Here is a 288358-nt window from a genome sequence, read left to right as displayed (position 1 = left end):
TATAGGCCTTATAACATCAATTGGGAAGTTTTTCTCTTTCTCTATTTTCTGAGTATGGGTATCATTTCTTCATTGACTATGTGAAACAATTTACCAGTGAAGTCATGTGGTCCTGTATATTCTCTTATGGAAGACTTTTAATTGTTAATTCAACATATTCATTCAGATTTTCTATTCATGTTTGTTTCAGCTGTGGTAATTTACACATTTTTAAGACTTTCTACCATAAATATAAGTTGTATAATTTGTGGTTATAAAGTAATTTATAGTATTTCCCTTATAATTCATATATTTGGACAGGATGGGGGAGAATTGGTGGTAGTAACCATTGTTCCTGATTTTGGTAATCAACACATTATCTCTTTTTTCTTTTCTTTTTTGAGACAGAGTTTTGCCGTTGTCACCCAGGCTGGAGTGCAATGGAAGGATCTGGGTTCACTGTAACATCTGCCTCCTGGGTTCAAGTGGATTCTCCTGCCTCAGCCTCCTGAGTAGCTGGGATTACAGGTGCCCACCACCACGCCCGGCTAATTTTTGTTATTTTTTAGAGATGGGGTTTCACCATGTTGGCCAGGCTAGTCACGAACTGCTGGCCTCAAGTGAATCATCTGCCACGGTCTCCCAAAGTGTTGGGATTATAGGTGTGAGCCACCATGCTCGGCCTTTTTTATTATTCATCATCTAAATATTTCTCAATTTCATTTAACTTTTCAAAGATTTAGATTTTGGATCATTAAATTTATTTGTTTTTTGTTTTATTTTCTATTTCATTGATTTTTGCTGTAATCTGTATTATTTCTTCATTTTTCTTGCTTTGTGCTCACTTTAGTCTTCCTTTTCTAATTTCTAAAGTTGGGAGAATGGATTATTAATTTATGAACTCTCCTTTTAAAGTAACCTTTAAATTTTGATATAATTGTAGATTTACTTACAGTTGTAAGAAATAAGATAGAGAGATCACTTGTAACCTTATCTCATTCTCCCAAATGGTAACATCTTGCAAAACTATAGCACAATATCATAACCAATATATGGAGATTGATATAGTCAACATACAGAATATTTCCGTTACCATGGAATCCCTCATGTTGTTCTTTCCTAGCTATATCCATTTTTCTCTTTTTCACCTCATCTTGAACCCTTGACAACCATTAATCTTTCCTCCATTCTCATAATTTTGTCACTTTGGTAATGTTATATAAGGGAAATTCCACATCACATAATCTTTTGTGATTAGATTTATTTACTCAGCATAATTCTATGAAGACTTATGGAGGTTGTTGCCTATATCAATAACTTGTTTATTTTTGATGCTATGTAGTGCTTCATTGCATGAATGTAATACATTTTGTTTAAACTTATTCACTCCTTCAAAAATGTCTGGGTGGTTTCCAGTTTGGGGTTATTAAAAAATAAAGCTGCTCTGAATATTTGTGTAAGTTTTTGAATTAACATGGTTTTTTAAAAGTTACTCTGCTGTAAATGCTCAGGAGTGAAATTACTGAGTCATAGTGTCATTGCATGTTAAATTGCTTGTTTGCTTTTTAAAGAAAGTATCAAGTTGTTACAGAGATTGGCTTTGTTACTTTACATTCTCATCAACCATGCGGGAGTTATGTAGTTTCTTTGCAGCCTTGCCAGCACTCAGTGTTGTCATTATTTTTTATTTTAATGAGTCCATTGGGTGTATATTGAAATCCCATTGGGGTTTTAATTTTTCATTTCCCTAATGGCTAATGATGTTGACATCTTTTCATGCTCTGATTTTCTAAACATATATTCTCTTCAGTGAAATGTATATTCATGTATTTTGCCCACTTTCTAATTTGACTTTGTTCACTCTTAAGTTTTGAAAGCTTTTTATTTATTCTTTATACTAGTCTTTTTCAGACACATGGCAAGCAAAAGGGAAAGGAAGGAGCACATTTTTACCGTCAAGTTGAGATGAAGGACAAGGTTCCCCTTTAGGCCTCCTTTGCCACACAAAAAGTAAATACTCTCTGTTTTCAAGATAAAGTAATGAATGCCAAGAAATACTCAAATTTTATTTATGTACTAATCATAAAAATGAACTATATTATTTAGATAATCAGAAAAAAATTGACAACTTAAGGCAGAGTGAAGGAAACTGAAACTGCAGTTCTACTTTACTATCTTCAACTCTCATTGCTAATTGTATTCATGAGATAAAAATCATGACTAAGTAAACTAGGACAATAATGTTTTACCTAATTTTAAACAATGTACCCAATTACTGAATGGGAGTTGTATTTGTGACAATCTTTGTTTTGGTTAAGTTGCTTTGTTATCTAATGGGGTTTCATAAGATATTTCTTTCATAAAATATAAATGTTTAACAGACCACACTTTAGGGCACAAGAATAACCAAAATAATCCCCTTCCAAAATGCTTTTTCTTTTGAAACTCTTGATCTTCTTGTATACATCTAGGGTTGTGGAATGAAATGGATGTTACTTAAAGAAAATGTCTAGCTGGCAAATAGTTGTCATACTTTTTCTTATTCTTGATCCATAGCCAGCTCTGTGTATGAATGGATTAATGCTAGCCATTATTTATCATGCCAATAAGCAGTGGCAATTTTGTGGTGGTGATACTATCACAGTGGGCTAAAGAAGGACATCAGGTTTGGGGTTTGTTTTTTTGTTTCTTTCTTTCTTTTTTCTTTTATCTTATAGGGTTTTTTTTTTCTTTTTTTCTCTTACCTAAAGCTGGTCCTCCATTGAAAATGACTTCTTTTACCTTTCATTTATATTCAGTGAAATGATACTTGACCTATTTTTTTTCAAAATTATACTAACATTTATAACAATTATCTAGAGAAGCAATATGGTATGACCATTATAAGCACAGCTCTGATTTCAGAGTGCCTATATTTGAATACATAAAATCACACAATGGATCCATATAGTAACTATTAAAATGTTCTGCCTGAGTTTCATCTTTCATATAATAAAAATAATAATAGTGTCTTGTATGTTTCTCATGATAATTAAATTGCTAATAGATATATGTCACCAAAATACTATGTGTTCAATAAATTCTAACAATTATTATTATATTAGAAAAGTTCCTTCTTCATATCACTCACCTGCTATTAACCTATAGTGCCATTTCTGTAACTCACACACAGTTCTCTGTACAGCCATGGTGAGCAGCTGTATTATATTAATTTCATTAACTGTATTTGTTCAAATCGTTTTAGGACTCCGACTAACCTTTGTAACCCTCAGAGCTCCAAACAATATTCTCTTATCATTATCTTTCTACCTTTTTGAATTCCCTTGACTTTATCCTTAATTTTATTTTTGTCTGCTCTAACCTGTACTGTTATTGTTATTAGATTATTTGAAACATTTTTTCTTCAAGAAAGCCTTCCCAATTTATCAGTATCTTACTCAGAACTATTTTAACTCAGGCCCTATTACCATTATTTGATATACATTTACTTATAATGAGTGGTATATTTTAATTCATATTCTCTAGTTTTTTTTTTTAAGTAAGAATGTCCTTGAAAAAGATATTTATTCCTTCTATGTTTTCCTATAAATTCAAAAGCCTATTAAAACGTTAACTATATGGAAAATACATAATACATGCTGGTGACAAATTTATTTATAATAAAAATGTCTTAGTATCTTTATATGTGGATGATATTGACAAAATTTTTCTCTTTAGTTACATTACAATTGACTTTTAAAAGGTCTTGTTATTCATTAACGTTTCTAAGTGCTTTCCAATAATAACAGAAAAATAGGTGATTGAAACTTGAGAGTTTCACAGGCTTATTCTACTTCTGAGGTGAGATGAGAAGCCACAGACAGACTATCTCTCAACTATGATAGTAATCATAATTGATCTCAGAATTAAAAGAGGAATTTTGCTTTACTAGGTCTTAAGCTTATTGTTCTTTATTACCCATTATTTCACACTTTGCAACTGACTGGGCATTTTGCCAGTGATCACAATGAATAAAATGTGGCTTCAGCAGCCTATTATTGTGCTCAATGTCTTTGCAAGTTGCTGGCAAACATGATTTTATTTTAGATACTGTTATATGAAGTACTTTTTTAAAATTTATAGTTTGCCAATTTATTCATAATTTTCTTAATATCTCATTATCATTATTAACACATTTACATACTGTGCTTGACGCTTACCTGTAAAATAGTGAATTCTACATCAAAACTATTTAACAAGAGCACTGGTGGATGAAGCGACTATACTTCCAAAGCAAAATCATCTGTTTTTCATTTATCAGTTTAGATGTTTAATGTTACTTGTAAATAATAGACTAACAAAAATCCACTAACCCTAGCTTTTGGATTATTATATGCAAAATAGAGTTGTGTTAGACTGTCTTGAAATTGACTGACCTGCTCTGTATAAAGGCTTGAGGTGATCAGGAATACTATATTCTAAGCATATGGGAGTTTTGAAAATTCCTCCATACAATATGAATGGGGAATGCAGGTATACTTGTTTATATATATATTCTATTCATGTATACACATTTATTAACTACTTTCTGTGTTAGCCTGCCACAGTGTCATGATGCTGGGAGAAGATACAGGACCCCTGGTTCATGGACAAAGACTTTATTTCTCAAGGCACAAGGGGCATGAGTTACTCATTCTTATTGTTCCTTTTACCCCAAAAGTCTAACAAGACAAAGTAGAGGGACCTGAGTAGATACTACACACAGTGGATTTACATCAGAGCTGAGTTACTCTAGGCTGAAGGAGCCCAATCATTTTATCATGAGATATAAGAAAACCTGCCCAGGATTTGCCTTGGAAGGAGACATCTTTATTACCAATAAGTAAGAAAATATATTCTTGCTTTAAATGGAGATACTTAGTCTTTCAAAATTGTTCTCTGCACAAAGATCCTTTAAAAGGGAGCCTAGTGCAGAACAACAGTTTTGCAGAAATGCAAAAGACACTTGGAGGACTGTCTCCTAACACCTATCAAGTGCAGAGTACTACACTAGGTATCAGGGAAAGAAAGATGAAATTATTTGGGCTCATGGAAATCAGCAGCTCACTTAAAAGAAGCATGAGTGGAAAGTTAGTTATGGTAATGCAGGAGAGGAAGTGTTACCATAATGTTTAAAACAGGGAGACATTTAGCCAAATCTTGGAGGTCAGGGAGTACTTTTCAAAGTTAATACCTGATAAGAGTTTTGATGTAAAATTTCTAAAAACACTTCTATGTACATGTGTCTTTCTTACTTTCTTAGGGGTTCTGGGTTATACAAAAGTCAAGAATTTCAGGGCTTTTTATTAAAAATTGCTCAACATATATTTCTAAGATTTGTTTGCTACCAGTAGCCTCCTGTAGCCAAAATTTCGTAAGGTTTCAAGACTATATAAAGATAATGAAAACTAATCTGAATTACAGTTTTTGCTTAATTAGTAGGATCTTGGAAATTATCTTAAAGAATATAAGAAGATTTTAATAATAATTTTATTTGTGAACTCTTGCCCATAACAATAATGTTTTATAATTTTATCTCCTTCTCCTCTCACTTGAATATGCAATGTTCAACTAAAATCACTTACAAAAGAAGCAGGAATATGGGAATATTTAGCCTTTGGGGAATCTTATTTCCTATCTTGTTGACTATGGCCTCCAAAGAGGAATTTTAGATCCCTGTTTCCCTGCAAGATGATCTATTATGGTGAATTATAACTTCTATATCTCATTTTATCTCATAATGGATAAAGAAAACTTGGCACATATACCGTGGAATATTATGAAGCCATAAAAAAGGATGGGTTCATGTCCTTTGCAGGGACATGGATGAAGCTGGAATCCATCATTCTCAGCAAACTAACATAGGAACAGAAAACCAAATGCCACATGTTCTCACTCATAAATGGGACTTGAACAATGAGAACACATGGACGCAGGGAGGGAAACATCATACACTGTGGCCTGTTGGGTTTGGGGGGCTAGGATATTAAGAGAAGTACCTAATGTAGATGATGAGTTGATGGGTGCAGCAAACTACCATGGCGCGTGTATACCTATGTAACAAACCTGCATGTTCTGCACATGTATCCCAGAAGTTAAAGTATAAAAAATTCCATATTTTTATATTTTGATATACATACTATAGCAGTATAGTTATATATGTAAAAATTTTAAGGGTAAATACATATAAAACATATATTAGTCTTTGATCAGAATTTTATTACCAATATAAATAAGAATATCATTTAGAATATAAAATTCCTAATTCTGCAAATGACTTAATATTTATCAATATTAATCATAATTATTTAAATGCTTTTTAGCTGCCCATCATCATATTAATAATAGGAATAATGACAGCTAATTTTAATTGAGTACTTCCTAACTGTGGCCCAATTACAGTAAAACAAACACTATTAGATACACCCCATCAATCATTACAGCAAGTCTATGAAACATACTGCGTTACTAAGCCAATATTAGAAATGAAAAACTCATGGGAAGGATATGTATAAAACTTGCTCAAAGTTACCCCGCTAATAAGAGGCTAGGACAAGATTAAACACCTATGTAGTTTTCTTTCCTGAGCGGAAGTTCCTAAGTCCTTGGCTGCATGGCCCCTCATTCAAAAGTCCTAAATTGGCTAAAATTTATATAACAGAAAATTCACAGAATCATTTCCTTCTACTTGTCCACTACCAGGGCTGTTAACAGTCCCAAGCAAAAGGACAAAAATTTTTTCTACTTGAGATAAGAAAAATATAGAGTGTGACAGAAGGTGTTCTACCAATATAAAAACACTTTACCAGGAAAATTGAGAAGAGGGCTGTTAACCTTTGAGAAAATGTAGACCTTCAGTGGATTCTTGTTAGAATCATAAAGACGTAGAGAGAAGATTTTCATTTAAAAGCCTCTTCCATTCAGCCAAGTATATTCTGAATCCATTATGGTATTAGGCTCCTATATAGTTACAAGTAACCCCATGTGGTTTTTAGAATTCTTAAATATTCACACACATAGTTATCTGAAGAATGAATAAATCCATGAATGACTAAGCAAAGTTTATTCCCATATCATTTTCAATATCCTTAAATTATCCTTACATCCTTAAATCTGTTACTTCATTCTCAAAGCACGTAGTCTGTAACTCATAAAAATAAACCTCTGTTGGCCAGGCACAGTGGCTCATGCCTGTAATCCCAGTACTTTCGGAGGCTGAGGTGGGCAGATCACCTGAGGTCAGGAGTTCCTGACCAGCCTGATCAACATGGAGAAACCCTGTCTCTACTAAAAATACAAAATTAGCCGGGATTGGTGGCGCATGCCTGTAATCCCAGCTACTGGGAAGGCTGAGGCAGCAGAATCGCTTGAACCCGGGAGGTGGAGGTTGCGGTAAGCCACTCCAGCCTGGGCAACAAGAGCGAAATTCTGTCTCAATAAATAAATAAATAAACACCTGTCTTCCTAGTGTTTTATGTATATAGTCCAGAGATGCTTTACCTACCTCATCATGTGTCATTTGTTCTGACCTGTTCCTATTCTTCATTGTGTCTAGCCTCATAAGTCATCTTCCTAGTTTTGGACTAACCTAATCCCGTAAGGTCATTGCTAATGTTTCAGCTTTGAATAATTTCCTCTTTTCTGCCCTATGTATTGAACACTTCTATTAATTATGCTGTCTTTAATATATCTTACTTGCTTTGAATAGACTTCTGTACCATTCTACTTGTAGGTTGTTCCAGCCAAACTCATTCTTAATAGGCCGGGCATGGCCTAAATGTTCTAAATAGGCCAGGCATGGTGGCTCATGCCTGTAATCCCAGCACTTTGGGAGGCTGAGGCCGGCGTATCACCTATGGTCGGGAGTTCAGCATCAGCCTAACCACCATGGAGAAACCCTGTCCCTACTAAAAATACAAAAAATTAGCCAAGTGTGGTGGTGCATGCCTGTATTCCCAGCTACTCCAGAGGCTGAGTTAGGAGAATCACTTGAACTCAGGAGGCAGAGGTTGTGGTGAGCCGAGATCGCACCAGACTGGGCAACAAGAGCAAAACTCCGTCTCAAAAAAAAAAAAAGGTTCGAAATAATTCATTTAATATGGGAGAGTGTGGGAAACAGAAAGTAAAAAAAAAAAAAAAAAAAAAAACTAACAAGATCAGCAATAATCTCACTTTTTCGTGAATTTGTTAGCATTTACTGAGCTCCACTTACAGTGACTTTCCCATTCTTCCCTGCACACTGTCGACACATAAGGACTCAAATTAAAATGATGTATATGTTTACACTCCAAAATGTTTAAAGAAAAAGGACAGAGAGAGAAGAAAGTAAAAGAAAAGAAAGCCAAAAGGGAAAATATAGCTAAGGTGAACCAGTGAGTTTCTACTCAGAATCTTTATTATTGAGCATGATGTATTTTGTTTTCTTAGTTTATGTATAATGAAAATGGAATGGAAGAATTATAAAAGATGCCTTTAGCTGATATCATTACATGAAAAAGCTGGTATCTGGAATGGTGCATAAATCCCCAATCACAAGCAGAGACCCTGTAACTTATATCACAGTTGTTGCAGTCATCCTTTGCAGCTTCCTCATAGTTGAACCTCGGAGGCGAGGATTGCAGTAAACTGAGATTGCACCACTGCACTCCAGCCTGGGTGACAGTTCATCCCAAGAAAAAAAAAAATAAATACATAAAACATTTTGCCAGGAGTGGTGGCTCACACCTGTAATCCCAGCACTTTCAGAGGCTGAGGCAGGAGGATTGCTTGAGCCCAAGGGTTCAAGAACAGCCTACAGTCTGGGCAACACAGTGAGACACTGTCTCTATAAAAAAAGAAAAAGAGGCTGGGTGCGGTGTCTCATGCTTGTAATCCCAGCACTTTGGGAGGCTGGGGTGGGCAAATCACAAGGTCAGGAGTTCGAGACCAGCCTGGCTAAATGTTGAAACCCCATCTCTACTAAAGATAAAAAATTAGCCGAGTGTGGAGACTTGTGCCTGAAATCCCAGCTACTCAGGGGGCTGAGGCAGTTGAATTGCTTGAACACGGGAGGCGGATGTTGCAGTGAGCCGAGATCTCACCATTGCACTCCAGCCTGGGTGACAGACTGATACTCCATCACCAAAAAAAAAACAAAGGTAAAGAAAAAAATTTATGAAAGTATGCACAACAAAATTAAAATGTCGACTCTAAAGTGAGCTACTGAATGACTGGGATGCATAAGAGAAAAGGGTACTTAACATTTTTATACCTATTGAATTGTATCCTATGTATGCATTATAAATTTAAATGTGCAATAATGCAGATAACTGAAATGTGGGTATGCTTTGATTAGGACTTTGCATTTCCCATTTGCTCAAATTCCTCGTGATTCTAGGTGCATATGAATAGAAATACAAAATGTAAGGGGACAGAGGACTTCTCATAGCCCTTTCTTCTTTCCAGATTTTGTGTCTCTGACTGTAGTTTGCCATATGAGTCCACATGGCTAATGAGCAAAATATTTTTCAGATGGATACCTGTGACCAAGCATTGCATTTTAAAGATATTTCTGAATCTTGGACCTCTTATTTACAGTGAAGACCCCTCACGCATAGTAAATCAGAGAGAAATGTAAAAGATTGCTGCATCGATAATCAATTTCTGGTGAGCAGTAAGTATAGGTAATGTAAACTGAGACAATTATTGCTTTTCATCATATCTTGAGAGAAATCCTACTGTCAATGATTTTGAAAAAAAAAAAATCTAAGTTCACTCTTTTCTGTAATGAAAAGACATTATCCAGTAGAAGTTCAAGAGTACAATCTGAAGGCAGCTTATCTGACCTGGACACATGATCTTGCCACTTGTTAAAGACAACTTCCTACACAGTAACCTCTCCAGACCTCAGATTTTCAACTCTCTAAAATGGAAACCTAGTAGTATTTACCTCTAGAACTGCAGCTGAACTGAGCATTTTAGGGAAGGAACAAACACACGCATGATATATATATAGTCAGATTATGAACCCAGTGTAGCCCAGAATGCAAAAATTTCTCAGTACTAGAGATTCTCAAGAGAAAAATGAGATGTAGCCTATCTCAGTGGCCTTTCATGTGGCAAATGAAAAGTGAAAGTCCATAATGAGAAAGATATGGGCAGCCAGTGACACCACCCATTCAATGTAGATTCTCAACATCTCTGACAGTCATTACCTGTTGTACTCCAACCTGCTTATATATTAGAGTAATATCACTTTTTGATCAAAACATACATAAACCTCAAGCCTCAGTAAGAAATATTTATGGAGAATCAGATTTTCTGTGTTTCCAGTCAAAACTCAGGTAGACCACATTTTATGTGACAGGAGAAGGCACAGCTGATGCCCAGTTAACCCTGAGATCATCTCTGCCTGCAGCTTCCTATCATCATAGGAAGCTCTTTCCCTGAAGTACATCATCTGTATCTGCCCTTTGCTATATAAGTAGCAAAAATAAGCATCTGAAAAGATGCTCAACACCATGTGTCACTGGGGAATTCAAATTAAAACAACAATGAGATACCACTACACATCTATTAGACTGGCTTAAATCCAAATGCTGACACCACCAAATGCTGATGAGGATATGGAGCAACAGGAACTCTCATTGATTGCTGCTGGGAATGCAAAATGGTAAAGCCACTGTGGAAGGCAGTTTTGCAAATTCCTGCAAAACTAAACATACGCTTACCATATGATCTGGCAATTGCGTTCTTTGGTGTATACTCAAATGAACAGAAAACTTTATCCACTGAAATTCTGCACGTGAATGTTTAAAGCAGCTTATACATAACTGACAAAGATTAGAAGTAACCAAGATTTCCTACAATAGGGAAATGGATAAACCATCTCTGAAACATTCATACAGTGGAATATTCTTCAGGAATAAAAAGAAATAAACTACCAAGGCATGAAAAGACTTGGAGGAATCTTAAACACGTATCTCTAAGTGAAAGAAGCCAATGCAAAAAGGCCACATAGTGTAGAGTTCCAATTATATGGAATACTAGAAAAGGCAAAACTAGGCAGATGCTATTATAAAAAGTTCAGTTGTTGTCAGGGGCTTGAGCAGAGGAAAGGATGAATAGGTGGAGCACAGAAGATTTTTAGGGCAGTGAAACTTTTCTGTGTGACCCTATAATGGTGGATATATGTCCTTAAGCATTTGTCAAAGCCCATAAATGGTAGAACACAAAGAGTGAATCTTAATATAAGCCATGAACTTAATAATATCAATATTGGCTCATCAAGCATAACAAATGTACCACACTAACAAGATGATAATAGAGGAAGTGTGTGTACTATGGTGTGAGGCAGATATTAGAGCACAATAGGCCTTCTGCTCTATTTTCTGTACACCTACAACTGTTCTAAAAATTAAGTCAATTATTTATTTATTTATTATTTATTAATTTATTTTTTGAGATGGAGTCTCACTCTGTCACCCATGCTGGAGTTCAATGGCACAATCTTGGCTTATTGCAATCTCTGCCTCCTGGGTTCAAGTGATTCTGCTGCCTCAGCCTGTCAAGTAGCTGGAATTACAGGCACCCACCACCATGCCCAGCTAACTTTTTGTATTTTTAGTAGAGACGGGGTTTCACTGTGTTAGCCAGGATGGTCTTAATCTACTGCCCTCGTGATCCACCCACTTTGCCCTCCCAAAGTACTTGGATTACAGGCATCAGCTACCTTGTCAGGCCTTATTTATCTTTTTGAGACAGGTTTTAAATCTGTCACTCAGGCTGGAGTGCAGTGGTGCAATCATGGCTCAATGCAGCCCCAACATCCAGGGCTCAAGTAACCCTCCCACATCAGCCTCCTAAGTAGTTGGGACCACATGGGTGTGCCACCATGCCTGGCACATTTGTTAAACCTCTGAAAAGATGCTCAACACCATATGTCACTAGGAATATTCAGTATTCAACTAGAGGCTTCAATGGGCTCTGAAATATCCCCTCGTAAACTCTATAAATGTGTTTCCAGCTGGCTGAATGAAAACAAAGGTTTACATCTGTGAGATGAATTCACACATCAGAAAGCATTTTTACTGAGAACTTTTCTAGTTTTATAGCAGGATGTTCGTTTTTTCAATATTGGTCTCAATGGGCTCCAAAATGTCCCTTTGTGCAGTCTACAAAATTTTTTGCCAACATACTGAATCAAAACAAATGTTTAACACTGTGAGATGAATTTTCACATCACCAAACATTTTTACAGATAGTTTGTGTCTAGTTTTTAATCACAAGATTTTGAATTTTTCACTATAAGCCTCAAAGGGCTCTAAATTGTCCCCTCTTAGCTTCTACTAAAAGAGAGTTTTGAAAGTTTAACTCTGTGAAATGAATTCCCAGATTGCAAAGTTATTTCACAGGTAGCTTGCTTCTAGTTTTTATCACGAATTATTTGGCTTTTCACCATAGGCCTCAAATGGGCTCCGAAATGTCCCTTCATACATTCTACAAAAAGAGTGTTTCCAACTTAGCTGAATCAGAAGAAAGCTTAAACTGTGTGAGATGAAACCGCAAATTGCAAAGCATTTTCACATATAGCTTCTATAGTTTCTATCATGTAATATTCTGTTTTCCACTATAGGCCTCCATGGGCTGTGAAATGTCCCCTCATAGGTTCTACAAAAAGGTGTTTCCAACATGCTGAATGAAAACAAAGATTTAACTTTGTGAGATGAACCCACACATCACAAAGCATTTTTATAGATAGATTTTCTCTAGTTTTTATTGCATAATATTCAATTTCATACTATAGGCCTCAATTTCCTCCAAAATTTCCCCTTGTAGATTCTACAAAAAGAATATTTCCAACCTGCTGAATCAAAACCGATGTTCAATTCTGTGAGATGATATGCAAAGCTTTTTCACAGATATCCTGTTTCTATTTTTTATCCTGGGGTATTTGGTTTTTCACTATAAGCATCAATGGGCTCTGAAATGTCCCTTTGTAGATTCTACAAAAAGAGTGTTTCCAACCTGTTGAATAAAACAGTTTTAACTTTGTGAGATGAACCCACATATTGCAAAGCATTTTCACCCATAGCTTGTTTCTAATTTTTACCATGGGTTATTTGTTTTTCACTAAATGCCTCAATGGACTATGAATTGTTGCCTGTAGATTGTACAACCAAAGAGTTTCCAACCTGCTGAAGCAAAACACAGGTTTAACTTTGTAAGATGAATCTACACCTTGCAAAGCATTTTTACAGATAGGTTGCTTTGAGTTTTTATCAAGAGATATTTGGTTCTTCACCGTATGCTTCAATGGGCTATGAAATCTCCCCTTCTAGATTCTACAAAAAAAGTTTCCAAACTGATGAATCAAAAGGAAAGTTCAACTTTTGAGGTGAAATCACACATCACAAAGTATTTTCAGAAATAGCTTCTTTGTAGTTTTTTTGCAGGATATTAGATTTTCCAATATTAGCCTCAACGAGCTCTGAAATGTCCCTTTGTAGATTGTACAAAATGAGTGTTTCCAACTTATGGAATAAAAAGGAAGGTTTAACTCTGTGAGATAAATCCACACATCACAAAGCATCTTCACAGATGGCTTGTTTCTAATTTTTCTTGTGGGATATTCAGTTTTTCACTAAAGGCCTCAAGTGCTCCGAAATGTCCCTTCGCAGATTCTATAACAAGAGTGTTTTAAAACTGCTGAATCAAAACAAACGTATAACTCTTTGAGAGGAATCCACACATCACAAAGCATATATTCAGATCACTTGTTTCTAGTTTTTAAAGCATGATATTCAGTTTTTCACTATATGCCTCACTGGGCTCAGAAATGTCTCATAGTAGATTTTACAAAAATAGTGTTTCCTACCTGCTGAATCAAAACAACAGTTTAAATCTGTGAGATGACTCCAAACCTGGCAAAGCATTTTCACAGATAGATTTTTCCTAGTTTTTATCGCAGGATACTCAGTTTTTCAGTATAGGCATCAATGAACTCTGAAATGTCCACTCATAGGTTCTGTAAAAGTGTGTTCCCAACTCCCTGTATAAAAGCAAAGATTTAACTCTGAAATGAATCTACACATTGGAAAGCATTTTCACAAATAGCTTGTTTCTAGCTTTTATGATGAGACATTTGATTTTTTACTATTGGCCTCAGTGGGCTCAGTAATGTCTCTTTGCAGATTCTACAGAAAAAAAGTTTCTCATTTTTCTGAATAAAAATACAAGTTTAACTCTTTGATATGAAATCGCACATTACAAAGAATTTTCACAAATAGCTTGTTTCTGGGGTTTATCACTGCATATTGAGTTTTTCACTATAGGCTTCAATGGAGTCTTAATTGTAACTTAATTCTACAAAAAAAGTGTCCCCCAACCTGCTGTATGTAAATAAAGTTTTACCTCTGTGAGATAAATCTTCACATTGCAAAGCATTTTCCCTGATAGGTTGTTTCTAGTTTTTATCTCGGGATATTGATTTTTCACTATTGGCTTAAATGGGCTTTGAAAGGTTCCTCTGTAGATTCTACAAAAGGAGTGTTTTAACCTGCTGAATCAAAACAACATTTAACTTTTTGAGCTAAATCCACACATCACAAAGCATTTTCACAGATAGCTTTTTTTTTTTTTTTTTTTTAGATGGAGTCTCACTCAGTCGCCCAGGCTAGAGTGCAGTGGTGTGATCTCGGGTCACTGCAAGCTCCGCTTCCTGGGTTCACACCATTCTCCTGCCTCAGCCTCCTGATTAGCTGGGACTACAGATGCCCGCCACCAGGCCAGGCTAATTTTTTGTGTTTTTAGTAGAGACAGGGTTTCACCATGTTAACCAGGATGGTCTCGATCTCCTGACCTCGTGATCCACCTGCCTCAGCATCCCAAAGTGCTGGGATTACAGGCATGAGCCACCGCACCTGGCCGATAGCTTTTTTTACTTTTTATTGTGGGATATTGGTTTTTCACTACAGGCTGATATTTTCTTCAAATTGTACCCTCATAGATTCTACAAACAGTGAGTTGCCAAGCATCTGAAATGCTAGATATTCAGTTTTTCACTGTAGGCATCAATTTCCTCTGAAATGTCCTATTGAAGATTTTACCAAAAGAGTGTTTCCATCCTGCTGAATCAAAAGAAGGTTTAATCCTGTGAGATGAAATTACCCATCGTAAATCATTTTCAGAGACAGTTTCATATAGTTTTTATCTCAGAATATTCGGTTTTTCACTATAAGCCTCAATGGGCTTTGAAATGCCTCCTCATAAATTGCACAAAAAAAGGAGTTTCCAACATGTCAAATCAAAACAAATATTTAATGTTGTGAGATAAATTCAAATATCGCAAAGCATTTTCACAGATTTTTTTTCTAGTTTTTTCACGGAATATTTGGTTTTTCACTATAGTCCTCAGTGGGCTCAGAAATTCCCCTTGTAGATTCTACAAAAAGAATATTTCTAACCTGCTGAACCAAAACAAAACTTTAACTCTTTGAGATGAAACCACATATTGCAAACATTTTCACAGATAGCTTGTTTCTAGTTTTGATCACAGAATATTGGATGTTTTACAATAGGCCTCAAAGGGCTCAGAATTCTCCTCTCTTAGATTCTACTAAAATAGTGTTTCCAAAAAGCTGTATAAAAATAAAGGCTTAACACTGTGAGATGAATCGACACATCACAAAGCATTTTCACAAGTAGCTTGTTTCTACTTTTTGTCATGTGATATTCAGTTTTTCAATATATTCCTCCATGGGCTCTGAAATGTCCCTTCATAGATTCTATGAAAAGACTGTATCCAACTGACTGAATCAAGACAAAGGTATAACTCTGTGAGAGAAATGCACACATCATAGAGTATTTTCACTGATAGCTTGTTTCTAGTTTTTATCACAGGATAATTTGTTTTTGACTATAGGCCTCAATGGGTTTCAAAATGTCCCTTCGTAGATTCTACAAAAAGAGTGCTTCAGTTCTGCTCAATCAAAGCAAAGGTTTAATTCTCTGAAATGAATCCACACATCACAGATCATTTTCCAATATAGCTTTTTTCTAGTTTTTATTGTGGGATATTTGATTTTTTACTTTAGACCTCAATGGGCTCTGAAATGTGCCTTCTTAGATTCTACAAAGAGTGTTTCTCACCTGCTAAATCAAAACGATGGTTTAACTTTGTGAGATAAGTCCACACATCACCAAGCATTTTTACAAATAGCTTGTTTCTAATTTTTATCATGGGATATTCAGTTTTTTTCAGTGTAGGCCTCAATGGTCTCTGAAATGTCCCTTGTAGATTCTACAGATAGTGTTGTTGCAACCTGATAAATCAAACATTTAATTCTGTGAGATAAATCTATAAATCTACACATCTCAAGGCATTTTCACAGATAGCTTGTTTCTGGTTTTTATCATGGGATACTTGATTTTTCACTATAGACCTCAATAGGCTCTGAAATGTCCCCTCATAGAGTCTACAAAAAGAGTGTTTTCAACATGCTGAATAAAAACAAAGGTTTAACTCTGAAAAATAACAAATCATAAAACATTTTCACAGTTGGCTTGTTTCTAGTTTTTATCATGCGATACTCAGTTTTTCATGACAGGGCATAATGGGTTCCAAAATGTCCCTTTGTACATTCTACAAAAAGAGTGATTTTGGCCTGCTGAATAAAAACAAAGGTTTTATACTGTGAGAGGAATCCACACATAGGAAGGAATTTTCATAGATAGTTTGTTTCTAGTTTTCATTGCAGGATGTTCAGTTTTTTCATATACTTCTTGATGGGCTCTGAAATGTCCCTTCATAGACTCTACAAAGAGAGCATTTACAACCTGCTGAATAAAAACAAAGGTTTAACCCTGTGAGTTGAATCCACATATCACAAAGCATTCTCATATATAGCTTGTTTCTAATTTTTATCTTGAGATATAACATTTTTAACTTTAGGCCTTAATGTTCTCGGAAATGTGCCATTTTGGTTTCTACAAATACAGTGTTTCAACCTTCCGAATTAAAACAAGGTTTAACTTTGTGATATGAATTGACATATCACAAAGTATTTTCACAGATAGCTTTTTACTAGCTTTTGTCATGGGATTTTCAGTTTTTCACTAATGGCTTTCATGTACCCTGAAATGTCCCTATGTAGATTTTACAAAAAGAGTGTTTCCAACCTACTGAATCAAAACAAGGGTTTGAGTCTGTGAGATATATCCATACATTGCAAAGGACTTTCACAGATTGCTAGTTTCTAGTTTTTATCATGAGATACTTGGTTTTTCACTATAGACCTCAATAGACTCCCAAATGACTCTCATAGATTGTACAAAAAGAGTGTTTTCAAAGTGCTGAATCAAAACAAAGGTTTAACTCTGTGATATGAATACACACATCCCAAAGGATTTTCACAGAGAGCTTGTTTCTAGTTTATATCTCCACATATTTTGTTTTTCACTGTAGGTTTCAGTGGGCTTTGAAATGTTTCTTTGTAGATTCTGCAAAAAGAGCTTTTCAAATCTGCTGAATTAAAATAGATATTTAACTCTTTGAGATGAATCCACACACTGCGAAGCATTTTCACAGAGAGCTTGTTTCTAGTTTTTATCATGGGATATTCGGTCTTTCACTGTAGTAGTCCTCAATGGACTCTGAAATGGCCCTTAGTAGATTCTACAAAAAAGAGTGTTTCCAACCTGCTGAATCAAAATAAATGTTTAACTCTGTGAAAGGAATCCACATAATGCAAAGCATTTTCACAGATAGCTTGTTTGTAGTTTTTATTGCAGGATATTTGGTGTTTTAATGTACTTGTCCATGGGCTCCGAAATGTCCCTTCATATATTCTACAAAAATAGTGTTTCCAACCTGCTGAAAAAATAACATGTGTTTAACTCTGAGAGATGATTCCCCAAATCACAAGGCATTTTCACAGATAGCTTGTTTCTAGTTTTCATTGTGGGATATTTAACTTTTCACTATAGGTCTTAATGAGCTTTGTAATGTCCCTTTATACAATCTGCAAAAAGAGGGTTTCCAGCCTGCTGAATCAAAACAAAGGTTTAACTCTGTGAGATAGATCCACACATTGCAAAACATTTTCACAGACATTTTGTTTCTATGTTTCATCGTAGGATACTCACTTTTTCCAAATACTTCTCCAGGGGCTCCATATTGTCCCTTTGTAGATTCCACAAAAAGAGTGTTTCCAACCAGCTAAACCAAAACAAAGGTTTAAGTCTGTGAGTTAAATCTATGCATTGCAATGTATTTTCACAGATAGCCTGTTTCTCATTTTTATCATGGGATATTTGGTTTTTCACCATAGGCCTCAATGGGCACTAAAATGTCTTCTCGTAGATTCTAAAAACAGACTGTTTTCAACCTGCTTAATCAAAAGAAAGCTTTAACTCCATGATATGAATTCACACATTGGAAAGCATTTTCACAGATAGCTTGTTTGTAGTTTTTTTCTCCACATATTTTGTTTTTCACTATAGGCTTCCATGGGCTTTGAAATATTTCTTTGTAGATTCTGCAAAAAGAGTTTTTCCAACCTGTGTATTTAAAACACCGTTTTAACTCTGTGGCATGAATCCACAATGGCAAAGCATTTTCACAGATAGCTTTTTTCTTGTTTTTGTTTTGTTTTGTTTTGTTTTTGCGGGTGGGGGATATTTGGTCTTTCACTGTAGGTCTCAATGGGCTCTGAAATGGCCCTTCATAGATTCTACATAAAGAGTGTTTCCAACCTGCTGAATCAAAACAAATGTTTAACTCTGGAAGATGAATCCACACATCACAAAGCATTTTCAGATATAGACTTTTATTGTTTTTATTGTGAAATATTCTGTTTTTTACTATAGGCATCAATGGTTGTGAAATATCCCTTCATATATTCTATAAAAAAGTGTTTTCAACCTGCTGAATAAATGCAAAGGTTTAAATCTGTGAGACGCACCCACATGTTGCAAAGCATTTTCAAAGACAGCTTGTTTCTACCTTTATTGTGAGATATTTTGTATTTCACTATGGACCTCAATGGGCTTCAAACTGTCCCTTTCTAGATTCTACACAAACAGTGTTTCCAATCTGCTTAATCAAAAAAAATGATTAACTCTGTGAGATGAATCCACATATCACAAAGTATTTTTACTGATAGCTTGTTTCTGGATGTTATTGTGGGATAATCGGTTTTTCATCAACCTGCTGAATCACAAGAAATATTTAAGTCTGTGAGATGAAACCACACATCACATATAACTTTCAGACACAGCTTTTTGTAGTTTTTATCACAGGACATTAAGTTTTTCACTACAGGCTTCAATGGGCTTTGAAATATCCTTGTGTAGATTGTACAAAGAGAGTGTATCCAACCTGCTGTATGAAAACAATATTTAATTCTTTGAGATAAATCCACACATCCCAAAGCATTTTTACAGATAGGTTGTTTCCATTTTTTATCATGAGATGTTAGGGTTTTCACTATAGGTTTCAATGGGCTCTGAAATATTTCTTCATAGATTCTAGAAAAGGAGGGTTTCAATTCGATTGAAATGAGTGTTCTGATTCTGCTGAATCAGAAGAAAGTTTTAACTCTATGAAATGGATCCACACATTGCAGAGATTTTTTGCAGATAGCTTACTTCTAGTTTTTTCATAGGATATTTGGTTTTTCACTATAGGCCTCAATGGGCTGCAAAATGTTTTTAGGTAGCATCTACAAAAAGAGTGTTTCCAAACTGCTGAATTAAAACAAAGGTTTAAATATGTGACATTATTTCACATATCACAAAGCATTTTCACAGATAACTTGTTTGTAGTTTTTATCATGGGATATTCTGTTTCTCACTATAGGCCTCAAGGATTCGAAATGTGTTTCCTTAGATTTACAAAAAATGTGTTTCTAGCCTGCTGAATGATAAAAAATGTTTAACTCTGTGAGATGAATCCAGACACTGCCAGTCGTTTTCACAGATAGCTGTTTTCTAGTTCTGTGTGTGGGGGATATTCGCTTTTTCACAATATGCCTCAAAGGTCTCAGAAATTCCCATTAGTAGATTCTACACAAAGAGTGTTTCCAACATGCTAAATAAAAGAAAAGTTTAACTCTGTGAGAAGAATCCACACATCATAAAACATTTTCACTGATAGCTTGTTTTTAGTTTTCATCATGTAATATTTGTTTTTTGTTTTTTTACTATAGGCCCCAATGAGCTCTGACATTTTTTCTTTTTAGATTCAACAAAAAGAGTGGTTCCAACCTATTGAATCAAAAGAAAGGTTAAAATTTGTGAGATGAATCCACACATCACAAAGCATATTCACAGATAGCAAGCTTCTAGTTTTTTTTTTTTTCACAGGATATTCTGTTTTTCACTGTAGGCCTCAATGGGCTCTGACATGTTTATTGGTAGATACTACTAAAAGACTGTTTTGAACCTGCTGAATCAAAAGAAAGGTACAACTCTTTGAGATGAGCCCACACATCCTAAAGCATTTTCACACATAGCTTACTTCTAGTTTTTATCGCAAGATATTCTGTTTTTCACTATAGACCTCCGTGGGCTCCGAAATGTCCCCTTGTAGATTCTACAAAAAGAATGTTTCCAAATTGCTGAATTAAAACAAAGGTTTAACTGTGTGATATTATTTCACAGATCACAAAGCATTTTCACGGATAGCTTGTTTCTAGTTTTTATCGCAGGATATTTGGTTTTAAACTCTAGGCCTCAATGTGCTTCAAAATGTCTCATCTTAGATTCTACAAAAAACATGTTTCCAGCCTGCAGAATCAAAACAAAAGGTTGGCTCTGTGAGATAAATCCGTGTCTCACAAAGGCTTTTGACAGATAACTTGCATCAAGTTTTCATCGTGAGATATTCCATTTTTCTCTATAGGCATCAGTGGGCTCCAAGATGTCCCTTTGTAGATTCTACAGTGAAAGTGTTTCTAAACTGCTGAATTAAAACAAAGATTTAGCTTTGTGAGATAAATCCAGACATTGCAAAGCATTTCACTGATAGTTTGTTTCTGGTTTTTATCACAGGATAGTCAGTTTCTTACTATAGGCCTCAATTTGCTCTGTAATATCCCCCCTTAGATTCTAGAAAAGGAGAGTTTCCAGCCTACTGAATCACAAGAAATGTTTAACTCTGTGAGATAAAATCACACATTGGAAAGCATTTTCAGACATAGCTTCTTTGTAGTTTTTATCGCGGGATATTTGGTGTTTCACTATGGGCCTCAGTGGATTTTGAAATTTTCCCTCATAGGGACACAAAAAAAGTCTTTATCTTTGTGAATCAAAACAAAGTTTTAACAGTAAAAAAAAAATCCACACATAGCAAAGCATTTTTACCATATCTGCCAACAAGGAAACTCTTGTTCTCCCAATTTTATCAGAGGGCTGCATGATTCCTATAGGATGAGAAGCAGGCAGCAGTGTCTGGATTTGCCTGGTCATCTAGGCTCTGTTACCTGTCATCTGCATGTTCTTTTTCATTGTGGAGGGGATCTTTTATGGATCTGTTGCTAGGGGGAACTGCCTCTCTTTACAGATCTTTTGGCTGCCAGGGATTTCAGGGAGCAAAAGTACTTCGGGTAGGCTGGCTGCACTCCAGGTTGTGAGTAGTGGTCTCGCTGTAGGGGACTGAGATATTTGCAGTTTGCAGGAGGTTTTGGGTCCTCTGGCAGGAATCCTTGAACATGGCTTGGACTCTAGCACAGGCCCTCTCATTCTCCAAGGCAAGCATTGATTTTCCATAGCTTTCATGAGGAGTCCATACCCTTCATCAGCACTCCTAAACACACTTTTTTTGGCTTGCAATTGACAGCCACTGAGACACTCTCTGAACTGCATCTGCACCCATGAGGTCAGTCCGAGGTGTGAGACTTCTGCTTCACTTTGAACTTGCCTTTGTCATGGTTTCTGCCTTTCCCAAAGAGCCATGTTGAGAAGCAGGAGCCCCTGTGAGGCCCAGGATGAAGGGAGACAGTGAACTCAAGGGCCCGGCCATTTTCTGCTGACATCTGCCTCTGGGGTCTCGGGTGTGATTTCATCACCTGGACACCCCTTAACATCTCAGCAGACTGTTTTCCCTTCCCCCATGGGACCCAATTCTTGCACACAGCCTCTTTTGGGAATGAAATCAGAGGAACAGTTTCCAGCACCCACCTCAGTCTCCAAGTGCCTCCTCCTCCAGCGGGACCTGACCATGGAGACAGCCCGAAGGGGCCTGCCTAGAGGGTGCGGGGGTGAGTCTTTTTGAAACTTGCCCCGCCTGTGATGTCTAGGTACAGCCCACCTGTGTTCCCCAGGCTGCTCTCTCCCAAGAGGAGCTTCCTGCAGAAACACACAGCCTCTGAAGCTGCTGGGATGTGTATTTCTGTGAGAGTGTTTCAAGTTGTGGGTATCTGCATGTGGGTGCGGTCACGGGAGTGTGTGACTGTGTGTGTCTGTGTGTAGGGGTAAGTGGAGTCTGCTGAAAGAAATGTGGCTAACGCCCTGCAGCACTTTGTTTTTTGTCACCCCACCTTCCGGTGGCCTGTCTCTGTGGCTCTGCTTGGGCTGAGGGGCTCCATGTTCTTCATTTTTCCACGGCTTCTGAATCCACAGTGAATTGGAAGAATGGCTGACAACAGCCAGGGTCAAAATCACCTCTGCTTGCCAAAAAGCCACATTTCTACAAAGAAGAGAAGCACACCACACCCCAAAACAGACAACTCCCTGTGCTTTATTGTTCTGTGGCCAACCCAGGGCCAAACCCCAGCAGTCCAGTCACAGGGCTTCTTGAATTTACCTTGATTTTGGTTTCTGGCTGAGTAGGTGCTTCAGGTCATCAGCGAGGCACTCCTCCATTGTCTCAGAATTTTATTCTGGGACACAGAGTGTCAGCAACAATAAGGTCAGATAGGGGTGAGAATACAGTCTGTTGAGGTATGGATGGGATCTTGCACCTTCACCTCAAAAAAGGTGCAAACAAATGACACAGAAGTTGCTTCTAACTGCATCCCTTCATTCCCTTCATTGCACAGTCAACAGTATGGCCTGGTGCCCAGGTGGGATGACTCAATCGTGCAGGGAAAAGATGGATTGCAAACTGGGGCCCTTCTGGCCAGCTCTAGAACTGAGCTTTCATTCCCGGAGCCACATTGGAGTGAGACGGATTGATGCTGGGTTGGATGTGGCTGCCACACTGGCCTCCTCTTTTCCTGACTTCCATGTCCCTTGTGGGCCTAGAGTTTCCTAGGTCTGGCTTAGAGTGACTTCCATGTTCCTCATGAACCTGGGGTTTTTCAGGGTCTGGCTCAAAGTCTTCCACACAAAAAGTTTCCCAGTTCATGGAGGACGACTCTAATGGCAATCCATTTCATAAGTGTTTTCTTATAATCACTGTCATGTTTTAATGACTGGGCAGTTGTGATAGTTTTGGAATCGTAAATTTTGATTATATCCATGATCAAGGTAACTCTTGTTCTCTCACTTCTAAAGGACAGCTGCATGACTCCTGTAGGATGAGAAACAGGCAGCTGTGTCTGGCTTTTTCCTGGCAATCTAGGCTCTGTTTGATGCCATCTGCACTTCCTTTCTCATTGTGGATGGGCTATTTCATTGGGCTGTTGGTGGGTGGGACTGCCTCTCATCGTGGATATTTTGGTTGCCAGGAATATCAGAGAGCAAAAGGTATTTTGGGTAGGCTGGCTGCACACCAGGTTGTGGGGAGTGGTCTCATAGTGGTGACTGGCATTGTTTGCACTTTGCAGGAGGTTTTTAAGTCCTCTGTCAGGAAACCTTGAACATGGTTTGGACTCCTGCACAAGTCTGCTCATTCTCCCAGGAAAGCCTTGATTTTTCTTTGCTTTCATGGGGGGTCCACAGTGCCCATCAACAGCACTCCTGGACATTATTTTCAGGTTTCAAATTGCCCCAGACAGCCTCTGAGACACTCTCTCAACCTCATGTGCACCCGTGAGAGGCCTGTTTTAGGTGTGAGAACACTGCTCCACCTTGGACTTGCCCTTGCTGTGGTTCCTGCCTTTACCAGAGAGCCGTGCTGAGAAGCAGGAGCCCCTGTGAGGCCTGGGATGAAGAAAGGCAGGGGGTTCAAGGGCCTGGCCATCTTCCACTGACACCTGCCTCTTGGATCTCAGATATTATTCCATCACCCAGAGACCTCTTAACAACTCACCAGACTTTATTCCCATCCCCAGGAGACCCAATTCATGCACATAGCCTTTTTGGGGAATGGAGTCAGAGGAGCAGTCTCCAGAGCCCACTTCACAGTCTTCAAACCCCTCCTTCTCCTGTGGGACCTTACCACGGAGATGGCTCATGAAAGCCTTATGTTTGAGACTATTAGAGTGCTGCAGTTGGTTGCTGCAGGCAGCCTTTTTCTGGAGACTAGGCCAGCTCTGGCTGTACCATTTTCCTGGGCTCTGTCAGGCTTACAGCCCTGACAGCCAGGTGTCCGAGCCTGCTTGGTGAATGTGCATGTGACAGTCAGGCGACCAGACACCAGTGGTGAGCAGCGGCTCACGTCACGGTGAATGCCACCATTGCCTGGTGACAAGTCCCTTCATCTTGGCAGAGAAGGAATCCTCTGTGGATATGTGTCAGCATTGAACTCTTGCCTGTCTACTCTGAGAGCTCTATGGGATATTCCCACAATCCTAGAAGCGGGCAGTGGTAAGCCAGCCTGAAGAAACTTCAAGTGGAGCCCCAGGAATAAACGAAGAAATCCCTAAGGATCCAAAAGGATACCCAAGATGAGTCAGGCCTGCCTAGACGGTGTCGGAGTGAGTCTTTTTGAAACTTCCCTCCCTGTGATTTCTAGGTACAGCCCGCCTCTGTTTTCTGGGGCTGCTCTCTCTCAGAAGGGGCTTTCTGCAGAACCATGCAGCCTCAGGAGCTGCCAGGCTGTGTCTTTCTGTGGGAGTGTTGTGAGTGTTTGAATGTCTGTGTGTGTGTGTGTGTGTGGCTGCATGTGAGTGTGTTTGTGTGTGTCTGTGTGTGTGTGTGAGGGGCATCTGCTAAAAGGAATGTGTTTAATGCACTGCAGCACCTTTTTTTTTTGAGTCCCTTCACCTTCTGGTGCACCTGTCTGTGTGGCTCTGCTTGGCCTATGGGGCTGCATGTTCTTTGTTTTTCCATGGTTCCTGAGTCCATGGTGAGTTGGGGGGATGGTTGAGACTCACAGTGTACAAATCACCTCCCCATACAAAGGAACCACTCTTCTAGAAAGAAGAGGAGCACACCACTCTCAGGAGCAGGCACCTGTCAGGGCCTCATCGTCCCGTGGCCAAACCACGGCAGGACCCTATCAGTCTTGTCCACAGGCTGCTTGAATCCAATTTGAATTCAGTTTGCAGCCCAGCAGGTGCTTCACATCATGAAGGGAGCACTCCTCCAACATCTTGGGATTTCATTCTGGAACTAGGAGTGTGAGCAGCAATAAGGTCAGATACAGGTGAACATATAGTCTGCTGAGGTGTGGATGGGGTCCTGCAACTTCATCTGCTAAAAAAGGTGCAGACAGATGACACAGGAAGTGCTTCCAACTCCATCCTTGCATTCCCTTCATTGCACAAGCTGTCCACAACATGGCCCTGTGCTCAGGTGGGAGGACTCCAACTTGCAGGGAATAAAAAAAAAAAGGTTTAACTGATACAAAAAGGTTTATCTCTGTAAGATGAATCCACACATCGCAAATCATTTGCAAAGATAGCTTCTTTCTAGTTTTTATGCCAGGATATTAGGTTTTTCACTATAGTCCACAATAGGCTCTGAAATGTCCCTTCATAGATTCTACAAAAAAGGTGTTTTCATCCTGTTGAGTTAAAACAAAGGTTTAACTCTGTGAGATAAATCCACACTTCACAAAGTATTTTCACAGATAGATAGTTTTTAGTTTTTATCGTGAAATATTTGGTGTTTTACTTTAGTCCTCAATGTTCACAAAAATGTCTTTTTTTTTGTATATGCTACATAAAGAGTTTTGTCAACCTACTGAATGATAATAAAGGTTTAATTTTGTGAGATGAATCCCCACATCACAAAGCATTTTCACTAATAGATCATTGCTAGTATGTATCGTGGGATATTCAGTTTTTCAATATACTTGTCAATGGGCTCCAAAATGTCCTTTTGTAGATTCTTTAAAAAGAGTGTTTCCAACATGCTGAATCAATATAAAGGTTTACCTCTGTGAGATGAATCCACACACCACCAAGCATTTTCAAATATTGCTTGTTTCTAGTTTTTATCTTGAAATATTCATTTTTTCACTATCAGCCTCAGTGAGCTCCAAAATGTCCCTTCATTGGTTGTACAAAAAGAGTGTTGCCAACCTGCTGAATCAAAACAAAGGTTTAAGTTTGAGTTTGTGAGACAAATCCACACATCAGGAAGCATTTTCACAGATAGCTTGCTGCTAGTTTTAATCACTGGTATTAGGTTTTTCAGTATATCTCTCAATGTACTTTGAAATGTCCCTTTGTAGATTCTATTGAAAGAATGTTTTCAACCTGCTGAATCAAAACAAAGGTTTAACTCTGTAAGATGAACCCAAATATGGCAAAGCATTTACACAGATAGCTTGTTTCTAGTTTTTATCAGAGAATATAAAATTTTCCACGGTAGGCCTCAATGGGCTCCGAAATATCCCTTTGTAGATTCTACAAAAAGAGTTTTTCCAACCTACTGAATCAAAAAAAAATTTATCTCTGATAGATGAATTTGCACATCACAAAACATTTTCACAAATTTTTTTTTCTAGTTTTTATCACAGGATATTAGGTTTTTCTCTATAGGCCTCAATGGGCCTATATGGGCTCTGAAATGTTCCTTCATAGATTCTACAAAAAGAGTGTTTCTAACCTGCTGAATCAAAACAAAAGTTTAACTCTATGAGACAAATCCACACATCGCAAAGCATTTTCACAGATAACTTGTTTCAAGTTTTTATGATGGGATATTTGGTTTTCCACTGCAGGCCTCAACTGACTTCAAAATATCCCTTTGAATGTTCTTCAAAAAGAGCATTTTCAACTTGCTGTAACAAAACAAAGGTTTAACTTTGTGAGATAAATCCACATATTGGAAAGTATTTTCACAGATAGCTTGTTTCCTGTTTTTACAGCAGAATATTCGATTTTACAACTATAGGCCTCTATGGGCTGCAAAATGTCACTTCATAGATTCTACAAAAGAGTTTTCCCAACCTGCTGAATCAAAACAATTTTAACTCTGTCAGTTGAATCCACACATCACAAAGGATTTTCACTGATAGATGTGATTTTCTAGATTTTATCAAGGAATATTTGTTTTTTTATTATAGTTCTCAATGGGCCCTGAAATGTCTTTTAACACATTCCAGAATTAGACTGTCTGCAACCTGCTGAATAAAAACAGAGGTTTAACTCTGGGAGATACATCCATACATCAAAGCATTTTCACAGATAGTTTATTTCTAGTTTTTATTGTGAGACATTCGATTTTTAAAGAGGTCTCAATGGTCTCCTAAATGTCCCTTAGTAGATTCTCGATAAATAGTGCTTCCAATCTGCTAAATCGAAACAAAGCTTTAACCTTGTGAGATGAATCCACTCATTGCAAAGCATTTTCACATAAAACTTTTTCTATTTTTCATCACGGGGCATTTGCATTTTTACTGCAGGCCTCAATGGGCTCCAAAGTGTCTCTTCATAGGTTCTACAAAAATAAGTGTCTCCAACCTGCCTTCCATAGATTTTCCAGAAACAGTGTTTTCAACCTGCTGAATCAAAACAAAGATTTAACTCCGTGTGATGAATCCAGACATCAGAAAGCATTTTCACAGATAGCTTGTTTCTAGTTTTAATCACAGGATATTCACTTTTTCACTATAAGCCTAAATAAACTTTGAAATATCCCTTTGAAGATCCTATAAGAAGAAGGTTTCCAACCTGGTGAAGTGAAACAATGGTTTACCTATGGGAAATGAATTCACACATCACAAAGAATTTTCACAGATATCTTGTTTCTACTTTTTATCATGGGATATTCAGGTTTCCACTGTAGGCCTCACTGGGCTTCATAGTATTCCTTCATAGATTCTACAAAATGGATGTTCCCAATTTGCTGAATCAAAATAGGTTTATCTCCATGAGATAAATCCACACATCACAAAGCATTTTCACAGATACCTTGTATCTTGTTTTTATCACAGGACATTTGGTTTTTCCCTACAGGCCTCAATGGGCCCTAAGTGGTCCCTTCGTAGATTCTACAAAAAGGAGTGTTTCCAACCTACTGAATCAAAACAAAGTTTAACCCTGTAAACTGAATCCACACACTGCAAAGCATTTTCACAGATACCTTGTTTCTAATTTTTATCAGAGGATATTCAGTTTTTTCTAACAGGCCTCAATGGGATCAAATTGTCCAATCATAGATTCTACAAAAAGAGTGTTTCCAAACTACTGAATCAAAGCAAAGTTTAACTGTGAAATGAATCCATACATCACCAAGCATTTTCACAGATAGCTTGTTTCCAGTTTCAATTGCAGGATATTTGGTTTATTGCTATAGGCCTCAAAGTTCTCTGAAATGTCCCTTCATAGATTTAACAAAAAAGTGTTTCAAACTTGCTGAATCAAAATAAAGTTTAACTCTGTGATATGAATCCACACATGGCAAAGCATTTTAACACATAGCTTGTTTCTAGTTTTTATTGCATGATATTCGGTTTTTCTGTATAGACCTCAATAGGCTTTAAAATGTCTCTTCATAGATTCTACAAAAGTGTTTCTAACCTGCCAAATGAAAACAAATTTTAACTCTGAAATGAATGAACACATCACAAAACATTTTCACAGATAGGTTGTTTCTAGTTTTAATCACAGGATGTTCGGGTTTTCACTATAGTCCTCAATATGTTTTTAAATGTCCCTTTCTAGATTCTACAATAAGAGTGTTTCCAAGCTACAGAATTAAAACAAAGGTTTTTCTCTGAGAGATGAATCCACACATCATATAGGCATTTTCACAGATAGCTTGTTTCTCATTTTTATCACAGGACATTCGCTTTCTCACTATAGGCCTCAATGGGCTTCAAAATGTTTCTTCCTAGATTCTACCAAAAGAGTGTTTCCAATCTGCTGAATCAAAAAAATGGTTTAACACTGAGATGAGTCCACAGATCGCAAATCATCACAGATAGCTTGTTTCTATTTTTTATTGCGGGATATTTGGTTTTTCATTATGTAACTCAATTGGCTTTGAAATGTTCCTTTGTAGATCCTAAGAAAGTAGTGTTTCTAACCTGATGAATCAAAACAAAGGTTTAACTCTGTGTGATGAATCAACACATTACAAAGGATTTTCCCAAGGAGCTTGTTTCTAGTTTTTATCACGGAATATTATGTTTTTCACTATAGGCCTCAATAAGCTCTGAAATGTCCTTTTGTAGATTCTACAAAAAGAGTGTTTCCAACCTGCTGAATTCAAACAAAGGGTTAACTCTGTAAAATGAATCCAAACATTGCAAAACATTTTTATGGATAGCTTGTTTCTAGTTTTAATCACAGGATATTCAATCTTTCACTATAGGCCTCGATGGTCTCCAAAATGTTTCTTCATAGATTTTTACAAAAACAGAGTTTCCAGCCTGCTGTACAATACAAAGGTTTAACTCTGTGAGATGAATCCTCACATTGCAAAGCATATTCACAGATAGCTTATTTCTGGTTTTTATCATGGGATCTTTGATTTTTCAGTATAGGCCTCAATAGGCTTAGAAATGTCACATTGTAGATTCCACAAAACAGTGTTTCCAACACGCTGAATCAAAACAAATGTTTAACTCTGTCAAACGAATGAACACATGACAAAGTATTTTCACAGGTAGCTTGTTTCTAGTTTTTAATTGCAGGATATTCGGTTTTCCTCTATATGCCTCAATGGGATCTGAAATGTCTCTTTGAAGATTGTACCAAAAGAGTGGTTCCAACCTGCTGAAACAAACAAAAAAAAAAGGTTGAACTCTGTTATATGAATCCACAATTGCAAAGCATTTTCACATACAACTTGTTTCTAGTTTTTACCATGGGATATTTGGTTTTCCACTGTAGGCCTCAATGGGCTCTGAAAAGTCCCTTCACAGATTCTACAAAAGGAGTGTTTCTAACCTGTTGATAAAAACAAAGATGTATCTCTTTCAGATAAAACTACACATCAAAAAGTATTTTCACAGGTAGGTTGTTTCCAGTTTTTGTCATGTGATATTTGGTTTTTCACTATAGACCTCAAAGGGATCAGAAATGTCTCTTTTACATTCCACTAAAAGAGTGTTTCAAACCTGCAGTACAAAAAGAAAGCTTTAACTCTGTGACATAAATCCACATAATGCAAAACATTTTCACATATAGCTTGTTTCTAGTTTTTATCCTGGGATATTCTGTTTTTGCCCCTAGGCCTCAATGGGCTTTGAAACATCCCTTTGTGGGTAATGCAGAAAGAGTGTTTCCACCTTGCTGAATCAAAAAAAAAAAAAAAAAAAAAAAGGTTTAAGTCTTTGAGATGAATCAACACATGGCAAATCTAATTCACAGATAGCTTGTTTCTAGTTTTTCTGAGGGTTATTCATTTTTCACAATAGACATCAATGGGCTCTGAAATGTCCCTTCGGCGATTCTACAAAAAGAATGTTTCCAAGCTGCTGAATTGAAACAAAGTTTTAACTTTTGAAGATAAAACCACATGTCTCAATGCACTTTCACAGATAGCTTCCTTCTAGTTTTTATCATGGGATATTGGTTTTCACTACATGACAAAATGGGCTCCAAATTGACCTCTTGTAGATTCTACAAGCAGAGAGTTTCCAACCTGCTGATGCAATACAAAGATTTAACTTTGTAAGATAAATCTACACATGACAAAGCATTTTTACAGATACCTTGTTTCTAGCTTTTATCACAGTATATTCTGTTTTTCACTACAGGCCTCAATTTGCTCTGAAATGTCCTGTTATATATTCTACAATAAGAATGCTTCCAACCTGATGAATAAAAAGAAAGATTTAACTCTATGAGATGAAATCACGCATCTCAAAGCATTTTTAGAGATAGCTTCTTTACAGTTTTTATTAGGATTTTAGGTTTTTCACTATAAGCCTCAATGGGCTTTGAAATATCTCCTCATCAATTGTACAAAAAGAGAGTTTCCAACCTGCTGAATCAAAACAAAGGTTTAACATTGTGAGACAAATCCACAAATTGCAAAGCATTTTCACAGATAACTTATTTCTAGTTTTTATCACGGGATGTTTGGTTTTTCACTATAGGCCTCAGGGGGCTTAAGAAATGGCCCCTCATTGATTCTACAAAATGAATGTTTCCAACCTGCTAAGTTTTCAACCTGCTGAATCAAAACTAACATTCAACTCTGTGAGATGAATCCACACATTGCAAAGCATTTTCACAGATAGCTAGTTTCTAGTTTTTATCACGGGATATTCAGTTTTTTACTATAGGCCTCATTGGGTTTGAAATGTCCCCTTGCAGATTCTAGAAAAATAGTGTTTCCAACCTGCTAAGTCAAAATAAAGGTTAAACTCTGTGAGATGAAACCACACATTGCAAAACATTTTTACAGATAGCTTGTTCTAGTTTTTATCATGGCATAGGCTGTTTTTCACTATAGGCCTCAATGAGCTCAAAATTGTCCCTTCCTTTATTCTACAAAAAGAATGTTTCCAACCTGCCCAATCAAAACAAGGTTTTACTCTGTGAGTTGATTCTACACATTGCAAAACATTTTCACACATAGCTTGTTTCTAGTTTTTATCCTGGGATATTTAGTTTTTAATATAGGCCTCTATGGGCTCTGAAATGTCCCTTCATAGGTATTACAAAAAGAGTATTTTCAACCTTCTGAACTAAAACAAGGGTTTAACTCTGTGAGATGAATCCACACATCTCAAAGCATTTTCACAGATAATCTGTTGTCAGTTTTTATCAGGGATATTCCTTTTTTTTATAATAGGCCTCAAGGACTCAGAAATTTCTTATTTAAATTCTACTAAAACAGTGTTCCCAACCTGCTTTATATGAACATAGGTATAAGTCTGTGAGATAAATCCACACATCACAAACATTTTCACAGATAGCTTGTTTCTAGCTTTTCTCACAAGATATTCAGTTTTTTCACTAAAGGCCTCAAAGGGCTCTGAAATGTTCCTTTGTAGATTCTACAAAAGAGGGTTTTAGACCTGCAGAAGCAAAATAAAAGTTTAACTCTGTGTGATGAATCCACACATTGCAGAGCATTTTTGCTAATAATTTTTTTCTAGTTTCTGTGGTGGGATATTTTGTTTATCAATATACTCACACATGGGCTTCAAAATGTCCCTTCATAGAGTCTTAAAAAAAGACTATTCCCAATCTCCTAAGTCAAAACATATGTTTAACTCTGAGAGATAACCCACACATCACAAAGCATTTTCACAGATAGATTGTTTCTAGTTTTTATCGTGGAATATTGGGTTTTTGACTATAGGTTTCAATGGACTCTAAACCATCCTCTCTTAAATTCTACAAAAAAAGTGTTTCCAACCTGCTGTATATAAATAAGAGTTTAACTCTGTGAGATGAATTCAGATTCAAAGCATTTTTACGGATAGCTTGTTTCTAGTTTCCATTGTGAAATATTTGATTTTTCACTCTAAGCCTTAATGGGCTCCGAAATATCCCTTCGTAAATTCTAAAAAAGAGTGTTTCAAACCTGCAGAATCAAAACAAAAGTTTAACTCTGTGAGATGAATCCACCCATTCCAAAGCATTTTTACTAATAATTTGTTGCTAGTTTCTATAATGGGAAATTAAGCTTATCAATGTACTCATCCATGGGCTTTGATTTTGCCATTCATAGAATCTTTAAAAAGAGTGTTTCCAATCTGCTGAATCAAAACAAATGTTTAACTCTGAGAGATGATTTGCATATTGCAAAGCATTTCAAAGATAGCTTGATTCTAGTTTTAATCAAGGAATATTCAACGGGCTTTGAAATGTCCCTTCTTAGATTCTACTAAAAGTGTGTTTCCAACCTGTTGAAACAAAAATTTAATTTATGTTTCTAGTTTTTATCATGGGATATTCAGTTTTTCACTATTGGCCCCAATGGGCTCTGAAATGTCCCTTTGTAGATTCAACAAATTGAGTGATTCCAAACTGCTGAAATTAAAAAAAAAAAAATGCTTGTTTTTTTTTTTTTTTTTTGGTTTTTTTGAGATGGAGTTTCTCTCTGTCACCCAGGCTGGAGTGCAGTGGCAGCGATCTCGGCTCACTGCAAGCTCTGCCTCCTGGGTTCATGCCATTCTCCTGCCTCAGCCTTAGGAGTAGCTGGGACTACAGGCTCAGGCCACCAGACCTGGCTAATTTTTTGTGTTTTTAGTAGAGACGGGTTTCACCGTGTTAGCTAGGATGGTCTCGATCACCTGACTTCGTGATCTGCCTGCCTCAGCCTCCCAAAGTGCTGGGATTACAGGCGTGAGGCCCAGCAAAAAAAAAGTTTTGCTATGTGAGATGAATCCACACATCACACAGCATTTTCAGAAGTAAATTTTTAATTGTTTTTATCATGAAATATTCGTTTTTTTACTATAGACTTTCATAGGTATGAAATGTCGTGTGTTCTAGAAAAAAAAGGATTCCCAACCTGCTGAATAAATACAAAGGTTTAACTTTGTGAGATCAATCCACACATTGCAAAGTATTTTCACTGATAGCTTTTCTCTAGTTTCTATCACAGGATAATCAGTTTTTGAGTATAGGTCTCTAATTTGCTTTGAAATGTCCTCTAGTACGTTGTAGAAAAAGAGTGTTTCCAACCTGCTGAATGACAAGATAGTTTAAACTCTGTGAGATAAAATCACATATTGCAAAGCATGTTCAGACATAGCTTCTTTGTAGTTTTTGGTTTTTATTCCCCCGTGGGACATTTGGTTTTTCGCTATAGGCCTCAATGGGCTCTGAAAGGCCCCCTCATAGATTGTACAGAAAGATTGTATTAAACATGCCAAATCAAAAGAAAGGCATAACTCTGTGAGATAAATCCACACATAGCAGAGCATTTTCACAGATAGGTTGTTTCTGGTTTTTATCATGGGATATGCTCTTTCTCACTACATGCCTTAATGGGCTTCAAAATGTTGCTTCATAGATTCTATAAAATAAGTGTTTACAGCCTGCTGAATCAGAATGAAGGTTTAACTCTGGAGGTGAATCCACACATCGTAAAGCATTTTCACGAGAGCTTTCTTCTTTCTTTTTTAGTGTGGAATATTTGGTTTTTCATTGTTGACCTCAATGAGCTCCAAAATGTCCTATCGTAGATTCCACAAAATTAATGTTTCCAACCTACTTAAGCAAAAAAAAGTTTTAAATCTCTGACATGAATCCACACATCACAAAGCATTTTCACAAGTAGCTTGTTTGTAGTTTTTATCACGGGATATTTCGTTTTACACTATAGGCTTCAATGGGCTTCAAAATGTCTTTTCTTAGATTCTACAAAAAAGCATTTCCTACCTGGAATAAAAGCAAAAGTTTATCTCTGTGAGGTGAATTGACACATTGCAACGTATTTTCACAAATAGCTTATTTCTAGTTTTTATCACGAAAAATTCGATTTTTCACTATTGGCTTCAATGGGCCCTGAAATGTCCCTTTGTAGATTCTACAAAGAGAGTTTTTCCAACCTGCTGAATCAAAACAAAAGTTTAACCCTATGAGATGAATCCACACATTGCAAAGCATTTTCAGAGATTGCTTTTTCATTGTTTTCATCGCAAAACATTCGTTTTTTACTGTAGGCATCAATTCTTGTGAAATGTCCCATTGCATATTCTACAAAAAAAGTGTACCAAACCTGCTGAATAAAAACAAAGGTTTAACTTTGTAAGATGAATCCACACATTGCAAAGCATTTTCACAGATAGCTTGTTACTAGTTTTTATCACGCAATATTCATTTTTTAAATATAGGCCTCCATGGGCTCCAAAATGTCCCTTTGTAGATCCTACGAACTGAGCGTTTACAACCTGCTGAATCAAAACAAGAGTTTAACTCTGTGAGATGAATCCATATATTGCAAAGCATTTTTACAGATAGTTTGTTTTCAGTTTTTATTGGGGGATATTTAGTTTTTCATTATAGGCCTCAAAGATCTCAGAAATATCTTCTTTTAGATTCTACTAAGACAGTGTTAGCAACATGCTGTATATAAACATAGGTTTAAGTCTGTGAGATAAATACATTGCAAACATTTTCAGATATAGCTAGTTTCTAGATTTTATCACAAGATATTTGGTTTTTCACTAGTGGCATCAATGGGTTCAGAAATGTTCCCTCATAGATTATACAAAAAGTGTGTCTCCAGTCTGCTGAATCAAAAAAAAAGGTTTAGCTCTGTGAGAAAAATCCACACATTGCAAGCTAATTGAGAGACAGTTTTTTTCTAGTTTTATCACAGGATATTGGTTTTTCACTATAGGCCTCAATGGGCTCAGAAATGTTCCTTTGTTCATTCTACAAAAAACGTGTTTCCAACCTGCTGAATCAAAACAAAAGTTTAACTCTGCAAGATCAACTCACACATCACAAAGCATTTTCACAGATAGCTTGTTTCTAGTTTTTATCAAGAGATACTCTATTTTTTTTATTGTAGACTTCAGTGTGCTCTGAAATGTCCTTTCATAGATTCTACAAAAACAGTGTTTCCAACCTGCTGAATTAAAATAAAAGTTAAACTCTGTAAGATGAAATCATACATTGCAAAGCATTTTCACAAATAGCTTGTTTCTGGTTTTTATCGTGGGATATTTGGTTTTTCAATATAAGCATCAATGGGCTTTGAAATGTTCCTTCTTAAATTTTACAAAGAGACTGTTTTCAACTTTCTGAATAAAAACAATGGATAAATCTCTGAGATGAATCCACACATTACAAAGCATTTTCACAGGTAATTTTTTTTAGTTTTTCTCACGGAATATTGTGTTTTTCAATATAGGCTTCAATGGACTCTAAATTGTCCTCTCTTAAATTTTACAGAAACAGTGTTTGCAATGTGCTGTATATAAACAAAAGTTCACCTCTGTGAGATAAATCTACACACACAAAGCATTTTCACAGTTACCTTGTTTCTAGTTTTCATCATAAAATATTTGGTTTTTCACTATAGGCCTCAATGTGCTCCAAAATGTCCCTTCATAGATTCTACAAAAAAAGTATTTCCATTCTTCTGAATCAAAACAAAGGTTTTACTCTCTGTGATGAATTTACACATTGCAAAGCATTTTCATAGATAGCTTGTTTCTAGTTTTTATTGTGGGATATTTGGTTTTTCACTATAGGCCTAAAAGGGCTCAGAAATTTCTTCTTTTAGACTCTACTAAAAGAGTGTTTCCAAACTGCACTATAAAAACAAAGTTTTACTTCTGTGTGATAAATCAACATATCACAAAGCATATTCACAGATAGCTTGTTTCTAGTTTTTATCACAGGATATTGGGTTTTTCACTAAAGCCTCAATGGGCTTTGAAATGTCCCTCTGTAGATTTTATTAAAAGAGTGTTTTTAACCTGCTGAATCAAAACAATGTTTAACTTTTTGAGATGAAGCCACACATTGCAAAGCATTTTCACAGAGAGATTGTTTCTAGTTTTTATTGCAGGATATTGTTTTTTCACTACAGGCCAATATGGGCTTTGAATTATCCCCTCATAGATTATACAAACAGCAAGTTTCCAAGCTGCTGAAGCAAAACAAAAGTTTAACTTTGTAAGATGAATCTACATATTGCAAAGCATATTTTACAGATAGTTTGTTTCTAGTTTTTATTGCTAGATATTCAGTTTTTCACTGTAGGCTTCAATTTACTCTGAAATATCCTATCAAAGATTCTACAAAAAGAGGGTTTCCAACCTACTGAACCAAAAAACAGGTTTAACTCTGTGCGACTAAATCACACATCGCAAAGCATTTTCAGAGACACCTTTATATAGATTTATTGCAGGATATTTGGTTTGTCACTATAAGCCTCGATGTTCCTTGAAATGTCTCTTCATAGATTGTGCAAAAACAGAGTTTCCAACTTTTTACTGTAGGCCTCAGTGGGCTCAGAAATGACCCTCAAAGATTCTACAAAAAGAATACTTCTAACCTGCTGAATCAAAACAGAAGTTTAACGCTTTGGGGTGAATCCACACATCATGAAGCATTTTCACAGATAGCTTCTTTCAAGATTTTATCGTGAAATATTTGTTTTTTTGCTATAGGCCTCACTGGGCTCAGAATTGACCCCTCTTAGATTCTACTAAAAGAGTGTTTCCAAAGTGCTGTAAAAAAAATGAAGTTTTAACTCTGTATGATGAATCTACACATCACAAAGCATTTTCAGATATAGCTCACTTCTAGTTTTTATCACGGGATATTCTGTTTTTCACTATAGGCCTCAAAGGGCTCCAAAATGTCCCTTTGCAGATTCTGCAAAATGAGGGTTTTTAACCTGCTGAATATAAACAAAACTTTACCTCTGTGAGATAAATCCACACATCACAAAACATGTTCAAAGGTAGTTTTTTATCTAGTTTTTATCACATGATATTCAGTTTTTCACTATAGGTCTAATGGGCTCTGAAATTTTCCTTTTTAGATTCTACAGAGTGTTTCCAATGTGCTGAATCAAAACAAGGTTTTAACTATGTGAGATGAATCCAGACGTCTAAAGCATTTTCACAAATTGTTTGTTTTTATAGGGGGATAGTCAGTTTTTTACTACAGGCCACAGAAAGCTCAGAAATGTCTTCTTTTAGATTCTACTAAAAGAGTGTTTCCAACCTGCTGTATATAAATATAGGTTTAGCTCTGTGAAATAAATCCACACATTGCAAACATTTTCACAGATAGCTTGTTTCTAGTTTTTATCGTGGGATATTTGGTTTTTCACCATAAGCCTCAATAGGCTCCTAAATGTCCCTTTGTAGATTCTACAAAATGTTTCCAACTTGCTGTATAAAAAAAAAAGGGTTAACTCTGTGAGATGTATCCACACATCAAAAATCATTTTCACAGATAGATTATTTCTAGTTTTTATTTTGCGATATTCTGTTTTTCATTAAAGGTCTCATTGAACTCCAAAAAATCCCTATGTAGATTCTACAAAAAGAGTGTTTCCAGCCTGCTGAATCAAAACAAAGGTTTAATTCTAAGAGATCATTCCAAACATTGCAAGACACATTTACAAATAGGTTGTTTCTAGGTTTTATCATGGGATATTTAGTTTTTTAATATAGGCCTCAATGGGCTCCAAAATTTACCTTTGTAGATTCTATGAAAAGAGTGTTTTCAACTGGCTGAATCAAAACAAAGGTATACCACTATGAGAGAAATGCACACATCGCAAAGCATTTCAATTGATAGCTTGTTTCTACCTTTATTTCAGGATAATCAGTTTTGACTATAGGCCTCAATGAGCTTCAAAATGTCCCTTCTTATATTCTACAAAAAGAGCGCTTTAAACCTGCTTAGGTTTAAACCTGCAAAGGTTTAATTCTGTGAGATGAATCCAAACATTGCACAGCATTTTCACATATATGTTATTTCTAGTATTTAATGCAGGATATTTTGTTTTTCACTATAGACCACAATAAGCTCTGAAATGTCCCCTCATAGATTCTACAAAAAGAGTTCTTTCAACCTGCTGAATAAAAACAAAGGTTTAACTCTGTAAAATGAAGTGATGCATTGTAAAGCATTTTCACAGATAGCTTGGTTCTAATTTTTATCATGGGATATTCAGTTTTTCACCACAGACCACAATGTGCTCCAAAATGTCCATTTGTAGACTCTACAAAAGGAATGATTTTGGCCTCCTAAATCAAAACAAAGGTTTAACTCTGACAGATGAATCCATATATTGCAAAGAATTTTCACAGACAGATTTTTCTAGTTTTCGTCACAGGACATTCTGTTTTTTCATACACTTCTTCATGTGCTCCGAAATGTCCCTTAGTAGACTCCACAGAAAGAGTGTTTTCAACATGCTGAAGCAAAAAGAATGCTTAACTCTGTGAGTTGAATCCACACATCACAAAGCATTCTCTTATATAGCTGGTTTCTGGTTTTTATCTTGAGATATAAGGATTTTAAATGTAGGCCTCAATGTTCTCTGAAATGTGTCCTCTTAGATCCTTCAAAAACAGTGTTTCCAACCTGCTGAATCAAAGTTTTAACTCCATGAGATGAATTGACACATCACAAAGCATTTTCACAGATAACTTTTCTAGTTTTTGTCACGGGATATTCGGTTTTTCACTAGTGGCCTTTGTGGACTCCAAAATGTCCCTTCATAGAGCCTACAAAAAGAATATTTCCAACTGGCTGAATCAAAACAGAAGTTCATATCTGTGAGATATATCCACACATTGCAAAGCATTTTCACAAATAACTTTTTTCTAGTTTTTATTGCAGGAAATTTGGTTTTTCACTATAGACCTCAATAGGCTCCAAAATGTCCCCTTGTAGATTGCACAAGTGTTTTCAACATGCTAAATCAAAACAAAAGTTTTAATCTGTGATATGAATCCATACATCACAAAGCATTTCCATACATCATAAAGCATTTCCACCATCAAAACAAAGGTTTAACTCTGTGAGATGAATCCACATGCTGCAAAGTATTTTTGCAGATAGCTTTTTTCTATTTTATGTCATGGGATATTCGGTTTTTCACTGTACTGGTCTGTGAGCTCCAAAATGTCCCTTTGTAGATTCTACAAAAAGAGTCTTTAATCTGCTCATTCAAAACAAATGTTGAACTCTGAGAGATGAATCCACTCATCACATAGCATTTTCACAGATAGCTTGTTTCTAGTTTTATCACAGGATATTCAGTTTTTCACTGTAGGCCTCAATGGGCTATGAAATTTCCCTTCGTAGATTCTACAAAAAGTGTGATTCTGGCCTGCTGAATCAAAACAAAGGTTTAACGCTGTGAGATGAATCCTCACATTGCAAAGCATTTTCACAGATAGCTTGTTTCTAGTTTTCGTCACAGGACATTTGGTTTTTCACTATATATCTCAATTTTCTCCAAAATGTCCCCTCATAGATTCTATAAAAAGAGTGTTTCCAATTTTCTGAATCATGATAAAGGATTAAGTCTGTGAGATGAATATACACATGTCAAAGAATTTTTACTGATAGATTGTTTCTTGTTTTTTTGGTGGGTTATTTGGATTTTCACTGTAGGCCTCAATGGCCTCTGAAATGTCCCCACCTAGATGGTACAAACGGACTGCATCCAATGTGCTGAATAAAAAAAAAAGGTTTATCTCTATCAGAAGAATCCAAACATTAAAAAGCATTTTCACAGATAGCTTGTTTCTAGTTTTTATAGTGGGATATTCAGTTTTTCACTAATGGCCATAATGGGTTCTGAAATGTCCCTTCTTAGATTCTCCAAAGACAGTGTTTCTAATGTGCTTAATCAAAACAAAGGTTTAACTCTTTGAGATGGATCCAGACATCACAAAGCATTTTCAGAGATAGATTTTTTATTGTTTTTATCACAAAATATTCATTTTTTTAGTGTAGGCATCAATGGGTGTGAAATGTCCTTTTGTATATTCTATAAAAAGGTGTCTTTAACCTGCTAAATAAATACAAGGTTTAATTCTGTGAGATAAATCCACACATTGTAAAACATTTAAAAAGATAGCTTGTTTTTACTTTTTATCACAGTATATTTGGTATTTCACTATGGGCCTCAATGGGCTTCAAAATGTCACTTTGTAGATTCTACAAAAAGAGTGTTTCCAACTGCCGAATCAAGACAAAGTATTAGCTCTGTTAGATGAGTCCACACATTGCAAATAATTTTTACTGATAACTTGTTTCTGGTGTTTATCGTGGGATAATCAGTTGTTCATCAACCTGCTGAATCACAAGAAAGTGTAACTCTGTGAGATGAAATCACACTTTGCAAATAATTTTCAGAAACAGCTACTTTGTAGTTTTTATCATAGGAAATTCAAATTTTCACTGTTAGTCACAATGGGCTTTGAAATGTCCTTTTGTAGATTGTACAAAAAGAGTGTATCCAATCTGCTGAATCAAAACAAAGGTTTAATTCTGTGAGATAAATCCACACATTGCAAAGCATATTCACAGCTAGCTTGCTTTTAGTTTTTATTGTGGGATATTGGGGTTTTCACTATAGGCCTCAATGGGCCCTGAAATATTTCTTCATAGATTCTACATAAAAAGTGTTTTAAACCTGCTGAATCAGAAGAAAGGTTTAACTCTGTGAGATGAATCAACACATTGCAAATCATTTTCACAGATAGCTTGCTTCTAGTTTTTGTCATGGGATATTTGGTTTTTCCATATAGGCCGCAATGGACTCCAAAATATTACTTTGTAGACTCTACAAACTGCTGAATTAAAACAAAGGTTTCACTCTGTGAAATTGAATCCACACATCACAAAGCATTTTCACAGATAGTTTACTTTGGCTTCTCACTGTAGGCCTCAGGGGTTTGAAATGTCTTTTCTTTGATTCTACAAAAAGTGTGTTTCCAACCTGTGGAATCATAGTAAATGTTAAACTCTGTGAAATGAATTCCATACATTGCCAAGCATTTTCACAGATAGCTGGATTCTAGTTTTTATTGAGGGATATTCATTTTTTTACTATAGACCTCAAAGGGCTCAGAAATGCCCATTTGTAGATTTTACAAAAAGAGTGTTTCAAATTTCCTGAATCAAAACAAAGGCTTAACTCTGTGAGATGAATCTACACATCTCAAAGCATTTTCACAGATAGCTTGTTTCTACTTTTTATTACATATATTATATATACTTATACTTGGTTTCTCACTGTAGGCCTCAATGGGCTCCAAAATGTTTCTTCGTTGACTCTACAAAAACATGGTTTCCACCCTGCTAAATCAGAAAAAATGTTTAACTCTGTGAGCTAAATCCACACATCACAAAGCATTTTCACTGATGGCTTGCTTCTAGTTTTTATTAGACGATATTTGATTTTTCACTGTAAGTCTAAATGGGCTCCAAAATGTCCCTTCTTAGATTCTACAAATACATTGTTTCCAACCTGCTGAATCAAAACAAAGGTTTAACTCTGTGAGGTGAATCCACACATGGCAATGCATTTTCAGAGTTAGATTTTGTATTGCTTCTGTCATGAAATATTTGGTTTATTACTATAGGTGTCAATGGCTGTTAAATGTCCCTTCATATAATCTATAAAACAAGTGTTCATAATTGGCTGAATAAATACAAAGTTTTAACTCTGTGAGATGAAATCACACATTGCAAAGCATTTTCAGACATAGTTTCTTTTTAGTTTTTATTGACGAACATTCCTTTTTTCACTATAGGCCTCAATGGGCTCAGAAATGTACCTTCGCAGATTGTACAAACAAAGTGTATGAACTTGTGGAATCAAAGCAAAGGTTTAATTCTGTCAGATAAATCCAAACATCACAAAGCCTTTTCACAGATAGTTTGCTTCTAATTTTTATTGTGGGTTATTCTGTATTTCACTGTAGGCCTCAATGAGCTCTGAAATGTTTTCTCCTAGATTCTATGAAAAAAAATGTTTCCAACTCTGTAAGATGCATCCCACATTACAAAGCATTTTCACAGAAAGCTTCCTTCTAGTTTTTGTTGCAAATATTCAGTTTTTCACTATAGGCCTCAAAGGGCTCTGAAGTGTCCCTTTGTTGATTCCACAAAAAGAGTGTTTATGAACTGCTGAATTAAAACAAAGGTTTAACCCTGTGAGGTGAATCCACACATCACAAAGCATTTTCACAGGAAGCTTGTTTGTACTTTTTATTGTGGGATATTTGGTTTTTCACTATAAGCCTCATTGGGCTTCAAAAAGTACTTTATTAGATTCTAAGAAAAACGTGTTTCCAACCTGCTAAATGGAAACAAAGGTTTCACTCAGTGAGATAAATACACACATTGCAAAGCATTTTCACATATAGCGTTTTTTCTAGTTTTTATCATGGGATAATCGATTTTTCACTATAGGCTTTAATGGGCTTTGAAAACGCCCTTCTTACATTCTACAATTACAGTGTTTTCAACCTGTTGAAACAAAGCAAAAGTTTAACTCTATGAGATAAATCCACACATTACAAAGCTTTTTCACTGATAGGTTTTTTCTAGGTTCTATCGTGGGATATATAGTTCTTTTTTTCTTTTCTTTTTTTTTTTTGAGACGGAGTTTTGCTCTTGTTGCCCAGGCTGGAGTGCAATGACAAGCTCTGCCTCCCCAGTTCAAGTCATTCTCCTGCCTCAGCCTCCCGAGTAGTTGGGATTACAGGCATGTGCCACCACACCTGGCTAATTTTGTATTTTTAGCAGAGATGGGGTTTTTCCATATTGGTCAGGGTGGTCTCGAACTCCCAACCTCAGGTGATCAGCCCTCCTTGGCCTCCCAAAGTGCTGGTATTACAGGCATGAGCCACCATGCATGGCGGGATATAGAGTTTTTCACTGAATGCCTCAACGGGCTTCAAAATGTCCCTTCATAGATTTTACAAAAAGAGTGTTTCCAACATGCTAAATCAAAACAAACAAACAAACAAACAAAAAACTTTAACTCTCTGAGATGAATCCACACATCACAAAGCATTTTCACTGATAGCTTGTTTCTAGTTTATATTGCAGAATATTTGGTTTTTCACTATAGGACCCAATGGGCTCCAAAATTTGCTTTTGTAGATTGTAAAAAAAGAGTGTTTCCAACTTATTGAAGCAAAAGAAAGTTTTCACTCTGTGAGATTAGTCCACATATGGTAAAGCATTTTCACAGATAGCTCGCTTCTAGTTTTTCCTGCCAGATATTCTGTTTTTCACTCTAGGCCTCCATGGGCTCCAAAATGTCTCCTTGTAGATTCTACAGAAAGTGTTTCCAAACTGCTGAATTGAAACAAATGTTTGACTGTGTGACATAATTTTACACATCACAAAGCATTTTCATGGATAGCTTGTTTGTAGTTTTTATTGCAGGATATTTGGTTTTTCACTATAGACCTCAATGTGTTTTGAAATGCCCCTTCTTAGATTCTACAAAAAAGTGCTTCCAAATAGCTGAATCAAAACGAGGTTTTAACTCCTTGAGATAAATCAACATGCAGTAAAGCCATTTGATAGATAGCTTTCATCAAGTTTTTATTGTGGGATATTCTGATTTTCTCTATAGGCACCAATGGGCTTTGAAACGTCCCTTTCAAAAAAAGTGTTTACAGGCTGCTGAATCAAATCAAAGATTTAGCTTTGTATGATTAATCCAGATATCACAAAGCATCTCACTGATAGTTTGTTTCTAGTTTTTAGCGCAGGATAATTTGTTTTTCACTATAGTCTCAATTGGCCTCTGAATCCCCCTGGTAGATTCTAGAAAAAGAGTGCTTCCAAACGGCTGAACCACAAGAAAGGTTTAACTCTGTGAGATGAAACCACACATCGGAAAGCATTTGAAGTCATGGTTTCTTTGTAGTTTTTATCACGGGATATTCGATGTTACACTACAGGCCTCAAAGAATTTTTAAATGTCCGTCCATTGATCGTACAAAAAGAGTGTATCCATCCTTCTGAATCAAAAAAAAACGTTTAACTCCATGTAACAAATCCACACACCCTAAAGAATTTTCACCTTATCCCCCAACAAGGAAACTCTTGTTCTCCCAGCTTCTATCGGAGGGCTGCATGATTCCTGTAGGATGAGAAACAGGCAGCCATGTCTGCCTTTTACCTAGTAATCCAGGCTGTTTTATTTCATCTGCCCATCCTCTCTCATTGTAGAGGGGTCTTTCACTGGGCTGTTGCTGGGTGGGACTGCCTCTCACTGGGGATCTTTTGTCTGTCAGGGATTTCAGAGAGCAAAAGGGATTTCAGGTAGGCTGGCAGCGCTCCAAGTTGTGGATAGCGGTCTCATTGAGGGGGTTGGGTTAGTTTGCACTTTGCAGGAGACTTTTGGGTCTTCTGACAGGAATCCTTGAACATGGCTTGGACTCCAGCACAAATCCGCTTGTTCTCCCAGGCAAGCCTTGATTTTTCTTTGCTTTCATGGTGGGTCCGCAGTGCCCCTCAACAGCACTCCTAGACACCCTTTTCAGGCTTGCAATTGCCCCAAACGGCCTCTGAGACACCCTCTCAACGTCATCTGCACCCGTGAGTTGCTAGTTCGAGGTTTGAGAACACTGCCTCACCTCGGACTTGCCTTTGTCATGGTTTCTGCCTTCTAGAGCGTCGTGCTGAGAAGCAGGAGCCCCTGCAAGGCCCAGAATGAAGGGACATAGTGAGCTGAAGGGCCCGGCCATCTTCCACTGACACCTGCCTCTGGGGTCTCAGGTATGATTCCGTCACCTGGACACCCGTCAACAACTCACCGGACTGTATTTCCATTCCCATGCGACCGGATTCTTGCACACAGCCTCTTTCTGGAACAGAGACAGAAGAGCAATTTCCAGCACCCACCTCACAGTTTCGAAACGCCTCCTCCTCCAGCGGGACCCGACTTCGGAGACGTCCCGAGGAGGCCTTATTGTCGAGACATTAGGGTCCTGCAGTGGGTTGTCGCAGGCAGCATTTTCCCGAGACCAGGTGCGCTCTGCCTGCACCATTTTCCTCTGCTTAGGTAGGCTGACAGCACTGACAACCGAGCGCCCAAGACTGCTTCAGGAATGCGAATGCATCAGTCTCTAGGCACCAGGAGCCAATGGTGAGCCATGGCTGGCATCACAGTGGCCACCGTTGCCTGGAGACAACTCCCTGCGGCTTGGTGGAGGAGACCTCTGTGGACATGCATTGGTGTTGGACTCTCGCCTGTGCTCTCTGGGGGATCCACGGGATAGTCCCCCGATTCTAGGAACTGGCAGGGGCGAGCCAGTCTAAAGAAACATCAAGTGAAGCCTCAGGAATAAGTCGCGTAATTCCTAAGGATCCAAAAGGAACTGCAGGATGCGTCAAGCATGCCTAGTGGTCTCCTTGTGGGGTCCGGGGTTGTTTGCAGTTTGCGGGAGGCATCTGGATTCTCTAGCTGGAATCCTTGAAAGTGGCTTGGATACAAGCACAAGTCCGCTCGTTCTCCCAGGCGGGCCTTGATTTTTCTTTGATTTTATGGGGGTTCCACAGTGCCAATGAAGAGAACTTGTGGACACCCTTTTCAGGCTTGCAATTGCCCCAGAGGGCCTCTGAGACACTCTCTCAACCTCATCTGAACACGTGAGAGGCCAGTTCGAAGTGTGAGAACACTGCTCCTCCTTGGAGTTGCCTTTGTCATGATTCCTGCCTTCTCAGAGAGCCGTGCTGAGAACAGGAGTCCCTGCAAGGCCCGGGATGAAGGTCCTCTCTCTGGATCCAGAGGAATCATAACATTTATCAACTCTGTAAACTCTCGGGAAAGCACTTGTGCTATCCAGGTAACCTGGCCTGTGTGAATTCATGCATTAGTCTCCATTTCTGGGAAGAGCTTCAGCACCAGCAGCACATACCGCTGTGAGGGCAAGTGAAAAAGTATCTCTTTGGGTAGATGGATATAATCCTCCCGTAAAGCTTCATTTGCAAGAAAACGGCTATCACCCTTTTCCACCTGTGGAATAAAGATCCTTCTTACGTGTCCAAGATCACCTGGGTTTAACATAATTATGTTGGACCCCCAGTCATCTCCGTCTTGTTCAGAGGCAGTATTTGGGATTGAGATTCGAGATGTAAAAATACTACTAGATTTTGTATCCCTGTGAACCAAAGACATTGAATGAATATACCTCAAGCCCTGGCTACCTTGCAAAAGGAGAGCCTTCAACTCTGCTTCTTTAGAGTAATTTATGATTCTACAGTTTTCATTCACTTCAGTATCAGCTAAATTTCCACCATGACAATATTCATCCTGTGTAAGCATAGCACCATCTTCTGCCCAGGCAGAGAAACACGGAACTGCATAAGGAAGCCGTCCAGGCACTGCAGTAGAGCCTGTGCTCCTCTCAGAGCGTTTTGCTCACTGCAATCAGCTTAAGGCTTTTCTGATCACCTAATACGGTGCATGCATCCATGCTGCCTCTTCACACAGTAAACACAGAACCAAAACCTCCAGAGCAATTTTCTGCAGCTCCTGAAACTGCTGTACGCCGTAACCTCGCTTTGCTCTCAGTCACTGCAGTTCTCTCAGCAGGCCACGTTTCATCTCCCAGCTCCTCAGCCCTGGCTTCCATGTCTTCACCACAAGAATCATCCCCATACCCCCAACAGAATCCGGAGTGAAAGGATCCGAATTCACTTGGAGTCTGTTGCACATCCAGTTCCCATTTCCTGATTTTTCTGTATCACGAAGATTGGTCCCAGAGTTTAACAGAGCTGGGATCAATTCTTCCAGCTCTGGAGAGGAAAACCGGGAGTGCAAGTGGCGGGTGGCAGAGCCTAAGCTTGCAGGAGGTCCACCGGGGCCCCCAGGATCCCTCAGCGCCCAGCAGGGACCTCCCCGCCCGGGCCCCCACAATCCCGCGAAGCTTCTCCCGGTGCCCCCAGCACTTGCCAGAACCAGTGGCCCAGGAAGCAGGTGCTGCTGGCCACCAGGAGCCCAAACACCCTCCCCGCACCAGTCACACAGAGACCCGCTGCCAGGCCGGTCAGCGCTGCGCAGGGCCCCAGCAGCTCCTCAGGCTCCAGGTCCAGGGGCTGCTGGGCCTGGCGGGCAAGGTTCCGCTCACCCCCAGAAAAGGAGATGGAGACCCACAAGGACCTCAGCTTGTCTGGTGCTAGAGCCTGGGCTGTCAGAATGCCTCTCCGCCTTGCGGCAGGCAGGAGCCTCGTGCGCCCCCTGGTGGCCGCGGCCAGAAGCTGTCACACCCCATGGGCGGAGGCGCCTCAGCCCGGCAACGGCGGGCTGGAGGTGCCACTCCCATTCATAGACTAGGAATCAGAACCCTGGGCTGTCATAGCCTGGTCAAAATTCTTCCAAACTGAGCAGGGACAGGGACCAACTCACCCCCAGCTGCAGTGTATGCAGTGTAGACATATCTGGACTTCAGCCATTCCTGAGAAACCCCTTGCCTCACCCGTACATGCCCGGCCCACCTTTCCCTTCCTCGCCAGGACCCCACACCCCTCCCTCTGAGTCGCTTCCTCTCTGAAACAAATAGGGGTGATAGAGAGTAACACATCAGTAACAAGAAACTAGCAGGTGTTCAGTAAAATTGTCTACGCTGGCCTCTTCCACAATCAAGTGAGCATTAACCGGAACATGCTCATTGGAAGTGGAGAGTCGCCGACAGCCCCTCCGCCTCTGTCTGGCTTTGCATTCCCGCAGAGCCAAACTGGGGCCCAGAAAAGGTGTGGGCGAAGACCCCCTCACCTCCCAGCAGGGAGCGTGCTGCCCGCGGTTTTCGGGATCCTGGGCGTGGAGCCATCCTCACAGGACCCTCAGAGGTGGGGAGGAGAAAGAGCACAGCCATTTGACAGATGCAGAGAGTGAGGTCCGTGGGGGAGGGGTGAGTGGCCCAAGGCAACAGGACCTGTGAATAGCAGAGCTAGGATTCCAGCAGGTCCCCAGCCAGTCACTGGGTGAGCCCCTGCTGTGTGGGGATCACTGAGGTGCAGGCATTCTGAGAAACACACGGTTGAGGAACTCATGGCCCTCCATCCTGAATTCTGGGGCGCTTTCTAGGACACAATATGGTAAAGGTTGTGTAATATGTGTGAGGTCCAGCATGTGCACGAAGCAAACAGGGATAGATTGGGGTGGTAGTACAGGGACAGAATCACAGTTGGGACCCTTGAGAAGGCAGTTGGAGTTTTTCTGCCAGAGCAGGAGAAACCTTCTGAGCACCCAGGCTGGCATGTGCAAAGGCATAGAGGCAAGCTCCCCCTGACACACGGCTGGAGGGGAAGCTCTAAGTGCTGCGCACAGGCTGTTCACACTGCATCCTTCTCCCTGGACTTGCTCCCCCCTCAGCACTCCATCCTTCCAGTTAGCTATCCAGGCCACCACCCTCACCCTCTCACACCCACATCCTGTGGGTCCCACATTCGAGAGACAAGAATTCAGTTTCTTCTCACACCCCCACCCCATGGCTGCTCATCACCTGGTCTGAGTCCCCATCCTCTCTCTCCCCCTACTTGGTCTCTGCTTCCATCCTTGACTCCTGACGTCTCCTTGCAACTCAATACTAGGTCAGATCATGTCACACTTCTGCTCTGGTGCAAGAACTATGTGGTTCCTTCAGTTCAGTGTCACCAGGATTTGATATTCCCAAGGCATGTCTCTCACTCCTTTGTTCTCATTTTACCTTCACACAGGAAAACACTCTTTCTTCTTGAAGTGTGCTGCTATGTAGCTACTCTTGGTGATGAAATCTATGTGTTATTACTTTTGAAATTATTTTAATAGTCCTTACCAAATAAAGATATTTAGCTATATATTCAACGCTAGCTTGAATAATTTTTCTAAGCATGCTTTTTGACTTTTTAAAATTTAAGATGACATTGGATGATTTTATTATGTACATCATGATGTTTTGAACATTCCACATATAGATTGTTGAATGGTTAAATCTAACTATTAACAAATGCATTATCTAACATCGTTATCATTTTTGTTGTGAGAACACTTATCATCCACTATCCTTGCAGTTTTCTAGAAGGCAATATATCATCAGTAACTGTAACCACCTTGCCATACAATAGATTTCTTGAAATTTGTTTTATCTATCCAGTTTTAATTATGTGCCCTCTGACCAACATCTCCCCATCCTGCTCCCCTCTCTAACCACTCCAGGCTCTGCTCACCGCCATTCTGCTCTCTACTTCTATGAGACCAACTTCTTTAGATCCCTCATATGAATGAGATAATGCAGTATTTTTCTTTCTGCACTTAGATTATTTCACTTAATATACTGTCCTCCAGGATCATCCATGTTGACAGTAATGACAGCATTTTATTCTGTTGTATGACTAAGTATCATTCCATTGTATGTGTTTATGTACATACATACATACATGTATGTATACAAGCATATGTAGACATACCATTCTTCAAATATATTATTTTACATTTATTTTTATTAAAATTATATTTCTCCCTTATCTAAATGCTGATAAAAATATGAGGTATTTTCAGTCCTTCCTCTTAATAAAAGCCAAAGTTAAAGGGCTGTTTCCCTGTTTTTTGGTAAGATTCTTTTTCTTGCTGATTTTTTTGAGTTCCCTGCAGATTCTGCATATTACTACTTAATCGTAAGTATGGTTTGGATTTTTTTTTCCTTTCTGTATAATGTCTGTTTCCTCTGTGGTCTATTTCTTTTCTTTGCCAAAACTTTTTATTAGTTTAATTCAGTCTCATTTATTTATTTTTGTTTTTGTTGCATTTGCTTTTGGGATATTTGTCATAAATTATTTATCTAGGCCAACATCTGGAAGAGTTTTTACTAGGCTTTTCTTCTAGAATTGTTGTGGTTTCAGGTCTTAGATTTAAGTCTGTAATCCATCTGGAGTTCATGTTTGGATATGGTGAGAGACACAAACACAGTTTCATTCTTCTACATGTGGCCACCCAATTTTCCCAGCACCATTTTTTATGTATGTGTATGTTTTTGTCTGATTTGTCAAAGGTTGTTATTGTTTGGCCGTATTTGTTAGATTCTCTATTCTGTTACATTGTTGTATGTGTTTATTTTTATACCAGCAAAATACTGTTTTGGTTACTGTATCCTTGTAGTATAAATTGAAGTCGAAGGAAAGACAAAGGAAAGTCGTTGTCTTTCCTTTATTTTGAAGGAGAGTTTTAGCAAATATAAGTGTTCCTAAATAGCAATATTTCCTTCAATACTTTGAATATATTATCCCACTTGGCCCTGGCCTGAAAGGAGTATCTGAGAATTGCGCTGATAGTTATGTGATGAGTAGATTTTCTCTTGCTGCTTTTAAAATTCACTTTTTCTCTTTGACTTTTGACAATTTTGTTAAAATATGTCTTGGTGTAAGCTTCTTCATGTTCAATCTACTTAAGGACTCTTGAACTTCATGAGTCTGGATGTCCACCTCCCACCTCAAATTCAGCAGGTTCTCAGTCAGTATTTCTCAAAATAAGCTTTCTATTCTTTCCTCTATTTCACCTTCTTGTATGCACATAATGCATATATTGCTTTATTTGATGATATTCCATAAGTCTCATAGTTTTTTTTACTCTTTATCTTTTGCTACTTTTTTGTTTTTTGCACCTCTGACAGGATAATTTCAAGATACCTGTTTCCCACTTTGCCATTTCCTCTTCATGACTGAATCTGCTGTTAAAACACTCTATTAAATTTTTCAGTTTAGTCATTATATTCTTCAGCATTAACATTTCTGTGTTTATTTTTATTGCTTCTATTTATTAGTGTAACTTCTGATTTTCTTTATGTATTGCTTTCCTAATTTTGTTTAGTTGTCTATACGTGTTCCCATATAGTTCACTGAGCTTAGTATCTAAAATAATTACTTCCAATTTTTAAAAGCACTTTGTCAATTCCTATTTCTTTAGGGTCTACTATTGAAGCTTTTTGGCTTTACTTAAATTGTGTCATATTTTCCTGATTCTTCATGATTCTTGTGGCCTTGTGCTGGTATACATATCTTTGAGAAGGTGGTCACTTTTTCTAGTCTTTACAGATTGGCTTCAGCAGGAAAAGTTCTTCACCATTAAGTGTGGCCTGGTGTTCTTGTTCGGTCAGGTGGTTGAGCCTGTTGATGGATTTGGCTGACTGGCGGTGCTTCATGGTCAGAAATGTCTGCTGGTTTTATTCCCCCTGATTTGGTAGCTTTGTTGGGTGAGGCCACTTGAAGCATTGTGGGGCACATTGAGATCTGCATGTACCAGTCACTGAGTGTTTCACCCCCTTTCTTTGGTGCTAGTTATCTTCAAGTGGTCTAAGTATTAAAATTCTTCCAGTGTTCGTTTTGAGGCAAAGTAGAAGTGTGCCCATCAGGTAGCACTCCCCAAATAGATATTGAATATCCACTTTGATCTACTTTTCTCCCACTGGAAAAATAATGGGCTGAGGGTATACTTCTCAGCACAGTATTGTTCGGGATACGGAAGTGGTAAAGCAAACAAAGTAAAATCATTCTTCTTATCCATTTTAATGAGTCTGTCTTTGCTTTTGAGCTCTTTTTGGGTTTTGCAATCTCACAGTGGTATTTGGAGTTCTCACAAAAGCATTCTTTCCTGTGGGTAGTTGCCAAATAGATGTCTCTTTGAGGGACTCAGGGCTGGGAACCTACTATTCCACCATCTTACCAGACTCCCTCTATATCCAACCACTTCCATCTCTCAATCTCTCAGTAATTTGTAAAATAGGAAAATCCAAACATGTCTAGAAATCATTACTAAAACTAATAGATGAGTTGAGTGAAGCCACAGTATATAAGCCAAATGTGTAAAAAAGTCAATGTGTATTTTTATAGACTGGCAGTGAAAATCAAAACTTACCCTGAAAAACCTGAAGGAAGTACTGAGGAAAATTAAAGAATACCTACATAAATAGAGCTATCATGTTCACATATCAGAATATTCAATATAATTAATATGTAAATTTTCCCTGAATTAATATGCAGCATCAACACAATTCAGTAAAATTTCAATAAAGGGCTTTGTAAAATTTGATAAGCCAATTCTTAAAGTACTTTGAAAATATAAATAATCTAAATTAGTGAAAACAATAATGAAAAACAGTCACATTTAGAGACATATCTGAAATAAATACTATAAAGCTACAGTATTCACAAAAGTGTGTTGTTACTTGAGAAAATAAATATAAGTAATTGTAATAATATAGAAAGCTCAGATTATATATATATAGACACACACACACATATAAACACACACATACATATGTGTGTATATAGATGTATATATTTGCACACATATATAATTTTTTATTAAGGAATGCATGAAGACAATTCAAAGAGAAGAATAGAAATTTATATAAATATTCTTGGAGAAGTTGAATACCCATATGTAAATATGTTAACATTGATTAATCAAAGTACATCTGAAAAATTAACTTCAAATGAATTTGAGACGTAAGTGTAATAGATAAAATTATATATTTTGTATGAATAAAACATAGGAGAAATTTATTGTGACCCTGGGATAGGAAATGGTTTCTTAGATAGGCTACACATGCAGAAAACATAAAATAAAATGTATAAATTGAGTCTTCATAAGACACTGTTAAAAAAAAATTTAAATTGACAACCGTAGCCTGAGAGAAATATTGAAATACATATATTTGATAAATGCTGGTGTTCAGATTTGTATATACATAATTCATACAACTCAGTTAAAAGAAGGCAAATGACCTGACAAACATTAATGGGCAAGGTCCATTAGCTGCTGGTGGGTAAACACATTGCGGCGTGCCCATATGATGGACTATTTCTCAGCAATAACAAGTAAGAAATTAATGATATGTACAACTTGGATGATTTCAAAGGAATTATTATGAATTAAGAGAAGACACTAAAGACTACATAAATGTTAAAATCACAATTATGTGAAATTTTTCAAAAGGCAAATATAGTAGCTGAAATATAATAGTTTTGTCATGGGCATCATGTATAAGGAGAGAATTTAATGAAAAGGACCAGATTGAGCTTTTCGTGGTCATGGGAATGTTCTACATCATGTTTGTGATAGTGATTATACAGTCACATGCAACATATTTGGAAATGACAATGTGTAAAATTTTACAAATTATTCATTTATAATTGATGAATTTTAAAGAATGTAAATTGAAACTCAATAAAATTATTTCAAATTATGCTATGGAAGAATGTGTGGGACAATTGGAGCATGCTCAAAACATAGTGAATGTCTGCAATCATTTAGAAGAACTGTATTTTAGTATTTATTTAAGCCAAACAGATGCTCTCCCTGTGACTAAGCAACGTTCCTGTAAATATATATACCATAGAAATGCATCCTTATAATCATGGCAGCTTTCTTTATAATGGCTAAAACAGGAAATGTGTCCAAATGTTTGTCAACAGTAGAATGAATAAATTCTAAAATATTTGGAAAGAAAGCTCTCAGGACAGGGCAGAGTGGGATAATATATTCAAAGTATTGAAAGAAAAACTTCTAACTAAGAACCCTTATATTTGCTAAAATTCTCCTTCAAAATAAAGGAAAGACAAAAACTTTCCTTTATCTTTCCTTTGACTTCAATTTATACTACAAGGATACAGTAACCAAAACAGCATTTTGCTGGTATAAAAATAAGCACATAGTTCAATGGTACAGAATGGAGACTCTAGAAATATAGCCAAACAATAACAACCTTTGACAAATCAGACAAAAACATACACATACATAATAAACGGTGCTGGGAAAATTGGGTGGCCACATGTAGAGGAATGAAACTCACCATATCCAAAGATTAACTCCCGGTGGATTAGAGATGAAATCTAAGATCTGAGACAGTAAAATTCTAGAGGAAAAATGTAACAAAAAAACTCACAATAAATCACAGAGGAAACAGACATTATACAGAATGTGAAAAAAAATCCAAAGTATACTTACGATTAAGCAGTAATATGCAGACTCTGCAGGGAACTCAAAAAAATCAGCAAGAAAAAAGAATCATTAAAAAATGGGGAAACTGCCCTTTAACTTGGCTTTTATTAAGAGGAAGGACTGAAAAGACCTCATATTTTTATCAGTATTTAGATAAGGGAGAAATATAATTTTAATAAAAATAAATGCAAAATAATATATTTGAAGAATGGTATGTCTACATATGCTTGTATACATACATGTATGTATGTACATACATACATAAACACATACAATGGAATGATATTCATACAACAGAATAAAATGCTGTCACTACTGACAACATGGATGATCCTGGAGGATATATTAAGTGAAATAAGCCAGGCACAGAAAGAAAAATACTGCGTTATCTCATGCATATGAGGGATCTAAACAAGTTGGTCTCATAGAAGTATAGACCAGAATGGTGGTTACCAGAGGCTGGAGTGGTTAGAGAGGGGAACAGGATGGGGAGATATTGGTCAGAGGACACATAATTACAATTAGATAGATAAAATAAATTTCAAGAAATCTATTGTATAGCAAGGTGGCCAAGGTTACTAATGTTATATTGCATTCTAGAAAATTGCAACGATAGTGGATAAGTGTTCTCACAACAAAAATGATAACTATGTTAAATAATGCATTTGTTATTAGCTAGATTTAGATTTAACCATTCAACAATCTATATGCGGAATGTTCAAAACATCATGCTGTACGTAATAAAATCATCCAATGTCATCTTAAATTTTAAAAAGTCAAAAAGCATGCTTAGAAAAATTATTATTCAAGCTAGCGTTGAATATATAGCTAAATATCTTTATTTGGTAAGGACTATTAAAATAATTTCAAAAGTAATAACACAGAGATTTCATTACCAAGAGTAGCTACATAAGAGTACACTTCAAGAAGAAAAAGCGTCTTCCTGTGTAAAGGCAAAATGAGAACAAAGGAGTGAGAGACATGCCTTGGGAATATCAAATCCTGGTGACACCGAACTGAAGGAACCACATAATTCTTGCACCAGAGCAGAAGTGTGACATGATCTGACCTAGTATTGAGTTGCAAGGAGACGTCAGGAGTCAAGGATGGAAGCAGAGACCAGGTAGGGGGAGAGAGAGGATGGGGACTCAGACCAGGTGATGAGCAGCCATGGGGTGGGGTGGTGAGAAGCAACTGAATTCTTGTCTCTCGAATGTGGGACCCACAGGATGTGGGTGTGAGAGGGTGAGCGTGGTGGCCTGGATAGTTAACTGGAAGGATGGAGGTGCTGTGGGGGAGCAAGTCCAGGGAGAAGGATGCAGTGTGAACAGCCTGTGCGCAGCATTTAGAGCTTCCCCTCCAGCCGTGTGTCAGGGGGAGCTTGCCTCTATGCCTTTGCACATGCCAGCCTGGGTGCCCAGAAGGCTTCTCCTGCCCTGGCAGAAAAACTCCAACTGCCTTCTCAAGGGTCCCAACTGTGATTCTGTCCCTGTACTCCACGCCTATCTATCCCTCTTTGCTTCGTGCACATGCTGGACCTCACACATGTTGCACAGCCTTTACTGTATTGTGTCCCAGAAAGCGCCCCAGAATTCAGGATGGAGCGCCATGAGTTCCTCAACCCGGCGTTTCTCAGAATGCCTGCACCTCAGTGATCCCCACAGAGCAGGGGCTCACCCTTTGACTGGCTGGGGACCTTTTGGACTCCTACCTCTACTATTCACAGGTCTGGCCGCCATGGGCCCCTCACCCCGCCCCCACGGACCTCAGTCTCTGCACCTGTCAAGTGGGTGTCCTCTTTCTCCTCCCCACGTCTGAGGGTCCTATGCGGAGGGCACCAGACCCAGGATCCTGAAAACCGCGGGCAGTGCGCCCTCTGCTGGGAGGTGACGGGGTCTTCGCCCACACCCTTTCCATGCCCCAGTTGGTGCTGGGGGAAGGCAAAGCCAGAGGGAGGCGGAGGGGCTGCCGGTGACTGTCCACTTCCTGGGAAGTGGATTCATTTTCCTGTTAATGCTCACCTTGACTGTGGAAGAGGCCAGCGTAGACCATTTTACTGAGCACCTGCTAGTTTCTTGTTACTGATGTGTTACCCACTATCACTCCTATTTGTTTAAGAGAAATAAGCGACTCAGAGCGTGGGGTGTGAGTACTGGAGAAGAAGGGAAAGGTGGGCCGGGCATGTACCGGTGAGGCAAGAGGGGGTCTCAGGAATGGCTGAAGTCCTGATCTGCCTACACTGCATACAGTGCGGCTGGGGTTGAGTTGGTCTCCGTCCCCGCTCAGTTTGGGAGAATCTTGACCAGACCCTGCCACTCGAGGGCTTTGATTCCTGGTCTATGAATGTGGGTGGCACCCCCAGCCCTCCCCTTGCTGGTCTGAAGCTCCCCATCCCATAGGGTGTGACAGATTATGGCCGCGGCCAGAAGGGGGCTCACGAGGATGCCGCTGGCTGCAACACGGAGCTGCATTCCGGCAGCCCAGGCTCCAGCACCAGACGGGCAGAGGTCTCTGCCGGTCTTGGTCTCCTTTTCGCGGGGCGGGATGAGCGGAACCTTGCACTTCAGGCTCAGCAGCCCCAGGAACTGGAGGCTGAGGAGCTGCTGGGGCCCTGCCCAGCGCTGACCGGCCTGGCAGCGGGTCCCAGTGTGACCGATGAGGGAAGGGTGCTTGGGCTTCTGGTGGTCAGCGTCACCTGCTTCCTGGGGCACTGGTTCTGGCGAGTTTTGGGGGCGCCTGGGGGAGGCGTCGCAAGACTGTAGGGGCCCCAGGTGGTGAGGGCTCTGCCGGGCGCTGAGGGATCCCGGGCGCCCTAGTGGACCTCCTGCAAGCTTCGGCTCTGCCACCCGCCACTTGCACCCCCGGTTTTCCTCTCCAGAGCTGGAGGAATTAATCCCAGCTCTGTTAAACTCTGGGACGGTTCTTCGTGACACAGAAAAGTCAGGAAAAGGGGAATAGGATGTGCAACAGACTCCAAGTGAATTCGGATCCTTTCACTCCGGATTCTGTTGAGGGTGTGGGGATGATTCATGTGATGAAGACATGGAAGCCAGTGCTCAGGAGCTGGGAGATGACACGTGGCCTGCTGAGATAACTGCAGTGACTGAGAGCAACGTGAGGTTACGGCGCACAGCAGTTTCAGGAGCTGCAGATAATTGCTCTGGAGGTTTTGGTTCTGTGTTTACTGTGTGAAGAGGCAGGATGGATGCATGCACCGCATTAGGTGATCAGAAAAGCCTTAGGCCAATTCTGCAGTGAGCGAAACACTCTGAGAGCAGCACAGGCTCTACTGCAGTGCCTGGATGGCTTCATCATGCAGTTCCATATTTCTCTGCCTGTGCAGAAGATGGTGCACAGGATGAATATTGTCATAGTGGAAGTTTAGCTATGCTGAAGTGAAAACTGCAGAATCATGATGAGTTACTTCAAAGAAGCGGAGTTGAAGGGTCTCCTTTTGCAAGGTAGCTGGGGTTTGACCTATATTCATTCAATGTCTTTGGTTCATAGGGATACAAAATCTAGTAGTATTTTTACATCTCGAGTTTCAATCCCAGATGCTGCCTCTGAAGAAGAGGAAGATGACTGGGGATCCAACAAAATTATGTTAAACACAGGTGATCTCGGACGTGTAACAAGGATCTCTAGTCCACAGTTTGAAGAGGGTGATAGTCGTTTTCCTGCAAATGAAGTTTTACAGGAGAATTATACCCATCTACCCAAAGAGATGTGCTCCTGCTGCTGAACCTCTTCCCAGAAATAGAGACCAGTGCATGAATTCACACAGGCCAGGTTACCTTGATAGCACAAGTGCTTTCCCGAGAGTTTACAGAGTTGATAAAAGTTATGATTCCTCCAGATCCAGAGAGAAGACCTTCAGCAATGGCCCTGGTAAGCATTCAGTACCGCTATCTGCTTCTAGAAAGAGAGCAGAACAGTAACAAATAGAATTGAAGCCTGGAAAGTTCAAAAATTTGCTTTTAGAAGAATAACTCAAGGGAGCACAGATGGCAGAGGCTGCAGCTGAAGCAGAGTGCTCTGCTGGCGGGACAGCCATCATGTCCAGCACCCAGAGTAATGGGCCATTCAGCCTAGTGGAAGGCATATGAGCCGCTCCATCAACCTTCCTGCATACTCAGCTACTCATGTCCCACCTCCTCCAGAAACTGTGACAAGAGGAAGCTAGGTTGAAATCACTGCTGGAATCCCGTTTGTAATGCCTTTCACTCTTGGTAGCAGTAGTTTTACTGCTTGGGACTTTTATTTGTGAATTACAGTTGAAAGCTGCAGTTTTACCTATGTCAGGCTTTCATCTGATCTTACCAGTCTTTCCTCTGTAGGACGGCAGTCACTGTTGGATATTACACCATCCTGTCCAGGGTTAGCCATTGTGGTGGTGTGCTGCTTATAGCTTGCTGTTGCATTGTAATAAAAGGTATCTTTCCTTGTTGTGATTTGTAAGAAGAACTCAAGGGCATTGTTACAAAAATATTCTCCCTTCAAAAAGAGAAAAGCTAAAAGACTCATTACTACTCAGCCTTCAACACACCTGTGTGTCAATCTTATATTTCTTTTTTTATAAAAAACTGTAAAATATACTTTTAGGTCCAACTGTTAGTGCTTTGTAAGCATTGCATGAAGCCTGAGATGTTAATTCCATGGAAGCTTTGCCCTGGGAATTTGCTGTCTTTGCTGTAAGCTTGTGGCATTAAACAAACATTGTAGTTAATAGGCTTTCTCTTTGAAACAATTATGTGAAATGTACAGCTGTTCTTGAGGAACTTTGAAGCTAGTTCATTGAAAAATGCTCCTTTCCCCTCCTTTGTAATGCTATATTAATGAAGTATAATAATTACTGGTTTTGTAATTTTTTTTCTGGTAATGTTCTTCTCTGACTCTTTAAAAATGTCCTTTCCCTCCTCCCAAGTGTTATACTAGACTGTGTGATTAGTCTGATTCTAAATGTTTTACCCAGTTTCTCCTCAATATTCATGTATATAAATTGATCCTGGTGATCCTGTACATGGCTGTTTGAAATGCCAGAATGATTTCTGACATTCCAGGTTTTTCACAAAATACATTTTATTTGTGATTAGTCATTTGACTAATAATATCAGCTAAAAGATGTTGCAAAAAATAAAATTTAAAAAAAATGGCCGGGCACGGTAGTTCACACCTGTAATCCCAGGACTTTGGGAGGCTGAGGCGGATGGATCACGAGGTCAGGAGATCGAGACCATCCTGCCTAACACGGGGAAACCCCATCTCTACTATAATACAAAAAATTAGCCGGGTGTGGTTGCAGGCGCATGTAGTCCCAGCTATTCATGAGGCTGACACAGGAGAATGGCATGAACCCAGGAGGTGGAACTTGCAGTGATTGGAGATCGGGCCACTGCACTCCAGCCTGGGCAACAGAGTGAGACTCCGTCTTAAAAATAAAATAAAATAAAATAAAATATAAAAATAAAAAGAATTTGTGTCTTGTTTGTTTCCTCATTAATGTTGGTTGAAAGCATGTTTGCACTTGTGTTTGACTTGCATTTTTTTTTTCTTTTTTTATTTTTTCTTTTTTTTTCTTTTTTTTCTTTTTTTTTTCTTTTATTGACTTGCATTTTATAAACATCTATTGGCATATTAAAAGTCCCTCTGAGTTTACCTTAATTGTCTAAAAAAATGTAAGAAAAAGGGCCTGTGAGAAGGACTACCATGCAGAGGGCCTAGTGTGAGCACATGCTGTGCAGGACGGAAGAGGCAATGACCAGGACCAGGGAAATCCCCAAACCCAGCAAGTCAGGGAGCCAAATGAAAGCCTTTCATCCTGTACCTAACCCCATCGACACTCCAAGTGAACATTCTCTTTTAGAGATACTCATTGTCCTGTTTTTTCTGTAATCTTGTAAAGGAATCTGATTTCTCCCATTAGCCTTTCACAGGACTAAAATTTCACATTAGAATGCTATTCTTTAGAAGGCACCTTCCTCGACTAGGCTGCAAAGAGACTGAGGAAGTTACTGTCAGTCACTTATACCCCACAGGGACATTAATTCACCAGAGCTTTGGTGAGGGAGTAGAGGAGCTCATTACAAGCAGGTCTGGATGCTGCACAGAGTGTAAAGGGGGCAGAAGGACCCAGGGCACCTAGGCCTGGAGATAGCCCCAATCCTGGGAGGTACTGTTATTATCCCCATTTTACAGAGGAGCAAACTGAGACACAGGCAGGTAATATGATCAAGAGCACGCTGCCCCGCAGTAGAGGAGCCAGGATCTAAACCGAGGCAGCTTGCCTTGCCATCAGAGCTCTCACCCATGACCTCAGGCTGCTGTTAAGCAGGATTGCCCTGTGGCCAGGGGCACAGCCTATGGGTTCACATTCCAGCTGCTCTACCATTTCAAGGTGTGTGTCCTTGGGCAAGTTACTTGTCTGTGCTCAGTGTCCTCTATAAAGTGGGTGTAGCAGTACCTGCCTCATGGAGTCCCTTAAGTGAGTTAATAGCTGTAACATGCTTAGAATGGTGCCATGCCCATCATCACCATCCACTACATATAGGCCATCATGCCTGAATCCCAGATGGACACATATCCTTGAAGGGTCTAAAATCCAGGATCCTGAAATGCCTGGCAGTGGGATCCTGAAATCCTCTGGCAGTATTCTAACGTCTTTTGACTTCAGAATTGTACCCTGCTTCCCAGGGCTAGAAGGTGTCAGACAACCTGCTCACCCAGTTCAGCCCCAAAGTAGGCAAAGAAAGTTTTGTCACAGGCTTGTCTGGGGCCCAGCCCCTGTAACCTCCCCCGTCCCTCCTTTGCATGCTTCCTCATCCAGATCCACACATGCACTCCAGGTCTTCTGGGCCCAAAGGGAAGGAGATAGGGTGGATAGTGGGTTCTCTGGTCCACCAAAACATGCTGCCTCCAGCCCTGCTGAACTGGTGGGTCCAGGGAATGGGCCTGGAGATGAAGGGGTCTTGCTCTCTCTCTAACTTTAAGCCTTCATTTGCAGTGACTCAAGAGCTTCACCTCTTCCTGTGAGCTTGTCTGGATGTTTATGCTAGATGGCACGGGCCCCTTCTGGCAGGGGTGCACAGGCCAGGACCTGGCTGGCAGCCATGACAGGTGAGGAGACCTTGGCAGATGAGAAGACCTGCTTCAGCTTCAATGTATGGGTCTTCTCCTGGCTCTCAGTACATTCCTCCTGAGCCATGATTGGCCCCAGTTCAATGATACCTTCTGCAGCAGCATCATGGTGTCCAGGGGTATAATCTGTAGCATGTGCCAGTGCTACCCCAAGGTATATGGTGGTGGGGCTGAGTGGAGCCAGAAGGGCTGGATCTTGTTCCTCTCTTCCGTGTATGAGCCCCATCCTTCAAACATCTTCTTTTCTTTTCATTTTGACTCCCTGTTTTATTCTGTCTTCTCTTCTGAGCATCCATCCAATCATTTATCCATTCATCCTTCTATTCATCCCTCCATTCATCCCAGCATTAATCTATCAATCCATGCATGCATCCATTTATTTATCCAACCACCCATCCATCTATCTGTCCATCATTTAACATAAGGATTGATCAGAAGCCTCCTGGTTCTGGAGCCACGGACCAGACACCATGGGGAGACATGACGAAAAACAACATATGATTTGTGTGCTTGAAACAAAAGCTAATGAGTGCTTACCACCTGCCTGGCAGTCCTGCATTCAGGGTGCAGTTCTCCCCTCATCCTGAGCTTTTTGGTACCTTCTGTAGTTTCATTTTGTAGTAGAGAATGCTGAGCCTCACAAAGTGTGGCCGCTCAGCTGCATAGTGGAGTTTGGATTGGAGCTCAGATGTATGTGACTTAGGCATCACCCTCTGCCTTGAGTCCTCCACTCCAGGGTCTCAGAGCTGCTGAGCATTCTGGGGTTGGTCAGCTCTAACCTTGGTGGCATGCATTGAGCAACTCTCCATATTTTGGAGTCTTGACGTATTCCTAGCCTTAGTGATGGCAAGGACCCTGCTTTGGGAGACCAGGGTTCTAGTTCCAGTCCTGTCCCAAACTTTCTGTGTGATCCTTGTCTTTCTGAGTCCAGTATTTGCATCTGCATAATAGGACACAAGCACCAGTTTTCACAGCCTCATGGGGGTATTACAGAAGTCAGAGAAGAGAATAGATATAGGAATATTTGTAGACTGTAGAGTGTTTCGTTTGGCGAAGGGCTGTCAGGTCCTGACAACCCTCTGGAATGAAGATGTCAGAAGTTGTAAACCTTCAATGCCCAGAGACTTGGAGTGACTCTTCCAAGGTCACATAGCTAGTCAGAGACAGACCTAGGGGAACAAAATGAGAGAAACATGGATTCTAACTTGGGCTTTATCTCTAACTGCCTGGGAGACTGCTCAAGCCCCTTCCCTCTCTGGGCCTCAGTTTCCTTGTTTTTACAATATGTGAGGCAGGATGAGGAGATGGATGTGGAGGATATCTGGGGGCCCTGCTAGAACTCACCTCTAGGGCCCAGGCTTGGGAATCCCCAGAACCCCCATATTGTTCTTTACACCTGGGTGGCTGTGCTCAAGGGCTCAGGGAGGGGGGACTCCTGTTGCTCTGGACTCCCTAGCCCTTCCCCTTCTGTGGGGCCACCCTGGGCTGTCAGCATGTTAGGTGCTGGAATGGTCTGAGCTGGTCTGTAGTCATTTCCGAGGCAGTTTATGGTTGCCTCACCTCTGTCCGTGCCATGTCCTGAGCAGAGGTCCCGCGGAGAAGTTCTGGGGACCAGAGACACCCATGTCACCACTAGCCATGGTAGTCTTCTTCCCCGTGAAGAGGGTGCACCCTGGGAGATGGAATTGTGTGGAAGGGAGCGTCTGTCCTGAACTCCCCGTTAAGCAGAGGTGGCTCTGGGACTGTGGGCAGAGATACTGGAGTGGCAGTGGGAAGCAAAGTGGAGGAGGAAATATTGCTGGGTGCTAATGAGTCACAGTTGATAGACTCATGTCTTCATGTGCTGTGGAGGCAGTGTGGTGGGGTGCAGATGGCATATGTTTTGGTGACCTACAGGCTTACATTCAAATAGCTGTTACCTCATGTTCCACATCTGTGACCTTGGTAGGGGGAGCTCCTCAACCCCGAGCCTTGCACAGCTGAGTGGGAGAAACCAGAGGGGTCTTGTGTTGTCGGGGACCTGGCATCATGCCTGGCACAGAGCACTTGCAAAATCTTCATTCTCAAGATTGGCATTTGTAGCTCTGGGGGATACACAGAGAGGTCTCTGTATGTATGAGCAGGTACATGTGGATAGGTGTGGGTCTGTTTGTGTGTGTGGGAGTGCATGTTTCAGGGACACAGGCTATCAAAACCAGCACAAGGTGACTCTAATAAGGGAAGGGAGGAAAGCGCATGGTAAACCAGGAAGACACGCTAGAGATGAGGCTTCCTGCACCCCTCATGGTCTCTTGGTGCCTGTGCCATTGTAGGCTTCAGTGCTCATGCTTGTCCTACCCTCAGGGTCCTCCCCTAGATCTCAGTGTCTGGCCTGTGGAAAGCTTCAGTAAATGGGGAAACATAAATATAAGGGAATATAATTAGCTAATTAGGGTAATTAAGTGAGGAGTAGCCATTTCAAACATGCATTAAGCTGTCCCTGATTTTTAGGGGCTGGATGTCTAGTGAGGGAGATAATTTGCGGCATGATGGGGAGGAAGTAGGATTCACAGAGAAGGTGAGCCGGGCTTTGTAGGTTAAGTAGAAATTCAGCAGGCAGAGAAGATGTAGGAAGATGCTCCAGGCAGAAGAGCAACAGGATCAAAGCCATGTGGTGAAAGAACAAGGCAAGTGGGTCAGCAATGCTACTAGAGGGGGAGGGGAACAAGTCAAGGTAGAAATGGAGGGGCCTCAGCTCCTCAGTGCCTGGGGTGTTATGCTAAGGAATTTGGATCTTACCCTTTAGTCAAAGGGACAAGGGAGGGACATGACCAGGTTTACAGTCTGAGAAAATTATCAGGCTGATATCTGGAAAGAGGAAGTTCTGGGGCAGCGAGACCAATGGGAGGCTTCTCTGCTCAGATGAGAGATGGCGGTCATCTGGATTAGGCAGAATTTGAACTCAAGGCTGTAGGAACTGAAAAGACAGTTCTAGTTTACCATATGAGGAGTACCTGCTGTGGCTGGCAGGGCACCAGCACTTCTACCCAGATTATCTCATTAAAATTCTAAAGTAGACATGGTCAGCTCTGGAAGCCGCCTGGGCCTCAGGCATGAGAGAGGAGGAGGAATTGAGGCAAATCTAGTTGGTGGGTGCAGATGGAGATGCTGAGCCTATTAGGAAAGATGGGACAGGAAAGTGGGGAGCAGGGAAAGGAGGGGCAGGGAGAGTGAGGCCTTTCCCTGCCTGGCTGCAGCCTTTACCGATGAGCCTCCCATTCCTCATTCCTGCCAGATCTGCTGGACCCAGGACCAGGACCCTGGTTGGTGCTGAAGGTTCTGTCTCCTCTGTGGGCCTCCCTCCCTCTGCTTCTTCCTTCTGAGGATTGCTCAATGTTCTGCCTAAACACAAATCTGACTGCATACTCCCCTGCTGATAAATCTTCAAGGATGCCTCTGATTCTGGGCAAAGCCTGAGCTTCTTAGTTTTATGTTCTGGGGGTCTCCATTGTTTGATATCCCCTCCCCAGCTTCAACTCCGCCTGTTCCTCCTCATCAAAGTGTTTGTATTTTAATATGCTACCTCCTCTCTTTTTCCTCCAAGATTTTCATAATTGTGGTTGTGATGATGTTGGTGATGGTGATGATGGTGATGGTGAAGGAGGTGCTAATGATGGTGATAGTTATGCTGAGGATGATGATGATAATGGTGAGAATGGTGAAGGTGAGCATGGTGATGGTGATGGTAAGGATGGTGATGATGTGATAATGATGGTGATGGTCAGGATGGTGATGGTGAAAATGGTGGTGGTGATAATGATGGTGATGGTGAGGATGGTGATGGTGAAGGTGGTGATGATACTGTGATAGTTATGGTGAGGATGCTGCTGCTGATGCTGGTGAGAATGGTGAGGGTGAGACTGATGATGATAATGAGGATGGTGATGGTGAGTATGGAGATGGTGATGGTGCACCCCTTGATTTGGCAATTCGACACCTAAGAATTGTTCATTTCTTTTAGGATTTTTTTTTTTTTGAGTCAAGACTTTCCTATGTTGCTCAGGCTGGCCACGAACTACTGATCACGAGTGATCCTCCCACTTTGGCTTCCTGAGTAGCTGTGATTACAGACATGAACCATGGTGACTGGCTTTACCCTAGAAATTTATCCTGAGGAAATAATCAGACAAGTGTGCCAAGCGGGACTTAGAGAAGGGTATTTATTTTTACATTGATGATAGTAGGTAAGATGTGGGAAGAATGTAAATGTCCAGCAATAAGAGATTGGCTAAATAATTGTGCTACAGCTAGGCAAGGGGCTGGCTTATGGACATTCAGAACACAGCCCCTCCTGATTGAGTCAAATCTCCTGTCACTCCTCTCACACACTGCACACCTCCCTCCTTTTCAGCATAAATTACAATTGTAATTTTCCATTTCTTTGTGAACCTCTTTGATGAATTTCTGTATCCCTCATTAGATGCTAAGCTCCACGGAGGCAAAGAGTATTCTATGTTCATTATTGTGTCCTCCATGCCAAGTTAAGTTCCTGGAACACAGTACACTCTCAATAATTTGTTGTTAAATGAATGACTGAATCTATATTTCTTAGTATGGAAAGATGTTTCAAATGTACAATTAAGAGAAAGAGCAGATTATAAAGCAGCATGCATGCTGTAGTACACACTGCAAATTCCCTCCTTTCTTGATCTTCTTTGGGGGACCACATGCCCACTCTCAGTCAATAAATTATGATTGATCCAAAGTCAACATGACAATGCTATTCTCTACTGCTAGGGATGGTCATGAGATCAGGTTCTGGCCAATCGAAACACAGATTTACAGACCTAAAGAGAAATCCTCTGGGGGTCACCTCTGAAGTTCTTGCTTTTCTAATAAGAATACAGAAGTGACTGCCTTTGCTGGCCCTGTAAACTCATGTAGTGGTTGGAGCTGCAGTAGCCATCTTTCAGCCATGAGCTAAATTCCAATAGACTCATAAAGATGCTGGGCCTAACATTGTTGAACCAGTGAACCATATCCAGGAACCATAGATACTCTAACTATGTAAGAAAAGTGAACCTGTCTTTGTTTAAGTGACTGAACTTTCAGATTAATGCACTTCCAACAGATACAGAGCATAATCCCATATATACCTGTATGTACAAATACGAATAGAAAAATAATTAAAATGATTATCTCTGTGTGGTAGGATTCTCCTTCATATTTTTAATTTCATAAAATTTTCCCAAAGGGCATGTAAATAATAATCATACAAATATTTCTGTACATTCAGAAAATAAACAATGGTACTAATTTTATTTTTAAAAAATAAACAAAATATTGGGGCCCTAGAAGGTAGTTCACTACCATATGTTAAGTTAATTAGCCACGACCGAGATGAACACTTGTGGGTATCCTGGAGGACAGGTTCTGCAGCAGTGAGAAGTCCCCTCCAGAACAGTATGTGGTTCCAAACTCCTGAGAGAGGCGGGGCAGACCCCAAGGAAGTAGATGAGAACCTGAGTGAGGCTCTGTGGGGAGAGAGGATGTTCCTCAGCCCTCACAAGGACATGTCAGTTTCACTTGAGATTAGGTCCTGGTCTTGGCTGGGAAGCCTGCCAGGCAGGTTCTCAGCAGCATGGGGTGATAACAGGAGGAGGGGAAGCCTGGCAAGCTGGGGCAGCTCTGGGGTCTTCAGGTGGGGCTGTCTCGGCAGCAACTGTGTTGGCTGTAAACACAGATTTCCAGGAAGCAGAGCGTTGCAATCTCTCCCTCCACAAACCTGGATCATCAGGGATGTTTCCATAGCAGCATCCATGCCAGTGAGAAATCTGGACATGATCTGTGACCCTGTCTCCCACTTTTCCTTTTCTCTTAGAATGGGACAGAGCAGCCTGGAGCAGCTAGTGTCCTGTAGCGACTCCAGTTTGCTGCTCTCTTCCTTATCTTCTTCCTCTTTCCCTCTGTCTCCTCTGCGTCCTTCACCTTCTACATCAGGAAGCTCAAGTCACCGGGCTGAGCCTGGGCTTCTCATCTAAATCACGGAGTGCCAGTCAATGCCTCCCTTCCTCTTCCCAGGGAGCAACTTCAATCTTCCCTGCCTGCAGTGGGGAGCTAGACCCTGCTCCTTATTCCCTGTGGGACAATCTGCAGCCTGTTTCCTCACCCCTGTAATGGGACTGCAAGCCCTCCCTGCCCACCTGACAGTGCTAATTCCAGGCCAGGGGCCCTCCTGGGAAAATCACCAGTGTGGGTGATACAGTGGGTGTTTGTGTGTGTGGAGGAGTGGGGCTGCCACCGGGCCAATTACAGACCCCATCTTTCTTCTCTTCCTGTGCTTGTTGCATGTCAGGAATCCCTCTCCTTTGTGCCATGAAACATAAGGCATTTTCAGATCCATCATCTCACTGAGCCTTGCATCTCCTTGGTGAAGTTGGAGTTATTGTCACCATTTTACTGATGAGTAAACTGAGGCTCAGAAAGGGGAAAGTCGTTGCCAGGGTTCCGCTGTGGACTTATAGCGGAGCTGGGATTACGATGCGTGTTCTGGATTCCTGGCGGGGTCCTGGCCCGTCTGCAGCTAAGGCCTGTCTTTCTTCTCCCATGAGGTCTCTTTTCCATTCCTTTCCTCCCCATGACAGCCACTGTCACCAACACTCACGGTGTCTGCTCACTGTCACACCACCCCTCGCTGACCCCTGCGTCTGGACTGGAATCCACCATGTCCATCAGACAGATTTTCCTCAATGGTGGTTGGGCTCCAAATCCACTCTCCCCAGACTGACACAAATTGCACTACAGGGGGCCACAACTGTAGGCGTTTCTGGTCTAGAGATAGAGAGATGGTCTCATAGAAATGTCAACATCACTTGGTGAAGAGGAGAGTGGAAACACAGGAGAAAGTTCAGGGAGTGACGTCAGGAGGAGGTGGCCCTTGAGTTGGGTCTTGAGGGGTGTGTAAGAGTTACCAGGCAAGGAACGCTGGGAAGGGCATTTCAGGAGGAAAGAGCAGTATTCTCCAAGGCTCAGACTGGTCTGGTGGCTACAAGATAGAGCTGAGTGACCTGGACCCCTGGAGACAGTGCTCCCTTTTCAGGAGGAAATCTGCAGTTCCCATGCTTTCTGAGACAGCTCTGGGCTGTCTCAGAGTCCCCCCGAGATCTTGGGAAGTTCCTGGGTCCAGTTCCCAGGGATTCTGGTCCAGGCAGAGGAATCCGCACTTCTCACAGGCAGGGGCTGTGACCTCACCCCACAGTTCTGATGCAGTTGGTCCCTGGATCACTCTTGGAGAAATACAAGCAGGACTGAGAGACTTTGACCCAAGCACTGTGCAGGGGGTGGGATGGGGATAGATGTGGAATGGGCCAGAGGAATAGTGGTTGGAGCTATACCCTCCTGGACCACCTTGTCTAAAATGTGGCTGTCCCATCCCCCTTTCCCACTGACACATTCTATCCTCCTTCACTTTTCCTTTATTTTATTTTATTTTTTGTAGATTCAGGGTCTCACTATGTTACCCAGACTGGTCTCAAATTCCTGACCTCAACCATCTTCACATCTTGGCCTCCCAAAGCACTAGGATTACAGGCATGAAGCACCATGCTCTCATCACCAACTCACATGCTGAACATTTGACTAGTTTATTTATTACCTGTTTCACTCTACCAGCATGAGGGCTACATGAGGAAAGGGACTTTGTCTATGTCATTCGCTGCTGTAGCCAGGTGTCTACAATGTGTAAGGTCATGGAAGCTTTTTCTGTTTTGGTTTGTAATTTTAATTTTGGGAAGCAGAAGATATGTGAGTGGACTCAGTGGCTGACAGGAAAAGGGAGAACAGTCTTGGTGTGCACAAGAGTGACAGGGAGACCTACACATAGAGATGTCAGAGGACAGTTCCTGGAAGAGGCTGATGGAAAGGTGGGGCAACTGGGGAGGGTCTCTCTGGACATGAATTCCTTTGAAGCTGGCAGGGAGGGAGGAAGTGCATGGGTGGAGAGGAATGCCTGAAGAACACCTCCTTGGCTTCCATATTCTTCATGAAGTGACAGGTGAGGGGCTTCCTGGGAAGAGAGGGCAGGAGGGGAGCAAATGTAGGCTGGTGATGGTGGGCCTGCAGCAGTGCCCCAGGATGAAGGGGTGAATGCATTACTGAGGCTGGACCCTGGTCATGACCCTTGCCTTGGCCACAAGACTCATTAAAAACCAGCCTCCTCCAGTGAGCTTAGATCATGCCACTGCACTCCAGCCTGGAGACAGAGTGAGACTCTGTCTCAAAAACAAAAACAAAAACAAAAAAACAGCCTCCAGTCCCAATGTGCCCAGCTGGACCATGAGCTGCTTCCTGGATGTGCCAACATCACAACTGGAACACAGATCCTGAGTCACTGACTCTAGAAAGCCTGCCTGGATTCAGTGCCCATCAGACTGGGCTCCTGCAGCACCTGGTCTGCCACTACTATGTGACTGGCCTCTGCCTGCCTCTTATCACAGGTGCCTGTGTTTTTACCTGCCTCAGCGCAGGCTGTTGAGGACCAGGCCAGGCTGATCCATCTTAGGGGCTACAGCAGGTGCCAGCAATGGCTGGGCTGTGTCAGGGCTGGGCAGTAGGCAGCCCAGGTTCTCATGCTGGGCACTGGGTGCCCTTTGCGGGCTCAGCTGGGCATGACCACTGCTTCTGAGTGGCCAGAAGATTCCTGGGACAGGCCTGGTTATCTTGGGCTGACCCTCGCTCCCCAGTTCCTTCCTCCCTCCCTCCCTTGCTGAAACCCTTTTGCATCTCCTCAAAATCCTGCTCCAGCACCAGCAGCCCCCTGGTTTTCAGCAGCCTCAGGGAACTCTTCCTTTTCTTCCTTGCTGTGAGTAAGAGGCCCGATCCCCTGAAGACACTGCTGCCTTGCTGTCCTCTGCTCCAGCCCTTCCCTGAGCCTGAGCAAGATAGGTCCTCCTTGCTTCTCATTGCCTCCCTCTTTCAGCTCATCATCCTTCTCTCCCATAAAAATACATTCATGTGCCACGAAATGATGTTTCCATCAACCCAGGCCGCATGTGCAGTGGTGGACCCATGAAACTATAATGGAGCCGAAAGACACCTACTGCCTAGCCCAGTGACATAACAATTGTAACATTATGGCACAGTTACTTTAAAAATATATTTATTAAAAAAGATTTATAATTCTGTAGAAAAAGAAATATATATCTGGTAGTGTAGCCTAAGTGTCCAGTGTTTATAAAATCTACAGTAGTACACAGTCATGCCCTACGACTTCACCTGCACTCACCACTCACTGACTCTCCCAGAGAAGCTTCCAGCCCTGCACGTTTCATTCATGGTAAGTGTCCTAGACCAGTGCACCATGTCTAGGTACCACACTATATTTTTATATAGTGCAATACTATGTTTTTACTGTACTTTTCATGATATGTTTGGATGCACAAGTACTGACCATTGTGCTACAACTGCCAACAGTATTCACTGCAGTAACCTGTGCCCAGGTGTGCAGCCTGAGAGCAGTAGGCTGTGCCATAGAGCCTAGGTGTACAATATTGAGGTGTGTGTAAGCACACTCTGTGACGTTCGCCCAAAGAAAAATTACCCAAGGACACGGTGACACAAGAAGGGAATCAGTATTGAAGCTCTTGCCCTCAGATTGCACCCAGGACGACATCCCTATGCAATGAAGACTTATCTCCCAGTTCATGGGCACTTTCTCCTGCTGAGGTGATGTCAACATGCGCATAGAGAGTCCTCTTCATGCTCTGGCTCTTGGTCCCTCCACCCCTAGAAACTTTGTCTCCACCCTCCCTGAGGCACACACTCCTACCTGTATATTCATGTCCTTGTCACTGCAGAAACTGTAGCTACTCCAGACCCTCAATTTCAAACACCCTTTTTTTGACCACCACTTTCCTTTTTCCCACTGCCTCCCAACTCCAACACACTTCAATGACTCCAAATTTTCACTTTTGTGTCTCACTCACTTTCTTGTAAATTTCCCCTCCTCCCAGCTGAGACTATATGGTCTAGCCTGTCATCCACCCTCTCTAACACTCTCCACTCTCTTGCCCTACAATTTATTGTACTCCCAGGGCAAAACTGCACTCTGCTGAAAACCAGCCACCCGCTCCCTCTGCTCCTGCACTCAGGTGGCTGAGTACAGCCAGAGAGAAACACACATGCATTTTGCTCTCATTTAATCATTAAGCCCAAACCTCCAGGGGGCCCTGGATGATGTCCTACAAACTCACTCATTTCCTGAGTCCATAAGTATGCCAGACTTCTTTATTTGTTGTCTTAATAAAAATATATATAATCTAAGCATGTTATGAATACCAACTGATTTAATTATCATAAAACTCTATGAATCTGTTCTATAATAATCACCATTTCACAGCTGAGGAGATCCTGGCACAGGAAGAGATGAAGTGACTTGCCCTGGAGCCCAGGCACCCAGCTCTGGAAGTGCTGCCCTGTCCCCAAGCAACAGTATCGTGCCTTCTCCTTCCTCCTTAAACCTCTAAAACCTTCCCCAGCCTTCCTTACACCTGCTTCCTTGCTTCCTATTTCAATTTGAAAATAGATGCAATAAAGAGACAACCTTCCCTGGATCCCACCCCCACATCTCCCCAGCTGCTTGCCTCTGTGCTTCCTTCTCCACCTCCGCTTGATTGTAGCTGGAGTGTCTGCACTCATGTTAGGGGAGACTTTTCTCCATCATATCCACAGCTCAACCCTCAGGTTCTTTCCTGAGTGTCCACTTTGCACACTGCCCGATTCCACAATGCAGCTCTCCCACCCATCCCACACCCTGCATGCTTACTTATTCATCATCTGTTCTGCTCTACTACATGAGGGCTACACAGGGGCAGGGATTCTGGGTAACTTATTCACTGCAGATTCCAGCATCTGGAGCAGTACCTGGCACCTAGAAGGTGTTAGTATTCAATGAAGTCAGTCATTTTATATGTCAGGCTCTGGCCTGCTGCTGGGGACACTAGGGTGATTCAGACAGGTCTCTGCTTATACCAAGTTTACAGTCCCATAGGGGAGACAAACACATTACCTGACAAATTTGCAGGCAGCCATTTATGTTTTTTATCTTACAAAGCAGCCCTTATTGTACTTGAGAGGAAATGCACTCAAGCCGTGAGCTGTAGCCCCACCTCCCCTACTTCAGGACAGAAAGCGCCAGCCTCCAGCCCTTACATTCCTGGGCCTCCAGGGCTCCCTGGACTTTAGGAAACAGCTAGTAAGGGAGTCCAAGTCCACTTTGACTCAGAGCTGTGGGATGTCAACAAGGTGCTTCCCCTCTCTGGTCCTCAATATCTTTGTCTATTCCAAGAGATGATGGTGCCAGCTCAGCAAGCTCCACGGGGCTGGGGCAAATGGGACAGGGATGGTGACAATGCTTTGTGGACAGAAAGGAGGAATTCTGAGTGGCTACCGGAAAGGCACCATGTTTATTTGACAATTTCAAACATGGCAGAACTGCAGAACACAGACATCAAGACTCCCGTGTAATTCCATTTGGAGTCTAAAGCTTAGATGTTGTTTTGTTTAAGCAGTGGCAAACATTATGTATAGATATAGATGTGGGATCATAAAATGTGTTTAAAAGTTATTGACGTGGGATGACTTTGCCTATCAATATACAAGCATTTATTTTGTTTTAATAGCTGTGAAATATCCCACTGTATGAAGAGACTAAAATCTGTCCTTCCATTGTGAATATTTGGATTGATGAACCATTGGACCAAAACAGAGAGGGCAATCAAAGCATTTGACAGCCTGGCAGATCAAAGTGAGAGGTTTATTAGAGAAGACAGTAATGCTAAAAGGGGAGGAGAGCTAAGAGAATCCACCTGCTGCAATCAGAGCCCAGAATCCCACCACCCTAAGAGGCAGGAGACAACGTGGCTAAAAGGGCAGAGACCCCCACGGCTCCCAGCAGTGCCAGATGCAAACTTGTCATCCCACCGTGTGTGGGCTTCCTATGCCCTGGACAGTCTTTCCTGAGGCAGAGGCTGTTTTAAGAGCTTAGAGCACCTTTTCTACAGCAGATTTTCTTATGAATGAGGTCCCTGTTCTGTGCTCCTAACCTATGCTGGGCCCTTTTCCCAACTTGACTTTGGGTAGTGGGTGGATATAGGCCCCAGGTAAACACAAGGTCCCAGGTGGACATCATGGCTCCAGTGGACACACAGCCTCCAGGTGTATATCAGGCCCCAGGTATATACCATTTTCCTGGTATGTATTAGTAACCAAGGGGACACTGGAGTCCAGGTGTACATCAAGTTCACAAGTGGACACCCAGGCCCCATATGGACACCAGCCTACAGGTGAGCATCAGGCTGCAGGAGGATACCCAGGCCTTAGGTAGATATCAGGCCCTATAAGGACACCAGGCCTCATGTGGACATCAGGGCCTAATTGGGGACTCAGGTTCTAGGAAGACACCTAGGCCTCAAGTAGCATCAGGGCCAAGGCGGATACTAGACTCCAGGTGGACATCAGGCCCTAGTTGGACACTAGGCCCTAGATGGACACCTGGGACCCTGGTGACCATCAGGCCCCAGATTAACTCTAGGCCTTAGGTGGACACCTGGGACCCTGGTGACCATCAGGCCCCAGATTAACTCTAGGCCTTAGGTGAACATCTGATCCCAGTTGGATATCAGGCCCCAGGAGAACATCAGTCCCCAGGTGGATATCAGCTTCCAAGTTGACATCAGGCCACAAGTGGACACTGGACTTGAAGTGTACATTAGGCCTCAGATAGACACCCAGGCCCCAGGTGTACACCAGGCTCAGGTGGAAATCAAGGCACAGGTAACACCACGCCCTAGGTGGTTACCTAGGCTTCAGATAGACATCAGACCCCAGGAGGACACCTGGGTCTCAGGTGGTCATCAGGCCCTAGGTGGAAACTCAGGTCCCAGGTGCACATCACGTTCCAAGTGGACACCCAGGTCCCATGGTGATACCCAGGTTCCAGGTGGGCACTGGGACCCAAGTGGACACCAGGCTCAGGGTGGATACCACAACCTGGGTGGACACCCAGCTCTGAGGTGGATATCGGGCTCCAGGTGGACATCAAGCCTCGGGTAGATATCTAGTCCCCAGGTAGACATAAGGCCCCAGTTCGACACCAGACCCTGGGTGGATACCTAGGTCTCGGGTGGATGCAACTCCAGCTGAACATCAGGCTCCAGGTGGACACCCAGGCCCTAGGTGAACACTAGGTCTTAGGTGGACATTAGGCCCCAAGTGGACAACCAGGCCCCAGGTGGACACCCAGCCTTAACATGGACATCAGGCCCTAGGTAGACGGGCAGTTTCAAGGTGCATATGAGGCTCCCGATAAACACCAGTCCCCAGGGAGACCCTTGTCCCCAGGTGAACACCAGCACCCAGGAAGACATCCACCTCCACCTGCACATCATTCCCCAGGTGTATACCTAGGCCCTATGGGAGCACCAGGCTCCAAGTGAGTACACAGATCCCTGGTGGCCATGAGGCACCAGGTTGACACCCAGGGCTTAAGTGGACATGAGGCTGCAGATGAATGCTAGTCCCCAGGTGGATAAATAGGCCCCAGGCATACATCAGGTCTGAGGTCTATACTCAGTCTTCAGGTAGACACTAGGCCCCATGCAGACACCAGACCCCAGATGGATACCAGGCCCTATGCAGACACCAGTCTGCAGGTGGACAGCAGGCCCCAAGAAGACATTATGCCCTGGGTTGACACCTAAGCTTCAGGGAAACACTAGGCCACAAGTGGTTCTCTATGCCCCCGGTGGACATCAAGCCTTAGTGGAATTCCTAGTCGCCAACTGAACATCAGGCCACAGGTGGATGCCCAGGCTCTAGGTGAATAGCAGGTCTCACATGGACATTAGGCCCCAGGTGAACATCAAGCCTCAAGTGAATACCTAGGTTCCTGGTGAACATCAGGACCTAGGTGGCACTCAGGCCCTACAATCAAGCCGTAGGAAATCAGAACATATGTGGACACTCAGGGCCCAGGTGGCTATCAGGCCCCAGGTTTATATCACTTTCCTGGTAGACATCAGTACCCAGGTAGATACTGGACTTCAGGTATACATCAGGTTCCTAGGTGGACAGCCAGGCCCCAGGTGGACACCAGCCTACAAGTGGACATCAGACCACAGGAGGACACCCAGGCCCCAGATAGATATCAGTCTCCAGAAGAACACCCAGGCCTCAGGTGGACATCAGGTCCCAGGTTAATTCCAGACCCCATATGGAACTCGGGCCCCACCTGGACACAAGTCCCTAGGTAGATACATAGGCCCTGTAGGCCCTGGGGAACATCAGGCCTTAGGTGAAGTTCTAGGTTACAGATGGACATCTTGCTCCAGTTGGACATCTGGTCCCAAGTGCATATCAGTCTCCAGGTGGACACAAAGTCCCAAGTTGGACATCAGGCACCAGGAGGACTTTAGTCCTCTGGTGAACACCAGCTCCCAGGTTGACATCAGGCTACAAGTTGACACCTAGGGCCCAGATGGACACGTGGCCCCATATGAACACTAGTCCCCAGTCAGCTAGGGCCTGGGTCCACCTGGAGCCTGATGCTTAGCTAGAGACTGGATATCCACCTGAGGCCTAGGTATCTACCCAGGGACTGGTGTCAAAGTGGGGCCTGATATCCACCTGGGGACTAGGTATCCACTTGGGGCTTGATATCCACCTCGAGCCAGATGACCTTCTGTATTCTGATGTCCACCACAGGCCTGGGTGTCCATCTGGGGCCTGGTGTTGATTTGGATTCCAGTGTCTACCTGGAACCTGGGGTCATGTTGTCCACTTGGAGCCTGGAGTTTTCACCTGGGGCCTGGTAGACATCTGGCCCCAGTAAACATCAGCCTGGGGCCTGGTTGTCCACTTAGAGCCTGGAGATTTCACCTAGGGCCTGAAGATCACCTGGGACCCAGGTGTCCAGCTGGGACACCAGACTCCAGGTGTACGCCCAGGCTCCAGGGTACAACAGGCCCCAAAAGAACTCTAGGCCATATTAAACATCAAGTCTCAGGTGGATGCCCAGGCCCCATGTGTACACCAAGCCCCAGGTAGACAGTGGATGCCAGCTGAACATCAGCCCCAAGGTTGACACCCACACTACAGGTGGATATCAGGCCCCAGGTGAAAACCTATGCTTCAGGTGTGCATCAGTCCCCAGGTGAACATAAGGCCACAGATATACATCAGGCCTCGGGTGCACATCTGGCTCCAGGTAAATGTCAGGCCTTAGGTGGATACCCAATCCCCAGGTGGACATCAGAGACCAGGTTGACACAAAACAATCCCAGTGGGTATCATGTCCCAGTGGACATTCAGGCTCCAGGTAAACACACCAGCCCCACCGTAACCGTAACCACCGTAACGAGAAATGGTAGGTCTAAGTACCATCATGCTCCTTGCTCACAAAAGGATTCTTAGCTATTTTATTCAAAATACAACTCCATTCATCACTCTAAGCAGCGATGTGTAGAAAGGAAAAGAAAAATAAACCAGGCCTCAAGGAATCCATCCAAAATGAGGTAGATATTATAAGGGACAGAAATCCCCAAATGAAATGTTATAGTTGACATAGAATAGTCTTTAAAACCCATTAGTTTCCTCGCACATTTGATACAGAGCATTATTTCCAGAGACTGAACCTAGAAAGAATTGCTTAAGACTAGAAGTCTTGTTCCAGCCTATATTCCACACTGTTGAACATCTATACTTAGTACACCACATTATACATAGCACTGACATGACCTGTGTGCATTTAATTTTCTAATACTTGTTCATCTCTGGCATACTTTATATATATATATATATATATTACATATATAATGTACATACATACAAGTACACACACACACAAAGTATATAAGGGTAGGATAGTATAATTTTGCAGTAAGGTTTCTTCTGAAAGTGGTGGAAAGTGGATTGCATTGGCGACATGCTGGAATGTGCTTCCATTGGCAGAAGTAAGGCTTTCAAAACTAGTCGTTTTCATTTTTCTTTAGCAACTGGGAATATTAATAATTGAAGATTTGTTGGTATAAAAATAATCATAATAATCACAATGAAGTGGTGTTAATAATTATATCACAAGATATAATAAACATTATAGATATTATAAGATGTCAAAAAAGAAGATGTCATAAAATCTTTGAGATGATTGACACGTTAAATGCGGCCTCCTGTGCCGCCCTGGGGCGCCACTCTCGTTGGGTTCTTGGCGGTGCTCACCCTACTCCACCTGCTCAGCCTAGGCTCCTGCGCCCCCGGAGTCGCGCCATGGGAGCGAGGACCTTGTCTCGGCCCTAGACAAGGACAATGAGGAGGTGTTGCACGTGGAGTCCCCGCGGAGAGGCTGGACGCCGGGCAGGAGCCTTTGCGGGGGTGCACAGCCTCCTCTGGAAGCCTTGGTTGCTGCCCGGTGCCTGCTGCGCCCTGCGAGCTCCGCGGCGGTGGAGCCAGGCCTGCGCTGCCGGCTCTTGGCCCCGCCTGCGGAGCCTCTGCCCTTTGTCTTGCCCCTGGGGCCCGGGCCTCAGCTGGCCCAGGGTTCCTGATGTTAGCTGACGATGGGCTGGCCTCTGGGACTGGGTCGTGGGCCTCGTGCAGTGGCCGCCGCGTCACCAGCGCCAGGCCTCCCCGCGGTGCTGCTGGCGATGCGGGATGCCCGGGCTCGGGGTCTGCTGGGCCCCCTGGCGCTGCGAACCCGGTCACCTTCCATCGCGTCCACCATGCTGCCCGCTGTTCAGCCCTGGTCTGCAGCCTTCCTGGGACCCCTCCGGCCCCAAAGAGGCATCACTCACAGCCGCTTGCGACACCGGGGCCGCCTGAACCTCCGCCAGGGCTGCGCCGCCCAAGTGGCTCCAGCCAGCCAGCCCTGGCCCACCAACGAGACTTTCCGCTCCCCGAGAAGATCGCCCTCGGCAGGCATACACTGCCATGGAGGATGCAGCGGATACCTTCCAAAGTTTGTGGACACTCTTCTGCCACACCAAAAGTTTCACCATCAGCTGCGATGCCGACTGAGGCACAGAGACCCCTCCGGGAGGTGGACCGGGCAGTGCCTTTGCTGGGCATCCGCAGTGTTGAGCATCCCAAGTGCAGATCCTCACTTCGTGTTCCTCCTCCACGTTCCACATCCAAAGTTCTTTCACCATTTCTAAGCAGGAGAGATCAAAAGAAACTGAAATCAGAAAGAAAGAGAGAGAGAGAGAAAAAGCCATGAGCAAAAAGAGCAAAATCTTTTGGAAAGCGTAAAAAGCCCCAAAGCCAAAAACTAATTCTTATCTCTTTTAAACCTTCTGGACTTCTCCAATGATGAATGATTTTTTTTTTTCAACCACTGGCAATTCGTAATTATTAACTTCTCTGGCATTAATGAATAGAAGTTGAATCACATGTGGTAGTATAATTTGTATTATATGAAGCTTTCCATATTTTAAAAAATAATTGTCCAGTTTTTCTCCATGGATTAACAATTAATGGAAAATTTTCAACATTGCTGTGTTAATGTCTCCTGAGATAATTAGATGTGAGTAATTTTTATAAACAGAATTTCCTGGGTGGAATTTCTCATCTTCAGGAGCTCCATAAAAAACCATATCCCAAGAGAACTGTGAATTTGGGAACTGAAAGAACTGAGTCCCAACTTGTCCAGCCTGGAAGCTTTTGGGTGATCACTCTTGCAGGTGACTTCACTGCCTTCTGTTGAAGGGCCAGTGAGAGCCTGGGGGTTTCAACTTGCAAGAGCCTTACCATTTTAGGGTTAGCATTAACAATGAGGAAAAGGCATACTTTTTTGATACTCTCTGTATGTAATAAAATAATTACCAAAACAAAGCAAAGTGTGAGTGGTGACTATTGAGAGGACCCTTTCTATCTTTGCTGGATTCCCAGAGATTTCTGGGTTTCTTTTGGAGTCAATAGTATTTCCATGTTAATTCTGAGCTCTTAAAACCCACAATATGAGTTGCAGCCAGTGACTAGAGTTGCAGCCAGTGACTAGAGTTGCAGCCATTGACCAGTGTTGCAGCTTGTTAAACTGATCACTGGTGGTAGAGTCTTTTCATTCTGCTCACTTCTTAAAAGGTCAGCTTGGTCAGGGATTAGTGCTACCCTGCCAGAAATAAGCAGTTAGGAATCAAGTAAAGGAGTCAGCTAAAAGCGTAATTACGATGTAGTGAGGTCACAGCTAGATGGTTGTTGATCTTTTTCTCTCTGCTGCTGATTTCAAGGCTTTATACTGTGTTTTGATGTAACATAGAATGTATACCATGAAGGACAAACAGTCTGTTAGCTTCTTGGAGCTATAGTCCGTTACTGGAGCAGGGGACAACAATTTGAAGGACATTATTACTTAGACAGTTTAATCTGCCTTTGGCTAGGATAAACTTCAAGTTCCAAGGGCTGGGTTCAGTTGTTATGCAAACTTAGATTGTTGCGGTAAAATTTCCAAAAAAAGGATAGGACTCTTTAGATGAAATAAGAATTTAACTGTATTTGAACCCTGTTGAAGGCCAGACAAGTTTAGGCAAAATGCCATGACTGATGAGTCCCTTTAAATTCCAACATATAATCTATGTTGGTAAATATGATACGTGCACTGGAAAAGGACGTGTATTCAGTAGTTGTTGAGTGTCCCGTTCTGTATATGTCAGTTTATGTCAAGTTTGTTCATTGCGTTCATCAAATCTCCCTTTCTCTTATGGATTTTTTTCTGTTGGTTCCATCGGTAATTGAAAGGTATGTTAAAATCTATATTGTAGATTAGTCCATGTTTCTTTTAGTTATATCAGTTTCTGTAGTAAATAATTTGAAGGGATATTTTATATTTAGACATATTTAAAATTGGCATACTTTTCTGGTGACTGACATCGTAAAATCTTTTTTATCTTAGCAATATTTCTTGGCTTAAGTCTAAACTGTCAATAATAACATAGCAACATGAGCTTTGTGCTGATTAGTGTTTGCAGGCATGTTTTCCATTGTTTTACTTCCAAATGTCTGGATTATTGTATTCAGATAAATTAATTAAAACATAAAAATTAAATATAATATAAAACATTAAAAAGTGAATATTCTAAAAATCCAGCCAGAGATGTTTCACTTTTAATTGAAGTGTTTAGGACCACTTCTCTCACACTGTGTGCTGAGGTGCTCTAAGATGCTGTGTTTAACTGACAGGGGCAGCAGCGGATAGCGTGTGAGTATGTGTATGTGTGTGTGTGTGTTTGAGATGGGGGTCTCACTCTGTCCCCCAGGCTGGAGTGGAGTGGTGAGGTCTAGGCTCACTGCAGCCTCTGCCTCCCTGAGTAGATGGGACAACAGGCAAGCACCACCATGCCTGGCTAAGTTTGGTAATTTTAGTAGAGACGGGGTTTTGCCATGTTGCCCAGGCTGTATATTTTTGAGGGAAACAAAGCAACATTTGCTGCAGACCTTAAGAACTACTAGCCTGAGGCAGTTCATAGTTTCAAAAGTAGTTAGAAGTGCATTTCTTTACCTTTAAGGTGGGTGTTGTTAATTACCGCGTTGAAAGGAAGTATTGTGCTAAAGTCAGTGTGCAATAGGAATAAGGTCCAGTGGTTGAGATCCAGTCCGATTTTAAGATTTGAAAAGTTGTGCTTTGTGCCCAACAGGCACACACATCGCATTAGTAAGTCAATTGTGCTTTTTTAAGAAAGAAACAAAAATACTGTTTCTACTTCCATTGCGTGTTATTTTTTATATGTACTTGCAAATCCATCACCAAAATAAAAATAATGAACATATCCAGCACTCATAAAAGTTTCCCCTTGCCCTTTTATAATCCCAAACTTTCTGTATCTTCCTACTTACCACTCTCCCTGACAATCACCAATCTGTCACTATAAAAGAGTTTGCCTTGTCTAGACATTTATATAAATGAAGTGTAGTATGGACCCCTTTTTGGAGGGGTCTGGCATCTTTCACACAACATAATTATTTTGAGATTCAGCTATATTGCAGGCATCAATGGGTCATTAATCTTATTACTGAGTAGTATTCTATTGTGCAGATCGGTCGCAACTTATATATCCATTTGCCTGTTGGTGGGTTTTTGCATTGCTTCCAGTTTGGAACTTACACAAATACATTTGCAATGAACATTCATATACACAAGTTCTTATAACTTTGAGTAAATATTAGGAGTGTAATAGCTAATAGGTTTAGGTTTAGTTTTAATAGACCATCAAAATGTTTGTCAAAATGGTTGAACCATTTTATATTTTTATCAGCAGTATATAAGAATTCCACACTCTTGCCAATACTTTGTATGGGCCTTCTTTTAAAATTTTAGACATTTTCATGTGTGTACAATAGTATTTTATTGTGGTTCCATAATGCCTAATAATATGTAGTATCTCTTTATGTACTTACATGCCATCTGTATATATTTGGTAAAGTGTATGTTCACATTTTTTTTTGCTTCTTCCTTTTTTGTTTTTTTCTTTGCTTATTTTCTCATTATTAAATTTTAATAGTTTCTTTATGTACTCTGGATTCAAATCCCTTATTAGATATGAGACTTGCCAGTATTTTCCCCTTGAGTTTTCTTTTTGTTCTCATAACACTATCTTTCAAACAGCAGATGCTCTTAATATTGATGGGGTCCAATTTATTAATTGTTCTTGTGCATTTGGTTTTTGGGGCTTCATCTAAGACATTTTTGATTAATTGAATATTACAAAGATTTTTTTTCTGTATTTTCATCTAAAAGTTCAAAGCTTTCAATACTTTATTTTATATTTAAGTCAATGGTCCTATAAGTGACAGAGCTTTAACCCAAGTCGCTGTCATGCATAGCTGGACCCAGAGGCTTATATAAAATCGTCAAGAAATGTTCTCCTTCTTTCTCTCGACACTTTTCCTTTTGTTTTAGCCTCATTTTTTCCTTCTGAAGATGACTCTCTTCTCTCTCTGTAGCAAGAGATAGTGTGACAAATAACCCACTTTACTTTGTCCTCATAGACCACAGTGGTAGAAAAAGCAAGAGTCCTTCCTGATGATTCCAAAAAAAAAAGTACTGAAACAGTTGCTATGATCCAAGGGTAGAGTCTTTTGCCAGAGCTGGGCATCATGATCACCTCTAGGGCTGGGGCTGGTAGGTTGGGTCAGGCCCAGTTGGTGCTCATTGAAATGGTCCTCAAAGAAAAGGGGGGCTCTCAAGAGGAGAGTTGCTGAACACCCCACCAAAAAATAGCCACTCTGTACATACCTACAATTCCTTGCCATTTTATAAGCAACTGGTTGGGTGGAAAATGACTAGAAATTCAGTTGTCATTAAATTTCCTTTATAATGTCAGTAGAATGAGCCATACATTTCACATGTTGTGGGTTATGTCCATGATAGTCATTTCTGTATATTAGGTATCAATTTGAAGTATCATCTGAAGAAATACACTATTTTGTGATGTTATCCTTAAATTAATATTTTTCGGATAAAGAATTATAGGATGAAAGAAAAGTCTAGGATAGAAATAGAAGAATAGAGAAAATGGGAGCATGGATATACTGCAGAAAATGGCCAAACAGGAAAAGTACTTGTGAGAGGTATTGAAGTACATAATTGATATCACATAGACCTCCAGGAAATTACAACTACTGGCATAAGAACAAACTATCTGAATAGTCTTTGCTAATACTGAGTCTTTTCTGCTTGCAAAAGAAGTAAGAATGGTAAGAAATTGGGACATTGTTCAGATAGGCTTGAATGCATTTATTCATTTACCTGTTGATGGGGTTTGGGGGTATTAATGAAGGATGTTAATAAGTAATAATGGGCATGTTAGGTAATCATAATCGATTTGTCCATTTGGTCTGAAGAAAATTTTGCCTACCTTCTTTTTTGTTGAGGGATTCATTTTTAATGTCATGTTGGATTCTATGGCTTACTGAATGTGTAATTGCCTATTTATGGATTCTGAAGAATTTTATAAAATGTATTTGCCAAACATTTTGAAAGCTTAGAACTTCTCCTAGGAAGAAGTTCTTTAGTGCTTAGTGCTGCCCTGACAAATATGGTAGCCACAGCCATGTGAATATCGAGCACTTGAAATGTGGCTAGGCTGGACTGAGATGTGCTGTCAGGGTAAAACACACACCAGATTTTGAAGACTTAGTAGGAAATAAAATTAAACATATCTAATTAATAACTTCTATATTGGTTAGACATTGAAATAATATTTTGTATATATTTTACATATAAGTATACATTAATGTGTATGTGTAATTAATATCTTCATATGAAATACTTCTCAATTACAGTTGGAAGAATGATGACTTTGTGGTGGAGAAATCTGGCACAAACTTGATCATGTGCCTCCTGCTGTGATGTCCTAGGAAGACCACAGCAGTATTTCTGTGGTTTTCTTGTGAAAGATACATGACCTAAGTCTGGATGTGGAAACACATCAGATGGAAAAAGGTGAACATATCCTTAATAAATGCTTATGCTCTTTAAAACTCTTAAGGTTATGAAAAATAGGGCAAAACAGAGGAACTGTTTGAAGTTGAAGGAGCTTAAGAGACATGACAATTAATGCAATGGGAACTCCTGGATTGGATCCTGGATTACAAAGTTCAAAAAAAATGTATTTAGGGCACAAATGAGAAAATTTGGATGAGATTATAGCTTCTGTTGATTGGACAGTAGTGTTGGGTGGATGCTGATATCCTGATATGGATGATTATGTTCTGGTTATGAGAACTTTTCCCAGATTCCATCGTTTGCCCAGTGGTTTCATGGACAATGTGGCGATGGTAGCAGGAGAAGATGCTACATGTTTCCAATAACATGAACTTCCCTGCAGCAGTGCTGCCTACTGCCCAGATGAGTGCCCTGACTGCTGACAATGAGCAATGCTGAGACCCTGGAAAGAGGAACTGCCTTGCCTAGACCAGACAGATTTCTGGTAATGTTGTAATAATATTTTCTCCTTTCCTTCATGGAAGTGGTAAAGAATTGCCATCATTGGAAAGATGCATATCGGAATATGGACTCCGCTTCATATGCTTCTCATAGCATCAAATTATTTACATTTGCTGAGTTCTTATTCTCTGCTATCATACAACTACTACTGATGATGGAGCTTATTTTACAAAAAAAAGAAGTGATGTGATGGGCTTCAGCCCATATTTATTGGTCTTGTGACATCCCACATCACCCAGAGGAACATGACCTCACAAGAATCAGTTACTTCACCAACTGTGAGACCCTAAGGGGCTGGGTTTCTATCCTATGAGATGTGTTAGATGCCCTGACCCAAGAGCCCTCCTACCCAGAATGCATGGTTCCATGTAGCAAGGATCATTGTGATGGTGGTGATGATGATGGTGAGGATGGTGATGGTGAAGGTGGAGGTGGTGATAATGAAGTGATAGTTACGTTGAGGATGATGAAGGTGATGATGATGGTGAGAATGGTAAAGGTGAACATGGTGATGGTGAGAATGGTGATGGTGGTGATTGTGATGGTGATGATAAGGATGGTGATGGCGAAGGTGGTGATGATAACAGCGATAGTTATGGTGAGGATAATGGTGATGATGATGAGGATGATGATGGTGAGAATGGTGATAGTGACGATGATAGTGATGGTAATGTTGATAATGATTATGATTATGAGGATGGGGAGGGTGACAATAATTATTATGGTGAGGATGGTGATGGTGAAGGTGGTGATAACGATAGTGATAGTTATGGTGAAGACGCTGGTGTTGATGATGGTGAGAATGGTGAGGGTAAGAATGGTGATGGCGATGATGATAGTGTTGGTGATTGTAAGGATGGTGATGGCGATCATGGTGATGATGATAATGGTGCTGACTGGGCTATTAGGTAACGGAGGCAGAAAAGTGGCAGTTTCTAGGAAGTATAGAGCCAGCTGGGAACTGCAAGGTAACCTTAGTGGGGGTGGAAGATGTCGGGCCTCTGCCTCATTTCTAGACATCTGGGGAAAGCTCACCCCTCACAGTAGTTCCAGGAACCCCTCCATCCAGCATTTCCTTCTCGCAATCAGCATGGAGCTTTTGGGGTGCAGAGAAGTGTCTTCTATTCACTGCACTCTGTGGGAAGGGAAAAGGGGGAGTGGTATTTATGAACCCAGTATAATACAGTAGGGTCTCATCTAATATATTTTGGGAGAATTTTCAGCTGAAGAGAGCAAGCCTCAGAGAAGTCAGGTAACTTTATCTTCAATAGCATCCAGTTGTGATTTATTGAGCAGTTACTATGTGCCAGGCAACATGCTGGGTGGTTCCTTATATGTTATCTCATGAAATCCTACAGCAACACAAGAAGACAGGCATAACTACCCCATTATTAAAACTGTGGTAAAATAAACTAAAATTTACTGTCTAACTATGTTTAAGTTTACATTTCAGTGGCACTACATTCACAATGTTGTGCAACCAATTTCAAGAATGCTTTTCATCTTGTAAAACTACAATTCTGTAACTCATTTAACAACAACTCCCCAATCACCACCCTCCCCAGGACCTGGTAGCCACCATTCTCCTGTCTGTCTCTATGGATTTGACTACTCTAGGTGCCTTGGAAAAGTGGAATAATACAGCATTTGCCTTTTTGGTCTGGCTTCTTTTGCTCAGCCTAATGTCCTCAAGGTTCATTCTTGATGCAGCAGGCATCAGAATCTCCTTCCTTTTCAAGGCTGAACACTATTCCACTGTATGCATAGACAGCATTTTGTTGATCCATCCATCCATCCATGGGCACTTGGGTTGCTTCCATCTTTTGGTTATTGTGGATGATGCTGCTCTGAACATGGTTGTGCAAGTATCTCTTCCAGGCTAGCCCCATTATACAGAAGAGCATAGAGAGATTCTGGGAGGAGGGATGACCTGCCCGGGGCCTTTGGTGAGGTCCTGGTGAAGGATCTCCCAGACCTCAAAGGCAGAGCTCCTCTCCTCACCTCACTGCCTTTCTCAGGACCTGCCTCCTGCCCCACCACACAGTGCCCACTCCCTGGTACTAGACTTGCTAAGGCCTCTTGATCCCTGAAAATTCAGGGACAGGAACTGGTGAGCACAACTACAGTCACTCACTTCTCTGTCCCCTACTGCAGATTCTGTGCCAAACAATACATGATAATGACCTGCTTTCCACTCTTTCACCAGATGTGGATGAGGCGCCTATTGCATGCCAGGCGTGTGTGGTCACTGGACGGAGACCCCTGTGAAATGAGAAGATGTGAGCTCCTCAAGGCCAGGGGCAGCCCTTTCACTTGCTGCTACCGTGTGAGGGATGGAGGGGAACCCTGAAGCATTGAAGAAGTGCATGAGTGACCTAGCTCAGATGATGATATCATAGTAACCCTGTTTATTATCACCTACCATGTGCCAGGCATTGTGCGAACTACTTTGCACACATTACCTGCTGTAAAGCTCAGAGACAACTGTAGGAGTGAATCTGTTATACCTCCCACTTTACAGGGAAACTGATGCCCAGAGAGGTGAACCAGTCCACCCCAGGCCTTTCAGCTAGTCTCTGGGATGCAAATCCAGGTGGTCTGACTCAGAGATCCCCTCATCCTCTTGGTTTTTGCCCCTGCAGCCCTCTGGCCTGTCCCCAGAGCCCTGTACCCTGGGCCACCCCGAAGATGACCTGGACATGGGCTTCAGCAAAGGCAGCAACCCCAGCACATCTCCATTTGATAGGGAGGAACCTCAGGCCCACCACAGGAGCCCTGGGCTGCAGGTAGTGTAGGTGCTGGCTGAACCACAATGCACCCATGTTGGAGGATGCACCCTAGGATGGGCAGCAGCAGGAGGTCTCCCTGCCCAATAGCTGGTAGTGGTACCTGAGAACAAAGGAGGAGAAGGAGGCTTTGAACACAGGTGTGGAGAAGCCCAAGGAGGAAGAATAAGACTTGGACTATGGACTGCTGGGTGGCCTCAAGGACCCCCTCCCAGAAAAGGAACTTTGAGACTCATACCCAGGGCTGAGATGAAAGTGCTCCCTATTTTCTATCCTGGAACTGCTGCAAACCTCAGTGTGACATCACAGGGCCTCATTTCCCTATTTGTAAAATGGGATTATATGGGGGTTCCAATGAGACACTGGACCGAGAGCATTTTGAGAATTGTAAAAAATGTACAGTGAGGGAATAATTATTATCAATGGACCATTGCTCTTCCAATAGTTAGTATTCTTTAGCAAATATTTGAAGGTAAAATATGATTTGTTGAGGAGGTTTGCAGCAGCTGAGACCCTCAAGAGTCTTTTCTGTCTCCGTTCCAAGCTGGCCTCTGACAGGGACCTTCTTGGTGCTACCCCTGGGACTCTCATCCTTTGTGCAGGCTTCTCAGGGTTCTTATTTCTATTGCATCTTGTGGTTCCCTAGTGGATGGCGTGCTCCATCTTCACTCAGAGCTAACTGCATCTCCTCCAGGCCCATGTCCCTTGTGCAGCACCCACTGCTCCCTCACCAGGATTCAAACCCTTCTGTGATTGACCTCTGCTGACCTCCTCATTCTTTCTGCTCCTCCAGTTCCATGCCTGTGCCCCTCAATCCCGTGGCTCACACTCTCACCCAAGCTGTTCTCCATCGGGATTTCCTTGGCTCCCTTTTCTGCTCGGCAAATTTGTGTTCATCCTTCCAAGCCCTGCACAGATGTCCTCCTCTCAAAGCTCTCCCTGAGGTCACACTGTCCAGGAACAAGGTAGTTCTTTCTCCTCTGCTGCCTCTGGGTTTTGTGCCTTTATCACTTTGGTGTGACTGCCTGCCTCTTGCTGAAGGGAGGCATTTTGGCTTTACTCACCTCAGTATCTCCTGGGTCCAGCTGGGTGTCTGGCCTGGCCCAGACTCGGTGCTCATCGAGGGTGTATAGAACTCACAAGGACCAAGGAATGTCTTGCAAATAATACCACCCTCCCACACTTCTCCAATGTTTACTTTCTAAGCTCCTTTATTCTTTGACATTCAAATTTCTAAGTGGCCTGTATGTATTTACAAAGCCTGGGAAAACGCCTTCAGAGGACAAACACACACCACCGGCAGAATGTATTTGCATTGACTAGGATTATGGATGAAATTCAGCTTTCTGGAAAATGAATCATTTGGCATTGGCTGAGTATCTACTCTGTGCCAGATACTAAGCTGTGATCTCTAGAAAGAGACATGAACTACTGACACAGTCCTTGACCCTGAAGATCTCAGAATCCAGTGAGCTTGACTTCTTGTAAGTTAGAGACAGAGTTCAGAACAGAAGCTCAGACAAGAGAAGAGAAGTAAAAGGGACACACCAGAGGCAGTGACAGCCACACAGCTGTCTGGGGACACTGAGTGCAGCAACAAATAGCTTAGGCTGACTTGGCAGCCCACGAAAGTATCACGGTTTGCAATTGCAGCATCTCACTGATGCTTTTGTTATGCTGATCTCTGCAAAGCCCCTCTGTGCCCCAGCCCAGGATGGTGGCAGCCATGCTGTGGAGAAAAGGGCAGTGACCAGGACCACAGACTCAGAGCTTGTACCCTGGACCACCTGGGAATGGGAGCCCTTCACATGTTCTCTGCCTCTGTGTTCAGGTTGGGGGTCCCGGCCAAGGAAGGGAGATGACCCCCATGCTGAGTCAAAAGGACACACTCTTGGGAACAGACTATCTCTTCTTTCTGGGTAATTTCTGCCTCTGCAGTGAATGGTGAAACCAGATACATCCCCTCTGTTGGTATGACACAAAGACAGGCGTTCCTGCTCATGGGCTGAATCTTAGTTGAGGGGAGGTGTAGCACACTCCTGTGCTCTGCTGACTAAGGCAGGGACACATGTCACCCCATCAGAATGACTGCCAGACCAATGGCTAAAATAAAATCATTTCCAATATTCAAAGGAGTCACCTTCATTCATCTACAAATATTTTTCCTTTTCTTTTTTTTTTTTTTTGAGATGGAGTCTTGCTCTGTCACCTAGGCTGGAGTGCAGTGGCATGATCTTGGCTCATCGCAACCTCCGACTCCTGGGTTCAAGCGATTCTTCTGCCTCAGCCTCCCGAGTAGCTGGGACTACAGGCGCCCACCACTACATCTGGCTAATTTTTGTATTTTGAGCTCCTGACCTTGTGATCCGCCCGCCTTGGCCTCCTAAAGTGCTGAGATTACAGGTGTGAACCACCGCGCCTGGCCCAAGTTTTTTTCTATAAAATGACCTATTGCACTCAGGGTCGGGTAAATGATGCATCATGCCTGCTGGCAACATGGGCCCTATCTGGAAAGTGAGTGCCCACCACCATGGCACAGTGCTGTGCAGTGCCTGTGTGGTGCTGAATCTCAGGAGCAGCCCCCATCCTGTGAACCACAACTACAGGGACCTTAGACATAAGCAAAGACCTCTGGTGGCCAGGCCTGCCAGCAAGCAGATGCTGACTCTGTCCCGGGGGTCTGCAGGGAGGTCGGGCCAGTGGAGAGGTGGCGAGACCCATGTGTGGTCTCCCCAACTCCCGCCCATGCTATGCAATGGGGGCGACCACACACCCGAACTTCCTGGGAGGGTCCTGGTGTGCCCACTGCCTCACTGAGTTATGAGGGGTACTGCCTCTCACATCTCACCGGTATCGCATTTGAAGGACAAATTATGTCTTCCCTTCTCCACCCTGCGGAACTCCGTTTCCTCATGTGCAAGTGGGGGATGATGTGCTTACATGGTTATGCAGTGGGGGTATCGATGGGATCCATCTGTCAATACCCTGCATCCAGTGACCACCTGGAGCACACCTGCAGCTCGCAAGCTGGGCTCCCTGCTGCAGGGAGGGGAGCAAGCACTGCCTGGAGCCAGGGAGCTTCTCTGAAGGAGGTGTTGGAAAGGATTTGTTCCAGAATTTGGGCTTGTATTGGAAGCTTGGGGGAGGGTTGAAAGAAGCCTTTGCTCCAGATTGGATGCTGTCAGAGGCAGGGTGGATTCTATCACCTGGCATCTTCCCCAATCTTACCTAGAAGGAAGGAAGACAAGACCAAAGCTAACGCTGCAATTGACAAGGAGGTAGTGGTCATGACATAGCCACAGGGGAGGGGGTGTGAGGTCATTTTTGTCCATGTTTTGCATGAGCTGAGCCATGATAGCTACCAAGTGACCTTGCTTTGTCTTGACCCATCATGGTCACAGAGCGACCTTGTCTGATGCTGACAACCTGTGCAGTTCAACAGGAGAACACCAACGCCTTGCCAGCAGTGGTTGCTGTCCTCCTGAGGCCTCACTGCTCCTCCTCTGGGACCGACTGCTGACCGTGGGAGGTGTGGAGTGGGAGGGGAATATGCTGTGGGTTTTTTTTTTGCAGAGCAAGGGCAGAGGACTCTGATGCCTTCAGCTCTGGCCATCCTGAGTGCTGTGATCTGCTTCCCCTGCTTCCTACACCTCCCGCAATCCCACCACACTGCTGGAGTCACTGCCAACTCATAGTGCCTTCTAAGGGCCCCAGTGTCTCCGGGACACCCCCTCTACCCTGGGAGGGAAGCAAAGTGCTCACGAATGTCCCAGGTGGAGGTGCTGAAAGAGTGTGGAGGTGGCTTCTTGAGTGTCAAAGTCTGGGATTCCAGCTTTCAGCCTCAGGCTCCACGTGTGTGTGCTGAAGTGGAATTTTCTGCTCTCATTCACTCTCCTGCCTGGTCAGAGGAACTTGGGGAGTTCCTCTCTAGGAGAGGGAAAGGCCCTGGTGAGGTGGCCTTGCCCTGAACTGGGAAGCAATGGGCACGGGAAAGCAGGGTCCTGGGCTCTGCCTACTGCTTGCTGACAGCTTGGGCACAGCACTGCCCTCCCTGGGCTCCTGTCTCTTTTCTCTGTATGATTAGGTGGAGGTGGATGGGATTCTGCTTCTACTCCCAGTCCTTGGGCACCATGTCAGGTACTCACACACTTATGACCCCATCTGGTCCTTGGAACAGCACTGGGGGTGGATCTGTCAATCTCACGTTGGAAATGTTTGTTCTAAATCCCACACTCTGAAGTCAGAAAGACCTGGGTTTCCCTCAGGCACTGACGGTTGCTTGCTATGTGACCTTGGACAAGTCACTGCCCTTCTCTGAGCCTCAACACCCACATTTACACAGGGGAAGAATAATACCTCCCTCTTGGGCTGCTGTGAAGCAGAGCTAATGGGTACATTGCCTCAGGCACATTGCAGGTGCTCAAAGTGTTGGTCTTTCCTTCCCTTTCTAGGTCTCCATTTCCTCATCTACACAGTGGGGAGCAACTCTGTCCTGATTATAAGGAATACAATAGGTGAATGCACTCAGCAAGCCTGCGGACAGGGATGCATAGAGAAGCTTCTTGCAAAGGTGAAGAATGCCTGCTCTGAGCCCCGCGCTGAGTGACAGGTGAGAGGACAGCAAGCCCAGCGACTGAGGCCTATAAAATGCCCCCTGCAGAGAGGGAGGAGGAGCAGTGTTCTAAGGTGGGTGGTTGGCAGCATCCCCAGTGCTTGCAGGAGGAGCAGGACTGCTTGTGCTTGCTCAGGTGGGTGGTAGGTTAGGTTCTTAGGCATCTGCTGGGTATCAGATGCTGCACAGGCATCATCTCCATGAATTTAATCTTTCCATCATACCTGAGAGGTGGGCATTACAGGGGCATAGTGGGATTGAAACACAGGTCCCCTGAGCCTGTGCCTTTTCTACAAGGCAACTTGGTTCACATGTAATAATAGGACCCAAAAATACACCTGCTATGCTGTGCTCACCAAATTTGAAAACATCCTTGTGACCTGCGAGGTTGCTATACTGTCTTCATTTTATGGATGAGAAAACTGAGGCTCAGAGAGGCTGAATAGTGTGTTCATCCCTCCAAAGAACTAAAGGGAAGAGGGGTGCTATAGCTGTGGGGCCTTCTATTCCTGGCAGGAAGTGTGCAGTACCCCAGGCCATTCTGACTCTACTGCAGGCAGGAGAAAAGGCACATCAACAAATCCAGCAGCAAGCTTCCACTGAGGGCCTCCCTGGCCTTTCCTTGCACTAGTGCTGAGGGAGAAACAGCCTTGTTCCTTCACATAACATGGCTTCCTGACGCCCCCAGGATAAAGGTCAGAGTCCTCAGGTCTGTGTTTGAGACTCTTCATGGTCTGGTCCCATCTGCATTTCCAGCCAAATTCTCCACTACGGCCCCCAGTGCAGCAGCCCTGGCCATCTGTCCCATCCCACCATCCTGCCTTGGCTCAAACTGTTCCCTCTGTCCCATGCTATTCACACATAGAACAAGGAGAAGCTTGATAGAGGCTAGCCTGAATATTCCATTTGAGAGCATTTTCAGCTTCTGGAAACAGACATTTCACCCAAAATTCCAGATTCCCTGCTTCTCTGAAAATACATACATACATGCATACATACATACATACATACATACATACATAAATCTGCTCTTACTCTGCACTATTCTGTTTCTTGAGACAGAGTTTCACTCTTGTTGCCAGGCTGGAGTGCAGTGGTGTGATCTCCATTCACCACAACCTCTGCCACCCGGGTTCAAGCGAGTCTCCTGCCTCAGCCTCCTGAGTAGCTGGGATTTACAGGCATGAACCACCATAGCCGGCTAATTTTCATGAACTTTTTTTTAGTAGAGATGGAGTTTCACGATGTTGGTCAGGCTGGTCTCCAACTCCTGACCTTGGGTAATCCACCAGCCTCGGCCTCCCAAAGTGCTGGGATTACAGGTGTCAGTCACCTCACTTGTCCAGTCTGCACTATTCCTTAGTGTCAGACTATTTGAGCCAAACAATGTCTTTCTCATTTGGACGTGACCTTCAGGGTCTAATTTTTGTATTTTTAGTATAGACCAGGTTTTTTTTTTTTTTTTTTGACAGAGTTTCACTCTTGTCACCCAGGCCCAATGGTGCAATGGCATGATCTCAGCTCAATGCAACCTCCGCCTCCTGGGTTCAAGGGATTCTTCTGCCTCAGCCTCCCGAGTAGCTGGGATTACAGGCACCTGCCACCACACCCGGCTAATTTTTTGTATTTTTATTAGAAACAGGGTTTTGCCATGTTGGACAGACTGGTCTCGAACTCCTGACCTTAGGTGATATACTCTCCTCAGCCTCCCAAAGTGTGGAATTACAGGCATAGGCCAGAGCCTGGCCTCACCTGGCTAATTCTTTGTATATTTGAAGAGACAGCGTTTCACCATGTTGGCCAGGATGGTCTTGATCTCCGGAATTTGTGATCCACTGGCCTCAGCCTCCCAAAGAACTGGGATTAGAGGTGTGAGCCACTGCACCCGGCCTCAATGTAGCTTATTATCAAAGTATTTACATAGAAAAATTAATCAAAGGGCACAAGCATTTCAATACTTAGGTTAAGATGAAATCTGTGCCCGGAAGAGTGCCAGACACACATGAAATGTTTTGTGCATGAAGCAACCACAACTTAAAATGATTTTCTGTTATTCGTTTTGGTATGTTATTTTGGGAATGTGATTAATCACCTATGTCAAGGACGTTGGGAAGAATTTCCAGATACTCTGATATGCATGACATCTTAATCATACAATATGAAGCAAGGCAATCTTAGGAAATTAGGTATCACTGCCAAGGACCTTTACAATTGAAGATAAATTAAAATTTCTATTAAATTTATAACAGTCAGATGGGTTGGCAGGCAAGATGTGTCATTATTTTCTCAGCGTTTTTTCTTTTCCTTGATTCAATAAAACAAACTTAAACGCCAGCTATCTGCAGAACCCTCACTAGACTATATTTAATGATATGTGAAACACAGCCTGCGCACTCACAGATCCTTGCCACGTCCCGTTCCCATCCTCTCAAAACCTGAGTTACCCTGTGGATAGATTTCTCAAGAAAATGAAAGAGAGACACGAATGAGAACCATCTTCTTTCAGGTCGCTCCGCACTGCTCCTGCGGGTAGACAATGACCTCTCCGGTGAGGCTTTTATCCTTGACTGTGGGGTGGAGGCCTTAATCCGAGAAAAGAGGCCTCTCAGGGTGAGGAGATGATTTAAATTCTTACTAGAGAGATGTAGCTCCCCATTTCATCCGGACCTTCACAAACCTAAACTGGAGCCGCCGGAAAAATGACTGACAACCGGCCACACAAGCCAGGCAGAGACGCGGGGAGAGCCTTGTGGAGGCACATTGGCTGGGCTGACTAAAGCTCTGGTGCTGGAAGTCAGGCTGCTGCTCCTTTAAACAATGGCAACTGTGCTGTAGCAGAGGGGCTCCTATTGAAGCCTCCGCAGCGACTGGATCCGGGGTCCAGTTTGGGGCAGCCTGGGAGAGGGTGCCGCGAGTGTCCTGTCCCAGGGCCAAACCCCCAGGAGTCCTGTCCTCCGGACCTCCTTAAGGCGACTTCCACCGAGGGAGGGGGAGCTTCAGGACGCCTGCTGTGTTCTGGGGACTCCCGTTCAGATCCGATTTTGGCCCCCTCCCAGTGAGATAGGATGGGCTCACCACATCTGGTGAGGCAGGCAGGGCCTCGCTGCAGCGCAGAATGATCCCATAGGTCTCAAGGCGTAGCGTCAGCTGAAACTTCACTGATCCATCAGCCCTCTGCCTCCCTCCTCCTTCGAAAGAGCAGTGGCCTGCTCCGCTTCTAAAAGCCCTGGGGCTCCGGAAAGCCGACCGCGCTTTACAGGACACGTGCAGGCAGGAACAGGGGCGAATCCGAGGTGGAGACCATGTGACCACGCGTGGCACTGGCGTATCCCACAGCAGATGGTGTGAACGTGTGTCACCGGAGGCATACCGGGAGACGGCGAAACAAACGGTGGTGTCCAGGCATGTGCCAGTGGAAGGGGGGAACAAGTGACCTTTCGGTCAATGCCAAGGGAAATCAAAGAACACCTGGGACTCGGTGGGTGGGGGGCCTGTGCCTGACCCAAGCCAGGTTTTCCAATGCCTATCAGAGGAGCAAAGAATCTTCTGCAGAATTCGCCCCGCCCCCAACCCTCCTCCTCCCTGGTAGCCCTGACGCAACTTCCCCTGCACCCAGCCCCAGCCCCAGCCCCAGCCCCAGCCCCAGACACAGACCCAGCCCCAGCCCCAGCCCCAGCCCAGTCCCTCTGGTTCCCTGACATTCGTTTGGGCCACAAGATCAAGGGAGTCAGTCCACCCAGGAGCAGAGGAGAGGATGTCCCTCAAGAATGAGACAGGAAGTGCAGAGGAAATGCGACACCACCTGTCCTAGAAGACAAGGCCAGTCACGGTCGCCTAGCGCTCATTCTAGGCAATCCACCCACCCATGAGGGGAAACATGGAGAACAAGGAAGCTTCCCTGTCTGAGACACGTATGGAAGCCAAGAAATCCAGGGTCATGAGACCTGCCCAATGAAGCAGAAAGACGTTTGGAGAGAGATACCATCATGACACGGATCTGCAGGAAGTGTGTCCCTGACGGACTGGGAAGTCATCTTTGTTGAAGACATTGGGCCAGAGCGAGAGGCATCCAGGCCCCTGAGAAACAGGTGAGGCAGAGCAAGAGGGAGGATAGAGCAGAGGCCAGAGCCCCGGCAGGATACAGCGCCGTGCCACCACCACGGGCATAAGGGGAGGGCTTCCAAAAGGGTGGCTTGTCCAGAGAGGCCAGCGTTCCAGTGACAGTGACAGGGATTGTTGCCATCTCCCATTCCCGGCTGCTTCTTCTACACGGTATGGTGGTGTGGCTTCATTTCTCAGAGAAGAGCCGTGAAAAGGTACAACCATCTTCTCTGATGTGGTCCTGCTTCCCTACTGCGGGACAAAGAGCTCCTGTGGGGCTCTTTTCCTTGGTTGCTGTGTGGTCATGTTGATCTTAGAAAAGAGGCAGCTCATGATGGGGATGAGATTTCAATTGCTCCGGGACCGATGCATCTCCTCACGTGGGCCAGGCCTTCACACACCCAAAGCGGATCCGCGGCGGCGAAAACGATTGACAGCCGGCCTCATGACCCAGGCAGAGACGCAGAAAGAGGCTCAGCAAAGACAGGCCGACATGCCAGAAATCGCCTTGTGCTGCACAGGGCACATTCAGCCAAAGACACACACGCAGAGGGGCACGCACACACTAACCGACAGAGAGAGGGAAAGAAAGACACAGAGACTGAGAGACAGAGAGAGAAGAGAGGATGGGAGACACGCACACACGCGCGCACACATACACGCACACACACACACACAGAAACAGAGTCATACAGCAGAGGCATGGAAACACACCCCCCCCCCAGGCAACCCCTGAGGCTGCGGGGTTCTGCTGGCGACGAGAACGACCCTGGGGTGAGAGAAGAGCCCAGGGGCACGCAGGCCGACCTGTCCTCGAGATGACGGCGGCACGACTTTTGGGGAGACTCACCCCAACAGCGTCCGGGCAGGCCTGAGGCTGGGATGCCGTGCTGCTTCCCCCGGACTCCGCCTGGGGTTTCCTCATCCTGGTCGGCCCTTTGCGACTCCTGGCATCCGGAGACGTTCCCGTCGACCCCGTGGAGAGGTCAGACCGGAGCCTCAGAGCCCCGCCACCCAAGCACTGCCACGGAGGACTCCTGCTCTGCCAAGCCTCAGGGACGGGTTTCTAAGACAACCGTGGGAAGCACTGTGACCGCAGAAGCCGCTCGCGCCTCGCGCATGCGCATTGGCTGGACCGACTCGCGCTCCGCTCCTGGCAGTCAGGCTGCGTCCCCTTTAAATAATGCCCCCGCTGCGCGGCTGCAGCGAGGCTCCTGCTGCAGCCGCGGCGGCGTGTGGATACGGGGTCCAGCTTGGGACGCCGTGGGAGATGGGGCCGCCGGTGCCCTGTCTCAGGGCCAAACCCCCAGGAGTCCCGCCCTCAGGATCTCCTTGAGCCGACTTCCACGGAGGGAAGGGGAGCTTCAGGACGCCTGCTGTGTTCTGGGGACTCCCGTTCAGATCCGATTTTGGCCCCCTCCCAGTGAGATAGGCTGGGCTCACCACATCTGGTGAGGCAGGCAGGGCCTCGCTGCAGCGCAGAATGATCCCATAGGTCTCAAGGCGTAGCGTCAGCTGAAACTTCACTGATCCATCAGCCCTCTGCCTCCCTCCTCCTTCGAAAGAGCAGTGGCCTGCTCCGCTTCTAAAAGCCCTGGGGCTCCGGAAAGCCGACCGCGCTTTACAGGACACGTGCAGGCAGGAACAGGGGCGAATCCGAGGTGGAGACCATGTGACCACGCGTGGCACTGGCGTATCCCACAGCAGATGGTGTGAACGTGTGTCACCGGAGGCATACCGGGAGACGGCGAAACAAACGGTGGTGTCCAGGCATGTGCCAGTGGAAGGGGGGAACAAGTGACCTTTCGGTCAATGCCAAGGGAAATCAAAGGACACCTGGGACTCGGTGGGTGGGGGGCCTGTGCCTGACCCAAGCCAGGTTTTCCAATGCCTATCAGAGGAGCAAAGAATCTTCTGCAGAATTCGCCCCGCCCCCAACCCTCCTCCTCCCTGGTAGCCCTGACGCAACTTCCCCTGCACCCAGCCCCAGCCCCAGCCCCAGCCCCAGCCCCAGCCCCAGACACAGACCCAGCCCCAGCCCCAGCCCCAGCCCAGTCCCTCTGGTTCCCTGACATTCGTTTGGGCCACAAGATCAAGGGAGTCAGTCCACCCAGGAGCAGAGGAGAGGATGTCCCTCCAGAATGAGACAGGAAGTGCAGAGGAAATGCGACACCACCTGTCCTAGAAGACAAGGCCAGTCACGGTCGCCTAGCGCTCATTCTAGGCAGTCCACCCACCCATGAGGGGAAACATGGAGAACAAGGAAGCTTCCCTGTCTGAGACACGTATGGAAGCCAAGAAATCCAGGGTCATGAGACCTGCCCAATGAAGCAGAAAGACGTTTGGAGAGAGATACCATCATGACACGGATCTGCAGGAAGTGTGTCCCTGACGGACTGGGAAGTCATCTTTGTTGAAGACATTGGGCCAGAGCGAGAGGCATCCAGGCCCCTGAGAAACAGGTGAGGCAGAGCAAGAGGGAGGATAGAGCAGAGGCCAGAGCCCCGGCAGGATACAGCGCCGTGCCACCACCACGGGCATAAGGGGAGGGCTTCCAAAAGGGTGGCTTGTCCAGAGAGGCCAGCGTTCCAGTGACAGTGACAGGGATTGTTGCCATCTCCCATTCCCGGCTGCTTCTTCTACACGGTATGGTGGTGTGGCTTCATTTCTCAGAGAAGAGCCGTGAAAAGGTACAACCATCTTCTCTGATGTGGTCCTGCTTCCCTACTGCGGGACAAAGAGCTCCTGTGGGGCTCTTTTCCTTGGTTGCTGTGTGGTCATGTTGATCTTAGAAAAGAGGCAGCTCATGATGGGGATGAGATTTCAATTGCTCCGGGACCGATGCATCTCCTCACGTGGGCCAGGCCTTCACACACCCAAAGCGGATCCGCGGCGGCGAAAACGATTGACAGCCGGCCTCATGACCCAGGCAGAGACGCAGAAAGAGGCTCAGCAAAGACAGGCCGACATGCCAGAAATCGCCTTGTGCTGCACAGGGCACATTCAGCCAAAGACACACACGCAGAGGGGCACGCACACACTAACCGACAGAGAGAGGGAAAGAAAGACACAGAGACTGAGAGACAGAGAGAGAAGAGAGGATGGGAGACACGCACACACGCGCGCACACATACACGCACACACACACACACAGAAACAGAGTCATACAGCAGAGGCATGGAAACACACCCCCCCAGGCAACCCCTGAGGCTGCGGGGTTCTGCTCTCGACGAGAACGACCCTGGGGTGAGAGAAGAGCCCAGGGGCACGCAGGCCGACCTGTCCTCGAGATGACGGCGGCACGACTTTTGGGGAGACTCACCCCAACAGCGTCCGGGCAGGCCTGAGGCTGGGATGCCGTGCTGCTTCCCCCGGACTCCGCCTGGGGTTTCCTCATCCTGGTCGGCCCTTTGCGACTCCTGGCATCCGGAGACGTTCCCGTCGACCCCGTGGAGAGGTCAGACCGGAGCCTCAGAGCCCCGCCACCCAAGCACTGCCACGGAGGGCTCCTGCTCTGCCAAGCCTCAGGGACGGGTTTCTAAGACAACCGTGGGAAGCACTGTGACGGCAGAAGCCGCTCGCGCCTCGCGCATGCGCATTGGCTGGACCGACTCGCGCTCCGCTCCTGGCAGTCAGGCTGCGTCCCCTTTAAATAATGCCCCGGCTGCGCGGCTGCAGCGAGGCTCCTGCTGCAGCCGCGGCGGCGTGTGGATACGGGGTCCAGCTTGGGACGCCGTGGGAGATGGGGCCGCCGGTGCCCTGTCTCAGGGCCAAACCCCCAGGAGTCCCGCCCTCAGGATCTCCTTGAGCCGACTTCCACGGAGGGAAGGGGAGCTTCAGGACGCCTGCTGTGTTCTGGGGACTCCCGTTCAGATCCGATTTTGGCCCCCTCCCAGTGAGATAGGATGGGCTCACCACATCTGGTGAGGCAGGCAGGGCCTCGCTGCAGCGCAGAATGATCCCATAGGTCTCAAGGCGTAGCGTCAGCTGAAACTTCACTGATCCATCAGCCCTCTGCCTCCCTCCTCCTTCGAAAGAGCAGTGGCCTGCTCCGCTTCTAAAAGCCCTGGGGCTCCGGAAAGCCGACCGCGCTTTACAGGACACGTGCAGGCAGGAACAGGGGCGAATCCGAGGTGGAGACCATGTGACCACGCGTGGCACTGGCGTATCCCACAGCAGATGGTGTGAACGTGTGTCACCGGAGGCATACCGGGAGACGGCGAAACAAACGGTGGTGTCCAGGCATGTGCCAGTGGAAGGGGGGAACAAGTGACCTTTCGGTCAATGCCAAGGGAAATCAAAGGACACCTGGGACTCGGTGGGTGGGGGGCCTGTGCCTGACCCAAGCCAGGTTTTCCAATGCCTATCAGAGGAGCAAAGAATCTTCTGCAGAATTCGCCCCGCCCCCAACCCTCCTCCTCCCTGGTAGCCCTGACGCAACTTCCCCTGCACCCAGCCCCAGCCCCAGCCCCAGCCCCAGCCCCAGCCCCAGACACAGACCCAGCCCCAGCCCCAGCCCCAGCCCAGTCCCTCTGGTTCCCTGACATTCGTTTGGGCCACAAGATCAAGGGAGTCAGTCCACCCAGGAGCAGAGGAGAGGATGTCCCTCCAGAATGAGACAGGAAGTGCAGAGGAAATGCGACACCACCTGTCCTAGAAGACAAGGCCAGTCACGGTCGCCTAGCGCTCATTCTAGGCAGTCCACCCACCCATGAGGGGAAACATGGAGAACAAGGAAGCTTCCCTGTCTGAGACACGTATGGAAGCCAAGAAATCCAGGGTCATGAGACCTGCCCAATGAAGCAGAAAGACGTTTGGAGAGAGATACCATCATGACACGGATCTGCAGGAAGTGTGTCCCTGACGGACTGGGAAGTCATCTTTGTTGAAGACATTGGGCCAGAGCGAGAGGCATCCAGGCCCCTGAGAAACAGGTGAGGCAGAGCAAGAGGGAGGATAGAGCAGAGGCCAGAGCCCCGGCAGGATACAGCGCCGTGCCACCACCACGGGCATAAGGGGAGGGCTTCCAAAAGGGTGGCTTGTCCAGAGAGGCCAGCGTTCCAGTGACAGTGACAGGGATTGTTGCCATCTCCCATTCCCGGCTGCTTCTTCTACACGGTATGGTGGTGTGGCTTCATTTCTCAGAGAAGAGCCGTGAAAAGGTACAACCATCTTCTCTGATGTGGTCCTGCTTCCCTACTGCGGGACAAAGAGCTCCTGTGGGGCTCTTTTCCTTGGTTGCTGTGTGGTCATGTTGATCTTAGAAAAGAGGCAGCTCATGATGGGGATGAGATTTCAATTGCTCCGGGACCGATGCATCTCCTCACGTGGGCCAGGCCTTCACACACCCAAAGCGGATCCGCGGCGGCGAAAACGATTGACAGCCGGCCTCATGACCCAGGCAGAGACGCAGAAAGAGGCTCAGCAAAGACAGGCCGACATGCCAGAAATCGCCTTGTGCTGCACAGGGCACATTCAGCCAAAGACACACACGCAGAGGGGCACGCACACACTAACCGACAGAGAGAGGGAAAGAAAGACACAGAGACTGAGAGACAGAGAGAGAAGAGAGGATGGGAGACACGCACACACGCGCGCACACATACACGCACACACACACACACAGAAACAGAGTCATACAGCAGAGGCATGGAAACACACCCCCCCAGGCAACCCCTGAGGCTGCGGGGTTCTGCTCTCGACGAGAACGACCCTGGGGTGAGAGAAGAGCCCAGGGGCACGCAGGCCGACCTGTCCTCGAGATGACGGCGGCACGACTTTTGGGGAGACTCACCCCAACAGCGTCCGGGCAGGCCTGAGGCTGGGATGCCGTGCTGCTTCCCCCGGACTCCGCCTGGGGTTTCCTCATCCTGGTCGGCCCTTTGCGACTCCTGGCATCCGGAGACGTTCCCGTCGACCCCGTGGAGAGGTCAGACCGGAGCCTCAGAGCCCCGCCACCCAAGCACTGCCACGGAGGGCTCCTGCTCTGCCAAGCCTCAGGGACGGGTTTCTAAGACAACCGTGGGAAGCACTGTGACGGCAGAAGCCGCTCGCGCCTCGCGCATGCGCATTGGCTGGACCGACTCGCGCTCCGCTCCTGGCAGTCAGGCTGCGTCCCCTTTAAATAATGCCCCCGCTGCGCGGCTGCAGCGAGGCTCCTGCTGCAGCCGCGGCGGCGTGTGGATACGGGGTCCAGCTTGGGACGCCGTGGGAGATGGGGCCGCCGGTGCCCTGTCTCAGGGCCAAACCCCCAGGAGTCCCGCCCTCAGGATCTCCTTGAGCCGACTTCCACGGAGGGAAGGGGAGCTTCAGGACGCCTGCTGTGTTCTGGGGACTCCCGTTCAGATCCGATTTTGGCCCCCTCCCAGTGAGATAGGATGGGCTCACCACATCTGGTGAGGCAGGCAGGGCCTCGCTGCAGCGCAGAATGATCCCCTAGGTCTCAAGGCGTAGCGTCAGCTGAAACTTCACTGATCCATCAGCCCTCTGCCTCCCTCCTCCTTCGAAAGAGCAGTGGCCTGCTCCGCTTCTAAAAGCCCTGGGGCTCCGGAAAGCCGACCGCGCTTTACAGGACACGTGCAGGCAGGAACAGGGGCGAATCCGAGGTGGAGACCATGTGACCACGCGTGGCACTGGCGTATCCCACAGCAGATGGTGTGAACGTGTGTCACCGGAGGCATACCGGGAGACGGCGAAACAAACGGTGGTGTCCAGGCATGTGCCAGTGGAAGGGGGGAACAAGTGACCTTTCGGTCAATGCCAAGGGAAATCAAAGGACACCTGGGACTCGGTGGGTGGGGGGCCTGTGCCTGACCCAAGCCAGGTTTTCCAATGCCTATCAGAGGAGCAAAGAATCTTCTGCAGAATTCGCCCCGCCCCCAACCCTCCTCCTCCCTGGTAGCCCTGACGCAACTTCCCCTGCACCCAGCCCCAGCCCCAGCCCCAGCCCCAGCCCCAGCCCCAGACACAGACTCAGCCCCAGCCCCAGCCCCAGCCCAGTCCCTCTGGTTCCCTGACATTCGTTTGGGCCACAAGATCAAGGGAGTCAGTCCACCCAGGAGCAGAGGAGAGGATGTCCCTCCAGAATGAGACAGGAAGTGCAGAGGAAATGCGACACCACCTGTCCTAGAAGACAAGGCCAGTCACGGTCGCCTAGCGCTCATTCTAGGCAGTCCACCCACCCATGAGGGGAAACATGGAGAACAAGGAAGCTTCCCTGTCTGAGACACGTATGGAAGCCAAGAAATCCAGGGTCATGAGACCTGCCCAATGAAGCAGAAAGACGTTTGGAGAGAGATACCATCATGACACGGATCTGCAGGAAGTGTGTCCCTGACGGACTGGGAAGTCATCTTTGTTGAAGACATTGGGCCAGAGCGAGAGGCATCCAGGCCCCTGAGAAACAGGTGAGGCAGAGCAAGAGGGAGGATAGAGCAGAGGCCAGAGCCCCGGCAGGATACAGCGCCGTGCCACCACCACGGGCATAAGGGGAGGGCTTCCAAAAGGTTGGCTTGTCCAGAGAGGCCAGCGTTCCAGTGACAGTGACAGGGATTGTTGCCATCTCCCATTCCCGGCTGCTTCTTCTACACGGTATGGTGGTGTGGCTTCATTTCTCAGAGAAGAGCCGTGAAAAGGTACAACCATCTTCTCTGATGTGGTCCTGCTTCCCTACTGCGGGACAAAGAGCTCCTGTGGGGCTCTTTTCCTTGGTTGCTGTGTGGTCATGTTGATCTTAGAAAAGAGGCAGCTCATGATGGGGATGAGATTTCAATTGCTCCGGGACCGATGCATCTCCTCACGTGGGCCAGGCCTTCACACACCCAAAGCGGATACGCGGCGGCGAAAACGATTGACAGCCGGCCTCATGACCCAGGCAGAGACGCAGAAAGAGGCTCAGCAAAGACAGGCCGACATGCCAGAAATCGCCTTGTGCTGCACAGGGCACATTCAGCCAAAGACACACACGCAGAGGGGCACGCACACACTAACCGACAGAGAGAGGGAAAGAAAGACACAGAGACTGAGAGACAGAGAGAGAAGAGAGGATGGGAGACACGCACACACGCGCGCACACATACACGCACACACACACACACAGAAACAGAGTCATACAGCAGAGGCATGGAAACACACCCCCCCAGGCAACCCCTGAGGCTGCAGGGTTCTGCTCTCGACGAGAACGACCCTGGGGTGAGAGAAGAGCCCAGGGGCACGCAGGCCGACCTGTCCTCGAGATGACGGCGGCACGACTTTTGGGGAGACTCACCCCAACAGCGTCCGGGCAGGCCTGAGGCTGGGATGCCGTGCTGCTTCCCCCGGACTCCGCCTGGGGTTTCCTCATCCTGGTCGGCCCTTTGCGACTCCTGGCATCCGGAGACGTTCCCGTCGACCCCGTGGAGAGGTCAGACCGGAGCCTCAGAGCCCCGCCACCCAAGCACTGCCACGGAGGGCTCCTGCTCTGCCAAGCCTCAGGGACGGGTTTCTAAGACAACCGTGGGAAGCACTGTGACGGCAGAAGCCGCTCGCGCCTCGCGCATGCGCATTGGCTGGACCGACTCGCGCTCCGCTCCTGGCAGTCAGGCTGCGTCCCCTTTAAATAATGCCCCCGCTGCGCGGCTGCAGCGAGGCTCCTGCTGCAGCCGCGGCGGCGTGTGGATACGGGGTCCAGCTTGGGACGCCGTGGGAGATGGGGCCGCCGGTGCCCTGTCTCAGGGCCAAACCCCCAGGAGTCCCGCCCTCAGGATCTCCTTGAGCCGACTTCCACGGAGGGAAGGGGAGCTTCAGGACGCCTGCTGTGTTCTGGGGACTCCCGTTCAGATCCGATTTTGGCCCCCTCCCAGTGAGATAGGCTGGGCTCACCACATCTGGTGAGGCAGGCAGGGCCTCGCTGCAGCGCAGAATGATCCCATAGGTCTCAAGGCGTAGCGTCAGCTGAAACTTCACTGATCCATCAGCCCTCTGCCTCCCTCCTCCTTCGAAAGAGCAGTGGCCTGCTCCGCTTCTAAAAGCCCTGGGGCTCCGGAAAGCCGACCGCGCTTTACAGGACACGTGCAGGCAGGAACAGGGGCGAATCCGAGGTGGAGACCATGTGACCACGCGTGGCACTGGCGTATCCCACAGCAGATGGTGTGAACGTGTGTCACCGGAGGCATACCGGGAGACGGCGAAACAAACGGTGGTGTCCAGGCATGTGCCAGTGGAAGGGGGGAACAAGTGACCTTTCGGTCAATGCCAAGGGAAATCAAAGGACACCTGGGACTCGGTGGGTGGGGGGCCTGTGCCTGACCCAAGCCAGGTTTTCCAATGCCTATCAGAGGAGCAAAGAATCTTCTGCAGAATTCGCCCCGCCCCCAACCCTCCTCCTCCCTGGTAGCCCTGACGCAACTTCCCCTGCACCCAGCCCCAGCCCCAGCCCCAGCCCCAGCCCCAGCCCCAGCCCCAGACACAGACCCAGCCCCAGCCCCAGCCCCAGCCCAGTCCCTCTGGTTCCCTGACATTCGTTTGGGCCACAAGATCAAGGGAGTCAGTCCACCCAGGAGCAGAGGAGAGGATGTCCCTCAAGAATGAGACAGGAAGTGCAGAGGAAATGCGACACCACCTGTCCTAGAAGACAAGGCCAGTCACGGTCGCCTAGCGCTCATTCTAGGCAGTCCACCCACCCATGAGGGGAAACATGGAGAACAAGGAAGCTTCCCTGTCTGAGACACGTATGGAAGCCAAGAAATCCAGGGTCATGAGACCTGCCCAATGAAGCAGAAAGACGTTTGGAGAGAGATACCATCATGACACGGATCTGCAGGAAGTGTGTCCCTGAAGGACTGGGAAGTCATCTTTGTTGAAGACATTGGGCCAGAGCGAGAGGCATCCAGGCCCCTGAGAAACAGGTGAGGCAGAGCAAGAGGGAGGATAGAGCAGAGGCCAGAGCCCCGGCAGGATACAGCGCCGTGCCACCACCACGGGCATAAGGGGAGGGCTTCCAAAAGGGTGGCTTGTCCAGAGAGGCCAGCGTTCCAGTGACAGTGACAGGGATTGTTGCCATCTCCCATTCCCGGCTGCTTCTTCTACACGGTATGGTGGTGTGGCTTCATTTCTCAGAGAAGAGCCGTGAAAAGGTACAACCATCTTCTCTGATGTGGTCCTGCTTCCCTACTGCGGGACAAAGAGCTCCTGTGGGGCTCTTTTCCTTGGTTGCTGTGTGGTCATGTTGATCTTAGAAAAGAGGCAGCTCATGATGGGGATGAGATTTCAATTGCTCCGGGACCGATGCATCTCCTCACGTGGGCCAGGCCTTCACACACCCAAAGCGGATCCGCGGCGGCGAAAACGATTGACAGCCGGCCTCATGACCCAGGCAGAGACGCAGAAAGAGGCTCAGCAAAGACAGGCCGACATGCCAGAAATCGCCTTGTGCTGCACAGGGCACATTCAGCCAAAGACACACACGCAGAGGGGCACGCACACACTAACCGACAGAGAGAGGGAAAGAAAGACACAGAGACTGAGAGACAGAGAGAGAAGAGAGGATGGGAGACACACACACATGCGCGCACACATACACGCACACACACACACACAGAAACAGAGTCATACAGCAGAGGCATGGAAACACACCCCCCCCAGGCAACCCCTGAGGCTGCGGGGTTCTGCTCTCGAGGAGAACGACCCTGGGGTGAGAGAACAGCCCAGGGGCACGCAGGCCGACCTGTCCTCGAGATGACGGCGGCACGACTTTTGGGGAGACTCACCCCAACAGCGTCCGGGCAGGCCTGAGGCTGGGATGCCGTGCTGCTTCCCCCGGACTCCGCCTGGGGTTTCCTCATCCTGGTCGGCCCTTTGCGACTCCTGGCATCCGGAGACGTTCCCGTCGACCCCGTGGAGAGGTCAGACCGGAGCCTCAGAGCCCCGCCACCCAAGCACTGCCACGGAGGGCTCCTGCTCTGCCAAGCCTCAGGGACGGGTTTCTAAGACAACCGTGGGAAGCACTGTGACGGCAGAAGCCGCTCGCGCCTCGCGCATGCGCATTGGCTGGACCGACTCGCGCTCCGCTCCTGGCAGTCAGGCTGCGTCCCCTTTAAATAATGCCCCCGCTGCGCGGCTGCAGCGAGGCTCCTGCTGCAGCCGCGGCGGCGTGTGGATACGGGGTCCAGCTTGGGACGCCGTGGGAGATGGGGCCGCCGGTGCCCTGTCTCAGGGCCAAACCCCCAGGAGTCCCGCCCTCAGGATCTCCTTGAGCCGACTTCCACGGAGGGAAGGGGAGCTTCAGGACGCCTGCTGTGTTCTGGGGACTCCCGTTCAGATCCGATTTTGGCCCCCTCCCAGTGAGATAGGATGGGCTCACCACATCTGGTGAGGCAGGCAGGGCCTCGCTGCAGCGCAGAATGATCCCATAGGTCTCAAGGCGTAGCGTCAGCTGAAACTTCACTGATCCATCAGCCCTCTGCCTCCCTCCTCCTTCGAAAGAGCAGTGGCCTGCTCCGCTTCTAAAAGCCCTGGGGCTCCGGAAAGCCGACCGCGCTTTACAGGACACGTGCAGGCAGGAACAGGGGCGAATCCGAGGTGGAGACCATGTGACCACGCGTGGCACTGGCGTATCCCACAGCAGATGGTGTGAACGTGTGTCACCGGAGGCATACCGGGAGACGGCGAAACAAACGGTGGTGTCCAGGCATGTGCCAGTGGAAGGGGGGAACAAGTGACCTTTCGGTCAATGCCAAGGGAAATCAAAGGACACCTGGGACTCGGTGGGTGGGGGGCCTGTGCCTGACCCAAGCCAGGTTTTCCAATGCCTATCAGAGGAGCAAAGAATCTTCTGCAGAATTCGCCCCGCCCCCAACCCTCCTCCTCCCTGGTAGCCCTGACGCAACTTCCCCTGCACCCAGCCCCAGCCCCAGCCCCAGCCCCAGCCCCAGCCCCAGACACAGACCCAGCCCCAGCCCCAGCCCCAGCCCAGTCCCTCTGGTTCCCTGACATTCGTTTGGGCCACAAGATCAAGGGAGTCAGTCCACCCAGGAGCAGAGGAGAGGATGTCCCTCAAGAATGAGACAGGAAGTGCAGAGGAAATGCGACACCACCTGTCCTAGAAGACAAGGCCAGTCACGGTCGCCTAGCGCTCATTCTAGGCAATCCACCCACCCATGAGGGGAAACATGGAGAACAAGGAAGCTTCCCTGTCTGAGACACGTATGGAAGCCAAGAAATCCAGGGTCATGAGACCTGCCCAATGAAGCAGAAAGACGTTTGGAGAGAGATACCATCATGACACGGATCTGCAGGAAGTGTGTCCCTGACGGACTGGGAAGTCATCTTTGTTGAAGACATTGGGCCAGAGCGAGAGGCATCCAGGCCCCTGAGAAACAGGTGAGGCAGAGCAAGAGGGAGGATAGAGCAGAGGCCAGAGCCCCGGCAGGATACAGCGCCGTGCCACCACCACGGGCATAAGGGGAGGGCTTCCAAAAGGGTGGCTTGTCCAGAGAGGCCAGCGTTCCAGTGACAGTGACAGGGATTGTTGCCATCTCCCATTCCCGGCTGCTTCTTCTACACGGTATGGTGGTGTGGCTTCATTTCTCAGAGAAGAGCCGTGAAAAGGTACAACCATCTTCTCTGATGTGGTCCTGCTTCCCTACTGCGGGACAAAGAGCTCCTGTGGGGCTCTTTTCCTTGGTTGCTGTGTGGTCATGTTGATCTTAGAAAAGAGGCAGCTCATGATGGGGATGAGATTTCAATTGCTCCGGGACCGATGCATCTCCTCACGTGGGCCAGGCCTTCACACACCCAAAGCGGATCCGCGGCGGCGAAAACGATTGACAGCCGGCCTCATGACCCAGGCAGAGACGCAGAAAGAGGCTCAGCAAAGACAGGCCGACATGCCAGAAATCGCCTTGTGCTGCACAGGGCACATTCAGCCAAAGACACACACGCAGAGGGGCACGCACACACTAACCGACAGAGAGAGGGAAAGAAAGACACAGAGACTGAGAGACAGAGAGAGAAGAGAGGATGGGAGACACGCACACACGCGCGCACACATACACGCACACACACACACACAGAAACAGAGTCATACAGCAGAGGCATGGAAACACAACCCCCCCAGGCAACCCCTGAGGCTGCGGGGTTCTGCTCTCGACGAGAACGACCCTGGGGTGAGAGAAGAGCCCAGGGGCACGCAGGCCGACCTGTCCTCGAGATGACGGCGGCACGACTTTTGGGGAGACTCACCCCAACAGCGTCCGGGCAGGCCTGAGGCTGGGATACCGTGCTGCTTCCCCCGGACTCCGCCTGGGGTTTCCTCATCCTGGTCGGCCCTTTGCGACTCCTGGCATCCGGAGACGTTCCCGTCGACCCCGTGGAGAGGTCAGACCGGAGCCTCAGAGCCCCGCCACCCAAGCACTGCCACGGAGGGCTCCTGCTCTGCCAAGCCTCAGGGACGGGTTTCTAAGACAACCGTGGGAAGCACTGTGACGGCAGAAGCCGCTCGCGCCTCGCGCATGCGCATTGGCTGGACCGACTCGCGCTCCGCTCCTGGCAGTCAGGCTGCGTCCCCTTTAAATAATGCCCCCGCTGCGCGGCTGCAGCGAGGCTCCTGCTGCAGCCGCGGCGGCGTGTGGATACGGGGTCCAGCTTGGGACGCCGTGGGAGATGGGGCCGCCGGTGCCCTGTCTCAGGGCCAAACCCCCAGGAGTCCCGCCCTCAGGATCTCCTTGAGCCGACTTCCACGGAGGGAAGGGGAGCTTCAGGACGCCTGCTGTGTTCTGGGGACTCCCGTTCAGATCCGATTTTGGCCCCCTCCCAGTGAGATAGGATGGGCTCACCACATCTGGTGAGGCAGGCAGGGCCTCGCTGCAGCACAGAATGATCCCATAGGTCTCAAGGCGTAGCGTCAGCTGAAACTTCACTGATCCATCAGCCCTCTGCCTCCCTCCTCCTTCGAAAGAGCAGTGGCCTGCTCCGCTTCTAAAAGCCCTGGGGCTCCGGAAAGCCGACCGCGCTTTACAGGACACGTGCAGGCAGGAACAGGGGCGAATCCGAGGTGGAGACCATGTGACCACGCGTGGCACTGGCGTATCCCACAGCAGATGGTGTGAACGTGTGTCACCGGAGGCATACCGGGAGACGGCGAAACAAACGGTGGTGTCCAGGCATGTGCCAGTGGAAGGGGGGAACAAGTGACCTTTCGGTCAATGCCAAGGGAAATCAAAGGACACCTGGGACTCGGTGGGTGGGGGGCCTGTGCCTGACCCAAGCCAGGTTTTCCAATGCCTATCAGAGGAGCAAAGAATCTTCTGCAGAATTCGCCCCGCCCCCAACCCTCCTCCTCCCTGGTAGCCCTGACGCAACTTCCCCTGCACCCAGCCCCAGCCCCAGCCCCAGCCCCAGCCCCAGCCCCAGACACAGACCCAGCCCCAGCCCCAGCCCCAGCCCAGTCCCTCTGGTTCCCTGACATTCGTTTGGGCCACAAGATCAAGGGAGTCAGTCCACCCAGGAGCAGAGGAGAGGATGTCCCTCCAGAATGAGACAGGAAGTGCAGAGGAAATGCGACACCACCTGTCCTAGAAGACAAGGCCAGTCACGGTCGCCTAGCGCTCATTCTAGGCAATCCACCCACCCATGAGGGGAAACATGGAGAACAAGGAAGCTTCCCTGTCTGAGACACGTATGGAAGCCAAGAAATCCAGGGTCATGAGACCTGCCCAATGAAGCAGAAAGACGTTTGGAGAGAGATACCATCATGACACGGATCTGCAGGAAGTGTGTCCCTGACGGACTGGGAAGTCATCTTTGTTGAAGACATTGGGCCAGAGCGAGAGGCATCCAGGCCCCTGAGAAACAGGTGAGGCAGAGCAAGAGGGAGGATAGAGCAGAGGCCAGAGCCCCGGCAGGATACAGCGCCGTGCCACCACCACGGGCATAAGGGGAGGGCTTCCAAAAGGGTGGCTTGTCCAGAGAGGCCAGCGTTCCAGTGACAGTGACAGGGATTGTTGCCATCTCCCATTCCCGGCTGCTTCTTCTACACGGTATGGTGGTGTGGCTTCATTTCTCAGAGAAGAGCCGTGAAAAGGTACAACCATCTTCTCTGATGTGGTCCTGCTTCCCTACTGCGGGACAAAGAGCTCCTGTGGGGCTCTTTTCCTTGGTTGCTGTGTGGTCATGTTGATCTTAGAAAAGAGGCAGCTCATGATGGGGATGAGATTTCAATTGCTCCGGGACCGATGCATCTCCTCACGTGGGCCAGGCCTTCACACACCCAAAGCGGATCCGCGGCGGCGAAAACGATTGACAGCCGGCCTCATGACCCAGGCAGAGACGCAGAAAGAGGCTCAGCAAAGACAGGCCGACATGCCAGAAATCGCCTTGTGCTGCACAGGGCACATTCAGCCAAAGACACACACGCAGAGGGGCACGCACACACTAACCGACAGAGAGAGGGAAAGAAAGACACAGAGACTGAGAGACAGAGAGAGAAGAGAGGATGGGAGACACGCACACACGCGCGCACACATACACGCACACACACACACACAGAAACAGAGTCATACAGCAGAGGCATGGAAACACAACCCCCCCAGGCAACCCCTGAGGCTGCGGGGTTCTGCTCTCGACGAGAACGACCCTGGGGTGAGAGAAGAGCCCAGGGGCACGCAGGCCGACCTGTCCTCGAGATGACGGCGGCACGACTTTTGGGGAGACTCACCCCAACAGCGTCCGGGCAGGCCTGAGGCTGGGATGCCGTGCTGCTTCCCCCGGACTCCGCCTGGGGTTTCCTCATCCTGGTCGGCCCTTTGCGACTCCTGGCATCCGGAGACGTTCCCGTCGACCCCGTGGAGAGGTCAGACCGGAGCCTCAGAGCCCCGCCACCCAAGCACTGCCACGGAGGGCTCCTGCTCTGCCAAGCCTCAGGGACGGGTTTCTAAGACAACCGTGGGAAGCACTGTGACGGCAGAAGCCGCTCGCGCCTCGCGCATGCGCATTGGCTGGACCGACTCGCGCTCCGCTCCTGGCAGTCAGGCTGCGTCCCCTTTAAATAATGCCCCCGCTGCGCGGCTGCAGCGAGGCTCCTGCTGCAGCCGCGGCGGCGTGTGGATACGGGGTCCAGCTTGGGACGCCGTGGGAGATGGGGCCGCCGGTGCCCTGTCTCAGGGCCAAACCCCCAGGAGTCCCGCCCTCAGGATCTCCTTGAGCCGACTTCCACGGAGGGAAGGGGAGCTTCAGGACGCCTGCTGTGTTCTGGGGACTCCCGTTCAGATCCGATTTTGGCCCCCTCCCAGTGAGATAGGATGGGCTCACCACATCTGGTGAGGCAGGCAGGGCCTCGCTGCAGCACAGAATGATCCCATAGGTCTCAAGGCGTAGCGTCAGCTGAAACTTCACTGATCCATCAGCCCTCTGCCTCCCTCCTCCTTCGAAAGAGCAGTGGCCTGCTCCGCTTCTAAAAGCCCTGGGGCTCCGGAAAGCCGACCGCGCTTTACAGGACACGTGCAGGCAGGAACAGGGGCGAATCCGAGGTGGAGACCATGTGACCACGCGTGGCACTGGCGTATCCCACAGCAGATGGTGTGAACGTGTGTCACCGGAGGCATACCGGGAGACGGCGAAACAAACGGTGGTGTCCAGGCATGTGCCAGTGGAAGGGGGGAACAAGTGACCTTTCGGTCAATGCCAAGGGAAATCAAAGGACACCTGGGACTCGGTGGGTGGGGGGCCTGTGCCTGACCCAAGCCAGGTTTTCCAATGCCTATCAGAGGAGCAAAGAATCTTCTGCAGAATTCGCCCCGCCCCCAACCCTCCTCCTCCCTGGTAGCCCTGACGCAACTTCCCCTGCACCCAGCCCCAGCCCCAGCCCCAGCCCCAGCCCCAGCCCCAGACACAGACCCAGCCCCAGCCCCAGCCCCAGCCCAGTCCCTCTGGTTCCCTGACATTCGTTTGGGCCACAAGATCAAGGGAGTCAGTCCACCCAGGAGCAGAGGAGAGGATGTCCCTCCAGAATGAGACAGGAAGTGCAGAGGAAATGCGACACCACCTGTCCTAGAAGACAAGGCCAGTCACGGTCGCCTAGCGCTCATTCTAGGCAATCCACCCACCCATGAGGGGAAACATGGAGAACAAGGAAGCTTCCCTGTCTGAGACACGTATGGAAGCCAAGAAATCCAGGGTCATGAGACCTGCCCAATGAAGCAGAAAGACGTTTGGAGAGAGATACCATCATGACACGGATCTGCAGGAAGTGTGTCCCTGACGGACTGGGAAGTCATCTTTGTTGAAGACATTTGGCCAGAGCGAGAGGCATCCAGGCCCCTGAGAAACAGGTGAGGCAGAGCAAGAGGGAGGATAGAGCAGAGGCCAGAGCCCCGGCAGGATACAGCGCCGTGCCACCACCACGGGCATAAGGGGAGGGCTTCCAAAAGGGTGGCTTGTCCAGAGAGGCCAGCGTTCCAGTGACAGTGACAGGGATTGTTGCCATCTCCCATTCCCGGCTGCTTCTTCTACACGGTATGGTGGTGTGGCTTCATTTCTCAGAGAAGAGCCGTGAAAAGGTACAACCATCTTCTCTGATGTGGTCCTGCTTCCCTACTGCGGGACAAAGAGCTCCTGTGGGGCTCTTTTCCTTGGTTGCTGTGTGGTCATGTTGATCTTAGAAAAGAGGCAGCTCATGATGGGGATGAGATTTCAATTGCTCCGGGACCGATGCATCTCCTCACGTGGGCCAGGCCTTCACACACCCAAAGCGGATCCGCGGCGGCGAAAACGATTGACAGCCGGCCTCATGACCCAGGCAGAGACGCAGAAAGAGGCTCAGCAAAGACAGGCCGACATGCCAGAAATCGCCTTGTGCTGCACAGGGCACATTCAGCCAAAGACACACACGCAGAGGGGCACGCACACACTAACCGACAGAGAGAGGGAAAGAAAGACACAGAGACTGAGAGACAGAGAGAGAAGAGAGGATGGGAGACACGCACACACGCGCGCACACATACACGCACACACACACACACAGAAACAGAGTCATACAGCAGAGGCATGGAAACACACCCCCCCCAGGCAACCCCTGAGGCTGCGGGGTTCTGCTCTCGACGAGAACGACCCTGGGGTGAGAGAAGAGCCCAGGGGCACGCAGGCCGACCTGTCCTCGAGATGACGGCGGCACGACTTTTGGGGAGACTCACCCCAACAGCGTCCGGGCAGGCCTGAGGCTGGGATGCCGTGCTGCTTCCCCCGGACTCCGCCTGGGGTTTCCTCATCCTGGTCGGCCCTTTGCGACTCCTGGCATCCGGAGACGTTCCCGTCGACCCCGTGGAGAGGTCAGACCGGAGCCTCAGAGCCCCGCCACCCAAGCACTGCCACGGAGGGCTCCTGCTCTGCCAAGCCTCAGGGACGGGTTTCTAAGACAACCGTGGGAAGCACTGTGACGGCAGAAGCCGCTCGCGCCTCGCGCATGCGCATTGGCTGGACCGACTCGCGCTCCGCTCCTGGCAGTCAGGCTGCGTCCCCTTTAAATAATGCCCCCGCTGCGCGGCTGCAGCGAGGCTCCTGCTGCAGCCGCGGCGGCGTGTGGATACGGGGTCCAGCTTGGGACGCCGTGGGAGATGGGGCCGCCGGTGCCCTGTCTCAGGGCCAAACCCCCAGGAGTCCCGCCCTCAGGATCTCCTTGAGCCGACTTCCACGGAGGGAAGGGGAGCTTCAGGACGCCTGCTGTGTTCTGGGGACTCCCGTTCAGATCCGATTTTGGCCCCCTCCCAGTGAGATAGGATGGGCTCACCACATCTGGTGAGGCAGGCAGGGCCTCGCTGCAGCGCAGAATGATCCCATAGGTCTCAAGGCGTAGCGTCAGCTGAAACTTCACTGATCCATCAGCCCTCTGCCTCCCTCCTCCTTCGAAAGAGCAGTGGCCTGCTCCGCTTCTAAAAGCCCTGGGGCTCCGGAAAGCCGACCGCGCTTTACAGGACACGTGCAGGCAGGAACAGGGGCGAATCCGAGGTGGAGACCATGTGACCACGCGTGGCACTGGCGTATCCCACAGCAGATGGTGTGAACGTGTGTCACCGGAGGCATACCGGGAGACGGCGAAACAAACGGTGGTGTCCAGGCATGTGCCAGTGGAAGGGGGGAACAAGTGACCTTTCGGTCAATGCCAAGGGAAATCAAAGGACACCTGGGACTCGGTGGGTGGGGGGCCTGTGCCTGACCCAAGCCAGGTTTTCCAATGCCTATCAGAGGAGCAAAGAATCTTCTGCAGAATTCGCCCCGCCCCCAACCCTCCTCCTCCCTGGTAGCCCTGACGCAACTTCCCCTGCACCCAGCCCCAGCCCCAGCCCCAGCCCCAGCCCCAGCCCCAGACACAGACCCAGCCCCAGCCCCAGCCCCAGCCCAGTCCCTCTGGTTCCCTGACATTCGTTTGGGCCACAAGATCAAGGGAGTCAGTCCACCCAGGAGCAGAGGAGAGGATGTCCCTCCAGAATGAGACAGGAAGTGCAGAGGAAATGCGACACCACCTGTCCTAGAAGACAAGGCCAGTCACGGTCGCCTAGCGCTCATTCTAGGCAATCCACCCACCCATGAGGGGAAACATGGAGAACAAGGAAGCTTCCCTGTCTGAGACACGTATGGAAGCCAAGAAATCCAGGGTCATGAGACCTGCCCAATGAAGCAGAAAGACGTTTGGAGAGAGATACCATCATGACACGGATCTGCAGGAAGTGTGTCCCTGACGGACTGGGAAGTCATCTTTGTTGAAGACATTGGGCCAGAGCGAGAGGCATCCAGGCCCCTGAGAAACAGGTGAGGCAGAGCAAGAGGGAGGATAGAGCAGAGGCCAGAGCCCCGGCAGGATACAGCGCCGTGCCACCACCACGGGCATAAGGGGAGGGCTTCCAAAAGGGTGGCTTGTCCAGAGAGGCCAGCGTTCCAGTGACAGTGACAGGGATTGTTGCCATCTCCCATTCCCGGCTGCTTCTTCTACACGGTATGGTGGTGTGGCTTCATTTCTCAGAGAAGAGCCGTGAAAAGGTACAACCATCTTCTCTGATGTGGTCCTGCTTCCCTACTGCGGGACAAAGAGCTCCTGTGGGGCTCTTTTCCTTGGTTGCTGTGTGGTCATGTTGATCTTAGAAAAGAGGCAGCTCATGATGGGGATGAGATTTCAATTGCTCCGGGACCGATGCATCTCCTCACGTGGGCCAGGCCTTCACACACCCAAAGCGGATCCGCGGCGGCGAAAACGATTGACAGCCGGCCTCATGACCCAGGCAGAGACGCAGAAAGAGGCTCAGCAAAGACAGGCCGACATGCCAGAAATCGCCTTGTGCTGCACAGGGCACATTCAGCCAAAGACACACACGCAGAGGGGCACGCACACACTAACCGACAGAGAGAGGGAAAGAAAGACACAGAGACTGAGAGACAGAGAGAGAAGAGAGGATGGGAGACACGCACACACGCGCGCACACATACACGCACACACACACACACAGAAACAGAGTCATACAGCAGAGGCATGGAAACACACCCCCCCAGGCAACCCCTGAGGCTGCGGGGTTCTGCTCTCGACGAGAACGACCCTGGGGTGAGAGAAGAGCCCAGGGGCACGCAGGCCGACCTGTCCTCGAGATGACGGCGGCACGACTTTTGGGGAGACTCACCCCAACAGCGTCCGGGCAGGCCTGAGGCTGGGATGCCGTGCTGCTTCCCCCGGACTCCGCCTGGGGTTTCCTCATCCTGGTCGGCCCTTTGCGACTCCTGGCATCCGGAGACGTTCCCGTCGACCCCGTGGAGAGGTCAGACCGGAGCCTCAGAGCCCCGCCACCCAAGCACTGCCACGGAGGGCTCCTGCTCTGCCAAGCCTCAGGGACGGGTTTCTAAGACAACCGTGGGAAGCACTGTGACGGCAGAAGCCGCTCGCGCCTCGCGCATGCGCATTGGCTGGACCGACTCGCGCTCCGCTCCTGGCAGTCAGGCTGCGTCCCCTTTAAATAATGCCCCGGCTGCGCGGCTGCAGCGAGGCTCCTGCTGCAGCCGCGGCGGCGTGTGGATACGGGGTCCAGCTTGGGACGCCGTGGGAGATGGGGCCGCCGGTGCCCTGTCTCAGGGCCAAACCCCCAGGAGTCCCGCCCTCAGGATCTCCTTGAGCCGACTTCCACGGAGGGAAGGGGAGCTTCAGGACGCCTGCTGTGTTCTGGGGACTCCCGTTCAGATCCGATTTTGGCCCCCTCCCAGTGAGATAGGATGGGCTCACCACATCTGGTGAGGCAGGCAGGGCCTCGCTGCAGCGCAGAATGATCCCATAGGTCTCAAGGCGTAGCGTCAGCTGAAACTTCACTGATCCATCAGCCCTCTGCCTCCCTCCTCCTTCGAAAGAGCAGTGGCCTGCTCCGCTTCTAAAAGCCCTGGGGCTCCGGAAAGCCGACCGCGCTTTACAGGACACGTGCAGGCAGGAACAGGGGCGAATCCGAGGTGGAGACCATGTGACCACGCGTGGCACTGGCGTATCCCACAGCAGATGGTGTGAACGTGTGTCACCGGAGGCATACCGGGAGACGGCGAAACAAACGGTGGTGTCCAGGCATGTGCCAGTGGAAGGGGGGAACAAGTGACCTTTCGGTCAATGCCAAGGGAAATCAAAGGACACCTGGGACTCGGTGGGTGGGGGGCCTGTGCCTGACCCAAGCCAGGTTTTCCAATGCCTATCAGAGGAGCAAAGAATCTTCTGCAGAATTCGCCCCGCCCCCAACCCTCCTCCTCCCTGGTAGCCCTGACGCAACTTCCCCTGCACCCAGCCCCAGCCCCAGCCCCAGCCCCAGCCCCAGCCCCAGACACAGACCCAGCCCCAGCCCCAGCCCCAGCCCAGTCCCTCTGGTTCCCTGACATTCGTTTGGGCCACAAGATCAAGGGAGTCAGTCCACCCAGGAGCAGAGGAGAGGATGTCCCTCCAGAATGAGACAGGAAGTGCAGAGGAAATGCGACACCACCTGTCCTAGAAGACAAGGCCAGTCACGGTCGCCTAGCGCTCATTCTAGGCAGTCCACCCACCCATGAGGGGAAACATGGAGAACAAGGAAGCTTCCCTGTCTGAGACACGTATGGAAGCCAAGAAATCCAGGGTCATGAGACCTGCCCAATGAAGCAGAAAGACGTTTGGAGAGAGATACCATCATGACACGGATCTGCAGGAAGTGTGTCCCTGACGGACTGGGAAGTCATCTTTGTTGAAGACATTGGGCCAGAGCGAGAGGCATCCAGGCCCCTGAGAAACAGGTGAGGCAGAGCAAGAGGGAGGATAGAGCAGAGGCCAGAGCCCCGGCAGGATACAGCGCCGTGCCACCACCACGGGCATAAGGGGAGGGCTTCCAAAAGGGTGGCTTGTCCAGAGAGGCCAGCGTTCCAGTGACAGTGACAGGGATTGTTGCCATCTCCCATTCCCGGCTGCTTCTTCTACACGGTATGGTGGTGTGGCTTCATTTCTCAGAGAAGAGCCGTGAAAAGGTACAACCATCTTCTCTGATGTGGTCCTGCTTCCCTACTGCGGGACAAAGAGCTCCTGTGGGGCTCTTTTCCTTGGTTGCTGTGTGGTCATGTTGATCTTAGAAAAGAGGCAGCTCATGATGGGGATGAGATTTCAATTGCTCCGGGACCGATGCATCTCCTCACGTGGGCCAGGCCTTCACACACCCAAAGCGGATCCGCGGCGGCGAAAACGATTGACAGCCGGCCTCATGACCCAGGCAGAGACGCAGAAAGAGGCTCAGCAAAGACAGGCCGACATGCCAGAAATCGCCTTGTGCTGCACAGGGCACATTCAGCCAAAGACACACACGCAGAGGGGCACGCACACACTAACCGACAGAGAGAGGGAAAGAAAGACACAGAGACTGAGAGACAGAGAGAGAAGAGAGGATGGGAGACACGCACACACGCGCGCACACATACACGCACACACACACACACAGAAACAGAGTCATACAGCAGAGGCATGGAAACACACCCCCCCAGGCAACCCCTGAGGCTGCGGGGTTCTGCTCTCGACGAGAACGACCCTGGGGTGAGAGAAGAGCCCAGGGGCACGCAGGCCGACCTGTCCTCGAGATGACGGCGGCACGACTTTTGGGGAGACTCACCCCAACAGCGTCCGGGCAGGCCTGAGGCTGGGATGCCGTGCTGCTTCCCCCGGACTCCGCCTGGGGTTTCCTCATCCTGGTCGGCCCTTTGCGACTCCTGGCATCCGGAGACGTTCCCGTCGACCCCGTGGAGAGGTCAGACCGGAGCCTCAGAGCCCCGCCACCCAAGCACTGCCACGGAGGGCTCCTGCTCTGCCAAGCCTCAGGGACGGGTTTCTAAGACAACCGTGGGAAGCACTGTGACGGCAGAAGCCGCTCGCGCCTCGCGCATGCGCATTGGCTGGACCGACTCGCGCTCCGCTCCTGGCAGTCAGGCTGCGTCCCCTTTAAATAATGCCCCCGCTGCGCGGCTGCAGCGAGGCTCCTGCTGCAGCCGCGGCGGCGTGTGGATACGGGGTCCAGCTTGGGACGCCGTGGGAGATGGGGCCGCCGGTGCCCTGTCTCAGGGCCAAACCCCCAGGAGTCCCGCCCTCAGGATCTCCTTGAGCCGACTTCCACGGAGGGAAGGGGAGCTTCAGGACGCCTGCTGTGTTCTGGGGACTCCCGTTCAGATCCGATTTTGGCCCCCTCCCAGTGAGATAGGATGGGCTCACCACATCTGGTGAGGCAGGCAGGGCCTCGCTGCAGCGCAGAATGATCCCCTAGGTCTCAAGGCGTAGCGTCAGCTGAAACTTCACTGATCCATCAGCCCTCTGCCTCCCTCCTCCTTCGAAAGAGCAGTGGCCTGCTCCGCTTCTAAAAGCCCTGGGGCTCCGGAAAGCCGACCGCGCTTTACAGGACACGTGCAGGCAGGAACAGGGGCGAATCCGAGGTGGAGACCATGTGACCACGCGTGGCACTGGCGTATCCCACAGCAGATGGTGTGAACGTGTGTCACCGGAGGCATACCGGGAGACGGCGAAACAAACGGTGGTGTCCAGGCATGTGCCAGTGGAAGGGGGGAACAAGTGACCTTTCGGTCAATGCCAAGGGAAATCAAAGGACACCTGGGACTCGGTGGGTGGGGGGCCTGTGCCTGACCCAAGCCAGGTTTTCCAATGCCTATCAGAGGAGCAAAGAATCTTCTGCAGAATTCGCCCCGCCCCCAACCCTCCTCCTCCCTGGTAGCCCTGACGCAACTTCCCCTGCACCCAGCCCCAGCCCCAGCCCCAGCCCCAGCCCCAGCCCCAGACACAGACTCAGCCCCAGCCCCAGCCCCAGCCCAGTCCCTCTGGTTCCCTGACATTCGTTTGGGCCACAAGATCAAGGGAGTCAGTCCACCCAGGAGCAGAGGAGAGGATGTCCCTCCAGAATGAGACAGGAAGTGCAGAGGAAATGCGACACCACCTGTCCTAGAAGACAAGGCCAGTCACGGTCGCCTAGCGCTCATTCTAGGCAGTCCACCCACCCATGAGGGGAAACATGGAGAACAAGGAAGCTTCCCTGTCTGAGACACGTATGGAAGCCAAGAAATCCAGGGTCATGAGACCTGCCCAATGAAGCAGAAAGACGTTTGGAGAGAGATACCATCATGACACGGATCTGCAGGAAGTGTGTCCCTGAAGGACTGGGAAGTCATCTTTGTTGAAGACATTGGGCCAGAGCGAGAGGCATCCAGGCCCCTGAGAAACAGGTGAGGCAGAGCAAGAGGGAGGATAGAGCAGAGGCCAGAGCCCCGGCAGGATACAGCGCCGTGCCACCACCACGGGCATAAGGGGAGGGCTTCCAAAAGGGTGGCTTGTCCAGAGAGGCCAGCGTTCCAGTGACAGTGACAGGGATTGTTGCCATCTCCCATTCCCGGCTGCTTCTTCTACACGGTATGGTGGTGTGGCTTCATTTCTCAGAGAAGAGCCGTGAAAAGGTACAACCATCTTCTCTGATGTGGTCCTGCTTCCCTACTGCGGGACAAAGAGCTCCTGTGGGGCTCTTTTCCTTGGTTGCTGTGTGGTCATGTTGATCTTAGAAAAGAGGCAGCTCATGATGGGGATGAGATTTCAATTGCTCCGGGACCGATGCATCTCCTCACGTGGGCCAGGCCTTCACACACCCAAAGCGGATCCGCGGCGGCGAAAACGATTGACAGCCGGCCTCATGACCCAGGCAGAGACGCAGAAAGAGGCTCAGCAAAGACAGGCCGACATGCCAGAAATCGCCTTGTGCTGCACAGGGCACATTCAGCCAAAGACACACACGCAGAGGGGCACGCACACACTAACCGACAGAGAGAGGGAAAGAAAGACACAGAGACTGAGAGACAGAGAGAGAAGAGAGGATGGGAGACACACACACATGCGCGCACACATACACGCACACACACACACACAGAAACAGAGTCATACAGCAGAGGCATGGAAACACACCCCCCCCAGGCAACCCCTGAGGCTGCGGGGTTCTGCTCTCGAGGAGAACGACCCTGGGGTGAGAGAACAGCCCAGGGGCACGCAGGCCGACCTGTCCTCGAGATGACGGCGGCACGACTTTTGGGGAGACTCACCCCAACAGCGTCCGGGCAGGCCTGAGGCTGGGATGCCGTGCTGCTTCCCCCGGACTCCGCCTGGGGTTTCCTCATCCTGGTCGGCCCTTTGCGACTCCTGGCATCCGGAGACGTTCCCGTCGACCCCGTGGAGAGGTCAGACCGGAGCCTCAGAGCCCCGCCACCCAAGCACTGCCACGGAGGGCTCCTGCTCTGCCAAGCCTCAGGGACGGGTTTCTAAGACAACCGTGGGAAGCACTGTGACGGCAGAAGCCGCTCGCGCCTCGCGCATGCGCATTGGCTGGACCGACTCGCGCTCCGCTCCTGGCAGTCAGGCTGCGTCCCCTTTAAATAATGCCCCCGCTGCGCGGCTGCAGCGAGGCTCCTGCTGCAGCCGCGGCGGCGTGTGGATACGGGGTCCAGCTTGGGACGCCGTGGGAGATGGGGCCGCCGGTGCCCTGTCTCAGGGCCAAACCCCCAGGAGTCCCGCCCTCAGGATCTCCTTGAGCCGACTTCCACGGAGGGAAGGGGAGCTTCAGGACGCCTGCTGTGTTCTGGGGACTCCCGTTCAGATCCGATTTTGGCCCCCTCCCAGTGAGATAGGATGGGCTCACCACATCTGGTGAGGCAGGCAGGGCCTCGCTGCAGCGCAGAATGATCCCATAGGTCTCAAGGCGTAGCGTCAGCTGAAACTTCACTGATCCATCAGCCCTCTGCCTCCCTCCTCCTTCGAAAGAGCAGTGGCCTGCTCCGCTTCTAAAAGCCCTGGGGCTCCGGAAAGCCGACCGCGCTTTACAGGACACGTGCAGGCAGGAACAGGGGCGAATCCGAGGTGGAGACCATGTGACCACGCGTGGCACTGGCGTATCCCACAGCAGATGGTGTGAACGTGTGTCACCGGAGGCATACCGGGAGACGGCGAAACAAACGGTGGTGTCCAGGCATGTGCCAGTGGAAGGGGGGAACAAGTGACCTTTCGGTCAATGCCAAGGGAAATCAAAGGACACCTGGGACTCGGTGGGTGGGGGGCCTGTGCCTGACCCAAGCCAGGTTTTCCAATGCCTATCAGAGGAGCAAAGAATCTTCTGCAGAATTCGCCCCGCCCCCAACCCTCCTCCTCCCTGGTAGCCCTGACGCAACTTCCCCTGCACCCAGCCCCAGCCCCAGCCCCAGCCCCAGCCCCAGCCCCAGACACAGACCCAGCCCCAGCCCCAGCCCCAGCCCAGTCCCTCTGGTTCCCTGACATTCGTTTGGGCCACAAGATCAAGGGAGTCAGTCCACCCAGGAGCAGAGGAGAGGATGTCCCTCAAGAATGAGACAGGAAGTGCAGAGGAAATGCGACACCACCTGTCCTAGAAGACAAGGCCAGTCACGGTCGCCTAGCGCTCATTCTAGGCAATCCACCCACCCATGAGGGGAAACATGGAGAACAAGGAAGCTTCCCTGTCTGAGACACGTATGGAAGCCAAGAAATCCAGGGTCATGAGACCTGCCCAATGAAGCAGAAAGACGTTTGGAGAGAGATACCATCATGACACGGATCTGCAGGAAGTGTGTCCCTGACGGACTGGGAAGTCATCTTTGTTGAAGACATTGGGCCAGAGCGAGAGGCATCCAGGCCCCTGAGAAACAGGTGAGGCAGAGCAAGAGGGAGGATAGAGCAGAGGCCAGAGCCCCGGCAGGATACAGCGCCGTGCCACCACCACGGGCATAAGGGGAGGGCTTCCAAAAGGGTGGCTTGTCCAGAGAGGCCAGCGTTCCAGTGACAGTGACAGGGATTGTTGCCATCTCCCATTCCCGGCTGCTTCTTCTACACGGTATGGTGGTGTGGCTTCATTTCTCAGAGAAGAGCCGTGAAAAGGTACAACCATCTTCTCTGATGTGGTCCTGCTTCCCTACTGCGGGACAAAGAGCTCCTGTGGGGCTCTTTTCCTTGGTTGCTGTGTGGTCATGTTGATCTTAGAAAAGAGGCAGCTCATGATGGGGATGAGATTTCAATTGCTCCGGGACCGATGCATCTCCTCACGTGGGCCAGGCCTTCACACACCCAAAGCGGATCCGCGGCGGCGAAAACGATTGACAGCCGGCCTCATGACCCAGGCAGAGACGCAGAAAGAGGCTCAGCAAAGACAGGCCGACATGCCAGAAATCGCCTTGTGCTGCACAGGGCACATTCAGCCAAAGACACACACGCAGAGGGGCACGCACACACTAACCGACAGAGAGAGGGAAAGAAAGACACAGAGACTGAGAGACAGAGAGAGAAGAGAGGATGGGAGACACGCACACACGCGCGCACACATACACGCACACACACACACACAGAAACAGAGTCATACAGCAGAGGCATGGAAACACAACCCCCCCAGGCAACCCCTGAGGCTGCGGGGTTCTGCTCTCGACGAGAACGACCCTGGGGTGAGAGAAGAGCCCAGGGGCACGCAGGCCGACCTGTCCTCGAGATGACGGCGGCACGACTTTTGGGGAGACTCACCCCAACAGCGTCCGGGCAGGCCTGAGGCTGGGATACCGTGCTGCTTCCCCCGGACTCCGCCTGGGGTTTCCTCATCCTGGTCGGCCCTTTGCGACTCCTGGCATCCGGAGACGTTCCCGTCGACCCCGTGGAGAGGTCAGACCGGAGCCTCAGAGCCCCGCCACCCAAGCACTGCCACGGAGGGCTCCTGCTCTGCCAAGCCTCAGGGACGGGTTTCTAAGACAACCGTGGGAAGCACTGTGACGGCAGAAGCCGCTCGCGCCTCGCGCATGCGCATTGGCTGGACCGACTCGCGCTCCGCTCCTGGCAGTCAGGCTGCGTCCCCTTTAAATAATGCCCCCGCTGCGCGGCTGCAGCGAGGCTCCTGCTGCAGCCGCGGCGGCGTGTGGATACGGGGTCCAGCTTGGGACGCCGTGGGAGATGGGGCCGCCGGTGCCCTGTCTCAGGGCCAAACCCCCAGGAGTCCCGCCCTCAGGATCTCCTTGAGCCGACTTCCACGGAGGGAAGGGGAGCTTCAGGACGCCTGCTGTGTTCTGGGGACTCCCGTTCAGATCCGATTTTGGCCCCCTCCCAGTGAGATAGGATGGGCTCACCACATCTGGTGAGGCAGGCAGGGCCTCGCTGCAGCACAGAATGATCCCATAGGTCTCAAGGCGTAGCGTCAGCTGAAACTTCACTGATCCATCAGCCCTCTGCCTCCCTCCTCCTTCGAAAGAGCAGTGGCCTGCTCCGCTTCTAAAAGCCCTGGGGCTCCGGAAAGCCGACCGCGCTTTACAGGACACGTGCAGGCAGGAACAGGGGCGAATCCGAGGTGGAGACCATGTGACCACGCGTGGCACTGGCGTATCCCACAGCAGATGGTGTGAACGTGTGTCACCGGAGGCATACCGGGAGACGGCGAAACAAACGGTGGTGTCCAGGCATGTGCCAGTGGAAGGGGGGAACAAGTGACCTTTCGGTCAATGCCAAGGGAAATCAAAGGACACCTGGGACTCGGTGGGTGGGGGGCCTGTGCCTGACCCAAGCCAGGTTTTCCAATGCCTATCAGAGGAGCAAAGAATCTTCTGCAGAATTCGCCCCGCCCCCAACCCTCCTCCTCCCTGGTAGCCCTGACGCAACTTCCCCTGCACCCAGCCCCAGCCCCAGCCCCAGCCCCAGCCCCAGCCCCAGACACAGACCCAGCCCCAGCCCCAGCCCCAGCCCAGTCCCTCTGGTTCCCTGACATTCGTTTGGGCCACAAGATCAAGGGAGTCAGTCCACCCAGGAGCAGAGGAGAGGATGTCCCTCCAGAATGAGACAGGAAGTGCAGAGGAAATGCGACACCACCTGTCCTAGAAGACAAGGCCAGTCACGGTCGCCTAGCGCTCATTCTAGGCAATCCACCCACCCATGAGGGGAAACATGGAGAACAAGGAAGCTTCCCTGTCTGAGACACGTATGGAAGCCAAGAAATCCAGGGTCATGAGACCTGCCCAATGAAGCAGAAAGACGTTTGGAGAGAGATACCATCATGACACGGATCTGCAGGAAGTGTGTCCCTGACGGACTGGGAAGTCATCTTTGTTGAAGACATTGGGCCAGAGCGAGAGGCATCCAGGCCCCTGAGAAACAGGTGAGGCAGAGCAAGAGGGAGGATAGAGCAGAGGCCAGAGCCCCGGCAGGATACAGCGCCGTGCCACCACCACGGGCATAAGGGGAGGGCTTCCAAAAGGGTGGCTTGTCCAGAGAGGCCAGCGTTCCAGTGACAGTGACAGGGATTGTTGCCATCTCCCATTCCCGGCTGCTTCTTCTACACGGTATGGTGGTGTGGCTTCATTTCTCAGAGAAGAGCCGTGAAAAGGTACAACCATCTTCTCTGATGTGGTCCTGCTTCCCTACTGCGGGACAAAGAGCTCCTGTGGGGCTCTTTTCCTTGGTTGCTGTGTGGTCATGTTGATCTTAGAAAAGAGGCAGCTCATGATGGGGATGAGATTTCAATTGCTCCGGGACCGATGCATCTCCTCACGTGGGCCAGGCCTTCACACACCCAAAGCGGATCCGCGGCGGCGAAAACGATTGACAGCCGGCCTCATGACCCAGGCAGAGACGCAGAAAGAGGCTCAGCAAAGACAGGCCGACATGCCAGAAATCGCCTTGTGCTGCACAGGGCACATTCAGCCAAAGACACACACGCAGAGGGGCACGCACACACTAACCGACAGAGAGAGGGAAAGAAAGACACAGAGACTGAGAGACAGAGAGAGAAGAGAGGATGGGAGACACGCACACACGCGCGCACACATACACGCACACACACACACACAGAAACAGAGTCATACAGCAGAGGCATGGAAACACAACCCCCCCAGGCAACCCCTGAGGCTGCGGGGTTCTGCTCTCGACGAGAACGACCCTGGGGTGAGAGAAGAGCCCAGGGGCACGCAGGCCGACCTGTCCTCGAGATGACGGCGGCACGACTTTTGGGGAGACTCACCCCAACAGCGTCCGGGCAGGCCTGAGGCTGGGATGCCGTGCTGCTTCCCCCGGACTCCGCCTGGGGTTTCCTCATCCTGGTCGGCCCTTTGCGACTCCTGGCATCCGGAGACGTTCCCGTCGACCCCGTGGAGAGGTCAGACCGGAGCCTCAGAGCCCCGCCACCCAAGCACTGCCACGGAGGGCTCCTGCTCTGCCAAGCCTCAGGGACGGGTTTCTAAGACAACCGTGGGAAGCACTGTGACGGCAGAAGCCGCTCGCGCCTCGCGCATGCGCATTGGCTGGACCGACTCGCGCTCCGCTCCTGGCAGTCAGGCTGCGTCCCCTTTAAATAATGCCCCCGCTGCGCGGCTGCAGCGAGGCTCCTGCTGCAGCCGCGGCGGCGTGTGGATACGGGGTCCAGCTTGGGACGCCGTGGGAGATGGGGCCGCCGGTGCCCTGTCTCAGGGCCAAACCCCCAGGAGTCCCGCCCTCAGGATCTCCTTGAGCCGACTTCCACGGAGGGAAGGGGAGCTTCAGGACGCCTGCTGTGTTCTGGGGACTCCCGTTCAGATCCGATTTTGGCCCCCTCCCAGTGAGATAGGATGGGCTCACCACATCTGGTGAGGCAGGCAGGGCCTCGCTGCAGCACAGAATGATCCCATAGGTCTCAAGGCGTAGCGTCAGCTGAAACTTCACTGATCCATCAGCCCTCTGCCTCCCTCCTCCTTCGAAAGAGCAGTGGCCTGCTCCGCTTCTAAAAGCCCTGGGGCTCCGGAAAGCCGACCGCGCTTTACAGGACACGTGCAGGCAGGAACAGGGGCGAATCCGAGGTGGAGACCATGTGACCACGCGTGGCACTGGCGTATCCCACAGCAGATGGTGTGAACGTGTGTCACCGGAGGCATACCGGGAGACGGCGAAACAAACGGTGGTGTCCAGGCATGTGCCAGTGGAAGGGGGGAACAAGTGACCTTTCGGTCAATGCCAAGGGAAATCAAAGGACACCTGGGACTCGGTGGGTGGGGGGCCTGTGCCTGACCCAAGCCAGGTTTTCCAATGCCTATCAGAGGAGCAAAGAATCTTCTGCAGAATTCGCCCCGCCCCCAACCCTCCTCCTCCCTGGTAGCCCTGACGCAACTTCCCCTGCACCCAGCCCCAGCCCCAGCCCCAGCCCCAGCCCCAGCCCCAGACACAGACCCAGCCCCAGCCCCAGCCCCAGCCCAGTCCCTCTGGTTCCCTGACATTCGTTTGGGCCACAAGATCAAGGGAGTCAGTCCACCCAGGAGCAGAGGAGAGGATGTCCCTCCAGAATGAGACAGGAAGTGCAGAGGAAATGCGACACCACCTGTCCTAGAAGACAAGGCCAGTCACGGTCGCCTAGCGCTCATTCTAGGCAATCCACCCACCCATGAGGGGAAACATGGAGAACAAGGAAGCTTCCCTGTCTGAGACACGTATGGAAGCCAAGAAATCCAGGGTCATGAGACCTGCCCAATGAAGCAGAAAGACGTTTGGAGAGAGATACCATCATGACACGGATCTGCAGGAAGTGTGTCCCTGACGGACTGGGAAGTCATCTTTGTTGAAGACATTTGGCCAGAGCGAGAGGCATCCAGGCCCCTGAGAAACAGGTGAGGCAGAGCAAGAGGGAGGATAGAGCAGAGGCCAGAGCCCCGGCAGGATACAGCGCCGTGCCACCACCACGGGCATAAGGGGAGGGCTTCCAAAAGGGTGGCTTGTCCAGAGAGGCCAGCGTTCCAGTGACAGTGACAGGGATTGTTGCCATCTCCCATTCCCGGCTGCTTCTTCTACACGGTATGGTGGTGTGGCTTCATTTCTCAGAGAAGAGCCGTGAAAAGGTACAACCATCTTCTCTGATGTGGTCCTGCTTCCCTACTGCGGGACAAAGAGCTCCTGTGGGGCTCTTTTCCTTGGTTGCTGTGTGGTCATGTTGATCTTAGAAAAGAGGCAGCTCATGATGGGGATGAGATTTCAATTGCTCCGGGACCGATGCATCTCCTCACGTGGGCCAGGCCTTCACACACCCAAAGCGGATCCGCGGCGGCGAAAACGATTGACAGCCGGCCTCATGACCCAGGCAGAGACGCAGAAAGAGGCTCAGCAAAGACAGGCCGACATGCCAGAAATCGCCTTGTGCTGCACAGGGCACATTCAGCCAAAGACACACACGCAGAGGGGCACGCACACACTAACCGACAGAGAGAGGGAAAGAAAGACACAGAGACTGAGAGACAGAGAGAGAAGAGAGGATGGGAGACACGCACACACGCGCGCACACATACACGCACACACACACACACAGAAACAGAGTCATACAGCAGAGGCATGGAAACACACCCCCCCCAGGCAACCCCTGAGGCTGCGGGGTTCTGCTCTCGACGAGAACGACCCTGGGGTGAGAGAAGAGCCCAGGGGCACGCAGGCCGACCTGTCCTCGAGATGACGGCGGCACGACTTTTGGGGAGACTCACCCCAACAGCGTCCGGGCAGGCCTGAGGCTGGGATGCCGTGCTGCTTCCCCCGGACTCCGCCTGGGGTTTCCTCATCCTGGTCGGCCCTTTGCGACTCCTGGCATCCGGAGACGTTCCCGTCGACCCCGTGGAGAGGTCAGACCGGAGCCTCAGAGCCCCGCCACCCAAGCACTGCCACGGAGGGCTCCTGCTCTGCCAAGCCTCAGGGACGGGTTTCTAAGACAACCGTGGGAAGCACTGTGACGGCAGAAGCCGCTCGCGCCTCGCGCATGCGCATTGGCTGGACCGACTCGCGCTCCGCTCCTGGCAGTCAGGCTGCGTCCCCTTTAAATAATGCCCCCGCTGCGCGGCTGCAGCGAGGCTCCTGCTGCAGCCGCGGCGGCGTGTGGATACGGGGTCCAGCTTGGGACGCCGTGGGAGATGGGGCCGCCGGTGCCCTGTCTCAGGGCCAAACCCCCAGGAGTCCCGCCCTCAGGATCTCCTTGAGCCGACTTCCACGGAGGGAAGGGGAGCTTCAGGACGCCTGCTGTGTTCTGGGGACTCCCGTTCAGATCCGATTTTGGCCCCCTCCCAGTGAGATAGGATGGGCTCACCACATCTGGTGAGGCAGGCAGGGCCTCGCTGCAGCGCAGAATGATCCCATAGGTCTCAAGGCGTAGCGTCAGCTGAAACTTCACTGATCCATCAGCCCTCTGCCTCCCTCCTCCTTCGAAAGAGCAGTGGCCTGCTCCGCTTCTAAAAGCCCTGGGGCTCCGGAAAGCCGACCGCGCTTTACAGGACACGTGCAGGCAGGAACAGGGGCGAATCCGAGGTGGAGACCATGTGACCACGCGTGGCACTGGCGTATCCCACAGCAGATGGTGTGAACGTGTGTCACCGGAGGCATACCGGGAGACGGCGAAACAAACGGTGGTGTCCAGGCATGTGCCAGTGGAAGGGGGGAACAAGTGACCTTTCGGTCAATGCCAAGGGAAATCAAAGGACACCTGGGACTCGGTGGGTGGGGGGCCTGTGCCTGACCCAAGCCAGGTTTTCCAATGCCTATCAGAGGAGCAAAGAATCTTCTGCAGAATTCGCCCCGCCCCCAACCCTCCTCCTCCCTGGTAGCCCTGACGCAACTTCCCCTGCACCCAGCCCCAGCCCCAGCCCCAGCCCCAGCCCCAGCCCCAGACACAGACCCAGCCCCAGCCCCAGCCCCAGCCCAGTCCCTCTGGTTCCCTGACATTCGTTTGGGCCACAAGATCAAGGGAGTCAGTCCACCCAGGAGCAGAGGAGAGGATGTCCCTCCAGAATGAGACAGGAAGTGCAGAGGAAATGCGACACCACCTGTCCTAGAAGACAAGGCCAGTCACGGTCGCCTAGCGCTCATTCTAGGCAGTCCACCCACCCATGAGGGGAAACATGGAGAACAAGGAAGCTTCCCTGTCTGAGACACGTATGGAAGCCAAGAAATCCAGGGTCATGAGACCTGCCCAATGAAGCAGAAAGACGTTTGGAGAGAGATACCATCATGACACGGATCTGCAGGAAGTGTGTCCCTGACGGACTGGGAAGTCATCTTTGTTGAAGACATTGGGCCAGAGCGAGAGGCATCCAGGCCCCTGAGAAACAGGTGAGGCAGAGCAAGAGGGAGGATAGAGCAGAGGCCAGAGCCCCGGCAGGATACAGCGCCGTGCCACCACCACGGGCATAAGGGGAGGGCTTCCAAAAGGGTGGCTTGTCCAGAGAGGCCAGCGTTCCAGTGACAGTGACAGGGATTGTTGCCATCTCCCATTCCCGGCTGCTTCTTCTACACGGTATGGTGGTGTGGCTTCATTTCTCAGAGAAGAGCCGTGAAAAGGTACAACCATCTTCTCTGATGTGGTCCTGCTTCCCTACTGCGGGACAAAGAGCTCCTGTGGGGCTCTTTTCCTTGGTTGCTGTGTGGTCATGTTGATCTTAGAAAAGAGGCAGCTCATGATGGGGATGAGATTTCAATTGCTCCGGGACCGATGCATCTCCTCACGTGGGCCAGGCCTTCACACACCCAAAGCGGATCCGCGGCGGCGAAAACGATTGACAGCCGGCCTCATGACCCAGGCAGAGACGCAGAAAGAGGCTCAGCAAAGACAGGCCGACATGCCAGAAATCGCCTTGTGCTGCACAGGGCACATTCAGCCAAAGACACACACGCAGAGGGGCACGCACACACTAACCGACAGAGAGAGGGAAAGAAAGACACAGAGACTGAGAGACAGAGAGAGAAGAGAGGATGGGAGACACGCACACACGCGCGCACACATACACGCACACACACACACACAGAAACAGAGTCATACAGCAGAGGCATGGAAACACACCCCCCCAGGCAACCCCTGAGGCTGCGGGGTTCTGCTCTCGACGAGAACGACCCTGGGGTGAGAGAAGAGCCCAGGGGCACGCAGGCCGACCTGTCCTCGAGATGACGGCGGCACGACTTTTGGGGAGACTCACCCCAACAGCGTCCGGGCAGGCCTGAGGCTGGGATGCCGTGCTGCTTCCCCCGGACTCCGCCTGGGGTTTCCTCATCCTGGTCGGCCCTTTGCGACTCCTGGCATCCGGAGACGTTCCCGTCGACCCCGTGGAGAGGTCAGACCGGAGCCTCAGAGCCCCGCCACCCAAGCACTGCCACGGAGGGCTCCTGCTCTGCCAAGCCTCAGGGACGGGTTTCTAAGACAACCGTGGGAAGCACTGTGACGGCAGAAGCCGCTCGCGCCTCGCGCATGCGCATTGGCTGGACCGACTCGCGCTCCGCTCCTGGCAGTCAGGCTGCGTCCCCTTTAAATAATGCCCCCGCTGCGCGGCTGCAGCGAGGCTCCTGCTGCAGCCGCGGCGGCGTGTGGATACGGGGTCCAGCTTGGGACGCCGTGGGAGATGGGGCCGCCGGTGCCCTGTCTCAGGGCCAAACCCCCAGGAGTCCCGCCCTCAGGATCTCCTTGAGCCGACTTCCACGGAGGGAAGGGGAGCTTCAGGACGCCTGCTGTGTTCTGGGGACTCCCGTTCAGATCCGATTTTGGCCCCCTCCCAGTGAGATAGGATGGGCTCACCACATCTGGTGAGGCAGGCAGGGCCTCGCTGCAGCGCAGAATGATCCCCTAGGTCTCAAGGCGTAGCGTCAGCTGAAACTTCACTGATCCATCAGCCCTCTGCCTCCCTCCTCCTTCGAAAGAGCAGTGGCCTGCTCCGCTTCTAAAAGCCCTGGGGCTCCGGAAAGCCGACCGCGCTTTACAGGACACGTGCAGGCAGGAACAGGGGCGAATCCGAGGTGGAGACCATGTGACCACGCGTGGCACTGGCGTATCCCACAGCAGATGGTGTGAACGTGTGTCACCGGAGGCATACCGGGAGACGGCGAAACAAACGGTGGTGTCCAGGCATGTGCCAGTGGAAGGGGGGAACAAGTGACCTTTCGGTCAATGCCAAGGGAAATCAAAGGACACCTGGGACTCGGTGGGTGGGGGGCCTGTGCCTGACCCAAGCCAGGTTTTCCAATGCCTATCAGAGGAGCAAAGAATCTTCTGCAGAATTCGCCCCGCCCCCAACCCTCCTCCTCCCTGGTAGCCCTGACGCAACTTCCCCTGCACCCAGCCCCAGCCCCAGCCCCAGCCCCAGCCCCAGCCCCAGACACAGACTCAGCCCCAGCCCCAGCCCCAGCCCAGTCCCTCTGGTTCCCTGACATTCGTTTGGGCCACAAGATCAAGGGAGTCAGTCCACCCAGGAGCAGAGGAGAGGATGTCCCTCCAGAATGAGACAGGAAGTGCAGAGGAAATGCGACACCACCTGTCCTAGAAGACAAGGCCAGTCACGGTCGCCTAGCGCTCATTCTAGGCAGTCCACCCACCCATGAGGGGAAACATGGAGAACAAGGAAGCTTCCCTGTCTGAGACACGTATGGAAGCCAAGAAATCCAGGGTCATGAGACCTGCCCAATGAAGCAGAAAGACGTTTGGAGAGAGATACCATCATGACACGGATCTGCAGGAAGTGTGTCCCTGAAGGACTGGGAAGTCATCTTTGTTGAAGACATTGGGCCAGAGCGAGAGGCATCCAGGCCCCTGAGAAACAGGTGAGGCAGAGCAAGAGGGAGGATAGAGCAGAGGCCAGAGCCCCGGCAGGATACAGCGCCGTGCCACCACCACGGGCATAAGGGGAGGGCTTCCAAAAGGGTGGCTTGTCCAGAGAGGCCAGCGTTCCAGTGACAGTGACAGGGATTGTTGCCATCTCCCATTCCCGGCTGCTTCTTCTACACGGTATGGTGGTGTGGCTTCATTTCTCAGAGAAGAGCCGTGAAAAGGTACAACCATCTTCTCTGATGTGGTCCTGCTTCCCTACTGCGGGACAAAGAGCTCCTGTGGGGCTCTTTTCCTTGGTTGCTGTGTGGTCATGTTGATCTTAGAAAAGAGGCAGCTCATGATGGGGATGAGATTTCAATTGCTCCGGGACCGATGCATCTCCTCACGTGGGCCAGGCCTTCACACACCCAAAGCGGATCCGCGGCGGCGAAAACGATTGACAGCCGGCCTCATGACCCAGGCAGAGACGCAGAAAGAGGCTCAGCAAAGACAGGCCGACATGCCAGAAATCGCCTTGTGCTGCACAGGGCACATTCAGCCAAAGACACACACGCAGAGGGGCACGCACACACTAACCGACAGAGAGAGGGAAAGAAAGACACAGAGACTGAGAGACAGAGAGAGAAGAGAGGATGGGAGACACACACACATGCGCGCACACATACACGCACACACACACACACAGAAACAGAGTCATACAGCAGAGGCATGGAAACACACCCCCCCCAGGCAACCCCTGAGGCTGCGGGGTTCTGCTCTCGAGGAGAACGACCCTGGGGTGAGAGAACAGCCCAGGGGCACGCAGGCCGACCTGTCCTCGAGATGACGGCGGCACGACTTTTGGGGAGACTCACCCCAACAGCGTCCGGGCAGGCCTGAGGCTGGGATGCCGTGCTGCTTCCCCCGGACTCCGCCTGGGGTTTCCTCATCCTGGTCGGCCCTTTGCGACTCCTGGCATCCGGAGACGTTCCCGTCGACCCCGTGGAGAGGTCAGACCGGAGCCTCAGAGCCCCGCCACCCAAGCACTGCCACGGAGGGCTCCTGCTCTGCCAAGCCTCAGGGACGGGTTTCTAAGACAACCGTGGGAAGCACTGTGACGGCAGAAGCCGCTCGCGCCTCGCGCATGCGCATTGGCTGGACCGACTCGCGCTCCGCTCCTGGCAGTCAGGCTGCGTCCCCTTTAAATAATGCCCCCGCTGCGCGGCTGCAGCGAGGCTCCTGCTGCAGCCGCGGCGGCGTGTGGATACGGGGTCCAGCTTGGGACGCCGTGGGAGATGGGGCCGCCGGTGCCCTGTCTCAGGGCCAAACCCCCAGGAGTCCCGCCCTCAGGATCTCCTTGAGCCGACTTCCACGGAGGGAAGGGGAGCTTCAGGACGCCTGCTGTGTTCTGGGGACTCCCGTTCAGATCCGATTTTGGCCCCCTCCCAGTGAGATAGGATGGGCTCACCACATCTGGTGAGGCAGGCAGGGCCTCGCTGCAGCGCAGAATGATCCCATAGGTCTCAAGGCGTAGCGTCAGCTGAAACTTCACTGATCCATCAGCCCTCTGCCTCCCTCCTCCTTCGAAAGAGCAGTGGCCTGCTCCGCTTCTAAAAGCCCTGGGGCTCCGGAAAGCCGACCGCGCTTTACAGGACACGTGCAGGCAGGAACAGGGGCGAATCCGAGGTGGAGACCATGTGACCACGCGTGGCACTGGCGTATCCCACAGCAGATGGTGTGAACGTGTGTCACCGGAGGCATACCGGGAGACGGCGAAACAAACGGTGGTGTCCAGGCATGTGCCAGTGGAAGGGGGGAACAAGTGACCTTTCGGTCAATGCCAAGGGAAATCAAAGGACACCTGGGACTCGGTGGGTGGGGGGCCTGTGCCTGACCCAAGCCAGGTTTTCCAATGCCTATCAGAGGAGCAAAGAATCTTCTGCAGAATTCGCCCCGCCCCCAACCCTCCTCCTCCCTGGTAGCCCTGACGCAACTTCCCCTGCACCCAGCCCCAGCCCCAGCCCCAGCCCCAGCCCCAGCCCCAGACACAGACCCAGCCCCAGCCCCAGCCCCAGCCCAGTCCCTCTGGTTCCCTGACATTCGTTTGGGCCACAAGATCAAGGGAGTCAGTCCACCCAGGAGCAGAGGAGAGGATGTCCCTCAAGAATGAGACAGGAAGTGCAGAGGAAATGCGACACCACCTGTCCTAGAAGACAAGGCCAGTCACGGTCGCCTAGCGCTCATTCTAGGCAATCCACCCACCCATGAGGGGAAACATGGAGAACAAGGAAGCTTCCCTGTCTGAGACACGTATGGAAGCCAAGAAATCCAGGGTCATGAGACCTGCCCAATGAAGCAGAAAGACGTTTGGAGAGAGATACCATCATGACACGGATCTGCAGGAAGTGTGTCCCTGACGGACTGGGAAGTCATCTTTGTTGAAGACATTGGGCCAGAGCGAGAGGCATCCAGGCCCCTGAGAAACAGGTGAGGCAGAGCAAGAGGGAGGATAGAGCAGAGGCCAGAGCCCCGGCAGGATACAGCGCCGTGCCACCACCACGGGCATAAGGGGAGGGCTTCCAAAAGGGTGGCTTGTCCAGAGAGGCCAGCGTTCCAGTGACAGTGACAGGGATTGTTGCCATCTCCCATTCCCGGCTGCTTCTTCTACACGGTATGGTGGTGTGGCTTCATTTCTCAGAGAAGAGCCGTGAAAAGGTACAACCATCTTCTCTGATGTGGTCCTGCTTCCCTACTGCGGGACAAAGAGCTCCTGTGGGGCTCTTTTCCTTGGTTGCTGTGTGGTCATGTTGATCTTAGAAAAGAGGCAGCTCATGATGGGGATGAGATTTCAATTGCTCCGGGACCGATGCATCTCCTCACGTGGGCCAGGCCTTCACACACCCAAAGCGGATCCGCGGCGGCGAAAACGATTGACAGCCGGCCTCATGACCCAGGCAGAGACGCAGAAAGAGGCTCAGCAAAGACAGGCCGACATGCCAGAAATCGCCTTGTGCTGCACAGGGCACATTCAGCCAAAGACACACACGCAGAGGGGCACGCACACACTAACCGACAGAGAGAGGGAAAGAAAGACACAGAGACTGAGAGACAGAGAGAGAAGAGAGGATGGGAGACACGCACACACGCGCGCACACATACACGCACACACACACACACAGAAACAGAGTCATACAGCAGAGGCATGGAAACACAACCCCCCCAGGCAACCCCTGAGGCTGCGGGGTTCTGCTCTCGACGAGAACGACCCTGGGGTGAGAGAAGAGCCCAGGGGCACGCAGGCCGACCTGTCCTCGAGATGACGGCGGCACGACTTTTGGGGAGACTCACCCCAACAGCGTCCGGGCAGGCCTGAGGCTGGGATACCGTGCTGCTTCCCCCGGACTCCGCCTGGGGTTTCCTCATCCTGGTCGGCCCTTTGCGACTCCTGGCATCCGGAGACGTTCCCGTCGACCCCGTGGAGAGGTCAGACCGGAGCCTCAGAGCCCCGCCACCCAAGCACTGCCACGGAGGGCTCCTGCTCTGCCAAGCCTCAGGGACGGGTTTCTAAGACAACCGTGGGAAGCACTGTGACGGCAGAAGCCGCTCGCGCCTCGCGCATGCGCATTGGCTGGACCGACTCGCGCTCCGCTCCTGGCAGTCAGGCTGCGTCCCCTTTAAATAATGCCCCCGCTGCGCGGCTGCAGCGAGGCTCCTGCTGCAGCCGCGGCGGCGTGTGGATACGGGGTCCAGCTTGGGACGCCGTGGGAGATGGGGCCGCCGGTGCCCTGTCTCAGGGCCAAACCCCCAGGAGTCCCGCCCTCAGGATCTCCTTGAGCCGACTTCCACGGAGGGAAGGGGAGCTTCAGGACGCCTGCTGTGTTCTGGGGACTCCCGTTCAGATCCGATTTTGGCCCCCTCCCAGTGAGATAGGATGGGCTCACCACATCTGGTGAGGCAGGCAGGGCCTCGCTGCAGCACAGAATGATCCCATAGGTCTCAAGGCGTAGCGTCAGCTGAAACTTCACTGATCCATCAGCCCTCTGCCTCCCTCCTCCTTCGAAAGAGCAGTGGCCTGCTCCGCTTCTAAAAGCCCTGGGGCTCCGGAAAGCCGACCGCGCTTTACAGGACACGTGCAGGCAGGAACAGGGGCGAATCCGAGGTGGAGACCATGTGACCACGCGTGGCACTGGCGTATCCCACAGCAGATGGTGTGAACGTGTGTCACCGGAGGCATACCGGGAGACGGCGAAACAAACGGTGGTGTCCAGGCATGTGCCAGTGGAAGGGGGGAACAAGTGACCTTTCGGTCAATGCCAAGGGAAATCAAAGGACACCTGGGACTCGGTGGGTGGGGGGCCTGTGCCTGACCCAAGCCAGGTTTTCCAATGCCTATCAGAGGAGCAAAGAATCTTCTGCAGAATTCGCCCCGCCCCCAACCCTCCTCCTCCCTGGTAGCCCTGACGCAACTTCCCCTGCACCCAGCCCCAGCCCCAGCCCCAGCCCCAGCCCCAGCCCCAGACACAGACCCAGCCCCAGCCCCAGCCCCAGCCCAGTCCCTCTGGTTCCCTGACATTCGTTTGGGCCACAAGATCAAGGGAGTCAGTCCACCCAGGAGCAGAGGAGAGGATGTCCCTCCAGAATGAGACAGGAAGTGCAGAGGAAATGCGACACCACCTGTCCTAGAAGACAAGGCCAGTCACGGTCGCCTAGCGCTCATTCTAGGCAATCCACCCACCCATGAGGGGAAACATGGAGAACAAGGAAGCTTCCCTGTCTGAGACACGTATGGAAGCCAAGAAATCCAGGGTCATGAGACCTGCCCAATGAAGCAGAAAGACGTTTGGAGAGAGATACCATCATGACACGGATCTGCAGGAAGTGTGTCCCTGACGGACTGGGAAGTCATCTTTGTTGAAGACATTGGGCCAGAGCGAGAGGCATCCAGGCCCCTGAGAAACAGGTGAGGCAGAGCAAGAGGGAGGATAGAGCAGAGGCCAGAGCCCCGGCAGGATACAGCGCCGTGCCACCACCACGGGCATAAGGGGAGGGCTTCCAAAAGGGTGGCTTGTCCAGAGAGGCCAGCGTTCCAGTGACAGTGACAGGGATTGTTGCCATCTCCCATTCCCGGCTGCTTCTTCTACACGGTATGGTGGTGTGGCTTCATTTCTCAGAGAAGAGCCGTGAAAAGGTACAACCATCTTCTCTGATGTGGTCCTGCTTCCCTACTGCGGGACAAAGAGCTCCTGTGGGGCTCTTTTCCTTGGTTGCTGTGTGGTCATGTTGATCTTAGAAAAGAGGCAGCTCATGATGGGGATGAGATTTCAATTGCTCCGGGACCGATGCATCTCCTCACGTGGGCCAGGCCTTCACACACCCAAAGCGGATCCGCGGCGGCGAAAACGATTGACAGCCGGCCTCATGACCCAGGCAGAGACGCAGAAAGAGGCTCAGCAAAGACAGGCCGACATGCCAGAAATCGCCTTGTGCTGCACAGGGCACATTCAGCCAAAGACACACACGCAGAGGGGCACGCACACACTAACCGACAGAGAGAGGGAAAGAAAGACACAGAGACTGAGAGACAGAGAGAGAAGAGAGGATGGGAGACACGCACACACGCGCGCACACATACACGCACACACACACACACAGAAACAGAGTCATACAGCAGAGGCATGGAAACACACCCCCCCCAGGCAACCCCTGAGGCTGCGGGGTTCTGCTCTCGACGAGAACGACCCTGGGGTGAGAGAAGAGCCCAGGGGCACGCAGGCCGACCTGTCCTCGAGATGACGGCGGCACGACTTTTGGGGAGACTCACCCCAACAGCGTCCGGGCAGGCCTGAGGCTGGGATGCCGTGCTGCTTCCCCCGGACTCCGCCTGGGGTTTCCTCATCCTGGTCGGCCCTTTGCGACTCCTGGCATCCGGAGACGTTCCCGTCGACCCCGTGGAGAGGTCAGACCGGAGCCTCAGAGCCCCGCCACCCAAGCACTGCCACGGAGGGCTCCTGCTCTGCCAAGCCTCAGGGACGGGTTTCTAAGACAACCGTGGGAAGCACTGTGACGGCAGAAGCCGCTCGCGCCTCGCGCATGCGCATTGGCTGGACCGACTCGCGCTCCGCTCCTGGCAGTCAGGCTGCGTCCCCTTTAAATAATGCCCCCGCTGCGCGGCTGCAGCGAGGCTCCTGCTGCAGCCGCGGCGGCGTGTGGATACGGGGTCCAGCTTGGGACGCCGTGGGAGATGGGGCCGCCGGTGCCCTGTCTCAGGGCCAAACCCCCAGGAGTCCCGCCCTCAGGATCTCCTTGAGCCGACTTCCACGGAGGGAAGGGGAGCTTCAGGACGCCTGCTGTGTTCTGGGGACTCCCGTTCAGATCCGATTTTGGCCCCCTCCCAGTGAGATAGGATGGGCTCACCACATCTGGTGAGGCAGGCAGGGCCTCGCTGCAGCACAGAATGATCCCATAGGTCTCAAGGCGTAGCGTCAGCTGAAACTTCACTGATCCATCAGCCCTCTGCCTCCCTCCTCCTTCGAAAGAGCAGTGGCCTGCTCCGCTTCTAAAAGCCCTGGGGCTCCGGAAAGCCGACCGCGCTTTACAGGACACGTGCAGGCAGGAACAGGGGCGAATCCGAGGTGGAGACCATGTGACCACGCGTGGCACTGGCGTATCCCACAGCAGATGGTGTGAACGTGTGTCACCGGAGGCATACCGGGAGACGGCGAAACAAACGGTGGTGTCCAGGCATGTGCCAGTGGAAGGGGGGAACAAGTGACCTTTCGGTCAATGCCAAGGGAAATCAAAGGACACCTGGGACTCGGTGGGTGGGGGGCCTGTGCCTGACCCAAGCCAGGTTTTCCAATGCCTATCAGAGGAGCAAAGAATCTTCTGCAGAATTCGCCCCGCCCCCAACCCTCCTCCTCCCTGGTAGCCCTGACGCAACTTCCCCTGCACCCAGCCCCAGCCCCAGCCCCAGCCCCAGCCCCAGCCCCAGACACAGACCCAGCCCCAGCCCCAGCCCCAGCCCAGTCCCTCTGGTTCCCTGACATTCGTTTGGGCCACAAGATCAAGGGAGTCAGTCCACCCAGGAGCAGAGGAGAGGATGTCCCTCCAGAATGAGACAGGAAGTGCAGAGGAAATGCGACACCACCTGTCCTAGAAGACAAGGCCAGTCACGGTCGCCTAGCGCTCATTCTAGGCAATCCACCCACCCATGAGGGGAAACATGGAGAACAAGGAAGCTTCCCTGTCTGAGACACGTATGGAAGCCAAGAAATCCAGGGTCATGAGACCTGCCCAATGAAGCAGAAAGACGTTTGGAGAGAGATACCATCATGACACGGATCTGCAGGAAGTGTGTCCCTGACGGACTGGGAAGTCATCTTTGTTGAAGACATTGGGCCAGAGCGAGAGGCATCCAGGCCCCTGAGAAACAGGTGAGGCAGAGCAAGAGGGAGGATAGAGCAGAGGCCAGAGCCCCGGCAGGATACAGCGCCGTGCCACCACCACGGGCATAAGGGGAGGGCTTCCAAAAGGGTGGCTTGTCCAGAGAGGCCAGCGTTCCAGTGACAGTGACAGGGATTGTTGCCATCTCCCATTCCCGGCTGCTTCTTCTACACGGTATGGTGGTGTGGCTTCATTTCTCAGAGAAGAGCCGTGAAAAGGTACAACCATCTTCTCTGATGTGGTCCTGCTTCCCTACTGCGGGACAAAGAGCTCCTGTGGGGCTCTTTTCCTTGGTTGCTGTGTGGTCATGTTGATCTTAGAAAAGAGGCAGCTCATGATGGGGATGAGATTTCAATTGCTCCGGGACCGATGCATCTCCTCACGTGGGCCAGGCCTTCACACACCCAAAGCGGATCCGCGGCGGCGAAAACGATTGACAGCCGGCCTCATGACCCAGGCAGAGACGCAGAAAGAGGCTCAGCAAAGACAGGCCGACATGCCAGAAATCGCCTTGTGCTGCACAGGGCACATTCAGCCAAAGACACACACGCAGAGGGGCACGCACACACTAACCGACAGAGAGAGGGAAAGAAAGACACAGAGACTGAGAGACAGAGAGAGAAGAGAGGATGGGAGACACGCACACACGCGCGCACACATACACGCACACACACACACACAGAAACAGAGTCATACAGCAGAGGCATGGAAACACACCCCCCCAGGCAACCCCTGAGGCTGCGGGGTTCTGCTCTCGACGAGAACGACCCTGGGGTGAGAGAAGAGCCCAGGGGCACGCAGGCCGACCTGTCCTCGAGATGACGGCGGCACGACTTTTGGGGAGACTCACCCCAACAGCGTCCGGGCAGGCCTGAGGCTGGGATGCCGTGCTGCTTCCCCCGGACTCCGCCTGGGGTTTCCTCATCCTGGTCGGCCCTTTGCGACTCCTGGCATCCGGAGACGTTCCCGTCGACCCCGTGGAGAGGTCAGACCGGAGCCTCAGAGCCCCGCCACCCAAGCACTGCCACGGAGGGCTCCTGCTCTGCCAAGCCTCAGGGACGGGTTTCTAAGACAACCGTGGGAAGCACTGTGACGGCAGAAGCCGCTCGCGCCTCGCGCATGCGCATTGGCTGGACCGACTCGCGCTCCGCTCCTGGCAGTCAGGCTGCGTCCCCTTTAAATAATGCCCCCGCTGCGCGGCTGCAGCGAGGCTCCTGCTGCAGCCGCGGCGGCGTGTGGATACGGGGTCCAGCTTGGGACGCCGTGGGAGATGGGGCCGCCGGTGCCCTGTCTCAGGGCCAAACCCCCAGGAGTCCCGCCCTCAGGATCTCCTTGAGCCGACTTCCACGGAGGGAAGGGGAGCTTCAGGACGCCTGCTGTGTTCTGGGGACTCCCGTTCAGATCCGATTTTGGCCCCCTCCCAGTGAGATAGGCTGGGCTCACCACATCTGGTGAGGCAGGCAGGGCCTCGCTGCAGCGCAGAATGATCCCATAGGTCTCAAGGCGTAGCGTCAGCTGAAACTTCACTGATCCATCAGCCCTCTGCCTCCCTCCTCCTTCGAAAGAGCAGTGGCCTGCTCCGCTTCTAAAAGCCCTGGGGCTCCGGAAAGCCGACCGCGCTTTACAGGACACGTGCAGGCAGGAACAGGGGCGAATCCGAGGTGGAGACCATGTGACCACGCGTGGCACTGGCGTATCCCACAGCAGATGGTGTGAACGTGTGTCACCGGAGGCATACCGGGAGACGGCGAAACAAACGGTGGTGTCCAGGCATGTGCCAGTGGAAGGGGGGAACAAGTGACCTTTCGGTCAATGCCAAGGGAAATCAAAGGACACCTGGGACTCGGTGGGTGGGGGGCCTGTGCCTGACCCAAGCCAGGTTTTCCAATGCCTATCAGAGGAGCAAAGAATCTTCTGCAGAATTCGCCCCGCCCCCAACCCTCCTCCTCCCTGGTAGCCCTGACGCAACTTCCCCTGCACCCAGCCCCAGCCCCAGCCCCAGCCCCAGCCCCAGCCCCAGACACAGACCCAGCCCCAGCCCCAGCCCCAGCCCAGTCCCTCTGGTTCCCTGACATTCGTTTGGGCCACAAGATCAAGGGAGTCAGTCCACCCAGGAGCAGAAGAGAGGATGTCCCTCAAGAATGAGACAGGAAGTGCAGAGGAAATGCGACACCACCTGTCCTAGAAGACAAGGCCAGTCACGGTCGCCTAGCGCTCATTCTAGGCAATCCACCCACCCATGAGGGGAAACATGGAGAACAAGGAAGCTTCCCTGTCTGAGACACGTATGGAAGCCAAGAAATCCAGGGTCATGAGACCTGCCCAATGAAGCAGAAAGACGTTTGGAGAGAGATACCATCATGACACGGATCTGCAGGAAGTGTGTCCCTGACGGACTGGGAAGTCATCTTTGTTGAAGACATTGGGCCAGAGCGAGAGGCATCCAGGCCCCTGAGAAACAGGTGAGGCAGAGCAAGAGGGAGGATAGAGCAGAGGCCAGAGCCCCGGCAGGATACAGCGCCGTGCCACCACCACGGGCATAAGGGGAGGGCTTCCAAAAGGGTGGCTTGTCCAGAGAGGCCAGCGTTCCAGTGACAGTGACAGGGATTGTTGCCATCTCCCATTCCCGGCTGCTTCTTCTACACGGTATGGTGGTGTGGCTTCATTTCTCAGAGAAGAGCCGTGAAAAGGTACAACCATCTTCTCTGATGTGGTCCTGCTTCCCTACTGCGGGACAAAGAGCTCCTGTGGGGCTCTTTTCCTTGGTTGCTGTGTGGTCATGTTGATCTTAGAAAAGAGGCAGCTCATGATGGGGATGAGATTTCAATTGCTCCGGGACCGATGCATCTCCTCACGTGGGCCAGGCCTTCACACACCCAAAGCGGATCCGCGGCGGCGAAAACGATTGACAGCCGGCCTCATGACCCAGGCAGAGACGCAGAAAGAGGCTCAGCAAAGACAGGCCGACATGCCAGAAATCGCCTTGTGCTGCACAGGGCACATTCAGCCAAAGACACACACGCAGAGGGGCACGCACACACTAACCGACAGAGAGAGGGAAAGAAAGACACAGAGACTGAGAGACAGAGAGAGAAGAGAGGATGGGAGACACGCACACACGCGCGCACACATACACGCACACACACACACACAGAAACAGAGTCATACAGCAGAGGCATGGAAACACACCCCCCCAGGCAACCCCTGAGGCTGCGGGGTTCTGCTCTCGACGAGAACGACCCTGGGGTGAGAGAAGAGCCCAGGGGCACGCAGGCCGACCTGTCCTCGAGATGACGGCGGCACGACTTTTGGGGAGACTCACCCCAACAGCGTCCGGGCAGGCCTGAGGCTGGGATGCCGTGCTGCTTCCCCCGGACTCCGCCTGGGGTTTCCTCATCCTGGTCGGCCCTTTGCGACTCCTGGCATCCGGAGACGTTCCCGTCGACCCCGTGGAGAGGTCAGACCGGAGCCTCAGAGCCCCGCCACCCAAGCACTGCCACGGAGGGCTCCTGCTCTGCCAAGCCTCAGGGACGGGTTTCTAAGACAACCGTGGGAAGCACTGTGACGGCAGAAGCCGCTCGCGCCTCGCGCATGCGCATTGGCTGGACCGACTCGCGCTCCGCTCCTGGCAGTCAGGCTGCGTCCCCTTTAAATAATGCCCCCGCTGCGCGGCTGCAGCGAGGCTCCTGCTGCAGCCGCGGCGGCGTGTGGATACGGGGTCCAGCTTGGGACGCCGTGGGAGATGGGGCCGCCGGTGCCCTGTCTCAGGGCCAAACCCCCAGGAGTCCCGCCCTCAGGATCTCCTTGAGCCGACTTCCACGGAGGGAAGGGGAGCTTCAGGACGCCTGCTGTGTTCTGGGGACTCCCGTTCAGATCCGATTTTGGCCCCCTCCCAGTGAGATAGGCTGGGCTCACCACATCTGGTGAGGCAGGCAGGGCCTCGCTGCAGCGCAGAATGATCCCATAGGTCTCAAGGCGTAGCGTCAGCTGAAACTTCACTGATCCATCAGCCCTCTGCCTCCCTCCTCCTTCGAAAGAGCAGTGGCCTGCTCCGCTTCTAAAAGCCCTGGGGCTCCGGAAAGCCGACCGCGCTTTACAGGACACGTGCAGGCAGGAACAGGGGCGAATCCGAGGTGGAGACCATGTGACCACGCGTGGCACTGGCGTATCCCACAGCAGATGGTGTGAACGTGTGTCACCGGAGGCATACCGGGAGACGGCGAAACAAACGGTGGTGTCCAGGCATGTGCCAGTGGAAGGGGGGAACAAGTGACCTTTCGGTCAATGCCAAGGGAAATCAAAGGACACCTGGGACTCGGTGGGTGGGGGGCCTGTGCCTGACCCAAGCCAGGTTTTCCAATGCCTATCAGAGGAGCAAAGAATCTTCTGCAGAATTCGCCCCGCCCCCAACCCTCCTCCTCCCTGGTAGCCCTGACGCAACTTCCCCTGCACCCAGCCCCAGCCCCAGCCCCAGCCCCAGACACAGACCCAGACACAGACCCAGCCCCAGCCCCAGCCCCAGCCCAGTCCCTCTGGTTCCCTGACATTCGTTTGGGCCACAAGATCAAGGGAGTCAGTCCACCCAGGAGCAGAGGAGAGGATGTCCCTCAAGAATGAGACAGGAAGTGCAGAGGAAATGCGACACCACCTGTCCTAGAAGACAAGGCCAGTCACGGTCGCCTAGCGCTCATTCTAGGCAGTCCACCCACCCATGAGGGGAAACATGGAGAACAAGGAAGCTTCCCTGTCTGAGACACGTATGGAAGCCAAGAAATCCAGGGTCATGAGACCTGCCCAATGAAGCAGAAAGACGTTTGGAGAGAGATACCATCATGACACGGATCTGCAGGAAGTGTGTCCCTGACGGACTGGGAAGTCATCTTTGTTGAAGACATTGGGCCAGAGCGAGAGGCATCCAGGCCCCTGAGAAACAGGTGAGGCAGAGCAAGAGGGAGGATAGAGCAGAGGCCAGAGCCCCGGCAGGATACAGCGCCGTGCCACCACCACGGGCATAAGGGGAGGGCTTCCAAAAGGGTGGCTTGTCCAGAGAGGCCAGCGTTCCAGTGACAGTGACAGGGATTGTTGCCATCTCCCATTCCCGGCTGCTTCTTCTACACGGTATGGTGGTGTGGCTTCATTTCTCAGAGAAGAGCCGTGAAAAGGTACAACCATCTTCTCTGATGTGGTCCTGCTTCCCTACTGCGGGACAAAGAGCTCCTGTGGGGCTCTTTTCCTTGGTTGCTGTGTGGTCATGTTGATCTTAGAAAAGAGGCAGCTCATGATGGGGATGAGATTTCAATTGCTCCGGGACCGATGCATCTCCTCACGTGGGCCAGGCCTTCACACACCCAAAGCGGATCCGCGGCGGCGAAAACGATTGACAGCCGGCCTCATGACCCAGGCAGAGACGCAGAAAGAGGCTCAGCAAAGACAGGCCGACATGCCAGAAATCGCCTTGTGCTGCACAGGGCACATTCAGCCAAAGACACACACGCAGAGGGGCACGCACACACTAACCGACAGAGAGAGGGAAAGAAAGACACAGAGACTGAGAGACAGAGAGAGAAGAGAGGATGGGAGACACGCACACACGCGCGCACACATACACGCACACACACACACACAGAAACAGAGTCATACAGCAGAGGCATGGAAACACACCCCCCCAGGCAACCCCTGAGGCTGCGGGGTTCTGCTCTCGACGAGAACGACCCTGGGGTGAGAGAAGAGCCCAGGGGCACGCAGGCCGACCTGTCCTCGAGATGACGGCGGCACGACTTTTGGGGAGACTCACCCCAACAGCGTCCGGGCAGGCCTGAGGCTGGGATGCCGTGCTGCTTCCCCCGGACTCCGCCTGGGGTTTCCTCATCCTGGTCGGCCCTTTGCGACTCCTGGCATCCGGAGACGTTCCCGTCGACCCCGTGGAGAGGTCAGACCGGAGCCTCAGAGCCCCGCCACCCAAGCACTGCCACGGAGGGCTCCTGCTCTGCCAAGCCTCAGGGACGGGTTTCTAAGACAACCGTGGGAAGCACTGTGACGGCAGAAGCCGCTCGCGCCTCGCGCATGCGCATTGGCTGGACCGACTCGCGCTCCGCTCCTGGCAGTCAGGCTGCGTCCCCTTTAAATAATGCCCCCGCTGCGCGGCTGCAGCGAGGCTCCTGCTGCAGCCGCGGCGGCGTGTGGATACGGGGTCCAGCTTGGGACGCCGTGGGAGATGGGGCCGCCGGTGCCCTGTCTCAGGGCCAAACCCCCAGGAGTCCCGCCCTCAGGATCTCCTTGAGCCGACTTCCACGGAGGGAAGGGGAGCTTCAGGACGCCTGCTGTGTTCTGGGGACTCCCGTTCGGATCCGATTTTGGCCCCCTCCCAGTGAGATAGGCTGGGCTCACCACATCTGGTGAGGCAGGCAGGGCCTCGCTGCAGCGCAGAATGATCCCATAGGTCTCAAGGCGTAGCGTCAGCTGAAACTTCACTGATCCATCAGCCCTCTGCCTCCCTCCTCCTTCGAAAGAGCAGTGGCCTGCTCCGCTTCTAAAAGCCCTGGGGCTCCGGAAAGCCGACCGCGCTTTACAGGACACGTGCAGGCAGGAACAGGGGCGAATCCGAGGTGGAGACCATGTGACCACGCGTGGCACTGGCGTATCCCACAGCAGATGGTGTGAACGTGTGTCACCGGAGGCATACCGGGAGACGGCGAAACAAACGGTGGTGTCCAGGCATGTGCCAGTGGAAGGGGGGAACAAGTGACCTTTCGGTCAATGCCAAGGGAAATCAAAGGACACCTGGGACTCGGTGGGTGGGGGGCCTGTGCCTGACCCAAGCCAGGTTTTCCAATGCCTATCAGAGGAGCAAAGAATCTTCTGCAGAATTCGCCCCGCCCCCAACCCTCCTCCTCCCTGGTAGCCCTGACGCAACTTCCCCTGCACCCAGCCCCAGCCCCAGCCCCAGCCCCAGCCCCAGCCCCAGCCCCAGACACAGACCCAGCCCCAGCCCCAGCCCCAGCCCAGTCCCTCTGGTTCCCTGACATTCGTTTGGGCCACAAGATCAAGGGAGTCAGTCCACCCAGGAGCAGAGGAGAGGATGTCCCTCAAGAATGAGACAGGAAGTGCAGAGGAAATGCGACACCACCTGTCCTAGAAGACAAGGCCAGTCACGGTCGCCTAGCGCTCATTCTAGGCAGTCCACCCACCCATGAGGGGAAACATGGAGAACAAGGAAGCTTCCCTGTCTGAGACACGTATGGAAGCCAAGAAATCCAGGGTCATGAGACCTGCCCAATGAAGCAGAAAGACGTTTGGAGAGAGATACCATCATGACACGGATCTGCAGGAAGTGTGTCCCTGACGGACTGGGAAGTCATCTTTGTTGAAGACATTGGGCCAGAGCGAGAGGCATCCAGGCCCCTGAGAAACAGGTGAGGCAGAGCAAGAGGGAGGATAGAGCAGAGGCCAGAGCCCCGGCAGGATACAGCGCCGTGCCACCACCACGGGCATAAGGGGAGGGCTTCCAAAAGGGTGGCTTGTCCAGAGAGGCCAGCGTTCCAGTGACAGTGACAGGGATTGTTGCCATCTCCCATTCCCGGCTGCTTCTTCTACACGGTATGGTGGTGTGGCTTCATTTCTCAGAGAAGAGCCGTGAAAAGGTACAACCATCTTCTCTGATGTGGTCCTGCTTCCCTACTGCGGGACAAAGAGCTCCTGTGGGGCTCTTTTCCTTGGTTGCTGTGTGGTCATGTTGATCTTAGAAAAGAGGCAGCTCATGATGGGGATGAGATTTCAATTGCTCCGGGACCGATGCATCTCCTCACGTGGGCCAGGCCTTCACACACCCAAAGCGGATCCGCGGCGGCGAAAACGATTGACAGCCGGCCTCATGACCCAGGCAGAGACGCAGAAAGAGGCTCAGCAAAGACAGGCCGACATGCCAGAAATCGCCTTGTGCTGCACAGGGCACATTCAGCCAAAGACACACACGCAGAGGGGCACGCACACACTAACCGACAGAGAGAGGGAAAGAAAGACACAGAGACTGAGAGACAGAGAGAGAAGAGAGGATGGGAGACACGCACACACGCGCGCACACATACACGCACACACACACACACAGAAACAGAGTCATACAGCAGAGGCATGGAAACACACCCCCCCCAGGCAACCCCTGAGGCTGCGGGGTTCTGCTCTCGACGAGAACGACCCTGGGGTGAGAGAAGAGCCCAGGGGCACGCAGGCCGACCTGTCCTCGAGATGACGGCGGCACGACTTTTGGGGAGACTCACCCCAACAGCGTCCGGGCAGGCCTGAGGCTGGGATGCCGTGCTGCTTCCCCCGGACTCCGCCTGGGGTTTCCTCATCCTGGTCGGCCCTTTGCGACTCCTGGCATCCGGAGACGTTCCCGTCGACCCCGTGGAGAGGTCAGACCGGAGCCTCAGAGCCCCGCCACCCAAGCACTGCCACGGAGGACTCCTGCTCTGCCAAGCCTCAGGGACGGGTTTCTAAGACAACCGTGGGAAGCACTGTGACGGCAGAAGCCGCTCGCGCCTCGCGCATGCGCATTGGCTGGACCGACTCGCGCTCCGCTCCTGGCAGTCAGGCTGCGTCCCCTTTAAATAATGCCCCCGCTGCGCGGCTGCAGCGAGGCTCCTGCTGCAGCCGCGGCGGCGTGTGGATACGGGGTCCAGCTTGGGACGCCGTGGGAGATGGGGCCGCCGGTGCCCTGTCTCAGGGCCAAACCCCCAGGAGTCCCGCCCTCAGGATCTCCTTGAGCCGACTTCCACGGAGGGAAGGGGAGCTTCAGGACGCCTGCTGTGTTCTGGGGACTCCCGTTCAGATCCGATTTTGGCCCCCTCCCAGTGAGATAGGATGGGCTCACCACATCTGGTGAGGCAGGCAGGGCCTCGCTGCAGCGCAGAATGATCCCATAGGTCTCAAGGCGTAGCGTCAGCTGAAACTTCACTGATCCATCAGCCCTCTGCCTCCCTCCTCCTTCGAAAGAGCAGTGGCCTGCTCCGCTTCTAAAAGCCCTGGGGCTCCGGAAAGCCGACCGCGCTTTACAGGACACGTGCAGGCAGGAACAGGGGCGAATCCGAGGTGGAGACCATGTGACCACGCGTGGCACTGGCGTATCCCACAGCAGATGGTGTGAACGTGTGTCACCGGAGGCATACCGGGAGACGGCGAAACAAACGGTGGTGTCCAGGCATGTGCCAGTGGAAGGGGGGAACAAGTGACCTTTCGGTCAATGCCAAGGGAAATCAAAGGACACCTGGGACTCGGTGGGTGGGGGGCCTGTGCCTGACCCAAGCCAGGTTTTCCAATGCCTATCAGAGGAGCAAAGAATCTTCTGCAGAATTCGCCCCGCCCCCAACCCTCCTCCTCCCTGGTAGCCCTGACGCAACTTCCCCTGCACCCAGCCCCAGCCCCAGCCCCAGCCCCAGCCCCAGCCCCAGACACAGACCCAGCCCCAGCCCCAGCCCCAGCCCAGTCCCTCTGGTTCCCTGACATTCGTTTGGGCCACAAGATCAAGGGAGTCAGTCCACCCAGGAGCAGAGGAGAGGATGTCCCTCCAGAATGAGACAGGAAGTGCAGAGGAAATGCGACACCACCTGTCCTAGAAGACAAGGCCAGTCACGGTCGCCTAGCGCTCATTCTAGGCAATCCACCCACCCATGAGGGGAAACATGGAGAACAAGGAAGCTTCCCTGTCTGAGACACGTATGGAAGCCAAGAAATCCAGGGTCATGAGACCTGCCCAATGAAGCAGAAAGACGTTTGGAGAGAGATACCATCATGACACGGATCTGCAGGAAGTGTGTCCCTGACGGACTGGGAAGTCATCTTTGTTGAAGACATTGGGCCAGAGCGAGAGGCATCCAGGCCCCTGAGAAACAGGTGAGGCAGAGCAAGAGGGAGGATAGAGCAGAGGCCAGAGCCCCGGCAGGATACAGCGCCGTGCCACCACCACGGGCATAAGGGGAGGGCTTCCAAAAGGGTGGCTTGTCCAGAGAGGCCAGCGTTCCAGTGACAGTGACAGGGATTGTTGCCATCTCCCATTCCCGGCTGCTTCTTCTACACGGTATGGTGGTGTGGCTTCATTTCTCAGAGAAGAGCCGTGAAAAGGTACAACCATCTTCTCTGATGTGGTCCTGCTTCCCTACTGCGGGACAAAGAGCTCCTGTGGGGCTCTTTTCCTTGGTTGCTGTGTGGTCATGTTGATCTTAGAAAAGAGGCAGCTCATGATGGGGATGAGATTTCAATTGCTCCGGGACCGATGCATCTCCTCACGTGGGCCAGGCCTTCACACACCCAAAGCGGATCCGCGGCGGCGAAAACGATTGACAGCCGGCCTCATGACCCAGGCAGAGACGCAGAAAGAGGCTCAGCAAAGACAGGCCGACATGCCAGAAATCGCCTTGTGCTGCACAGGGCACATTCAGCCAAAGACACACACGCAGAGGGGCACGCACACACTAACCGACAGAGAGAGGGAAAGAAAGACACAGAGACTGAGAGACAGAGAGAGAAGAGAGGATGGGAGACACGCACACACGCGCGCACACATACACGCACACACACACACACAGAAACAGAGTCATACAGCAGAGGCATGGAAACACACCCCCCCCAGGCAACCCCTGAGGCTGCGGGGTTCTGCTCTCGACGAGAACGACCCTGGGGTGAGAGAAGAGCCCAGGGGCACGCAGGCCGACCTGTCCTCGAGATGACCGCGGCACGACTTTTGGGGAGACTCACCCCAACAGCGTCCGGGCAGGCCTGAGGCTGGGATGCCGTGCTGCTTCCCCCGGACTCCGCCTGGGGTTTCCTCATCCTGGTCGGCCCTTTGCGACTCCTGGCATCCGGAGACGTTCCCGTCGACCCCGTGGAGAGGTCAGACCGGAGCCTCAGAGCCCCGCCACCCAAGCACTGCCACGGAGGGCTCCTGCTCTGCCAAGCCTCAGGGACGGGTTTCTAAGACAACCGTGGGAAGCACTGTGACGGCAGAAGCCGCTCGCGCCTCGCGCATGCGCATTGGCTGGACCGACTCGCGCTCCGCTCCTGGCAGTCAGGCTGCGTCCCCTTTAAATAATGCCCCCGCTGCGCGGCTGCAGCGAGGCTCCTGCTGCAGCCGCGGCGGCGTGTGGATACGGGGTCCAGCTTGGGACGCCGTGGGAGATGGGGCCGCCGGTGCCCTGTCTCAGGGCCAAACCCCCAGGAGTCCCGCCCTCAGGATCTCCTTGAGCCGACTTCCACGGAGGGAAGGGGAGCTTCAGGACGCCTGCTGTGTTCTGGGGACTCCCGTTCAGATCCGATTTTGGCCCCCTCCCAGTGAGATAGGCTGGGCTCACCACATCTGGTGAGGCAGGCAGGGCCTCGCTGCAGCGCAGAATGATCCCATAGGTCTCAAGGCGTAGCGTCAGCTGAAACTTCACTGATCCATCAGCCCTCTGCCTCCCTCCTCCTTCGAAAGAGCAGTGGCCTGCTCCGCTTCTAAAAGCCCTGGGGCTCCGGAAAGCCGACCGCGCTTTACAGGACACGTGCAGGCAGGAACAGGGGCGAATCCGAGGTGGAGACCATGTGACCACGCGTGGCACTGGCGTATCCCACAGCAGATGGTGTGAACGTGTGTCACCGGAGGCATACCGGGAGACGGCGAAACAAACGGTGGTGTCCAGGCATGTGCCAGTGGAAGGGGGGAACAAGTGACCTTTCGGTCAATGCCAAGGGAAATCAAAGGACACCTGGGACTCGGTGGGTGGGGGGCCTGTGCCTGACCCAAGCCAGGTTTTCCAATGCCTATCAGAGGAGCAAAGAATCTTCTGCAGAATTCGCCCCGCCCCCAACCCTCCTCCTCCCTGGTAGCCCTGACGCAACTTCCCCTGCACCCAGCCCCAGCCCCAGCCCCAGCCCCAGCCCCAGCCCCAGCCCCAGACACAGACCCAGCCCCAGCCCCAGCCCCAGCCCAGTCCCTCTGGTTCCCTGACATTCGTTTGGGCCACAAGATCAAGGGAGTCAGTCCACCCAGGAGCAGAGGAGAGGATGTCCCTCAAGAATGAGACAGGAAGTGCAGAGGAAATGCGACACCACCTGTCCTAGAAGACAAGGCCAGTCACGGTCGCCTAGCGCTCATTCTAGGCAGTCCACCCACCCATGAGGGGAAACATGGAGAACAAGGAAGCTTCCCTGTCTGAGACACGTATGGAAGCCAAGAAATCCAGGGTCATGAGACCTGCCCAATGAAGCAGAAAGACGTTTGGAGAGAGATACCATCATGACACGGATCTGCAGGAAGTGTGTCCCTGAAGGACTGGGAAGTCATCTTTGTTGAAGACATTGGGCCAGAGCGAGAGGCATCCAGGCCCCTGAGAAACAGGTGAGGCAGAGCAAGAGGGAGGATAGAGCAGAGGCCAGAGCCCCGGCAGGATACAGCGCCGTGCCACCACCACGGGCATAAGGGGAGGGCTTCCAAAAGGGTGGCTTGTCCAGAGAGGCCAGCGTTCCAGTGACAGTGACAGGGATTGTTGCCATCTCCCATTCCCGGCTGCTTCTTCTACACGGTATGGTGGTGTGGCTTCATTTCTCAGAGAAGAGCCGTGAAAAGGTACAACCATCTTCTCTGATGTGGTCCTGCTTCCCTACTGCGGGACAAAGAGCTCCTGTGGGGCTCTTTTCCTTGGTTGCTGTGTGGTCATGTTGATCTTAGAAAAGAGGCAGCTCATGATGGGGATGAGATTTCAATTGCTCCGGGACCGATGCATCTCCTCACGTGGGCCAGGCCTTCACACACCCAAAGCGGATCCGCGGCGGCGAAAACGATTGACAGCCGGCCTCATGACCCAGGCAGAGACGCAGAAAGAGGCTCAGCAAAGACAGGCCGACATGCCAGAAATCGCCTTGTGCTGCACAGGGCACATTCAGCCAAAGACACACACGCAGAGGGGCACGCACACACTAACCGACAGAGAGAGGGAAAGAAAGACACAGAGACTGAGAGACAGAGAGAGAAGAGAGGATGGGAGACACGCACACACGCGCGCACACATACACGCACACACACACACACAGAAACAGAGTCATACAGCAGAGGCATGGAAACACACCCCCCCCAGGCAACCCCTGAGGCTGCGGGGTTCTGCTCTCGACGAGAACGACCCTGGGGTGAGAGAAGAGCCCAGGGGCACGCAGGCCGACCTGTCCTCGAGATGACGGCGGCACGACTTTTGGGGAGACTCACCCCAACAGCGTCCGGGCAGGCCTGAGGCTGGGATGCCGTGCTGCTTCCCCCGGACTCCGCCTGGGGTTTCCTCATCCTGGTCGGCCCTTTGCGACTCCTGGCATCCGGAGACGTTCCCGTCGACCCCGTGGAGAGGTCAGACCGGAGCCTCAGAGCCCCGCCACCCAAGCACTGCCACGGAGGACTCCTGCTCTGCCAAGCCTCAGGGACGGGTTTCTAAGACAACCGTGGGAAGCACTGTGACGGCAGAAGCCGCTCGCGCCTCGCGCATGCGCATTGGCTGGACCGACTCGCGCTCCGCTCCTGGCAGTCAGGCTGCGTCCCCTTTAAATAATGCCCCCGCTGCGCGGCTGCAGCGAGGCTCCTGCTGCAGCCGCGGCGGCGTGTGGATACGGGGTCCAGCTTGGGACGCCGTGGGAGATGGGGCCGCCGGTGCCCTGTCTCAGGGCCAAACCCCCAGGAGTCCCGCCCTCAGGATCTCCTTGAGCCGACTTCCACGGAGGGAAGGGGAGCTTCAGGACGCCTGCTGTGTTCTGGGGACTCCCGTTCAGATCCGATTTTGGCCCCCTCCCAGTGAGATAGGATGGGCTCACCACATCTGGTGAGGCAGGCAGGGCCTCGCTGCAGCGCAGAATGATCCCATAGGTCTCAAGGCGTAGCGTCAGCTGAAACTTCACTGATCCATCAGCCCTCTGCCTCCCTCCTCCTTCGAAAGAGCAGTGGCCTGCTCCGCTTCTAAAAGCCCTGGGGCTCCGGAAAGCCGACCGCGCTTTACAGGACACGTGCAGGCAGGAACAGGGGCGAATCCGAGGTGGAGACCATGTGACCACGCGTGGCACTGGCGTATCCCACAGCAGATGGTGTGAACGTGTGTCACCGGAGGCATACCGGGAGACGGCGAAACAAACGGTGGTGTCCAGGCATGTGCCAGTGGAAGGGGGGAACAAGTGACCTTTCGGTCAATGCCAAGGGAAATCAAAGGACACCTGGGACTCGGTGGGTGGGGGGCCTGTGCCTGACCCAAGCCAGGTTTTCCAATGCCTATCAGAGGAGCAAAGAATCTTCTGCAGAATTCGCCCCGCCCCCAACCCTCCTCCTCCCTGGTAGCCCTGACGCAACTTCCCCTGCACCCAGCCCCAGCCCCAGCCCCAGCCCCAGCCCCAGCCCCAGACACAGACCCAGCCCCAGCCCCAGCCCCAGCCCAGTCCCTCTGGTTCCCTGACATTCGTTTGGGCCACAAGATCAAGGGAGTCAGTCCACCCAGGAGCAGAGGAGAGGATGTCCCTCCAGAATGAGACAGGAAGTGCAGAGGAAATGCGACACCACCTGTCCTAGAAGACAAGGCCAGTCACGGTCGCCTAGCGCTCATTCTAGGCAATCCACCCACCCATGAGGGGAAACATGGAGAACAAGGAAGCTTCCCTGTCTGAGACACGTATGGAAGCCAAGAAATCCAGGGTCATGAGACCTGCCCAATGAAGCAGAAAGACGTTTGGAGAGAGATACCATCATGACACGGATCTGCAGGAAGTGTGTCCCTGACGGACTGGGAAGTCATCTTTGTTGAAGACATTGGGCCAGAGCGAGAGGCATCCAGGCCCCTGAGAAACAGGTGAGGCAGAGCAAGAGGGAGGATAGAGCAGAGGCCAGAGCCCCGGCAGGATACAGCGCCGTGCCACCACCACGGGCATAAGGGGAGGGCTTCCAAAAGGGTGGCTTGTCCAGAGAGGCCAGCGTTCCAGTGACAGTGACAGGGATTGTTGCCATCTCCCATTCCCGGCTGCTTCTTCTACACGGTATGGTGGTGTGGCTTCATTTCTCAGAGAAGAGCCGTGAAAAGGTACAACCATCTTCTCTGATGTGGTCCTGCTTCCCTACTGCGGGACAAAGAGCTCCTGTGGGGCTCTTTTCCTTGGTTGCTGTGTGGTCATGTTGATCTTAGAAAAGAGGCAGCTCATGATGGGGATGAGATTTCAATTGCTCCGGGACCGATGCATCTCCTCACGTGGGCCAGGCCTTCACACACCCAAAGCGGATCCGCGGCGGCGAAAACGATTGACAGCCGGCCTCATGACCCAGGCAGAGACGCAGAAAGAGGCTCAGCAAAGACAGGCCGACATGCCAGAAATCGCCTTGTGCTGCACAGGGCACATTCAGCCAAAGACACACACGCAGAGGGGCACGCACACACTAACCGACAGAGAGAGGGAAAGAAAGACACAGAGACTGAGAGACAGAGAGAGAAGAGAGGATGGGAAACACACACACACGCGCGCACACATACACGCACACACACACACACAGAAACAGAGTCATACAGCAGAGGCATGGAAACACACCCCCCCAGGCAACCCCTGAGGCTGCGGGGTTCTGCTCTCGACGAGAACGACCCTGGGGTGAGAGAACAGCCCAGGGGCACGCAGGCCGACCTGTCCTCGAGATGACGGCGGCACGACTTTTGGGGAGACTCACCCCAACAGCGTCCGGGCAGGCCTGAGGCTGGGATGCCGTGCTGCTTCCCCCGGACTCCGCCTGGGGTTTCCTCATCCTGGTCGGCCCTTTGCGACTCCTGGCATCCGGAGACGTTCCCGTCGACCCCGTGGAGAGGTCAGACCGGAGCCTCAGAGCCCCGCCACCCAAGCACTGCCACGGAGGGCTCCTGCTCTGCCAAGCCTCAGGGACGGGTTTCTAAGACAACCGTGGGAAGCACTGTGACGGCAGCAACCGCTCGCGCCTCGCGCATGCGCATTGGCTGGACCGACTCGCGCTCCGCTCCTGGCAGTCAGGCTGCGTCCCCTTTAAATAATGCCCCCGCTGCGCGGCTGCAGCGAGGCTCCTGCTGCAGCCGCGGCGGCGTGTGGATACGGGGTCCAGCTTGGGACGCCGTGGGAGATGGGGCCGCCGGTGCCCTGTCTCAGGGCCAAACCCCCAGGAGTCCCGCCCTCAGGATCTCCTTGAGCCGACTTCCACGGAGGGAAGGGGAGCTTCAGGACGCCTGCTGTGTTCTGGGGACTCCCGTTCAGATCCGATTTTGGCCCCCTCCCAGTGAGATAGGCTGGGCTCACCACATCTGGTGAGGCAGGCAGGGCCTCGCTGCAGCGCAGAATGATCCCATAGGTCTCAAGGCGTAGCGTCAGCTGAAACTTCACTGATCCATCAGCCCTCTGCCTCCCTCCTCCTTCGAAAGAGCAGTGGCCTGCTCCGCTTCTAAAAGCCCTGGGGCTCCGGAAAGCCGACCGCGCTTTACAGGACACGTGCAGGCAGGAACAGGGGCGAATCCGAGGTGGAGACCATGTGACCACGCGTGGCACTGGCGTATCCCACAGCAGATGGTGTGAACGTGTGTCACCGGAGGCATACCGGGAGACGGCGAAACAAACGGTGGTGTCCAGGCATGTGCCAGTGGAAGGGGGGAACAAGTGACCTTTCGGTCAATGCCAAGGGAAATCAAAGGACACCTGGGACTCGGTGGGTGGGGGGCCTGTGCCTGACCCAAGCCAGGTTTTCCAATGCCTATCAGAGGAGCAAAGAATCTTCTGCAGAATTCGCCCCGCCCCCAACCCTCCTCCTCCCTGGTAGCCCTGACGCAACTTCCCCTGCACCCAGCCCCAGCCCCAGCCCCAGCCCCAGCCCCAGCCCCAGCCCCAGACACAGACCCAGCCCCAGCCCCAGCCCCAGCCCAGTCCCTCTGGTTCCCTGACATTCGTTTGGGCCACAAGATCAAGGGAGTCAGTCCACCCAGGAGCAGAGGAGAGGATGTCCCTCAAGAATGAGACAGGAAGTGCAGAGGAAATGCGACACCACCTGTCCTAGAAGACAAGGCCAGTCACGGTCGCCTAGCGCTCATTCTAGGCAGTCCACCCACCCATGAGGGGAAACATGGAGAACAAGGAAGCTTCCCTGTCTGAGACACGTATGGAAGCCAAGAAATCCAGGGTCATGAGACCTGCCCAATGAAGCAGAAAGACGTTTGGAGAGAGATACCATCATGACACGGATCTGCAGGAAGTGTGTCCCTGACGGACTGGGAAGTCATCTTTGTTGAAGACATTGGGCCAGAGCGAGAGGCATCCAGGCCCCTGAGAAACAGGTGAGGCAGAGCAAGAGGGAGGATAGAGCAGAGGCCAGAGCCCCGGCAGGATACAGCGCCGTGCCACCACCACGGGCATAAGGGGAGGGCTTCCAAAAGGGTGGCTTGTCCAGAGAGGCCAGCGTTCCAGTGACAGTGACAGGGATTGTTGCCATCTCCCATTCCCGGCTGCTTCTTCTACACGGTATGGTGGTGTGGCTTCATTTCTCAGAGAAGAGCCGTGAAAAGGTACAACCATCTTCTCTGATGTGGTCCTGCTTCCCTACTGCGGGACAAAGAGCTCCTGTGGGGCTCTTTTCCTTGGTTGCTGTGTGGTCATGTTGATCTTAGAAAAGAGGCAGCTCATGATGGGGATGAGATTTCAATTGCTCCGGGACCGATGCATCTCCTCACGTGGGCCAGGCCTTCACACACCCAAAGCGGATCCGCGGCGGCGAAAACGATTGACAGCCGGCCTCATGACCCAGGCAGAGACGCAGAAAGAGGCTCAGCAAAGACAGGCCGACATGCCAGAAATCGCCTTGTGCTGCACAGGGCACATTCAGCCAAAGACACACACGCAGAGGGGCACGCACACACTAACCGACAGAGAGAGGGAAAGAAAGACACAGAGACTGAGAGACAGAGAGAGAAGAGAGGATGGGAGACACGCACACACGCGCGCACACATACACGCACACACACACACACAGAAACAGAGTCATACAGCAGAGGCATGGAAACACACCCCCCCCAGGCAACCCCTGAGGCTGCGGGGTTCTGCTCTCGACGAGAACGACCCTGGGGTGAGAGAAGAGCCCAGGGGCACGCAGGCCGACCTGTCCTCGAGATGACGGCGGCACGACTTTTGGGGAGACTCACCCCAACAGCGTCCGGGCAGGCCTGAGGCTGGGATGCCGTGCTGCTTCCCCCGGACTCCGCCTGGGGTTTCCTCATCCTGGTCGGCCCTTTGCGACTCCTGGCATCCGGAGACGTTCCCGTCGACCCCGTGGAGAGGTCAGACCGGAGCCTCAGAGCCCCGCCACCCAAGCACTGCCACGGAGGACTCCTGCTCTGCCAAGCCTCAGGGACGGGTTTCTAAGACAACCGTGGGAAGCACTGTGACGGCAGAAGCCGCTCGCGCCTCGCGCATGCGCATTGGCTGGACCGACTCGCGCTCCGCTCCTGGCAGTCAGGCTGCGTCCCCTTTAAATAATGCCCCCGCTGCGCGGCTGCAGCGAGGCTCCTGCTGCAGCCGCGGCGGCGTGTGGATACGGGGTCCAGCTTGGGACGCCGTGGGAGATGGGGCCGCCGGTGCCCTGTCTCAGGGCCAAACCCCCAGGAGTCCCGCCCTCAGGATCTCCTTGAGCCGACTTCCACGGAGGGAAGGGGAGCTTCAGGACGCCTGCTGTGTTCTGGGGACTCCCGTTCAGATCCGATTTTGGCCCCCTCCCAGTGAGATAGGATGGGCTCACCACATCTGGTGAGGCAGGCAGGGCCTCGCTGCAGCGCAGAATGATCCCATAGGTCTCAAGGCGTAGCGTCAGCTGAAACTTCACTGATCCATCAGCCCTCTGCCTCCCTCCTCCTTCGAAAGAGCAGTGGCCTGCTCCGCTTCTAAAAGCCCTGGGGCTCCGGAAAGCCGACCGCGCTTTACAGGACACGTGCAGGCAGGAACAGGGGCGAATCCGAGGTGGAGACCATGTGACCACGCGTGGCACTGGCGTATCCCACAGCAGATGGTGTGAACGTGTGTCACCGGAGGCATACCGGGAGACGGCGAAACAAACGGTGGTGTCCAGGCATGTGCCAGTGGAAGGGGGGAACAAGTGACCTTTCGGTCAATGCCAAGGGAAATCAAAGGACACCTGGGACTCGGTGGGTGGGGGGCCTGTGCCTGACCCAAGCCAGGTTTTCCAATGCCTATCAGAGGAGCAAAGAATCTTCTGCAGAATTCGCCCCGCCCCCAACCCTCCTCCTCCCTGGTAGCCCTGACGCAACTTCCCCTGCACCCAGCCCCAGCCCCAGCCCCAGCCCCAGCCCCAGCCCCAGACACAGACCCAGCCCCAGCCCCAGCCCCAGCCCAGTCCCTCTGGTTCCCTGACATTCGTTTGGGCCACAAGATCAAGGGAGTCAGTCCACCCAGGAGCAGAGGAGAGGATGTCCCTCCAGAATGAGACAGGAAGTGCAGAGGAAATGCGACACCACCTGTCCTAGAAGACAAGGCCAGTCACGGTCGCCTAGCGCTCATTCTAGGCAATCCACCCACCCATGAGGGGAAACATGGAGAACAAGGAAGCTTCCCTGTCTGAGACACGTATGGAAGCCAAGAAATCCAGGGTCATGAGACCTGCCCAATGAAGCAGAAAGACGTTTGGAGAGAGATACCATCATGACACGGATCTGCAGGAAGTGTGTCCCTGACGGACTGGGAAGTCATCTTTGTTGAAGACATTGGGCCAGAGCGAGAGGCATCCAGGCCCCTGAGAAACAGGTGAGGCAGAGCAAGAGGGAGGATAGAGCAGAGGCCAGAGCCCCGGCAGGATACAGCGCCGTGCCACCACCACGGGCATAAGGGGAGGGCTTCCAAAAGGGTGGCTTGTCCAGAGAGGCCAGCGTTCCAGTGACAGTGACAGGGATTGTTGCCATCTCCCATTCCCGGCTGCTTCTTCTACACGGTATGGTGGTGTGGCTTCATTTCTCAGAGAAGAGCCGTGAAAAGGTACAACCATCTTCTCTGATGTGGTCCTGCTTCCCTACTGCGGGACAAAGAGCTCCTGTGGGGCTCTTTTCCTTGGTTGCTGTGTGGTCATGTTGATCTTAGAAAAGAGGCAGCTCATGATGGGGATGAGATTTCAATTGCTCCGGGACCGATGCATCTCCTCACGTGGGCCAGGCCTTCACACACCCAAAGCGGATCCGCGGCGGCGAAAACGATTGACAGCCGGCCTCATGACCCAGGCAGAGACGCAGAAAGAGGCTCAGCAAAGACAGGCCGACATGCCAGAAATCGCCTTGTGCTGCACAGGGCACATTCAGCCAAAGACACACACGCAGAGGGGCACGCACACACTAACCGACAGAGAGAGGGAAAGAAAGACACAGAGACTGAGAGACAGAGAGAGAAGAGAGGATGGGAGACACGCACACACGCGCGCACACATACACGCACACACACACACACAGAAACAGAGTCATACAGCAGAGGCATGGAAACACACCCCCCCCAGGCAACCCCTGAGGCTGCGGGGTTCTGCTCTCGACGAGAACGACCCTGGGGTGAGAGAAGAGCCCAGGGGCACGCAGGCCGACCTGTCCTCGAGATGACCGCGGCACGACTTTTGGGGAGACTCACCCCAACAGCGTCCGGGCAGGCCTGAGGCTGGGATGCCGTGCTGCTTCCCCCGGACTCCGCCTGGGGTTTCCTCATCCTGGTCGGCCCTTTGCGACTCCTGGCATCCGGAGACGTTCCCGTCGACCCCGTGGAGAGGTCAGACCGGAGCCTCAGAGCCCCGCCACCCAAGCACTGCCACGGAGGGCTCCTGCTCTGCCAAGCCTCAGGGACGGGTTTCTAAGACAACCGTGGGAAGCACTGTGACGGCAGAAGCCGCTCGCGCCTCGCGCATGCGCATTGGCTGGACCGACTCGCGCTCCGCTCCTGGCAGTCAGGCTGCGTCCCCTTTAAATAATGCCCCCGCTGCGCGGCTGCAGCGAGGCTCCTGCTGCAGCCGCGGCGGCGTGTGGATACGGGGTCCAGCTTGGGACGCCGTGGGAGATGGGGCCGCCGGTGCCCTGTCTCAGGGCCAAACCCCCAGGAGTCCCGCCCTCAGGATCTCCTTGAGCCGACTTCCACGGAGGGAAGGGGAGCTTCAGGACGCCTGCTGTGTTCTGGGGACTCCCGTTCAGATCCGATTTTGGCCCCCTCCCAGTGAGATAGGCTGGGCTCACCACATCTGGTGAGGCAGGCAGGGCCTCGCTGCAGCGCAGAATGATCCCATAGGTCTCAAGGCGTAGCGTCAGCTGAAACTTCACTGATCCATCAGCCCTCTGCCTCCCTCCTCCTTCGAAAGAGCAGTGGCCTGCTCCGCTTCTAAAAGCCCTGGGGCTCCGGAAAGCCGACCGCGCTTTACAGGACACGTGCAGGCAGGAACAGGGGCGAATCCGAGGTGGAGACCATGTGACCACGCGTGGCACTGGCGTATCCCACAGCAGATGGTGTGAACGTGTGTCACCGGAGGCATACCGGGAGACGGCGAAACAAACGGTGGTGTCCAGGCATGTGCCAGTGGAAGGGGGGAACAAGTGACCTTTCGGTCAATGCCAAGGGAAATCAAAGGACACCTGGGACTCGGTGGGTGGGGGGCCTGTGCCTGACCCAAGCCAGGTTTTCCAATGCCTATCAGAGGAGCAAAGAATCTTCTGCAGAATTCGACCCGCCCCCAACCCTCCTCCTCCCTGGTAGCCCTGACGCAACTTCCCCTGCACCCAGCCCCAGCCCCAGCCCCAGCCCCAGCCCCAGCCCCAGCCCCAGACACAGACCCAGCCCCAGCCCCAGCCCCAGCCCAGTCCCTCTGGTTCCCTGACATTCGTTTGGGCCACAAGATCAAGGGAGTCAGTCCACCCAGGAGCAGAGGAGAGGATGTCCCTCAAGAATGAGACAGGAAGTGCAGAGGAAATGCGACACCACCTGTCCTAGAAGACAAGGCCAGTCACGGTCGCCTAGCGCTCATTCTAGGCAGTCCACCCACCCATGAGGGGAAACATGGAGAACAAGGAAGCTTCCCTGTCTGAGACACGTATGGAAGCCAAGAAATCCAGGGTCATGAGACCTGCCCAATGAAGCAGAAAGACGTTTGGAGAGAGATACCATCATGACACGGATCTGCAGGAAGTGTGTCCCTGACGGACTGGGAAGTCATCTTTGTTGAAGACATTGGGCCAGAGCGAGAGGCATCCAGGCCCCTGAGAAACAGGTGAGGCAGAGCAAGAGGGAGGATAGAGCAGAGGCCAGAGCCCCGGCAGGATACAGCGCCGTGCCACCACCACGGGCATAAGGGGAGGGCTTCCAAAAGGGTGGCTTGTCCAGAGAGGCCAGCGTTCCAGTGACAGTGACAGGGATTGTTGCCATCTCCCATTCCCGGCTGCTTCTTCTACACGGTATGGTGGTGTGGCTTCATTTCTCAGAGAAGAGCCGTGAAAAGGTACAACCATCTTCTCTGATGTGGTCCTGCTTCCCTACTGCGGGACAAAGAGCTCCTGTGGGGCTCTTTTCCTTGGTTGCTGTGTGGTCATGTTGATCTTAGAAAAGAGGCAGCTCATGATGGGGATGAGATTTCAATTGCTCCGGGACCGATGCATCTCCTCACGTGGGCCAGGCCTTCACACACCCAAAGCGGATCCGCGGCGGCGAAAACGATTGACAGCCGGCCTCATGACCCAGGCAGAGACGCAGAAAGAGGCTCAGCAAAGACAGGCCGACATGCCAGAAATCGCCTTGTGCTGCACAGGGCACATTCAGCCAAAGACACACACGCAGAGGGGCACGCACACACTAACCGACAGAGAGAGGGAAAGAAAGACACAGAGACTGAGAGACAGAGAGAGAAGAGAGGATGGGAGACACGCACACACGCGCGCACACATACACGCACACACACACACACAGAAACAGAGTCATACAGCAGAGGCATGGAAACACACCCCCCCCAGGCAACCCCTGAGGCTGCGGGGTTCTGCTCTCGACGAGAACGACCCTGGGGTGAGAGAAGAGCCCAGGGGCACGCAGGCCGACCTGTCCTCGAGATGACGGCGGCACGACTTTTGGGGAGACTCACCCCAACAGCGTCCGGGCAGGCCTGAGGCTGGGATGCCGTGCTGCTTCCCCCGGACTCCGCCTGGGGTTTCCTCATCCTGGTCGGCCCTTTGCGACTCCTGGCATCCGGAGACGTTCCCGTCGACCCCGTGGAGAGGTCAGACCGGAGCCTCAGAGCCCCGCCACCCAAGCACTGCCACGGAGGACTCCTGCTCTGCCAAGCCTCAGGGACGGGTTTCTAAGACAACCGTGGGAAGCACTGTGACGGCAGAAGCCGCTCGCGCCTCGCGCATGCGCATTGGCTGGACCGACTCGCGCTCCGCTCCTGGCAGTCAGGCTGCGTCCCCTTTAAATAATGCCCCCGCTGCGCGGCTGCAGCGAGGCTCCTGCTGCAGCCGCGGCGGCGTGTGGATACGGGGTCCAGCTTGGGACGCCGTGGGAGATGGGGCCGCCGGTGCCCTGTCTCAGGGCCAAACCCCCAGGAGTCCCGCCCTCAGGATCTCCTTGAGCCGACTTCCACGGAGGGAAGGGGAGCTTCAGGACGCCTGCTGTGTTCTGGGGACTCCCGTTCAGATCCGATTTTGGCCCCCTCCCAGTGAGATAGGATGGGCTCACCACATCTGGTGAGGCAGGCAGGGCCTCGCTGCAGCGCAGAATGATCCCATAGGTCTCAAGGCGTAGCGTCAGCTGAAACTTCACTGATCCATCAGCCCTCTGCCTCCCTCCTCCTTCGAAAGAGCAGTGGCCTGCTCCGCTTCTAAAAGCCCTGGGGCTCCGGAAAGCCGACCGCGCTTTACAGGACACGTGCAGGCAGGAACAGGGGCGAATCCGAGGTGGAGACCATGTGACCACGCGTGGCACTGGCGTATCCCACAGCAGATGGTGTGAACGTGTGTCACCGGAGGCATACCGGGAGACGGCGAAACAAACGGTGGTGTCCAGGCATGTGCCAGTGGAAGGGGGGAACAAGTGACCTTTCGGTCAATGCCAAGGGAAATCAAAGGACACCTGGGACTCGGTGGGTGGGGGGCCTGTGCCTGACCCAAGCCAGGTTTTCCAATGCCTATCAGAGGAGCAAAGAATCTTCTGCAGAATTCGCCCCGCCCCCAACCCTCCTCCTCCCTGGTAGCCCTGACGCAACTTCCCCTGCACCCAGCCCCAGCCCCAGCCCCAGCCCCAGCCCCAGCCCCAGACACAGACCCAGCCCCAGCCCCAGCCCCAGCCCAGTCCCTCTGGTTCCCTGACATTCGTTTGGGCCACAAGATCAAGGGAGTCAGTCCACCCAGGAGCAGAGGAGAGGATGTCCCTCCAGAATGAGACAGGAAGTGCAGAGGAAATGCGACACCACCTGTCCTAGAAGACAAGGCCAGTCACGGTCGCCTAGCGCTCATTCTAGGCAATCCACCCACCCATGAGGGGAAACATGGAGAACAAGGAAGCTTCCCTGTCTGAGACACGTATGGAAGCCAAGAAATCCAGGGTCATGAGACCTGCCCAATGAAGCAGAAAGACGTTTGGAGAGAGATACCATCATGACACGGATCTGCAGGAAGTGTGTCCCTGACGGACTGGGAAGTCATCTTTGTTGAAGACATTGGGCCAGAGCGAGAGGCATCCAGGCCCCTGAGAAACAGGTGAGGCAGAGCAAGAGGGAGGATAGAGCAGAGGCCAGAGCCCCGGCAGGATACAGCGCCGTGCCACCACCACGGGCATAAGGGGAGGGCTTCCAAAAGGGTGGCTTGTCCAGAGAGGCCAGCGTTCCAGTGACAGTGACAGGGATTGTTGCCATCTCCCATTCCCGGCTGCTTCTTCTACACGGTATGGTGGTGTGGCTTCATTTCTCAGAGAAGAGCCGTGAAAAGGTACAACCATCTTCTCTGATGTGGTCCTGCTTCCCTACTGCGGGACAAAGAGCTCCTGTGGGGCTCTTTTCCTTGGTTGCTGTGTGGTCATGTTGATCTTAGAAAAGAGGCAGCTCATGATGGGGATGAGATTTCAATTGCTCCGGGACCGATGCATCTCCTCACGTGGGCCAGGCCTTCACACACCCAAAGCGGATCCGCGGCGGCGAAAACGATTGACAGCCGGCCTCATGACCCAGGCAGAGACGCAGAAAGAGGCTCAGCAAAGACAGGCCGACATGCCAGAAATCGCCTTGTGCTGCACAGGGCACATTCAGCCAAAGACACACACGCAGAGGGGCACGCACACACTAACCGACAGAGAGAGGGAAAGAAAGACACAGAGACTGAGAGACAGAGAGAGAAGAGAGGATGGGAGACACGCACACACGCGCGCACACATACACGCACACACACACACACAGAAACAGAGTCATACAGCAGAGGCATGGAAACACACCCCCCCCAGGCAACCCCTGAGGCTGCGGGGTTCTGCTCTCGACGAGAACGACCCTGGGGTGAGAGAAGAGCCCAGGGGCACGCAGGCCGACCTGTCCTCGAGATGACCGCGGCACGACTTTTGGGGAGACTCACCCCAACAGCGTCCGGGCAGGCCTGAGGCTGGGATGCCGTGCTGCTTCCCCCGGACTCCGCCTGGGGTTTCCTCATCCTGGTCGGCCCTTTGCGACTCCTGGCATCCGGAGACGTTCCCGTCGACCCCGTGGAGAGGTCAGACCGGAGCCTCAGAGCCCCGCCACCCAAGCACTGCCACGGAGGGCTCCTGCTCTGCCAAGCCTCAGGGACGGGTTTCTAAGACAACCGTGGGAAGCACTGTGACGGCAGAAGCCGCTCGCGCCTCGCGCATGCGCATTGGCTGGACCGACTCGCGCTCCGCTCCTGGCAGTCAGGCTGCGTCCCCTTTAAATAATGCCCCCGCTGCGCGGCTGCAGCGAGGCTCCTGCTGCAGCCGCGGCGGCGTGTGGATACGGGGTCCAGCTTGGGACGCCGTGGGAGATGGGGCCGCCGGTGCCCTGTCTCAGGGCCAAACCCCCAGGAGTCCCGCCCTCAGGATCTCCTTGAGCCGACTTCCACGGAGGGAAGGGGAGCTTCAGGACGCCTGCTGTGTTCTGGGGACTCCCGTTCAGATCCGATTTTGGCCCCCTCCCAGTGAGATAGGCTGGGCTCACCACATCTGGTGAGGCAGGCAGGGCCTCGCTGCAGCGCAGAATGATCCCATAGGTCTCAAGGCGTAGCGTCAGCTGAAACTTCACTGATCCATCAGCCCTCTGCCTCCCTCCTCCTTCGAAAGAGCAGTGGCCTGCTCCGCTTCTAAAAGCCCTGGGGCTCCGGAAAGCCGACCGCGCTTTACAGGACACGTGCAGGCAGGAACAGGGGCGAATCCGAGGTGGAGACCATGTGACCACGCGTGGCACTGGCGTATCCCACAGCAGATGGTGTGAACGTGTGTCACCGGAGGCATACCGGGAGACGGCGAAACAAACGGTGGTGTCCAGGCATGTGCCAGTGGAAGGGGGGAACAAGTGACCTTTCGGTCAATGCCAAGGGAAATCAAAGGACACCTGGGACTCGGTGGGTGGGGGGCCTGTGCCTGACCCAAGCCAGGTTTTCCAATGCCTATCAGAGGAGCAAAGAATCTTCTGCAGAATTCGACCCGCCCCCAACCCTCCTCCTCCCTGGTAGCCCTGACGCAACTTCCCCTGCACCCAGCCCCAGCCCCAGCCCCAGCCCCAGCCCCAGCCCCAGCCCCAGACACAGACCCAGCCCCAGCCCCAGCCCCAGCCCAGTCCCTCTGGTTCCCTGACATTCGTTTGGGCCACAAGATCAAGGGAGTCAGTCCACCCAGGAGCAGAGGAGAGGATGTCCCTCAAGAATGAGACAGGAAGTGCAGAGGAAATGCGACACCACCTGTCCTAGAAGACAAGGCCAGTCACGGTCGCCTAGCGCTCATTCTAGGCAGTCCACCCACCCATGAGGGGAAACATGGAGAACAAGGAAGCTTCCCTGTCTGAGACACGTATGGAAGCCAAGAAATCCAGGGTCATGAGACCTGCCCAATGAAGCAGAAAGACGTTTGGAGAGAGATACCATCATGACACGGATCTGCAGGAAGTGTGTCCCTGACGGACTGGGAAGTCATCTTTGTTGAAGACATTGGGCCAGAGCGAGAGGCATCCAGGCCCCTGAGAAACAGGTGAGGCAGAGCAAGAGGGAGGATAGAGCAGAGGCCAGAGCCCCGGCAGGATACAGCGCCGTGCCACCACCACGGGCATAAGGGGAGGGCTTCCAAAAGGGTGGCTTGTCCAGAGAGGCCAGCGTTCCAGTGACAGTGACAGGGATTGTTGCCATCTCCCATTCCCGGCTGCTTCTTCTACACGGTATGGTGGTGTGGCTTCATTTCTCAGAGAAGAGCCGTGAAAAGGTACAACCATCTTCTCTGATGTGGTCCTGCTTCCCTACTGCGGGACAAAGAGCTCCTGTGGGGCTCTTTTCCTTGGTTGCTGTGTGGTCATGTTGATCTTAGAAAAGAGGCAGCTCATGATGGGGATGAGATTTCAATTGCTCCGGGACCGATGCATCTCCTCACGTGGGCCAGGCCTTCACACACCCAAAGCGGATCCGCGGCGGCGAAAACGATTGACAGCCGGCCTCATGACCCAGGCAGAGACGCAGAAAGAGGCTCAGCAAAGACAGGCCGACATGCCAGAAATCGCCTTGTGCTGCACAGGGCACATTCAGCCAAAGACACACACGCAGAGGGGCACGCACACACTAACCGACAGAGAGAGGGAAAGAAAGACACAGAGACTGAGAGACAGAGAGAGAAGAGAGGATGGGAGACACGCACACACGCGCGCACACATACACGCACACACACACACACAGAAACAGAGTCATACAGCAGAGGCATGGAAACACACCCCCCCCAGGCAACCCCTGAGGCTGCGGGGTTCTGCTCTCGACGAGAACGACCCTGGGGTGAGAGAAGAGCCCAGGGGCACGCAGGCCGACCTGTCCTCGAGATGACGGCGGCACGACTTTTGGGGAGACTCACCCCAACAGCGTCCGGGCAGGCCTGAGGCTGGGATGCCGTGCTGCTTCCCCCGGACTCCGCCTGGGGTTTCCTCATCCTGGTCGGCCCTTTGCGACTCCTGGCATCCGGAGACGTTCCCGTCGACCCCGTGGAGAGGTCAGACCGGAGCCTCAGAGCCCCGCCACCCAAGCACTGCCACGGAGGACTCCTGCTCTGCCAAGCCTCAGGGACGGGTTTCTAAGACAACCGTGGGAAGCACTGTGACGGCAGAAGCCGCTCGCGCCTCGCGCATGCGCATTGGCTGGACCGACTCGCGCTCCGCTCCTGGCAGTCAGGCTGCGTCCCCTTTAAATAATGCCCCCGCTGCGCGGCTGCAGCGAGGCTCCTGCTGCAGCCGCGGCGGCGTGTGGATACGGGGTCCAGCTTGGGACGCCGTGGGAGATGGGGCCGCCGGTGCCCTGTCTCAGGGCCAAACCCCCAGGAGTCCCGCCCTCAGGATCTCCTTGAGCCGACTTCCACGGAGGGAAGGGGAGCTTCAGGACGCCTGCTGTGTTCTGGGGACTCCCGTTCAGATCCGATTTTGGCCCCCTCCCAGTGAGATAGGATGGGCTCACCACATCTGGTGAGGCAGGCAGGGCCTCGCTGCAGCGCAGAATGATCCCATAGGTCTCAAGGCGTAGCGTCAGCTGAAACTTCACTGATCCATCAGCCCTCTGCCTCCCTCCTCCTTCGAAAGAGCAGTGGCCTGCTCCGCTTCTAAAAGCCCTGGGGCTCCGGAAAGCCGACCGCGCTTTACAGGACACGTGCAGGCAGGAACAGGGGCGAATCCGAGGTGGAGACCATGTGACCACGCGTGGCACTGGCGTATCCCACAGCAGATGGTGTGAACGTGTGTCACCGGAGGCATACCGGGAGACGGCGAAACAAACGGTGGTGTCCAGGCATGTGCCAGTGGAAGGGGGGAACAAGTGACCTTTCGGTCAATGCCAAGGGAAATCAAAGGACACCTGGGACTCGGTGGGTGGGGGGCCTGTGCCTGACCCAAGCCAGGTTTTCCAATGCCTATCAGAGGAGCAAAGAATCTTCTGCAGAATTCGCCCCGCCCCCAACCCTCCTCCTCCCTGGTAGCCCTGACGCAACTTCCCCTGCACCCAGCCCCAGCCCCAGCCCCAGCCCCAGCCCCAGCCCCAGACACAGACCCAGCCCCAGCCCCAGCCCCAGCCCAGTCCCTCTGGTTCCCTGACATTCGTTTGGGCCACAAGATCAAGGGAGTCAGTCCACCCAGGAGCAGAGGAGAGGATGTCCCTCCAGAATGAGACAGGAAGTGCAGAGGAAATGCGACACCACCTGTCCTAGAAGACAAGGCCAGTCACGGTCGCCTAGCGCTCATTCTAGGCAATCCACCCACCCATGAGGGGAAACATGGAGAACAAGGAAGCTTCCCTGTCTGAGACACGTATGGAAGCCAAGAAATCCAGGGTCATGAGACCTGCCCAATGAAGCAGAAAGACGTTTGGAGAGAGATACCATCATGACACGGATCTGCAGGAAGTGTGTCCCTGACGGACTGGGAAGTCATCTTTGTTGAAGACATTGGGCCAGAGCGAGAGGCATCCAGGCCCCTGAGAAACAGGTGAGGCAGAGCAAGAGGGAGGATAGAGCAGAGGCCAGAGCCCCGGCAGGATACAGCGCCGTGCCACCACCACGGGCATAAGGGGAGGGCTTCCAAAAGGGTGGCTTGTCCAGAGAGGCCAGCGTTCCAGTGACAGTGACAGGGATTGTTGCCATCTCCCATTCCCGGCTGCTTCTTCTACACGGTATGGTGGTGTGGCTTCATTTCTCAGAGAAGAGCCGTGAAAAGGTACAACCATCTTCTCTGATGTGGTCCTGCTTCCCTACTGCGGGACAAAGAGCTCCTGTGGGGCTCTTTTCCTTGGTTGCTGTGTGGTCATGTTGATCTTAGAAAAGAGGCAGCTCATGATGGGGATGAGATTTCAATTGCTCCGGGACCGATGCATCTCCTCACGTGGGCCAGGCCTTCACACACCCAAAGCGGATCCGCGGCGGCGAAAACGATTGACAGCCGGCCTCATGACCCAGGCAGAGACGCAGAAAGAGGCTCAGCAAAGACAGGCCGACATGCCAGAAATCGCCTTGTGCTGCACAGGGCACATTCAGCCAAAGACACACACGCAGAGGGGCACGCACACACTAACCGACAGAGAGAGGGAAAGAAAGACACAGAGACTGAGAGACAGAGAGAGAAGAGAGGATGGGAGACACGCACACACGCGCGCACACATACACGCACACACACACACACAGAAACAGAGTCATACAGCAGAGGCATGGAAACACACCCCCCCCAGGCAACCCCTGAGGCTGCGGGGTTCTGCTCTCGACGAGAACGACCCTGGGGTGAGAGAAGAGCCCAGGGGCACGCAGGCCGACCTGTCCTCGAGATGACCGCGGCACGACTTTTGGGGAGACTCACCCCAACAGCGTCCGGGCAGGCCTGAGGCTGGGATGCCGTGCTGCTTCCCCCGGACTCCGCCTGGGGTTTCCTCATCCTGGTCGGCCCTTTGCGACTCCTGGCATCCGGAGACGTTCCCGTCGACCCCGTGGAGAGGTCAGACCGGAGCCTCAGAGCCCCGCCACCCAAGCACTGCCACGGAGGGCTCCTGCTCTGCCAAGCCTCAGGGACGGGTTTCTAAGACAACCGTGGGAAGCACTGTAACGGCAGAAGCCGCTCGCGCCTCGCGCATGCGCATTGGCTGGACCGACTCGCGCTCCGCTCCTGGCAGTCAGGCTGCGTCCCCTTTAAATAATGCCCCCGCTGCGCGGCTGCAGCGAGGCTCCTGCTGCAGCCGCGGCGGCGTGTGGATACGGGGTCCAGCTTGGGACGCCGTGGGAGATGGGGCCGCCGGTGCCCTGTCTCAGGGCCAAACCCCCAGGAGTCCCGCCCTCAGGATCTCCTTGAGCCGACTTCCACGGAGGGAAGGGGAGCTTCAGGACGCCTGCTGTGTTCTGGGGACTCCCGTTCAGATCCGATTTTGGCCCCCTCCCAGTGAGATAGGCTGGGCTCACCACATCTGGTGAGGCAGGCAGGGCCTCGCTGCAGCGCAGAATGATCCCATAGGTCTCAAGGCGTAGCGTCAGCTGAAACTTCACTGATCCATCAGCCCTCTGCCTCCCTCCTCCTTCGAAAGAGCAGTGGCCTGCTCCGCTTCTAAAAGCCCTGGGGCTCCGGAAAGCCGACCGCGCTTTACAGGACACGTGCAGGCAGGAACAGGGGCGAATCCGAGGTGGAGACCATGTGACCACGCGTGGCACTGGCGTATCCCACAGCAGATGGTGTGAACGTGTGTCACCGGAGGCATACCGGGAGACGGCGAAACAAACGGTGGTGTCCAGGCATGTGCCAGTGGAAGGGGGGAACAAGTGACCTTTCGGTCAATGCCAAGGGAAATCAAAGGACACCTGGGACTCGGTGGGTGGGGGGCCTGTGCCTGACCCAAGCCAGGTTTTCCAATGCCTATCAGAGGAGCAAAGAATCTTCTGCAGAATTCGCCCCGCCCCCAACCCTCCTCCTCCCTGGTAGCCCTGACGCAACTTCCCCTGCACCCAGCCCCAGCCCCAGCCCCAGCCCCAGCCCCAGCCCCAGCCCCAGACACAGACCCAGCCCCAGCCCCAGCCCCAGCCCAGTCCCTCTGGTTCCCTGACATTCGTTTGGGCCACAAGATCAAGGGAGTCAGTCCACCCAGGAGCAGAGGAGAGGATGTCCCTCCAGAATGAGACAGGAAGTGCAGAGGAAATGCGACACCACCTGTCCTAGAAGACAAGGCCAGTCACGGTCGCCTAGCGCTCATTCTAGGCAGTCCACCCACCCATGAGGGGAAACATGGAGAACAAGGAAGCTTCCCTGTCTGAGACACGTATGGAAGCCAAGAAATCCAGGGTCATGAGACCTGCCCAATGAAGCAGAAAGACGTTTGGAGAGAGATACCATCATGACACGGATCTGCAGGAAGTGTGTCCCTGACGGACTGGGAAGTCATCTTTGTTGAAGACATTGGGCCAGAGCGAGAGGCATCCAGGCCCCTGAGAAACAGGTGAGGCAGAGCAAGAGGGAGGATAGAGCAGAGGCCAGAGCCCCGGCAGGATACAGCGCCGTGCCACCACCACGGGCATAAGGGGAGGGCTTCCAAAAGGGTGGCTTGTCCAGAGAGGCCAGCGTTCCAGTGACAGTGACAGGGATTGTTGCCATCTCCCATTCCCGGCTGCTTCTTCTACACGGTATGGTGGTGTGGCTTCATTTCTCAGAGAAGAGCCGTGAAAAGGTACAACCATCTTCTCTGATGTGGTCCTGCTTCCCTACTGCGGGACAAAGAGCTCCTGTGGGGCTCTTTTCCTTGGTTGCTGTGTGGTCATGTTGATCTTAGAAAAGAGGCAGCTCATGATGGGGATGAGATTTCAATTGCTCCGGGACCGATGCATCTCCTCACGTGGGCCAGGCCTTCACACACCCAAAGCGGATCCGCGGCGGCGAAAACGATTGACAGCCGGCCTCATGACCCAGGCAGAGACGCAGAAAGAGGCTCAGCAAAGACAGGCCGACATGCCAGAAATCGCCTTGTGCTGCACAGGGCACATTCAGCCAAAGACACACACGCAGAGGGGCACGCACACACTAACCGACAGAGAGAGGGAAAGAAAGACACAGAGACTGAGAGACAGAGAGAGAAGAGAGGATGGGAGACACGCACACACGCGCGCACACATACACGCACACACACACACACAGAAACAGAGTCATACAGCAGAGGCATGGAAACACACCCCCCCCAGGCAACCCCTGAGGCTGCGGGGTTCTGCTCTCGACGAGAACGACCCTGGGGTGAGAGAAGAGCCCAGGGGCACGCAGGCCGACCTGTCCTCGAGATGACGGCGGCACGACTTTTGGGGAGACTCACCCCAACAGCGTCCGGGCAGGCCTGAGGCTGGGATGCCGTGCTGCTTCCCCCGGACTCCGCCTGGGGTTTCCTCATCCTGGTCGGCCCTTTGCGACTCCTGGCATCCGGAGACGTTCCCGTCGACCCCGTGGAGAGGTCAGACCGGAGCCTCAGAGCCCCGCCACCCAAGCACTGCCACGGAGGACTCCTGCTCTGCCAAGCCTCAGGGACGGGTTTCTAAGACAACCGTGGGAAGCACTGTGACGGCAGAAGCCGCTCGCGCCTCGCGCATGCGCATTGGCTGGACCGACTCGCGCTCCGCTCCTGGCAGTCAGGCTGCGTCCCCTTTAAATAATGCCCCCGCTGCGCGGCTGCAGCGAGGCTCCTGCTGCAGCCGCGGCGGCGTGTGGATACGGGGTCCAGCTTGGGACGCCGTGGGAGATGGGGCCGCCGGTGCCCTGTCTCAGGGCCAAACCCCCAGGAGTCCCGCCCTCAGGATCTCCTTGAGCCGACTTCCACGGAGGGAAGGGGAGCTTCAGGACGCCTGCTGTGTTCTGGGGACTCCCGTTCAGATCCGATTTTGGCCCCCTCCCAGTGAGATAGGATGGGCTCACCACATCTGGTGAGGCAGGCAGGGCCTCGCTGCAGCGCAGAATGATCCCATAGGTCTCAAGGCGTAGCGTCAGCTGAAACTTCACTGATCCATCAGCCCTCTGCCTCCCTCCTCCTTCGAAAGAGCAGTGGCCTGCTCCGCTTCTAAAAGCCCTGGGGCTCCGGAAAGCCGACCGCGCTTTACAGGACACGTGCAGGCAGGAACAGGGGCGAATCCGAGGTGGAGACCATGTGACCACGCGTGGCACTGGCGTATCCCACAGCAGATGGTGTGAACGTGTGTCACCGGAGGCATACCGGGAGACGGCGAAACAAACGGTGGTGTCCAGGCATGTGCCAGTGGAAGGGGGGAACAAGTGACCTTTCGGTCAATGCCAAGGGAAATCAAAGGACACCTGGGACTCGGTGGGTGGGGGGCCTGTGCCTGACCCAAGCCAGGTTTTCCAATGCCTATCAGAGGAGCAAAGAATCTTCTGCAGAATTCGCCCCGCCCCCAACCCTCCTCCTCCCTGGTAGCCCTGACGCAACTTCCCCTGCACCCAGCCCCAGCCCCAGCCCCAGCCCCAGCCCCAGCCCCAGCCCCAGACACAGACCCAGCCCCAGCCCCAGCCCCAGCCCAGTCCCTCTGGTTCCCTGACATTCGTTTGGGCCACAAGATCAAGGGAGTCAGTCCACCCAGGAGCAGAGGAGAGGATGTCCCTCCAGAATGAGACAGGAAGTGCAGAGGAAATGCGACACCACCTGTCCTAGAAGACAAGGCCAGTCACGGTCGCCTAGCGCTCATTCTAGGCAGTCCACCCACCCATGAGGGGAAACATGGAGAACAAGGAAGCTTCCCTGTCTGAGACACGTATGGAAGCCAAGAAATCCAGGGTCATGAGACCTGCCCAATGAAGCAGAAAGACGTTTGGAGAGAGATACCATCATGACACGGATCTGCAGGAAGTGTGTCCCTGACGGACTGGGAAGTCATCTTTGTTGAAGACATTGGGCCAGAGCGAGAGGCATCCAGGCCCCTGAGAAACAGGTGAGGCAGAGCAAGAGGGAGGATAGAGCAGAGGCCAGAGCCCCGGCAGGATACAGCGCCGTGCCACCACCACGGGCATAAGGGGAGGGCTTCCAAAAGGGTGGCTTGTCCAGAGAGGCCAGCGTTCCAGTGACAGTGACAGGGATTGTTGCCATCTCCCATTCCCGGCTGCTTCTTCTACACGGTATGGTGGTGTGGCTTCATTTCTCAGAGAAGAGCCGTGAAAAGGTACAACCATCTTCTCTGATGTGGTCCTGCTTCCCTACTGCGGGACAAAGAGCTCCTGTGGGGCTCTTTTCCTTGGTTGCTGTGTGGTCATGTTGATCTTAGAAAAGAGGCAGCTCATGATGGGGATGAGATTTCAATTGCTCCGGGACCGATGCATCTCCTCACGTGGGCCAGGCCTTCACACACCCAAAGCGGATCCGCGGCGGCGAAAACGATTGACAGCCGGCCTCATGACCCAGGCAGAGACGCAGAAAGAGGCTCAGCAAAGACAGGCCGACATGCCAGAAATCGCCTTGTGCTGCACAGGGCACATTCAGCCAAAGACACACACGCAGAGGGGCACGCACACACTAACCGACAGAGAGAGGGAAAGAAAGACACAGAGACTGAGAGACAGAGAGAGAAGAGAGGATGGGAGACACGCACACACGCGCGCACACATACACGCACACACACACACACAGAAACAGAGTCATACAGCAGAGGCATGGAAACACACCCCCCCCAGGCAACCCCTGAGGCTGCGGGGTTCTGCTCTCGACGAGAACGACCCTGGGGTGAGAGAAGAGCCCAGGGGCACGCAGGCCGACCTGTCCTCGAGATGACGGCGGCACGACTTTTGGGGAGACTCACCCCAACAGCGTCCGGGCAGGCCTGAGGCTGGGATGCCGTGCTGCTTCCCCCGGACTCCGCCTGGGGTTTCCTCATCCTGGTCGGCCCTTTGCGACTCCTGGCATCCGGAGACGTTCCCGTCGACCCCGTGGAGAGGTCAGACCGGAGCCTCAGAGCCCCGCCACCCAAGCACTGCCACGGAGGACTCCTGCTCTGCCAAGCCTCAGGGACGGGTTTCTAAGACAACCGTGGGAAGCACTGTGACGGCAGAAGCCGCTCGCGCCTCGCGCATGCGCATTGGCTGGACCGACTCGCGCTCCGCTCCTGGCAGTCAGGCTGCGTCCCCTTTAAATAATGCCCCCGCTGCGCGGCTGCAGCGAGGCTCCTGCTGCAGCCGCGGCGGCGTGTGGATACGGGGTCCAGCTTGGGACGCCGTGGGAGATGGGGCCGCCGGTGCCCTGTCTCAGGGCCAAACCCCCAGGAGTCCCGCCCTCAGGATCTCCTTGAGCCGACTTCCACGGAGGGAAGGGGAGCTTCAGGACGCCTGCTGTGTTCTGGGGACTCCCGTTCAGATCCGATTTTGGCCCCCTCCCAGTGAGATAGGATGGGCTCACCACATCTGGTGAGGCAGGCAGGGCCTCGCTGCAGCGCAGAATGATCCCATAGGTCTCAAGGCGTAGCGTCAGCTGAAACTTCACTGATCCATCAGCCCTCTGCCTCCCTCCTCCTTCGAAAGAGCAGTGGCCTGCTCCGCTTCTAAAAGCCCTGGGGCTCCGGAAAGCCGACCGCGCTTTACAGGACACGTGCAGGCAGGAACAGGGGCGAATCCGAGGTGGAGACCATGTGACCACGCGTGGCACTGGCGTATCCCACAGCAGATGGTGTGAACGTGTGTCACCGGAGGCATACCGGGAGACGGCGAAACAAACGGTGGTGTCCAGGCATGTGCCAGTGGAAGGGGGGAACAAGTGACCTTTCGGTCAATGCCAAGGGAAATCAAAGGACACCTGGGACTCGGTGGGTGGGGGGCCTGTGCCTGACCCAAGCCAGGTTTTCCAATGCCTATCAGAGGAGCAAAGAATCTTCTGCAGAATTCGCCCCGCCCCCAACCCTCCTCCTCCCTGGTAGCCCTGACGCAACTTCCCCTGCACCCAGCCCCAGCCCTAGCCCCAGCCCCAGCCCCAGCCCCAGACACAGACCCAGCCCCAGCCCCAGCCCCAGCCCCAGCCCAGTCCCTCTGGTTCCCTGACATTCGTTTGGGCCACAAGATCAAGGGAGTCAGTCCACCCAGGAGCAGAGGAGAGGATGTCCCTCCAGAATGAGACAGGAAGTGCAGAGGAAATGCGACACCACCTGTCCTAGAAGACAAGGCCAGTCACGGTCGCCTAGCGCTCATTCTAGGCAATCCACCCACCCATGAGGGGAAACATGGAGAACAAGGAAGCTTCCCTGTCTGAGACACGTATGGAAGCCAAGAAATCCAGGGTCATGAGACCTGCCCAATGAAGCAGAAAGACGTTTGGAGAGAGATACCATCATGACACGGATCTGCAGGAAGTGTGTCCCTGACGGAGTGGGAAGTCATCTTTGTTGAAGACATTGGGCCAGAGCGAGAGGCATCCAGGCCCCTGAGAAACAGTTGAGGCAGAGCAAGAGGGAGGATAGAGCAGAGGCCAGAGCCCCGGCAGGATACAGCGCCGTGCCACCACCACGGGCATAAGGGGAGGGCTTCCAAAAGGGTGGCTTGTCCAGAGAGGCCAGCGTTCCAGTGACAGTGACAGGGATTGTTGCCATCTCCCATTCCCGGCTGCTTCTTCTACACGGTATGGTGGTGTGGCTTCATTTCTCAGAGAAGAGCCGTGAAAAGGTACAACCATCTTCTCTGATGTGGTCCTGCTTCCCTACTGCGGGACAAAGAGCTCCTGTGGGGCTCTTTTCCTTGGTTGCTGTGTGGTCATGTTGGTCTTAGAAAAGAGGCAGCTCATGATGGGGATGAGATTTCAATTGCTCCGGGACCGATGCATCTCCTCACGTGGGCCAGGCCTTCACACACCCAAAGCGGATCCGCGGCGGCGAAAACGATTGACAGCCGGCCTCATGACCCAGGCAGAGACGCAGAAAGAGGCTCAGCAAAGACAGGCCGACATGCCAGAAATCGCCTTGTGCTGCACAGGGCACATTCAGCCAAAGACACACACGCAGAGGGGCACGCACACACTAACCGACAGAGAGAGGGAAAGAAAGACACAGAGACTGAGAGACAGAGAGAGAAGAGAGGATGGGAGACACGCACACACGCGCGCACACATACACGCACACACACACACACAGAAACAGAGTCATACAGCAGAGGCATGGAAACACACCCCCCCCAGGCAACCCCTGAGGCTGCGGGGTTCTGCTCTCGACGAGAACGACCCTGGGGTGAGAGAAGAGCCCAGGGGCACGCAGGCCGACCTGTCCTCGAGATGACCGCGGCATGACTTTTGGGGAGACTCACCCCAACAGCGTCCGGGCAGGCCTGAGGCTGGGATGCCGTGCTGCTTCCCCCGGACTCCGCCTGGGGTTTCCTCATCCTGGTCGGCCCTTTGCGACTCCTGGCATCCGGAGACGTTCCCGTCGACCCCGTGGAGAGGTCAGACCGGAGCCTCAGAGCCCCGCCACCCAAGCACTGCCACGGAGGGCTCCTGCTCTGCCAAGCCTCAGGGACGGGTTTCTAAGACAACCGTGGGAAGCACTGTAACGGCAGAAGCCGCTCGCGCCTCGCGCATGCGCATTGGCTGGACCGACTCGCGCTCCGCTCCTGGCAGTCAGGCTGCGTCCCCTTTAAATAATGCCCCCGCTGCGCGGCTGCAGCGAGGCTCCTGCTGCAGCCGCGGCGGCGTGTGGATACGGGGTCCAGCTTGGGACGCCGTGGGAGATGGGGCCGCCGGTGCCCTGTCTCAGGGCCAAACCCCCAGGAGTCCCGCCCTCAGGATCTCCTTGAGCCGACTTCCACGGAGGGAAGGGGAGCTTCAGGACGCCTGCTGTGTTCTGGGGACTCCCGTTCAGATCCGATTTTGGCCCCCTCCCAGTGAGATAGGATGGGCTCACCACATCTGGTGAGGCAGGCAGGGCCTCGCTGCAGCGCAGAATGATCCCATAGGTCTCAAGGCGTAGCGTCAGCTGAAACTTCACTGATCCATCAGCCCTCTGCCTCCCTCCTCCTTCGAAAGAGCAGTGGCCTGCTCCGCTTCTAAAAGCCCTGGGGCTCCGGAAAGCCGACCGCGCTTTACAGGACACGTGCAGGCAGGAACAGGGGCGAATCCGAGGTGGAGACCATGTGACCACGCGTGGCACTGGCGTATCCCACAGCAGATGGTGTGAACGTGTGTCACCGGAGGCATACCGGGAGACGGCGAAACAAACGGTGGTGTCCAGGCATGTGCCAGTGGAAGGGGGGAACAAGTGACCTTTCGGTCAATGCCAAGGGAAATCAAAGGACACCTGGGACTCGGTGGGTGGGGGGCCTGTGCCTGACCCAAGCCAGGTTTTCCAATGCCTATCAGAGGAGCAAAGAATCTTCTGCAGAATTCGACCCGCCCCCAACCCTCCTCCTCCCTGGTAGCCCTGACGCAACTTCCCCTGCACCCAGCCCCAGCCCCAGCCCCAGCCCCAGACACAGACCCAGACACAGACCCAGCCCCAGCCCCAGCCCCAGCCCAGTCCCTCTGGTTCCCTGACATTCGTTTGGGCCACAAGATCAAGGGAGTCAGTCCACCCAGGAGCAGAGGAGAGGATGTCCCTCAAGAATGAGACAGGAAGTGCAGAGGAAATGCGACACCACCTGTCCTAGAAGACAAGGCCAGTCACGGTCGCCTAGCGCTCATTCTAGGCAGTCCACCCACCCATGAGGGGAAACATGGAGAACAAGGAAGCTTCCCTGTCTGAGACACGTATGGAAGCCAAGAAATCCAGGGTCATGAGACCTGCCCAATGAAGCAGAAAGACGTTTGGAGAGAGATACCATCATGACACGGATCTGCAGGAAGTGTGTCCCTGACGGACTGGGAAGTCATCTTTGTTGAAGACATTGGGCCAGAGCGAGAGGCATCCAGGCCCCTGAGAAACAGGTGAGGCAGAGCAAGAGGGAGGATAGAGCAGAGGCCAGAGCCCCGGCAGGATACAGCGCCGTGCCACCACCACGGGCATAAGGGGAGGGCTTCCAAAAGGGTGGCTTGTCCAGAGAGGCCAGCGTTCCAGTGACAGTGACAGGGATTGTTGCCATCTCCCATTCCCGGCTGCTTCTTCTACACGGTATGGTGGTGTGGCTTCATTTCTCAGAGAAGAGCCGTGAAAAGGTACAACCATCTTCTCTTATGTGGTCCTGCTTCCCTACTGCGGGACAAAGAGCTCCTGTGGGGCTCTTTTCCTTGGTTGCTGTGTGGTCATGTTGATCTTAGAAAAGAGGCAGCTCATGATGGGGATGAGATTTCAATTGCTCCGGGACCGATGCATCTCCTCACGTGGGCCAGGCCTTCACACACCCAAAGCGGATCCGCGGCGGCGAAAACGATTGACAGCCGGCCTCATGACCCAGGCAGAGACGCAGAAAGAGGCTCAGCAAAGACAGGCCGACATGCCAGAAATCGCCTTGTGCTGCACAGGGCACATTCAGCCAAAGACACACACGCAGAGGGGCACGCACACACTAACCGACAGAGAGAGGGAAAGAAAGACACAGAGACTGAGAGACAGAGAGAGAAGAGAGGATGGGAGACACGCACACACGCGCGCACACATACACGCACACACACACACACAGAAACAGAGTCATACAGCAGAGGCATGGAAACACACCCCCCCCAGGCAACCCCTGAGGCTGCGGGGTTCTGCTCTCGACGAGAACGACCCTGGGGTGAGAGAAGAGCCCAGGGGCACGCAGGCCGACCTGTCCTCGAGATGACGGCGGCACGACTTTTGGGGAGACTCACCCCAACAGCGTCCGGGCAGGCCTGAGGCTGGGATGCCGTGCTGCTTCCCCCGGACTCCGCCTGGGGTTTCCTCATCCTGGTCGGCCCTTTGCGACTCCTGGCATCCGGAGACGTTCCCGTCGACCCCGTGGAGAGGTCAGACCGGAGCCTCAGAGCCCCGCCACCCAAGCACTGCCACGGAGGACTCCTGCTCTGCCAAGCCTCAGGGACGGGTTTCTAAGACAACCGTGGGAAGCACTGTGACGGCAGAAGCCGCTCGCGCCTCGCGCATGCGCATTGGCTGGACCGACTCGCGCTCCGCTCCTGGCAGTCAGGCTGCGTCCCCTTTAAATAATGCCCCCGCTGCGCGGCTGCAGCGAGGCTCCTGCTGCAGCCGCGGCGGCGTGTGGATACGGGGTCCAGCTTGGGACGCCGTGGGAGATGGGGCCGCCGGTGCCCTGTCTCAGGGCCAAACCCCCAGGAGTCCCGCCCTCAGGATCTCCTTGAGCCGACTTCCACGGAGGGAAGGGGAGCTTCAGGACGCCTGCTGTGTTCTGGGGACTCCCGTTCAGATCCGATTTTGGCCCCCTCCCAGTGAGATAGGATGGGCTCACCACATCTGGTGAGGCAGGCAGGGCCTCGCTGCAGCGCAGAATGATCCCATAGGTCTCAAGGCGTAGCGTCAGCTGAAACTTCACTGATCCATCAGCCCTCTGCCTCCCTCCTCCTTCGAAAGAGCAGTGGCCTGCTCCGCTTCTAAAAGCCCTGGGGCTCCGGAAAGCCGACCGCGCTTTACAGGACACGTGCAGGCAGGAACAGGGGCGAATCCGAGGTGGAGACCATGTGACCACGCGTGGCACTGGCGTATCCCACAGCAGATGGTGTGAACGTGTGTCACCGGAGGCATACCGGGAGACGGCGAAACAAACGGTGGTGTCCAGGCATGTGCCAGTGGAAGGGGGGAACAAGTGACCTTTCGGTCAATGCCAAGGGAAATCAAAGGACACCTGGGACTCGGTGGGTGGGGGGCCTGTGCCTGACCCAAGCCAGGTTTTCCAATGCCTATCAGAGGAGCAAAGAATCTTCTGCAGAATTCGCCCCGCCCCCAACCCTCCTCCTCCCTGGTAGCCCTGACGCAACTTCCCCTGCACCCAGCCCCAGCCCCAGCCCCAGCCCCAGCCCCAGCCCCAGACACAGACCCAGCCCCAGCCCCAGCCCCAGCCCAGTCCCTCTGGTTCCCTGACATTCGTTTGGGCCACAAGATCAAGGGAGTCAGTCCACCCAGGAGCAGAGGAGAGGATGTCCCTCCAGAATGAGACAGGAAGTGCAGAGGAAATGCGACACCACCTGTCCTAGAAGACAAGGCCAGTCACGGTCGCCTAGCGCTCATTCTAGGCAATCCACCCACCCATGAGGGGAAACATGGAGAACAAGGAAGCTTCCCTGTCTGAGACACGTATGGAAGCCAAGAAATCCAGGGTCATGAGACCTGCCCAATGAAGCAGAAAGACGTTTGGAGAGAGATACCATCATGACACGGATCTGCAGGAAGTGTGTCCCTGACGGACTGGGAAGTCATCTTTGTTGAAGACATTGGGCCAGAGCGAGAGGCATCCAGGCCCCTGAGAAACAGGTGAGGCAGAGCAAGAGGGAGGATAGAGCAGAGGCCAGAGCCCCGGCAGGATACAGCGCCGTGCCACCACCACGGGCATAAGGGGAGGGCTTCCAAAAGGGTGGCTTGTCCAGAGAGGCCAGCGTTCCAGTGACAGTGACAGGGATTGTTGCCATCTCCCATTCCCGGCTGCTTCTTCTACACGGTATGGTGGTGTGGCTTCATTTCTCAGAGAAGAGCCGTGAAAAGGTACAACCATCTTCTCTGATGTGGTCCTGCTTCCCTACTGCGGGACAAAGAGCTCCTGTGGGGCTCTTTTCCTTGGTTGCTGTGTGGTCATGTTGATCTTAGAAAAGAGGCAGCTCATGATGGGGATGAGATTTCAATTGCTCCGGGACCGATGCATCTCCTCACGTGGGCCAGGCCTTCACACACCCAAAGCGGATCCGCGGCGGCGAAAACGATTGACAGCCGGCCTCATGACCCAGGCAGAGACGCAGAAAGAGGCTCAGCAAAGACAGGCCGACATGCCAGAAATCGCCTTGTGCTGCACAGGGCACATTCAGCCAAAGACACACACGCAGAGGGGCACGCACACACTAACCGACAGAGAGAGGGAAAGAAAGACACAGAGACTGAGAGACAGAGAGAGAAGAGAGGATGGGAGACACGCACACACGCGCGCACACATACACGCACACACACACACACAGAAACAGAGTCATACAGCAGAGGCATGGAAGCACACCGCCCCCCAGGCAACCCCTGAGGCTGCGGGGTTCTGCTCTCGACGAGAACGACCCTGGGGTGACAGAAGAGCCCAGGGGCACGCAGGCCGACCTGTCCTCGAGATGACGGCGGCACGACTTTTGGGGAGACTCACCCCAACAGCGTCCGGGCAGGCCTGAGGCTGGGATGCCGTGCTGCTTCCCCCGGACTCCGCCTGGGGTTTCCTCATCCTGGTCGGCCCTTTGCGACTCCTGGCATCCGGAGACGTTCCCGTCGACCCCGTGGAGAGGTCAGACCGGAGCCTCAGAGCCCCGCCACCCAAGCACTGCCACGGAGGGCTCCTGCTCTGCCAAGCCTCAGGGACGGGTTTCTAAGACAACCGTGGGAAGCACTGTGACGGCAGAAGCCGCTCGCGCCTCGCGCATGCGCATTGGCTGGACCGACTCGCGCTCCGCTCCTGGCAGTCAGGCTGCGTCCCCTTTAAATAATGCCCCCGCTGCGCGGCTGCAGCGAGGCTCCTGCTGCAGCCGCGGCGGCGTGTGGATACGGGGTCCAGCTTGGGACGCCGTGGGAGATGGGGCCGCCGGTGCCCTGTCTCAGGGCCAAACCCCCAGGAGTCCCGCCCTCAGGATCTCCTTGAGCCGACTTCCACGGAGGGAAGGGGAGCTTCAGGACGCCTGCTGTGTTCTGGGGACTCCCGTTCAGATCCGATTTTGGCCCCCTCCCAGTGAGATAGGCTGGGCTCACCACATCTGGTGAGGCAGGCAGGGCCTCGCTGCAGCGCAGAATGATCCCATAGGTCTCAAGGCGTAGCGTCAGCTGAAACTTCACTGATCCATCAGCCCTCTGCCTCCCTCCTCCTTCGAAAGAGCAGTGGCCTGCTCCGCTTCTAAAAGCCCTGGGGCTCCGGAAAGCCGACCGCGCTTTACAGGACACGTGCAGGCAGGAACAGGGGCGAATCCGAGGCGGAGACCATGTGACCACGCGTGGCACTGGCGTATCCCACAGCAGATGGTGTGAACGTGTGTCACCGGAGGCATACCGGGAGACGGCGAAACAAACGGTGGTGTCCAGGCATGTGCCAGTGGAAGGGGGGAACAAGTGACCTTTCGGTCAATGCCAAGGGAAATCAAAGGACACCTGGGACTCGGTGGGTGGGGGGCCTGTGCCTGACCCAAGCCAGGTTTTCCAATGCCTATCAGAGGAGCAAAGAATCTTCTGCAGAATTCGCCCCGCCCCCAACCCTCCTCCTCCCTGGTAGCCCTGACGCAACTTCCCCTGCACCCAGCCCCAGCCCCAGCCCCAGCCCCAGCCCCAGCCCCAGCCCCAGACACAGACCCAGCCCCAGCCCCAGCCCCAGCCCAGTCCCTCTGGTTCCCTGACATTCGTTTGGGCCACAAGATCAAGGGAGTCAGTCCACCCAGGAGCAGAGGAGAGGATGTCCCTCCAGAATGAGACAGGAAGTGCAGAGGAAATGCGACACCACCTGTCCTAGAAGACAAGGCCAGTCACGGTCGCCTAGCGCTCATTCTAGGCAGTCCACCCACCCATGAGGGGAAACATGGAGAACAAGGAAGCTTCCCTGTCTGAGACACGTATGGAAGCCAAGAAATCCAGGGTCATGAGACCTGCCCAATGAAGCAGAAAGACGTTTGGAGAGAGATACCATCATGACACGGATCTGCAGGAAGTGTGTCCCTGACGGACTGGGAAGTCATCTTTGTTGAAGACATTGGGCCAGAGCGAGAGGCATCCAGGCCCCTGAGAAACAGGTGAGGCAGAGCAAGAGGGAGGATAGAGCAGAGGCCAGAGCCCCGGCAGGATACAGCGCCGTGCCACCACCACGGGCATAAGGGGAGGGCTTCCAAAAGGGTGGCTTGTCCAGAGAGGCCAGCGTTCCAGTGACAGTGACAGGGATTGTTGCCATCTCCCATTCCCGGCTGCTTCTTCTACACGGTATGGTGGTGTGGCTTCATTTCTCAGAGAAGAGCCGTGAAAAGGTACAACCATCTTCTCTGATGTGGTCCTGCTTCCCTACTGCGGGACAAAGAGCTCCTGTGGGGCTCTTTTCCTTGGTTGCTGTGTGGTCATGTTGATCTTAGAAAAGAGGCAGCTCATGATGGGGATGAGATTTCAATTGCTCCGGGACCGATGCATCTCCTCACGTGGGCCAGGCCTTCACACACCCAAAGCGGATCCGCGGCGGCGAAAACGATTGACAGCCGGCCTCATGACCCAGGCAGAGACGCAGAAAGAGGCTCAGCAAAGACAGGCCGACATGCCAGAAATCGCCTTGTGCTGCACAGGGCACATTCAGCCAAAGACACACACGCAGAGGGGCACGCACACACTAACCGACAGAGAGAGGGAAAGAAAGACACAGAGACTGAGAGACAGAGAGAGAAGAGAGGATGGGAGACACGCACACACGCGCGCACACATACACGCACACACACACACACAGAAACAGAGTCATACAGCAGAGGCATGGAAACACACCCCCCCCAGGCAACCCCTGAGGCTGCGGGGTTCTGCTCTCGACGAGAACGACCCTGGGGTGAGAGAAGAGCCCAGGGGCACGCAGGCCGACCTGTCCTCGAGATGACGGCGGCACGACTTTTGGGGAGACTCACCCCAACAGCGTCCGGGCAGGCCTGAGGCTGGGATGCCGTGCTGCTTCCCCCGGACTCCGCCTGGGGTTTCCTCATCCTGGTCGGCCCTTTGCGACTCCTGGCATCCGGAGACGTTCCCGTCGACCCCGTGGAGAGGTCAGACCGGAGCCTCAGAGCCCCGCCACCCAAGCACTGCCACGGAGGACTCCTGCTCTGCCAAGCCTCAGGGACGGGTTTCTAAGACAACCGTGGGAAGCACTGTGACGGCAGAAGCCGCTCGCGCCTCGCGCATGCGCATTGGCTGGACCGACTCGCGCTCCGCTCCTGGCAGTCAGGCTGCGTCCCCTTTAAATAATGCCCCCGCTGCGCGGCTGCAGCGAGGCTCCTGCTGCAGCCGCGGCGGCGTGTGGATACGGGGTCCAGCTTGGGACGCCGTGGGAGATGGGGCCGCCGGTGCCCTGTCTCAGGGCCAAACCCCCAGGAGTCCCGCCCTCAGGATCTCCTTGAGCCGACTTCCACGGAGGGAAGGGGAGCTTCAGGACGCCTGCTGTGTTCTGGGGACTCCCGTTCAGATCCGATTTTGGCCCCCTCCCAGTGAGATAGGATGGGCTCACCACATCTGGTGAGGCAGGCAGGGCCTCGCTGCAGCGCAGAATGATCCCATAGGTCTCAAGGCGTAGCGTCAGCTGAAACTTCACTGATCCATCAGCCCTCTGCCTCCCTCCTCCTTCGAAAGAGCAGTGGCCTGCTCCGCTTCTAAAAGCCCTGGGGCTCCGGAAAGCCGACCGCGCTTTACAGGACACGTGCAGGCAGGAACAGGGGCGAATCCGAGGTGGAGACCATGTGACCACGCGTGGCACTGGCGTATCCCACAGCAGATGGTGTGAACGTGTGTCACCGGAGGCATACCGGGAGACGGCGAAACAAACGGTGGTGTCCAGGCATGTGCCAGTGGAAGGGGGGAACAAGTGACCTTTCGGTCAATGCCAAGGGAAATCAAAGGACACCTGGGACTCGGTGGGTGGGGGGCCTGTGCCTGACCCAAGCCAGGTTTTCCAATGCCTATCAGAGGAGCAAAGAATCTTCTGCAGAATTCGCCCCGCCCCCAACCCTCCTCCTCCCTGGTAGCCCTGACGCAACTTCCCCTGCACCCAGCCCCAGCCCCAGCCCCAGCCCCAGCCCCAGCCCCAGCCCCAGACACAGACCCAGCCCCAGCCCCAGCCCCAGCCCAGTCCCTCTGGTTCCCTGACATTCGTTTGGGCCACAAGATCAAGGGAGTCAGTCCACCCAGGAGCAGAGGAGAGGATGTCCCTCCAGAATGAGACAGGAAGTGCAGAGGAAATGCGACACCACCTGTCCTAGAAGACAAGGCCAGTCACGGTCGCCTAGCGCTCATTCTAGGCAGTCCACCCACCCATGAGGGGAAACATGGAGAACAAGGAAGCTTCCCTGTCTGAGACACGTATGGAAGCCAAGAAATCCAGGGTCATGAGACCTGCCCAATGAAGCAGAAAGACGTTTGGAGAGAGATACCATCATGACACGGATCTGCAGGAAGTGTGTCCCTGACGGACTGGGAAGTCATCTTTGTTGAAGACATTGGGCCAGAGCGAGAGGCATCCAGGCCCCTGAGAAACAGGTGAGGCAGAGCAAGAGGGAGGATAGAGCAGAGGCCAGAGCCCCGGCAGGATACAGCGCCGTGCCACCACCACGGGCATAAGGGGAGGGCTTCCAAAAGGGTGGCTTGTCCAGAGAGGCCAGCGTTCCAGTGACAGTGACAGGGATTGTTGCCATCTCCCATTCCCGGCTGCTTCTTCTACACGGTATGGTGGTGTGGCTTCATTTCTCAGAGAAGAGCCGTGAAAAGGTACAACCATCTTCTCTGATGTGGTCCTGCTTCCCTACTGCGGGACAAAGAGCTCCTGTGGGGCTCTTTTCCTTGGTTGCTGTGTGGTCATGTTGATCTTAGAAAAGAGGCAGCTCATGATGGGGATGAGATTTCAATTGCTCCGGGACCGATGCATCTCCTCACGTGGGCCAGGCCTTCACACACCCAAAGCGGATCCGCGGCGGCGAAAACGATTGACAGCCGGCCTCATGACCCAGGCAGAGACGCAGAAAGAGGCTCAGCAAAGACAGGCCGACATGCCAGAAATCGCCTTGTGCTGCACAGGGCACATTCAGCCAAAGACACACACGCAGAGGGGCACGCACACACTAACCGACAGAGAGAGGGAAAGAAAGACACAGAGACTGAGAGACAGAGAGAGAAGAGAGGATGGGAGACACGCACACACGCGCGCACACATACACGCACACACACACACACAGAAACAGAGTCATACAGCAGAGGCATGGAAACACACCCCCCCCAGGCAACCCCTGAGGCTGCGGGGTTCTGCTCTCGACGAGAACGACCCTGGGGTGAGAGAAGAGCCCAGGGGCACGCAGGCCGACCTGTCCTCGAGATGACGGCGGCACGACTTTTGGGGAGACTCACCCCAACAGCGTCCGGGCAGGCCTGAGGCTGGGATGCCGTGCTGCTTCCCCCGGACTCCGCCTGGGGTTTCCTCATCCTGGTCGGCCCTTTGCGACTCCTGGCATCCGGAGACGTTCCCGTCGACCCCGTGGAGAGGTCAGACCGGAGCCTCAGAGCCCCGCCACCCAAGCACTGCCACGGAGGACTCCTGCTCTGCCAAGCCTCAGGGACGGGTTTCTAAGACAACCGTGGGAAGCACTGTGACGGCAGAAGCCGCTCGCGCCTCGCGCATGCGCATTGGCTGGACCGACTCGCGCTCCGCTCCTGGCAGTCAGGCTGCGTCCCCTTTAAATAATGCCCCCGCTGCGCGGCTGCAGCGAGGCTCCTGCTGCAGCCGCGGCGGCGTGTGGATACGGGGTCCAGCTTGGGACGCCGTGGGAGATGGGGCCGCCGGTGCCCTGTCTCAGGGCCAAACCCCCAGGAGTCCCGCCCTCAGGATCTCCTTGAGCCGACTTCCACGGAGGGAAGGGGAGCTTCAGGACGCCTGCTGTGTTCTGGGGACTCCCGTTCAGATCCGATTTTGGCCCCCTCCCAGTGAGATAGGATGGGCTCACCACATCTGGTGAGGCAGGCAGGGCCTCGCTGCAGCGCAGAATGATCCCATAGGTCTCAAGGCGTAGCGTCAGCTGAAACTTCACTGATCCATCAGCCCTCTGCCTCCCTCCTCCTTCGAAAGAGCAGTGGCCTGCTCCGCTTCTAAAAGCCCTGGGGCTCCGGAAAGCCGACCGCGCATTACAGGACACGTGCAAGCAGGAACAGGGGCGAATCCGAGGTGGAGACCATGTGACCACGCGTGGCACTGGCGTATCCCACAGCAGATGGTGTGAACGTGTGTCACCGGAGGCATACCGGGAGACGGCGAAACAAACGGTGGTGTCCAGGCATGTGCCAGTGGAAGGGGGAAACAAGTGACCTTTCGGTCAATGCCAAGGGAAATCAAAGGACACCTGGGACTCGGTGGGTGGGGGGCCTGTGCCTGACCCAAGCCAGGTTTTCCAATGCCTATCAGAGGAGCAAAGAATCTTCTGCAGAATTCGCCCCGCCCCCAACCCTCCTCCTCCCTGGTAGCCCTGACGCAACTTCCCCTGCACCCAGCCCCAGCCCCAGCCCCAGCCCCAGCCCCAGCCCCAGACACAGACCCAGCCCCAGCCCCAGCCCCAGCCCAGTCCCTCTGGTTCCCTGACATTCGTTTGGGCCACAAGATCAAGGGAGTCAGTCCACCCAGGAGCAGAGGAGAGGATGTCCCTCCAGAATGAGACAGGAAGTGCAGAGGAAATGCGACACCACCTGTCCTAGAAGACAAGGCCAGTCACGGTCGCCTAGCGCTCATTCTAGGCAATCCACCCACCCATGAGGGGAAACATGGAGAACAAGGAAGCTTCCCTGTCTGAGACACGTATGGAAGCCAAGAAATCCAGGGTCATGAGACCTGCCCAATGAAGCAGAAAGACGTTTGGAGAGAGATACCATCATGACACGGATCTGCAGGAAGTGTGTCCCTGACGGACTGGGAAGTCATCTTTGTTGAAGACATTGGGCCAGAGCGAGAGGCATCCAGGCCCCTGAGAAACAGGTGAGGCAGAGCAAGAGGGAGGATAGAGCAGAGGCCAGAGCCCCGGCAGGATACAGCGCCGTGCCACCACCACGGGCATAAGGGGAGGGCTTCCAAAAGGGTGGCTTGTCCAGAGAGGCCAGCGTTCCAGTGACAGTGACAGGGATTGTTGCCATCTCCCATTCCCGGCTGCTTCTTCTACACGGTATGGTGGTGTGGCTTCATTTCTCAGAGAAGAGCCGTGAAAAGGTACAACCATCTTCTCTGATGTGGTCCTGCTTCCCTACTGCGGGACAAAGAGCTCCTGTGGGGCTCTTTTCCTTGGTTGCTGTGTGGTCATGTTGATCTTAGAAAAGAGGCAGCTCATGATGGGGATGAGATTTCAATTGCTCCGGGACCGATGCATCTCCTCACGTGGGCCAGGCCTTCACACACCCAAAGCGGATCCGCGGCGGCGAAAACGATTGACAGCCGGCCTCATGACCCAGGCAGAGACGCAGAAAGAGGCTCAGCAAAGACAGGCCGACATGCCAGAAATCGCCTTGTGCTGCACAGGGCACATTCAGCCAAAGACACACACGCAGAGGGGCACGCACACACTAACCGACAGAGAGAGGGAAAGAAAGACACAGAGACTGAGAGACAGAGAGAGAAGAGAGGATGGGAGACACGCACACACGCGCGCACACATACACGCACACACACACACACAGAAACAGAGTCATACAGCAGAGGCATGGAAACACACCGCCCCCCAGGCAACCCCTGAGGCTGCGGGGTTCTGCTCTCGACGAGAACGACCCTGGGGTGACAGAAGAGCCCAGGGGCACGCAGGCCGACCTGTCCTCGAGATGACGGCGGCACGACTTTTGGGGAGACTCACCCCAACAGCGTCCGGGCAGGCCTGAGGCTGGGATGCCGTGCTGCTTCCCCCGGACTCCGCCTGGGGTTTCCTCATCCTGGTCGGCCCTTTGCGACTCCTGGCATCCGGAGACGTTCCCGTCGACCCCGTGGAGAGGTCAGACCGGAGCCTCAGAGCCCCGCCACCCAAGCACTGCCACGGAGGACTCCTGCTCTGCCAAGCCTCAGGGACGGGTTTCTAAGACAACCGTGGGAAGCACTGTGACGGCAGAAGCCGCTCGCGCCTCGCGCATGCGCATTGGCTTGACTGACTCGCGCTCCGCTCCTGGCAGTCAGGCTGCGTCCCCTTTAAATAATGCCCCCGCTGCGCGGCTGCAGCGAGGCTCCTGCTGCAGCCGCGGCGGCGTGTGGATACGGGGTCCAGCTTGGGACGCCGTGGGAGATGGGGCCGCCGGTGCCCTGTCTCAGGGCCAAACCCCCAGGAGTCCCGCCCTCAGGATCTCCTTGAGCCGACTTCCACGGAGGGAAGGGGAGCTTCAGGACGCCTGCTGTGTTCTGGGGACTCCCGTTCAGATCCGATTTTGGCCCCCTCCCAGTGAGATAGGATGGGCTCACCACATCTGGTGAGGCAGGCAGGGCCTCGCTGCAGCGCAGAATGATCCCATAGGTCTCAAGGCGTAGCGTCAGCTGAAACTTCACTGATCCATCAGCCCTCTGCCTCCCTCCTCCTTCGAAAGAGCAGTGGCCTGCTCCGCTTCTAAAAGCCCTGGGGCTCCGGAAAGCCGACCGCGCTTTACAGGACACGTGCAGGCAGGAACAGGGGCGAATCCGAGGTGGAGACCATGTGACCACGCGTGGCACTGGCGTATCCCACCGCAGATGGTGTGAACGTGTGTCACCGGAGGCATACCGGGAGACGGCGAAACAAACGGTGGTGTCCAGGCATGTGCCAGTGGAAGGGGGGAACAAGTGACCTTTCGGTCAATGCCAAGGGAAATCAAAGGACACCTGGGACTCGGTGGGTGGGGGGCCTGTGCCTGACCCAAGCCAGGTTTTCCAATGCCTATCAGAGGAGCAAAGAATCTTCTGCAGAATTCGCCCCGCCCCCAACCCTCCTCCTCCCTGGTAGCCCTGACGCAACTTCCCCTGCACCCAGCCCCAGCCCCAGCCCCAGCCCCAGCCCCAGCCCCAGACACAGACCCAGCCCCAGCCCCAGCCCCAGCCCAGTCCCTCTGGTTCCCTGACATTCGTTTGGGCCACAAGATCAAGGGAGTCAGTCCACCCAGGAGCAGAGGAGAGGATGTCCCTCCAGAATGAGACAGGAAGTGCAGAGGAAATGCGACACCACCTGTCCTAGAAGACAAGGCCAGTCACGGTCGCCTAGCGCTCATTCTAGGCAATCCACCCACCCATGAGGGGAAACATGGAGAACAAGGAAGCTTCCCTGTCTGAGACACGTATGGAAGCCAAGAAATCCAGGGTCATGAGACCTGCCCAATGAAGCAGAAAGACGTTTGGAGAGAGATACCATCATGACACGGATCTGCAGGAAGTGTGTCCCTGACGGACTGGGAAGTCATCTTTGTTGAAGACATTGGGCCAGAGCGAGAGGCATCCAGGCCCCTGAGAAACAGGTGAGGCAGAGCAAGAGGGAGGATAGAGCAGAGGCCAGAGCCCCGGCAGGATACAGCGCCGTGCCACCACCACGGGCATAAGGGGAGGGCTTCCAAAAGGGTGGCTTGTCCAGAGAGGCCAGCGTTCCAGTGACAGTGACAGGGATTGTTGCCATCTCCCATTCCCGGCTGCTTCTTCTACACGGTATGGTGGTGTGGCTTCATTTCTCAGAGAAGAGCCGTGAAAAGGTACAACCATCTTCTCTGATGTGGTCCTGCTTCCCTACTGCGGGACAAAGAGCTCCTGTGGGGCTCTTTTCCTTGGTTGCTGTGTGGTCATGTTGATCTTAGAAAAGAGGCAGCTCATGATGGGGATGAGATTTCAATTGCTCCGGGACCGATGCATCTCCTCACGTGGGCCAGGCCTTCACACACCCAAAGCGGATCCGCGGCGGCGAAAACGATTGACAGCCGGCCTCATGACCCAGGCAGAGACGCAGAAAGAGGCTCAGCAAAGACAGGCCGACATGCCAGAAATCGCCTTGTGCTGCACAGGGCACATTCAGCCAAAGACACACACGCAGAGGGGCACGCACACACTAACCGACAGAGAGAGGGAAAGAAAGACACAGAGACTGAGAGACAGAGAGAGAAGAGAGGATGGGAGACACGCACACACGCGCGCACACATACACGCACACACACACACACAGAAACAGAGTCATACAGCAGAGGCATGGAAACACACCCCCCCCAGGCAACCCCTGAGGCTGCGGGGTTCTGCTCTCGACGAGAACGACCCTGGGGTGAGAGAAGAGCCCAGGGGCACGCAGGCCGACCTGTCCTCGAGATGACGGCGGCACGACTTTTGGGGAGACTCACCCCAACAGCGTCCGGGCAGGCCTGAGGCTGGGATGCCGTGCTGCTTCCCCCGGACTCCGCCTGGGGTTTCCTCATCCTGGTCGGCCCTTTGCGACTCCTGGCATCCGGAGACGTTCCCGTCGACCCCGTGGAGAGGTCAGACCGGAGCCTCAGAGCCCCGCCACCCAAGCACTGCCACGGAGGACTCCTGCTCTGCCAAGCCTCAGGGACGGGTTTCTAAGACAACCGTGGGAAGCACTGTGACGGCAGAAGCCGCTCGCGCCTCGCGCATGCGCATTGGCTGGACCGACTCGCGCTCCGCTCCTGGCAGTCAGGCTGCGTCCCCTTTAAATAATGCCCCCGCTGCGCGGCTGCAGCGAGGCTCCTGCTGCAGCCGCGGCGGCGTGTGGATACGGGGTCCAGCTTGGGAAGCCGTGGGAGATGGGGCCGCCGGTGCCCTGTCTCAGGGCCAAACCCCCAGGAGTCCCACCCTCAGGATCTCCTTGAGCCGACTTCCACGGAGGGAAGGGGAGCTTCAGGACGCCTGCTGTGTTCTGGGGACTCCCGTTCAGATCCGATTTTGGCCCCCTCCCAGTGAGATAGGATGGGCTCACCACATCTGGTGAGGCAGGCAGGGCCTCGCTGCAGCGCAGAATGATCCCATAGGTCTCAAGGCGTAGCGTCAGCTGAAACTTCACTGATCCATCAGCCCTCTGCCTCCCTCCTCCTTCGAAAGAGCAGTGGCCTGCTCCGCTTCTAAAAGCCCTGGGGCTCCGGAAAGCCGACCGCGCATTACAGGACACGTGCAAGCAGGAACAGGGGCGAATCCGAGGTGGAGACCATGTGACCACGCGTGGCACTGGCGTATCCCACAGCAGATGGTGTGAACGTGTGTCACCGGAGGCATACCGGGAGACGGCGAAACAAACGGTGGTGTCCAGGCATGTGCCAGTGGAAGGGGGAAACAAGTGACCTTTCGGTCAATGCCAAGGGAAATCAAAGGACACCTGGGACTCGGTGGGTGGGGGGCCTGTGCCTGACCCAAGCCAGGTTTTCCAATGCCTATCAGAGGAGCAAAGAATCTTCTGCAGAATTCGCCCCGCCCCCAACCCTCCTCCTCCCTGGTAGCCCTGACGCAACTTCCCCTGCACCCAGCCCCAGCCCCAGCCCCAGCCCCAGCCCCAGCCCCAGACACAGACCCAGCCCCAGCCCCAGCCCCAGCCCAGTCCCTCTGGTTCCCTGACATTCGTTTGGGCCACAAGATCAAGGGAGTCAGTCCACCCAGGAGCAGAGGAGAGGATGTCCCTCCAGAATGAGACAGGAAGTGCAGAGGAAATGCGACACCACCTGTCCTAGAAGACAAGGCCAGTCACGGTCGCCTAGCGCTCATTCTAGGCAATCCACCCACCCATGAGGGGAAACATGGAGAACAAGGAAGCTTCCCTGTCTGAGACACGTATGGAAGCCAAGAAATCCAGGGTCATGAGACCTGCCCAATGAAGCAGAAAGACGTTTGGAGAGAGATACCATCATGACACGGATCTGCAGGAAGTGTGTCCCTGACGGACTGGGAAGTCATCTTTGTTGAAGACATTGGGCCAGAGCGAGAGGCATCCAGGCCCCTGAGAAACAGGTGAGGCAGAGCAAGAGGGAGGATAGAGCAGAGGCCAGAGCCCCGGCAGGATACAGCGCCGTGCCACCACCACGGGCATAAGGGGAGGGCTTCCAAAAGGGTGGCTTGTCCAGAGAGGCCAGCGTTCCAGTGACAGTGACAGGGATTGTTGCCATCTCCCATTCCCGGCTGCTTCTTCTACACGGTATGGTGGTGTGGCTTCATTTCTCAGAGAAGAGCCGTGAAAAGGTACAACCATCTTCTCTGATGTGGTCCTGCTTCCCTACTGCGGGACAAAGAGCTCCTGTGGGGCTCTTTTCCTTGGTTGCTGTGTGGTCATGTTGATCTTAGAAAAGAGGCAGCTCATGATGGGGATGAGATTTCAATTGCTCCGGGACCGATGCATCTCCTCACGTGGGCCAGGCCTTCACACACCCAAAGCGGATCCGCGGCGGCGAAAACGATTGACAGCCGGCCTCATGACCCAGGCAGAGACGCAGAAAGAGGCTCAGCAAAGACAGGCCGACATGCCAGAAATCGCCTTGTGCTGCACAGGGCACATTCAGCCAAAGACACACACGCAGAGGGGCACGCACACACTAACCGACAGAGAGAGGGAAAGAAAGACAAAGAGACTGAGAGACAGAGAGAGAAGAGAGGATGGGAGACACACACACACGCGCGCACACATACACGCACACACACACACACAGAAACAGAGTCATACAGCAGAGGCATGGAAACACACCCCCCCATTCAACCCCTGAGGCTGCGGGGTTCTGCTCTCGACGAGAACGACCCTGGGGTGAGAGAACAGCCCAGGGGCACGCAGGCCGACCTGTCCTCGAGATGACGGCGGCACGACTTTTGGGGAGACTCACCCCAACAGCGTCCGGGCAGGCCTGAGGCTGGGATGCCGTGCTGCTTCCCCCGGACTCCGCCTGGGGTTTCCTCATCCTGGTCGGCCCTTTGCGACTCCTGGCATCCGGAGACGTTCCCGTCGACCCCGTGGAGAGGTCAGACCGGAGCCTCAGAGCCCCGCCACCCAAGCACTGCCACGGAGGACTCCTGCTCTGCCAAGCCTCAGGGACGGGTTTCTAAGACAACCGTGGGAAACACTGTGACGGTAGAAGCCGCTCGCGCCTCGCGCATGCGCATTGGCTGGACCGACTCGCGCTCCGCTCCTGGCAGTCAGGCTGCGTCCCCTTTAAATAATGCCCCCGCTGCGCGGCTGCAGCGAGGCTCCTGCTGCAGCCGCGGCGGCGTGTGGATACGGGGTCCAGCTTGGGACGCCGTGGGAGATGGGGCCGCCGGTGCCCTGTCTCAGGGCCAAACCCCCAGGAGTCCCGCCCTCAGGATCTCCTTGAGCCGACTTCCACGGAGGGAAGGGGAGCTTCAGGACGCCTGCTGTGTTCTGGGGACTCCCGTTCAGATCCGATTTTGGCCCCCTCCCAGTGAGATAGGATGGGCTCACCACATCTGGTGAGGCAGGCAGGGCCTCGCTGCAGCGCAGAATGATCCCATAGGTCTCAAGGCGTAGCGTCAGCTGAAACTTCACTGATCCATCAGCCCTCTGCCTCCCTCCTCCTTCGAAAGAGCAGTGGCCTGCTCCGCTTCTAAAAGCCCTGGGGCTCCGGAAAGCCGACCGCGCTTTACAGGACACGTGCAAGCAGGAACAGGGGCGAATCCGAGGTGGAGACCATGTGACCACGCGTGGCACTGGCGTATCCCACCGCAGATGGTGTGAACGTGTGTCACCGGAGGCATACCGGGAGACGGCGAAACAAACGGTGGTGTCCAGGCATGTGCCAGTGGAAGGGGGGAACAAGTGACCTTTCGGTCAATGCCAAGGGAAATCAAAGGACACCTGGGACTCGGTGGGTGGGGGGCCTGTGCCTGACCCAAGCCAGGTTTTCCAATGCCTATCAGAGGAAGAAAGAATCTTCTGCAGAATTCGCCCCGCCCCCAACCCTCCTCCTCCCTGGTAGCCCTGACGCAACTTCCCCTGCACCCAGCCCCAGCCCCAGCCCCAGCCCCAGCCCCAGCCCCAGACACAGACCCAGCCCCAGCCCCAGCCCCAGCCCAGTCCCTCTGGTTCCCTGACATTCGTTTGGGCCACAAGATCAAGGGAGTCAGTCCACCCAGGAGCAGAGGAGAGGATGTCCCTCAAGAATGAGACAGGAAGTGCAGAGGAAATGCGACACCACCTGTCCTAGAAGACAAGGCCAGTCACGGTCGCCTAGCGCTCATTCTAGGCAGTCCACCCACCCATGAGGGGAAACATGGAGAACAAGGAAGCTTCCCTGTCTGAGACACGTATGGAAGCCAAGAAATCCAGGGTCATGAGACCTGCCCAATGAAGCAGAAAGACGTTTGGAGAGAGATACCATCATGACACGGATCTGCAGGAAGTGTGTCCCTGACGGACTGGGAAGTCATCTTTGTTGAAGATATTGGGCCAGAGCGAGAGGCATCCAGGCCCCTGAGAAACAGGTGAGGCAGAGCAAGAGGGAGGATAGAGCAGAGGCCAGAGCCCCGGCAGGATACAGCGCCGTGCCACCACCACGGGCATAAGGGGAGGGCTTCCAAAAGGGTGGCTTGTCCAGAGAGGCCAGCGTTCCAGTGACAGTGACAGGGATTGTTGCCATCTCCCATTCCCGGCTGCTTCTTCTACACGGTATGGTGGTGTGGCTTCATTTCTCAGAGAAGAGCCGTGAAAAGGTACAACCATCTTCTCTGATGTGGTCCTGCTTCCCTACTGCGGGACAAAGAGCTCCTGTGGGGCTCTTTTCCTTGGTTGCTGTGTGGTCATGTTGATCTTAGAAAAGAGGCAGCTCATGATGGGGATGAGATTTCAATTGCTCCGGGACCGACGCATCTCCTCACGTGGGCCAGGCCTTCACACACCCAAAGCGGATCCGCGGCGGCGAAAACGATTGACAGCCGGCCTCATGACCCAGGCAGAGACGCAGAAAGAGGCTCAGCAAAGACAGGCCGACATGCCAGAAATCGCCTTGTGCTGCACAGGGCACATTCAGCCAAAGACACACACGCAGAGGGGCACGCACACACTAACCGACAGAGAGAGGGAAAGAAAGACACAGAGACTGAGAGACAGAGAGAGAAGAGAGGATGGGAGACACGCACACACGCGCGCACACATACAAGCACACACACACACACAGAAACAGAGTCATACAGCAGAGGTATGGAAACACACCCCCCCAGGCAACCCCTGAGGCTGCGGGGTTCTGCTCTCGACGACAACGACCCTGGGGTGAGAGAACAGCCCAGGGGCACGCAGGCCGACCTGTCCTCGAGATGACGGCGGCACGACTTTTGGGGAGACTCACCCCAAAAGCGTCCGGGCAGGCCTGAGGCTGGGATGCCGTGCTGCTTCCCCCGGACTCCGCCTGGGGTTTCCTCATCCTGGTCGGCCCTTTGCGACTCCTGGCATCCGGAGACGTTCCCGTCGACCCCGTGGAGAGGTCAGACCGGAGCCTCACAGCCCCGCCACCCAAGCACTGCCACGGAGGACTCCTGCTCTGCCAAGCCTCAGGGACGGGTTTCTAAGACAACCGTGGGAAGCACTGTGACGGCAGAAGCCGCTCGCGCCTCGCGCATGCGCATTGGCTGGACCGACTCGCGCTCCGCTCCTGGCAGTCAGGCTGCGTCCCCTTTAAATAATGCCCCCGCTGCGCGGCTGCAGCGAGGCTCCTGCTGCAGCCGCGGCGGCGTGTGGATACGGGGTCCAGCTTGGGAAGCCGTGGGAGATGGGGCCGCCGGTGCCCTGTCTCAGGGCCAAACCCCCAGGAGTCCCACCCTCAGGATCTCCTTGAGCCGACTTCCACGGAGGGAAGGGGAGCTTCAGGACGCCTGCTGTGTTCTGGGGACTCCCGTTCAGATCCGATTTTGGCCCCCTCCCAGTGAGATAGGATGGGCTCACCACATCTGGTGAGGCAGGCAGGGCCTCGCTGCAGCGCAGAATGATCCCATAGGTCTCAAGGCGTAGCGTCAGCTGAAACTTCACTGATCCATCAGCCCTCTGCCTCCCTCCTCCTTCGAAAGAGCAGTGGCCTGCTCCGCTTCTAAAAGCCCTGGGGCTCCGGAAAGCCGACCGCGCTTTACAGGACACGTGCAGGCAGGAACAGGGGCGAATCCGAGGTGGAGACCATGTGACCACGCGTGGCACTGGCGTATCCCACAGCAGATGGTGTGAACGTGTGTCACCGGAGGCATACCGGGAGACGGCGAAACAAACGGTGGTGTCCAGGCATGTGCCAGTGGAAGGGGGAAACAAGTGACCTTTCGGTCAATGCCAAGGGAAATCAAAGGACACCTGGGACTCGGTGGGTGGGGGGCCTGTGCCTGACCCAAGCCAGGTTTTCCAATGCCTATCAGAGGAGCAAAGAATCTTCTGCAGAATTCGCCCCGCCCCCAACCCTCCTCCTCCCTGGTAGCCCTGACGCAACTTCCCCTGCACCCAGCCCCAGCCCCAGCCCCAGCCCCAGCCCCAGCCCCAGACACAGACCCAGCCCCAGCCCCAGCCCCAGCCCAGTCCCTCTGGTTCCCTGACATTCGTTTGGGCCACAAGATCAAGGGAGTCAGTCCACCCAGGAGCAGAGGAGAGGATGTCCCTCCAGAATGAGACAGGAAGTGCAGAGGAAATGCGACACCACCTGTCCTAGAAGACAAGGCCAGTCACGGTCGCCTAGCGCTCATTCTAGGCAATCCACCCACCCATGAGGGGAAACATGGAGAACAAGGAAGCTTCCCTGTCTGAGACACGTATGGAAGCCAAGAAATCCAGGGTCATGAGACCTGCCCAATGAAGCAGAAAGACGTTTGGAGAGAGATACCATCATGACACGGATCTGCAGGAAGTGTGTCCCTGACGGACTGGGAAGTCATCTTTGTTGAAGACATTGGGCCAGAGCGAGAGGCATCCAGGCCCCTGAGAAACAGGTGAGGCAGAGCAAGAGGGAGGATAGAGCAGAGGCCAGAGCCCCGGCAGGATACAGCGCCGTGCCACCACCACGGGCATAAGGGGAGGGCTTCCAAAAGGGTGGCTTGTCCAGAGAGGCCAGCGTTCCAGTGACAGTGACAGGGATTGTTGCCATCTCCCATTCCCGGCTGCTTCTTCTACACGGTATGGTGGTGTGGCTTCATTTCTCAGAGAAGAGCCGTGAAAAGGTACAACCATCTTCTCTGATGTGGTCCTGCTTCCCTACTGCGGGACAAAGAGCTCCTGTGGGGCTCTTTTCCTTGGTTGCTGTGTGGTCATGTTGATCTTAGAAAAGAGGCAGCTCATGATGGGGATGAGATTTCAATTGCTCCGGGACCGATGCATCTCCTCACGTGGGCCAGGCCTTCACACACCCAAAGCGGATCCGCGGCGGCGAAAACGATTGACAGCCGGCCTCATGACCCAGGCAGAGACGCAGAAAGAGGCTCAGCAAAGACAGGCCGACATGCCAGAAATCGCCTTGTGCTGCACAGGGCACATTCAGCCAAAGACACACACGCAGAGGGGCACGCACACACTAACCGACAGAGAGAGGGAAAGAAAGACACAGAGACTGAGAGACAGAGAGAGAAGAGAGGATGGGAGACACACACACACGCGCGCACACATACACGCACACACACACACACAGAAACAGAGTCATACAGCAGAGGCATGGAAACACACCCCCCCAGGCAACCCCTGAGGCTGCGGGGTTCTGCTCTCGACGAGAACGACCCTGGGGTGAGAGAACAGCCCAGGGGCACGCAGGCCGACCTGTCCTCGAGATGACGGCGGCACGACTTTTGGGGAGACTCACCCCAACAGCGTCCGGGCAGGCCTGAGGCTGGGATGCCGTGCTGCTTCCCCCGGACTCCGCCTGGGGTTTCCTCATCCTGGTCGGCCCTTTGCGACTCCTGGCATCCGGAGACGTTCCCGTCGACCCCGTGGAGAGGTCAGGCCGGAGCCTCAGAGCCCCGCCACCCAAGCACTGCCACGGAGGGCTCCTGCTCTGCCAAGCCTCAGGGACCGGTTTCTAAGACAACCGTGGGAAGCACTGTGACGGCAGAAGCCGCTCGCGCCTCGCGCATCCGCATTGGCTGGACCGACTCGCGCTCCGCTCCTGGCAGTCAGGCTGCGTCCCCTTTAAATAATGCCCCCGCTGCGCGGCTGCAGCGAGGCTCCTGCTGCAGCCGCGGCGGCGTGTGGATACGGGGTCCAGCTTGGGACGCAGTGGGAGAGGGGCCGCCGGTGCCCTGTCGCAGGGCCAAACCCCCAGGAGTCCCTCCCTCAGGATCTCCTTGAGCCGACTTCCACGGAGGGAAGGGGAGCTTCAGGACGCCTGCTGTGTTCTGGGGACTCCCGTTCAGATCCGATTTTGGCCCCCTCCCAGTGAGATAGGATGGGCTCACCACATCTGTTGAGGTAGGCAGGGTCTCGCTGCAGAATAGAATGATCCAGTAGGTCTGAAGGCGTAGTGTCAGCTGAAAACTTCACTGATCCATCAGCCCTCTGCCTCCCTCCTCCTTTGAAATTGCAGTGGCCTGCCCCGCTTCTAAAACCCTGTGGCTCCTGAAAGCCGACCGCGCTTTACAGGACACGTGCAGGGAGGAACACGGGCGAATCCGAGGTGGAGACCATGTGACCCCATGTGTCACTGACGGATCCTAGAGCAGATGGTGTGAACGTGTGTCACCGAAGGCATATCGGGAGACGGCGAAACAAACGTTGGTGTCTAGGCATGTGCTAGTGGAAGGGGGGAACATGTGGCATATCCGTCAATGCCAAGGAAAATCAAAGAAAACCTGGGAGCCCGGGAGTGGGGGGTTCTGTGGCTCTCCCAAGCAGGTTTTCAAATGCCTTTCAGAGAAGCAGATAAGTTTCTGCACACTTGTGTAGTCACTAGGCCCTTCCTCAGAGTGATTCTTAAATGTGTGCATTTAGGAAGATTTTACCTACCCAAGTTTATTAATAAATATACCTTGTTATTGTTTATATTCAGGGAGAGTGTGCATATTTAAATCCTTACTTCTCACCTGCGTGTGTTGGTTCATGCATGTAATCCGGAGTTGGAGTATTGTTTCCGTCCAGGAGTTTGAGACCAGCCAGGTCAACATAGTGGGATACCATCTCTAGAAAATATAAAAATTTGCAGGTCATAGTGGCGAACGGCTATAGTCCCCATCTACTTGGGAAGCTGAGGTGGGAGGATCAATTGAGCCGTGGAGTTTGAGGCTGCAGTGCAGTGAACCATGATCACACAATTGCACTCCTGCCTGGGTGACAGAGTAAGACTTTTTCTCATAGAAAAAAAAAAAGGGAAAAAGAAAAAAAATCTACTTCTCTTGGTTACCAGTGCAGTGTACTTTGAAAAATAAAATGAACTGTCACAAGTTATAATCTTTTTCCTAAGTTTTCTTGAAAAAAGGAAAAGTTTCTCCATAATTTATAGGGTGAATCAAATGAATCTTATATAATATTTTTGTTTCAAATGTACATCTTTGAAACTTGGTAAATATGTTAATGTACTGAGAATTTTTATAATATGAAAAACTCTCTGATGTATCTAATTTACATGTTTTAATTTATATATTTTTGTGAACAAGGAATATACTGTTTATTAAAAAAAAAAGAAGTTTCTGCAAAATTCGCCCCACCCCCAACCCTCCTCCGCCCTGATATCCCTGAGGCCACTTCCACTGCACCAAGCCCCAGCCCCAGCCCCAGCCCCAGCCCCAGCCCCAGACACAGACCCAGCCCCTGCCCCAGCCCCAGCCCAGTCCCTGTGGTTCCCTGACATTCGATTCGGCCACAAGATTAAGGGAGTCAGTCCACCCAGGAGCAGAGGAGAGAACGTCCCTTAAGAAAGACTGAAAGTGCAGAGGAAATGCGACACCAGCTCTCTTAGAAGACAAGGCCAGTCACGGTCGCCTAGCGCTCATTCTAGGCAATCCACCCACCCATGAGGGGAAACATGGAGAACAAGGAAGCTTCCCTGTCTGAGACACATATGGAAGTCAAGAAATCCAGGGTCATGAGTCCCGTCCAATGAAGCAGAAACCTGTTTGGAGAGAGAAACAAACATGACACGGATCTGCAGGAAGTGTGTCCCTGACGGACTGGGAAGTCATCTTTGTTGAAGACATTGGGCCAGAGCGAGAGGCATGCAGGCCCCTGAGAAACAGGGGAGGCAGAGCAAGAGGGAGGATAGAGCAGAGGCCAGAGCCCCGGCAGGATACAGCGCCATGCCACCGCCACGGGCATAAGGGGAGGGGTTCCCAAAGGGTGGCTTGTCCTGAGAGGCCAGCGTACTAGTGATAGGGATTGTTGCCATCTCCCATTCCTTGCTTCCTCTTCCAGACTGTATCGTGGTGTGGCTTCATTTCTCAGAGAAGAGCCGTGAAAAGATACAACCATCTTCTCTGACGTGGGTCCATTCCTCTCCTGCAGGACAAAGAGCTCCTGTGGAATTCTTGTCCTTCGCTGCAGTGAGGTCATCTTGATGTTAGAAAAGAGGCAGCTCATGATGGGGATGAGATTTCAATTGCTCCTGGACCGATGCATCTCCTTACATGGACCAGGCCTTCACACACCCAAAGCAGATTCGCGGTGGCGAAAGCAATTGACAACCGGCCTCATGACCCAGCCAGAGACGCAGAAAGAGGCTCAGCAAAGACAGGCCGACATGCCAGAAATTGCTTTGTGGTGCACAGGGCCCTTTCTGACAAAGACACACACGCACGGGGGCACAAACACACTAACCAACAGAGAGAGGGAAAGAAAGACACAGAGACTGAGAGACAGAGAAGAGAGAATGGGACATACACACAGACACACACACACACACACACAAACAGAGTCATACACTAGAGGCATTGAAACACACACCCCCAGGCCACCCCTGAGGCTTCGGGGTTCTGCTCTGGACGAGAACGACCCTCCGGTGAGAGATCAGCCCCAGGGGCACGCAGGCCGACCTGTCCTCGAGATGACGGCGACACTACTTTTGGGGAGACTCACTCCAACACCGTCCGGAGAGGCCTGAGGCTAGGATGCCGTGCTGCTTCCCCCGGACTCCGCCTGGGGTTTCCTCATCCTGGTCGGCCCTTTGCGACTGCTGGCATCAGGAGACGTTCCCGTCGACCTCGTGGAGCGGTCAGGCCGGAGCCTCAGAGCCCCGCCACCCAAGCACCGCCACGGAGGGCTCCTGCTTTGCCAAGCCTCAAGGGACCGGTTTCTAAGACAACCGTGAGAAGTACTGTGAAGGGAAGAGAAGCTCGCGCCTCGCGCATGCGCGTTGGCTGGGCCGACTCGGGCTCAGCTCCTGGCTGTCAGGCTGTGTCCGCTTTAAATTAGGCCTAGGTTGTGTGGTGTCAGCTAGTCTCCTGCCTCAGCCGTGGTGGCTGCTGGATCCGGGGCCCGGTTTGGGGCAGCATGGGACAGGGGTCCGCGGATGTCCTGTCCCAGGGCCAAGCCCCCAGGAGTCCTGTCCTCCGGACCTCCTTGAGCCCACTTCCACGGAGGGATGGGGAGTTTCAGGGCGCCTACTGGTTTCTGGGGACTCCCGTTCAGATCCGATTTTGGCCCCCTCCGAGTGAGATAGGATGGGCTCACCACATCTGATGAGGCAGGCAAGACCTCTCTTCAGCACACATCTACCCCATGGGTCTCAAGGCGTGTTTTCAGCTGAAAATTCACTGATCCATTAGCCGTCTTCCTCCCTCCTCCTTTGGAAGAGCAGTGGACTGCCCGGCGTCTAAAAGCTCTGGGCCTCCGGAAAGCCGATAGCGCTTTCCAGGACACGTGCAAACAGGAACAGGGGTGAATCCAACGTGGAGACCATGGGGCCACGCGTGGTAGTGGCGTGTCTCATGGCAGATGGTTTGATTGTGTGTCACCGGAGGCATATGGGGCGACGGCGAAACAAACGGTGGTGTTCAGGCTTGTGCCCTGTGGAAGGCGGAACAAGTGACGTTTTCATCAATGCCAAGGAATATCAAAGTACACCTGGGAACCAGGAGGGGCCCGGTGCCTGACCGAAGCCCCATTTTGAAATGCCTGCTAGAGGAGCAGAGAGGTTTCTCCAAAATTCACCCCACCTCCAACCCTCCACCGTCCAGGTAGCCCTTACTCCACCTCTTCTGCACCCAGCCCCAGTCCTGGAAACCAGCAACAATGAAAGCCTCGGAAACCGTGGAACAACTGGAAACCACCTCCAAGGGCATAAGGGGAGGAGTCCCAAACGGGTGACTTGTCCTGAGAGGCTTGCTTTCCATTGACAGGCGTCCTTGTTATGTCCCGTTTTCAGCTTCTGTTGAAGATTGATTCGTAGCATGGCTTCATTTCTCAGAGAAGAGCCATGAGGAGACAGAACCATCTCCTTTCACATTGGTGTCCTCCCCTACTGGAAAACAGTTAACTCCTTGTAGTTTTGTTTGTTTGTTTGTTTGTTTGTTTTGTTGGAGTGTGGTCATCTTGATTCTAGAAAAGAGGCAGCTCAGGATCGGGATGAAATTTCGGTTTCTCTGAAACCGACGCTTTTCACATTGTCGAGGTCTTCAGAAAGCCAAAGTGGAACCGCCGCGGAAATGATTGACAGCCGGCCACATGACCCAGGCAGAGACGCAGACTGGCCCACTAAAGACACGCTGACATGCAAGAGATCGCTTTGTAGCGCACTGGGCACATAAACACACACGCACACGGGCTCACTCACACAGAGAGACAGAGAAAGTGAGAGAAACAGACAGAGAGTGAGTGACAGAGAGAATGGGAGACACATGCACCAGACATACAGCAGTGTCAGAGAGACACACCGCCCCAGGCAATCACTGAGGCTGCGGGTCTCTGCTCTTTGGGAGAATGACCATCGGGTGAGAGAGTAGTCCTTCGGCACACAGACAAACCTGTCCTCGAGATCACAAGGGGCATGACTTTGGAGGCTCACCCGAACACCGTACTGGCAGGCCTGAGGCTGGGATGCCACCCCGCTTTCCCCGGACTCCGTCTGCTGTTTCTGCATCCTGGTAGCCCCTCTGTGTAGCATAATGTCCCGAATCTGTTTTGTCGACCCCCTGGATTGGTCCGGCTGGAGTCTCGACACTGACTCACTGCCACGGAAGGCTCCTGCTTTGACAAGGCTCAGGGAATCGTCCTCAGCCAACCGTTGGAACCACCGTCACAGGGGAATGGGCTCGTGCCTCCCGCATGCGCATTCCCCATGCCGACTCCTGCTTTGCTCTTCAAACTCCGGCTGTGGCCCCTTTAAACAGGTTCGGCGACACGTGGCGGGTGTTCTGTGGCAGTAGCAGTGGCGGCTGGAGCGTGGATGTAGTAGAGGTCGTTATGGGAGTGGGGGCTTCGGGTCCTCCAGGGCTGGACCCCCGGGAGTCCTGTTTTCAGAACCTCCTTGAGCCGACTTCTACCGGTGCAGGGGGACCCCCCTTCAAGGCGCCAGGTCGGGTCTCCAGACTCACAGGCTGACGTGCATTGTGGTGATCACAGTTCACTGCAGCCTCCATCTCCCAGGCTGAAGTGATTTTCTTGTCTCAGCCTCCCACATACCTGGGACTACAGGCATGTGCCCCCACACTCAACTACTTTTCTCCAAAAACATTTTTGTACAAATGGGGACTTACTATGTTGCCTGGCCCATGTCAAACTCCTGGGCTCAAACTGTCCTCCTGTGTTGGCCTCCCAAAGTGCTGAGATTACAGGTGTGTGTTTGCTCCTGCAGCTAAATTCTTATATCTTAAATCCCTACCTCCCACAATAAGCAGATGTTAGGCACACTTATTTTATAACTTTTTGCTGTTTATGTCTCTTTTTGTCCCTGGACACAGGGATTAGCGACCCACTCTCCACCAAATTTCAAATCATTAGGGGCATTATGTTGTGTCCCAGGAGTGGCTGAGGCTTCAAGTACCTGCTGATCTAACATGGGCCTGCTGAGGTGTACAATTCACCTTGGGTTTCTGTGTTAACAACCTTCCTGAGCTCCTCTAAGTCAGTCCATCCTGCCACAACTGGCAAGAATCAAGAAACTCTCCAAGAAAATGTTTCTGAAGCTGCCTGTTGTCAAGTAGAAGACAGGTCCGCTGACCATGGCAGGCATGGCAGTGCATGACAGTGAGCGCCCCCCACCGTGTTTACTATTCACTGCATGTTCCACCTGAACTTTCCCATCTGCTCAGTGAGTCTTGACGGTGGTGGGGTAAAGGGGACTCACTCTCAAAGACCAAGGCTGACTCTCTCTGAATACAATTGCTTGACCTAATTACTGTCACTGTGGTTTTGTCTTCAGGGACTAAAAGATACAATAAGAATTTATTCCTTTAATTGTCCTGTTGATGCACAAAATACTTAAATGCTTCTACATAGGTCTGCTCTTGTGCACCATAGAGCACTAAGGGAAAATCCCCACAATAAAAGTGCTTTTCACCTGAGCTGCTAAGTGTGACAGTTAAGCAGATGAAGGTTAAAAAAATCAATCTCCCCAAATATGGGTATGACAACTGATCCAACCTCACGGTCTTACTTTCCCTCTGTAACAGCATGGATAAATACAGAGATAACTAGCAACTGATACCCTAGTGCACCAAGCAATTGAAGTATCTGTGTGGTTAAAAACCAGCATTTAACCTTACTCTAGATACACTAAATATCAACCTCACACACACTCATAGCCTGTAATTCCTCTTTGCTTCTAGATGGCAGTTACAATCGGAAAGGAAATACCTAGTTTAAAGGAGGCATTAATACTTCATTGCTGCAGAAATTAACTCTTAAAAGAATGTATCCTGGACTTTCTGACCTGGATACTAATAAACAGTGAAAAATATGTATCTAAGAATACACTTGGAAGAGAAATGTGAAAAACCAAAAGTAAGAGATATTATGAAGGATCAAATATAAAATGACCCAGTGCTAAAGAGGCAACAAAGAAAATGGTAAAAGAAAATGACAAGAGGCATTATGCCTTCATGAGTTTGTGCTACTGTGTAAGAAAATACAATAGACTGGGTAATTTCTGAAGAAGAGAAATTACTTCTCACATTTCCATAGGCTGGAAGTCCAAGATCAAGGTGCCAGCAGGATTGGTGTCTGGTGAGGACCAGATCTTTGCAACCAAGATGGTACCTTGTGCACTGTGTCTTCAGGAGGAGATGCACTGTGTCCTCACATGGCAGAAGGTGGAAGGGCAAAACAGGGGAAGCCCACTCCCTCCAGTCCTTGTGTAAGGACCCTAAACCCATTCGTGAAGATTCTCCCTTCATGACTGAGTCACTACCCAAGGGCCGTACTTCTTAATCCTATAACATTGTGATTAATTTTAGGGGAACCATTCAGAACATAGCACTCTATATTCAATCATTTAAAAATTATTTTGTTGTTTTGCTTTTCTGTTTTTCAAATAGCTTAAAGTGCACAAAATTTGATCAATCATATTCCTTGGCTCATAGCATACCTTGGCTCTTATTTCATCCTTGTCTGTGCCTGGGCCTCTATGTAAATCTATTTGAATGTATTTGAATAATATGGTAATCACTTGTGAACCCAGAACACAACCCAAGAACTAGGGTTCTGACCCTAACATCTGCTCCTCCTCTGTCCTTTTTCCTGATTTACACCATTCAGCCCCAGGGTAACTACTATCCGGAATTTATGTTTAGGATTCCCTGCCTTTAAAAAAACATTGTTTTATTGCATATATATGATTGCCCTAAATGACGTATTATTTAGTTTTTAAGGGTATAATTTATGTACCCATTCTCCTATAAATTTACCCATTCTCCTATTAATGAACATCTAGCTTGTTTCCATATATTTGCTATTATGAATGGCATTACATGAGCATTTTTTTTTTTTTACTACTTCTGGTACATATGGGCAAGAGTTTCTCCAGGGCCTATGGTAGAGAAATTACTTTGCCATAACATATGAGAATGCTCAACTTTATAAGATAATCCAAATTGTTTTCCAAAGTGGTTGTTCTAATTTAAACTCTCACCTCCTGTATTAGTTCGAGATGATCTTGTTGATCCACAGTCTCTCCATATTTGGTGATATGGTTTGGCTGTGTGCCCACTCAAATCTCAGATTGAATTCTATCTCCCAGAATACCAACATGTTGTGGGAGGGACCCAGGGTGAGGTAACTGAATGATGGAGGCCAGTCTTTCCTGTGCTATTCTCATGATAGTGAATAAGCCTCATGAGATCTGATGGGTTTATCAGGGGATTCTGCTTTGGCTTCCTCCTCATTTTCTCTTGCTGCTGCCATTTAAGAAGTCCCTTTCACCTCCTACCATGACTCTGAGGCCTCCCCCACCATGTGGGACTGTAAATCCAATTACAGTTCTTTTTCTTTAAACCTCTTTTTCTTCTCGGACTTGGATACGTCTTTATCAGCAGTGTGAAATTGGAATAATACAGTAAATTAATACCTGTGGTGTGGGGTGCTGCTGAAAAGATAACCAAAAATGTGGAAGCGACTTTGAAACTTGGTAACAGGCAGAGGCTGAAACAGTTTGGAGGGCTCAGAAGAACACTGGAAAAGGTTGGAAATTTTGGAACCTCCTAGAGACTTGTTGAATGGCTTTGACAAAAATGCTGATAGTGTTTTGAACAATAAGGTTCAGGCTGAGATGGTCTCAGATGGAGTTGAGGAACTTGTTGGGAACTGGAGCAAAGGTGACTCTTGTTATGTTTTAGCAAAGAGAATGGCAGCATTTTGCCGCTGCCCTAGAGATTTGTGGAACTTTGAACTTGAGAGAGATGATTTAGGTTATCTGCTGGAAGAAATTTCTAAGCAGTAAAGCATTCAAGAGGTGACTTGGGTGATGCTAAAGGCCTTCGGTTTTATAAAGGAAGCAGAGCATACAAGTTTGGGAAATTTGCAGCCTGACAATTTGATAGAAAAGAAAATTCCATTTTCTGATGATAAATTCAAGCAGTCTGCAGAAATTTGCATAAGTAATGAGAAGCTGAATGTTAATCCCCAAAACAATGGGGAAAATTTCTATGGGACATGTCACAGGTCATCACAGCAGCCCCTCCCATCACAAGCCTGGAGGCCTAGGAGGAAAAACTGTTTTTCTGGGCTGGGCCCAGGTTGACTGTGCTGTGTGCAGCCTATAGCCTTGGTTCTCTGCGTTTCAGCCCTTCCAGCCATGGCTGAAAGGGGCCAACATAGAAGTCACGCCATGGCCTTGAGAGTGCAAACACCAAGCCTTGGCAGCTTCCACGTGGTGTTGAGCCTGCACATGCATAGAAGTCAAGAATTGAGGTTTGGAATCCCCCACCTAGATTTCAGAGGATGTACGAAAATACTGGGATATCCAAGCAGAAGTTTGCTGCAGGGGTGGGGCTCTGATGGAGAACCTCTGCTAGGGCTGTGCAGAAGGGAAATGTGGGGTTGGAGAACCTACAGAGTCCCTACTGGGGCACTTCCTAGTGGAGCTGTGAGGAGAGGGCCACTCTCCTCCAGGCCCCAGAATGGTAGATTCACTGACGGCTTGCACTGTGAGCCTGGAAAAGCTGCAGTCACTCAACATCAGCCCATGAAAACAGCCAGGAGGTGGGCTATACCCTGCAAAGCCACAGGGGCAGAACTACCCAAGGCCATGGTAGCCCACCTCTTGCATCAGCATGATCTTGATGTGAAACATGAAGTCAATGGAGATCATTTTGGAGCTTTAAAATTTGACTACCTTGCTGGATTTCAGACTGGCATGGGGCCTGTAAACCCTTTGTTTTGGCCAATTTCTCCCATTTGGAACAGCTGCATTTACTCAATTACCTGTACCCCCACTGTAACTAGGAAGTAACTAGCTTGATTTGGATTTTACAGGGTCATAGGCAGAAGAGACTTGCCTTTTCTCAGATGAGACTTTGGACAGTGGACATTTGGGTTAATGCTGAAATGAGTTAAGACTTTGGGTGACTGTTGGGAAGGCATAATAGGTTTTGAAATGTGAGGACATGAGATTTGGAGAGGACATGAGACTTGGAGGGGCCAAGAGTGGAAAAATATGGTTTGACTATGTCCCTACCCAAATCTCAACTTGAATTGTATTGCTCAGAATTCCCACATGTTCGGGGAGGGAACCAGGGGGAAGTAGTTGAATCTTTGGGGTCGGTCTTTCCCATGCTATTCTTGTGATAGTGAATAAGTCTCACAAGATCTGATGGGTTTATCAGTGGTTTCATCTTTTGCTTCTTTTGCCTCCTTCTCATATTCTCTTGCCACTGCCATGTAAGAAGTGCTGTTCATCCACTGCCATAACTCTGAGGCCTCCTCAACCATGTGGAACCCTAAATACAATTAATCCTCTTTTTCTTCCCTATCTCAGGTTTGTCTTTATGAGCAGTGTGAATGTGGACTAATACATTTGGTATTGTCAAACTTCTTAATCACTGTGGGGAGAGTAGATATGTAGTATCTTGGGCATTTTCCTGATTACTAATGAGGTTGAGAAATTTTTTACATTTTGTGGGCTTTCTTTTTGTGTAATCCCTATTGATGTATTTTCCCAATTTTCTGTTAGGTTGCTATTTTTAAAATTAATTCATAGGAGCTCCTTATACTTAGTTGATACGATTTTAATCTTTCATAGATTTTAGGTACTGCAAATATATTCTAATTTATAGTTTACCTTTTCACTTTTTTACTTTTATTTTTTAATTTCTATTTTTTTTTAAGACAGAGTCTAGCTCTGTTATTCAGGCTGGAATGCAGTGGCTCACTGCAACCTCCACCTCCTGGGTTCAGATGATTCTCGTGCCTCAGCTTCCCAAGTAGCTGGGATTACAAGTGTCTGCCACTAATGCCAAGCTAATTTCTTGTATTTTTAGTAGAGATGGAGTTTCACCATGTTGGCCAGCCTGGTCTCAAACTCCTGACCTCTGGTGATGTACTGTTGGGATTACAGGCTTGAGATACCATGCCCAGCCTATCTTTCCACTTTTTGATGTAAAAAGTTCTTAATTTTGTGATAGTCAAAATGTCTAATCTTTTTTAATGGTTAAATGGCTTTTTGTGTCTCATTCATTTACATTTTCTACTAAAAGTATTAAAGTTTTGTTTCTGAAATGTAAGTCTTTTCTCCTCTGGAATTTAATGTTTGTATATAGAGTGAAGTAGGAATATAATTTCATTTTGTTTCCTATATCAATAACCATTATTTTTCTATTCTATTTATTGAAAAGTCCTTTCTTTCCTTGCTGATCTGCCATGTCATCTACATCACATATCAAAGATTAAATTTGTGTAGATTTGCTTGGGAACTCTCTATTCTGTTTCATCTGTCAGTTTATCATGAAGACCACACTGTCTTAATTGCTGTGGCTTTTTAAAAGTTCTGATATTTGGCAGCACAAATATTTCTTCTTCTTCAATAAGGTCTTTGATATTCTTGGCCCCTTCCCTTTTCCATATATATATTTTTATATATATTATATATATTCATATATATATTATATATCCATATATATTATATATATATATATAAATATTTATATATATAGTGAGACAAGGTCTCACTTTCTTGCCCAGGCTTGAGGACTGGTGCAATCATAGCTGACTGCAGACTTGAACCCCCGGGCTCAAGAACTCCTCCTACCTCAGCCTCTCAAGTAACTGGGACACTAAGGCATGCACCACCTCATCCAGCTAATTAAAAAAAATTTACTATTTTTTGTAACAATGGGGATCTTGCTATGCTGTCCAGGCTGGTCTCAAACTTTTGGCCTCAAGCAATCCTCTCACCTCAAGCTCCCAAAGTTCTGGGATCACAAGAGTTAGCCACCACACCTGGCTCCATTTTCCATATTTTAAGACCATTTTTTAAAAGCTGCTCAAGACTGCTTTATTCTCTTGGTGCTACTTGCAACTCCCTTACTTCGCCTTGGAAATACTGTTAATGAAGAAAATCTTAAGAGTTGAAAAATAAAATATTATTTCTTTTCTTCCAATTGCAAAAGAGCAGACACCCTCCTGAATCATAAAGCTGGTTTTGAAAAATTGGTGAAATGACAGCATACACAGTATTATTAATTCTGTTCTAATTTCTGCTTCACTGTGGAGCGTCTTCACAGAGTCTTAAAAGATTATTGCTATGAAATATTCTTATACATGTAACCCATAACCTCTACAATTCTGCAGTTGTACTTGGCTGTCTTACCTAATACTCAGTTGCTTTGCTTCATAATATTTAAATTGGCATCTTTATTTTCCAAAATGCATAAATACTAGCATAGATTTTTAGTTAAGCCAGAAGAAAATAGACTTTATTTACTAACATAACTTATATGTAAAGGTTTCATAAATCTGCTTCTTTTCTTTTACATCATAACAACCACTGAAAATAATATTTCTATAGCAGTTGGGGATAAATGGACAATGACTTTTGTGGCCAGAGGTGAATGGCCCAGGGGCTCCTGCACTCCGGGTCCCACTGAGCCTGCCACACAGCTGAGGGCATCGGTATTTCCACACAACTACAGGGCACACTGTCCCAGAACACAGATCAGATGCTCTCCTTTATTCAAAGGGGGAGTTGAGAGTATTGTCATTGTAATTAAATTAATAAACACATATTTATACAGTGTTAAAATCTGGTTGGACTTCTGTCTCTTCACAAAACAAATCGCTTAAATGAAACCACAGAGTTAACATAAATGAGTACATTTGCTTCTATCATATGCTCTTTTAAATGGAATTAGAATCTAATTTGAAATGTCAATTAAAAGTTTAAATATTCAACTCAATTACATTTAGATTTTGGTTTTGTTTTGTTTTGATATGGAATTTAGCTCTTGTCACCCAGGCTGGAATGCAATGGCACAATCTCAGCTCACTGCAAGCACCTTCTCCCGAGTTCAAGAAATTCTCTTGCCTCAACCTCCTGAGTAGCTGGGATTACAGGTGCCTGCCACCACCTCTGGCTAATTTTTGTATTTTCAGTAGAGATGGGGGTTTCACCATGTTGGCCAGGCTGGTCTTGAACTCCTGACCTCACGTGATCCACCGACCTTGGCCTCCCAAAGTGCTGGGATTGCAGGTGTGAGCCACCGCACTTGGCCTTTTTAGATTATTTTACTTTATTTTAGTTACTTATTTTTATGACTTTATTGTCATAAAAATGCTAGCTTTTTAAAAAAATCAATCAATATAACAAAGAACATAGAAGATGATCAACAAGCATTCCCACCTCCATGATCTGGAAATAACTGTCATCAATCCAAAAGCTAACACATGGTGGATCCCTTCACACCAGTTCCCAGTACAAAATAACCCCTTGCTTGTAGAAAACATTATTATTATCATTACTATTTTCGAGACAGAATTTGAGTCTTGTAGCCCAGGCTGGAGTGCAATGGTCCAATCTCAGCTCACTGCAACCTCTGCCTCCCAGGATCAAAGTATTCTTCTGCCTCAGCCTCCCAAGCAGCTGGGATTACAGGCATGCTCCACCATGGCCTGCTAATTTTTTGTATTTTTAGTAGAGACAGGGTTTCACCATGTTGGCCAGGCTGGTCTCAAACTCCTCACTTCAGGTGATCCACTTGTCTCAACCTTCCAAAGTGTTGGGATTACAGGCCTGAACCACCACACCTGGACTAGAAAACATTATTCAATAGCAAACAGTAGCAGTATGCTTGGGGGTTTTAGGACTGATTATTTTAAAATCTCTGGAAAAGTTCAATGCATTACCTTAGGCTATAATCCCAGGGCAGAGTCTCATCTGTTAATAGGGGGCTGGTCTAAGGGTCCTTCCAGCTCTCAGATTAATGGTTTCCCATGTTGAACTGCTCCCTGACACCCATCCATCCTTGGTTTTGATTGTTTGTTTGTTTTTACAGAGACAAGGTCTCACTATTTGCCCAGGCTGGTCTTGAACTCCTGGCCTTAAGCGATCCTCCTGCCTTGGCCTCCCAAACTGTTGGAGTTACAGATGTGAGCCTTTGTGCTCAGCCCATCCTTGGCTGTTCAAGTGTGGAGGTAAATTGTAGATGCCAAGTTTACCTCCAGACCAGAAGGGGCAGATGCCCCAGGGCAGAATCATAACCCTAACCAGGCCTCCCACTACATGAAGACATTATTTTCTGAAGCTTAATCCTGGACAAAGGTCTGACCAGTAGCACTGTGTTCATGAATATCAGGTCAAAAATTTAAAACTGGGAATATCCAGAAGAACCTGGTAGATGCAGGTGCAGTCTGCAGTCCAATGGTCAGCCACAAAAACAGGCTACCTGTTCTTTCTCTTTATCATGGAGTCCTTGATGTAAAATTCGATGACACTTTCTTGCTTCTAGTGAGCTTCCCTTTCTTCTTCATTTTCCATAAATAGTTTCCTCCATCCCACCTCTCAACAGGCCACAGTGAATTCAGTAATTTTTAACCATGAAAATGAGTGTCCATAACATGAATTTAGAGGCCAGGCAGGGTGGCTCATGTCTGTAATCCCAGCACTCTGGGAGGCTGAAGTGGGAGAATGCCTTGAGCTTAGGAGTTTGAGACCAGCCTGGGAAACATGGTGAAACCCTGTCTCTAACCAAAAATAAATGAATAAAAAAAAAAGCCATGTATGGTGGTGCATGCTACTAGTCCAGCTACTCAGGAGGCTGAGGTGGGAGGATTGCTTGAGTCAAGGAGGCCAAGTCTGAAGTGGGCCAAGATCATGCCACTGCAATCCATCCTGGGCAACAGAGTGAGAACTTATCTCAAGAAAAAAAAAAAAGATTTATAGGACAGACTGACTCTCTTATTACAAGCCAATGCTCATTTGCAATTCCATAAATCCTAGGGCACCTCTTAAGAATTATGCTAAATCTACTCTATCCATGCTCTATAAATGGATTCACTATTGTAGATGCCACTAAGAACATTCACCATTCACCAGAGGAGGTAAAAATAGCAGCATTAATAGGAGTTTGGAAGAAGTTGATTCGAACCCTCATAAATGACTTTGAGGGGTTCAAGACTTTAGCAGAGGAAGTAACCACAGTTGTGGTGAAGATAGCAAGAGAACTAGTATTACAAGTGGAGCCTGAAGATGTGAGTGAATTGCTGCAATCTTTTTTTTTTTTTTTTTTTTTGAGATGGAGTTTTGCTCTTGTTGCCCAGGCTGGAGTAAAATGGTGCGATCTCAGCTCACCGAAACCTCCACCTCCTGGTTTCAAGTGATTCTCCTGCCTCAGCCTCCTGAGTAGCTGGTATTGTAGGCATGTGCCATGACACCCAGCTAATTTTGTATTTTTAGTAGAGACGGAGTTTCACCATGTTGGTCTGGCTGGTCTCGAACTCCCAACGTCAGATGATCCACTAGCCTCAGCCTACAAAAGTACTGGGATTACAGGCATGAGCCACCGCACCCAGCTGAATTGCTGCAATCTTAATGGATAAAGAGTTGCTTATTATGAATGAGTAAAGAAAGTGGTTTCTTGGGATGGAATCTACTCTTGCTGAAGATGCCATGAACATTGTGGAAAGAACAACAAAGGACTTAGACTATTCCATAAACTTAGTTGATAGAGGAGTGGCAAAGTTTGAGAGGATTGGTTCCAGTTTTGATACAAATTCTACTGTGGGTAAAATGCTACCAAACTGTACAGCATGCTACAGCGAAATCTTTTATGAAAGCAAGAGTCAGTCAATATGGCTAACTTCATTGTCATGTTACTTTAAGAAATTACCGCTCCCTCTCCAGCCCTCAGCAACCATCATCCTGAGCAGTCAGTAGCTATCAACATTGAGACAAGAGCATCCACCAGCAAAATGATGATGACTTGCTGAAGGCACAGATGATGGTTAGCATTTTTTGGCAATCAAGTATTTTCAAAGTAAGGTATACATTATATTTTAGACATAATGCTATTGCAAACTTAATTGACTACAGTAGTTTAAACTTAACTATTTTTTTTGAGATGGAGTCTCACTCTGTTGCCCAGGTTGGAGTGCAGTGGTGAGATCTTGTCTCACTGCAAACTCTGTCTCCCAGGTTCAAACAATTCTCCTGCCTCAGCCTCTTGAGTAGCTAGGAATACAGGCCCTCACTACCATTTTTGTATTTTCACAGGGTTTCCCCATGTTGGCCAGGCAGGTCTCGAACTTCAGACCTCTGGTGATCCACCTACCTTGGCCTCCCAATGTGCTGGGATTACAGGCGTGAGCCACTATGCCCGACAACGTATCTTTTATATGCACCAGAAAGCAAAGAATTTCTTGTGACTTGCAAAAAATTTCGTGTGACTTGCTCTATTGTGAGGTTCGCTTTATTGTGGTGACCTAGAACCAAACCTGCAATATCTCCAAGGTGCGCCTGTACCCCTGAAAGCAGAGCTGGAGTGAAGACTTGGGTGTGGATAGTTTATTTGGGAAGTGATTCCAAGAAGCAAGAGTGAGAGGTGGGAAGAGTGAACCAGGCAAATAGAAAAAAGCCAAAATAATGGCATGCTATTGAGGCTGCTCCCATGCATTTTTTTTATACAGGACCTTCTGAGAGACTCTGGAAAGTTACCCAGGACTGTCCACCTGAAACATGAGCCTCGAGCATTTGCCCACCTGTCCCACACTGGTTGAGGTCTTCCCCTGAGGCTGTTAACCTGCAAGTGTTTCTGGGCTGTATTTGTGCTCAGGAAAATCCTACAATAGTGGAGATGTCCTGGGGCGGAAAGTGTAGCTTGAGTTTGCTGGCAGCACAAGGGAAGCCTGTGCTTCAATAGAACTCCCCACGGTGGCTGAGACTGAATGAAAGGTGTGCTGAGAAGACATGACACAGTCGTCATTGCACGGAGGAATCGTAGCCTTCCATCTTGGCAAGAGGACTACCGCCCTGAATCCTGCGCTTGAGAAGGTGCCTCTCTGGCCCTCCACCGACTGTACCCTTGCCCACCCAGAGCTCTCACCATCTTTTCTAGGGCACACGCTGGGCACTCAGGCCCCTGGCCAAATGTGCCTGAGCCTGCATGGCCTCTTCCCTGGGTCCATTTCAAAGCGCAAACTGTGCTTGTCCAAATGGTGCCCAAGGCTCTGCTGTCTGAAGGGGTGAGAATTGTGGATGGAGCTTGCATGGGGCCTAGGAAGTCCCCCACACAGGGGTACGCAAAGCTTCTCAAGTGAGGACAGGGCTAGCTATGATGAAAGAAAAAAGTTTAGCCTGGGGCTGAGGATCAGCTCTCCCTTTACTACCACATTCCCGCGCAGAGCACCAAGAAATCAGAGAATTCTACACTCGACTTCGACCTTGTGGGTTATTATGGCGGTATATTTATTGAAGTAGAAGAATAGAACATATTTAGCTATTTTTTTAGATTCATTTTATAATTCATAATTATTTAGACATAATGCAAATATGGGCTGGAATTCATGTTCTGATTTTTGTGGCCTTGAGCTAAGGGAAAGGGACCCAGGAAATGGGTTTTATGTGCTTGGATGGCTTCATGGAATCCCCAACTTCATTAGCTGCCGTGATGACTCAAGGTTGTTACTAAAATCCACTTTGTATTATCTTTAAAAACCAAGGGATATTATGTAGCTCAGCAGTTAGAAGGCACTTGACTCAAAATATCTATGAACCAAAGGATATAAATGACTAAGAGCAGGAGGATCATTACCTGAAGGGGTGGAGGGTTGATCTCAGGATATGACCTGTGAGATCCTTCCTGCTGGCTCAGTGCTGACTGAACGTGGGGCAGGAGAGCCCCAGGAGCAACACATATCTGGGATAGGAGGGAATGCGGGGAGGAAGGAAAGAGAAACAGGCCCTTTTTGTTTTTATTGTTCCATGACAATTATACATATGTCTAGGGTACATGTGATATTTTGATATATGCATACAATGTGCACTGATCAAATCAAGATAATTTGCATATCCATCACCTCAAACATTTATCATTTATTTGTGTTAGGAAAATTCCACATCTTTCTTCTAGCCATTTTGAAATGTATAATAAGTTATTGTTAATGATCATCACCCTACTGTGCTATTGAACACTAGAACTTCTGTTCCTTCCATCTAACTGTATTTTTGTGCCCATTAACCAACTTCTGGGAAGGGTAAAATGGTGGGTGGATGAAAAGGGCCCTTCTTAAGGCAAAGAAAATCTTACAAGAAGGGAAGACATCTTAGGAGGAAAAATAAAAAGGTGGACCATGGGCTTAGAGTGGGGACTGCAGAAATTGAATGGCAAAGAAAAAACCAACTTAGCATTGTGAAAATACATCTCAGTGTCATTCCTTTCACAAGTCCAATGGCTGATATTCTTTTGGCAAGCTGGATATGAAGTAGGAATCTTTCTTTGAGTCATACATTTTCATGATTATGATTATTATTGAATAATAGGTGACAATTATTGAGAGCAATTATTGAGGACAATTATTGAGCTTTCACAAGCTCTTTTCAAAGGCCTTTATATATGTTTTCTCCACTTCTGTTAGATATTCTTATTCCCGTTTTGTAGTTGAGGGATGCACAGGCATAAAGCCTATGTGGAGGCAGACAGCAGCTAAGTAACCTGACCACGGCCCAACAGCAAACAAATGATGGGGCCACATGCAAATCGAGGCAGAACCCTTCTATTTTATGAAGCTCAATGTTTTCTTGTTTTCATCTTGTTATGAATACACCTATTTGCAAAGGGGTTTTGAAGCTACATTAAAACATTTTGTGGTCGTGCGTGGTGGCAGTTGCCTATAATCCCAGCATTTTGGGAGACCAAAGTGGGCAGATTGCCTGAGCTCAGGAGTTTGAGCCCAGCCTGGCCAACATGGTGAAACCCTGTGTCTACTAAAAATGCAAAAAAATTAGCCGGGCATGTTAGTGTGCACCTGTAATCTCAGATAATCTGGAGGCTGAGGCAGGAGAATCGCTTGAACCCGGGAGAGGAAGGTTGCAGTAAGCTGAGATCGTGCCACTGCACTCCAGCCTGGGCAACAGAGTGAGACTCTGTCTCTAAATAAATAAATAAATAAATAAATAAGATTGAAATTTGAGCTCCTGACCATGTCCCTAGGTTGAACTCATATGTATTTTGATGTCTTCTAAGATTTATTCTTAGTGCATTTTTTAAGTTAAAGTATTTATTTACTGAGCATCTACTGTATATCACGTGCTGAGATTGGCATCAGCAGTGCAGGGAACATATGGCACAGTCTCTGCCCTCAGGTAACTTTCACTCACCACATATATTTATTAGGACACCGATACATGTGTGAATATAAGATAGTAAGATAGACATTGCAAGAAGTAATTATTTACTGTAAACCTATTTCATAGGATTTTAATCTTAAAGTACTTTCACCCTATTTCCAAAAAAATGTGTTGCATAACTTTAAAGGGATTCTCAGTTTGAAATCATCATATGAACTGCAGTAGCATCTGCTGGTGAAATACTGCTTTGTATCTATTAGAATAGTCCAAACAATTGGGAGAGAACTGCATTATTAGAGCTGTAAAATTTACTGTCTAGAAATCTCAGAAAAGAAGAGGAAGTTCTATGGTAGATGACTAAGATGACATCTAAACTCTTCTCTTAAGCTACTGAAGTTCTGTGGATATCTCACAGCAGAAAGTTCAAGTGTATGCCCACAACTCCTCATGCCACAAGATGTGACACCTTTTCAATCTCTTTTTGCAAAAGTTTCCAATTCTGTCTCTTATAAGAGTACTTTTTATACCGACATATTCCGGATTTTGTAGTGCACGCAAAGACAAGATGGGAAGGGGGCTTCAATTTGTTGATGCCAGCTGCTCTATGGACCAGGCCCTGCCCATGCATCCATGTTGGTTCTTTTATCCCTACATCAGCCGTAGCCCATAGGCATTAACCTCCATTGTACAGATGAAGAAATTGAAACTCTAAGAGAATATGCAATTTACCCAGAGTCATGCAGCTTGTGTATGTAAGAGTTGGAATGAAAATCTAATCTGAATCTCAAGTCTCCTTCTACAATATGGTTTTGATTACATTTTGCAATCACCTTAGCAGGGATATGTCTGCCCTAAAAGATAGTAAGTAGGAATACTTCTCTCTATACATTAACCTAACATCCATGGGCTTCGTTTTTGTATTTCGAGGTGTCATAACATTATAATAATTTGATTTTATTTGAATAGTGAGTATTATACTACTTAGTCTAGAGATCTGTGACATCCCAGTCTAAACTGCATGATAGCAATGAAGCTTCTTCAAGGAGACAAGTATGAGTAATAAAGTAGAAATAAGTTGAATTTCTATGGAGTTGCTACTTCTGAATTTAAAGTTAGCTGAGGTTAAGTAGATATTCAAAAAGATCACTATAATCTTCACTTGAATAATATAAACATTTATTATTTTTTACATATTTATTTATTTATGGAACATAGATGTAATTTTAAAACAGAATATTTGCAAATTGTATTAAAATATATTAAAAACATAATACATTATGACCCAATAGAGTTTTTCACAGTAACTCAGTGTTAGTTTAAAATGTGAAATTCAATCAATATAATTCACCATAGAATATAGTGTGTATGTCAGTATAATGTATATCCAAATTGGAAAGAAGTAAATTTATCTTTGTTTTTTAGTAAGATGAAATTAAAATTTTAGGGAATTTCAACTTTCATTTTAGATTCTGGAGGGTACCTGTGCAGGTCTATTACATGGGTGTATTGTGTGATGATGAGATTTGGGGTATGAATGAAGGTGTGAGTGCCTGTCTTGAATTTGCACCCAGAGCAATCTCCCCTGATCAGCAGAGGGTAAACTAACTTGAATTACACTTGAATTTCTTAGGAGAGCAGGTCACAAAGGGCAAATTGTGGTCCAGAGACAAAAGTGTCCAACGGTCTAAAATGAGCCTGCCATATCACTTAGGGTAGAGGTCTTAACACAATTACATTTCAGAAAGGGGTCAAACCATTGTTTAAAGATAAATGTAAGCTGGGTGTGGAGGCACACGTCTATAATTCCAGCTACTCAGGAGGCTGAGGCAGGAGAATCCCTTGAGTTCAGGGTTTTAAGACCAGCCTGGACAACATAGGAAGATCCCATCTCAATTTTTAAAAATGAGAAAAAAATAGATAAACTTAAGCATATTAACATTTTAAAGAGTTTATTTAAACAAACAGAGATTCATGGATCAGCCAGCTCCAAACTGAAAGTGGTTGGAGGATCTACTGGAGGTGTTTGTAGGGAAGGCTTTTATAGGGTGAATGTAAAAGTAGAGTAGAGAAACTATTTGTTTGGCAAAAATTTTGGCAGTTGCATTATTTGAACTATCCTGTTGGTAGGTCTCTCATTACACAGCTAATACTCAGCGGGCCACTTGTTGGTGGGCTAAGCTTGTTTCATATTGTCTATGTAGGAACCCAGGCCATGGGAGCTATCTCAGCCTAATGCTTTCCCATTACATTATTTTACACCTTTCTGTATCAGGATAAGTGGGGATCTTCCACATGAGGCTTCTTACCACCCTGTTTCCCTCAGCAAAATGTAACTGTCCCTTTTGCCTCTGTAGGCAATCTTCTGAACAGGGCTTTCCTAATATTCTTATCTCATCTTATTTTATCTTATCCTCTTCTCTGTACATTGTTTACATGCTTCTGGAACACTTGTGTGTCTTGCATCCATCGCCTGCATTATTTAGGCAATCCTAAAAGAAGACTTCTAGGATGGATTGGTAGAGAACTGCTGGCATATTGCGCCCTCTCTCCTTGTATCTGGAACTTTCATAATTACCTTAGTTCTCCAGGCCAATTTTGCAATTATCTTCATTCTCCACTTCAAAATACATTTACCTCTGACAGAAGGTGAGTACATAAAAGGGACCTTGTCCAGTGGTACATATGAGGCAGGAGACATGATATAGTTAAAATTGTAAACTAAAAGCTTTCTGACACCAAGAGCATAAGTAACAAAAGAAAAAAACAAGTAAATTGGACTTCACCAAAATTTAAAACTTTTGTGCAATCAGAGGACAACTGGTAGAATGGAAGAAAATATTTCAAATAATATCTTTGATAAGGGATCAATATGCAGAATATATAAAGAATTCCTACAACTCAACAATAAATAAACAACCCAATTAAAAAATAGGCAAAGACTTACATAGAAAATTTCTCAAAAAAGATACACAACTGGCCATCAAGCACATGAAAGATGCTCAACATCACTGATTACTAAGGAAATGCAAATCAAAACCATAGTAAGATACCACTTCATACACATTAAGATGGCAATCATCAAAAAACCAGGGAATAACAAGTGTTCGTGAGGATGTAGCCAAATCGAAACTCTTGTACATTGCTGGTGGATTCTACAGCGGTATAGTCATGGTAGAAAAGAGTACAGTGCTTCCTAAATTAAAAATAAATGGAACATAGGCTGGGCTCAGTGGCTCATGCCTGTTATCCCAGCACTTTAGGACACTGAGGCGGCCAGATCATGAGGTCCGGAGTTCAAGACCAGCCTGACCAACATGGTGAAACTGTGTCTCAACTAAAAATACAAAAATTAGCTAGGTGTGGTGCTGCGTGCCTGTAATCCCAGCTACTCAGGAGGCTGAGGCAGCAGAATCACTTGAATGTGGGAGGTGAAGGTTGCAGTGAGCCAAGAGAGTCAAACTCCATCTCAAAAATAAATAAATAAATAAAAATGAAACATAGAATTGCTATATCAGTCAGCAAGTCAACTTCTGGGTTTAAACCCACAAGAATTGAAAGAAATGTGTTAAGAAACATGCCACTAACTGCATGTGCTCCCTATACAATTAGCTACAGAAAGAGGTGATAACTCATATTATTTACAAATATTACAAGTATAAAGAACTTTAAAATAATCATTTTCTACGATTTGTTATCAATTGTAAGTTTATTTTAACAATTATCAATTAGCTACAGAACACGAGTAATGTTTCTTACTTTAGCCAGATGTAAACATGTGATGCAGTAATATAGTGAAGAATATTACTCACTTCAGGGGATAGGGCTTTGGTGAAGAATTTTGAGAAACTCTTGAAAGAGGAAAAGTAAACCTCCCATGATAGTAATACAATTCCAAAAGCAAAAGGAGAAAAAATGTAAATGTATTAAATCAAAAAATATTTTAAGGTAAGGCAAAAGTAGGTATAGAATGGTGAGTCACATACAAATTGTGAAAGTGAGTAATGCCCAGAAATCAAAGGAGAGGGAAAAATATGGTAGGTGAATATGGTTGCAATGCTAATTTTAAAAAGTTATTAGCAGCTAGCTCAATTCAAGCTTTGAATAAATAGAAATAGAGTGTTTATAACAGTATGCTTAATCTACTGGTGACAATATTAAGATAATTGTTGAAATATACTTGAAAGAAGTTAGTGAAAGCAGGGAATGAAAGACTATTGAACTTTTCTGGTTTGTTTTGTAAAAATTTGCCTATGTCCAACATACAGGCACAAAAATAAAATACTGGAAATAGAGAGCAAATCTTGGCCATTCAAATGAGAGTCAGCTATTAATTCTTTGCCCATAGGCTGTACTCCTACAAGCAAACGTTGGTAAAATATGTGATTCAATACAGATACTCATTTTTCAAGTGTTTACAACCTGTTTGAGTCCATTTGGACTGCTGTAACAAATTACCTTAGACTGGGTAATTTATAAATCAAATTTGTTATTCTCAGTTCTGGGGGTTGGGAAGTCCAAGATCTAGGTGCCGGCAGAGATGTTACCTGGTGAGGTTTGTTTCTGACACTTACTGCTGCATCTTCACATGGCATAAGGGCGAAAGGGGCAAAGTAGCTCCCTATGGGTTCTTTTATAAGGGGACTAACACATTCATGATGGCTCCCCAAACCCTTAACCTACTCACATCCCAAAGACCTCCCTTCTTTATTTATTTATTTATTTATTTATTTATTTAATTTTTGAGACGGAGTCTTGCTCTGTTGCCCAGGCTGTGGTGCAGTGGCACAATCTCAGCTCACTGCAATCTCTGCTTCCCAGGTTCAAGCAATTCTCCCACCTCAGCCTCCCGAGTAGCTGGGATTACAGGCGTGTGCCACCACACCTCGCTAATTTTTGTATTTTTAGTAGAGATGGGGTTTTACCATGTTGGCCAGGCTGGTCTTGAACTCCTGACCTCATGATCTGTCCACTTCAGCATCCCAAAGTGCTGGGATTACAGGTGTGAGCCATTGTGTCCAGCCTGGCCTCACATCACATATATGTGTGTGATGTGTAATATATATCACATCACATATATTAGATTTCAATATATGAATTTTGAAGAGATATATACTCTCAGCCCATAGCACAAACCAAGGATGAATGTTTGAGGCACCTGTCAAAATACACATTTGAAAAGATCAGAACGTCTGGAATGCCAAATGAATTACATTAGTAGAGGCAAATTCTAACAATGAATTGAGAAAAACTGCAAACAGAAAGAATCACAGAGAGAACCACTTAATTTTAACATTGAGGAAAAACTTTGAATGTGGGTTCCATTCAATTGTACAATAACTCAATGTATACAGCATCAACACTTTTAAAACATTGAGATAAAATACTTTTGGATTTTATCAAATTGGATGTAATGCTAGAAGAAGAATTCATACTTTGAAGGGACTGTGATAAATTAAACGATTTATTTAGTTCTGTTTGCACTTGCTACATGCTGTTTCCAATATGAATATTTTCACAAGATTTACCTGTCTAATACATGAGTTGGCTCCTGACCTTGAAGCAATTGTTAGCAATAGATACACTGGTAAAAAAAATTATCTTCTGCTGTCCTGCATGACCATGGACATGGACATCTTATTATTTATGCATAATAAAAACTTTCAGTTCAGCTTAATAAATATTTATTGACAATGTGCTAATCATGAAGAGGACTGTGGATAAAGGTGGATGATAAAGATAAATTTAAGTTGGGAAAACTACCACCACTACATCTACAAGGGCTGAAAGTATATACAGGTCAGAAGCACACAGAAATCACTGAACCACAAAGTAAATGGCCATAAGTGCTGTTATATACCCAAACCATGTCCTACTTATATAGTCCTTTAAATGGATAAATAATACATTAATTCTGACTGGGAAGGGAGGAAGTTTCTAGGAATAGTTCTTTAAAAAGTTGCATCAGTTTTGATTAATACATAGAAAGAGACTGTTACAGAAGAAGAGCTAGCTAACGGAAGACCTAGCATAATTTTATTCTTGCACAATATCAGGGAACCCAACAGTTTTGTCAGCAATAGCTACTTTTAATTTCTTTGGATACTTGAGATCATCTGGGAAGATTGTGGTAAGTAAGGCTGATGATGAAGACTTTGATTGAGAAAGGATTTATCAGGAGCTGGGCACAGTCGCTCATGCCTGTAATCCCAGCCATGTAGGAGGATGAGGCAGGAAGACTGCTTAAGTCCAGGAATTAGAGATTAACCTGGGCAATATAGCCAGACCAACTTCTCTACAAAAAATAAAAAACAATTAGATGGGCATTGGGCACATGTCTGTGGCCCCAGCTATTGGGGAGACTAAGGTAAAAAGATCACTTGGGCCCAGGAGTTTGAGGCAACAATAAGCTATGATTGTGATGGCAGCGGCTGCTGCCATCATGCCAGCTGCAGGGGAGAGGTGTGGCCAGGGTTGTTTGCTCCCTGGAGTTGGCAGGATGGGGACAAGTGGGAGCCCTGCCCCTTCCGAGTTGGAATTGGAGCTCCCCGGGTGCTGCTGCAGCTGACCAAACTGCAACTGTAACTTTAGACCTGGACCTCTCACTCCATGGAGCAGACAGGAGTTTATCCAACTCCCCTACTCTGTCCCCACCCCAGCCCACCACCCAGCCACCCAAACCAATGCTGCAGACTCAGGCATCCCTGCACTCTTGGGGAGCCTGGGAACGCCTCCCTTGCCCCCTGCAGGCTTGGAGGCACTTCTTCCTGCTGCCTGGTCTCTCCCACCTCCTGGCTCTGTGCTCTGATCTCAGAGTGGGGATGGGACCCAGCAGGGTGCTGTCACAGCCCAGCCAGGTGGGCACACATTGGAAGCAGTGCTGATGTGCCAATCCCCTGCCATCTCAGCCCCCTCTGGACTTTGGACACCGAGGAGCAGGGACATGGGAGGGGAAGCTGAGGGGGTCTGAGGGTGGCTGGGCACTGGCCTGCAAGTGCCTCTTGGTGCCAGCAGCCTGGGTGCCATGTATGGCTGTGGGAGGCAGACAGGCTCCTGGGTGGAAGGGGATGGGTCCCCACTGAAGCCCCACCTGCAGGATAGGCTGCCAGTCCTGCAGACTGGAGGCAAAACTCATGGTGCTTTTTCCTGGGCCCACCCATGGCTGCCCATGGACCAATGGGCATACACCTCCTCCCCTCTGACAGCCATAAAAGCCCAGGACTCAGCCAGAACAGGGCATAAGACAGAGGAGGGAAGACTAGAGGCAGGAAGGAGCTATCCTTTCTGCTGATAGCTGGAGACAATGGGAGGGCCAGCTACTTTCTCTGCTGAATGCTTCAGAGACCTGCAGAGATGTCTGAGAACTACCAGCTGCAGACAGGAGCAACCCTCTCCAGGGCTTCCCTTTCTGCTGAGAGCTGAACACTTGACAGAACAACCTAGAGAGGAGCTACCCACTATGGGTCTTCCCTGAGCTGTTCTAACACTTAATAAAGCTCCTCTCCTTTAACCCTTCACTTGTCTACCTACACCATTCTTCCTTGATGCAGGACAAGAACTCTGGCAAAGATGCCACCAATCACAGTTTTCCAACCAGAAAATCGACACCCCAAAGATTCCATAACAATTACACCACTGCACTCCAGCCTAGGTGGCAGAGTGAGACCCTGACTTTTAAAAAAAGAAAAAAAAGGAATTATCCACAAGTTATTAGATAAGACTGCTAATAGCTTCTAATTGTGATACCTTCCCGTTTGAAATGGAAGGGATGGAAGTTGACACCAGGTCAGTTTTCCCAAAGTTATAACCCTGCTTTTGGCCTCTTTCAGCTCCAGTCAGACATTAGCAATGCTCAGTTACCTTCAATATTAAGCCAGTCCTGACATGAAACTGGCAGAATTGCAGAACACTGACCCAGACTTGAAGGTAGATCTGGAATTAGGATTGCTGCTTTAAGCCCAGTATCAAGGTATATAATGAATCATGAATTTGTCATAAACCAAATTCAGTGGATTTTTTTCCTATAATTCTGATGATAACTTTGCCTTGATTATATATTAAAACAATTCATTTGCTGTATCTTCGTTACTGTCCCAAATGTTTTGGGTTGACATACTGATGTTAGCTAGTGGTTTTGGTCTCAACTTTCAGTAGCTGCTCCAATGTAAAATGATCACACATAAATCTTAGGTTTTTACTCATATGATAACTTGTCTGATACTATCTTCATCTATCAAATAAAGGGTTTAGTATTTTCTTGGTCAATGTGGGCAGCTATAACAGAAAACACAGATTGAGTGGCTAAAACAGCAAACATTTGTTTTTCACAGCTCTGTAGGCTGTAAATCTGAAATCAGGGAGTCAGCCTGGTTGGGTTCTTAGTGAAGGCTGTCTTCTTGGTTTACAGATGGCTGTCTTATTTTATCCTCACATGGAGGAGAGAAAAATCTCTCTTGTATCTCTTCTTAGAAGGGCACTACTTTCCTTTGATGAGGGTTTCATCTTCATGACCTAATTACCTCCCAAAGGTTTACCTCCTAATACCAATACATTGAGAGTTAGGATTTCAACATATGAATTTGAGGGATTTGCAGTTCATAATAACTATCAATGTCAACTCAGTTCAAGCTTGAATTTGTTTTGCTTTGGGTGACAAATCTCTAACTAATTTGAATTCATCTTTCCCCAGTCTGGTTCAATGTTGTCTTCTTTCTCCTTCACCACCAACAGTTAGCAAGATGTCAGTTTTACTTGAGGCTAAGTCTGTTTTAGTTATCACAATACAGAACCCTGTAAGCTATATCTTAGTTGCCCCTTTCATAATATTTTTCATTATGGAAAAAATACATTCTAAACATTGTTCCTATTCTAAGAAACTTGGCTGCATCTTTGCAACAAAAATAATGCGGACATTTGCCAAATAAAGCTGTAGAGAAAGGTAAAATCATTGCTCTGAATTATTCATAAAATCACAGGAATTAGGGACAAACACTAAATAAGGATGAATTATTCAGTGACCTGAAACAGATATTTTCTTTAGTTTCTCATGTAATTTGAAATGTACTGCAATTTACATCCTCAGTGTTATAAACGTATGATGTTTCTCTTTTAGTGAAAAGCACCCAACAGAACTTGTTAAACAAATGAGTTTTTTTCTCTTCTCATATCTAAAAGCATTTTTTATAGCTACACATCTACAAATATGTTTTAATAGACCTAACCTCTCTATGATGTCATTTTCCCCTTGGGTACCAGAATATATATTTAGCCCTGTAGAATTATTTAGCTCTCAAGTGCTGAGTTACTAGTTCCCAGGAGTTGCATTGCCCAAAGCAATGTGGACCTTTTTCTATTTTAAATTTCACCTCACATGGTCCTTTGGTTTTGTTACATTTTGTACTTGTTTTGATTTTTTTTTTCCTCTCTATGGAAGTTATTTGCCAAGTAAGGAGAAAAAGTGTTGATGTTTTTCCTTATTCAAAAATTATGGTAGATGAAAAAAATCTGATTAAATAACTCTATTGAAGTCTTTCTCAACTTTTTACTAAAATAAACATGAAGGCACTGAAAAGGTGAAATTTTCAGCTATTGAAAATTTGGAATGTAGGACATCATGCCGAGATTTGAGGAAATGTATCAGTAATTTAGAAAGGGATGGTAGTAGATACACAAAAAGCAATTAGAAGCATTAAAGGCCTTGGATTCTTTTCATGTTAAAGAAAATACATTCTGAAAGTAAGTACAAAGACCCTTTGTATTTCCTGAATAACCTGTTCCCTAACAGAATACCAGGGCCTATGCCAAGGAATAAACTGTGTGGGTGTGTTTTTCTCTTCTGGTGCTGACATGGTCATAGGATGGGGATGCTCTCTCTTTGCTATTTCTCTAACCAATCTTATTACTATAGCACCTAATATTAAAACATTTCAAGTCTAGTTACTGACAAGAGAGTAAACTAGAGTGGACTCCTGACTCATAACAAGGATTCAGATCTACAGTTCTCATAGAGTGAAGAGATTATGTTTGCAACTGAGAAACAGATGTAAAAACTGTAAGGAATCCCTGGAGAGTCTGAAAGTCCCTGAGCCCTGATACAGAGAGCAAATGGCAGTTTAAGGCTGACCACCTCTCATTCCCGGCACTATTCCTCACATAAGAATATTACAGTACACTCTTCACTGCTCTCTCTGCTTCAAGCTTTGCCCTTCCACCTCTCTGTTCCACAGAGAAGAAGGTAGGATGCTCCTCTTAAAATACAAGGCAGATTATTTTACTCATCTGCTTAGAAACTTTTCAATGGCTTCTCATCTCATTCTGAATAAAATTCAAAGTGCTTTCCAGGCTTACAAGTCCCTGTACGATCCTGAGCCTTGACAGTATCTCAGACAAAATCTCCAGCCTCCCATTGGTCACTCCTGCTCTGTCACACTAGTGTCCTCGCTGTTGTTTTGAAATATAGCAAGCATGATTTTTCTTCAGTGTCTTTATCCTTGTTATTTTTTCTGCCTGCCTTGTTCTGTGTCTTGGGCATTCCATATGACTCATCTCCTCATTTCCCTTAGTCCTTTTTCCATGTGGCATTTGAATACAGAAATCTTCACTATCTAAAATTATACTCCCATATCCATAACTTCTTTTATTGCTGTAGATATCCTTACAGCATTTATCATTGCCATTAGCTTATTTGTCTTTCCTTACTAAAATGTAAACTAAATACAGACAGAAATTTTTGTAATTAAAAAACACATAACCAAAAAATCCACCATCTTAACAAAATTTTAAGTTTGCAGAACATTTTGTTAATGATATACACATTGTTGTACAGCAGAAATCTAGAATGTTTTTATCTTGCTTGACTGAAACTCCACACCTGGGGAACAGCAACTCCAGATTTCCTGTTTCCTCCAGGCCCTGACAACTACCATTTTATCTTCTGTTTCCATGTGTTTGGCTACTTTCAATACCTCATATAGATGGAAACACGATATATTTGTCTTTGTGTCTGGCTTATTTCACTTAGCACAATATCCTTAAGATTGATACATGTTGAAATATGACAGAATTTTCCTTTTGAAGGCTGAATAATATTCCATTGTATGTGTATATATATACACATATATATACCATATATATACACCATACATATATATACCATATATATACACCATACATATATATACCATACTATATATACCATACATATATATATACCATACATATATATATACACCATATATATACACCATATATATATACACACCATATATATATACACCATATATATATACACACCATATATATATACACTATATATATATACACCATATATATATTTTTTATATATATATATACACATACACCATATTTTCTTTATCTGTTCATTTGATGATGGAGTTTTAGATTGTTTCTACTTTTTGGCTATGGTGAATAATTCTGTAATGAATATAGGAATGCAAATATCACTTCAAGATCTTGTTTTCAATTATTTTGGAATTATTCAATTATTTTGGAAAAATGCCCACAAGTGGGATTGCTGCATCATATGGGTAGGTCTATTTTTTAATGTTTTGAGGACCCTCTATACTGTTTGCCATAGTGGCTCTACCATTTTACATTCCTACTGACAGTACATAGGGTTCTAATTCAATTTCTCCACATCTTCATCAACACTTGCTATTTTCTTTTTTTAAAAATGGTCATAGAGTTATGAGGTGATAAATCCTGTTGTGATTTTAATTAGCATTTCCCTGATGATTAATGATGGTGAGTATGTTTTTATATCACTGTTGGTCATTTGTATGTCTTCCTGAAAAATATCTATTTAAGAATTTGGCCATTTTTAAATTGGGTTATGTGTTTATTTGCTTTTGAGTTATAGATGTTTCTTATATATTTTGGATATTAATCCCTTAGCACATATATGGTTTTCAAATTTTTTTCCAATTATGTAGGCTGCCTGTTCACTCTGTTGTTTCCTTTTTTGCAAAGAAGCATTTTATCTTGATGTAATCATCCTAACCTATTTTTGCTTTGGTTGCCTGTGCTTTTGGTGTCAAATCCAAGGAATTATTGCCACGACCAATGTGATAAAGGCTTTCTTTATGTTTTCTTGTAGCAGTTTTACAGCTTTAGTTCTTACATTGAAGTCTTCAATCCATTTGGAGTTAACATTTGTGAACAGTGTAAGATAAGGGTTCACTTTCATTCTTTTGCATAAGGATATCCAGTTTTCCCAACAATATTTGTAGAAGAAATTATCCTTTCTCCATTGTATAGTTTTGGCACCCTCGTCAAAGATCATTTGACTATATGCATGTGGGTTTATTTCTGGGCTTGCTTTATTTATGTATTAATTAATTAATTAATTAATTAATTAATTTACTTATTTGAGATGGACTCTTGCTCTGTGACCCAGGTGGGAGTGCAGTGGTGTGATCTTGGCTCACTGCAACCTCTTCCTCCTGGGTTCAAGCGATTCTGCTACCTCAGCCTCCCGAGTAGCTGGAATTACAGGTGCCCACAACCATGCCCAGCTAATTTTTGTATTTTTTCATAGAGACGGGATTTCACCATGTTAGCCAGGCTGGTCTCAAACTCCCGACCTTAGGTGATCCACCCGCCTTGGCCTCCCAATGGGCTTTCTATTCTGTTCCACTAATCCATTCTTTTCCATTCATCTGTATGATTAGTTTTATGTTAATATCACACTATTGGGATTGCTGTAGCTTTGTAGTATATTTCAAAGTCAGAAAATGTGAAGCCTCTAACTTTGTTTTTCTTTCTTAGGATTGTTTTGGATATTCAGGATCCGTTGTGGTTCCATATGGATTTTAGAATTCTCCTTTCTATTTCTCTAAAATTATCATTGGAATTTTTATAGAGATTACATCAAATCTGTAAATTGCTTTGGCTAGTATCAGAATTTAAAAATATTCTTTCAATTCATGAAAATCAGATGGCTTTCCATTTACTTGTGTCTTCCTTAACTTCTTTCAGCAATATTTTGCAGTATTCAGTGTACAAGTCTTTCCCCCACCATCTAAGTTTATTCCTACGTATTTTATTCATTTTGATGCCATTGCAAATGGATTGTTTTCTTAATTTCCTTTTCAGAATGTTTGCTGTTTGTGTTTTTTTGAATCTTTACTTTGAATCCTGCAACTTTGTTGAATTCAGTTTATTAGTTCTAAGAGCTGTTTGGTGAATCTTTAGGGTTTTTTTAATATATAAGATGATGTTTTCTGTGAATAGAGAAAATTTTACTTCTTCCTTTCCAATTTGGATGCCTTTTATATCTTTTTCTTGCTTAATTATTTTAGCTAGGACTTTATGTACTTCATAAAGGCATCCTTGCCTTGTTCCTGATCCTGATCTTAGAAGAAGAGATTTCAGTTTTTCTTCATTAATATGATGTGAGCTGTGGGTTTTTACATATGGCCTTTATTCTGTTGGAATAATTTCCTTCTATTCCTATTTTTTCAAGTGTTTTTCTAATGAGAGAATGTTGAATTTCATCAAATGCTCTTTCTCCATCTATGAAGATGATGATGTTATTTTAATTGTTTTGTTAAAGTGGCCTATTATATTGATTCTCACATGTTGAACACTTCTTGCATTTCAGGAACAAATCCATCATAATTATGGTGGATGATACTTTACAGTGCTATTGAATTCATTTTGCTGGTATTTGTTGAGGATTTTGCATTTACATTCATTAAGAATCTTTAATTCTTTTTCTTGTAGCGCCATTGTCTGGCTTTGATATTAGGGTTGTGCTAGCTTCACAAAAAGAGTTTAGAATTTTTCTTTCTTCTTTAATTTTTTAGGAATGTTTGAGAAATATTGGCATTAATTCTTCCTTAAATATTGGCAGAATTCTCTAGTAAAGTCACCTGTGCCTGAGATTTTCTTTGCTGGAAGATTTTTGATTACTAATTTGAATACCTTACTAGCTATAGATTTGTTCATATTTTGTATTTCTTCTTGATTCAGTGTTGTAAGTTGTGTATTTCCAGTAATTTGATTTTTTTCTAGGTTATCCAATTACCACCATAATCATTCACAGCAGTCTCTTATCATCTTTTTTTATTCCTGTGGCATCAATTGCAATGTCTACTTTTTCATTTTTAATTTTATTTGGTTGAGTCTTTTCTTTTTTTAATTGCCATATTCCATTGTATAGTATTACCACAGTTTTTTTTAATCTATTCACTTGCATTGGTTCTACTTTCTGGTTATAATGAAAATATGTGTATGAAAATATCCTTTATTTGCATTAATCTTTATTATTTCCTTCCTTTTGCTGGGTTTGGGCTTAGTTCTTTTTTAGTTCCTTGAGTTGTAAAGTTAGGTTTTTTATTTGAGATCTTTCTTCTTTTTTAAGGTAGGCATTTATTGCTATAAATTTCCTTCTTTAGTACTGCCTTTGCTGCATTTCAAAGTTTTTGCTATGTTGTGTTTTTAAATTTTTTTTGTCAGCTTGTTTTCTAATATTCTTTTTGATTTCTTCTTTGACTCATTGGCTGTTCAATAGTATGTTGTTTAATTTCCATATATTTGTAAATGTTTCAGTTTGCCTTCTACTATTGAATTTTTGCTTCATCCTACTTTTGGTCAAAACAGGTTCTTGATTTCCTTTGTCTTAAATTTGTTAAGACTTGTTTTGTGACCTAACATGTGATCTATCCTAGAGAATGTGTCAGGATATGTCACTTTGCCAGATAATTTATATACCTCCATTTTTGAAGGGTTGATATTTGGAAACTTATTTTGTTCCTTTTATTGGGCCATGTTTCCTTGTTTCCTTGCGTGCCTTTTAATTTTGTGTTGCAATTCTAGGATTTGAAAAAAATAACCACTTCTCCCTGTCTTTACAGACTGGTTTTGCACTGGGAAATCCTTTCACCAGTCAGCCCAGTTAGAGATTCTGAAGTGTGTCAAATCTTTCTGTGAATGTATTGTCTCTGGAATTGTGTGTAAATTCTTGGAAAAATTTGCAAGTCTTTCTTCAGGAGCATGTAATCTCTTGCTCTCTTTGTTATCTATCTGTAGTACTGTAGGTTATCTGGAGTTGCTATAACCCCCTAGCTCTCTTTTGTTCTCAGCAGTCCTCAGACATCAAGCGTATCCGGTCAGACAGAAAACAGTCCATCAGGCTGACTGGGAAAAGTTGGAATTCTGGATGCACTCTCCAGCTTTTTCCTTCTCCAAGGGGAAGCCAGGAGTTGAGGGTTTTCTCCCACTCATTGCATATTGATCCAGGGAAGGATAGTATGATAAGTGAATGTATGCTAAACCAAACTGCCTCAACTCATTTGTTCTTAATATCCCCAACCTGGAAAGCTTTCCTGTTAGCGCTTAAATTCAGGCAAGACAGAAAACAATCACTTGGCAACTCCCCTGAAGTCTAAACACTGAATGTGTGTTTCAGTATTCTCTTTCACTTCTGTGTGGGAATCAGGAACTGTAGAGTATTCTCCCAATCTTGTTATACTGAGTCACAGGAGGAATGATGGTGATTGAGTGACAGTCCAAACTGTGGCTTTATCAGCAGGCATGCAATCTGGCATCCTTTCCTGTTAGTACTTAGATTCAGAGTAGACAGGTGCCCTCCCAAAAAGTCAAAATGCTGAACATATGGTCTAAACTTTTCTTTCTCTCCCTAGAGATGAGCTGGGAGTTTGGTGCTTTCTCTCCATTGTGTTGTACTGCTGAGGGAGGATGAATGAGTGCAACAAATTTACCTGCTGATTTAGATGTGTCTGGCTTGAAGCCCACCAGGGAATCCAGAGTCTTTAAATTGGCCTCTGTACTTTTCACAAAGGGGATTTATTTGCGTATTATTGTCGAGCGGGTGTCTCCTTGGACAGGAGGGTGGAGGGGCTTTGAGGCTTTCTATTTCATCATCTTGCTGGTGTCCTGACAGGAATTTTAAACTGGGCTCCTTTCTCCGCATTGTTGGAGAATGGATCCTGGCTGATTATACGTACTCATGAAATACTGGATAAATTATTATTTATCATTTACTTACAAATATTTAAAATTTTTATTATGGGAAATAAGTTTTTAATCACTATAAAAGTTTCTTGAAGCACTAATTCATTACTGTGAAAAGTGGGTAGGGGAATAAAAATCAAGCATTTGTCTACTTATCTTGCTTTTCCTGTCAAAACTGTGTTTTGGTGTAATCAATACATATTTGGGAGGAAATGTTCTTTTAGAAATTATTCCAGCTAATAAATGAAGAAAAAAATGAAATAATGTAGTACCGTTATAACACCTAGTAAAATAATGGTTGAAACAAGTTTTATAATGAATGCTAAAACTATCAGGTGAAAAGTTGATGCAAACCTTTACTGTGGAGGAATGTAGCTGACATTAATTTCTTATCTGAATAACATTTTTGAAACTTTATGACTGTTTGAATTTAAAATGGATTTTGGTGTCTTTATTTTTTCTTTTATACTCTCTTTTTTCACATAAAAATCAACTATTAACTGATTGGTTTTATGGTCTTTTGGAAAGAGACTATACAAATTCTGCATTTTGTATGAAGATCTCTTTTACACTGTCAGAGGAAATTTTATCTCTGGTAAGCTCTGATTTCATCTTTCAATTTTATTTTGAATTTCTTTGTCTTTTGTTTTATCAGCACCTTGTTTAATTTAAAATAGATTCAATGTCAACAGTCAAGGAGTTAACTCAGGAAACTAATTTATCCAGAAATACAAATATTTTTGCATATATTTTATCCTTTGTTTTAGATCTTTAATGTGTAGTTTCTAAAAATGAAATATGGACAGTTTCCTTGATTTCTGAGCATAGTCAATGAATAATTTTACCAAAATAAGCAAACACTTTTGAGCTTTTTTTTTTCCTTGAGACTGAGTCTTGCTCTATCACCCAGGTTGGAGTAGGGTGGTGTGATCTTGGCACACTGCAGCCTCTGCCTTCCAAGTTCAAGCAATTCTCCTGTCTCAGCCTCCTGATTAGCTGAGATTACAGTTGCCCACCACCACACCCAGGTAATTTTTTGTTTTCTTTTTATTAGAGACTGGGTTTCACCATGTTGGCCTGGCTGGTCTCCAACTCCTGACCTCAAGTGATTCGCCCACCTCGACCTCCCAAAGTGCTGAGATTACAGGTGTAAGCCACCATGCCCAGCCTGGAGCATTTTGATATAATGAATTACTGGGGAAACCTTTTAATATAATGTGAGCCCATTTAAAAAGAATCCAGTATAATTATTATATTCTTTATATGACTACATTTCACAGTGAAGTAACTTAGCACTCTGTATTTATAATGCTTTGAAAATACATATTTGTTGCTGATTTTATACTCCAAACAGAAATTATAGGACACCATATTATATAAACACAAGTATTCAATATTAGTTTTCACACTTTAAAACAATAATCTTGGCCTTGTGCAGCGGCTCGTGCCTGTATCCCCAGCACTTTGGGAGGTTGAGGCAGGCAGATCACGAGGTCAGAAGATTGAGACCATCCTGAATAACACGATGAAACCCTGTCTCTAATAAAAATACAAAAAAAAAATTAGCCGGGCATGGTGGCAGGCGCCTGTAGTCCCACTACTCGAGAGGCTGAGGCAAGAGAATGGCATGAACCCTGGAGGCTGAGCTCGCAGTGAGCCAAGATGGTGCCACTGCACTCCAGCCTGGATGACACAGCAAGACTCCATCTCAAAAAAAAAAAAATCTTTTCAATTTTTAAAATTTTTCTCAAACTACCCATCAGAGAAGTTTAACATCTCCATTTACATTTCTATGATGTTATACAGAAAAATTTTATTTCTTTCCCCAGAATAATATAAGCAAAATCTCTCCCTCTGACTATACACACCTGGTATTTTTATTTTAATTGTTTAAGGGTTTCTATCTCTTCCTATTCTGAATGATTATTCTCTTTTTGAGCTTTCTTCCAGTAACCATTTTAAATAGTCTCTAGACAACTTTCTAGATTCTAGTATCCGCATTAATCTTCCTGCCGCTGCAGTTTCTGTCTTCTCCAAGAATCTAGCTTTTATGAGAACAAAATAGTCATATCTTCTTTAAAGAAGAGTTTCCAGTGTAAGAACTAAAAGTTTAAGTTAATTGTAAATGAAAGACTCCAGCTAGAGGAGAAAATATTTCATTTTAAGATGAATGTTTCAGAATACAATTACTATATTGAAGATGAATCTCACTATGGCCACATTAATTACATCTATTTCAATTTAAGGGGACACAGTAACAAATCTTACCTCTCCGAAAAGAAATCAAATCTGAAATATGGTGGAGAAGAATGAGCCCTGACCAAGAGAATTTCTTGGAAGGCATAGATTGACTTATATCAAATGTTATCTGAAGTAGTAAAATCTTACGCTTTATTTTTATAGAAAACAGACAATAAAAATCTTTCTAAATTAATGCACAGGTACTTTTGTAAAAATAACATAAAAATATCTGATTAACTTAGATACATAAGTTCTTTAAGTTCCAAAATAAAGAATGAGAGAAGTTTATAGTTTGTCTGACTTTTATTCTTTTCAATCCATAATTAATTGCATAGATAGAATAATTTATAATGTAACTTTAATCATTACATCCTTTGATCAAAAATATACAGATATTCTTAATTTTTCTTCTCACATATACTTACATTATTTTTCATCTTTTTAATATTTCTTTATTCACTGGTCCCACAATAGTTCACTAAGTTTGGTATTTCTTGGCTTTGTAAAAAATTTCCCAGTTCAGCTGCTGAGCACAATGAGTACTCTTCTCTCCTCTTCCTTTGTATTCTTTTTAGGTCCAACCCCATGGCTTTCCTTTTGTACTCTCTAGGCCAAGAATGTTCTTTCTTCTTCCTACCATTTAAACATTATTCATTTTTCATGGCTGTATTAGTCCGTTTTCACACTGTGATAAAAGACTTTCCTGAGACTGGGTAATTGATAAAGGAAAAAAGTTGTAATTGACTCACAGTTCTGCATGCTGGAGAGGCCTCAGGAAACTTACCATGATGGTGGGAGGAGAAGCTGACATGTCTTCTATGGTGGCAGGCAAGGGAGAAAGTAAGCATGTGAAGGAGGAACCGTCAAACACTTATGAACCCATCAGATCTCTTGAGAACTTAACTCATTATCATGAGAACAGCATAGGGGAAGCTGCTCCCATGATCCAATCACCTCCCACCAGGTTCCTTCCTTTACTTGTGGGGATTACAATTCCAGATGAGATTTGGGTGGGGACACAGAGCCAAACCATATCAATGGCCAAAATAATATATATTTTTCTTTTCTCATCTATTCCTGACTATGTCCTTTCTGAATTTCTTCCATACTTTCAACCTGTCACAGAAAAGGCAGAGCTTACTCATATTTCTTATCCTGTTATTTAAAAATTAATTTTGCCTGAGTTTGAGAATAATAGTCAATAGGCAGGAGATGAGCAGGCCATCAACAGCATCCTTTATTTTGGCAGCAATTATTCTAAACCAAACTTACCTTGTCATGGGTATAATTACATGATCTCAAAAAGAATTAAAAATCTCTATCACTTGAACCACAGTTTCCCTTAGCATATTTAATATACTTCATTTTTGTCAGCTAACACATGTTAGCTAATATTTTTACCATCAAGAAGAATATCCTTTGGGAAAAGTATCTCTGTTTCATTAGTACATATTGAGAGAGTTGGACCCTATGGCTTCCCAACTTGCTCAGGAATGGGGAAGCTAGGGTACCCAGATAGGTAATCTTCTGTTTTGATACTTATATCCTGACTGTACATAGTGTCAAATCTGGGTCTTGACCTAGCAGGCACACATTAACACAACATGAATTAAGGAAAAAGTCATTTATGAAACTACAATTGCTGCAGTAGTTATTTGGTAGTCCTCTTTTTAAAAATTTCCTTTTAATTGAAATGAAAGTTTATAAGTGATCATACTGTAAATGATATAACATTTTATAATGTTTTATTACAAAAACTCAAACACTCCAGGAGTGAATTAAATGTAAATTGAAATCTCCCTCTCTCTACAATCCCACTTGCCTCATCATTTCCTCAATTCTTTAGAAATCCACCAAAAACAATTTAATTAGAACTCAAATACTCTCACTCATAAAACGCATATGTGTACTTTTTAAAAAATGGGATTATGCTAATTATGATTTGTAGTGACCTGATATTTCATTCAAAAATACATTGGATATCTTGCCATCATTTAAAATGACTGTAAAATGTTAATTTTACCAGTATTTTTATAAAACATATCTATTGAAAATTTAAGTCATTACCATCTTTGCATTTTTTTATAAACTTGTATAATGAACAGCTTTGCAAATATTAGTTAGCACATTTGTTCAATTATTTAATAGAGATCTAATCCGAGGAGTTGAGAATTTTCAACTCTTTCTCAGGACCATTCCTTTGGAGTGATTTTGGAAATGTAGGTTATTTTTGGTTGTATCAATGATGGAGACATGACAAGCACTTACAAATAGAGAGTACAGATCACATGCAGCATGCATTGGGCCAAACAGTGCATTGAGACAAACAGTCCTATATAAGGAAGAATTGCTTTGTATGAAGGCCCAATAGTACCTCTTGGAGAAACATGGCATCATGAAGTATTTCACTGTCTACTTTAAGAAATGTTGCACTATTTGTGCATTTTACAATAAATATCTATTGATCTTATAATCTACAATGCAATATACTATTATTTAAAGTTCTGTTTTGTTTTGTTTTGTTTTTGTTTGTTTGTTTGTTTGTTTGTTTTTTTGAGACAGAGTCTTGCTCTGTCACCCAGGCTGGAGTGCAGTGGCAGAATCTTGGCTCAATCCAACCTCCACCTCCTGGGTTTGAGTGATTTCTTGTGCCTCAGTTTCACAAGTAGCTGAGACTACAGGCACGTGCCACCATTCCCGGCTAATTTTTGTATTTTTGTGTTTTTAGTAGAGAAGGGGTTTCAACATATCAGCCAGGCTGGCCTTGAACCACTGTCCTCAAGTGATCCACCCACCTTGGCCTCCCAAAGTGCAGGGATTACAGATGTGAGCCACCATGCCTGGCCTATTATTTTAAGGATTTAATCTTCTCCCATCCCAACAGCAATGGAATTTTTCAATAAATCCAAAAAATTGTTTCTTTGAAAAGACAAATAAATTAGATGACAAAAAAGAGAGAGCCTGTTAAAATATAAGAAGAAAAATGGAAAACTGGATAATTGAAAATTTCAAAAGAATGCAATATGTATCTTTTGGTCATGTATTTGAAAATATATGTGAAGAGGTTAATTTTTTAGGGAAAATTTAACTATAAAAATAAATCTAGATAAATGAGAACATTTGAAGATACCAACAATAGAAAAAAATGAAACTGGCATAAAGTTATAGCACCTTTAAAAGCTCAAGGCCCAGCTGTGTCTCAAGCAGGTCCTCTTCAACTTAATGGAAATGTTAATTCCTGTGTTGTTCAAACTATTCTTTTGGTTAATGGGAGCAAAGGAAGCATATCTCTCCCTCCATTTATTTCTTAAAACAACTGAAAACCAAAAGAAAAATCAATGTGCAAAGAAAAAAACTCCACTAATTTTGTTAAAAACAACACCATTAATAATTATAAACCAAACTTTGAAGACTAGTTGTTAGTGCCATAACAATTTAACCTTTCTTCAAAACATGGTGAGAGTAGATGCAGACAACTGAGCAAATATGGCATATTATACACATAGAGAGACTTATTTTCCCACCTGAAACTATAACCTGATGGCAAATGGCTTATTCAAGTGATAGAAAAAGAAAACAGCATTTTTGAAAATAGGAATTCTGTAAATGGCTGGTAACTGACCTAGCTTACCAAAAAGTGCAAAATTGTAAGCAGCGGGGAAATCTGATTCTACAAAATGTTCATAAATTGGTTGCACGGGATACCTCTGAAAGTAGAAGTAAAGGTAGGACTAAAACCCAGGAAGATTGGTTGAAAGACTGTTTCCAACGCCCACTTCATCAATCTTCGTGAATGCCTCTAGGTTCTGCTGGTGGAAAAGTAGACATCTGCTGTCTAGAGAGGTAACAGGGAATCTTAGTACTGGCAATATCATCTTCATTGGTCATACATAAATTAGGGGGGCAAAATGAACAGTAACTACTGAAAGCTAGATCTCCCCAATTTTCACCTCTATCTAGATTCAAAAAATAACAGTCTACTAGTCTTATATCCTCAGAGAAGACTGGAAGACTCTAGTTGGAAGATCATGATCAGCCCAAAGGAATAGACAGTGGATATGTCATGAGGTGCTTTTCTGGGAAAACTTCTCAACCTGATGGCCCTGTCTGGAAGCCACAGTTGAAAATTATTTCCTAAGAACCTGAAGCTTACCATAAACGTTTATTGTATTGCTCTTGAACACAAACAGATAACCAACAATCACGAGATTCTAGGTACAGCCAATAACAAACACAGAAACAAAAAATAAACAAAACAACTGAAAGTAAACAGAGTCTATACAGTGTGGGAAAAAGGTAATTATTAATTTCCTCAGAGAGGGAAGATAAGATAATACAACAAGAACAAGGTGTGATATAAAATGGATATTCAAAAAAATAGAATTCTTAAAATTTAAGAAATTTATTGCAGAAATATATAACTTAATGGGATATTTGGAAGTTAAAGCTGACTGCAACTCCAGAAAAGTTAGTGTAAACAGAGTTGGGAATGAGAAAGGGAAAGTTTAATGAATTAAATAATTGGTCCTATAGGGCCAAACAAAATACAGGCATTTGGGAAAAGAAAAAAATACAATGAAGTATGATATATATAAATTTTTTTTGAAATGGGTAAGAGTTAAAGTGTATGAATTTCAGATTGAATGTGTCCACCAGAATTCAAGCCAGTGGTGAAAATAGACCTAGATCAACACACACACACACACACACATACACACACACACACACACACACACACACACACACATACACACACACACACACACACACACACACACAAATCAGCACACTCCGGAAAAAAAAAAAAAGAAGAAGACACTTCAAATTTCCAGAGAAGAGAAATAAAAATGGTCACTGGAAGACAAGCAAAGCCTTATAAATTGCAAAACAAATTATTTCTAATGCAGAATAGTATCTCCAACCAAACTGTAAATCAGATAGAAGGAAACAATAATAAGCATTTACAGCATGGCAAGATTCTAAAACTCTACATCCAATACATCCTATCTCAGGAATTTACTGGAGAAGAATTTCACTAAAATGAGGAAGTAAACTAAGAAAGAGTAGGGTATAAAATACAGGGAATCTCCTGGTTGTTAGATGTACAGTATGTGTACACAGCAACCTGTGTAAATTAGAGCTATCTAGAAAAAAAATTCTAAAAGATAAATCTGATAAAATGTCTAATGCATCTGAACGCAATATGAGACTCATTAGAAAACTGGGGTAGAGTTTGGAGTTGGTACTTTGATACATGCATAGAAAAATGAACAAAACAAAAATTTTTAAAAAATTGTCAGTTTAAGAGAAAAATGTTGTGTAGAAATGAAATTCAATCATTTATGCTCCATGTTTCAGGTGTGAGTAACATTTACCTAATTATAACAGTACTAGTGTTACTGGAAAAAGGGGTCCCAATCCACACTTCAAGAGAGAGTTCTTGGGCCTCACACAGGAAAGAATTCAAGGTGAGTCACAGATTACAATGAGAAGAAGACATAGTTTATTGAAAGCTACTGCCTTTTAGAGTAGGGCGTCCTCAGAAAGCAAGCGAAGGAATGCACCATCTATGTTTTCAGTTTTTCTGTTATAGGGGTTTTGTCTATGTAAAGACTAAATTGAATTGTCTATGTAAAGACTAAATTGGAAACCAAATAACAAGAAGAAGGAATTTATGCATAATCTTCAAATCATGAGGAGTAAAATTCATACAGGACCTATCGCTTAAAGAGTTTCATAGTGGTTACCAGTGGGCATTTTGTGATGTTTATCAATGTGATTCTTGAATGTAAAAAGGACTACTTATAAGATTTCATATTCTGAATTAATGTGCAGCATATTATGTTAAATTGTTAACCAATTTAAAAATTTTTTGAGTTTAAATTAGAAATCTTATTGTTCTATTTATAAATCTAGTACATTAAAAATTATTTTTAAGGAGACTTTGATTAATGTTTGGTCCATTCACAACTTAGTTAATTAAACTCCCTTAAAGATTTCAAACTACATTTATAAATATGTTCAATGATCTTTGTGAACATTTTCATTATCAGACAAACAATTAAAGCCTTCGGAGTACTTAAACAACCCTTATAGAGCTAATAAATTAAACTCACAAAATCATGAATCTTAAATTATCTTCAATGTTAAACCACTATTGGCAACTCGGTAAAACTGCTTATAATTTCAACTAAAAAAAAATCCAATATCTAAAATATTCTGTTACACATTTAAAATTGGAATGTAAAATGCTAATCTATATTTAAATACTAATACAATTATAAATAAATATCACATCTCTAAAGTATAAATATTATAGCTTTTATATACTTCATCATCTCTAAACTTTTTTTCAATGTTTTCCTGGGATAAAAAAAATCATAAAAACAATTACATCCTCTTAAGCAAATGGGGTTATCACCTCAGTGAGTTGTGGCTACTTTTTCAGGTTGTTTAGCTGTCAGAGATTTTGATTGGAAAATGAGATCTGGAGCTTCAGATACTCAGGGTAATTGTTGGTTTTTCCCTCATTAATATGGGAACAAATTCTAACGTTGTAAAAGTTATGTTAATAGAGATTCCAAGCCCATGAACTCTAAGTGAAATGGCAATGCAATCCATGTTTTCTAGATCCATGTTGCCTACATCTTTAGCCTGATTTTAATATCTAACCTCCCTACTCTGATTGTTTAGGTAATAGATTAAATTCAAAAATCTATTTACTCTATGATTCTTGATAGAGTTCTTTTTATATTCTTCATATCTGGTAAAGTCATAACTTTTCTAGATATTTAAATGACATACACATTTATTATTTGATCTCATGTGTATATCTGATTCTGTGGTCACATTTCCCAAGGCCAGATAAATGACTGTAGCCAGCCAGATGTAAGGCTAGGTGTAAAAAGAGATATTCCCACAGATTATATACTTGCTGTGTAGAGAAAACTCTCTGTTTTTCCTCTAGTCTCACACCACAAAGATCAATCAGCAACACAGAAGACTTCTGTGACCAAATGTGTGGGTTTCTTCCTCCATATATACACCAAGGAGCAGACACCAGCTGAGTATCCACTAATTCAGTTCTGACACTACCCTGTCTACCTGGAGATAGTGTCAGATCTTACAGGTCAGTCCCCAAGACTGCCCACCCTCAACCTACCAGCCACAAGTCCAGGCCTCTGAACTTCTGACATACTGGCTTCAAGTTGGGTTCTCATGAACCCCTCTTTGGGTTTGATTAATTTGTTGGAGTGGCTCACAGAACTCAGGGAAACACTTACATTTCCTGGTGTATTATAAAGGATATTGCAAAGGATATAGATGAAGAGACACTTAGAGCAATGCATGGGGAAAGGGAGCAGAGCTTCCATGCCATCCCTGGGTGGGCCACCCTCCAGGAACATCCATGTGTTCAACTACCCAGAAGCTCACTGAACCCTGTCCTCCTGGATTTTCATGGAAGTTTCATGATATCAGCATTCCTCCCTCCAGGGTATAGAGTGGGACTGTCTCCTGAGATGGTCTTAAGATCCACAACCAGAAAGGCAGGAACATAAAAATGAAAACAGGCCATGAGAAGGTGAGAGGCCTGCTCCTGAGGCCTAACACACCCAATATTATAACAAAAGACTGTAACAAGTGCTAGAGGAGTTATAAGCCAGGAACTGTGGATGAAAACCAATATATATCATAACACTACAGTTGCTGAGAAAATATTCATGGAAAATAGACCTAAATTGATACTGCCTATTGACATAATTTACTTTACTGATCTTTTCCTTCACCATTTTAATAAATAGCTCAGACAAAAATGAGTCCCATTCAAAGATAATAATAGACAAGATAGCAGCACTGTGCCTGTATAACATATATTTCATGTTAGAGAAAAGCAACAAAGACAATATAATATTAAAAGACAGAAAAAAATTACATGCCACATTGACTATCATTGAATCACAAATTGAATACAAATTTTTAATGCATTGTTTCATTAAATCAAACTCCCATTCCTGCACCAATACAACTCCTCTGATGTAAGTGACCTAAAAAGACATAAATAGCTTTTAAAGCAGATATAAGATAAATGCAATATATGTAGTGTGAGCTTAGAAAGATAAAAGGGAAAATATCTTTTATCTGAGAAATATATACCACACTAGAAACAGCAAAAATGAAGACTAGATAGTTTCAAAACTTACTCAAATAAATGGTGTGTAAGAAAAAAATTAAGAAAACAAAATGGAAAAGAATAAATAAATAACAAGGGTAGAACAGTATTTATAGTTGTTTGAAGACAGACAAAGCTGACCTAACATGTTACCATGCATATTTTATCCAGTTTTCCAATTTTGTTTTTATTGCTGGAAGGTTAGTTTGGTCAGAGTTATTTCACCATATCAGCAAGTATAATTTTCCAAACTCACACCCCTTACTTTTTGTATCTTATTTTTTATCCTATTATTACATATTTTATAATATTATATATTCCATACTGAATTATACAATAAATAAAAAATAAAATATGAACACAACAATTTTATAGAAATGGTGAGGTTTTTTTTAATTGAAGCAGAAGTTCATGACGCGAAAATAGAATGATGCAGTAAAGATATAAACTCAAGAACTCATTTTATGGAAAAAGTGAAAACAATTTGCAACATTAAAATAATTAATCAGAACCTCAATCCAGATTAAGAAGGAATAGAGAACAAATATTAAAACTGGAAGGCAATGAAAATATAATCACAGATATTTATCAAGTAATTAGATAAGATCATTTTCTTAATTTTACACAAATATATTGGAAACCCTGGATTATATGATTTTTTCCATATGAAAATATAAGTGACCCAAATAACAAGAGTTATAAAATCTTAGTATCTTATTAATGCAGAAAAAGATGTTGAAGATATAAAATTCTGAACATTCTCCTCTCAACAGACAAATCAGCAGGCATGAACATTTTCAAGAAGAAATGTATCAAGACATGAAAGTACTGATAACTCAAAGCTATTTCAAGTTTTCCTCTTCTAATTCTAGCTATGAGGAGTTAATTTGTATCAGGCCATCCCACCTGGCAAGAACAATTATGAAAGCTGGATAAAATTAATTAAAAATAAGTAGCTATTTAAGGGCTTCTGAGAGCAATCAAAGCATCCAGAACTTGAGTGTGTAAGCTCCCAGAAAGAAGAGAAACACATTGAAGTGATTTCAACATTCTCCACAACCTTTCATTTGGATATATTTGCTGAGCAGATAGCTAAGAAGAAAATGGTAGCTCAGAGATTTTGGAAATCTGATAGGCCTGCATAGACAAAAATTGGAATTCAGGACTATCATGGTGGCCAGGGCTTGATAAAGGGCCAGTAGAAACAAAACAATTTCGTTTTGTTTTTCCTTCACAGCATTTTCTGATTCTTTAGTTGCAGAAAGTGAGCAACTAAGAAGCTTAGCATAAAATGGAGCTACCCGACTAAAAGGAAGTTAAGCAGACCTCTCAGCAAAAGGATAGACAAAATTGGAATTCAACAAGGAGCAGAGGACCTAGAAATCTCCCTAGGCATTGAGACCCCTAAAAAGCTAATCCGTAGCTGAAAACACAAACTAGAAATGCACCAGCTGCCACAAAAACTGAAATCTAGCCTCAAGGCATTTCAGTCTGATTGGACCAAGAGGATCTACCTCTAAGCCAGAAGAAAACTACAATTTCTTTGGAGGGAGATCCCATCTAAAGACTTTTTCTCTTAGGTCAACGTCTGGCTTTTGATCATAAATAACCAGGCATATCAGTCAGCGGGGCTAAATGAGGCATGCACACACATGTGCGTGCACACACAAACAAAGTGAGAGTGACAATGAGAGGGAGAGGAGAAATCTATAGCTTTAAATGTTTCCATGTACAGAAAATAAAAATACTTCCAAATATACTTATGAATAAATATTGTATTTATACTAAACTGGACCAAAGCTGAACACGTGTTCTCTTCCCATCCCTTTCCCTTTGTCTCTCTCGTATACACTACACACAATAAAATACAGGCCTATTCCACTAATAAATATTACTGCAAATATTCTAAAGCTGTACTTTACAATTAAAAGTTGTAATCCCATTAAAATCATACTTCATAATCAAGGGGTGTTCATGTTAGTAAGCAAGAATGGATGACTATTAGGAAATAGTTTACTATAATTTATCATGTTAATAGAAAAACAATAATCTCCAGAAACTTCACAATATATTACCAATTAAATATATTAATAGAAGAGTATTATAATGAGATAGATGTAATTTAACCCAAAATTCAGAATTTATGTGATGGTGTTTGGGTACAGGGCCTTTGGGAAGTAACAAGGTTTAGATGATGTCATCAGGGCAGGGTTCTCATGATGGAATTAGTTCCCTTGTAACATAGACACCAGAGAGCTTGCTCTCTTTCCCTGCAATGTGAGGACAGAGTGAGAGAACTTGACTGTCTGCAAGAGAACGCTCACCAGATAGCAAACATTCACAGATCCTGATCTTGGACTTTCCAGCCTCCAGATGTGTAAGAAAATACATTTCTGTTTAAACCACTCAGTCTGTGGTATTTTGTGATGGCAGTTCAATCAGACTAGGACAAATAATGACACCATTCATGATTGTTCTCATCTACCAGTCACCAAAACAAGTTCTAAAAAGATTAAAGAATAAATTCCCCCAAGAGATAAACTTAAAGCCTAAAAATTAGAATAAATTGTAAATAAAGATTAAAAATATAACTGGAGGCAATCAAAAAAATATATATCCTAAGGAGATTGTTAAAGCTATATGAAAAATGTATGCTAAAAATCTCATTGGAGCACTATTCATAAATCTAAACAATTGTAAATAATAACTGGGCTATGGTTATGTTGATTATGGTAAATCCATATATGTTAACATAACGTGGTAATTTGTAAATGTTTATAAAGCATTCTTGTATATTAGCAAAACAATTTGAAGTGTCAAATTAAAAATCCTGAATACAAAATTACATGTAAGTTATAATTCCAAGTATGTTTGAAAAATTACATATTAAAATAATGGAAGTAAATGCAACAAACTATTTATAGTAGAATTTTATTTTACAGCAACTCAAAATAATGAAACAAATCCTCTGGCTTACAACTTTCAACTAGGTATTGTGATTTTCTTACTATTCCATTCAGTAAGATATAGGTAGCATGGTTGTACTCTCAGTTTGTCAGTTCTCCTGGCATCATTATTAATAGTGTCCCTATCACTTTCACAAGTTTCCTAGTTTGCAGAATAAATTATATGGTTATCTGAGATATGGGAAACCTAATTTTCTTCCTTCTTCCCCAGTGATAATCTATATAATTCTGGACAACTCACCTATCCATAAAACAATTTGATCTCTACCTTAAAATAGATATATCTCTGCTAGTTAACTTCATAGAAATATTGTAAGGATTAATGAGGAGATGCTTGGAAAATACTTTGAGCTCATCAGAGAAAAGTGCTATGATATTGCCACTAATACATTTATTTACTAGCTTGCTGAGTAGAAAGTCAAGGGAAATCAAGATTTTGTGGGTATCAGCTACAAAACTAAATCAATCACACATGTTCTGGCAGCCCATTTAAATAAGTTCCCCAGAGTACAGTAGCTAGTGAACATAGAACTTCTCCAAAAAAAAAATATATATATATATATATGAACATAGAACTTCTCCACATATATATATATAATCTATATCTATATATGTACATAAAATTACAAAAATTAGAGACACATAGGCTAAATTTTGACTCTGTATAGGCTATTCAGTTAGCAGTTATGAGTAGATGTATTGAACTTCTCTTTCTTGGTGAAAATATTGTGTTCCATCAAGTACTAACCATATGGAATGTTTGGAAGTTGAACAAAGACTGTTCATTAAGCTTGAAAGGGACAGATCTGAGTCAGCAAACACTTTGTAACCTGGCAGTCAGGCCTCAAAATCAAGCCTATTGTTTTAGTAGACCAATTAAGTTTTTTAGAAACTCAGTGGACAGGTGCCATCTTCACACATTTTCAGCACCTTATAAATTAGGTGCTTTTGCCTGGCACTAAAATATCCTTCTTGAACTTAAAAATCAAAATCAATAAGTCAATCTACTTCTTAGGCAACAAAGAAGCAGAAGAAAGGCAACAACGGGGCAGATTAAACTTCTAGCAATGAGTCCCAAATATACAGGAGCCTTAGTTTGATTAAGATGACAAAAAAACACCTGGAGGAAGGGCACTCAAGTCTGGTTCATGGTCTCTTTGTTCTTCCTAAAATCTACATCCCTTGCATCAACCACAATACTGTAGTCGATGATTTGAAGTTGAAGCATAATATCTTATTTTTTCTGACATTGCAAGTATATAACAGTTCACAAAGTTTTTCCTTTTCTTTTTTTTTTTTTTTTTTTGAGACAGAGTCTCGCTCTGTCACCCAGGCTGGAGTGCAGTGGCACGATCGTCACTGCAAGCTCTGCCTCCCGGCTTCACACCATTCTCCTGCCTCAGCCTCCCGAGTAGCTGGGACTACAGGCGCCCGCCACCACGCCCGGTTAATTTTTTCTATTTCTCAGTAGAGACGGGGTTTCACCACGTTAGCCAGGATGGTCGCGATCTCCTGACCTCGATCACAAAGTTGATTATCTTTTCACTTGTCAAGTTTTTACACTATCTAAAATTCATATCTTGACCTTTCATGTCTGTCTTCAAGAATAAGTCATCTCTCTTCCCACTCTCTGTCAATTTGATCTCTTTCTCTTTGCTTTGTTCTGGAGGAGAGAAAGGTGTATGTGTATCATTTTCTTCTTTGTCCGAATTAAATAGCTGTTCTTGGAGAGTGGTGAGCAGTTCTTTATGCAAAGGAGAACTAGTTACTTAGTTTTGTACCATTTACAAAAAAAGTAAGAAAATGCTGAAAACCAGTATCTTAAAATATTCATTTTATTCAATTTTATTTTAATTGGGTCACAGATATGAGGGAATATTTTTAGTTGAATAAGGAATAAAAATATTTGGTTATAAATCCTCAAGAATATTTATATCTTAAAACTGTTTTTATATTTCTGTTTCTATGACATTCAAATGGGCAAAATTTTTTCTAGAATTTAGACAGATTTACCAATAATTGCATAAATATGTCTAGAAATTGAAAAATTAAAAGAAAAATACAACAATGAGAAAGTGAATTGAACTTGAAAAATACCATAATTGTGAGAACCAAACTTTCATAATATTATTTTAATGTTTTCTGATTTGCATTTTGGGAAATCTTTCCTTCACTGTGTTTTTTTCCTTAGACTTTCTCTACATACTGTTCACAAAATTCAGTTAAAAACTATTTTAGAGATTGTCTAGAGAAAGGGCTTCATGCTCAGTCATTGACTGTTACTTACATTGATACAATTAGGGGTATTAAATTTGAGTTCATTGGATTTATGCTTCTCTCCACACAGGCTGACTATTGGTAGCTGTTGCTGCTTGGAATACATATTGGCTTAATTAATCAGTACTATTTGGAATTCTGTGAAAATGCAAACTAATTATGAACTTTCCCTGATAAGAGACAATTTTGACTCCTGATTATTTGCTTTTCCCTACATTTATATAACAGCAATCCCATGAAATTGAGCATTAGACCAGTATGTTATTGATTTGCACATTAGGCAATTTGCACCTCTGAATTGCTTTCCTTTCTGATATCCTCAGATGAAAGATCTTGAAAAAGAGTATGCAGTCAGACCTTTATCTGATTGTTTGATTATTGTTTTTCCTCTCTGTTTCCATTAGCGTTATTTGTGGAAGACCACAGCAGTGGGAGTTCTTGTCACAGAAATCTTGTGACCTCTGTGTTTGGTAGCTATAGACTGCAATGAGTTTATCTCTTCATAGGGGAAATTGAGAACAGATTACTGCTACCCACTACCCAAGCTCTGGTTTTCTTTACAAAGCTTCTGCATAAATCACAACTACATAGCTTCAATGACGGATGTAACTCTTGCTTGTAAGTGTGGCAGCAGAGTTGATGGTCATGGATTTAAGCTACAGTCTCATCACTAGTTTATTTATAGTAAACACTCTGGGGGTGACTTATAGTGCTAGATTCTGTGCTAGACTCTGGTGTTGAAATATGTGTCAGCTATGGCCTCAGCTCTCAAGGCATTAGTTGTGTTTGTGTGTATTGTGTGTTTTGAGGGAGGTGTTAGGTGTTGGTTGAAAGACTGAGGAAGGGGAGCAAGATTTGAGGAGAAAACAAACATGCACACGTTCATGGTTTCCTTGACTAATCTGCACTTCTGAATTCTCAATACATCCATCTGATTCAGTCATAATTGAATTAGAAACATCCTGAGCGGCGGTGGAAAACATTGAATTTTTTTTTTGCACTGAAGCTAGAACTCTTGGGTACCATAACCTAGCAATATTGTTTGCTGGCTGTCACTTAAACTCACAAAACACCTCTGTTTTATCATCTATAATAAATACAGATACAATATTCTGTTTTATATATATGTATATATCTTGCAAAATTATTGTGATGATGAAAAACGTAATGTAATAGACACTGAATAATGCATAGTAGATGGTAAGCACTAAATAAATGGCTATGTAAGCAGTGATTCCTCTCTTTGTTATCTTCATTATTACAATTTCTACATAGGTTTTATTTCAGTGATTTTTATAGTAATGACTTTGCTTATTTTATAAAAATACTTCATGCCAAAGAGTACAAAGAAAACAAAATAAATCACCCCAAATTTTCAGAAACAACCAATGTTAACAGTTGGTGGAATTCATTTGGGTGATTTTTTTGTTTGTTTCTTCTTTGCACTTTTTGGTATTATTCAAATTTAAAGGGAATAAGCACATACAATTATTATAATAGCTGTAAAATAGTTATATGTGTTTCAAATTTCATACTCCAAAAAGTTTGGATATAGATGGAAGATACATAACTATATGTATAGTGAGAGAGAGACAGCTAGTAGAATAGATAAAAAATAATTTTATAATAAGAATACTATGTCTGCTTTTTTAATTGGAAGTATTAAATTTATCTATGTGACTGCATTATTTCCTAAAAGGTCACATTTTTAAAAAAATTTAAAAAACATTAGAAGATTGAGTCATTATAATTTATTTCTTAAATTTTAATTATATGTATTTCTATGAATAATTTATGCATAAACATATATATGTAATGTCAAATCCTAAGAAAATGTATACACCTTAAGGAATTATCACAAAACAAATACCTCCACAACTACCACTCAGAATAACATTTTTTTTTTGCAAAACAGATTACTACTCCTTAATTTGTCTTCAAAGATACCCACTATTTGGAGTTTACTTTTCTTAATGTTTTGATATTTATATACCCACTCTGTGGTAGGCCAATAATGCCTCTGAAAGGCATGTCCGTGTCTTCATCCATGGAGCCTGACCTTATTTGAAGTAGGGCATTTGCAGATGTATTTAAGACATTTGAGGCCAGGCACAGTGGCTCATGTCTGTAATCTCAGCACTTTGAAAGGCCGAGGCAGGTGGATTCACCTGAGGTCAGGATTTCAAGACCAGCCTGGCCAACATGGCAAAAAGCCCGTATCTACCAAAGATACAAAAATTAGCTGGGTGTGGTGGTGGCAGCACCTGTAATCCCAGCTACTCGAGAGCCTGAGGCAGGGAGGATCACTTGAACACAGGAGGCGGAGGTTGCAGTAAGCCAAGATCGCGCCATTGCACTCCAGTCTGGGTGGCAGAGCAAGACTCTGTCTCAAGAAAAAAAAAAAAAAGAAATTTGAGGGGAGATCATCCTGGGTTATCTGAGTGAGCCCTAAATGCCATCACAAGTGTCCTTATAAAAAGGAGACAGAGGGAGCAGAAGGCAATGGGACAATAGAAATGGAGAAGCTTGAAGATGCTGTGATGCTGGCTTTGGAAATAGAGGAAGGCCCACAGGATGGAAGAGGCCGTGAATGGATTATCTTTTGGAGTCTCCATTGAGAATATAGCCCTTCTGCCATCTTGACTTTAGGTCAGTGAAACGAATGTTGTACTTCTGGTCTCTCTAACTGAGAGAGAATAAATTTATCTTGTTTAAAATCACTAACTTTGTGATAAGTTGTTACAACAGCCCCAGGAAACAAATACACACTCATTTATTTTCTTTTATTGCTTAATATTATGCATTGTAAGATTGACCTATGTTGTTACATGTAGTTCTAATTTGTTCATTTTCATCACTGAATAATATTCAATATGCAATTTTAAAAATTCATCTTTTTTTAAACAAATAATGCTGCTATGAACATCCTTGCTTGTATCTTGTAGTATAAATATGTAAGTGGGTAGCTGCATCCATTTACTTTTTCTCCAACAGTCTATGAGAATTTCCTTTGTTCTGTATCTTCATTTGTAATCATTATTGTTAGTCTTTTAATGTTAGACAAACTAGTATGTGTAGAATTGTATGTCATTACAGTTTTAATTTAAATTTCTCTAACAAATAATGAGCCATTTTCATCAGGACTGAGCCTAGGGTGAAGCAAGACAGGCATCAAGGGTACACAATTTAAGGATGTATTTATTCCCTTTCCTTTCTGTCCTTGTTTGTGATGAATTATTTCTACTTTATCAAATAAAAAGTGTAATAGGTATACAATTGATTTTTGCTTTTTGTGCATTTGTTATAAATCCAGTCACCTTACCAAACTGGCATTTATTTCTAATTGTTTGTAGATAATTTTTGACATTGGTACATAGCCATGCCATCTCCAAAATAGCATTTACCTTTCCTTTTCAATACTTACAAATTTAACTTCTTTTAATTACCTTATCACACTAGCTGGGGACACTATAAATCTTTTATACTTGATTTGATGTCTATAGAAACTGTAGTGATGTCCTCTCTTTTATTAATTTCTCACACTGGTAATTTCTGGTCTCTCTTTCTGTCTCACTGTTTATCTTTCTGTCACTCTCTTCCCCTCTTTCTCCGTGTGTGTGTGTGTGTGTGTGTGTGTGTGTCTGTATAAAAGAATTTAAATATACAGATAGTCCTTGACTTAATGATGGTTTCACTTACAATTTTTCGACTTTACAACACTGCAAAACAATCACAATTCCAACATAATGTACCATATTCAATACATTGCATGAGAGATTCAACACTTTCTGATAAAGCAGGCTTTCTGTTAGATAATTTTGACCAACTTTAGGCTAATGTTAGTGCACTGAGCTTGTTTAAGGTAGGCTAGGCTAAGCGATGATGTTTGGCAGGTTGGGTATATTAAATGCATTTTCTACTTATGATATTTTCAATTATATTGGGCTTATCAGGATGTAACCCTATCATAAGTTGAGGAACATCTGTACTATAATTATGCAATTATAAAGAGATTCATTATTTTTTTCCAGGCAAAAGTTTTTTTATTATTGATTTTTCTCTTATACATCTGATGTATTAGTTTTCAAATTGCTATAAAGATACTACCTGAGACTGGGTAATTTATAAATAAAAATGATTTACTTGATTCACAGTTCTGCATGGCTGGGGAGGCCTCAGGAAACATACAATCATGACAGAAGGTAAAGGAGAAGCAAGGCACATCTTACATGGTAGCAGGAGAGAGAGCAAGAAAAACTGCCACTTTTTTTTTTTTTTTGAGGCAGAGTCTTGCTGTGTAGCCCAGACTGGAGTGCAGTGGTGTGATCTTGGCTCACTGCAACCTTCGTCTCCCAGGTTCAAGTGATTCCTCTGTCTCAGTCTCCTGAATAGCTGAGATTACAGGCATGTGCCACTATACCCAGCTAATTTTTTTGTATTTTTAGTAGAGATGGGGTTTTGCCATGTTAACCAGCTGGTTTTGAACTCCTGATCTGAAGTGATCCACCCACCTTAGCCTCCCTAAGTGCTGGGATTACAGGTGTGAGCCATTGCACTGGACAAAACTGTCACATTTAAAACCATCAGATCTCATGACAACTCCCTCATTATCATGGGAATAGCATGGAGGAAACCACTCCCATGATCCAATTACCTCCCACCAAGTCCCTCCTTCAACACGTGGAGATTACAATTAGAGATGAGATTTGGGCAGGGACACAGTGCCAAACCATATCATCCTCATTTTTTTTTCAATAATTTCTTCATCATATCTCATCATGTATTTATTTACATGTATTTTAAATTGAGTACTAGGCATTATATATGAAAAACTGAAAGTAATTTGAGGCCCTGGAAATGTTAACATTCTCTAGAAAGGAATTACATTTGGTCTTTGCAGTAAGCTAAGGACACTAGCAGGTTACTTTAACACTTCCATAAGTGTACACACAATCAGACACTAGTTTTATGTCCCTGAGCGGGCTGGTCTTTATCGAGTGTACTCCTTGCCCCCAACTGAAAGCCTGGAGGGTACTGTGCTCCAATTCTCCCCACCACATTCCCTTGCACACTCACACAGTTACATGCATTTGGCTGCCGAAAGTATTCCTTAGTTTTGCAATCTATTTTTTAACTTCCTAGAATCAGTAAAAATCTTGAGCTGAAAAGTGATGCTCAATGCCAAGCTCATCTCTTGGATCTGGGCTTTGCAATTTTCCATTGCTTTGTTAACACTTAGTGTCTTGAAGAAATTTTGTTGCTGTGTTCCATGGGAGAGTTGATATCAATTACAAATCTGCAGTTACTGGTAGAAGTTCGTGTGGTTTCTATTTTATCTTCAGATTTTACTTTTAGACTGCTCCAGTCTACATCTTTTTATGAGATCATGTGAGTACAGTTATTTTTAATTCTCTTCTGAAACCTCTGGAGTTTTGTAACTTGCATTATTCTTGTTTTACCAAAATTTATGCCTTTTATTCTATAGTCTGCAAGAAGTTTTCTTTAGTTGCTTAATCTATGTGCTGTATTTATAGGACTTATTGTTCATCTGTCATTTCATAAAATGTCTCTTTTTACCTTCTCCTTATTTTGGCTCATTCTTTGTCTAGATTTTTGGGGTGATGTTATCTGAGATCTTTTATGTCTATTTGTCGCTTGAATGACCCTTTGGGTTTTATATAATTTTTTCAGCTATCCTTTTATTTTCTTAAGAATGTCCTGGTAACATGTTTCCCCTATAAATCTACATCCAAATCCTTCCTTAATTTAAGGAATCACTACATGATAATGAACATTTAATTCTCTTTTATTCCAATTTGAGTTATCAATGTCAGTGCCAATTATTCTTATTCAAGATATCATTGCCTGCGCTTTTCACATATTATCTTGTTTATAATGACTTGAATCATTTTTGTTTATTAACATACATAGCTACACTCCCCCCAGAGGAATAGGGAACTCACATTTGCAAAAGAAAACCCATGGGAACACAAACAACACAATTTATCCATCATCCAGAATTACTGAGTAAAGGCTCTTGGAATAAGAATTTTCAACACAAATAGAAAATGAAAAACTATAATATGCATACAAAATGTGAGAGGACTTGGACATTTAAAAAAGGACTTCTAGTTGAAAACTTATGTGTAGACTAACTAGCAGAAAAGATATAGGTGGAATTGATGAGTGTAAAATTATTAAATAAAAACAAAAAATAGGAGTACATGATAAATATTTTCAAAATATGATATCTGAAAAGGCTAATATAATACACTTTTGACAATTTCCAAGAAAAGTAGAAAGAAGGAAGAAAATTTTTAAAATAGATAAAGATACTACACCTACAGATATGAAGAAATTTTAAAACCTCAAGCTGTAGTCATTAAATATGATTATTATCTGAATTTTAAATGCATGCACTCTTTGACTCAATCTTTGACTCTTTTGTTATCATCTCTAGCAGATGCTCAGTGGTCTGATAGGATCAGTAACAACACAGCACCATTGCCAAGCCACATGGAAGCATGAAGCAAAAGAAAACCTCAGTAATATTGATTTTGTCTTTATTTAAAATGTTAATATGTTGTTCATCATAGATTTCCTGCATTAATTTTGATTTAATAAAATATTACATTATCAGTTACCTTGATTACTGAGTTTATTTGACATCCATTTAGGTTCCTCACCTGAGGCAGCAAGGGCTTCATGTTCTTCACTCTGAATCTGGACCCGCACAAGACCTAAAAATTTTACATTTATGTCCACTTAGGCAGTTGAGGTCTTGCCTTCTTAGTTTCTCTATAGCTCACTACAAATAAATGGTGTTGATGTAGGGAGAGGGCTACACTCTCTTAGTGGTAGTTCCAGGAAGATGCCTATGTGCCCCTGATAGCACTACAGAGTTTAGCAATTTCTGCCTTCACTGCTTATTTTACTTTTTCTCTTCCTCAGTTTGTTTCCCTTCCAGAGAGCCAGGTCATGGGCACTGGAACTAGATGAATAAGGATTGAAAACCTACTTATATAACCTTGAATGAGTTATTTTACTTGTCTGAGTCTCAATTTTCTTATATATTAAGTGAGGATAATTTTTAATTTATAAGATTCTTGTATAAATAAATATGTACAGAAAGTCCATCATACACCTAGTCCACTGCATGGACTTAATAAATGTCATTTATCTTTTCTACTCTATTTCTGCTTCCCATTCTTCAACTTACTACTACAAAGCTAATCCTTTAGCTAGAATATAGTAGAACCTGAAAAAAATTGAAATGCATTTCTTTCATTGCTATAATCACAAATATGTTACATAGACCTACCTTAATGCTAGGGTTCATCCACTGAGTTGGTTCAGTTATGTTTAATATTAGTTTAATATTTCAAACATAGAAAAATAGTTTATTAGTTACTTATAATAGGTGGAGGAAAGTAATCAATAGTCTTCTTAGAAATACTCTGATTCCTGATCTAAACCCCATTCTTCAGTGAAATTGTTTTGATAATGTATACAATTTCAGAAATTTATATTTTTGCTTCTAAAATCTCAATGTATTTAGTTAAGAGAAATAAAAATAACTTTAACTGACTTTATAATATATAAAGTTTATTTTAAACCTTTGCCTTTAAATGAAAACAATGTTATTAGAGGTTTTATAGTTTTCTGTATATAACATCAGGCTAATTTTCACTAGACTGTAAATTTTCTTATATGGACAGGCAAATCAGTACTGAATATACAATAGATTTTCTTTTCTATGGATGGTGCCTAAATTACATCAGTTTAGAATAAACACACTTAATTAAAGCCAATAAATTCAGGTGTTCTACGATTGTTATACTTTTTGTTTTCAATGAAAAATAGCCAGACCTATTCACTGGGGCTTGTTGTAATTATGGATTTTAATGTGAATAAGTTATCATTTGATGTTCCACCAAGAAAATGTTTTTACTTTTTAAAGAGCTTTAAGATTTGTTATTTGGGTTAGTGTCCTTTGAATAATGGCTGAGAGAACAGTTTTTTTTTTTCAATTACACATGTATTTCTTCATTTATTTAGAGGCTCTGGGGTCAGACTAGATTCAAAATGCACACACGCATTTGTCTCAAGTAATGGTGGAAAGTTACCTCCTTGGTGACTGCACTATGCAAGATTGTGTGTGGTTTGGTTTCTAATCTTTCATTTCTTTCCAACATGAAAAAATAACCTTCCTCCTGCAAGAAAAAAACATTGTATTTGGGGAGCTGCTTTTGATCAAAGAAAGGGGCAATAGTTCTTTCCTGAAAATGGTGACAAGAATGAAAAATGGAAAGAAAGATTTATTTAACTAGAAGTAATGATTTTGGGGGAGGAATAGGGAGAGTATATGTGAGGAAACAAGGAAGGAAACTGAGAGTAACAGTCACTGATGCCAGTTTGTGAAAGGGATGAGGCTGACCAACATGCCTTGAGGCCATATTAGAAGATTTTAGTTTTCATATAAAATATTTATATTTCCATCTTTTTTTTCTATATTACAAGGGCAATCAAAAGAAGAATTTTGGCTTTGTACAGAATTTTCCTATGTGTTGATGAAGTAAAAATGCCAAGTACATTCACATTTTCAAGGTTTTACTGAGAATAAAGTTTATACCTAGAAATAGTTTTAATACAAGCAATGGGCTGTTATTCTAGGAAAACAAAACTGAGAGAGATGGTCTAACAGGAATGATGTAGCAGAATTAACATAAATGCTGCTATGCTTTGGTTCTGTGTCCCCACCCATTCCCACGTGTCGAGGGAGGGAAGTGATAGGATCATGGGAGGGGGTGGTTTCTCCCATGCTGTTGTCGTGATAGCGAGTCTCACAAAATCTTTTGGTTTTAAAAGAGGCAGTTTTTTCCTGTGCTCCTACATCTCTCTCTTCTGCCACCTTGTGAAGAAGGTGCCTGCTTCCCCTTCACCTTCCGCCATGATTGTCAGCTTCCTGAGGCCTCCCCAGCCATGCAGAACTGTGAGTCAATTAAACCTCTTTCCGTTATAAACTACCCAGTCTCAGGCAGTTCTTGACAGCGGTGCAAAAATGGACTAATGCAAATAGAAAAGATATTATCAATTTCATCCTCCCCAGAACTTACATGTTTTCACTAGATGTATGAGATATATTTTTCAATCTCCTTGAAAATCAACACAAGCCCTTCGTTATCCAGTCTCATTCTAAAATAAAGTATTTTTTTAATATTGGCACCAGGACAATTTCAACTAAATTAACGGCTTCAGCAACATAAATTAGTATCTCACACTTCTGTAGGTCTGAAGTCTGAGTGGGCTCAACCAGCTCCCCTGTTCAACAACCGGCAAGGTCCAAACGAAGTTAACAATCAACAGGGATCTTATTGGGAAGTTCTGGTAAGAGTACATTTCCAGGTTTATTAAGGTTGTTGGCAGAATTTAGTCGTCTGCAGTTGTATCACCATTCCCAGTATCTTGTACAGTTGTACGTCATTGTTTTCTTGCCAGTGTCAACTGGTGGACACAGCTGGTGTCAGCTCCTAGTAACCTGTCTCCAGACTTCCTATGTGTGCCTCTACATCGCAAAACCAGCAATGACGCCTCCGAACCTTCTCAGGCAGAATCTTTCTAATTTCTCCCTCTGCCAAGCCTCTCTTTCTCCAGCTAAAGAACGTTCTCTGCTTTTAAAAGTTCATATGATTAGATTGGGTTCACCTGGATACTTAAAACTGCTTGCCCTATCTTAAGGTTTGTAACCTTAGTTACAGCTACAAAGTCCATTTTGCCATATTCACAGATTCCAGGAATGAGGATGTGGACATCTTTGGGAGGCAACTGTGCATACCACAAATACTAATCTCACAATAATCTGTTTATGGCTTATTTTTTGGCCATTACTTCACTGAAATTCATAGTCTGCATTTTGTTAAGTATTCACTCTCTGAGCTGAAGCATAGTAATACAGAAAAACCTAGATGATTCAAAATGAAAAACATTGACAGAGTAAACAGAATATCAGAAATCATTGCTTTTTGAGACTAATGCGCGAAAAAGTTTATTTTCCATATTTTTTGATAGTATTTTTCCTTGTTTTTAATTGTGGTATACTTTAGATAAGATGAAATGCACAATTTTTATGTCATTATTCAATGACTTTTGATAAAAATATATGATTGAGCCACGCACAGCCCATAAAACATTGACATTACCCCAGAAATTTCTCATGCCACTTAACAATCAATTCCCATCACCCTCCAGCTATTATTCTTGTTTCTATCACTACAGATTGATCTTGCCCATTCTGAAATTTTATATGGATGTGATCATACAATACATACTTTTGGTGTCCTTTTTTGTAGTACTTTTGAGTAGTTTTCAATTATTTGACTATATCACAGCTTTTACAATCTATTCTCCAGTTTTAGAGGCCTTTGAGTTCTCTTCAGTTTCGGGTTATCAAGAATAATTATACTGTTATCTTTATTTCTATTAGGCCTGACAATATTTCATAATCATGTATTCTTAGAATAATGTGCAATTTATTTATTTAAGCAGTCATATTGATTTTTAGGTAAATATATTTTTTTATTTAAATTTTAGGGTAAATGTGCACAACGTGCAGGGTTGTTACATATGTATGCATGTGCCACGTTGGTGTGCTGCACCCATTAACTCGTCATTTGCATTAGGTATATCTCCTAATGCTATCCCTCCCCCCTGCCCCCTACCCCACGACAAGCCCCGGTGTGTGATGTTCCCGTTCCTGTGTCCAAGTGTTCTCATTGTTCAAATCCCACCTATGAGTGAGAACATATGGTGTTTGGTATTTTGTCCTTGTGATAGTTTACTGAGAATGATGGTTTCCAGCTTCATCCATGTCCCTACAAAGTACATAAACTTATCATTTTTTATGGCTGCATAGTATTCCATGGTGTATATGTGCCACATTTTCTTAATCCAGTCTATCATTGTTGGACATTTGGCTTGGTTTCAAGTCTTTGCTATTGTGAATAGTGCTGCAATAAACATATGTGTGCATGTGTCTTCATAGCAGCATGATTTATAATCCTTTGGGTATATACCTAGTAATGGGATGGCTGGGTCAAAAGTTATTTCTAGTTCTAGATCCCTGAGGAATCGCCACACTGTCTTCCACAATGGTTGAACTAGTTTACAGTCCCATGAACAGTGTAAAAGTGTTCCTATTTCTCCATATCCTCTCCAGCACCTGTTGTTGCATGACTTTTTAATGATCACCATTCTAACTGGTGTGAGATGGTATCTCACTGTAGTTTTGATTTGCATTTCTCTGATGGCCAGTGATGATGAGCATTTTTTCATGTTTCTTTTGGCTGCATAAATGTCTTCTTTTGAGAAGTGTCTGTTCATGTCCTTTGCTCACTTTTTGATGGGGTTGTTAGTTTTTTTCCTTGTAAATTTGTTTGAGTTCTTTGTAGATTCTTGATATTAGCCCTTTGTCAGATGAGTAGATTACAAATTTTTTTTCCCATTCTGTAGGTTGTCTGTTAACTCTGATGGTAGTTTCTTTTGCTGTGCAGAAGCTCTTTTGTTCAATTAGATCCCATTTGTCAATTTTGGCTTTTGTTGCCATTGCTTTTGGTGTTTTAGACATGAAGTCCTTGCCCATGCCTATGTCCTGAATGGTATTGCCTAGGTTTTCTTCTAGGGTTTTTATGGTTTTAGGTCTAACATTTAAGTCTTTAATCCATCTTGAATTAACTTTTGTGTAAGGTGTAAAGAAGGGACCCAGTTTCAGCTTTCTACATATGGCTAACCAGTTTTCCCAGCACCATTTATTAAATAGGGAATCCTTTCCCCATTTCTGGTTTTTGTCAGATTTGTCAAAGATCAGATAGTTGTAGATGTGTGGTATTATTTCCGAGGGCTCTGTTCTGTTCCATTGGTCTATATCTCTGTTTTGGTACCAGTACCATGCTGTTTTGGTTACTGTAGCCTTGTAGTACAGTTTGAAGTCAGGTAGCGTGATGCCTCCAGCTTTATTCTTTTGGCTTAGGATTGACTTGGCAATGCAGGCTCTTTTTTGGTTCCCTATGAATTTTAAAGTAGTTTTTTCCAATTCTGTAAAGAAAGACATTGGTAGCTTCATGGGGATGGCATTGAATCTACGAATTACCTTGGGCAGTATGGCCATTTTCACGATATTGATTATTCCTACACATGAGCATGGAATGTTCTTCCATTTGTTTGTATCCTCTTTTGTTTCATTGAGCAGTGGTTTATAATTCTCCTTGAAGGGTCGTTCATGTCCCTTGTAAGTTGGATTCCTAGGTATTTTATTTTCTTTGAAGCAATTGTGAATGGGAGTTCACTCACAATTTGGCTCTCTGTTTGTCTGTTATTGGTGTATAAGAATGCTTGTGATTTTTGCACACTGATTTTGTATCCTGAGACTTTGCTGAAGTTGCTTATCAGCTTAAGGAGATTTTGGGCTGAGATGATGGGGTTTTCTAGATATACAATCATGTCATCTGCAAACAGGGACAATTTGACTTCCTCTTTTCCTAATTGAATACCCTTTATTTCCTTCTCCTGCTTGATTGCCCTGGCCAGAACTTCCACCACTATGTTGAAAAGGAGTGGTGAGAGAGGGCATCCCTGTCTTGTGCCAGTTTTCAAAGGGAATGCTTCCGGTTTTTGCCCATTCAGTATGATATTGGCTGTGGGTTTGTCATAAATAGCTCTTATTATTTTGAGATATGTCCCATTAATACCTAATTTATTGAGAGTTTTTAGCATGAAGGGCTGTTGATTTTTAGGTAAATATTTTTTAAGATTACCTGCCCACAAACCTAAACTACCTATTGAGCCCTGCTTGTACTTTGATGGGCATATGCACATATACACTCAGAGTTGAATGTGGCTACTTTAAATGACTTCTGCCGTTCTCATAAAATAATTAGCAGATTATCCAGTTTATAAACTTGGTGACATTGCTATATAAGATACTGGAAAACAAATTCCATTATATAATATTTGCAGAGAGAAGTTTTTGCAATTGATAAGCCACTTTTCCAGGATTTTTTATGCTAAATACAGTTGTTTGGATAAGGACATTCTTACAGATAACTGGCTTCATAACTAATACAAGCAATTTATCATAACATACCCATAGTTAATTGTTTTCTTCACTTTTGCCCTACAATAGGGGCTCTTAAATTCCTTTGTAATATCTTTAAAGGCACAGAAGTAAGAAATGGAGAGAAAAATAAGCCTGAGACGTCTTTGGGCTCCAAAAATCTTTTCTCTTGGTAACCATAGCAGCTCGTGACTCAATAAAATGATAAAAAGACTTCATATTTTGGGGTTAAAAAAACTTGAATATGTTAGTTTTTCTGACAAAGATAATCAAATACGACAATTGCTAAATCAGGATATTAAAACTATCATCTCAGGATAATAACAATTACGTATTTTCCTGTTGAAACTTTAGATTCTTTGTTGTTGTCATTGTCCCTTAAGGAAAACCTATCTGTCCTTGTGCCCCAGTGGCACTCCCCATCTTTAGTAGATGTGAGTTTACATTTTTTATCACTACTCTTGTGCTTGAGAGCATGCTTTAACATTTCTTGTAGTGCTTTTCTGGTGGTAATAAATTCTTTCACCTATTATTTTAACCTTATTAAAGTTTTAATTTTGCCTTTTGAAGATTATTTTCACTGGATATATAATTCTGAAATGACTTATTATTTCTCCTCTATAGTTTAAATAATTTTTAGATTTTCATTTAGCTTACATTTGTTCTGATGACAAGTCAGAAGTATTTTTTATCATTATTCCCTTTTCTGTTACACGTCTTTTCTCCTGCCTACAATTACAAATTTTGAATTGTATTACTGTGTTGATATTCTACATCTCTCCACTGTCTTCCTTCTTTTCCTCTAAATCCTTGGACATATTTTAATACCAGCTTAATAATGCTTGTTTTTATTCTGAACAACATCAAGGTCTGTTTCTATTGCTTATTTTTCTCCTAATTTTCTCATAGGTTTCTGCTATTTTTGCACATTTAATAATCGTTTTTATTTTATATTTGACATTTTTCATACTATATTATTTAGATTCTAGACTTCCATATTTGGTGGAAGTGTGTTGAATTTTATTTTGTGCAGACAGTTAATTTACTGGCACATTATTTTGATCCAGTTGGTGCTTGTTTTTAAGTTTTTAAGGCTGATTTAAGAGTGTTTCTTCTGATAGGAGTAGATGAGCCCTACTTTGGAAGCTGACTTTCCTGAGTTCTTATTTAAATACTGGGAGATGCTCAGTGAGTCTTTTCACTTTGGCTAGTTGAAACTCTAATGGCTTTCAACATTGTTGAACCAGTGAAATCCTCATTCCGCTCATTGCCCCTTAGAAACTGTTCTCCGCGTGGCCTTGTGAAATCTTACTCTGTACATGTATAATACGTTGTTCACTCAAAAAATTCAAGAAGACTCATTTGTAGATTTTTAGATCTCTTTCTCAGTTCAATGTTTTCTTCTCTGGAATGTTATTCATAAATTCCAGCCACCTCAGCTGCATCCTACAATCAGTTTCTCCATTCAGAAAAATTGCATCTATTTGGGCTCCTCTTTCCTTTTCTGCAGTTTTGGAAGTATCCCCATACAAAAGGCCAGCTTTAAATGTGGAGTTCACTTCAAGGATCACGACTCTATGCTGTGTGTTGTACAATGCTTTAAAATGGGCACATGGTACATTTTGTCTAGTTTTATAGTTGTTTACAGCAGAAGATTCAGTCTGAAATCCATTATTTTTTTACAGCCAGAACCAGATTTCAAGCACTCTGTTTTTTAAAAAAGCACATATTTTGTACCTACTATCTTCCATGTACCATACCAGGTGTGTTCAAACAAGTCAGCTTTTACTATTTGTTGTTCCCCATGAAGGGCTTACATTTTATTTTTTTTTCAGAGAGAGGGCTTAGGCAGATTTTTATTCAATATCTATGCATTTGCTCATGCTGACTATTTCTGGTATATTTTTACATACTTCCTAAATACCGTTTGTCTTGCAAGATTTATGGCACTTCTTTTTTGCATGCTATTCTAATTCATCTCCAAAATCAACCTTTCCCAACTTCATTTGTTCATAAGATACTTTTAAATTGACCTCTGTTATAGCATTTACCCTGTTGAATTATAGCTATCTCTGTATGAGTCATAAAAACCTAGCAAAATTTTAGGCTGCAACTGCCACTTTTCTCTCTTTGTGACTTAGCTTGTCACAGTTACAAGTGCACATATTAGGCCATTTCTAAGGGTTCATTGTACTGAATACATGCTACCTAATTTAACTCACATAATAATCTTGTGAGGTATATAGTATAATTATCATTATGTTTAATAAATGAATTGAGTCTTATATAAGTTAATTATTTATTCTAGTTTACTGTCAGTGATAGAACTGAATTCTGAATTCAAGCTCCGTGTTTGGAACTCCAAATCCACTAATCATCACTATACCACATTTATCATGCATTGCCTTCACTCTTGTTAGCCTGACAAATAGGAAAATAATACAATAATCCTTAAATATCAGTACTATCTCATACAATTTCATATAACTCATACAATTTTAATCACAATTGAAAAGGTCTATACAGCTTAATTAGTCTAACTCCCCATTCAATGGCCGTATTTTCTCTACAGTATTCCTAACCATAAGACTTTGTTTTGACCCTGCTGTTTGTGTCCCCCATCCCTTAAAGCAATCCATGTATGATAGTAATTATTAATTCCTTAGAGTTGTTTACATACACCATCCTAAAACTTGTATCCACCATTTCTTTCTCCACCCTTAAAGGCTTTATAAAATTTCTCCCCTTGGTCATTCATTGGCAAGCCCTCAAATATTTGAAAACAACTAATGTTGCCTTAAGTCCTCTTTCTTTCAAGGTAAGCATCTTTAGTTGCTTTTCTTTGCTCTTCTTCTTAGATTGGTTTCTACTCTTTACATCAAATATTTTCTGTTTGTGGACAAGATTTTAAGAAATCTAAAACTATGAAACATACTGTCCTGTATGATCATAGTAATCTGTGAGGCTATTATTATCTTAGGTGTTATTACAAAGCTCTTACTTTCCCTTTCCAAGATGAACAACATAACAACATGAATAAAGAAAATTTTCCCTCTAGTAACTAGATGTGTTAGAGTAACTATGATTTACAGATGAAAACCTAGGGCCAGAGCCTTCCTGTAGGATATTAGACTTCCTTTTCAAGAGGTGGCCCCCTATATAATATTTTTAAATTATCTGCCCTCTTCCTTCAATTCTGTCACTCTGTTATACCCTTTGAAAAGAGACAGTGAAGGAGTTATATTTGGAAATATGCCCCATATTTTTTTCTGATCACTGGAATGCCGAGATGAATATGAATTTTATGAGTCTGTAGAGTTAGGGAGTACATATTTTCAGCAATTAATTCTACAATCTTAAAATAGCTCTCACCATAAATCAACAGCTGAATGGTGGGAGTTGGACATAATGGAGAAAATATGGACTAAAGAGATTATGAATAGGTATTGTAGATAATCCATATTTTAATTGGGTGAATTAAGTAAACTCTTGGATGGATTAAAAGGTTAGGTTCTGGTTGGATGTGGTTTTCCCTTATGTTCCAGAAATATGTCAGCTTCCGATTTACAACAAAGGCCCAAATTCACAAAAAGAGAAAGACACCTCCTTCCCTACCTAGTAGAAGAAACTAATATTGTCATCAGACCATCCATATGCCATTATTTTTTTATATTACTCAGACTATAATAGGCAGTGAACTTTCAATAATATATCACCTGATCTTTTGGTGTTTATATGAGAAACCTGTAATCTTTCTCTGATAAAGAGAATAAGCCCATGAGCCAATATACCTCACAAATGTGTAAAGGCAGGGGCAGCACCCAGGTGTCCCTGAGAAATCTATCTCTGTCACTGCTTTCTCAGGGCCGCGGAGGATACATATCTCATGCAAGCACACACTTGCACTCACGTGTGTGCATGTTTACCCTCTGGATTAGCCCAATTCTCCATTCACCTTTAGTTTTGCCTCGTATTTTGGGAGTTCAGATTAGAAAACTGATCTAATCCATCCACATTTCTGGCATCTCTAAGCTTATATGGTATCAATGACCTCATGATCCTTTAGATTTATTTTTAATTTCTGAGTATTTACTTTCAAGGGCTATTTAACCTTGGTGAAATCTTAAAATCTTCAGCTAAAGATATACTACATGACAGGCATACAATTTTGGAACTGCTTTGTTATGAACCTATACAAGGTAAATTGGCAGTGGTCACATATTAAAGTGGCTGCTTGAACAAACCTTAATGGCACAGCTTTCATCTCAGGACTTATTAAGATCCAGTGGTTGCTTAAAGAGAAATTAGTTTGTTTGCTATAATTTGTTGAGGAAATCACCATACAATATGCCATTAGAGTGCACATATTTCTTATAAGATACCTGTGGTAAAGCTCTTCCTGTCATCCTAAACTGGAGAATGTACTGAAATTAGCTTGCATCATGAAAGTTTAGATGCAGCTGAAAATTCAGACAATTGTTTTATCTTAAAAGCTATTTTCACTTTTTCATTGCCACATTTAAAAGTTAAGGTTTAAAGAGAAATATTCTCAAGTGATTATGGAACAAGTGCAGGAAAATAGAAGAATAAAAATATGTATTTCAAGGCATCAATTCTAATTCTGTTTCTAAAAATAGTCAGTGTGCAAAGCTGCAGTTGCTGGGGCATTGCTTCAATGAAGCTGCATCATCACCATCAACTACATTTTCAGGATCCACAATCTTCATATATATACTTTACTTTTTAACATTATAGAGGAAGAAAGTGTAATAATTTGGTGGGAACTTCCTCCTATGTATGATATAGGAAGGTAGACAAATTAGCATCTGCCCATGCTATGATGATCACAGGAACAATCTTGCAGCTGACAATGCCAAGAAATTACTGTCCTTGAATAACGTCAAGCTTTAAATTTTTGATTACTGAAATTTCAGTAACAAATATTGCAATCAAAATTGAATTTCATAAAACTTTGGATTCATTCTACGATAGTAATATTCAGCTTCAGGTGAATAATGACGTGATACTCGGCCTTTCGGTGTTCGGCCAAATATTTATTTGGTGCATCTCTCTATATATTTGCAGATTTTAAAATATTTTTTTCTGCTGCATGTCATCATAACTGATACACATACACAAACATACACACAAAATCTTATGGAAGGCAAATGCAAACAAATACACAAAGAACATATTATAGGAAAATGTGAAAAAAGAAAACATTCAAAGCAGAGATCATTACATAAGATGACAAAACTGAAACTAAACATATCTTCACTGTTATATGTAATGAAATAAAATTAAGAATTAAAGCAAAAGACTTATATTGGACAAGAAAAAATGTGTTGATAATTCTGTTAGCTCCACCTAAATCCTTTATCTGACTTTCAGTACTCTGTTCTGTGCTCCAGGAGGTGAACTCCTAAGACTTTATCATTCAGATTCCTCTGCCAGCTAGCTCCTAGTTGAATTGGATTAATGTAAGGCACTGGCAGTGGGTCAGATGGCAGAAGGAGAGAGAGAGAAATCCTGATACCTATTCCCTGCTTTCTTCCTAATTCTGCATGAGTGTAGTTTCTACCAGATACCTCTTCTCCACAGCACCAGCTCTTTCTAGGCTTCAATAATGCAAATTATACACCTTGTCCCTTCAGGTCTAGGGATGGTAACAGTGTTTCACTATTCCTGGCATCTGAGTATTACAGCAACCTTTGCTGGGGTTTTAAATCCTGCTCTAACTGAGGTAAGTAGTCCTTTCACCAAAGTCTCTATTGTGGACCATTGAAGCAGATTTCTTTTTCTTTTCTTTCTTTCTTTTTTAATAATAGTGATGGGGTCTCCCTATGTTGCCCAGGATGGTCTCGAACTCCTAGGCTCAAGTGATCTCCCGCCTTGGCCTCCCAAAATGCTGGGATTACAGGTGTGAGCCACCATACCAAGCCTGAAGCAGATTTCTGTTTTATACAAGGGTCCTAATTAATGTAGAAGCTATTACAAAATGGGGTATGTAAGAATATCTCTTTCTTAGGAAATAACAGGTAGCTATACCTTGTACCACCTACCACACAGAAAGAGCAGAGTGACTGAGAGGCTTCTCTGGATTTTGGAAGTAACATGACTACAGTTGTGTGTATTCAAACCTATTACAGGCTAACTCACAAGTCTACCCATTTAGAACAAAGAGCTCTTTGCAGCAGGTTCAGTCTGTGCTGTAGGCTCCTCTGCTGCGTGGGTATTTTGACTCAGTAGATCTAAGTATCTAGCTTAGAGTAATGCTGTTTGAAGCTTCTAAGTAACCCCAAGAAGACAATCACAGTTCACCTAACTAATGATTTTGGAACAAACCTATGTCCCCTTCTGCCAAATATTTTTATCTGTTTAAGAAGTCTGGCTTGTCATCATGTAACTATGTGATTTGAAGTGTTCACCATCAAGTGGGTGCTATCCAAGTTATCAAATCTTAAAATTGTGCTTGAGAATTAGCAGGTTATTATAAAATGGAATTGATATGGGTGACATTAAGGCTGAACAGGAAGGGGAGTCACAAGTATATTGAATGAGCAGGTGGTTCAGACCTTTATTAGCTATTCCTGCTTAGTTATCAAATTTTCCTCAACTCTCATTCATATTCAACAGGGGAATCCCCTAAAGAGAAGGTGCTCAACAATCAGGTAGATTAGGTGTCTGATCTTTCCTGTGGATGTCTATCAAGCTTTCTCCCAGTGATACCGGTGCTTACTTAGTGGAACCATGCAAAAAGTAATCATAGTTGCATGGATGGTAAATATGCATGAACTCAACACAATGGACTACCCTTTAGCAACCCTGATCTGTCTGCTATCACTGAGTGTCCAATTTGTCAATACCAAGGGCCAATGTGTTCCTGATATGGCACCGTTTCATAGGGACGCCGACCAGGCACCTGGTGCCAGGGTGATTACATTGAATCCTTTATATTGTGGAGTAAGCAATCATTTGTCCACATAAAACCAAATACACATTCTAGAAATGGGTTTCTCTTCTCTGCCCTCAGTGCTTCTACCAGTGTCACCATATGTCACCTTATAGAATGCCTTGTTCATTGCCATAACATCCTATACTACATTGCCTTTGACAAGGAAACTCGTTTTATAGCAAAACAATTGTTACAAAAGATCCATGCCCGTTAAATTTGTGTTTCCCCACATGTCCCATCGCCAGTAAGCAGCTGGCCTGATAGAATGATGGAATGGCTTCCTAAAGGCTCAGTTTCGATGCCAGGTGTGACACAGTATTGTTTGAAATTGTGGTGCTGGCCTAACAGATTAAACTATTAGCCAATACATAAGCCATATTTCCAAAAGCCAGAATATGTAGGATCAGGAACTAAGAAGTAGAATTATTTTACCTAACATTCTATTTACAGAATTTTATTTGCCTTCCTGGAAACTTGTATTTAGTAGCTTTGGAGGTTCTCTTTTCCAAGGAAGGAACATTTCTTTCAAGAAATATAGCTATGTTTCCATTAAATTTGGACCTGAAATTGCACCCTTGCTATTTTTAGCTCCTAATGCCATTGACCTAACTGGCAATAAAGAGTTTAACTATACTGAATGGATTGATTAATTCTGATTAACAAAGGAAAATTAGGCAAGTAGGCCTAGTTGGAATCCAGGAGATCTGCTGTGGAGCCTTTCAGCACTTATATGTCCCATAAAGAGCCACCAAATGAAGACAGTATCACTAGGGACTTTGATCCTATGAAATGAAGATTTGGGTCATCCCATGAGACAATAATTCCTGTACTCTGGAAGTAGTAAAGTTTGCTTGAAAATGGAATGGATAATAGAAAAAGGAAATTATGATGATAAAATTTAGCCTCATGACCAAAAATCAAAACAGTAGTAGCTAATTTACATATTTATGTTAACTGAATATTTCTTTCCCCTCACTCTCCTTGCTATCTCATATAAAGAGTACTGATAGTGGGTGACATTAACATTTATAATCCAGTTGGGAATAAGACAGAATTGCTGACACCCTGCCACAATTTAAATTATGCTAGGACTGTGGTCTCCCTGTACTGAGATCCAATTTTCTTAATCTAAGCAAGAGGAAAGAATGAGTGAGAAGTCAGAGTAATGTTCTGGTAAGTTTCTATTGACTTCATGGATTTATTTTCTTCCCTTGTCTAACTTTCTCTGTGCTCATGGATGCAGAGCCATGCAGTCAACATCATCCAGATTCCTCTGTGGCCTGAATTTCAGCAGAAGGCACTCAGTGGGAGGCTCCTGTAGGGTTCAAGTTAGATGGAGAGGAGAATGGGTTATTTCTTCCCTGATTCCCTCTGCTTTGGTTCTGTGCTTCTGCTAGGGGCTGAATCTCTCCATAACTAGGACTCCTGCTATGTGACCTTTCCTTGCAGCTCCAGAACTCACTTAGCTCTGGTAATGCTATCTTTTCTCTTGTCCCTTTATGGCTTCCTGTGGTTGGTGTCTTTGTTCCTCTGCATCTCTCTTACTCTCTTATTTTTTTAACCCTAGCTACATCTCCATAAATGGACTCTTTAAGTTCTTGACAGTGGAAACTCTGAGAGGAATCATGATTCCTTCCCAGATTACTTTCAGTAACAAAGCCAATGATTTATCGCATATAAGCAGCAACTCTGATAATAATTAACTCAGAAGCTTGAAAGTGAAGCTTTGGCCAAAAGAATTACAGGCAAATGGAAATTTAAAAAAAAGCAAAGATCACAATATTTAGAAGAAATAGGTTTTATTCATGGTTGGTAAAAAATATGAAGTAGGACAAAGGCACTTTGTATCAATAAAACGGTCACTATAAATAAGTAACTGTCATAAATATTTATTAAATATTTATGTAAAGTTCAGAAAGCAAAAACTTCAGAAGTATTTTTGAAAATACAATTTATGATACTATTTATTCAGCTGATGGAGGATCAAGTGAGAAAACATAAGTGAGATTTAAGAGGACATAAGCAATTAATGGAGGATAACTAATATGAGCATATGTATTCAAATACTCATGGAATAATAGTCAAAGTGGACAGAGTGTTGGGCCTCAATGAAAACCTTAGCGTATTCCAAAAAGTAAAAATAGGGTATAATTTAGTCCATGATGACAATGTAATAAAACTTGAAATTATGTCTGGGAAGTGATATTGCCTGCAATTGTTAATTTCTACATTTTTAAAAATAATTATTCTATTATTTTGTTCAGTAAACATTGTACTTTTTTATAGGTAAAATATCAAAATACTCAAATATATACAAAAAGTTCGTAATATATAATTTTAAAAATACCATAAAAATATCAAACTTAGAAGAAGCATGAACAATTGTAGCTGTGCTAATAGCCCTCAATGAGTTCAGAATTTTATAATTAGATATTAAAAGGTGGGTAAGAAGTACATGTGTGGTAACTGGACAGTGCACAGCCACAAGTTGGGTATAGCCCTATAAATTGTCTATTTTAAAGTATATATATATATAGTATTTTGCTATTCAGAAATGTTGAATCATTTAAACGTAATATTATTATTACAGAAACAGTATATGTGCATCAGAGAAAAGTTTTTAAATGCGGAGGAGCAAAATGTGTCAAAATATTCCTATAAACAAGAAACCACCATTGTTAGTGCCATTTCCTCTAGCCTTACATCTTATTTTTCATCAAATATACACTTTGTAACTTCTTTTTCAGTCAATAATTTTCACATTGTTATTTTCATGCATTTTCATTATGTATAATATCCATGCTGTATTTGGATGTCTTTTATTAATTAAACATTTTTCTTTAGGGCTGATTTCTTTAAACCAGTCTCAGTGCAGTCCTGCACATTATATCTAATTGTCCGCCCCTTAATTTTTTTTTTAAATCTAGAATTACCCTCCTTTTTAAATGGTACTGACTTGTTGAAGGAATGAGGCCAATTGACCTACAAAATGGCATACCTTAGGGCTTTGCTTGATTGCTTTCTGTGTCTAAATTTACACTTAATGCCTTAATGGCTGCCAGTTAAACACGCTTGACTAGACTAAATCACAGGTGAAATTTTGTACCTCATGTTGTACTACATCAGAAAATTTTTAATGTCAGGTTGACCCACAGTTGAGACAGTAAGAGTGACCATTGGTTTGTGTGATATCTGATATCCGATACTGATATCATCCTTCAGTTAGATTGCCCCTTTTGCAAGTATGGGATGCTATGAAGGTCTACTTCCCCATAAGCCTTCACTTAATGAATTTTAGCAGCAATGTTTCTCTTTCATAAGCTTCCACTGAAATATAATATAATTGAATTGTGCAAACCATAATTGTATAGCTCAAGGAATTAGTTCAGAGTGAACACACCCATGAAACTACCAACCTGGGTCAAGAAACATTCAAAGGACACATAGGAGGCTCCTCATGCCCCAACCACATTATTTCCCTCTCCCTTCTCCCAAAATTTAGCCACTGTCCTGATGTCAAATGGCAAAGAAAAATTTACCCCCTATAAATAGACTAATACAGAATGTGTTTGTATTTGTTCCTCTTGTTCAAAATTATGATCAAGATTCACAGATGTTATTGTGTGTATCTTTATCACATTCATTTTGATTGATGTAAAGTAGTACAATCTATTCATACACCACTATTTATTCTTTCCTGTCTGGCTAGACATTGCTTTCCTTCTGTGGCTAAATAATCCATTTGTGAACTTTGTTATAAGTTTCTATTATTGCATTTGTGCATACAATTCTGTTGAATGCATACCCAGAAATGAAATTCTTGGATCTTACAGGACACATGTGTTCAAATGTTGTAGATAATATGATACCTGTTTCCAAAGTGGTTGTTCGAAATTCATCCTGATAGCATAACAGATTTCCAGTTGCTTCAAAACCACATCAACACTTTAAATTATTTTCTATCTTTTAACTTTTCTGGTGAATGTATAGTATTTCTCCCAAAGGACTTAATTATTATTTAAGGACAAGTGAGGTTGGAGGTCTTTTAAAACGTTTATTAGATATTTGTATAATCTCTTTTGTAAACTGCTTTTTCAAAATATCGCCCATTTTCCTATTGGGTGTCCTCTCTTCTTATTGTTCAAATTTTTATGTATTCTGCATATAAGCCATTTGTCAATTATATAAACCACAAATAATCTAGTTTCACTTGCTTTTGCTCTCTTATTGGTGCCTTTTTAGAGAAGAAAACACTTTTTAATTTTAATAAAGTTCAAATCATTAATGTTTTTCATATCTTGCTTAAGAAATCTTCGCCTTCCCAGGCCCTGAAGATATTCTTTATTATCTTATAAAATTATTGCTTTTCCATTCCCGTTTAGATCTACATGAATGAAATGGTTTTGTGAATGAAGTGAGGTAAAAATCTAGATTTCTTTTTCCTTACTGATACAGAATTCTATACTGTTATATTGGTCTATCTATGCTTGTGATATTTACCTTTCTTCATTACTATGGTTTATATTACAGCCTTGATATCTGGGACTGTAAGTACTTTGTTCTTTTTTGAGATGTTAGCTCTTCTTAGCTTTTGCATTGTCATCTAAATTCTAGAATCCGCATGTCAATTTTTGAAGATAAAGAAGCCTCTTGGAACTATGATTGATATTGTAATCAGCAGATGAATTTAGGAAAATGGACATCTTTATAAATTTAAGTTTTCAATTTATGAACACATTCTATCTCTTGATTCATTTAGATTTCATTCAATATTACCCAATAAAGTTATATAGTTCTGTAGAGATTTTGCATATATTTGACTAAATTTATCTCAAGTATTCGATGTCTTGATGCTGTTCAAAGGGGTATCTTTTTTATATTTTAATCTTCTATTTATTGTATAAAGAAATACACTTTTAAAAATATTGATCTTATATCAGAAACCACACAAAACTGTGATATTAATTCTAATAATTAAGTAGAAAATTATCTTGGACATTTCATAAACACAAATGTACAGTGTGAAAATGGGAGTGGCATTTTACCTTTCTGGTCTTTAGTCTTACTCCTTGACATCTTGCACTGGCTATGAATGGATTAGAATAAAGTGGGATGGAGTAATGAGAATAAGTAATCTAGCCTCATATTTTATCTTGCAGACAAAATGTTTAACATTTCACATTATGAAGGATTTTGCTGCAGATGTTTTTTTCTTTTTTTGAAGATTATGTTTATCAATTAAAATGCTACAGTTTGCTGAGTTTTTCAGTTCTAAAAAATACTATTATCAGAGATTGTAGACAATCATCTGATTTTTCTTTTTATTCAGTAGTACATTGCACTAATAGACTTTTAAATATTTTTGGCAAATTTGAGCTGAAAGAGGATAACCTTTCAAACACAAAAGTTGCAAGAAAAGTATAAGAAACCACAAAATATTTTACTGAGATTTTCAGATTCACCAGTTGTTTATGTTTTGCTCCATTTATTTATGATTTTTCCTCCTCTCTCATTCTTCTGTTTTTTTAATTATTTAAGACTAATATGTCAAATTTGCCCTTCTACCCTGTTAGGGTTTGGCTGTGTCCCCACCCACATCTCCTCTTGAATTCCCACATGTGTGGGAGGGACCCAGTAGGAGGTAATTGAATCATGGGGGCACATCTTTCCCATGCTGTTCTCATGATAGCAAAGAAGTCTCGAAAGATCTGATGATTTTATACAGGGGGATTTCCCTGCACAAGCTCTCTTCTCTTGTGTGCCACCATGCGAGACATGGCTTTCACCTTCTGCCGTGATTGTGAAGCTTCCCTAGCCACATGGAACTGTGAGTCTATTAAACCTCTTTTCTTTTGTAAATTGCACAGTCTCGGGTTTATCTTTATCAGCCTCATGAAAATGGACTAATACATACCCCCAAATGAATCAATTTGACTTTCTGAAAAAAGACATCTCCCTATAACCAAAGTATAATTATCAAAATCAAAAAAGTTTACTCATTGATTTTTTAATGTTAAAACATCCTTACATTTCTGGAATTAAAGGAAGTTTGTTAGTCTACATTAAACTTTTGAAATATGCTACTGAATTTGTTTAAACAATATTTGCATAAGATTTTTACTTCAATTTGTATATGAAGCCTGGATTGTGTTTTTCTTTCATGTACTGCCCTATAAGATTTCTTATCAAGATAATGTGGCCATCATAAAATGTGTTGGAAAGGGTTTCTGCAATTACAGAAACTAAGTGTTATAGAACTCTAAGTGTTATAAAAGAATTACTATTCCATTATTAAATCTTTAGAAGAATTTGCAGGCAAATCCTGGCATGGACTATTCCAAAATTGAGTATGTTAAATATTTAATTTCATTAATGTAAATCAGATTACTCATATTTTGTTTTTTTTCCAGTGTCTGCTTTAGTAAGTAGTATTTTTCTTAGAATTTGTCCATTTTTTTCTAAATTTTCAAATTGTTGCCAAAATTTGTTCATAATATCCTTAAATAAGTTTTTAAAAATCACATGTATTGATGTATAATTTACATTCATCAGAATTTACTCTTCTTAGACATCCAGTTTGATGATCATGATAAATTACATTCACTAGAATTTACCCTTCTTAGATATACAGTTTGATGATTATTGATTAATGTATATAATCATATAACTACCACTGCAATCAATATACAGAATACTCCCATCATCCCCATAAATTCCCTCAATTTCCTTTGTATTAAGTCTCCAACCTCTACTTATACCCTGGCAACCACTGATCTGATTTGTCTCTATACTTTTGCTTTTACCAGAATATCATATGAATGGAATGAAACAGTGTATTGCCTTTCATGTCTTTTGCAAAATTATGTTCTTTCATGGATTTTAAGTTTCTTCTTTTTAAATTGCTAATATTAACTTACTATCTCTATATAGAAAACTTTGTTTATCACTAGCTGATTGATGTACATTTGAGTTGTTTCTAGGTTTATGGTACTGTGAATAATTTGCATATAGGGATTTACATGAACTTCCCTTGCTCCCTTTTTTGGGGGTAAATTCTTAAGAGAAGACTTTCTGGGTTGTATGTAAGAGAATATTTGAAATGATAAGAAACTGCCAAACTGTTTTCCAAAGTTGCTGTATCATTTTGCATCCCCGCTAGCAAACTGAGAGTTTTATGGTCCACATCCTCACTATCACTTAATACATTCAGTTGTCTATAATTTTTAAATTTTACCCAATTTAGTTATATGTGTAGGGGCATCTCACTGTGGATTTAATTTACATTTTTCTAGTGAAAAGTAATGTTGATCATTTCATATGCTTACTGGCCATTTGCATATTTTCTTTGGTGAAGTGTTTGCTCAAATGGTTCCCTACTTTAAAATTTTAAAAATTTAAAATTATTTTATATTCTGCTAATATTTTACAACTGAAGTTCACAAAACACTGAAAGGGCTAATTCAGACACACTGGCAGAAACTGCAGTCTCTGATAATCTATATATATTACTTACCTATAATTGGTACAGAGTTGTGATTATTGATTAAGAAGCCTGAGAAAGAACTAGGACAAAGCACTTCTGAGCCTTTAGATAACTCATTTTCTTGGACTGGATTTTCCAAAACAAAATTGATCTTTGGCTATATGTTTTTGGTCGTATTTCAAAGAATAATATCTTTAGGAGATAATTCCAAATATCCAGAAAAATGCTTATCTCAAAGTCCACTTCTGAACCTTTAAACTTGACCCAACCTCCCACATATCTTTTCCAGGCAATTACTTTGGCTTTCTCTAATTCATTCTCTAGTCTCATCGCGTCACTGCACTCCAATCTGGGTGACAGACAGAGGAAGACTCCATCTCAAAAAAAAAGTATAATAGTCTCTTCTTCCCCTATAAAAACAATATTGGAACAGTTGGCAAAATCCGAAGAAGATGTGAAGGTCTGAGAATTGTATTTTGTCAATGAAGGTTTCCTGTTTTTGATCACTGTACTGTGATAATGTAAGAGTTGCCCTTGGTTTCAGAAACACATGCTTAATAGTTATAGGTAAAGGAGCATCATGTCTGCAACTGACTCTCACAGGGTCTAGGAAAATAGCTATAATATTCTACATCTGCACCAAGAGAAGAGCATTTAGCAAATGTAATTGAATGTTAATATGAGAGGAATCTGAAGGAAACACAAATGGATTTTTTTGCACTACTATTGCAACTCTTTTTTTTAATTTTTATTATTATTATACTTTAAGTTTTAGGATACATGTGCACAATGTGCAGGTTTGTTACATATGTATACATGTGCCATGTTTGTGTGCTGCACCCATTAACTCGTCATTTAGCATTAGGTATATCTCCTAATGCTATCCCTCCCATCTCCTCCAACCCGACAACAGTCCCCAGAGTGTGATGTTCCAATTCCTGTGTCCATGTGTTCTCATTGTTCAATTCCCATCTATGAGTGAGAACATGCGGTGTTTGGTTTTTTGTCCTTGCAATAGTTTGCTGAGAATTATGGTTTCCAGTTTCATCCATGTCCCTACAAAGGACATGAACTCTTCATTTTTTATTCTCTGTCACCCAGGCTGGAATGCAGTGGTGTGATCTCAGCTCACTGCAACCTGCATCTCCTGAGTTCAAGCAATTCTCCTACCTCAGCCTCCTGAGTAGCTGGGATTATAGGCGCCCCCCACCATGCCTAGCTAAGTTTTTCATTTTTAGTAGAGGCGGGGTTTCACCACGTTGGCCAGGCTGATCTCGAACTACTGATCTCAGGCAATCCACCTGCCTCGGCCTCCCTAAGTGCTGGGATTACAGGCCTGAGCCACCACACCAGGCCGCAAATTTTAAAATGTCTAAAATTACATCAAAATAAAAGATAGGAAAAATGAGAGAAATAAATGTAGGCAAAGCAGATATCTCAACATCTACACAACCATGGAAAGATTTATTTATTTATTTTGAGGCAGAGTTTCACTCTGTCACTCAGGCTGGAGTGCAGTGGCGTGATCTCAGCTTACTGCAACCGCCACCTCCTGGGTTCAAGGGATCCTCCCATCTCGGCCTCCCGAGTAGCTGGGACTACAGACATGCACCACCACACCCGGCTAATTTTTGTAATTTTGGAGAGACAGGGCTTTGCCATGTTGCCCAGGCTGGTCTCAAACTCCTGAGCTCAAGCTATCCACCCACCACTTTGGCCTCCAAAAGTGCTGGGATTTCAGGTATGAGTCACTGCACCGAGCCAGGTTTCTTTAATATACTGAGGAAATATAGCTGTCAACCAATATTTATCTGCTTACATGGTGATCACTCAAGATTATTAATTGAATCAAAACCTTTTCAGGCAAAAAAAGACTTAAGAGTTCATGGCTAAAAGAAATTGCATTGAGCTAAGTAGTAAGGACGTAGTTGAAGGAAACCAAAATATTTCACCCTACAATATACCTGGACATATTGTGAGATGGCTGTTTAGAGGGGCCCGCAAACAGAGGCAGCCCTGCAAAGCTGTCTTTTGAGGGGAACGTTTGCATCTGTAGGGGATCCACACCGACACAGGCAAGTTTCCTCTGAAGCCTTCCCTTGTCTGGATCTAGGAAGGAGTCCCTCAGAGTCTGACATGTTTAGCCATCAGAAAGAAACGTTTACCATCTATTCTCTCTGAGGACTGCTGTCTGTGTGGTTCTGTCTGCATTCTGAGACCACCTTTGCTAGCCAGGCCTCCTCCTCCCTCTCCCCTAACCTGTCTTGCCATCATCCCAGCCCCTGTTCCTTCTGTAATCTCAAGGCAGTAAATAAGCTTCTGCACACCACTGCAGGGTTGGGATCATCGCTCTGGTCCTTCTCCATGTGCACATTAATAAATGTGCATGCCATTTCTCTAATTAATCTGAGTTGATTAATTAATCTGAGTTGTGAGTTGATTTTTCAGTGAAATTTTCAAGGGCAAAGGGGAGGTTTTCCCTTCGCCCCTACAGTTTTGGTGTCCTGAACAGAATACCAAAGCTGCTTTGCTCTTCTGGAAGTTTCAGTCAGGGGACCCAGGACCTGAGAAGCTGGCAGAAGGGTAAGAAATTCTTACCAGCCAGGCTCCTGACCAGTCTCTCTGTGGAATCCGGGTGAGCAGATGGTAAAAATCAGTCATTTTTCCTCCGCAAGATGTTGATTAGTGTGAGAAAGGATCTGTGTGAACAGTGTTGGGTACAGCGACTCTGGTGTACTTTTTGGTGTGAATACTCATATTGTTTAGGGCCCTTCCTTCCGGGAGGATTCTTCTCTTCTGTCTTGGTCTTCCTGTGTTGTTCTGTCCTGAAAAGGGGCCTTGTAGGGTAGAATGGGGGCTGAAGATCCTGCCAGCCCATTGTTCAGGCCGGACCTGAAAAGCAGCCAGTCTGCGGCTGTGATCAGATGGGCATGCAGACTTTGCTGTGGGTCCTCAAAATAGAAGCCAAGCCAGGTGCAGTGGCTCTCAGTCCTTTGGGAGGCTGAGGTGGGCAGGTCACTTGAGGTCAAGGATTCAAGACCAGCCTGGCTGACATGGTGAAACCCCCTCTCTACTAAAAATACAAAAATTAGCCAGGTATGGTAGTGAGCACCTGTAATCCCTGCTACTCAGGAGGCTGAGGCAGGAGAACCACCTGAACCCAGGAGGCATAGGTTGCAGTGAGCCAAGATGACACCACTGCACTCCAGCGTGGGTGACAGAGTGAGAGACTAAGTCTCAAAACAACAACAAAAACAAAATAGAAGCCAGATGAGGACCCCTCTTGTCTTGTTTTATGCCCTGGAGAGTTTGACTTGTGACAAGTGGGAGCACTATCTCTTGTTTCCGCAATCTAGGGTGTGATTTTTGGGTCACATCAGGTGTTTAGTCTGAAGATGCCTGGGAACCTGAGATACAAGGATTTAGGCAGCAAACATTTTGTTCTGAATGTGTTCAGCTGTTGGGAATGTTTGTCTTAATAAGAAGTCCCATCCATAAGGAATTTTTGTGGTCTAGCCCTTGTTGCCTGGTTAGTCCTGGGAAAGTCCCATCCTAGGAGAGCTGTCCAGTGTCATGAATTAAGGGGTCTGTGATGGGTGTCCCCAGAAATGTGTGGGTCACCAGAGGCACTGTGCACACAAACACCATCCTAACCATGTGCGGCAACAAGAGTCTGTTGCTTTGCAGGGATGTGGATGGAGCTGGAAGCCATTATCCTCAGCAAACTAACACAGGAACAGAAAACAAAACACCACGTGTTCTCATTTATAAGTGATAGCTGAACAACGAGAGCACATGGACACAGGAAGGGGAACAACACACACTGGGGCCTGTCTGTGGTGGGGAGGGAGAGTATCAGGATAAATAGCTAATGCATGCGGGGCTTGATACCTAGGTGATGGGTTGATAGGTGCAGCAAACCGCCATGGCACATGTTCACCTATGTAACAAACCTGCATGTCCTGCACATGTATCCTGGAACTTACAACTAAATTAAATTAAATCAAATTTTAAAAAGAAAGAAAAACAATAGACAAGAAATAGGAAATAAGGCGCTAATTTTTATTTTATTACTTCAACCAATAAAAACTGTGAGTTAAAATAAAAAAAAGTCTCTTGCTATCTGAGCCTGTTTCTAGGAGTGAATTTTACTGGAGGAATCTTTGGAACTGCTTACTCTATGCCCTCTTCAGGAAACAAGTCTTTCTTAAATGGTAATAACCTACTCTAAGCCTGGAAAACCACATCCGGGGCTTTCCATGAAGAGGCTGTGGGATGGAATTGCTGTTAGAATAAGAACATCATTGGAAATTCTAGTTATTAGCAGCCAAAAGATGGATTCTTTAAGTCGAAAAGACCTCTAAATTACAAAAAATAGTTCAGAGATTTCTTATTCTAAACAGCTGCTTTATTTATATTCATTGGAAGATTAAATTAAAAGACACATCATAGTGTCATGGCTTGCCTTAGAAATCCTCTTCATGAGATTAAAGAGCAAAAGACTGACCTGAAACAAAGCTAAAATCCTTCATACACTCCAAATGCCTGTCCTGGGTCCCTTGTGGAATCTGCAGTGCCAGCCACTCCACCTTGCAGTCTATTTTTTTTTTTTTTTTTTTTTTGAGACAAAGTTTCGCTCTTGTCACCCAGGCTGGAGTGCAATGGCACAATCTCGGCTCACTGCACCTCCAACTCCCAAGTTCAAATTATTCTCCTGCCTCTGCCTCCAGAGTAGCTGAGATTACAGGCATGTGCCACCACGCCCAGCTAATTTTTGTATTTTTAGTAGAGACGGGGTTTCACCATATTGGCCAGGATGGTCTCAATCACTTGACCTCATGATCTGCCTTCCTCGGCCTTCCAAACTGCTGTGATTACAGATGTGAGCCACCGCACCTGGCCCCACCTTGCAGTCTTGTTGTTAAAATTCCACACATTCACTGCCATGGCCTGGGTGCAGGTCCCGGTCAGAAAGCCAGTCGCTTTTGGTTTGATATTTGTGTAACTTTTGACTTTGTGGCTTACCCACTTGTCATTGATCCTTTCCTCTTCCATAGATGGCTTTTAGTTTTCTGTCATCTCCAGTTTGAGGGATTACATGGGGCTCTTAGGTTTTTGTGTGTAAATGGTCAGCTGAAAGGCTGAGACCCTGGAAGATATGGCTGGCAGATGTGAGTCATACCCCATTTGTGGCTAGCAAAACTTTCCCTCCTTTGAGCTGTCATTGAGGTGGTTCTGGATCTGGTGAGGAATGCTGTGCACCTCTCTGGAGATGCCTCATGTGTCCTTGGTTAAGTCATAATCTTGATTAAGCCTCATTGGTTTTGGTGAGCCACTTGAGGGGGTACCTTTGTTTAAAAAAAAAAAAAGATCCAATGGTACAATCTCCTGTAATCCCAGCACTTTGGGTGGCTGAGGCAGGAAGATCACTTGAGCCCAGGAGTTCGAGACCAGCCCTGGGAAACAAAGTGAGATCCTTTCTCTACAAAACTACAAAAATTAGCCAGGTGTTGTGGCATGGGCTTGTAGTCCCAGCCACTCAGGAGGCTGAGCTGGGAGGATTTCTTGAGCCTGGGTAGTCAAGGCTGCAGTGAGCTGTGATCGTGCCACTGCACTCCAGCCTGGGTGACAGAGTGAGATTCTGTCTCCAAAAAAAAAAAAAAAAGTTTCTCTTCTTTTTATCTTTTTTGAGACTGTCTCACTCTGTCACCTATGCTGGAATGCAGTGGTACAATCTCAGCTCACTGCAATCTTCACCTTTGAGGATCAAGCAATTCTCATACCTCATCCTCCCAAGTAAATGGAATTACAGGTTTGTGCCACCACTCCTGGCATTTCATTTTATTTTATTTTAGTTTTAGTAGATGCAGAGTTTCTCCGTGTTGGCCAGGCTGGTCTTGCACTCTGGCCTCAAGTGATCCACCTGCCTCAGCCTCCCAAAGTGCTGAGATTAAAGGCATGCGCCACATGCCGAGCCATAAAGATTGTTTTTCAGTTATTGCTACAGTAAAATAGAAGGGTCAGACATGGTGGTTTACATCTGTAATCCCAGCACTTTAGGTGGCTGAGGCAGGAGGATCACATGAGGCCAGGAGTTTGAGACCAGCCTGGGCAACATAGCAAGACCCCAATCTCTACAAAGAAAAATTTAAAAAGTTAGCTCGTTGCAGGCCTGGCATGGTGGCTCATGTCTGTAATCCCAGCACTTTGGGAGGCCGAGGTGGGCAGATCACCTGAGGTCAGGAGTTCGAGACCAGCCTGACCAACATGGAGAAACCCCGTCTCTACTAAAAATACAAAATTAGCCGGGCATGGTGGCACATGCCTGTAATCCCAGCTACTAGGGAGGCTGAGGCAGGAGAATCACTGGAACCTGGGAGGTGGAGGTTGCGGTGAGCTGAGATCACGCCATTGCACTCCAGCCTGGGTGACAGAGTGAAACTCCAGCTCAAAAAAAAAAAAAAAAATTAACTGTTTGTGGTGGTGCACGCCTGTCATCTCAGCTACAACCCAGGAGTTGGAGGCTGCAGCGAGCTATGATTGCACCACTGTACTCAAGCCTGGGTAACAAAACAAGACCCTGCCTCTAAAAATAAATAAATGAATAAATAAAAAGAAAATTAAATAAAACAGAAACATCTTCAGAATTTAATTTAGACATTTTTGCCTGGGTCTAATTAGGCAGGTTTTTACTGTCTCTGTTAGGTGTTTTACAGTCATAAAACTGAATGGATAGCTGGGGAAGAAAAGAAAATAGAAAAAATGCAAGAAGTTATAAAAGGTTTATGAAAATTGTATTTTATGTGATCAAAACTGAGATTGAAGGGATCTGTTTATTAGATTTTATTAAAATTAGCTTTAGCAATAATACACTGTTGCAAAGGTAGAATTTGGTTTTCTCTTTTAAACATGATTTTCATGTAGTATTAATAAGAGATAGTAAATGATTTTTGTCTTCCTTGTAAGTAAACTGCACAAAAAAGAGGGGAGAGATGCATTTTGTTTGCTTCATGCTGTCTTCATTAGGTCTTTTGATTATTTGGGAAACAGAGTCTCCTTTCTATCAAAGAGTAAAAGTTTTTGGTTTTTAAAATCTTTACATTATCACTTGGGGTAATCATCACTAATGAATGACTATTACTTTATAGTTGCTTGTGATTCATCCTGTTTTTTTATCAAGTGTTTTAAACTGTTGATATTTGGAAAACTTCCCAAAATCTAATTTCAAATTATAAAAGTAGGTATTTTCATGAATAACTCCTGGAAGTCCAAGAGGGACATATTAGTCTTATTTGGTATGCAAAAATCATATGGAAAGACTGGCCACATAAGAAATTGTATTTAAATGTCTTTGAGTTGTAGTTATAAAAATGTGTTATTAATATGTGTTCCTAAATGGTATGGGGTTACTAAAATTCTGATATGTCTTCATATGTGTTATCAGTAATAATTATTATTATTATATTAGATTGCTGAATGTCACAGAGGTGACCAAATTTCCTTGTCAATTGTGTCTCTAACCCTGGTTATTTTAAGTCTTTTGTCATCCACAGATAATTTTTATTTTACTTTGACTGTTCTCAGAAAGCAGTTTATGATTTACTATAGTCAAAAGCTTCCTTCTTCTTCAAGGAAATTTATCAAAAAGTCCTTGACGAGTACTCTTGGATACAGATTTATGGTAAGTTTGGATATCATACCGTTGGAATAGGCAAAAACTTCCAGAACTCTGATAAGAAAACGTGATGGGTTCCTGAAGATTGCTAACCCAATATCAAGAAGAACAAGAGTTAATTACATGGGACTGAACTGATAGAGGACTGAAAATTTTTTTTTTGACTCTTTGGTTTGAAACTTTGTGGATTCTTTCTATGCTTTGCTTTCTAGAATCAAGAAAACTTTTTCTCTTAAGCCATCTATAGCATTTAACAATTGAACAAAATTGAAACATTTATCTCTCTCTCTATCAGATTTCTCTAGAATTTGGCAATTATTTGTATTTTTAATTTATGTCAATATAGTTCTTTGCATAAGCTCAGTAAGAATTGGGTTTTTTTTAAAAAACAGGACATAATTGGAGACCCTGGTTATTTTACCAAGGTTTTGACAAGAATGGCATATTTTCAGATATGATGAGCCTCTTTAGCAGAACTAAAGTTGATTTTATAGATCTAATAAAAATCCTTGTGGAAAGACTGGCCAGGTACCTCGTCTACACAGTTCCCTTACAAGGTTCTGGACCTTGCAGTAAGTATAGAACGTCACTTTCTGAAGGGCCCAAGAACCTCAAGATATATTGGGGCCTCAAGAAGAGAGGAATTCACCGAATTTGTACAGGCATTACATTCACAGTCTGATGGCAAACCCTTGGGTTGGTTTCCTAGCTTTTAGAGGATTTTAAAAGTCTAATATGAAATTCCTTATAAAAAATTTCCATCAAGGCCAACTTAAAAGAATGGCCAATCACCATTTTTTCTGTGCTTTATTCAAACAATCAGACCAATTATAACAAAATGCAAACTTATTTTGTGAATAAATTGGTCCTATTGTGATTTGTCTTTGTTAGAAATGGGGAACTGGGGAGAGAAAAATTATGTTTCAGAAGAAAACTATAGTATACCCACTATTCTGTTCTAGCCCTGTCCATTGTTTTTCAGTTTTTATTATTTGTCTACAACTGGGACTGAATTCTGAATTCTTTTCTGGCTACACGTCTCCAAGCTAATGTTTTCACATTTTCTCACATTTTTCTGACTTGGAATCACCAGAAATTTAAAAAAAACTGGGCTTTTCTTAAAGCCCTGCAAATTGATGCTAGAAAACTTGATATAAACTTTAGGAGAAATCACTATAGCAACTT

General features: G+C 47.4%; 1 protein-coding gene across 9 annotated transcripts; it reads right to left on the bottom strand.

Annotated features, from left to right (window-relative positions):
* Positions 1 to 77623: 77623 nt before the first annotated feature.
* Positions 77624 to 201799, bottom strand: LOC129051271 (protein FAM182B-like). 9 transcript variants are annotated; one of them, XM_063718533.1, is made up of 5 exons: positions 97053 to 97330; positions 90430 to 90717; positions 85739 to 85838; positions 78714 to 78913; positions 77624 to 77765 (listed from the first exon to the last, which is right to left on the bottom strand). In XM_063718533.1, exons 1-5 carry the CDS (start codon positions 97125 to 97127, stop codon positions 77739 to 77741), a joined length of 690 nt encoding a protein of 229 aa, XP_063574603.1. In that variant the 5' UTR covers positions 97128 to 97330; the 3' UTR covers positions 77624 to 77738. The 9 variants fall into 9 exon arrangements, 7 of the variants coding, with proteins under 7 accessions (XP_063574603.1, XP_063574601.1, XP_054392365.2 ...); XM_063718531.1 differs by having other exon boundaries at positions 78714 to 78937; positions 97053 to 97327; XR_010138192.1 differs by lacking the exons at positions 90430 to 90717; positions 97053 to 97330 and adding an exon at positions 87397 to 90387 and having other exon boundaries at positions 85739 to 86965.
* Positions 201800 to 288358: the final 86559 nt, after the last annotated feature.

Source organism: Pongo abelii, chromosome 19, assembly GCF_028885655.2.
Source record: "Pongo abelii isolate AG06213 chromosome 19, NHGRI_mPonAbe1-v2.0_pri, whole genome shotgun sequence".
NCBI classification, from domain to species: Eukaryota; Metazoa; Chordata; class Mammalia; order Primates; family Hominidae; genus Pongo; species Pongo abelii.
This window is presented reverse-complemented; position numbering and strand designations above follow the sequence as displayed.

Coding starts and splice junctions, on each gene's coding strand:
- LOC129051271 (XM_054536390.2), bottom strand. CDS start 97,127: ATGAGGAAACCCCAGGCGGAGTCCGGGGGAAGCAGCACGGCATCCCAG. Junction 90,718..97,052: donor CCTGCCCGGACGCTGTTGGG/GTGAGTCTCCCC, acceptor CCTTCCTTCTAG/GTAAGATTGGGGAAGATGCC. Junction 78,938..85,738: donor TCCTGGAACTACTGTGAGGG/GTGAGCTTTCCC, acceptor TTCTGATTTCAG/TTTCTTTTGATCTCTCCTGC.